This window comes from Dipodomys spectabilis, unplaced genomic scaffold (assembly GCF_019054845.1).
Source record: "Dipodomys spectabilis isolate Male_0828 unplaced genomic scaffold, ASM1905484v1 ptg000297l, whole genome shotgun sequence".
Lineage (NCBI taxonomy): Eukaryota > Metazoa > Chordata > Mammalia > Rodentia > Heteromyidae > Dipodomys > Dipodomys spectabilis.
In genome coordinates, this window is record NW_024870974.1 from 19,005,109 (window position 1) to 19,293,466 (window position 288,358).

The 288,358-nt window shown below is 44.3% G+C and overlaps 2 protein-coding genes and 2 long non-coding RNA genes across 9 annotated transcripts; 1 reads left to right on the top strand and 3 right to left on the bottom strand.

The window, feature by feature from the left end:
- Positions 1–651: 651 nt before the first annotated feature.
- On the bottom strand, positions 652–33,174 carry LOC122127065. Its single transcript, XR_006151073.1, has 3 exons — positions 33,111–33,174; positions 1,312–1,402; positions 652–750 (listed from the first exon to the last, which is right to left on the bottom strand). It is a non-coding gene; the product is annotated as an uncharacterized LOC122127065 (long non-coding RNA).
- A 27,054-nt stretch (positions 33,175–60,228) lies between these two features.
- On the top strand, positions 60,229–209,168 carry Znf827 (zinc finger protein 827). Its single transcript, XM_042701742.1, has 15 exons — positions 60,229–60,362; positions 92,643–93,686; positions 102,899–103,071; positions 109,487–109,949; positions 122,706–122,939; positions 143,641–143,880; positions 145,921–145,978; positions 160,187–160,290; positions 190,290–190,427; positions 195,842–196,013; positions 197,138–197,304; positions 205,222–205,413; positions 205,729–205,906; positions 207,791–207,823; positions 209,086–209,168. Exons 1-14 carry the CDS (start codon positions 60,320–60,322, stop codon positions 207,804–207,806), a joined length of 3,222 nt encoding a protein of 1,073 aa, XP_042557676.1. The 5' UTR covers positions 60,229–60,319; the 3' UTR covers positions 207,807–207,823; positions 209,086–209,168.
- Positions 209,169–210,915: 1,747 nt separating this feature from the next.
- LOC122127139 lies at positions 210,916–238,277 on the bottom strand. The gene is made up of 3 exons (XR_006151079.1): positions 238,267–238,277; positions 228,617–228,624; positions 210,916–211,681 (listed from the first exon to the last, which is right to left on the bottom strand). It is a non-coding gene; the product is annotated as an uncharacterized LOC122127139 (long non-coding RNA).
- A 17,918-nt stretch (positions 238,278–256,195) lies between these two features.
- On the bottom strand, positions 256,196–276,505 carry Mmaa (metabolism of cobalamin associated A). Of its 6 annotated transcripts, XM_042701835.1 has the most exons (8): positions 273,259–275,225; positions 269,541–269,609; positions 268,697–269,202; positions 265,093–265,215; positions 261,486–261,656; positions 259,820–259,905; positions 257,487–257,636; positions 256,196–256,506 (listed from the first exon to the last, which is right to left on the bottom strand). In XM_042701835.1, exons 2-8 carry the CDS (start codon positions 269,555–269,557, stop codon positions 256,219–256,221), a joined length of 1,341 nt encoding a protein of 446 aa, XP_042557769.1. In that variant the 5' UTR covers positions 269,558–269,609; positions 273,259–275,225; the 3' UTR covers positions 256,196–256,218. The 6 variants fall into 6 exon arrangements, with proteins under 6 accessions (XP_042557769.1, XP_042557772.1, XP_042557771.1 ...); XM_042701838.1 differs by lacking the exons at positions 269,541–269,609; positions 273,259–275,225 and adding an exon at positions 276,133–276,505; XM_042701837.1 differs by lacking the exons at positions 269,541–269,609; positions 273,259–275,225 and adding an exon at positions 276,129–276,505.
- Positions 276,506–288,358: the final 11,853 nt, after the last annotated feature.

Here is a 288,358-nt window from a genome sequence, read left to right on the forward strand (position 1 = left end):
CTGAAATTAGTGAGTCGTAGTCCGAAATTGTTTATTGTCTTTTTAGATAAAAGATTTGAAAGGTGTGTGCGTGCGCGCGCGCGCGTGTGTGTGTGTGTGTGTGTGTGTGTGTGTGTGTGTGTGTGTGTGTGTGTGTCATGAATCTGTTACCTGGTGACAACACCAGTGGAAATGTGGTAGAAGTGGTGACTCTTGAGAGGTGGAGTTTGGAGAGGGCAGTGGGAAGAGAGATTAAGGAACATTAATACTTCCAAATTGGGAATTCATGCAAGAATGTGTTATTTGTAGGCTAACGGTCCATGTGCATTTTATTATCATCACATCCAAATAAGCTGCTTAAAACTCATTTTCAGAAGACTCCACTGAATTTGTTGAAATTATCAGTTTCTTAATGAGGGGAAGATTTACCATGTAATGTTTATAACTCATGGAAATATTTATACAAGAAATTTGTATTTATGTATAACTACATGGATAGTGTGTGTGTGCAAATACACATTTATTTATTCATCTTTCAAGGAACTTTTACACAAAAGATCCAGAAAAAGAAAAGCCAGCACTCATTGGAAGCTCCAAAGTTATTAATTTTTCAGCTTTCTTCTCTTCGTGTGTATTTGTATGTCTTTCTCTTTCTCTCCCTCTTTCCCTCTCTCTCTTTTTCTTCTCTCTTTCACCATCTGCATACATGACTTACATTCTCTAGGCTGCCTCATGATTGCAAGATGACCATCAGAGCACCAACCATGACATCTGTGTTCAGGGCAAAGAAGAAAGAATGGATTCAAAGGAGCACATTTCAGATGACTCATTCATCCTTCCTTTAAAGAGCATTTTAAATTCGCATTGGCAATAATCTAACCACATAACCACCTCTGTTCACAAGGGAGACTAGGAAATGTAAATTTTCATCCGGGCACATTGCCACCTCCAACAAAACTAGGGTTCTCTTAGTAAGGAATAAAGAGAGAAATTGATTTGGGGTAAACAACTAGCAGTCTGTACACAGGCTTTGGTGACAACAAATGGGAAGGCAGAGAACCTCACCGCCACGTCTTTAATGATAAACATGATGCCATAATGAACAGCTCTTAAACATCCCAGGTAATATAAATAGCCATGCTGTAAACATTGTCTAACGGTTCAAAACTGACCTCATAAAAGCACACGGGAGAGGGGAAAGCAGCAATAAAAATTAAAAAACTTTAAAAAAAAAACAACTAATTTCATTATGAAATAGCTTATAAGACATCAACTCAGTAAGCTTCCTTTTATAAACGCAGATCCTCACTTAACACGAGGTCTACAACCTACCTCTGTTTGGAAACTGGACGTGTGATTTATATCTTTGGGCATCTTTTTTTCTGGTTAGATACTGCAGAGGTTTTCCAACAGAGTTGATGCCCTACAAAAGATGAAGGACGATGGGTTTAGGTGTTGATGTTTATTTGGAAGATGTCAGGCAACAAGCATAACAGCTGAAGGATAACTCGGGGTCTGGGGGTCATACAGATGTTCTCAGGCCAATAGAGTGGAGAACTGTTGGCCCCAGCTGGAGTCTACGGCTGGTCAAGGCACACATTCACTAGCAAGACTGGGCCTTTGAGGGAGGGAAGAGGCCGAGTTAGCAGGCACACACTGAGCCAGGAAACATTCTGGAGAAAGCAAAGGTCTAGATGGGACAGTGTTTCATTTTGAGTCTGAGACGTAAGAAAAGGCCAAGATAGACCATCTGTCTGGACATATCTACTAACACAAATCCTTGGCAGATTGCACGTGAGCTGTGTATCAAGGTCCTAATGCTGATGCTAATGAAATGGGACCAGCTAATGTGTTACTCCACCAACGGGGGGGGGGGGGGGGGGGGGCAGCCGGCTCTCATCCATCAGCCCCATGGATCTACCAGCAGAGGTTTAAGAGGACTTAGGGAGACTTGAGGCATGAGGCAGGGGAAATCTGATTGTTTTGTCAAAAGGGTCCCAAAGAAATAGAAAATGTGCTGTAGTTGCTAATCGTTATCTGGCTTGGTAGATAGCTAGGGTATTACTTGCCCCCTGGAGGGGGGGGGGGTGTCATTTCAGGACTCCCTGGAGAGGTGCAGCCTGACTTCGGTCCCCTCTGCTTCCTGCAGACAGGGAGCCTTCTGTTTGGTCCCGAGCTCTTCACTGAACTCTGTACCATCAGTGGGGGTGCGCAAAGAAGATATCACAATATTTTTCATTTTATCTTAAGAATGAGTGGAATATACTCTGGGTGTTCACTATATGGATTGACAGTCTTGTCACTGTGTAGAGATTGGAGGCTGATGGTGATCTCCACTTACTATAGGGGACATTGTTCCAGGAGAAGCCGGGCTTGTCATCTGGGAAGGGGACACTCCTATCCTCTCCAGGAACATGAGAACACTTATTTGTGCCCTGTTAAGTGGGTTTATGTAGTGTATGGTGTTTAATCTGTGTGAAGTGATATGCACAAAATATACACGGCCTGGAAAGATTGTAGAAAATGGCCAGGTACAATGGCTAATGCCTGTCATCTCTTCTTAGGAATCAGAGATCACCAGGAAAATCAAAGTTCAAGGTCAATCTGGGTAAAAAAAAAAAAAAAAAGTTAAGCTTTCATCTCAATTAGTAAGTTTACTGTGGTAACACATGCCTGTTTTGGAAACTCCTCAGGGGTAAAAATAAGAGGATCATAGTCCAAGTTTGTAGTCCAAGCTCGCCCCAGCAAAAATACAAGACACTATCAGAAATAACAAGAGCACAAAAGGGCTGGAGCCTGGCTTAAGTGATAGACAATGGAAGGCCCTGAGTTCAAACTCCAATGCCGCAGAAAAAAATATGGAAAAGTAACAGCAACGCATGATGAAAGATCTGATTTGGGTAAGCAAAACGAAACAAAGCAGAAACGCTGGTAGGTGAGTACCTAGACATTACACCTAACAGAGCTAGAGGATCAACTTAGAAGTTGTTCTCACCAAAAACGGAGCCTTTCTAAGGACGCCAGCCACCATGCAGAAAGACCCCACCACAGGGCACCCACACACTCACTTTGTGTCCCTGAAGCATCTTTTCAACCGTAACAGCCACTAAAGCCAATGAGGAAACCAACTTGGAGAAACCTTGGAATTGCTGTTCTCACAAATGGGAGACGACCATTTTCAAAAGTAGGGAACCATGGTCAACTCTACTGCACGGGTTAAAATAGCATTTAAAAAAAATGAATGCCAGGAATAAGAATGAATGACTCATTAGTGTACTGCCACTTTAATTCATCTCACGTATTGGTTGTGTATGTTTGTGATCTGCCTGGATAAAGGGTGCTGGTCAGCTTTTGCCACTGGCAGAATATCTGCGATAAACCATGTGAAGAAGGAAAGGTCTGCTGTGGCTCCAGGTTCAGAGCTTCCTAGCTCCCTTGTTGTGTCAGGAAGTCCGTGGAAGAACAAAACTGCTCACTCACGGCAGGTGTAAAACAAAAGGAGAGAAGAGTAATCACCGTATGGTCTTCAAACGCAGACACCCAGAGACCTAACTTCCTTCTGCTACGAACAACACCTAAAGGTTTCACCACCTCCTTACTGCACCACCAATGGAAACCAAGCCTTCAACACCTGGGCTTTGGGACATTAAGATCCACACCTGTGTCAGACATGCTTCTAATGCAGCATGCTTCTAATCCTAGGATTTGGGAAGCAGAGGCAGGATGATCTTGAATTTGAGGCCAGCCTGGGTTATAAAACAAGCTCAAGGCCAACCCCAGATACACAAGGAGACCCTGTCTCAGAAACATACACACATGGCGGGGTATTTAGCTCAGGTAGAGCTCAGTGGTGGAACACCTACCATTCTATCACTGCTAATAGCACTCAGCACTTCCTCCTGCATGGTTGTTACGGGGCATACGGATGGCCCGCTCTGTTGATGGAGCTGGCTGGGAGCAGGAGCAGGTTGATCAACTGTCTGCTCAAAGACTTGTCGTGTACAGCACCTAGCCATCTAGGAGGTGCCCACCAACATTTCATTTAGAAGTTAAGAGGAAATGAGGATGCATCTAAAATTCCTTAGCACAGATGACCACAATCTCAGTGGGAAATCCCAGAGTTGAGCAGATCCTTGGGAAACCCCTGAGCAGTGTCTTACCCACAGGGTGTGAACTCTGAATAAGAGATGATTCTTCCCATCTGGTGACTTTGAAGGCCACTGTTTACTTACAAGGATGCTTGCTTGTACACAGAAACGCCATGCTGATCCAGCCAGCCGCCCAACTCATTCTCATGTTGAACAATTGTTTCAGGCTTTCAGCTTGATTCTTGCACATATGTTCATGGAATCCAAAGAGATTATGTATGCATACACAATTTATATTACAAATGTATCATAAAATCCATATGATTATTGCATATGTAATGAAGTATTATATAACATTCATATAATACGTATATCTATAAACTCAACATGGTGTGGGCAGGGGGCGGGATTCCCGTGATGCAACTCCTTTGAACAACTAACTTACGGTGTGCCAAAATGAATACCAGGAAGCTGGAACATGTCTTGGGGGCCAAGAGGGAGGCCAAGGGGAGAGAGGCAGATGAATGGAGAGAGGAAGGTCGGTGAATACAATCATAACATTGAATGTATGTATGTGAGAGTGAGCCCAGGTAATTGGAGCACATGGGAAAGGTGAGTTGGGAGCATTGGGATGAAAGGGCTAATATTGATCACCATGGACTGTACTCACACACTGACAGGTTGAACTGGAACCCTTCCGTACAACTGCTTAAAGAGCACGAAGATAAATAACCCACAGGCATTATATATAAATATGCAATTTATACTAAAAACATATTGTCTATATTATTATTTGGATATATAATAAATACTATGTAATATGGTATGGCAAATTTATACGATTATATGCATGCATAATATAAATTAGCTGAATGTGATACAGATATCTAGATTTTCAAGTAATCTTTAATAGCAACTAACCTCACTATTAAAAATAATCCCAGTAACTAAACCATCTATAAACTATGCAGTATGTTCTAATGGGCTTCTTGGGAGTTGGAACTAACTGGATTTACACTTCTGTGTTCACCTGAAGACATTTATTTGATATTTATTGATATAATCTTACTGCAATCATATACTATATATATATATATATATATATATATATATATATATATCCCTCCCCCTCTCTCATGAAAAGGTACATTATAACTGTACTTCTTCTAACGGGTACATAGTTTCCTTTGGTTTGTCAACAGTTTTCCATCTCAGAAACCTATAGCCACTAAAAATTAAATATTTGCCTTTGCCAGAAAGTAATCATTTGAGGTAATTTCTGCCTCGTAAATGGTAAAAAATAAGTGGGAGGTGGGTCTCAGTAAAGAGACATTTTCTTTTCTATTTCTTCACCAGTGTATTCATGCCTGGTAATGACATATACCTACTTATTTTTTTACTTTCTAAAATCCTAACATGGAAAGAAATTGAGCTGTCCTCCTAGGAATATAACCCCGTTGCCTTCCAGATACAGACTGCAAGCTTCACGCGGAAAGAAGACATGGCTGGCTTCATTTCTTCCTCAGCATCACACATGGAGAGCCCCCGGGACCGCTTGCACATTTACATAAAGGCACATGACTGACATGAGCTTTCTGTGGGAGTGAGATGGGAAGTCCTGCTGGATGTAGCATCCTTTGGCCGCATACCTGATTATCTATGGAAGTTTCCCCTAGATTCAGTATTACTAGATCAACAGCTTAGAACGTTCTTAAGGCTCTAGATAATATTATACTTGGCTGCTTTTTAGAAAAATGGTAACCATTTGAATTGTGCAGTGTTACAAATCAAGGTCCCATCGCTCAAAACAAATGAGTGTGCCCATTAACAATAAAAACCTCCGCCAATGAGATCTAAATGCTATTTCTCATAACTTACCATTCTGAAATGACCAGGTAAATCAACCTTTTTTAAAGGTAATTTTATCTTTCTTTGTAGAGTTATCTATGCATAATAATATTTTTTTCAACATTATAATCATGATACGTATCAGCCCAGAACAACAGGAAGGAGACAGGCTGGAGAGGGCATGGAGCTGAGAGCCACACTAGCTCCTTGTCCTGCCATTAACAAGGTCTGACCTGGGCAAGTTTTCCTCCTCTGTAAACAGAAGGGAGTGAGCCTGGGTCCTTCCCTGTCCTGTTGAAGGGATATCATAAACCCACCGTTTTAAAGACACCCTTCCTTGCCCTAACTCACACAGCTTTGAGTGAGGTACAATTAAGGACAAACATCAAGCAGTAAGCTAAGGCCCCGCCTCCCACCGCTGTGAGCAAATCACTTCTGACTTCCCTCCTCCGGGGGTGGAAACCTTGTCTTTCAGGTCTGCAGTTAGAACTGCACGAAGCTGTAAAATGGAAGGAAGTGTTTAGATTATAATACACCACGGGTATATACACGCATACAGATATAATACCCGCATGGACATATACGTGCCTACACACATTCACATGTAGTGTGATTCTGCATCTTGAAAGCTTAAAAGGAAAACTTCATTTTTTTACCCCCACTGTACTTCCCCACACACACTAGACTAGACTAGACTCTAGCCTCCAGTGCTTCAAAGAGAGCAAGCCACAGAGATGCAAACTAACTGCAACAGGACACGGTGAACCCACTGTTCAGGTTTCTAAGGATGGATCTCCAAGAAATAGATGAGATTTTTCTAAGGTAATTTGGGGTCTACTTGATTTTCTGTTATGTGTACAGACTTGAAAGCTTAATCCACACATTAAGTATACACATACCCACATGTGTAGCATATACATGTATATATATACAGATACATACCGTACATATGTACATACATACACATGTATAAACATATATCTGGTGTGAGATACTCTCTTTATATGTATTATATATAAACATTTGTTGTGAGATACTCTTCATATATATATATATATATATATATATAATGAAAATGAAGGCAAAAAAAGTGAAAAGAACTTTCATTTTTTTAATTCTTGGGGATTTGACTGGCTCTATATTTTTAACCAGTCTAATATATGGTGTATTTATATTGGTTAGCATAAATAAGCTCAGTTTGTCAGCAAATTGTACTTTATACCCACAGGTGGGTAGAGCCAGTGTTCTGAGCTCTGATAGAACATGATAGGGACCAGACACTAGCTTGTGTTTGAGGGGAGACAAGACATATAAACATGTAATTACCTAAATGGGGACGTAACTACAGTAAGTACAGTTCTGTGATTGAGGACTGGATGTGGGAAGAGGAGAATTTTTCCCTCTCCTAATGCTAAGCTGGCATTTTTCTCTCCCACCTTGGGGCTAGAATTATACAATACAAGAGCAGTTAGCATATACCTCACATGGGTATAAGTAAATGGTTATTGATTTAAACACCTTTTAAAACTAGCCACAGAGCTGGCACCCATGGCTCATGCTTATAATTCTAGCTACTGGGTAGACCAGAGATTAGGAGGATCTCTGTACAATGCCAGTGGGGGAAGTGTCTCAATAAAATGTCTCAACAGAAAAGAAAATCAGGCTATGGTGCCTTGTGCCTGTCGGACCAGCTATAGCAAGAAGTATAAATGGGAGGATCATAGTTCAGGTAGGCCTGGTCAAAATAAAATAAGGCTGTATCTCAAAAATGACCATTTAAAAAAGATCTGGAGGGCTGGGAAGTTGGCTCAGTGGTAGAGCACTTGCCTTGCATGCCTGAGGCCCTGGGTTTGATTCCTCAGCACCACATAAGCAAAAAGAAAAAAGCCGGAAGTGGCGCTGTGGCTCAAGTGGTAGAGCGCTAGCCTTGAGCTGAAGAGCTGAGGGACAGCGCGCAGGCCCAGAGTTCAGGCCCCACGACCGGACCCCCCAAAAAAAGATCTGGAGGTCTGGAGGCATACTTCAAGCAACACACATCTGCTTATCAAGCATGAGACCAACACACAAGGAGCACTAGCTCACCACACCCCTGCACAAAATACACCAGGTATTTTTTTTTTTTTTTTGCTCTGCAGAAAGAAAATGGTAGCTGAGAAAATGTTTCTGAACTGAGTAAACCCAGTAAACAATAAATCCAGAATTCTCCTGGATCACATGGCTCTTCCAGGGACCAGAGCTCAATGTACCAAGTACCCCGTCTGAATCCAAAGGAGCGCATGGCTCTCTCTATGTTCTCAGGCTTCCTCTCTCTTTCTGGCTCATTTTCACCGCCTGGGACACACCCTCTCCCGGGCCTCCCAGATCATCCTCTGGAGTACATACTACTCATGTCACTTCATTTTACAGATATGGAGACTGAGTCCTTCACGAGACGAAGGAAATCTCCTGAGCAGTCTGGCCTCCCTGGCCTCCTTTCTTGATAATAAGAACAAGTAAGAATGAACGCTTCCGCTGGAGGGTGAATTTGTATACATTTGATCAGCCAAGGGTTGGTGAGTGGAAAGGAAAGCTTTTGAAAGTTCTCTTGACATTTGGCCAAGCCTATAAAAAGAGAAAAAGAAGTTGTGAAAGGCAATAGAAGTAGAAGAACAGGAAATAGAAGGGGGGAAAAGGCAAAGAGAAATGGCCTTTGGCCTGCTAGGGACCTTGGTGACTGTGTGTAATAGCCCAGGGCTGGGACTGAGGAATTGGATGTTTTTGAAAGTACCTTCGCTGGATTTCCAGAGGTTATCTCTGTAGCAACCCAGAGGGACAGGAGGTATTGCTCACTTACTTCAGTTTACAAACACCCAAATGAAAAGCACAAGCCTAGGGAAGGACAAGATGAAATCCTAGCCACAAAGGGAAATTTGTAGAAGGTCTGCTGGACCCTGTGTCCACTGAAAGCAAGATAACCACTGCAGGAGATGGCAGCAAATGCCACGTTGTGGAGAGTTCTCAGATGAGTTCCGTGACATAGCAGTGTGTCTGATAGGTTGTTCACACAGAGCTCCAGAAGCATCTTCTCCCTGTGACCTTGGAACATAACATTGACTCTGCTCTTAGATGCCCCTAGAATAAGAATGAGGTGGAAACCCTTGACAGCTGCTGGGAAATGTTCCATGGAAGAACTGGGTATCAGGAAGGAAAATAAGATTGTTCTCTGTGAGCTAGACAACAGAATCAATACATATTGCATAGGGCGGAGATATGCAAAGTCATCATGTTGAGTACAATAACACAGCCGAAGGAAGAACAGTCCACTTAAGCTAGGGCGGGATATGGTGTGAGAAGAGAAAGGAAGAGAAAACACAAATGCTGTACACCGGTCATATTTGGGACAGATTCTACCCCTCTGCCTTCCTGGATTCCAGGACAGACTGAAGGGCCCATCAAGAGAGAGAAAGGTCACTTGGTCAAGGACATTTGGTATTCTAGGTCATAGGCAGCACTCTCCATAATGAGCATTAATCTTCCACCATCTTCCCATCTCAACTCTCTTATTGATTTTCATAGTAGTTTAGAAATCACCTGGGACTCTCTCTCTCTCTCTCTCTCTCTCTCTCTCTCTCTCTCTCTCTCTCTCTCTCTCTCTCTCTGTCCTTCTGTCCATTTCTTCCCCAAGATAGAGAAGGTAACCTGACTCAGGACAGCTCAACGGTGAGATTCCATGGACCAGCAGTTGGGTCAGAGAGTCCAGGGCACTGTGCAAGCATGTCATGCTCATTTACTTGCTTTCTTCTCATTGGGGCACTTGAACTTCAAGTTCTCAGGAAGCTGCCTTTTGCCTTGTCTCTGTTCTAGCTTCTCCAAGTGCATCTGGGCTTGAAAGTCATATTAAACACTGTCACTTGGACTGGATGCACACACACACACACACACACACACACACACACACACACAGCTAAAATCCCGGTACTGTGGAGGCAGATATGGGGAGGATCATCGTCGTTGGAGGCCATCCTGATTGTGAAAGCTCACTTGTGTCATCCCAGCCATGCAGAAGGCAGTCTGAGACCAGCATGGGCAAAAACTCAACACCTTATCTACGAAATAACAAAAGCAAAGAGGGCGGAGGACATGGCCAGTGGTGCAGCTCCTGCCTGGCGAGTGAAGGCCCTGAGTTCAAGCCCTAATGCTCTTATCACTTTGGTAGCAAGTCCAGCTTAGGATCTATATCTCTGAGCGCTGGGGCCTTGTAGCCACAATGACTGTTTTGCCCTCCAGTCAGTGGGTCTGTTCACTGAGGGTGAGGATTGGCAACTTCTGCCTCTGATAGGGGCTGTAGGCCATTCTGACCTGAGAGCCACCTCGTCCCTTTCCTAATCTCACTCTCAGCAAGCTCACTTCTATTGGGTTTTGAGTTTCATGGGCTGGTGAGGCAGACTCCAACTGTCTAGCCCAGCTCACGGTTACTCTGACCGTACATCAGACGGCCTATCTGTGGCCATTCAGCTCTTAACTGAAGAAGTAGGCATCTGAGCCTGCAGAGCTGGGGACTCTGCCAGCCACCAGGAGTCACATGTGCCTTTTCTATGAGCAAGACACTGGATTTCCCTTCCCTGTCTCATGGCCAATAGCTGCTGCCCTTTTTCATGTAAAACTTCCAAAAGAAACAACCTCATAAGTGTCTGAGTGGATAGAAGACCATGACAAATCATTGCTGTCTCTTAAGAAGTAGGAGGAATTCTTCCCCAGTCTAGATAGCTGAGATTTCCTTCCCAGTGGATCAGAAGACAGGAGGTGGCAGTTAGATCACACTGTTGCTAAGGGCTGGTCCTGTTCTACCCTCCTATAATACAAACAATTGCTTGGTCCAAATGGCTCTTTCCAATCTAACTCTCTAACACATCATTCATCTTCTAACTTATACCATGGGGCCATCTACGTTAAGGTGGCTTGCATTCATGATTTGCTCAATATCTGGGTCTGGTCCTGGGAATCAACCCAAGGATTTATTGCTGTGTGTGAGAGAGGCATGGTCCCTGGGGATGTCTGAGATGATGGGTCATTCTCTTCAGCATTGATTGATGCTCCCAGCACCGGGGCCCTCAGTTCTCCCAATAAGTAGTACATCATCAAGGTCACACACCTGTGTATATTCACATCTATGCAGACACATGCATACACACCTGTATGACCAAGACCAAGGCCTTATCAAACTGTACTGCTGTGGGTTTTTTTTGTGGTGTGTGTGGTACCAAGCTCTGAACTTGAGGGCATCTGGTACAGCCTTGAGCCCCAGCCCTAGACCTTCTGCTTTTTAGCACCTTTTTCAGATATGATCTCTTTACTACTTTTGCCCAGGTTGACATCCAACCAAAAATCTCCCTGTCTCTACTTCCTGAGTGGAGTGGCTGGGATGACAGGCAACACTACTGTGTCTGGAAGATGATTTGTCCCCCACCTGGAAACTCAAGTTGGAATCTGATCCCCATGACAGGACATTTAAAGGGTAGAAGCTTGAATGTGACTGGGGTATTTAGAGGCGAAGCCTGGAGATGGGGGTGGGGGGAGGGGTCATCAGGATTAAATCAGGTCATCGGCGTGAGATACTCATGAATGAATACTGGTGGTTTTGTAAGAATTGGGACAGCAATCAGAAGATGCTCATGGGCTCCTTTGTCCCCAGCTGTCTGCGTCTTTTGGGACTGTGCCAGCAAGAGGGCCACCCTCAAATGCAGTCCCTGGACCTTTCACCAGAGCAGAGAGCCAAATGAGTCTTTTCTTGGTGACTTAGCCAGTCTGCGCTATTAAGGGCAATAGATGAAGATCTAAGACAAGTACCCTTACTATATAGATTCATTTTATTTTCTAGTCTATTCTTTTATATTTTTAATACGTTCTGAAACCCACTAAATCAAATTCAAAACCCACCAGGGCTCAAGACTGGCTCTTTTAAAGGGCATTGTCATGAGGCCTGCATCCAGGGGCTCTGTTCTTCTCCACCTGAACAATTATTTTTTGGGGGGGGGCGTGGGGGTCTGGTTGTGGGGCCTGAACTCTGGGCCTGGGCGCTATCCCTCAGCTCTTTAGCTCAAGGCTAGCGCTCTTCCACTTGAGCCACAGCACCACTTCCTGCTTTTTTCTTTTTGCTTATGTGGTGCTGAGAAATCGAACCCAGGGCCTCATGTATGCAAAGCAAGCGCTCTACCACTGAGCCACCTTCTCAGCCCCTCCACTGAACAATTATGTTCTGAGGATTGACCTGAAGTACTGCTCAATGTTTAAGAGGAGCAAGTCATGATCTTACCCTTCCAAGCTCAAAAGTCGAGCAGAGAAACAGGAAGACACCCAACCCAGATCTAGGAGCTAAGAGTGCTAGGGTTAGTGGGGAAGGATGAAAAAGAATCCTAGGAGAGGGAACCCTTCAGTCAAGTCTCAAGTTCATAGACTTTAGCTGTGATAGAAACAATGGGCAGCCAGGTCCAGGCATGTGGTTTGAGTAAATAGAGGCTCATTTCTTGATACATAGCAAGAAACTCTAAGGTAGGTGGTTATTGAGTTTGCCTTACAAGCCCCTTACGACCCATCATGATCCAAATCTCTCACCATCTTTTCTCCACCTTGTTCTATGCCTGCATGCTCATGGTACACGATGTCTTAAAGGGCTGGATCCATCTACATTCCAGACAGGAAGAAAGGAACAGAGAGAGCACTCTTTGCGTAGCACCACTCTGTGTCTGTCCCTTTGATTAAACAGGCAAATTCTCAAGGGCCCTGGGTAGGACGTACCCGCAGCTTTACTGGCTAGAAAGGAATAGGGCACCAGAGACCCTCTATCTCTATACCAGTCGTGAGAAACAGGCCCATCTTCTATACTCCATCCTCTTTGCCCATCATCTGCCACCACCATCCTCAAACACGCCCCTCCCCCCCCCCCTGCATCTCTGCACATGATGGTAGCATTTTATGCAAAGAATGCACGCATGCCTGGAGAATTCAGCATATAATTCAACACTTCCATAACTCAAGCCCCCTTCTCCCACAGGACTGAATACAAATGTATGCAGGAAGCACCATGCAATCTTGCAGTGCATAAATCTGCAAACGTGGGAACATATATTTACTTTAAGGCTGCTTTTTATTTTCGCTGTATTTCCTCTAATATTTTGAAGTGCTCTCTCTTAAATTAAAAGCACGGAGCCATAATGGTGGTGATTTGGCCTTCTCACAGGAGATTTAGCACATCTAAGTTGTGTTCCAAATCTTCCAGTTTCTTGAGTGTTAAGAGCTCTACACTTAATGAACTCTTGGGTGACGTTGTTACAGCATTATAGGTAGAAGACTTCGAATGATAATGGTAACACATGTTGAAATAACAGAAAGGAAGCCATCAACTCATTCCCAGGGGTTCCGTGTATGCAAACAGCCGTGGCTCACTGGCTAGATACAAAGTATGGTGGCAGACAAGGCGGACCTTGCCTTGGAATCACAAGCTAAGCCACAGCCCACCGGCTCTGACAGGAAGTGATAACTGATGGAGCTTTCTCTATTGGGGAGATTCAACTTGTCTAATGCAAGTCTCTCATTTTTTTTTATCAGTATTTTAGGTAACAGTGATTCATTTTTACATAACTCCAATAAAAGTATCACATGTGGAGAAAATATTCTGCTTTGTACCCAGCACTCAAGGCCCTCCTGGTGATTACCTCCATGTTTAACTTTATTTTCTTTATTCTCTTCTCCACGATCATCCTGACACTTAGTGTTCACTCACTCTGGTGCATTTTCTTTCCTAATCAGCTTTAAATAGTTCAATTTAGAAAATGAGGCAACTATAAAGAAGCAAACAATAAAAATACTCAGTCTTACATCATTCAGGGGTAATTATTGTGAAGATTTCCTTTTTCTTCTTGCATAGTTACACTATCTACATATGCAAAGAAATCACAGTATGTAAGGGAATTTAGGGGCATCCTTTTTTATTCGGCAATGTTGTGCTGTAGCATAGTTCTTTCATATCAGATTATTAACTGTTTTCCCTGATTGTTTTCAGAAAGCTGCATCAGCTTCCACTGGGTGTCTGTTCCACAATAGATTGAAATCATCACTTGTTTTTTTGGACATTTAGATTGTTGAAGATTTTGACTATTAGGAGTAATTATCAAATGAATATTCTTGTCGCTGAATGATTGCAATCTCCGTGACTGGTTATTAAAGACAAATTCCTTTAATAAGTAGGATTTCTGAGACAAAGGAAATGAACACTATCAAAGCTTTAAATGTGCACTGCCAAATTGCCCTAGGAAAGTTGGGAGCATTCGCCTCTGTAATAACTGCGCTCAATATATACTCATAACCTGAGACCTTGCTATTGTATCTGTCTTCCAAATTCAGGGGGTGCATCAGAAAATCCCCCAAAGATACCTATATTAATTTGCTTTATTTTAACTAACTTCTTTCACGGTGGAGCCTGCTAGGAAGCCCTCAGTGGGCTTTTCTCATTTGTCCTTCTTCGACCATAAGTTGAGAGGAAGTACTAGTGTATGTGTGGGAGAAAGGGTATGTGTGAGTAAAATCCCTCTTGGTATAGGACCACATAGAAACAGGCTTTTAAATGTCAAAACGCATTGTAGGAAATCTTTAAAATCCTTCCATTAAGTACAATGGATACATGGTACTTCAGACACCAGATATATCAGTACCCTTGTAAGGATGGAGTCCATTTCGGTTAAATGTTAGAAAGGACACTCCGATTTTTTTCCCCTCATAGCATCCAGTACTAAGTGGTAAGGTTAAGGTCACTGATATATACACACACAATAGGACTCAAGTTCATTTGCACGCTAATTATCTCTTCCCACAAGTATTGTGGGTGTTGTGGTATTGTATCTTCTGTGTGAGGTTGTTACCATTTTGCAACCAGTTTTGCTCAGGAGGTCTTCCCTCTTCTAAAATATAATTCCTGTGCATTTTGCTTTGTAACCAACATTCAATCAAGGAACTTTAACTGATAGAAAAACAGCAGTTCGTTACCTGTCTTTCTCTTAGAACTATCTAGAAATCTGAAGAGCGAAGGGATATTCAAACCAGTAAGAACAGACAGATCCATCCATCCATCCATCCATCCATCCATCCATCCATCCATCCATCCATCCATCCAAGTCATCCACTTACAAAGTTAAGACACATGTCATACTGAGAGCTAGGGGGAAAACATGTGACAAATAGTCACAATTACTGTAAAATCACATTAGTAAGTATTGTGTTCTTCTCTTTGGACACACCCAAATCCTCCTTCAACTGCAGAGGAAAACCCCTGTGGGATGCCATCTTTTAAATTAGAGCTACTTTCTCAAGGCGTTGGCTGCTGCTACAGTCTCTTCTTAGAAGCTCATTGCCTGTTCTGGGAGAGAGAGAGGGAGGAAGGGAGGGAGGGAGGGAGGGAGGGAGGGACAGTACAGCTACACAGCTGGGAGAAGACTCTGAAAGAGCAAGAATGTAATTAAATAACCCTTTCTCTCAGACTCACTCAAGTTTAGGGGTCACTTCCTAGAAAGTATTGCCCCCCTTCTCTCCCACATCCTGAATAACAGAATCCTTTCTGCCCATTGACACTTCTGGCCTGTTTACCTTTGTTCTATTATTTTACATACCTATAGCAGAAAAGGATGTCAATGAACACGAAATCTGATTTAAAAAAAATAGGAATAGCTACAATGGTGATAGCGTTTTGCCACAAAAATCTCAACAGTAACATGGTGCTAGTATAGCACTATCTGTGTATGAATATATCATCATTCCCACAGATGGCCCAAAGGACTTGGAAGTCCAACCATCCTTCCATCCTGAATTCCTAAACCTATGATTGAAAGGATGAAGATGACTGTAGACAAACCATGGAAGAAATCCATCTTCTGGTTTGCCAGCAGCTCTATGAGACTTATGTTTGCTCTCCTAGGCTAATTTGTCCTCCCAGAAATAACATAGTGTTGGACAATTCATTGCCTACCATCAATCTCCTCTCAGAGAAGACTTTCTTACTCTTCTATTTTTTTTCCAAACAGAGACTTATCATTTTCAAGGATTTTGATGAAGACCCAATAGAAACCATCATGTACATTACACCTGGTTCACCTCCTACAGCTGGAGCCAAATGGCAGGTGCTCAAGATGATGTGACATGGGCTGACCTTCTGCCTTGTTCAGCTGATTCTGCTTCCCAGGTAGCCCATCTTTTTGTGAAATACTTCACCACCAGAGAGCTGCGTTCTAGTAATGTATGACTCTCATATATCTCCTGCCTTGATGATATATTAATGTAACACATTATCAGGGCAAGGGCAACTGATGATATGTACTGGGAAGGATGGTGCCAGTCAGGAAATGAAGGAGAATGATAGGATAATCACCAACATATGGGATTCTGGAAACTCTCATTTCAGTCTGTTTTCTGCAGCTAAATAAATGTTCCCCTGGCTCTACCTCCAGACACATCCGCATTGTGGCACCAAATTCCATAAAACATTAGTTGCTACATATTTTATAAACTCTTTATACATACTAACAATGTCTGCCATGAACCTTGGGTCACTGCAGGCTCATTGTATCCAGTTACATTGTTGTTACTAGAAAGCCCTCCTTATTTACCCTGAACCATCGGAAACCAAGTAGCATTGACCTTCGGACAGTCAGAACAGCATATCATCTCTCATTACAATAATCTGAACTCCAGTCATTGCTCAACATTAATTATTGCCAAGGCTAAAGCATTTTCTTGCTACTTGACAGTTGGTCTTTATCCTATCATTAACCTTAGGTCAATTTAATCCCAACCTCCATTTTCAGCACTATACAAACAATTTATTTTTGCATTTTTTTCCAACCACACAAAGGCACACAATGTCAGGCTGTTCCACATTGTTTTATGCATTACAATGATTAAACATTTTTAAAGACATTCAGTCATCAAAGTTTAGAAAGGACTCCACAGCGAGAGGCCCAGAAATGAACTACCTTAGTAGGTTATTTTCCTAGTAGAGGACAATTATAGAAGGAAGGATTCAGAGAGGGCATAAGGGAATGGATCAAAATACAGTTCCTTTTAGGATTATTTTTTTCTCTATAGATAGAAGATTGATAGGTATCATCCACTAGACAAACTGTCCACTGTGGAATAGACTGCTATCCGTTGAATGCTCTGAAAGCTATTAGCAGGTTGAGGGAAGATACTAGAAGGAGTGACATTGATCAAGATGCATTATACTCATAAACTGACACATTGAATTGGAACTTCTCTGTACAACTACTTAAAAATAATACTAAAAAAGATAAGAAAAATAAAATAACAAATGAAAGCCATGAGCAGAAATTGAGCAACATCCCGACAATTTTATCTGCTTATAAGATTCTCTTTTCTTTCTAGAAATCAAAAGTCTGAACATATAGGAGAAGGGAAGCTGGAATTCCTGCTGAGAAATCTGTTTGGTGTTTTCTATTCTTCTTGACCCCGTGCTTCCATGAAATGCCAGAAATAACAGTTTGCCGCAGCGAGAGCCGTCCCAACAATAGGGCTTAATGTGTTGCACTGAAGAGTAAGTAAGCACTGTAAATATAATCACATCCAATTGCAAGTTACAGACACGCTCGGCAGAACTTTGTCAAGCTCTTCTCTACTAAATATAAAATTCAGGAAAGCATTAATTAAAAATTTCCCGAAAATGAGCATTTTCATATACGAAAGAAGTGTTTTTGTGTGTCCACATATAAAAATCATGTTGAATAATGGCTAAAATGAAATGAGATAAGCAAAATAAACATAAAAGGAAAACGCCTACAGATTGATGCCTCCAAGACACCTTTGTTTGAATTGTGATTGTTAATGTGATTCATCAAAGGATTAAGATAAAAACACAATGTTCTGTCTTAACAACTTTGTGCAGTGACAAAGCCAGGGCACTTAGTATCAATGAGTGAGGATTTTCCAGGCTACTCCAGCTACCGCCTTTGTCTGTCCTGCATGCATCTAGCACAAAGGAGAAACTGGAGTGTCTCACCCTTGGCAGGAAACAGGCAGACATTTACTCTTTTCCAAATGTCCAGCAAAGAAGATGGAATCTGTGTGGCATATTGCTGTAGAGACCTTCACTTATTTTCCGTATAACTTTCAGTTTTGTCCAGCTGTTTCCAGATCACTCTCCACACAGACTGCAGGGCGGTGAGGTCCCTCACATGGGCAGGTGGTAAGAAGGCCAGATTTTTCTTTATCTCCCAGCTTTACACTAAATAGGTGTCTATCAGAGAGTAATTTCAGCTTTGCCTCTGTGACTCACCCCGACTCCCAGGAAAGGCTCTGAAGTCACCTCCTGTACCTTCACTTAGGAGAAGACTCGAGGAAACCAGGTTTCTCTTGGCCTGAATGTGTTTGCTAGTGCCAGAGCTTTCTCCCTTCCAGGAAAGAATGAGGTTCAGGGTCAAGGAGCAAGCCCACCCCCCATCTTGTCATGTTGCTGGCCCGAGGGCTTGATAAGGAAGGCAGATGGGCAGTACAAAAAGTCTCCCTGCCACCAGGCTAGACTAGTGGTATGCATCAGGCCCTGCAGCCAGATCTGTCCACCATTCTGTGCTAGCTCTGAGACTAAAGGAGCAAGGCCAGGACTCTTGGAACCCTGAGCAGTCTGGAACAGGGAGATAAGCCCACAATTACCCCTTAGCCCTGGGAGGAAAGGACTTTACGTACTAAGGCCGCAGACTGGCTAGAGGCCAGAGAAGCTACCGGGGCACTCAATCACTGATTTCTAGAAAATGCAAATTTTAGCAGGAAACCCCGAAGTGTGAGTTAAAACTATAATATCAGTCCTGAGTATAAATTGATTTACAGAAATTCACATTTATGCGGATTTTTTTTTTTTTTGGTCAGAGACCTACTGAGAACCTTTGCTTCAAAACGCAAACAGCCCAAATTTTACTGTCTCTTTTAAAATCTTTTTTCCAAATGTTCCCACTCCCCCCCAAAACTAATTTGCTCTGTGTGTGTGTGTGTGTGTGTGTGTGTGTGTGTGTGTGTGTGCACACGCGCGCGCAGTGTACAGGTTTAGAATTGTGATAAGAAAAAAAAGTTCCCATGGAGAGCTGAGTGGCCTTCAGCAAAATACCTTTAAAGGCACAGCGCCTGCACACGTGTCAAATACAGCTGGCATTTCTCACGACAGACGATGTCGGAGATGCACAGAGGTCTCAGAAATCCAACAAAAACCCTCATTTCAGCTCATCTTGAATCCACTAATAGTGAAATTTTAAGTTATTTTAAGTAATCTCAACAGTCAAATGTTGAGCTCTACTCTGTGAAGAATTTCTACTTTGTGTTAAAAATGTCTAAATTCAACTTGTCATTTTTTTTAAGTGATTTCTCTGCACAGGCACGCCCTCAAAGGAAAGCCATTAGGAGTGCCTCACCCACCAAAGGCAAAGATGGCTGCCTTCCTGAGCTCACCTACAAGGAGGCATCTCGCCATTCACCAGGCCTACCATTGCCTTGGGAACCAAGGAGGACTGGGATACAGCATGGCGCATTCTGTAGGACCCTGTGATGATTAGTCCTCTCCAAGACTGGGGACTACCTTTACATGGGTCACTCAACACAAACCCACCTCTGAAGGACCCATGTGTGACCTTATTCTTGGGAGATTTTCTCAGTTCACGTTCTATAGGAGTGGCTCACTTCAACATGGCTATGGCATTGGCTAAGATGAAATGTACTGGTAAATTGAGATGTGGAATTGAAACCCCTTTGTACAGCTATTTAAGAGAGAATTTTAAAAACCAATAAACTACTAAAGAAAAGAGGGACTGAGTGGGAATGGGAGACTGACTGGAGGATGGGGAGGAGTTCTTAAGCCTGTGGCATTGCACATATATCCCACCACACAGCCTTCTCTTCCGCTGTGGCAAAGAGCCAGCGTTAAGAGCAAAGAGACAGGCCTCTTGTGCACTGGGGCTGGGGATGGATTCTAGCTATGGGTGTCACTGAGCCAGACCAAGAAAACACTGGAGCAGTAAAGCTACTCCAGAGTGGACAGAATAAAACCTGCCCCTCTCATCAGGAACCTTTCCTCCAAGTTTGCCTTCAGTCATCACATCCCAAGACTCATACTAGACACCCGGACTCGCCAGCCAACTTGAACACCATGTTCCCTTCTCACAAAGCCTGTGTTGAGTCTCACAAATCACACACACACACACACACACACACACACACACACACACACACACATTTGGCCTTGCTTTCACTGGTGTGGTAATCTTCATTCAAACAGAAGCTAAGTCGGCCATACACAGTAGGGCAGGTTCAACAGAAACGCATGACGAGGATGCAGATAAAGTATAAACTAATCCCTCAACAAGCTCTCATTGAACACCAGCTGTATCGCAGCCCAAATAAGCCTCGCACCAACTTCACAATGAAGTGACGGAGTCATTAAAGTTCTGTCTACTCTTTTCTAAAGAGCTTTCTGACAGTCGGCTCTCCCACAGCCAAGTGACAAGATCTCGTTCATTGTATGCATGGAGCTCGAATTAAAATCCTACGCAAAAGGAATGTGTCACACAAATCATAGATTACATGACCTCAAGGTAGCTTAAGAGTGACATTTTAGATGGCAGAGTTTCTACACTGTAGGCCTCTTGAAGGTAGAGACTCATGACGTTAAACAACAGGTGCAGGTAGGAAGAAAAAAGCAGAGCTGAGGGCTTGGGTCATTTTCACATGTGAGCACTGTTCACTTGACTCCAGAATCTCTGGCTGTGTAAAACTTCCCGCCACACACATGATTCTTTGGCAGTGACAGTCATCCTCTTCCCTCTCACGGCAAGCAGCAGTAGCTTCACCTGTGCCTTGTGAAATGGTCAGATATGCCCTTTTTTAAAATTAGGTGACCCAGATTCCATAGCCAGGCCTGATAGAACACAGAGGGTTAGCCGGTTAACACGTGACTAATCGATCCTGAGCGGATGGATGCTCAATGATAACAAGTCTCTTACCATGGGCAATGGCCATGTTGCATCCAAAGTTGGTGTCGTGAAAAGGCAAAAATGAGATGTTTGGGGAGAGTGCAGAAATCGGGAGTGGTGCCCAGGCAGATTTGCAGAAAGATGACGTAGAAGGATGGGCAGAGGCGAATCATGGCAGAATAAAGCAGCAGTCACTAGCAACCTGCTGCCTGCCTGGGTCTTGTGAATTCCTCTTGTACTTCCACCAGATTCTAGATCTTTCTATGCCTTTAAAACAAGTGCTATTTTTTTTTAAAGGGGGAACCAATTTGATGAGGACAAATTCTTAGTATTCATCTTTCTCCCCCTACTTAGAACTATGTTTCTCTCTCCTCTATCCCCAGCACTTTACAGCATTTCTAAAAATCAAGGTTTGTCATTGAGTCAGTATGCATGTTAAATGCAGTTGGGTTTTGTGTTTATCGACGGGTGGAGGCTCTGGCATTGATGGCATCTCAGAACCAGGAGTGAGGTAATAAAGGAGGAAAACCTCATGATTCCCTACTCCCGTAACATACACTCCGATAGGTGCGACTAGCCAGCATCGCTAAGGCTCTTCCGGGGAGCGGGGTGGAGGCAGGACTGATTTTAACACAGCCTTGGACTGGCGAGGCAGGAACTCTACTGGTGAGCTCTTTTTGTGCTGATTGGTTTTGAGATAGGATCTTACTTCCAGCACAGGTCTAGCCTGGCTCACGATCCTCCTTTCTCTCACCTCTCTGCTATAGCTGAGATGACAGGTCATCACAGTTAGCTTCTGGAGTCTTGAGGAATTTTCTGGCTGGGCTGCCCCTGAACCTTGATTCTCCCCCCCAAATCACCTCCCAGGTAGCTGGGATTATAGGGATGACTCCCCTGTGCCTACCTAGACTTTTTGTACACCACAAATTGACAGGTTTGTTTTAAAGAGCACATGGAGAAGCAAGGCTTATAATGTTTATTTGAGCTCGAATTTGTCACCAGAGTGTCTGTACAGATTATCCCATCTTAAACACAGTTAAGTATTATCACCATCTTCCCTAATAATCAAACTGATTTATAAAGATTATTTTCAAGAGTTTTGAGAAATTGAAGGGTCATTTTCTTCCTATCTACCACATGCATTCAGTAGAAAATAGCAGAATGAAGAAATAAAGTTTTCTAACTTGAATGTCGCCAGAATTTGATTCAGAAGCTTGTGGCTTTGTCCATTAAAGTACAGGAAACCCAACTTGGGAATTTAGTGCCACCCCTTTATTATTCTAGAAGCCACGCCCACTCTCCCAGACCCCCCCCCCCCCCCTCTCCTTTCATGATTTACCCTACCACCTCCTCATACTGAATTCCAGGAGCATGTTTGAGTTTAAGGGATCTAAAAGTTGGACCCACACAAAGTGCTGTCAGGAGCCTCGGGAACACCCCCACAGAAGATCATCTTAAAGAGAGCCACATGTGTCTGGCATCTGTTTGTCCCCTCTGTGGTAACAGACTTTTATGAGTTCTAATTTCTGATGGGAGCAAACAGCTCTCCGAATGGCCCAGGGATTCACCTGGTGAGCATCTTGTTGTCTCTTCACCTCTGCTCATCTGCTTCTCACACTTATTAATTCTTAAAGATTCCCTGAAAGTGTGTAGTGATCGAACTTAATTAAAATCCCTCAAAATAACAAAGAACTCATCAAAATAAACATGAATGCAACACCAGTGAGTTCATATAGATTCTTTTGCTCATTTCTATTTGGGCAGAAGTCTGATCTTTAGTTACACAGGAAGAAAAAAAACCTCTTGATTATTGTAACAAATCTATTTGTTGCCCTTATGGATTAAGAGAATGTGTGTGTGTGTGTGTGTGTGTGTGTGTGTGTGTGTGTGTGTGTAGACAGTTATGTTTAACTGACAGAGGTATACACACACACACACACATACACACACAGAATAATAATTCATTTGCCAGCTGTCTGTGCACAGGCCTGCAGACCTAGAAGAGAAATGGAGTCAGCCACATCAAAGTTAAAGAGAAGCTTACACTGTACTTCACAACCAACCAAAAAACATAGCAGACAAAATACACAGCTCAGGCCAATCATTTAGAATCACCACCTACCCAAAGCATATGAAACTGCTTCCAAAGCTTTCTCCACAGACCTTCCCAAACCTTCCTCTGCCCTGACATCCTATGCAAATAAGTCTTTCGAAACTTTACCTTTGGAGATCCAAAGCATCCCAAGTCTGGACTGAACCATTTCTGGATCCCTACCTTGGGCTTTCTAGTGTGTGTCTCTACTTCCCTGAATAGAATTCAGGTTCTGGATGAGCAACCCACAAGCAGAAATCTCACGAGTGTGTAACAGGTAGATTTTTGTCTTATCAGTGGGGACTTGCTGAGGAAGAAGCCCTGAGAGGCCTCAGGGGTGATGCGGTTCCCTGAGAAACCCATCCAGGAGAGAGGAGCACAGGAAGCTCCCTCAGAGCTCCCTCCTCTTGCTTCCTCTCAGTGGTACAGGATTATGATTCTCTGCCTGAACACTTCCATGTGTTCAATGCCCTGTGCTGAATGGACAGGTAGAAGCTTTCCAACCCAGGTCCCCTCCTGGAAGGGCATTTTAGGCAATGGGAACAATGAGTATAAAACGTGAGTTAAGGGAGGACAGGGAGGTCCGAGGAGTTTGGGCAGGCTGGTCACAAGGTTTCAAGACAGAAGGCTGAAGATGCCATGACCGTGGACTTTTTAGGGTTAAGGAAAGCTTTAAAACCCACTGTACTAATACTAGGCTTTATCTCAGGCACTCAGTGGCAGGAAAAGACCTGATTTTACTGAGAGAGTTGCTATCATGACTGGATGGAGGAAGCTGGCTGCATAAAGGCTGGTTAGTGGTATCAGGGTCTAAGGGGCAGGCCAACGTGTTGGCTGGGGAAGTGGAGAAGATGGAATAAAACTAGGAGATCTTAAGGAGGCCAAATGGAGCTTAGGGAGGGAAGTAACAGATAAAGCATGAAGAAAGATTCCCCAGGTTTCTTACTTTGTAAGTCATCAGATACAGGAAACCAAAACTCAGTCAGAAAAGGAGCAAATTCAAACCGTATGTATTTCCCTGAGATAGAAGAAAGTTTATCTACCTAGGATTTAACTAGATGCCAATCATTGTTTTTTGAAATATCTTGAAACTTTCAGGAAAATTCCAACAGTATGAAGCCAGTAGTTCCCTTTCTATCTCCAACTCCCACCACCGTGGCCAGTGTTGGACCAGATGTCTGCCTCCCTAATACTTGAGTAGCTCTTTCTTGCAAATTGTTAACATCCTCCCACTTCATCAGAAGGTGATGGCCAGGGAGAAAACCAACTAGATACTTTGTTCCTGTGGGAGTCCCAAAGCTCAGTCATGATGGGCTAGGGCACCATCAGCCTTCCTTAGCAAGAGAATCCATTCAAAATGGTGGGCTGCTCAAGGCCCCAGTTCCTCACCCCGCTTCCGGAAGCAGCAGTGCCTCCATCTTTCTTTCCTTGACTTTCATGTCCTTGGGTTCAGAAATGACACAGCAGATATTTGGTTGTGTGTCCCTCTTTCTGAGTTTTGTCAGATGTGTTTTCATGATTAGATTCAGGTTATGAATTCTTGCCAGGGAAATCAAAGAGGTGACAGGCTACCGGTTTCTTTTCTTGCATCTTATCTGGTGGCACAAGATTTCAATGTATCCTATTACTGATGATGTTTACTTTGATCACTTGATTAAAGGGGTGTCTGCCAGTTTCCTTCACTTTAAAGTGAGTTTTTCCCCCTATGTAATTAATAAGTAAATTTGCTTCTCTTTATCCATCTTTCAGTTTACTCAGTATTACTTTATGTCAGAATGTATTCATGACTTCTTTATTCAATTGGTTATAATCCATTACCAGCATCATTTATTTATGGGCTTAAACTGTCCCAGATTTGGCCAGTGGGAACCCTTTGTTCTAGTGTGTGAGTGCTGTAGACATACTCTCATCATCGTTGAGTAATTCCTTGATTTCTGGTGCAAGTAAGACTCATCCTGGACTTTCTCTGAAATCAATCATTTCTCTAAGGAGTCCTGGTTGCTTTCAGGGGAGAAAGAGATTTAGAAGCCACAGTTTGAGAGCTTGATGTACTAATATAATTGCAGTGTTAGTGATATAGGCCCGCTCACTGGTCAGATCTGGGAGATATAGTTACATATATACATGCATACATACATACATGCATGCATACATATATGCATGCATGCATACATCAATACATATTTATTTTTCCTAAATGTAGTATATATGTCAATATGTGTAAATACTCATGTGTAAATATATATGTAAATGCATATATATAATTATGTATTTAAATTACCCTAAACCAGTATTATAGTCTTTGTGATCTCCTTTTCCATATCTGGACCTTGGTTCTGCAACAGTGAAAAAACAACTTTTCTGGGCAATTCCTTGATCAGCCCATCATATGTAACTCAAACCTCCATTTGCTCTTATTTGCTCCTCACTCCACTCACTTCCATCCTTACTGATTGAGAAGGTGTCCCAAGTGGATACTTTCTCACCCTGCTCAAACTCTGAGCCTCTTCTGGCGTACAACAGGACCTCCCCTTCCTTTCATTCCACCTCCGGTCAAATGCTTTCCTCCTTCTCTCTTACCTAACAGCTCTTTTTGGGCTCTACTAAAAAGGGAGAGACTGAAATGAAAAGAACTCAGGAAAGGAGAAGAGGTTAAAAAAAAAAAAAAAAGAAGCCAAGGAATTCCCAATAGGCATATTGAGGAGTTCTGTGGCTTTGGGACAGAGGCAAATTCGCTTGTTTTCTTATGTGAACTTGAGCGAGCTACTATGTTAATATTTTAGTTATTGATAGATCCACTTGTCTCTTAAGAACTCATTGGGAAAATTCCAAGTATTCTTTATCCAATTTCTTGCTACACTACAGACTAATATCACAACCAGGGTGTTGGTAGTGACACAGTTAAGATTCATATCATCCATCACCACATAGCCCTTTCAGGGCCACTTTCATTCCTTCTTGTCCCCACCTTTTCCTAAATCTCCAGCCAACACTAATCTATTCTTCATTTCTATAAACTTCTCCAATTCCAAAATATTATGTAAATTGACTCATGCAGCATGTAACTTTGGGAATGGCCTTTTTCACTCTGCATAATTCATCTACAGCCATTCAAGGTAGTTGTGTGGGCCAATTGGTTGTTTGTCTTATGTTCTATGATAATTCTGTATATTCTGTATATAAATTCCGTATATCACAGAATTTCTATATCCCTAGTTATTCATCAGTTGGTGGACATCTAAGTTGGTTCCAGTTTATGTCTATCGTAATTAAAATTGCTATCAATATTTACATAATGGTTTTTGTGTGAATATGTATGCTCATTTTTCTGGGATTAATGCCCAGGAATGCAATGGGATACTATTTTAGTTCATACGGAGTTTTAAAAGAAACTACCAAAGTGTCTTTCAGAGTGGATAAATCATTGAAATTCCCACTGGCAACATATATGAGATTCACTTTCACTGTGTCCTCAGCAACATTGAACATTGTCTTTTGTTTTGTTTTTGTTTCTCTTTTATTCTTTGCCCAGTATTGGAGCTTGAACACAGGGCTTTACCCTCTTGGTTGGTTTTCTTGATATTTGTTTGATTATTATCTTTATATCAACATATTTAAAGTAAGTTTCTTGTAGACAGCATATAGTGGGGTCATGGTTTTTAATCCATCCTGCCAACTTCTGTCTTTTAATGATTACATTTAGACTAGATGCAGTTAATACAAATATTGACATGCTAATGCTTAAATCTTCCATTTTATTTTGTTGTTTACTGTATGTTCTTCCTGTTTTTGCTTTCTCTCTTTTCTTCTTATTAGCCTTCCTGGAAGTGAATAGAATTTATTTTTAATTTTAGAAGCTTTTGTCTGAAGTGTCTTAGATGGTCTGTCTTCATATGTCTACAGATGTTTCAGTAGTTACCCTAGAAGCCATATACATATGCATTCGCTATGTGTTGATATCAGCATTTACCAATATAAATGATGTATAAAACCATTTTCTCTATTTAGATTCCTTTGTACTCTCCCTTGTCTAATATAATTGTCTTGAATATTTCCTCTCCATATATTTAAATTCAATCAGACAATGTTATAATTCTTGCTCCAGCCATCAAGCATAATTCAGAAAACCTTACTTGAGAAGGAAAGCTCATTATATTTATGATCTCTTTGCTTACCATGCTCTTCCTCATCTTCCAGGATTCCATCTTTTATTGCTGTCTTTGCAGTAAGAGAAATTCTATTAGCCATACTTGCAGGGTAGGTTCACTGTGTTTGTTTGATAATGTCCAGAGTTTTTAGTTGTACTTAAAAGGAAGAATAGGGGAAATGTGTATATTCCATGTTGTTAAAAATGAAAGTTTTAAGACAGATGTTTTAAGCTCTGTTAAATTGTCTTTCAATTGCTATTGATCAGACTGCAGCCACAACATAATTATTGATGACTCCATATGTACGCATTTGATCATAGATTTTATAGTGTAGCATTTTAATGCAGTCAGGCACATTACTTGAGAAAAACCTTATCCTTTAGGACAGAGAAAGGCCATAGATATAGGAGGTCCCTCACAGGAACTCAAAGGAAGGAAGATTTCCCCTAGTCAAAAAGGAGATTCTCCCAGAGTTCAGGGAAGGGTAGAAAGAAGTAGAAATTATTAAGTGTTATCTGGAATAGTCCCAAATGAACCCCCTCCCCCACCAAATTCACCCAGTGAATTTGTTCCTTATACATTTCCTGGACAGCTACATTAGCAGTGACAGATAAGCTTGTTTGAAAGTATGGTGATATGATTATTACCTCTGGTGTCCTGTCTGGACAATGACATCCTTTAAAGACCATTTGAGAAAGGAGTATGAGCCCCTGTCCTTATCACAAACCTTCCATTGATACTTTCTAGAAAAATCAATCGTGTCAGCAGCAAAACTTGCAGAATGGGTGTCAGTATCTGGAAGAACCCACAGAGATAATATTGGAACTCTGTCTTAAAAACTACCCTCCCCAGTGTTAGGAAAAGCACAGAAGACAGCACTGTGTGGAATTCCATGGGCATCAGTGACTCCACTTTGCAAAGTGATTCACCAGAATCAGGCACGTGATGAAGGCCTTCATTTAGATATGCACAAATGATATAAAAATGGGGCATGGATAAGTCAAAAAGAACTCTTTCAATAAGTATAAAATAAAACTAAGTAATAAGAAATCATTGTATCATTATTTAATTGGCATCATTATCCCTAACAGGACATAATAGAATGATGTATTTTTACGATAAATACCATATTTTTCTTTCACCATTTAACCACTTTTTTTGTTGGACATCTGTATTCTTGGTATGTGTATCATTTTTAATTCTGGTAAAGTATATGTATCTAATTGGATGCCTGTGGCTCATGCCTGTAATCCTAACTACTCAGATAGCTAATATGTGAAAAACACAGTTCAATGTCCATGTGACTTTCATCTCCAATTAATCATCAAAAAGCCAGAAGTGGAGCTGTTGCTCAAGTGGTGGAGTGTCAGCCTTGAGCAAGGCCTTATGTTCAACTCCCACACACGCATTTGCATGGTCGCTCGCATACGCGCGCGCGCGCACACACACCACACACACACACACACACAGAATTTACCATTTGTAAGAGCACAGTTCAATAGCTTTAAGCTCATTTTCATTATAACGCAGTTATCGCCACTTCCTACCTCCAGGGCTTTCTCATCTTCCCACGTGGAAGGTCTGCAGCCATTCCACAATTGCAGTCCTTTCTCTCCATTCTGCAGCCCCTACAAAGCAGCGTAGTCGCCAGGAGGAAAATCTTCCTCCTTTTGAGTTTCTGTCTTTGTGAACTTAATTGTTGTAGGCACCTCACATGTGCATGGAATTGTACAGTATTTGCCATTTTATGTCTGACATTTTACTTAATATGATGTCTTGAAGATTCATTAGTGTCATAGCACATGTCAGAAGTTCTATTCCTTTTTAAGACTAAATAGTACTCCATTATGTTCAGACCACATCTTATGGTAGATATTAGGCTATCTTCTATTTCTAGATATTCTGAATAGTGCTTCTATCAACATAAGTGTACAAATATCTGTTTGACTCCCTACTTTTAATTATCTGTGTGTGTGTGTGTGTGTGTGTGTGTGTGTGTGTGTGTGATACTGGGATTTAAACTGAGGGCCTTGCACTTGCTAAGCACATGCTCTATTTTTTTTGGGGGGGGGTCTGGTCGTGGGGCCTGAACTCTGGACCTGGGCGCTGTCCCTCAGCTCTTCAGCTCAAGGCTAGCACTCTACCACTTGAGCCACAGCGCCACTTTCGGCTTTTTTCTTTTTTGCTTATGTGGTGCTGAGGAATCGAACCCAGGGCCTCAGGCATGCAAGGCAAGTGCTCTACCACTGAGCCGCCTTCCCAGCCCCATGCTCTATTTTTTTTTTTTTTTTTTTTACTGAGTGGCAATATATTCACTTATTGGTATACAATTGGATACTTTTAAAAATAATTTCCAATACTATAACACTTCTACTTAAAAATTACCATCAAAATTACTGACACTGGTAGTTTTGCTTCAATACAAACTACTGAAACATAAAAAGTTGAGAAAGATTGGTGGAAAATTTTCACATATTAGAGTGACTCATGAAGACTTCATTTACTCAATGCATTAAATAAAATTGCATTATAATGCATACTCTAGTTATTGGTACTTCTTCCCATAATTGTTTTTCATAAGAGACTTCAGAATAAAAGGTAAAAGCAGTTTCTCCCTTGTGACAATTTCACAACGTGCCATGCTCTATTTTTTTAATCCATGCCTCCAGTCCTTTTTGCTTTGGTTACTTTCAAGATAAGGTCTCGCTTTTTGCCTCGTCTGGCTGGAACACTATCTTCCTATTTGTGTCTCACACAGCTGGGATGACAGACATATGCCACCACAAGAAGCTTTTATTAACTCAGGTAGAGTCTTACTAACTCTTGCCTAGACTGTCTATGAACCATGATTCTCCTGATCTCTGCCTCCCAAGTAGTTAGGATACAGGTATGAGCCACTACATGCAGTCCTACTCTTTGATTTTCTTGGGCATGTACTCAAAAGTAGAATTACTAGATGATATGATCTTAGATTAAATAAGAACAGATACCTAGAAATGACTTACCTTAGAGTTGTAAATACAGAACCACACTAAAAGCATTTAAAATACGGAACACTTCATAATTCCCTTGTTTTGTTATTAAATAGCCAGATTTATTTCTCTGGGCCTTGGGAGAGAGCTGGGAGATACAGAAGAACCAAATGCAGTAGTGGAAGCCGGTGGCATAGGTGAGATTCCCAAGGACAGAAAATGGAGTGGAAAGAGGAGGAGTGAGAACAGGACTCACAGACGGCAACCTTCTAAGAAACACGGAGGTGACATTAGTGAAGGACAGCAACGCTAGGGCTGGGAGCCTTTGTACTGCCAAGGACTATTTGGACATTATAACATGCATGGGCCTTACAGGACTTATCAGTCCAGCCAGGTGGACTGTGAGCAGCCAATAAGAAGCATGTGTGTGTCTATCCTGTTATACACCAAACGGTTTCACAGGCTTCATGCAGTCAACGGGCTGCTTATTCCTCACCCCTGTCAGGAACTAAAAGGATGGGAGGTTAAGCCCAAGAAAAGACCACTAGAATTACAGAGGTAGGATGACAATTCTACAAGCTAACAAATTCCAGAAGGCTATAGTCATGAATCCTGGTCTGATAAGAAATTAGATAACTAAGTTTAATGAGCTAATGAGATAAGAACGTTTGAAAAGCTCTTAAATCCATCTTTTTAAAGACTGCAAGAAAGATAAATGCAGGGGTGAGAGAGAGGGGGGGGAACAGGAAAGAGTGGCAGAGGTGTATGGAAAGAGCAATTCTGAAATCCCTTCATGGTATATAATTAATATGCACTAATATTGAATAAGCTGAATATTTAATGAGTCCCAACAAAAGCAAAGCAACCCAAGCTGATGGCAGGAAGGGAGATAGAGAGCAAGATACCAAGCAGTACTTTCCCCTCAGATTCACTTGGAGTTTGGGAGATTGCAGTCAATAATGATAAGGACAGTGGGCATCTAAGGTTGTTGTAAATGTATGAATCCTCAAACTCTCAGGAGACAGTTCTAAAAATGTAGTCAATTAAATGTGATGCAAGAATAAAAACAACACTGCGATACCATCTTACACTAGTCTGAATGGCTCACATCCTAAAGTCAGCAAACGACAAATGCTAGAGGAGATGCGGAGAAAGAGGAACCTACTGCATTGCTGGTGGGAATGTATGCTAATACAACCACTGTAGAAAGCAGTCTGGAGATACCTCAGAAAGCTAAATATACACCTCCCCTATGACCCAGTTATACCACTCTTAGGCATGCACCTCCATGTTCATTGCAGCACTGTTCAAAATAGCCAAGATTTGGAAACAACCCAGATGCCCCACTACTGATGAGTGGATCCAAAAATTGTGGTACCTATATACAATGGAATATTATGCAGCCATTAGAAAGAACACAATAATGGCATTTGCAGGGAAATGGATGGATCTAGAGCAGATTATTTTGAGCAAAGTAAGCCAAGAACAAAGGGACAAACGGCACATGGTCTCCCTGATATGTGGATGCTAAAGCCAAAATACAAGGAGCTATGACAAAGTAACAGGACTCAAGAAACAAAGGACAGTCACCCATTTTGTCATGTCATTGCTAAACGACTCCATGTTCTGAATCATATATTTGGTAGGTATATGCATGCAACAGAGGGAAGCCAGGAGGAGGGACAGAATAATGGGGAACAACCTACACTAAGCAAAAGAAAAGAAATGTAAACATCACCTGATGTGGAAAAAATAACTTGTAATGTCAAAGGTCATAGAATTCACAAACTGTCTAGACCATGATAATGACAATTTGCCTTGTGAAAGTTAAAATGTGTGTATGACTCTAAATATCACTATTCCACAATACTGTGAAATATGTGAAATTTATGTAATCACCTAATCTCAATTAAAGAAAAAAGTGAGAGAAGGGATGGGTTAGGAGAGATGGGTGACAATGCTGTCAGACACTTTGTACTCTATGCTGTTTTGTAGAACGGGAACTTCTTTGTACAACTACTTAAAGATAATAATAAAACAGACAAAAAAATCTACTACACCTACAACCAAATGGACATAATAATAATAATAGTAGTAGTAGTAATAATAATAATAAAATAAATGTGGTGCAAGTTGCAGAGATTAGACTAGCTTCCTGATAGCCATTCATTCTGATGCAAGTGAGTTTTTTGCAGAGTAAAATCTTGATAGAAAATCAAGGATTAAACTGAATAAATGTAACCACATATCTGGGTTTGGGTATTTCATAACCCCATAATTAATGTCTTGAACAATTTCTTGCATAAATGTGGAATTTGATAACTATCCCAGTACTTCAAGGAAACCTATGGCCATTAGAAATGCCTAGAAGGAAGAATATATATTTGCATATTGAAAAGTAATGCCTCAGGAGGCATCTTGGCTTGATGGCTGATAATGATAGCACTTGAAAGTCTAGAATTTTCCATACTTACATAATATTCCCTTACTTCTATGAAAAACTGAACAATTCTTGGCTGGTAAAGAGGTAACAAGTTAGTTGGGCATGTCATAAATTAACTCCAAACAGCAAAGGCAAATAAGCAATCTCAACTTCAGAAATGATCTTTTGGCTCAGACTTCAATAAACACAGAAATGGCACTGGGTTAATCCTTTACTTGTTGTAGGCCAAAGATACAATCCTGATTATTCCCAGGAACTCAGAAAGGAATGGCCGGATGAAGGTATTCAAAGTAAAGAAATAGCGAAAGCAGGGTCCTACGATGGGAACAAATAAAATTATGGCATGAAGACCGCAGCAATAATTCAAGGAAATCCATTATTGATGAGAATGGTCACAGCCACTCGAAGCATTCTAAGTGTTGGGGAAGGAGGACTAAGTAGCTTCTGAGTCTAAATCCTTCACAGGATAGCACACAGGCAAGTCAGTCACATGACACTGGAAGACTCTAGCCTTAGCATTGAAGGAAGGATGGTCACAGAAAGATCTTACCTTTTCACAAAGAAAGTTGCACAGGGAATAAAACAGCCATGAGAACAATAAATTTTGAAGCGCCATTGATATCGTGCATTTTTACGCATGACGTGGATTGTCAGAGAGTAGGAGGATTTCTTTCTCCTACAATACTCTTAAAGGAGCCACCATTAAAAAATAATCATTGGCCGGGTGCCACTGGCTCACACCTGCAATCCTAGCTACCCAGGAGGCTGGGATCTGAGAATCACAGTTCAAAGCCAGCCCAGGCAGGAAAGTCTGTGAGACTCTTATCTCCAATAAACCACTAAAAAACTGGAAGTGGCACTGTGGCCCAAGCGGTAGAGCACTTGCCTTGAGCTGAAGAGCTGAGGGACAGCACCCAGGCCCAGAGTTCAAGCCCCATGACTGACAAAAAAAAAAAAAAAAAAGTAATCATTGGACACATGTAAATGAAAATACATTCACTGACTACTGCTTTTGAAAAAGAACAGAAGGGAAAGCATTCCATTCCAAAACTTTGAAAGTAATATTGAATTCAATAACTATAAGTAGTAAGAATTAACACTTTGAAATTGGTTATACTATGGTTGGTGGGGAGGAAAGTACAGAGAAAAAGAGGGTGAAGAGAACGAAGAAACAAATGAGGTGATCAGGACTTTTTCTTCTGAACTCTGCAACCCTGCTCAGCACTGGATCCACCTGTTCTGGATTCGAAGATCAGAGAGAACCCCACCCTCCTCTTGGCCACTCCTTCACACACTTGCTTTCATACCCAGAAGATCCTCTAAGACTTCTGTGTCCTTCAGCTCCCAGAATGATCTTCACTGCCTCACTTTCAGCAAACTACACTACTTCATGGCTGTCTGTGTGTTTTGTTTGTCTGAGACAGTTTCACTTGGTTATCAAATTTGACATCCTCCTGTCTCAGCTTCCAAAGTGCTAGGATTACAGGCATGCATCACCTCACCTAACCCACAAGACGGCTTGTTATTTTTTTAAGAACAGACACCATTTAACACTGGTCACCTCCAAGTGACCATTCTTTCTTTTCTATTACATCTTTTGTCTTGGGAAGTTCCTCTATGGTTCTACCCCTTCAGTAGGTTCTCTTCTCTCTAAACATTCAAAGCAATATTCTGTGGTCCCCCCCCCCCACCAAATTCCTCTTGGAATTACCTTGATACTATGGCTCAAGTGGTAGAGTGCTAGCCTTGAGCAAAAGCAGCCCAGAGACAACACCTAGGTCCAGAGTTCAAGTCCCAAAATAGGCAAAAAAGAAGAAAGAAGAAGAAGAAGAGGAGGAGGAGGAGGAGGAGGAGGAGGAGGAGGAGGAGGAGGAGGAGGAGGAGGAGGAGGAGGAGGAGGAGGAGGAGGAGGAGGAGGAGGAAGAAGAAGAAGAAGAAGAAGAAGAAGAAGAAGAAGAAGAAGAAGAAGAAGAAGAAGAAGAAGAAGAAGAAGAAGAAGAAGAAGAGTTTCATAAAAACTCAAGTATGAAAGCATCCAAAGGAGTTTCAGAAGAAGAGGGCAGCCAACGAAATCAAAAGCTGGTGAAGCATCCTTTCTCTAGGAGGCTGGGGACCAAGATGAGTCCACTGGCTTTGGAGCCCAATGAGATGAGAAAGAATTCAAGCAGAGCAGCAAGACAGAGATGAGGAGAGAGAAAACAGGAGCCAGCATTGCCTTTTAATGTTAAGCTGGGACTCTCCACTTCCATCATGAGTGAGTAGCTGATGTTATGGCCCTCCCATCATATACAACTAGAAAATAAGACACAAAATGTAAGTCAGCATGAGACATTGGATGACAGAACTGAAGGAGAAATAAGAAACCCAGCTTTCTGCTCAGAAGCATTTTCTAGACCCTAGCAGAAGAGGCATCCCAAGCTCAATTTGGTGTCCAACTGCAGAGACAAAGACCCCAGTGCAGAAAGCCAGCCCCCTCACCTCTCTACCCATACTTCGCTTTCTTCCTTGAGGCACAAATCACCACTTGAAATTATAAATTTGATTTTGGTTGTTGTTGTTACCATTATTATTGGTCTCTCTGGAACTTCTAAGCCTCTTACAAGTCAAGGCCCTTGTGAAAAATGGCTGTATTTGTCAGGCATCCTAGAGTCAATGGGTAATATAGCCTTTGGCAGGAGGTGATCCAATATCTCTGGTACTATCTATTTTTATTTATTGTTTTCACTGTTATACCCCTAAACCTTGGGGTATTTGTGTGTGTGTGTGTGTGTGTGTGTGTGTGTGTGTGTGTGTGTGTGTGTGTGTGTGTGTGTGTGTGTAGCAGTACTTGGCACTTGTAGGCAAATGCTCTACCAGTGGACAAAAACCCCATCCCCTTTTTTTGCTTTGGTTATTTTTTAGGTAAGGTCTCATATGTTTTTGCCCAGGGCTGGCTTAGACAGCAATCTTCCTATCTGGAGCTTCCTGAGTAACTAGGACAACACCACCATACCTACCTAGCCTTTGTTGAGATGGGTTGCCTGACCTCAATACATACTTGGGAATGATTAAAACTTCATTTTTTGTGAAGTGGATAATGAGGACATCATAACAGACTACAAAGACAGTATTTTCAAACTACATATACATGACTGGGAAGAAGAGACTGCTTGTAATCACAACAATATTTTTGCAGAGAAAGGGGGTGCACAAGACATGTATATGTCTGAAGGGTTTAAGTTTTACTGGGTAGCAAGATGGTGGTGTGTAATCTCCAAGGGTGCTTCTGGAAACTGGAGGTTGGAATGGTCTGCAAGAATGACATTTGCAAGGGAAGGAATGACACTGTCCAGAGAGAAATGTACTCTTTACCTGACTTATGTAACTGTCACCCCTCTGTACATCATCTTCATAATAACAATTTTTTTTACAATTTAAGAAAAAAGGAAAAAGAGAATGATGTTTGGGGAGAGCATGGAATGTAATGGGAGGGAGGAATTCCTCTATTTCCAGTTGATTTTTTTGTTTCTCTCTGCATAACGAATCATCCTACACTTAGTGGCTTCAAATAATTTTTTAAATAATATGTTGTTTCTCTCACTTGTGCAGTTTAATGTTGTCACTTTCATGTCTGCAGCTGCAATGACCAGAGCAGTGGGGACCGGCAGGCCTCGCTCTGCGCATGAGCTCTTTGGGTAGACAGCTTGGGCTTCCTCCAGCATGGCCGCCTTGGAGACATGGCATTTGATTTCCTGAGGAAGGAAACATGAGCTGCCAACTTGCTGAAGTCTTGAACTCATGAAGCCCTGGACATCCCTTTCACCAGATTCAGTCACAAGGCCAGCCTAGATTCCAGGACAAGGAAAAATACGTATTATTCTGAATGTCTAAGGCAGCATGAATGGAGAGGGAGAGAAGAATAGCTTCTATGAGGCTTAGAAAGGAGCAGTGCCACATGGCAGCAAAGGCCGAGGTGAAGATGAGTTCACAACAGTGATCTGCTACAGTACTGTGGAGGTCATTGTGGAATCTAGGAGGTCTGGAGGCTGAAGGGTTGAGGTGTCATAAATAAGACCATCTGAACCAGTCAGTGGTTGCTGGCGGATACAGTGAGGGGCTGAAATCACCAGGGAACTGCTAAGTAATGGGTGATGGTAAGAAGGGTGTAGGGGGACTGGCATAGGTAGAAGCTGGCCTTCAGAAAAGAGGAGAGTTGAACTGCTGCCTGTAGTAAGAGGAGTTCAAGAAGGTGACCCCCTCCTCAAACCAGGAGCAAGAATAGCGACCTCTGTTGGAGAATGTTGGTTGGTAGGGGAATTACACCATGACAGAAAGCCAGGTTTTAGTTAAACGGGAGATACAGGAGGCCAAATTAAAAGGGGAAAGAATATTGGCGTATGTATTTCCCCCTGGGAAAGGACAGATGGTAGAAAGTTGTTGGCAAAAGGCAGTACTGAAATCCTGCTACTGGAGATGAGAATAGAGATTTGCTGGACAGCTGTGTTTAGGGCCCTATTTGAGGGATACGGGAATGGTAAGAGTCAAATATGAATACGTTGGGTGATAGAATGGCTCTCGTTCTTGCCTTCATGCACTCATGAGAGAAAGGAAAGGTAGATGTGAGCTGAATCACCCAGATTCACATCAAGAGTTTACATGCCATTGCTTCTGAGTTTCAAGCTATTCCTTCTCAAGGATGGCATGAAAAGTGTCAGCAAGGGACTGAGCACAAGAGGAAAGAGAAAAGAGAAGGACTGGCTATCTCAGAGAAGCCTGGCAGAGCTGAACAACACACAGAAGCCCAAGACACGACGTCAGATTACAAGACCACGTCTCCCATGCTGAACACCTTTTTCTTCCTCTGTGGAAAGGGAATTCAGTACATAGTCAGTATATAATTATAGTCATCTGACTAAAGGATGCATTCTCTCTCTCTCTCTCTCTCTCTCTCTCTCTCTCTCTCAGCGAGAAGGTATAAGAAGTAAAACATTCTGTGACACTTCAGTGTTTAGGCTACAAGAAAACCGAAGTGAGGGGACGTCACCTCAAAGGTATTTTTTGTTGTTGTTACACACCTTGAGTCAAAGGATTGTGAAGTATTTTACACCACACTGCTCCCTCCTGCTGCAAGATGGGGCAGCAGCCTTTCCCAGGCCCTCTAGAAGGCACTTACTGACTCCATTTGGTTTTTGTTATCTTGCTACCCCTATGCTCAGTTAGGACAGGCAAAAGCACGGTGTTGTTCATTAGGGGGAATGAGGAGCATGGTGATGAAATTGGGTGGGCACCATCTGAATTGAATTAAATGTCTTCTTGTTTATTTTGTTTTGTCTTTCACGATTCCCTCTAAAGAGGCAAAAGACTCCCGTGGAATGTGTTAGTTACTCCATGACAACAATTCATTCACCAGCTTTGGCTGCTTGAGCCAATGTGTGAGGTTTGTGCAGGGGTTGTGGATCTGAGCACAGGGCATGGGCAGGGGCCTTCTCCCCCCTCTGATTCACCTCCCTCCCCAGCCGAGGCCCCGCAAGCTGAGTCTCATGTGTGGTTAATATGGAGCCTTAAGAGAAAATCTGTCTCTTCTCTGTACTAAATAAAATAAGACAAAACCAAATATAAAACCACTGCCAAGTTCTCTAGCTTCATCAGAAAATCTCTGGCAAGTATCCATCTTCTCCAAAACATAGAAATGACTCACTTAAGATAATCCAGCCAAAAGTAGCTATAGAAAAATCACTCTCTCCGGTACGTCAGATTCCCTGGGCCTACTTTTTATATTATTTTGAATAAAATGGCTCATGCTCTAGCCAAACACATACATATATCATATATATCATAGACCATATATATGATATATGTAGGTAGGTGTGTTTCATTTTTTTTCTTTCTTGTTTCAGCACAATCAAATGCTTCCTTTCATTCCCCCCCCCCCCCCCCCCCCCCGTGCTGGGCATTGTTAAATAGCAGGACACAAGAGCTGAGAGAAAAGCAGAACACTAATGGCTCACATCTGTAATCCTAGCTGCTACTAAGGAGGCTGAGATCTGAGGACCATGGTTCAAAGCCAGCTGGGGCAGGAAAGTTTGTAAGACTCTTATCTCCAGTGAACCACTAGAAAACCGGAAGTGGTTCTGTGGCTCAAAGTGGTAGAGCACTATTAGTCTTGAACAAAAGAACTCAGGGACAGCGCCCAGGCTCTGAGTTCAAGACCCATGACTAACCAAAAGAAAAAAAAAAAACTGAGAGAAAAGGAGTCCTTAACTTTTCTCTACGTTTGCTAGGATCTTTCTATACTATCTCTAGGGCATCCCATTCTTAGCATATTTTCTTCCCTGAACCCTCTTAGCTCAAGTCCAGGCCTCTTATCCCCAATCAATTCATTACAACTTCTTTGTGGAGCCAAGAGTGGCGCACATCAGTTTTTTGGCCACTCACCATCCACTTGTTCGTGGACCTTGTGGCTCAACTTGGCCAAGGTTAAGTAAATCGCCAAGTCAAAGCTGGGATTCGGTGAGTCCTTGCCAAAACTTCTGGGAAAGAGCCTCTTCCTTCCCTAGCTAAATTTGAGAGGGCCAAGAGGTTAGAGCTATGTCATTTTACAACCATGGCGAGCGGATGGCGAAAGAGAGGAAAAGCATCACCAAGCCTTGAAGATCCTGTGAGAGCTCTGAATCCAGGAAGGCTGAAACAAGCCAATCCCTGGGCTTCTGAAGGACTCATGGATTCCTTCTGTCTTAAGAGAAAGTTGTGCTGGGCTATTGCTTGAATCTGGAATATGACCCAAAGCTTTAGTCTCCAAGTGTTTAAGGCTGGACCCTCAGGTTGGAGCTATTGGGAGGGAGTAGAACCTTTAAGAGGCGGGGCCTAGAGAGAGGAAGTTAGGTCATTGATGGCTGCCTTTGAAGAGTGTTGTGGAATGCTGCTGTCTCTTCCTCTTCCCCTTTGCTTCTTCCTGACAAAATGAGCAGTTTTGCTCTCCACTTCATCCCTCCCTCCTGCTCTGCCACCAAGGTCCAAAGCAGTGGGCTGAAACCTCCAAAGCTGTGAGCCCAAACAAACCTCCTTTCTTTATTAAGTTCAAACCTCCTCTTTTTATTAAGCAGATTGTCTCAAGTATTTGGTACAGTAACAGAAATCCAACTAACCCACAGCCCAAAGAGTCATATCTGTTACTCTGCTGCAGAAATGTGTTTATAGTGTGCCTGCTTGCTACATGTATAAATTCTCTCCTTTGTAAAATGATCCTCTTCTTGAGCTTGCCAGCAAATGAGCTCTGGTAAAGGCTTTCCAGTTCATTAAGCCATCCTCATTAATCTAGTGCAAGCCAGTGTTGAAATCAAAGCTCTTCACACCCTTACTGCACCTTCTGTACTTTCTCCCCCATCTCATTCCATTACTTATATTTCAGCAATCATTTCTCGAGTGCTTAGCACGTGGCTTTTCGAAGACGTAAGGGATGCAAAACCCTGGCCTCAGCAAACATACAGAATTTCTAAGCAAGTGGTGCCCTGGGAGAGGAAAATGCAAAAAGTATGGCAAAGCAGCAAGGTGGGCGGGGCAAGGGTCCGGGAGCTCCCAGCAGACTCTGGCCTTTTGAAGATTTTCCATTGAGATTCAGTATGGAAACAGGAAAATGTTTTCCCCCTTCCTTCATGCTCACTTTGAATCTTCTTGATATATCAGAAATAGCAGATAAATATGCCAGGGGAACATTCTTTTAACATTTACAAGCGCCTGGCACTTTATGGACCCAACTTTTCAGGGGAAGGGACAGGCCACACATAAGCCAAGTATTGATAGCTTTTTAATCGGATGCCAAATGCTTACAGGAAAGTAGCCATGATTGGCTGGAGGTGATGTGTGGGGCTGCCTTAGGGGATGAGGGCACACCTTTCTGCAGAAGCATGAGACTGCTGGTTTTGTGACCATCGGGGGGAAGAGAATTTCAAGCAAAAGGAGCAGCATCTAACTGCACAGGTGCTGACAGGGCCAACCCCTCCATCAGGTACTAGAGACACAGATACAAACTCAAACTGCTTACATTTCTTTTTAAACCAGGAGAAAAATAAACTGGAACCAAAGGAAATGTTCCTTTTCTTTTTTATTTCTGTTTTCCCTCCTTCCTTTCTCCCTCCTTCCTTCTTACCCTTCCTTCCTTCCTTCCTTCCTTCCTTCCTTCCTTCCTTCCTTCCTTCCTTCTTTCCTTCCTTCCTTCCTTTGTGGTGTTCGGTTTGAACTCAGTACTTCACACTTGCTAGGTAGGAGCTTTATCACTTGAGCCATGCCACCAACCCTCTTTCTCTATAGCCCTATTTCTTTAAGTAGGTTCTCTCCATTTTACCTGTTGCTGGACTGGACTGCTATCTCATACCTATAGTCTCTTGTATAGCTGAGATTACAGGTGCACACAACTATAACTGGATTATTGATTGGAAGTTTTTTCTCCCTTGGATGGCCTCAAATCACAACCTTCCTAATCCCTACCTCCACATAGTCAGGGTTATAGATACAAAAAAAATGTTTTCATAAAGAATATTTGTGAAGCCAGGCGCTGGTGACTCAAGCCTGTAATTGTAGCTATTCAGGAGACTGAGATCTAAGGATTGCAGTCCAAAGCCAGCCAAGCCAAGAAAATTCATGAGACTCTTATCTCCAATTAACCACCAGATAGCCAGAAGTGGTGCTATGGCTCCAGTGGTAGAGTACTCACCTTGAGCTGAAGAGCTCAGGGACAGTGCTCAGGCCCCATAATTGACAAAAAGAGAGAGAGGAAGAGAGGGGGAGAGAGAGAGAGAGAGAGAGAGTATTTGTATATTCACTTTATACAAATACAGTCCTAAAATATAATTTTGAATTTTTTTGTCAGTAAGTGGATATACTTTCATTTTAACATAAATGTCCAGCATCATGGCATGTCATTGGATAAGCAACAAAATGGTTGTTCCCACATTGTAGCAAGTAATAACTCAGTATGCATTACTGGTCACTGTCTTTGATGAAGGAAACAACCAGATAAGCTCTTGGCATGTGTGGTCAAATGTCCTCACAAAGCTTTGCACCAGCTCACTGCAGGTGTAGCCATGCTACATGTAGGTAGTTGTGTTCTTTCTCTTCCACACATCAATTTCCAACATCAGTCCATCAGTCCTCTTCCAAATTCACTGCCAGCCATTCTCATGGTTGAATGACCATATTTTGTCTCACATGTTGAGAGTTCTCAGAAGCAGAGTAAAAAGGCTGAGGTTTTCCAGCTCCTACAGCGGGCCTGTCTGTTTTCTTTTATAGCTATCCTGAAATGGTGTCTGGATTCTTCTTCATTTTGATGACTGTGCTGTGGTTTACCCGGGAACCTGGCTTCGTCCCTGGCTGGAACTCCTTCTTTGAAAAGCAAGTGATACTGCTTCCTCCTTAAGCACCATCCCCCTCACAGACTCCTCAGGCCTTAGCCACAGGTGCCCTGCCACGGCTCAGGACTTACAGGCAGACACAAAGCCAGGGAGCATTTTGCTGCCCGGAGAAATTGGTTCTTCCTAGTGAAGCAGCCACGTGGAGTTGGGAAGCGATCATGGTGTTTGCAGTCCCAGTCTGGGGTTAGGCTGTTACTTACAGTTAGGTGAACTTAGTTTTCTTACATAAGCTCTTGCAACCTCAGCTGCCTCCGAGGGTGCTGCATTCTGAGGATGAAAGGAGAAAGCATCTAGAATAAAGTACAAACTGGAGGAGACTAGAGCCCTGGAGGGGTGAGGGATTCAGGAGAGGTATACCGAGGCTCCCATGTCACTCCTGCCTGTCCCCCAGTGGACCGGGGCCACCAGTACAAGCCACAAGCCTTCCCACCACCAGCGTCTCATTTGAGGAGGGATGCATGGTGTGGATGTCACAGGGATAGAGGACTCATCCTTTTCTTCTCTCCTTTATCTAAACAGCTCCTAATCACTCCTTCGAGGACTCGCCCTCAACCACTGGGGTGCCTGGCATCACACTTACACATCTACCTTAGCCAGGCTCTGCCTCCGTCTGTTACCCATTGCCTATGAAGTCATGGTAGGATAGCATGGCAGAAAGTAGCAAGAGGATGGGTGGCTGTCACCTCTGAGCAGGTCCTCAAAGAGGCATTGTGTTCAGACAACTTCTCTGAGGACTCCTGCCCCTCCTCTGTGTTTGTCTCCTTCCTAGGAAGGGCTACCGCATGGATGCTACAGTCTCCATCTTCCTTGGCTTCCTCCTCTTCCTCATTCCAGCCAAGAAGCCCAGGAACTGCAGCATGGTGTCTGCAGGGAAGGCCAGGCGGGCGAGGAGGTGATGCAGCTTCTCCGCGGGTCGCCGCTGGCCTTCCCCGACGCCTAATTTTGAATTTTTTTTCATGTAGGAATAGGCCCATGAAAATTACAATGCAGTCCTGGGTGCTGGGGCAGGAAAAAGGAGGAGAACACTCGAGTTAGGCTGAGCAGAGGAAGAGTGACAGACAGCAAGTTCAGAGATGCAGATAGGGCTACAGGAGCTAGAGCCTCAACCTGGCACAGTTTGAAGTTGGGGGAAAGGGAGCTACGGGAAAGAGGGAAGCAAAGATAACGCCCCAGGGCAGAAATTTGGACACTGTTGCAACCCACAACTGGAGCATTGAATATTTCTGGGTACTTTAAGAAAAGGGCTTCTGATGACTTTTTCATTTTCAACTATTTGAATGACATCTTGTGGCTCTCAGCTCCCACCTGAATCTTGAGATCAGCTTTCTTCTTTTTTTTTCTATTTTGAAGGTTTGGGGTTTTGTGGGTACTTGTTTTTGCCAGTACTGGGGCTTGAACTCAGGGCTATGTACTATCGCTTAGCCTTTTCACTAAGGCTTGTGTTCTACCACTTGAGCCACAGCTTCACCTCTGGGTTTGAGTGGTTAAGAATCTCAGGGACGTTTCTGCCCAGGCTAGCTTAAAACCATAATCCTCAGATCTCAGCCTCCTGGGTAGGTAGGATTATGGGTGTGAGGTCCTAAAACCTGGCGAGATTAGCTTCTGGTTGATGTTTTCTTTTGACCATCCACTCTGTCCACCGTGAGGGAGAGTCACAACTCAGAGACATTGAAGCACTTTGCAGTATTGGGGCGCTGTGAAAACACAGATTGCTGTTGTTATGGCTAATAATGAGAAGTAATGATGTTTCTGCTTATGAATGGACTTTGGCGTGGAGACAAATGACCATTTTTGCTGGCTTGCCTACCTTGTGTGTGAGCACAATCAGGAATCTCTCAACCACAACCAATATTTCAGGATTTGTCACACTGCCTTGTGAACTCATAAAGTGTGTGACATTACCTGTCTTCTCATAGTAATGGCCCAGGCCACTTGTTTCATGGCCCCTTTGCCATCCTACATCTTGTGGAGACACTAGAGCCTCTCTCGTTCTCTACTGGGTATGCACAGCTTTAACATGACCTGGTGGAATTGGTGCCTGAGCCAGCAAGCTGGGAACTCCTGGTCTCTCAGGTCCTCTGTAAGGCTGGCTGTTTTAGCAAGGAAGTCTGTTTGTTTTTTATTTTCCCCTGCCTCTCTAAGGAAATATGTTAGAATGCCTTAAAAAAAAAATATCCGTGTGGCTGGGCACTGGCGGGTCATGCCTGCAAGCCTAGCTACTCAGGAGGCTGAGATCTGAGGATCATGGTTCAAAGCCAGCCTGGGCAGGAAAGTCCATGAGACTCATCTCCAATTAACCAACAGAAAACTAGAAGTGGTGCTGTGTCTCAAGTGATAGAGCTCTAGCCTTGAGCTGAAGAGCTGAGGGACAGCATCCAGGCCCAGAGTTCAAGCCCTACAACCAACAAAATAATAATAATAATTATTAATAATAATAATAACAACACAAAAGGGCTCCTACATTTTAAGATTAGAAAGTGCTTTACAGGAATGATAACTGGTTTTAATGAGACCCAGGGAAAAGAGAAATCATATTGGAATGACTAGGCTCTCAAAACTGGTAAGATCATAAGAACTTTCCAGAAGTAAATACATAGAAACAGCAGTGTGAATGTGTACAGAGAAAAGCTTTTGGTTGTTTGTTTTTTTGCATTAGAATCTTTCAATGTCTCCTTTGGGGGCTTCATCTGGTTTCGAAGGGACACGGCTTCAGCACGGAAAAGTCCATGATGAATCAGAGAGCACAATTTGGAGACTTTTTTAACTACAGCTAATTTTCAGTGGAAAACTAAAAAGAGGTTACTGAATTGATGAGAGATCTACCTAGAAATGAATGTATTGCTAATAAAGTCACACAAAAGACTCATCAGAGTATCAGTATTTTGTCTCTCCTTTGCTCTGCATCTTCTAGGTTATTTATCATTTGTAAATAAAGTTTGGATCTTAAATGTCTCCCGGAAGTGCCCTGTGCTGAAGGCTTGATTGCAGGGTAAGGTATTGAGAACTGGTGGGCCCTTTAAGAGCGTCTCCTGAGAGGAAGTTATGTCAATTGCAGTGTGTGCTCCTGGACGATTATGGGTCTCTTGTCTCTTCTTCTTCCTTTCTTTTATGTCCTGACCATGAGGTGAGGAGTTTTGTTTTTCTACACATCTCTTCCTTTGGCCTAGAGTAAGAAGGCCGAGTGGTTGGTGCACTGACGTCTTTGAAACTGTGAACCAGTATCAACCTCTTTGTAAGTTATCTCCAGTACTAGTGATAGGACCAAAAGCTGCAGGACACAGCCCTCCTCATGAACCATCATTACTGACGGCCCAAAAGAAATGAGATGCAGCCTGAAACACTTGCATTGTGCGGTTGGAGGCAGCCTCCCAGAGATCCAGTGTTTAGAACAGGGGAAGTTCGCTCCTCGCCTCTGCACACATGCAACTGGGTCTAGCCTGGGGGCAGCACAGTAAGACTGGAGGCCCTCCAGGGGAGAGCAGCCAGGATGTCTGCCGGAGAGGAGGCTGAGAAGTCCCGGGACTGCTTCCTGCCAGGATCTGCAGAATAATCACATAGAGCTGTCCCAGGCTAGAGCTTCAGAGGACGGAAGAAAGCAGCATGGGGATGTTAGATTTCTTTCTTTCTTCTTTTTTTTTGGTTGGTGGTGGGGCTTGAACTCTGGGCCTGGATGCTGTCCCTCAGCTCTTCAGCTCAAGGCTCTTGAGCCACAGCGCCACTTCTGGTTTTCTGGTGGTTTATTGGAGATAAGAATCTCACAGACTTTCTTGCCGGGTCTGGCTTTGAGCCTGGACCCTCAGATCTCAGCCTCCTGAGTAGCTAGGATTACAGGCCTGAGCCACCGGCGCCCAGCTAGATTTCTTTTTTTTTTTTCGTTATGGTATAAAATTCATAGTAACATGAACTTTACCATTTTAACCACATCCAAGGGTACAGCTCCACGGTGAGAGTGTTCAGGTCAGCATTCAGCATCTCTCTCCAGAATCTTTTTACCATCCTGAATGGAGACTCCAAGTGACTTCCCTGTCTCCAAGCCCCTCACAGCCTTCATTCCAGTTTCTACCTGTATAAATCTGACTCTCCACGCCACCTTATAGAAGTGGGACCGTACAGTATCTGCCATTTGTGTCTGGCTTATTTCATTTAGCACAATGTCTTCAAGATCTGGTGGAAGCATGCCACAAGATTTCCTTCTTTTTTAAGGCTGAGTGATATTGCCTTGATTATTGTCTCTAGGATTATCTCGAGTACTTGTTTTAAGATAACACCTATATTCACTTCTATGCCAATTCCATTTGTCTGTCAGTGAACACTTGGTTTTTCTCCGCCTTTTGATGTCTGTGACTGGTGTGGCTGTGAACGTGGGTGTACAAATACGTGTTGAAGTTCTGGCTTCCAATTCTTTTGGTGGAATTGCTGGGCCACATGATAAGTCTACACTTAGCTTTTCAAGGAATCATCCCACTGTTTGTCATCGTGGCTATCCATTTCACATGCACACCAGCAACTGTGGCTTTTCCATATCTTTGCCACCCATTTTAGAAATAATAGCCATCCTGATGAGCATGAAGAGAAATGCCAGGTTTTCACTGACTCTAAGAAAGCATGGTCTCATGATGAGATCTGTCCAATCAGGATCTGCCTCATCCCTGTGCATAGTAAAGTGAAAGGTGACCAGATAGGCACAGCTTGCTTCCAAAATGGAGAGAAGATGGGATCAGAGGCATAATGGCATTTGGGGACCTTATTAATCTGTTTGATTTTTTAAATCTGATATATGGAAGATGAGGACAATGTGTGAATTACAATAAAATGTTGGGATTTATGTAGGTGTATAGGCAGAAATCACAAGATGATCCACAGATTGATCTACTGTCATTTTATATATATATATATATATATATATATATATATATATACACACAAATACAGTAGATCTATCTACCTGTCTCAGAACTTAGCAACTTGTCACACACACACACACACACACACACACACACACACACACACACATGCACCACCAAGAACTTGGCAACTTCTCCATAAAATGTAGATACCTTGCTTGTCTTTGCTCATTATAACAGTGGGCTGATGTTCCCTGGAGTGGATAAATAGAAAGTGGCCTCACTGTCCTGTTCAATAGTGTGTGACCCAGTCTACCCAACCCTGCGGTCCATTTAAACAAACTGCTCAGTGATTACCCAATGGTGCATTGAATGATTTACTTTCTTAAAGAGTTGTCAATAAGATACAAGCTCTTTGACCAAAGTATCTAAAATGGAAAGATGTTACCCCATTTACAACTGTTTCCAATATTCATATGTTGAGCTGTTTTGTGAGCTTTGTTGGATATCATGAACTTCTTCCAAAAATGACCATGACTGTCATTATATTTGCTCTGTGAAAGTAGAATCTTTTTTTCATATTTTATAATCCAAACCACAAGTGGTATGGGCTAATTCTAAACATTTCTATGCATGTAATTGTTATTATTGCTGTTGTTGTTAAGTGGTGAGTTCAATGCAGTCATCCAGCACAGTAAGAAACAGGTGACACTGGTACTTAAAATAGTGTGATCAAAACCATTCATTCAAAGCATACAGAGACAATGGAACTTGTCCTGTGACTTTAGTCCCTTCAAGGGTAAGCCTACAACCCAGAATTTGGTTAAACATTATCAAAACTTGTATATATGGGCTTTGTTTTGGTATAGAAATAATTTCCTGAATTCAGAGAACATCTTTTGTAAAATATATTTTTTATCTTGATTCCTCTCCATTCATCTCTGACTCTCTGTCAGAGACTCTCTGGCTCTGTATATCTCCTCCCTCTTTCCCCTCCATTCCCTCTCTCCCTACCTCTCTCCTCCTCCTCTTCCTACTTTTTCCTTCCTTCCTTCCTTCCTTCCTCCTCCACCTCTTTCTCCTTCTTCTCCCTCCCTCCCAATTTCCTTGCCTGTTTGCTCCAGACACTGGTAGAGAAATGTTAGAACTGTACTTTTCTAAAGGACTGTAACACAGTATTACTTTCAAGAAATCCACTATGGTTATGATTTATGACAGATGAATGCCAAATAACTCTAGATCATTAATTTTGTTTCAGGCACAACAACAGGGGATGGGAAGGGAGAACAGGTTGGTTGAAAACAAATCAAAACCTCAGTAAACGTTTCATAACAAATGTATAACCAAATAATGCCATAGTACCTAAAATTCCTGTTGTGCAAGTCACTGCCATGAATTAAGCACCAGACTCCAGAGAGCAGGGGTAATATATTCAAACTTTCCCCCTAGCAGCCAAAGAAAATGAAAACTTATTCCTTGGGAATCTAGAGTTAGACCTGGAAGACGTTTCTGAGTAAACTTTCTTTGAACCTCGTAGCTTGGACCTTGTGGCCCATTCTCACCATCAGCAGCAGGAGCAACATGCTGATTGCTATACTTTGGGGTTCAACTAAATCCCACCAGCGATTTGTTGTTCCAATATCCATATGTTAAAGGCTTGGTCTGTATCATGATGCTATTGGGAGTTAATGGCAACTTTGAGAAGTAGGGCCTTCTGGGAGGACTTTAGGTCATTGGGAGTGTGTACCCATAGGGAATTAAGAGTCCCTTTATATTCTATCTTGACTCCTTTGCTCATAATGCAAGTGGTTCTGATCTGCCATCTACTCCCACCACGATATGCTGCTTTGTCATAGCACCGGACCAATCATTCAAGGCCTGGAACTCCAAACTGGGAAGTAAGATATATGTTTCCTCTTTATAAGTTAATTTTCTCTGGTATTTTGTTATAGTGATGGAAAGCTGATCAACACACCATACAACTTCATACAGGATAAGTACAATCCTGTCATTCTCAGCTTTAATGAGAAGACTCAAGGTGTGTGCTAAGTCCACACATCTATCAATGAAAGCTTGTTTTTAAATCATTTGAAAGCTAAATTGCATAACTTTCTCTCAATAAACGTATGAGTAAATGGGGCATTCCAGAAAGATAGTCGTATTTTCTACAATGTCAAGTATCCTCTGGGCATCATATGTATCCTGACTGGTAAAACATGGTAATTATGCTGTTTGCACTGTTGGAGATGCTGGCATTGAGTAACTAATTTACTTATTATGGTTTTATAAATATAAATTATAGTAATAGTAATGCATACTTTTTAATTATTTTGTGTGTGCTGGTACTGGGACTTGAACACAGGGCCTGGACATTGTCCCACAGCTAATCTTTTTCCCTCAAGTCTAGTGTTCTACCACTTGAGTCACAGCTCTAGGTTTTGCTTTTTGGTGGGTAATTGGAGATATGAGTCGCATGAACTTTCCTGCCCAGACTGGCTTCAAAGTGTGATCCTCAGATCTCAGCCTTCTGAGTAGCTATGATTACAAGTGCCCAGCTTACATACTTTATTGTTGAAAACTTTTCCCAAGTTTTCTTTTTCCATGAACGAAAGAGAAATATCCAAGTGGCTATTGTTATGGGACTATAAAAGCATGAGGAGTTCTTGGGAAGTGGAGAAATGGAAAAGCTCCTGGGCCCACCCATTAGGACTGTGTAAGGTTGGGAAGGTACTGCAGAGGATATTTCTGGGTTTTAATGGGATCTGGATTGTAGAGAGAACAAGGAAGTACTTCATAATCTACAAGGATAAGAGTGAAGACAGAGGAAACATCTAGAAAGTGGGCCCAGAAATCAGTTCCACCCACACAGCCTTGTAGTTAAGGTCACTTTAAATTTGCACAGAAAAGAGATGGTCCCAGATACTGTTGGGAGGGGATGGAGGGGGGGAACCAAGGTTTTCCTTTGAACAATTGATTCTCCTTGATCATTCCTCCCCCTGCTTCTTTAATCATCTATCTATTAATGATGTATTTAATATTTAACTAGGGCCTGTTATTACTTCTCACCTTGCTTCATTCCCTCTTAGAGTTGCTGGCTTGCTTAGAATATTTCTGTACATTAATACTTAAATCATCTCAGTTTTATGGAAATAACAAAGAAAGGGTAATTAGAATAAGCCACGGTGTTAGGTACACATTACAGGGGCAGGAATTACAATCCCCATTTGTTTGCCATAGTGTTAGTGGTGGTTTGTGTAATGCCTCGCATCTAGTAAGCCTTCATTAAATGCCTGTCCAGTGAATGAAGAGAGCTTCTACTGGTGTGGGTGAGGTAGAGAGCAGGCACCCTGCATGCTCCAGATGACTCACGTGAGAAGGCTGTAAGGAAGGATGACGTTCAGAGGCACCCAGGCATCAGCAACAGGGACGGGTCATGAGCACCCCAGGACTGAAGCAACGAGGGGAAGGAAGGCGCAATCCCAAGTCTACCAAACTCTCAGCTGCACTAGCTAAGAAGCTGTATTTATGCAGAAACAATTACACCCAGAGGCCAGGCGTTGAAGTGGGAGAGCGGAAGGAAGTAATACTTCTACCTTCTCCCCACCTACTTGTTTCTCTCTTACAAGTACCTCCTGTGGCTGAACCCAACTGTAAGCCATAGCCAGCCAGGGAGTGTGGGAGATACAGTTCCAGGAGGTCAGCTGTTGGAGCAGGCAGTGGGATGAAGGAGGGAGGAGTATTAGGAAAGGCAGTGAGGGAGAACCAGCCCTCAGCCTGGTTACCTTACAGTACACAGTGAACTCAACAACCAGTTTTGTGTGTTTATGTCGTGTTTCTTCTTAGCAATAGATGCCTTCGCTGTCTTTAGTCGCGTAACAGTTGGATCGAGGAGGGAGCTCATATTTGTTTTTCAGGGAACTGGAAACTTGATTTCCTGGGAAGGTGACCTGACATCTGGGCTTCCTTCTTTGGCCTTTAGGCCATCATCTTGACCCATGTGCCCCTCCGTCTTTGGCCTCATTGATTTAAGGAGCCCTCAGGACTGACGTGTATCCTCATCACCTGATTAAGATGGCTACAGTCCCAAAAGGAAGAATGTGGTAGGATTGTATGGCTTTTGAGCAGCTACTCATCTGAGATGTGCCTCTGTTTCCCCACCCATGAAGTGAAGAAAGAATAGTCTATCCAGTTGGCATAAAAGTGGATTAGTAAAATAAATGGATTAGTCTTTATTGATATCTTTTTAGGGGTCTATTTTGTTTGCTATAGCTAATTTTATTGACACTCAGACACGAATACTGCTGAATCAACCACTTGATATTATGCAAAGGTTTCCTATCTCGCTAAGAAACACACTCTCCAAGGATCTAGAGGTTTTTTTTGTTTTTTGTTTTGTTTTGTTTTTTTTTTAACTATCAGCAACTTATCCCTTTGCTAAGACACTAAACAGCTTGGCACCAATGGGGAGCCTAAATCTCCTGAGATACACATTTCTAGAGGCATGACCTTTGAAAATCAAGTCTTTCCTGTGACCCCTGTTGTGTTTTTCAGGCCATACTTGGTAAGGACTACATGGCCACCAGTGCTCTGTGGGAAGAAATGCGCGGAAGGAGCAGAGTTCTGCAGCTGCCACACAGAAATCTTTCCTTGCAGCATCCCCTGTGTCAAGGTGCTAGTGCACGGTAAATGGCTAATCCATCCCCCAGGCTGTTGACCAAAGACACACTTGCTAAACCAGTTGTGCTTTAGATCCAGGACAAGGATGTATAGTGGAGTTTATCTGTCTTGTTGCTTCCTGTTGCTGCCAGGGGAGGAGGCTGCAGAGGCTTCCATCATTCCAAAGTGGACGTGGCCTGCTGTCTTGCTGGCCGTCAAGCAGCTGAGCTGACCTCGGTGACTCATGGCTTGTGCTTTCAGAGTCATAGGTTTGCACCCGACGATCATGAACTCCTCTTTGAAAGACTTTCCAAGACCATTGGCCAAGACGGAGTGTACCACTGCCTAACAATGAAATGACAATGAACTTGGCCTTCGTAAGCTCTTTGTCCACAAACGTAGAACTATTATGAACATTGTATTTCGAAATAAAGATTTGATCAGAGGATGTAATACTCCTTCTCCCCCACTTTTGTCCCTAAAGATTTGTGGTTTTAATCATTGATGACTAAAGCTGTATGGTGCTTGGAATAAGATGGTAGGACTTTATGGGTTTTTTTGTTTTTGTTTTTTTTTTTTGAGAGGCCTGGGGCTTGAACTCTAGGCCTGGGCACTGCCCTGAGCTCTTTTTACTCAAGGCTAGCACTCTATTACTTGTGCCCCAGTGCCACTTCTGGCTTTTTCTGTCATTAACTAGTAAGAATCTCATGGACTTTCCTGCCCAGTCTGGCTTTGAACCGTGATCCTCCAATTTCAGTCTCCTGAGTAGCTAGGATTTCAGGCATGAGCCACTGGTGCACCTGGCTTTGTTTTTGTAATTTTAAAAAGTTTTTTTCAAGCCCTGGGAAGCTACCATTTACTCACATGTTTAAAAAGAAAGAAAGAAAAAAAAAGCACTTGGGAGCCAGTGGAACAGCACCAAGCCAAATGGCTAAACTGTTTCATGTGCAATATTTAAAAGCACTCAATTTCTTGATGTTGCATATTGCTGTCTCAGATGCTTCTGAATTCTGCTTTGCAAAACTGACATTCTTAAACCTACCAGGATGAGCTGATATACCTTCGTGTTATCCTACATTTGAGCTCAACTTTTCTGAACTTATCGGTCAGAACTGACCCTTAGTCCTTCAGGTTTATCATTGTCAAAAAGACAGGTGTAAAGCAAGTCATCTGCAAGGTACCCTCTGCCTGAGGTTCTGTGATTCTGATATGAAGCTCCCATTTTCTCTCATTACAAAATTACAGTATGATACTGAAGCATGACAGTGAGGAAGCACTTAATAGTTAGGTCTCTTGGTATTATCATTTACTGGTTCACATGAAAAGGCTTTTACACCCCCCCCCCAAAAAAAAAGAAGGGCCTACCAGAACTCAGCATCCCTAAAGGATACAGGTGGGTTCAAGGTGACACGCCACGAGGTTCTCAACCTGCATGCACTTCAAAGCATTCCAAAGGATGAGGCAGGAAGACTGTGAGTTCAAGGCCAGTTTGAGAGGCACATATCAGACTCTATCTCAAAAAGGGGGGAAAAAGATCTGGCATAAGAAATGGACAGAGGTAGAAGGTAAATTTAGAAATAGAGGTAGATTCGGGTGACTATGGATGGCAGAGGTAAGTATCATGAAAGCAAGATTAGGTGAAGGCCAAAGGAGAATGTTCTTTTATTATTATTTTGTTGTTTTGTTGTTATAGTAGTTGGTTTTACTAGGGCTGGGACTTGAACTCTTAAGCATTGCCCACGAACTCAACTTCTTTATTCAAGACTAGTGCTCTACCACATGAACGATGCCTACCTTTCCAACTTTCTCAAAGTTATGTGGAGATGAGAGTCTTGCGGATTTGTCTGCCCTAGCTAGCTCTGATCCTGATTCTCAGATCTCAGCCTCTGAGAAGGTAGGTTCATAGGCAGAAGCCATCCATCCATTCCTGGCTACGGGAACTGTTTGGTTGGCTTTCACTTCCATTTTATTTGTAGGTCACCAACATATGAAATAATCAAAATGTAATTGTAGATAAGAAGTGTATCATAACCGGTGGCTTATGCCTGTAATCTAACTACACAGAAGGCTGAGATCCTGGGAATGGCAATTTGAAACCAGCCAAGGTAGGAAAGTCTCTAAGACTGTTATCTCCAATTAACCACCCAAAAGCCAGAAGTAGGGCTGTGGCTCAAGTGATTGAGTACCAACATTCAGCACAAAAGCTTGGGGACAGCACCCAGGCCCTGAGTTCAAGCCCTAGCACTGGCACCAAAAACAAAGCAAAACATATGATAAATAATTTCCTGGATATTTGCTTACTTTTTAAAAATTATTCTTTATGAGTCACAATGATCTGTTTTCCCCTTCACATTTTTGGCAATATTGAGGTTTGAACTCAGGGCCGTGTACTTCAAGAAACCTACCACTGATTTGTACCCCCCAGCCTTCCCTTTGCTTTGTGCTAAGAAGGGGCTGCTTAGCAGGTGATTGTAGTAATCATATCACTATGTGCGGGGTAGGTGAACTGTGGTGAGTATGGAGGATGAGGGCCTACTCATAGATGTTGTAGAGAGATGAATCAGAGCAGATTGCAGCTGTGATGGGAATGGGGCTGCAAGAAAAGCCCCATGGAAGAAGGGCCTCACGAGGAGATAGCAGTGTGGTCTGAGTCAGGGCACACAGGGGTCAGGCAACCAAGAAATACATTAAAAGTTGTGACAAGCTGGGAGCCGGTGGCTCACACCTATAATCCTAGCTACTCAGGAGGCTGAGATCTAAGGCTCACAGTTCAAAGCCAGCCTGCGAAGGAAAGTCCATGAGATTTTTACCACCAGAAAACCAGAAGTGGTGCTTTGGCTCAAGTGGTGGAGCACTTGCCTTGAGCTGAAGATCTCAGGGACAGTGCCCAGGCCCAGAGTTCAAGCCCCACAACCAGAAAAAAAAGCAACAAATCAGCCCCCAAATGCCTGAAAGTGGAGGCAGCTACTTGGGGAAGTTCCCATCCATGCTGGTCAAAAAGGCCCAGGAAGGCTGAACTGCTTAGAGATGCTATCACCCTAGCAAATAAGGATTAGGAGACAAGAGTTTTATTTCAAACTGGGGTTCAAATTAGCAACAAACATGGAAAGACTGAAGCTGACAAAATGGACCAAGTGAGGGAGGCAGACCACCAAGTTCTGGCTGGTGCTCTGTCACTTGAGCCATGCCTCCAGTCTGGCATTTTGCTGCTATTTGAAGATAGAGTCTCCTGGAATTTTGTGTGTGTGTGTGGTTTTTTTTGCCTGAGCTTTATTCAAACCTCAGTCCTCAAATTGTAGCCTCTTGAGTAGCTAGGATTATGGATGTGAGCTACCAGTGCCTGGCGTGGTGTGACTTTTTCAAATGTCTAAGGCCAGTGAAGAGTTCTGTGCAGGCCTTCTGTTCAGACTTGGTTGGAGAGCCTGTTTCCATGTAGTTGTCCCTAAGGGAGACATCAGAGGAGACCATCTCTGTCTCGGGGTCTCTGGGGATCATTTTATGAAGAGGGTCAGTCATTGGGTTTATGGCTGGATTCTAAGACCTCTAGTAAACACTCTATACAAGTTCCTTTTTCTTTTTAATGGCATCTTAATATCTAGGGTAGTGGTTCTCAAACATTTTGGAATTAGGACTTCTTATACCTTTAAAAATGATTGAGTTTGTTTATAGGGATTATACCTATTGATATTTAATATGTTACTCATTTAAATTGTACTTTAAAATATTAACTAGTCAATGTATAAGGAACAGTAATAGAATCAATAGGTTATATATTTTGTGAGAAATAACTTAGATTTCAAAACAAAACATTCTGTAATAAGAAGACTGTTGCTCTGTATGCTGGCAGATGTTTGTAATGTCTGGCTTGATAGAACACAGTTGGATTCCATATCTGCTTCTGCATTCTGCCTGTTGTATTATCTTGCTTTTGTTAAAGATTCATAGAGAGCAGAGATGGGGCTATAGCCCATTTGGCAGAGTGCTTGCCTAGCTTGCGTGAAGCTCTGACACCGTATGAAAAGAACTGTAGTTGGTGACTTATACTTATAAGCCTAGCAATTCAGTATGCTGAGGTCTGTGGATCCTGGTTCAAAGCTAGCCTGGACCAAAAAGTCCATGTGATGCTCTTATCTTTAACTAACCACCAAAAAGCTGGAAGAGGAAGTGTGGTTAAGGTGACAAAAGTGCCAAGTAAGAGGCAACAAGCCCCAGAGTTCAAGCCCCAGTACTGGCGCACACGTGCGCGCGCACACACACACACACACACACACACACACACACACACACACACACATTGTAAGAAGGGAAATCCACCCTTACATAGGTATATAGTTAGAAGAGGGAGGGATATATTAATAGCCTTTTCAAATATCTATATTTTTCTCCGATACAACACTAAAAGTTGATGAATAGTGATTTCTTAACAGTTACTGGGTGGAATCTGAAACCATATCAATGAACATTTTCTATTATTTAGCATTAAAATCCATTGATTTATTTTGTACTTTGAGTGGCTCTTCTACAACATGATTTAGTAACATCATGCCTTGATCATTGGAAAATGTGGGTTAAACTGAGTTATGCAGATCTTCCAAAATCTTGACACATCTACTAATGTCACCATGGATCTCTTTAAAAAAGACCCTCCTGGATGTTAGAAAGTCGCTAAATGCATGGTAATGAATCCAAGTTATCTAAATTTTAAATTTTCATTTGCCAGTGCAAATATCGTCATTGCCAAAAAATTGTTATGCAGTGTTTTCCTTGAAATTATAGGCTCACTTCACTCAACTTTTTTTTGTTTTGTTTTTTGAGAAATACCTCAGTCTGAGTTTGGCTGCCAGTCATTCTTTGGAGTAAAAATAATGCCCCATGAACTTCACACAACTTCAGACTGCAGTAGGAGGAGTGTTTTTCATTTATACCTACCACTTTGTCACAAAGAATATTTAAAAGTCTTGTCCTCAAGGGCTCAGATTTAATAAACTGATCTTTTTCATCAAGGATAGATCTTAAATGAATCTGCTTTTTTAAACAAACAAACAAACAAAAAACTTCCTCTGTGGTGAAGAACAGAATGAATGGTGACACATTGGTGCCCTGCCTTGATTGGTGTCAGGTTTGCCAGCATTCTACCACCATCAGTGAACAAGTCAACATGAAGAAAGGGGAAATAACATGGCACTCTTACTAGGAAAACAGTCCTGACCCACAGACCCCTGCCAGAGACCTCACTCTGCTTTAGAGGAAGTGCTCTCCTCACCCACGCCTCGCAACAGGGGCCTTCCATGGAGCATACCTCACGCACAGCCGGCCCATTGGAAACCTTTAAGAATATACAATTTTCAGAAAATCTACCTTAATCTCCCAATGAAGAAGGTGATAGGAGATGAGGGTGGACGTAGTACCATGATTACAAAGGCAAAATATGGCCTTGAAAATCTGCTCCTGGGGATAGGGGTGGGAATCAAATAGAATGTTTCAATCCAATGACTTTAATAAGCCATGTTCATGATATACCCCAAATTAGCTATTCAGTTTTGGATCTTGAAATCAACTGTAGTAAACGCCAGTATTTGTCGTCCTAATATTTTAGGTGAGCCTAACATTAAAATGAGTTGGTGTTCCCAGAGCATGCAGTAATGAAGGAGTGAAATGCAAATGACCTTGAAGTGTGTTGTTGAAGCGCTGATCCCGGCCTGTGATTTAAGCAGAAAATGTCCTGTCCTTACTTCCATTCTCCATTGTTGTATGTACTAGTTCAAATAATTTTTGGAGAGGCGGTAGTATGAATAGATTCAATTTAAAAAATGCTTTTGGCTGTTGATAAAACACCTATATAATTAAAAGTTGACAGCATTTGCCCGCATGCCTTTAAAAGGTCGCAGGAAATGGACTCTGCTTTGAGGAAAGGCCTAACGTGTGTTTTCAATTATAGTGCACTAAACAATGTGAAGAGACGAGCAATTCTGAAAAAGGTGGTGGTGTGTTTACACTGAGTAGTAACCCTCAATATCATAGCCAAAGGTTTGCCCAGGATGCTCTGATGGCATGCTATGACTACCTGGGGGTTAAGTGCAGAATCTTCTGGAATCTGCAGGCTCCAGGCAATGGGTTTCCCTGGCAGGAAGAAGCCCATCTGTTAATTTCTAGTCGAATGGGGCATCTAATTAATGTCCAGGTGCATTTGATCTGAGTTGATAGTTCAATTTCAGATGACACTGCAGGGAAATTTAACTACATTTGGGGGGTGGTGGAGTGGGTGCCAGTTCTGAGGCTTGAACTCAGGGCCTGGGCAGTGTCCTGAGTCTGTTTTTGGTTTTTTTCCACTTAAGGCTGGCATTCTACTATGTGAGCCACACCTCTATTTCTTGATTTTTGGTACTCAACTGTAGATAAGTCTCATAGAATTTCCTGTTCAAGGATGGCTTCCAGCTGCGATCCTCAGATCTATCTCAGCCTCCTGAGTTGCTAGGATTATAGGAGTGAGCCACTGATGTCTGGTTAACTACTTTTTTTTTTTGAAGCTAACATTTTAGGAAGAACTGATGCAAAGAAGATGGTCCCTCTTGGATGTGACCACTCGGATTGGGGTTTGGAGAAAACACAAGTATGTGTTAAAACCTTTCTTCAGATCGTCAAATGAGACTGGGACGCTAGGTATTTTGAGAGAAGCTGACAGGAAGGGGCTCTTCCTGAGATTCCCTTTTGTATCGTTTTTGGGGGGAGTGTTATATTATTCAGTATTCTCTAAGCTTTTCTAGGAGAGGTGTACACTATAGAGCCTTATGGTTATTTTAAAAGGGGCTTCGTCAGAATGTAAGCCCCATAACTGTCTTTTACCCTCATTAGAGATTTCTTAGTCTGAAGCTCAAGGAAGAATGATTCATGTCAACTTACAGAGAGTGTCATTTTAATGTTCTATACCTTCAAGCTACCTCCATTTCTTTGATGAAAAAAGTCTATTTAAAAATTGGTGGGAAAATATTTAACATACTAAGATGAGTCAGAGTTTTTTTTTAATCTCCAAAAGGGAAGATGTAGTTCAATAATGCACCTTTTACATTTTATTTTTTGCTGTATCTGACTCATGACATATAATGTATTCCGCTAAGTTCAAAGTTTCCCCTTAAAAAAGAAAGAGTTTTATGAAACAAGTCTTCAGACTTTTTTTTTTTTTACTTCAATTGTAGCAGCAGGTTTGGAGTTTAAATCATTAACAACTTTAGAGTGCAGTTCTATCCAAATGACTTCGAGTCACAACCACCACACTTCTCTCTCCCACCAACTATACCCTTTGTGCTGAGTGAGACAGGGACCTTTTCTGGATTTCCCTTTTTATGTGTGTCTTTGAAGCAAGATGGGTGATTTTAGAAGGAAAGCAAGTCTATCGGTTAATGAAAACTGCTAGATTGAGCTCCTAATGCACACGACAATGGCTTGGGGGTAAACTTCATATACCTGCATGGTGATAGAGGAAAAAGTACATTTCAGAGGTCCAGATTGCAGGGTGCGAGGCAGGAGCCGCTCGTGGCAGTAAGTCAACCATCGGGGGTGACCTGGTTTTCTGAGCCTCCATTGTGAGAACCTGAACCTGCAAATTTCATTTAGGCAGCAGTTTTCCAGTGTGAACTCTGCCAGGCTCTCCAAAGCCTGGACCTGTATTCCTTCCTTCCACCCAGGGCTCTCGCTCTGAGCTACCTTGGAATATTTTCTTTTTCTTCTTAAATAACAGTAATCTTTTCACTGGGCTTGTGGGAGGCTCTAACCCCGTGTCCCCCCCTCCACCCCCCCAGGCAGCCCCCCCCCCCCAGACTTCAAGACGATGGATGACTTGAGAGGAAGGGGAAAAAATTATAAAAGAACCTGAAAGGTTTTATACTAGAACAAAACATAGTTTCCTAAAACAAAAAGTGAAGAGACCCAGGGTAGAAGGAGAAGAATCAGTAAGAATAATGAAGGAAAAGAGTGGAGGGGGGGGAAACTTTTCTCCCGGGCCCTCTCCCCACCCCCACCCGCCCCCACCCCGGCCCCCCGGGAGAGGGGCGACGAGCGGGGAGCCGTGGGGAAGCACTCCCTCCGCCCGCGCCCGCCCGCGCGCGCGCGCGCCCCCCGGGGGCTTCTCCGCAGCCCGGGAGGCTGGAGTCGGCCCCGGGGAGCCTTAGGGCACCTTCCAGGGCTGTGTGTGCCGTGTGCACGCGCGCGTGTGTGTGTGTGTGTGTGCGCGCGCGCGTGTCTCGCTCTCTCCTTCAGTCTGTGCCTCTGTGTGTGTGTGTGTGTGACAGAGCGAGAGAGCAAGAGGGAGAGAGAGAGAGAGGGGAGAGAGAGCAAGAGAGCGAGGGGAGAGCAAGAGAGAGAGCGAGCGAGGGCGAGAGCGAGCGAGCGAGCCGGGAGCCGAGCCGCCGCCGCCGCCGCCGCTGCCCTTTGATCCCGACTTAGTGTTAGGGGCTCGGAGACACCGCGCGCGGCCATCCCCGCCGCGCACCGGCGCGCACTGACCGATCCCTCCCACCCCACGCGAGCCCCGGACACGCACACACTCACTCACACCTATGAGATCCGATTCCATTGAGGAATATTACGCTCGGGGGACAAGCCAGGTGCACGACCAAACAGAAAAAAATTAGAGAGAAAGAGAGAGAGGGGGAGCGAGAGAGAAGAAACCCGCTCCGGGCTTCAGGAAACAAGCTTCCATCCTCTTATTTTTTCACCTTTTTTTTTTCTATTTTTCGCACACATCGGAGCGAAGGGGGGACCCCCCCGCCCGCCCGCCCCCCTGCCTCCCCGGCCCTGCCCGTGGCGGCCTCCGTGCCCCCACGGGGGTTTATTTGATCTCCCATTAACCGAGGAGGAGAATGTGAGGAAGGGGGAAAATGCCCCGGAGGAAGCAGGAGCAGCCCCAGCGCCTTCCCTCACGTAAGTCACCCCTTCCCCGCCGCGCCCGGCCCTGCCCGGCCCTGCCGCCCGGCCCCGCCGCAGCCCCGCCGTTGTTTGCGGCCTCAGTTTAGGGTTACAGAGGTGAAGCCGACAAAGACACAGCCCGGGTTACTCCTCGCCGAGGCAGCCATGTTGGTGATGATCAGCCCCGTGCCCTTTCCATTCGCTCGCTCTTTTTTCTTTCTTTCTCTCGCCCCCCCTCCCGCCCTCCCTTCCTCCTCCTCCTCCTCTTCTTCTTCTTTTTTTTCCTCCCCCTTCCTTGAGATCGGGCCTGCCCCCCCTCCTCCCCCTCCCCACTCCGGGTGGCGGGGGAGGGGGCCGCGCGGACGCCGGCTTTATCGGGGTGTCTGTGTGTGGGGGGGTGGGAGAGGTGGCGAGCTGCCCACGAGAATTCCCGGCGACTCCCCGCGCCCTGCGGGTGCGGGGCCGGGGCGCGCGGGGGGTCGGGGGCCGTGACATGGCGTGGAGCGGGGGGGGGGGGGGTGTCGGGCGCGCGGCCGCCTGCCGGGCCGGGGACCCGGGAGAGGTCCGTGTCCGGGTAAAGGTTGCGGCCGGGGAGGGTCGGGCCGCGGGGCCGCGGGCGGAGGCGGGGGAGCCGGGGAGGGCGTGGGGGCGCCGCACGCGGACGCGCGGGGACACGCGGGAGGGCGTGGGGGCGCCGCACGCGGACGCGCGGGGACACACGCGCCGCCGGGCGGCTGCTCCCGCGGCGCCGGGCCGAGGGGGGCGCGCCAGGCAGCGGGCTGGGGGGCGAGGCCGGGCCAGCGGGCGGGCGGATGTGGGGTGCGGGAGCCGCGCCGAGGCGGCGGAGGGAGGGAGGGCGGGCGCGGGAGGCCGGGCGGGCTCGCGAGGTCCCTGCAGAGCCCCGGGGGAAGAGGACCGGGGAGGGAGGGCGGGAGGGGCGGGGGCTCCGGGTCGCCATCAAATGCGGGGTCAGTGGGAGCAGACGGAGCCGGGCCGAGACTCGGGCTCCCGGAGCTCCCCCCCCCGCCCGCCTTCCCTTCCCCGGCAAACCCGAGCAGAGTCCGGGACTAAAGTGCATCGCAGCCCTCCCCGGCGGCGGCGGCGGCGGCCACGCACGCCGACCGGGGGGGACGCTCGCCCGCCGGCGCGGCCTGCCGCCCCGGCCCCTCCTCCACCCGCGCCCCCGGCCCCCGCGCCCGCCCTCGGCTTTTCTTCGCCAGACTCCTCTAACTTTTCCCCCGCCCCCCCCTCGGCCCATTCCCCCCCATCTCTCCGGGCTGCGAGCGTTCCGAGATGCTGCTGAAGCTAAAAGTGAAGGAGAAAGAAGCAACTAAAAATATCCCCGGGGCCGCCGGGCTCCTTGAATGCCGGGGGAAGAGGGGGCAGGGGAGCCGGCGTGGGGCGGGGTGGCGGGGGAGGGGACGCGGTGCCGGCGCGGGGGGAGGGGTCGGGGGGGTGGAGGGGGGACGCAGGGTCAGCCTCCCTCCCCCCGTCCTCCCCTCCCCGCGGTGGGGGCGCTGCGCGGAGAAGCCCCGGGGCTGCACAGCCGGGGCCGGCGGGTGGGGGGGCGCGGGGCGGGCGCGCCGGGGCGGCCGACGTGGTCGGTCACCTGAAGTTCACGGCGGGTGGGGGAAGGGTTAAGGCGCTGGTGTCTGGGCCGGGGCCGGGCGCGAGCCGTGCGCTTCCGCCGCAGACAGGCAGCGATCGATGTCCGCCCCCCCCCCCCCCCGCCCCGGGGCGGCGCGAGGGGTCCGCGGCGGGGCGGCCCGGGGGTGGGAGGGGGTCCCCCCCGGGGCGGCGCAGGCCGCGCGCTCCGCACACATTCCTCTTTCTTCCCCTTCCCGGTGCGCAGGGCTGGGGTGGTGCTTTCTGGGTTTTTTTTTCCTTCCCCTTCCTTTAGAGCAAAGAACACCCCTGCCCCTGGGCAGGCCTTTCCCCGCCTGCCCGCTAGAGGTTCCGAGGGTAATGTCACCCGTGTAATCTGTCGAGCTGGACGGACGTACCGAGTGTGTGTGCACATAAATCGCCCGCCGGCGGCCGCGGGGCGGGGCGGGGCGGAGCCGCCGGGGCCCCGCGCGGCGACCCACGCCGAAGTCGCCGCAGTTGGTGGAGGAGCGTGCGGAGGGGGCAGGGCGGACGGGTCCCCGGTGTGACCGGCTGGCCCGAGTGTGTGTGTGTGTGTAAGGGGGGGGATCGGGGCGCGGGCCGCCGCGGGGCTTCGGGGTTGCCTGCGAACTTGCCCTTAGATGGCAACTTTGGGGGAGCTGGTGTGCGGGGTGATTGGGTCACTTTCCTTTCTTCTCTCCCCCCCCTTCCTCTCCCATCCCCCTCCCCCCCACACCCCGGCCCGGCTTCTTTTTTAAATAAAAGGTTGGCTCGGGTAGGAGGAGGGGTGGGAGAGCAGCGGGGATCTCTCTGTCCGCCTTCCCTCCCGGCCCCGGCGCGCCGCGCGGGCGGGCAGCTGCAGCCTGCCCTGCCCGTGACCTTGACCCTGACCTCCGGAGGCTGCCCTCGCCGGCGCGGAGGAAATTCAGGCTCCATTTTAGCTCCCGGGGCCTGGTGGGCCTCGCCCGCGGGCTGCCGGCCTGGCGGGGAAGTCACCCGGAGGAGGGGGCCCTCCCACCCCCCGGGCCCGCGCGGGGGCCGCTGCCCTCCACCTAACAGGAAAACACGCACAGATATAGACCCAGGCACCCGAGCACACCTCCGTGTGTCTGATCGCCGCCCTCTCCGACACAGACAGCCACTTTTACTTTAAAGTCAGAAGCCATTTACCTTTGGAAGCACGGTTTTGTCCTTCCTGGTTTTTGTTTTGTTTTTGAAAAGGGAAGTCTTAATTTGTGAAGCTTTTCCATTTACCTTCTCAGTGAAAGCTTTTTGGTTTGGTTTGGGTTTTTTTTTTTTTTTTGGTGGATGTGCGATGTCTGTCTGAAACCCCGGTGTACACATGTTTTATAAGCAATTTGCATTTGGCCCGACAGCAGTTTTTCTGGCAAAGAGTGTTATTTTGCAAGTCAGCCCCAGTGAGCTGGGATGGGTTAAATGCTGAGTGAGGCTTTGGTGAAACTTGCAAAGTGGTGTGGAGATGTCATAAATATTGACGCGGGTCTAAATTAGGGTTCGTTTTCTGTTTAATGGAGAATACAACTTAGAATATAACTGCAGACCTAAGTCTTCGTTTTCACACTGAACTGTTCAGGTGAAGAGGGGGCTTCTTTCCCCCTGAAGAAACAGTGTATTAAAGTTCAACTATAGTTAAGGTTGGGGATTAAAGTTGCCAGATAGAAGTCAACCCAGGGGCTTAAGTTTCTGTAGGGGCTGATTTAAAAATCAATCCTGGAAAAAAATAAAAGGATGATGGGTGTGATGTTGGGTAGAGAAAGAGGACCCTAAGAAGATGGGTACAAAAGGGGGTAAAAGGGCAATGAGCTAGGATAAATAAAGGCCCCAAAGCCCTTTCTAGTAAATACCAAAGTGATGCCACTACTGATGTGTTAAAGAATCTGTAGAACCGGTAAACATGAAACCCTGCAATGTTTAAGAAAGTTGTGTAATCTCAATTTATAGAAGACTTGATGATCACCGCCCCCCCCTTTGCACACATTCCCCCCAATAATGTGATGGAAAGTTGCTAAAGCCTAAGGTATCTGTTATTCTTTGTATTCATTGAGTCCATTTCTCCTTTATTAAATATATCACTAGTCAGGGACAGTCTTACTGCACAAAGCCCACCACCCTCTCACTGGAGAGCACAGACTCCAAGGACCCTGGAAGTTCCACCTTGAGTGGCTCAGTCCTGGAAATCCAGACAGGGCTTGGAATGATCTGATACCAAGCCTGGGGTGAGCCTCCACCCCTGGCACAGAGTCCTAGCAATTCCCCCGGCTGGGCTCTGGGCTGCTAAGGTTTCCTTGCTCCTTCTGTTCAGCTAGACACCCCGGGGACTGTTCAGAACTGAATTAGCTTTGGAGAATGGGCGAGCCTTTAACCTGACACTACTAACTTAAGCTTTGGGTTTCTGATTTAAAATTCTACACAGTCATTTCCTCCTGGGCCTCTGAAGAGAGAGAGAAAGGAGAGGGAGAGAAAGAGGGAGAGAGACAGAACGGATCTGTTTTGTGATATGGGCCTCATCCATATGCAGAAAAATATGGCCTCTCCCATAGAGCCGAGTGATGATCTTACTGTCTACAAATCACAAAGATGTTCTGTGATCCTTCTGGAGGCGCTCCTGCAAAGGATGTGAAGACCACCCTGTATGGATGGCATGGCTTTAAAAATCATTATTCAAAAGAAAGCACCTATTTCTTGCCTTAGAGCAGTAATGACCGTTTTAGGGTTTATATAGGACTCGATTGCTGTTGATGTTTTTGTTCTGCTTTGTGTTACAAAAGTTCTTTCTGTTGGAACCTGGTTCAGTGTTGTGTCCAGACAACATCCTAGAGGTCCAGTGAGCCATGCTAGGAGCTTATCTTGAGCAGAATCCTGAACTGTGTAACTTAAGAATGTCTGTTAGCCTAAGAAGAGAGAGGGAAACTAATGCTAAGACTGCTTGCCAGGCTTGGGGCTTGGCTCTCGGAGAACATTACAAGCTAAGAAGAGGCAAGGGGGCTTTCTTCTGTATTTATTGCATCAGTAAGTGGTTGGCCATTGGTGATCAGCACTTTTAAGATTTCCTCATTAGCATCCATTTACTTATAAACACATAAGACTTTAGATCCTGTTATGTTTATTTACTATTGGAAATTTGTTTGATGGCTTTTCCCAAAGGGGAGCACAAAGGAAAAGTTAATAAAACAACTATTCTTGTAATATTTTCACTGTTTACTCAGTTGTGGGTCAAGAGCAGAACAGGTTCTTGGGTTCTCCATCAACAAAACTTAAAGAAAAGGAAACAACAACTAAAACCTTCTCTTGCTTTCTAGTAAAACTAGGAGATCAACATGATTGGCAAATTCCAGGGTCCCTTATTTCTTATACTTTTACCCATCTTTTTATGTCAGATGAAAGAGAAAGAACTTCACTCTCTCCATTTATTCTCAATAGTTTTTGCAGTGACCAGGCAATACCTCCTGACTAACCATGGCAAAGTGTTAATAAATCATGCCGGAAAAGTATACATTGGACAGCTTCCGGCCAGCATTAGAGCTTGCTGTGATAGGTATTTTAGAGCCTGTGAGTGGCCTTTGTTAGGTCAGGTCCAAGGGAGGTTCAGGAAAATCTCAGGCTTGGGAGGCTTGTAAAACTAGGTAGATGGAGCTAGGGACACACCCAAGGGAGAGTGGTGTGTGTGTGTGTGTGTGTGTGTGTGTGTGTGTGTGTGTGTGTGTGTGTGTGTGTGTGTGTGTTGGTGGAATCACCAGACTGACTTCCCTGGGGTGAAAAGTTGGTTCACAGTTTAGAGGTCTTGTTAATATCAACAACATGTTTTTGTAGAAAAAGTCGGGTTAGAAATAGTGTTGGGCTGGGTTGGTTAAACTAGTTGACTTAGGAATTCTGCGAGTATGGCTTCAGATCTTATCTAGGAAAGAACTCTCACCGGGTGTCACAGACCCTGGACACTTAATAGATGCAAACTGGTGTGTCTTTGAATTCTAACATGACCATTTGTGCTGCTGTCATTAAACACCTTAGGTCTGTAATTTATAAACAACAGAGGTTTACTGCTCAGCCACTTTGGAAGTTGGGAAGTTCACAATCAGGGCGGCTGCAGATTCAGTGTCAGGTGAGGACTTGGGTGTCAACAGTGTTGCCTTCTGGCTGTGTCCTCATTTGGCTGAAGAAGTGACTAAGTCCAGTCCCCCCAGGGTCCTCTTAGTTTTTTTTTAAAGTTAGAGCACTAACCCTGTTCATTTTTGTTATGACCTATGACCTAATCACTTTCTAAAGGCCACACCTCTTGATCCTGTGTGTTGGGAGGGGGGTTAACTTTCAAGTCACTCGCTTTGGTGAGGGGTTTAAACATTCAAGGCACAGCACTAAGAAGGAAGGATGGAGGAGCCCGCATTTCCGCTCTGTTGTGCCACTCTCTGGGTGTTCGAGTAGTCACTCTGTGCCATCAGTGAAAATGATTAGCTTAATAGATCCTTTAGCCCTCATTTGAAATTGCCCTGTCCTGCATTCTTCTTCTTCTTCTTTTTTTTTTTTTTTAAAAAAGAAATATCTACTGGAGTATTAGAAGAAAGGAAAACAAATAGAACCCTGCTGGCACTGATCTTTTCTGACTGATATATTAGTAATTTTCTACAATTTAATCAGACTGGTCACCGAACAAGATAATGAGAGGGTGACTTACTGAATAGGACTTTTGGGTGCATTCAAGGATTTCTAGCATGAGGTTTAATAAGACTGAGGTGAAATAATAGACTTGAGAAGATACCCAGACTCAGCCTCCTTATGGTAAAACAAACGGGTGAGTTTTTGCTCATCTGATTTCCTTACTATTTTGGCTTAGCACTTGTACTCTTATTTGAGGGGTACAGATTGTGAATAATGATGCTGTCTCCTCTCTCATGCCCTCTTCTGTCTCCTACTTTGGTAGGTGTAGCTCAGTAACTCACTCATACCATCTAGGGCTAAGTGTACAAAACACTTTATGGTTCTTGGTAGCCGTGATGTCTTCGGTCATGTTTTATAAGAAAATAATGTACAAAGCACAGAGCTTAGAAATAGCTAAGGGCACTTGACAGGCTGTTCTAGACACCATCTCCCAAACTTTTTTTTTTTTTTTTGGTATTTCTACTTCTGTCTCTAAATTGTATTTGTTGTGATACTGGAGAAAAGACTATGACGAGGTGTGTGGGAGTGAGGGCCTGTCAGATTGCTCCTGTCTCCTGTCACCACCACCACCCCCCCCCCCCCCCCCCCCCGCGGTACCCTCCTACCCCCACCCCCACCCCGGTCAGGGGCCTTCCCTGGCTAGCATTGCTGCAGATCTTAGGTAGGTTCCTAAATTAAAGTCAGACTTTGGCTTGATACAAATCCTAATCCGTATGGGTACATATTTCTGTCTATTTTCTAAAAGTCAGCTTTGCTGTACACACACACACACACACACACACACACACACACACACACACACACACACACACACACACACACGAGAGGCCCTCTGGTTAGTTGTATAAAATGCACAGTGATACACCCTCACTGTCGTCAAGTTAGAATGAGGTGTTTTGGAACTCTGCTTTTCTCAGGCTGACCTAAGGTTGTATTAAATGTAGTAGATTGTGTGCCTAAAAAGGATATTTGTCTTTTAATTGGCCAATCCTTTCTCATTGTTGTATCTCTGTGGCTCTTAAATGGCCTGGGACCCTTTACTTCTCTCTCTCTCTCTCTCTTTTTTTTTTTTTTAAACAAACAAAGCTGGGGACTTGGGGAAGTAGTGCAGTGTCAGAGTGGTTGTCTAGCACGCATGAGGTCCTGGGTGCGATTTCGCAGCATTGGGGGGAAAAAGGACCCAAATGAACAAAGAATAAATGCTGGACCTTCTCAGTGCCTGGAAAAGTAAACTCCAAAATAACTTCTCTGTTTCTGTGATAATGTCTGCATAGGTCAGAAAAGTAGCTAGACTCTCTTCGAAGCGCCATGTGAAGAACCAAGGGGGAAAGGGGATCTCAGGGTGGATTGTTTTGAGTGTTCTGAAGAAGCTGGCTTTCAAAGGGGACTGAGGAAGGCCAGACGAAAATGATCTCGTACATGATTGATCAGCCGCAATGGACTTAGCTGGGCTTTTGAAACAAGCTACTGTGCTTGTGGAGGGTGATAGATTTTTCTCAAGTCAGAGAGTGCTAGTACCTTGGGGTGTCCGAAGGTCTGTTTTCAAAAAGCTTTTGTTGTGGTTGTGCGTCAAGAGGTTGAAAATATCCTCAGTGACTTTGGTCTCTTTCCCCTTTGCTGTATATTGCGTGCGAGAGGCAAAACAGAACTCATGTGCTTTTGAAGTTCAAAAAGTAATGTCAGGTGCACAGATATGCTGGTAGGTACTGAGCTACTGCCACATGCTCCTTTGTGACCATGTGCACATTATTTAGCTTCCCTGTTTTCCGATTTCTTCATTTTTTGAATAATACTAATAATAGTTCCTATGTCACAGAGGGTATGTGTACAAAATCATGCCTAATTAATGTCCCCTGCGTCGTAGAGCTCAATAAATATTACCTATTATTAAGTAGGTGAAGTGTTAATTTTACCTACGTTGTGATTCCTGCTGCCATTTCTGACTTAGATGTTTATGGTTGTGATTTTTTTAAGTTTGTTTTCCGTAGAGCTCATTAGCATACTGAGTAATAACAATATGATATAATAAAATTCTTTTACCAGGCTATGATTGGAAGGCTTGACTAATGCTTGCCTCGTAGGCCAACAATATTATATCAGGCTTTTGCTACTGGAATGACTTCCACTGTGTATATGATCTGCTCTGAATTATATCTTGTTGTGTAATAATCAGGAAAACAAATTATGGCTGGATTTTACTATCGGGTGAGGAGAGTAAATCCTCCTCCAGTGACTTGGACCGAGACTCAGATGAGACGCTAGGTGTTTAATAAAGATCTGTTTATTCATTTACGCAACGAGCAGTCAGTCTTCTGATTAAAATAACTGAGGGGAAATTGACATTGAGTTTTCCATATGTTATATAGGTTATAATAGTTCAGCTTTTGCACAGAAAGCAGGAAAGCCAGACTCTGTAGTATCTAATCACAGGGAACCAAAACAAGAAAGCATATTCAGTGGCTCTTAACTAAAAGACTGAGGGGTAGTGATGAGAGAGAGAATGGAGAAAGAGAGAGGAAAAGGAGAAATAGGGAGGGGGACAGAAAGGGGAAGGGGAAGGGGGAGAAGGGAAAGAGAGGAAAGGAGAAAGAGAGAGAGAGGGAATTGGGGAGAGAGGGGACATCAGAGGTCCCAGCAGGTGATGTGCTTCTCACCCCGCCACCCTGCACACAGTATGTTTAGAAACTTGAGACAACACTTTGGAAATGGGAGGTTTCACATTAAAAAAAAAACAAACCTAGATTTCTAGCTTCTTTTGAAAACTTGGAAGAGACAGCAGTCCTGGGCCCACCTCCCCACATGGCCACAATCTGCTGCCTCCCGTCCTCAGGCATGCGCTCCTCGATTGCCACGGTGCCTGCTACGCAGCCCCCAGGTCCCCATATGCATTTCCACCTGCCCACCTTCCTCAGGTCTCTTCCTCCTGGTCCCTGCAGGCATTTGGATTGGAAACTGTTCTGCATGCTCCAACATTTTCTGATCTTTTCATTCATCACCACGTGGAAGTATTATGAGCCACATTCTAGGATGGCAGCACCAGAGAAGCAGTTGCATAAGGTGGGGGTTTAGAGCCTAGCTGGACTGTATTCCAGCTGTGACAAGGGACAGCCGTTGTTCACCTGTCCATGTGCTAAATGTGGGAATGCCACAGGTTCAGTGGGACAAAGTGTTCCTCCATGGAGATGTTTGGAAGCATGTCTAGGCTATAGTATGTGTGCAGTAAGTGCTGGCTGTATTTGTACACCTGAAGTGTAGAGGTGCAGATTCATTTCAAATGAGGATTTCCTCCGGTGGCTTTCACTGTGTTGTGTCATTAATCAAGAACAGTTTGCTGCCCTTTGGTGTTTGAACTCCCAGCTTCTCAGCCCTGGCTGGAGATTGAAAAATACAATAGGTGTTTAATAAAGATTTGTTTCCTCAGTTAGTTCAGAGTGGAGCCTGGGACCAGTCATTTTTATAAAGTCCCCTAGATGACTTGAATGAATAGTTTAGATGAAATAGTCCTGAGCTATAGAACTAACAGTGCCGTGATGTCACTTCGGCCGAAAATAAAGATGGGATGCTGTGCCTACAACTAATTGATGATACTTTGCTAGATATTAGAATCCTAAGAGTTAGCTGGGAGCTACTCCGGAGGCTGAGATCTTAGGATCACGGTTTGAAACCAGCCCAAGTAGAAAAATCTGTAAGATTCTTATCTCCAATTAACCAGCAAAAAGCTAGAACTGGAGGTATGGTTCCAGTGGTACAGCACCAGCTTGAGTGAAAAAGCCAAGCAAGTGCTTGAGGCCTTGTGTTCAAGCCCCAGTACCAGTAAGCAAAACAAAAGCAACAACCCTAAACATTAGCTGGAGCCTGAAATTGGCTTCAGCTCCTCGAAGCTGGAAACCAGAGACTCAAGGACCTCCCAGCCGGGAGAGAAGGGCTCCAGTTTTCTCCCTCATATTCCTTCCTCCCTCATATTCCTTCTCTCCCTGCTCCCTCTTCACGTCACTGAGAGTTCTCACGGGTATTGACCTCGGTCGAGTCACTGAGCCTCTCTGTGCACAAGTGGCCCTATCTTGTCTAATGGCGAAGATGATGTTGCCCAAACATCCTCTGTATGTGGAGCTGGCTGGGTCTTGGGGGCACTTTCACAGTGAGCCGGTGTTTGTGAGGCAACCAAGGGGAAACTGAGGCAGAGAGAAGGGTGAGGAAGCTCCCTGTCTGAGGCAATGACCGCCCCGTCCCCAAGCCCCAGCCCCACCCTGCTCAGAGACCCCGTGGTCAGGTGCTGATGGAACACGCGGATCTCAATCACCTACGCCTGTGCTGACCATAAAGGCTCTGCTTCCTCAGGAGGTGACCTCGTGGGCTGGTAACGTTGGAGTCCTGGAGCCGGCAGTCACCTGGGTGATCCTTTCCACGGCCTAAAGGCGCTGCTTCTGGAGCAGGCTCCAGTTCAGTGCCTCTTCTGCTCGGTGTGGCCCTCTTCTTGTGAATGCAGCCAGTATCTTCAGAGTGGGAGGCACGGCTGGGTTGGGGAGGAAGCAGAATGTGCAGACCCCAGGCTCCAGGAAATGTTCCTTTAATGGAAGCCAATCTCAAATAAGAACTTGCTGGGTTTTAATCTGACCTTAAGGAAGAGAGAAATCAATCCACAGTGAGTTGCTTTCTGACATTTGTGGAGGAGAGAAATTTTCCTTCTCTAGATGTGGAGGGTGGGCTGCCCGGACTCACCCTGGGACAGAGAGGTGCGCTTCCAGTCCACAGGTGGGAAAGCAGAGCGGGATGCAGAGAACTAAAAAGGTAGCTTAAGTAGGAATGACTCCATAAAGCCGAAGCATAGCTATCTTTGATAAGACGAGGACATGTTGAATTAAAAGCAGAAACAAAAACAGCTGTCCAGCAGTGAAATAATAGATGTGATATTATCTATTATCATGTGAAATTAGCTATTAATGGATCTAGTTTCAAGGATCTGGCTCAGCTACCTATGGGATGGTTTCCTAAAGACGTCTTCCTATAACTTGGGGTTCCATGAGGAGAAGTGTTGATTTATTGTTTGATTATATAGCTGTGTGTGTGTGTGTGTGTGTGTGTGTGTGTGTGTGTGTGTGTGTGTGTGGTGCTGGGGATCAAACCCAGGGTCTTGTATGCCTTCTTAGCAAGTGCTTTATCACTGAGCTCTAACCATAGCCCTTATGTTGACTCTTAATGACAAACGTAGTACATGCGTCGTATAAATAATTAAAGCTCTGTATAAATGTTTAAAATGTGAAAGTTGCCTTCTCCCAGCCTCCACCCCCAGAGATAATCGCTGTAATCAACAAGTAATATTTAAAATTCAGCCTCCACTTGAAGCCGCGTCTTTCAGCTCTGGAATCAGAAGAGAGGGTGGCGGCGTGGCTCCGTGAACGGCCGTGGCCGCACCTCCATCTACAGTGTTGACTGCAGACTGGGGGCGCCAGTGAAACCGAGGAACTGACAAACTCCTTACCTGAGAGGAGGCCCTGAGAACCCAGCAGACTCTTGAAGTCGTCATCCAAGGAGTTAATTATTGAGCAGCTGGGGCTGCTGGATCCGAGGAGGGGAGTGGGGGCGGATAAAGACAGTGTATGCGCACGCTCCATCTCAGTGTCTGAAGCTCTTGTCAGGTGAGGGGAACAGTGTCATTCATCCCAAATTGTCAGCTTGGGTGGTAACGGAGCCTTGGTTCATTCACTCCCATGACTGAGCCTGCGTGTGGATGCCAAGGTTAGGGATGTGCACTGCTGAGCAGAGCATGGTCCCGTCTGTCAAGAGCCAAATGGGCGGAGAAAGAGAGGCAAACAAATTCAAATTCAGCTTGAACAGTATTTTTCACAAACGTGTAAGATGCTGAGCAGAAAACCGAGGCTGGGACCAGGACGGTTGATATTATAAGGGAAGATACTCTTTGTTTGATAAGATGAGGACCTGTTGAATAAAGAGAAACAGAAACAGTACAAATGACTCGCCTGCTGGGTGTAGTGCATCCCTGTAATTCCGGCAGGAAGATCACAAGTTTGAAGACAGCTTGTGCTCCACCGTGAGTTCCTCAATAAAACAAAATGACAATGAGCGATGTATGTATAAAGGACGCAGCTCAAATACTTGTCAGGGCATTTCTAAGAACTTCCAGTAACTTGGGGTGTGATTGGAGCGTTGGACTCTGAAATCACGTGGTATAAGGAGAAAGAGTTCTTTAAAGCAAATTCTGCTTTGCTTAGTTTCTAATATAAAATTGGAAATCAGTTCCTACCTTAGGGGAGCACTTCTTTCAGTTTGTTGGCGAGTTAGCCTCTGTGGAGTTGGGGTGTGTGGCTAGAGCCATGGTGCCGCGAGGCCACCGCGAGGAGCTGCTCTGTAGCTCTCGCTGTCTGCTCATTCCTCGGGTTTGAATCTGTTTCTGCCCACAGGAGTTCTGTGGAATGAGTCTCTTTCAAATGTTGACCCATTACAATCCAAGAATCCGACAAATCAATAGGCTAACAAGTGTGAGGTAATATACTAGGAATTTAGTGTGAAATGTCTACCGAAATGCAGACTATTGGGCAAATAGTCTGTGGAGGAGCCGCATCCCAGACAGCCCGGAAGAAGGGTTGACCAGTCACACAGTGCAAAGAGAGAGCATCCCCTCATCCGTAAGAGGTTGAAATCCACTGGAAAGCAGCAGAAGGAACCTCACTGAACTGCAGGGCCATCTGCTGACATAAGGATAGGAGCAGAGAAAGATCGCAGGGGCTGGCAGTAAAGATCATGCTTGCTAGATTTAGAGGCGTGAAGTGTGGTCATTTCTCCCCCGGGGGGGGGGGGGGGGAGGAGAAGGAGGAGGAGGAGGAGGAGGAGGAGGAGGAGGAGGAGGAGGAGGAGGAGGATAGGAGGAGGAGGAGGATAGAGGGGATGATGGCTTTTTGTTTTGTTTTGTTTTGCCAGTCCTAGGGGTTGAACTCAGGGCCTGGGCACTGTCCCTGAGCTTCTTTGGCTCAAGGCTAGAGCTTGAGCCACAGCACCACTTCTGGCTTCTTCTGTTTATGTGGTACTAAGGAATCGAACTCAGGGCTTCATGCATGCTAGGCAAGCTCTCTACCACTAAGCCACCTTCCAGCCCTGGTGATGGGTCTTTTTAAAAAGAGAAGCCTCTCTTGCAAAACCAGCTCGGACACATGGCAGTGGATGTCCCTGTGGAGGGAGCTGGGAGGAGGGGCAGGGGGAGGTCTACAGAGTGGGCTTCTTGAATCCCATACTTCTGTGGCACTGCTAGGGAAGGTCACAGTATGACCTTCTTCATGTGTGTCAGCAGAATACTTGTGCCTTCCACGTAATAACCAGGCATAGTGGTGAAGCTGCCAACCCAGCCTAGCACGTCCCAGTACCATGGAGCCTGCCTGTGACGTCGTCTTCTGCTGCCTGTTCCCCTGCAGGTCCCACCACGTGTTCTCCGTAGCTTTATTGTGTCATTTAGTTGTGCATCTTTGAGACTCCTCAAAGCAGTGGTGCCTTCTACACCTTGGTGTTTTTATTCGCCAGGATGCTTTGCAAAGCTTGTAGCTAGCCGTGCTAAGTTTGTGTTCGCACTTCGTAGTACTGCACCATGAAAACATACAATGAGGGTGGCCAGCTATGCATCCGTATCTCCTGTTAGGAGCGTGTTTCTATAACACGCCTGTCCAGCTCACTTTGGACCAAGTGGGAAAGTTCCCAAGACACTGGTTCTCAAGATCACGTTTCTAGAACTTGGGAATTATTGAGGATGCCAACAGCTTCTGTGTTCTTGCTTTATATTAGAGATTAAGACTGAACAACGTAATTATTTTTAACCATTAAAATAATGATTCTAACGCAGTGCATGTTAACTGCAAACAGCATTTTTTTAGTGAAAAAAAAAGTATAATTTCAAAGACATTGAAGAGATAAAGGGCATTGTCTTTTATTTTGGCAAATCTCAAATGCCTGGTTTTTACTAGTAGACAGCAAGAATCACAGGTCTGCTGTTGGATTCAATCTCTTGCACCAGATAAATAAAGAAAATCTGGTTTTGGGTAGATATGTAATCGCCTTTTCAGATAATTGTGGATTAAAAAAAAACCATTCCAAGTGTCCTAAGCATTAGTCATTGCAATGCTCAAACATTACATTTGTGTGTGTGTGTGTGTGTGTGTGTGTGTGGTCTTGTTACATTAAACCTACTGGGCTTGTGCTTTGAATAAACCATCATGCTTGTAACATTAGCACTGAACATTTGTCAAATATTGAATCCTTGAGTTAGGTTGAGGAACCAAATGTATATAAATTGTGCAGTGTAATACATAAAGTTACTAATAGCAGTGGGAATCTTATCTCACAAGTTTTTAAACTGTTATACTGGGAATCTGTCAGGTGCACATGTAGCATGCCAGTTTTCTAAACTTTTAATGGTCACTTGAAAACATGAATTTCATCATTAGCTAAAAATACTGTCCGTTTTTCCTTGAGTATTAGTTTTATTTACTTCGTTCCTTTCCAAGAAATAGTCTGCCAGAGACCCACATTTGCCTAATTTGTCAGCTATTCTTTCAATGAGAAGGAATGCACCGTGGAAAAGTGGCTTGTTGAGCTCCTAACCGACAGTCACGCATGTTGTTTTGCTTGTCATTGCCAAACATGCCAGTGATGGCTGAATGGCTTTATGCATATATATATATATATATATATATATATATATATATATATATATATATATTTGTGACACCAAAAGATGTTTGCTCAAAGGTTAATTTTTCAATAAAGTTAATTGTTATTACGTTATCAAAGACATTTATTCTTTTTTTTTTTTTTTGGGTCTGGTCGTGGGGCCTGAACTCTGGGCCTGGGCGCTGTCCCTCAGCTCTTCAGCTCAAGGCTAGTGCTCTATCACTTGAGCCACAGCACCACTTCCGGCTTTTTTTTTTCTGCTTATGTGGTGCTGAGGAATCGAACCCAGGGCCTCATGCACGCAAGGCAAGCACTCTACCACTGAGCCACCTTCCTAGCCCCTAAAGACATTTATTCTTAAGTGCAACCAGCAGGGTATTTTTCTTTTCCTGTGTAGTTTCTCGTGTCAATTTTATTTACTGTAACACTGTAGAATGTCATGATTGCTAGTATGGTTTGGTGCTATTGCCTTGACTTGAGCCCAGGTGCCAACAGCTTTATCTGCCATTGCTTTTCTGTCATTGGCATAAATGTCAACAGAATGGAAAGGGCAGATGGTATCTTAGAATTATTAGGAAAGCAGATTTGATCTTGAAGCTCACTGAAAGGGCCTTGGGGACCCTGGGGGTTCACAGACCTCCCTTTGAGGGCCACCCTTCTAAGGTACTTATGTAGGAATGGCAATCTGTGTGTTTCTTCAGTTTTATGGGGTAGCACTGCGTCCTGTTGCATTTTGTGAATATTTTCCCTGAAGACCCCAAAGGTGGAGGAAGGACATGAAGTTTGTGAGATTTTTTTTTTTCCCAATCCCTTTGGATTCTTTCGTTCTGTCAATAAATTTGAGTGGCAATATGTGCTTTACGCCATATCTGTTAGTTTTAAGTTAAAGTAAGCTCAGCAGGCAAGTGACCTTTCTTCCCTATAAACACATATGGGAGGGACCTTATTGGTCTATGAAGATTCGTCATGTTTACCTGGTGACTTGCTGTTCCTCTGCTGGAGGGGATCTCCATTGATTGCCGTGAGTCTAGCATGATTTGTCAAGGGGTGGCTGAGACGTTCTCACCCAGAATTGAGAGTGTTTCTGGTTTTACTGTGTTCTCTTCCTGGTTGCTGTGTCTGTTAGCTCACTCATTTGGGTCAGGAGCCTGGGTTAAAATCCACATGCCACCCTCCCTTACCATACCGAACGGATCAAGTCTTGTGGGTTCTTCTTCCAAAATATGTCTAGGACTGACCATGTCCATCCTGTCCCTGCTGTAGTCTATACTCAGTGAATTGAAATAGCTGTGAGCTTAGGTCCTCTTTTCTGCCTTTTTTCTTTCTTTTTTTTAACCTCAATCTCTCCTTCTCTTTCTTTATCCCAGTCCACTTGTCATGTGGTCACCATGGTGGACTTTCTCAAAAATATTTTTTCTATAATCCTGGTGGTCCTTATTAAAGATCTTTTAGGCATTCACTAAAAGGCGGAAGTTTTGACATCTGAGTCCCTTTCCTCAGCCTTGTCCCTGCCCCTATGCCGCTGGCTTCGTTCGTATTGACTGACCTGTCTTGCCAATCACATTTGTGTTTTCTTACCTTGGCGTGTTCTTTTTACTGTATTTCTGGAATGTCTTCAATCCAGATGTCTGATTTGCTTGACAAAGGGCTTCAATACTGAGATCTCTGTGATACCCTTCCTGTCTCTCTTCTTATCCTACCATTGTCTCAGCTTCTGAGCAGAATTAAACAGCCTCATCCTGGTTCCCCTGGATATATCATCATGATCTCCTGTATGGATGGCTGATGCTTACTTGTCATTGTCCTAACTGACTTGAATTTTTTAAGGACATGGATAATAGTACATGGCTTATTCCTTTTCTGAATATTCTTACAGATAATAGCACCTGGCCTATAGTTGGTGGCCAATAAATAAATATTGATGAATAAATGAATCAGTAAGGGGTCAAGAATTGGTCACCAAATCAAAGCAATAGCTACTATCAATACTATTGAATGAATGAAAGAACTTAGTGGATCACAGACTCAAAGACAGAAAGTATATCATATGGTTGTTCAAAGAGTGAAGAAATGAAGCAGGTAACAGTGAGTGTGAATCACAAGGTTTTAGAGGTGGAAAGGGCTTTAGAGACTATCTCCTATCACGTCCATCTTTCAGAAATGAATTGCTTAATTCCTGTATCTAGCCTATAGGAGGTGAAGAACCATGTTGGTGTATTAAAAAAAATGTAGCCTGGAGATTCCTGGAGAAAGTCACGTGATTCAGGAGGAGACTTGGCTCGCAGGGCAGAAGCCATGGTCCACACCACAAAGCCTACCACAGTCTAAGTGCAAGAGGGAATGTTTGTGGTTGGAAGTCTCTGGAACATTCCAGACCATAGAGTTTCCCTCCACTATTGGCTTTTGCTCCCTTGCTGTCTTTAAACTGTGCCAGGACTGTAAGATTTTCCTGATGACTGGGCACATTCTACATCTGGATTCCCTGGTTGTAACAACCATGCAGTTTCCTGTCTCCTTTGGTTGAGGTGACTGTGATGTAGAGCTGGGAGCAGTGTCAATAGCCCTGAGGTATTAGCCCTACTCTTTACTTGTGAACTCTCATCTGAGATCTCTAGGGACCTCGGCCAAAGGGAAAGGGGAAAATTGACTAAGTACCGAGTCAATGCCAGGTGCTCTCCATACATAATACCTTCGCAATACCCCATAAAACCTCCGATAATTGCATCCTATTCTATAATGCAGAGGAAGGGCTCCTACGAAGTCAAGGAAGCCTAGTGGACTGCAAGGCGGGATTCAGTCCACAGCTTGTGCCCTTTCTGGTTTGCTATGCTTTCTTTTGCTCTCTAAATGTTTATCTGTTTGTTGCTATAACATAAAACTTCTGTGGCCTTATTTGATCAACTTGGCCAGTTCTTGAAGCTGCAGATGTTTCATGCCTTTGAGGCAGGAAAGCCTGTAGGTATCCAGTTTAGTGTTGTCTATCCTTGCAGTTGACTTGGCTGCCCCACGGGATCCCCGTGGATGGGAGGAGAAGCAGGTGTTTGCACTGTATTTTATGGACAGTACGTCTAAGTCACGGGGACAGAATGTTTCCCATTTGTCCGGTTCATCACTGCTCCTGACACAGTCTGTGGGTTAGCAAACTGTAGGGTCTTCAGTTTTTATTAACTGAACATCAGGAGTCACATAGCTGGTAGGAATCAGCCCAGTGCTCCATCCACTGCTAAATGTTCCATCCTGCTCTCGAGATGTTCAGTTCGCCTGTGTGAGACCTGAGGGGAGATGCAGAAGAGAGGAGGGAAAGGGAGATGGAGGGGAGGGGAATGGAGGGGGAATCTTTTTAGCTGGTTATCCATGGAATTCCACAAACCTAAACAAGTACAAGCCACCCCTTTGAATAAGCCCTTTTTTCCTTCGTTCCTTCCTTCATTCCTTCCTTCGTTCCTTCCTTCCTTTCTCTTTCTTTCTTTCTCTCTTTATTTGTTTCTTTTTCTTGTTGCTTCTATTCCTTTTGATATTTTATATAGGATTTCAAATCATGTCCTATTTACCCAAGACACCCCAAAACAATGATTGGAAAAGGAGTGGTCATTCCATAAAAGATCCACACTGGAGAATCTCTGGAGTCATCTAAGTTCATGTTTATCAGAATTAAGACAAACAACCAAAGGGTTAAAGTGAGGCTGTGCTGGTCAGATGTGTGTCCATGAGAGCTGGGGATAGGTTCTTAATGCCCTACTTTGCCCTAGTGCCCTGGGGCTTCTCAAGGTATGGATTATAACCCACTGATCAGTTCCAGTCTCTCCCTTTATATGTGACAAAAATGAGATACAAAAGTCTTTCATGCCTCACACAGTGGCTGATTGTGAAAAGATGCTTCTGGAGCAGCATTTGTCGTAAGCTAGATTTTAGTACCGTTTTAGAGCTCTATTCTGTTTTTACCATAAAGAAAAAGTGCCTGATTTTTGGAGACAGGATTTCAGTATATAGGCTACGCTGGCATCAAATATACTGTGTACCCCAGATTGGTCTGGAACTCAGCCTTTCAAATACAGAATTAGTTATGTGCCATCTTGTCCACCTTGTACCTTTAGAGTAAGAGTTTTTTTGGGGGGGGAGTGGGGAGGGACATAACCCTTTGAGTTAAGAATGGTATTTACATTTTTAAGATTATTTAAAAAATTAGTAACAACAATTAAACAATGTGAGACAGAGACTGTATGTGACCCTCAAAGTTGGACTTTTAACTACTGCTGATAACATGGATTTACCAACCAAAATAAAACCAACCAGTCAGACAACCAAACAGTACCCCCAAAAGCCTCCCCCCAAATCTAGGCCTCCTCTAAGTAACTCCAAACCACATAGATTTAATACAATGCCTGAGTAGTAGAATGTGTGTATATCAAAAAGCTTTTCCAACTTACATCCCTCAAATGATCTTTAAATAGACCAATCCATTTCTACTTTTCTTTCTCAAATTCATGAAAGATAAGCTGGTTAACTCAATACTTGTAAATCTGTAGCTAGAGGACTGCAGAGACTTGTAAATTCTATAGGGAAAAAGAAGGGTGTGTCTTCTTCGCAGAGTTGGGGCATTTCATAGACACTCCCCAGAAAGGAAGGACTGAAGGACCTATTGTGCCCCTATGGTGTTGGCCCCTGTGGGTCTTTGTCTTTGCACACCAAAAGGCTTCTTCTGCTTTGTCTTGTTGTGGGGCACCTACTTTGGAGTTGACACTTGTCTAAAACAGCAGCTTTGCTAGTCCCTGACCTCAGCCTGACCGCTTACTGCATTTCCAAAGCACTGTAACCATTTGGGAAAATGGAATGAATGTCTTGTCTGAGCATCAGTGCTAGTGACAGTAGCTTTGAAAACAGAGCCAGGTTTCTGTCCAGGTAGAAGGATCTAGCAAATCTGTCAGTGCAAAGTCAGGGGTGGGGGGAAGCCTGAAATGAAGTTACCCCCAGGAATCTTCCAAGGACCAGGTAAACGAAGCCATTGGATTCTGAGTTGTGAAGGGAATTCTCCTGTACCTGTAGGTTATCCTGGCTTTGGAATTGCCTTAGTTTGTTGGCTGGTTGTAGTTTTTGTCAGTTATCCTGGTCTTTTGGTCTCTTGTCCTTGACTTCTTATTTGTGTACCTGAAAGTGAGCAGGGAAAAGAATAGGAGAGAATGAACAAGAATACATTTGATCACTTGATAGCAGCCTTGGCTCTAAGCCTGGTCAGAGTAAAGGTTAAAATTGTTGGCCTCAATCAGTGCATGAAGTTCAGTTTGCATTAGGGGTGCCCTTGTGATCCACTATCCTTTGATGTCTGAGACTCTTGGGCATGACTACTGAAAATATTCTTCCAAAATCAATGACACCAATGTGTGGGGTAGATGGGGAACTCCTTCTCTGTATCTGTGGTGTGTGTGTGTGTGTGTGTGTGTGTGTGTGTGTGTGTGTGTGTGCCTGTTTGCATTTAAGCACTAAGCACAAAGCACTTGTCTTGTCACTAAAGCACTTCTCTTTTGTGGCCCTTTATGGATATACACAGTTTTAGTGATGGGAGGATTTGCTATGGTGCTTTGTTGTGCAGGTGGAAGGCTCTGACCATGTGTTTTGTTGGCAAGGTGAGTCCCGCCAGCGCTCTCAGTAGGTGTCTGTCCCACAAGGAACTTTTGTCCTTTTGTGTGGAACCTGAGGTTTTGCAAAGAAGCCATTTATTTACCTATAGAGTCCTGTTTCTTAGACTCTAGAGTGCCCTATTATGTTATTAGGACTCTTCTTTTCTGGTTAAGTTCTTTTTTGATCTATTAAGGATTTCCTGGTGATTTCAGTAGTTTGGTAATTTATCGCTCATCTTATGACAGGTATTGGTAATGTTCAGATGAAAACATTTATACAAGAGGAAATAAAAGGCAAGGAAGCAGATAATCGACCAATTTATCAGCCTTAGCAGACAATTTTTCTGATAACGACGTGGTAGGCCATGGTAGATTTACTTCTGATTGCTTGAGGGGCCGCTTCTATATGTTTCTTGCAGCATGGAGGCACAGAAAAGGGCAAAGGAGCAAGTAATCAATCGGTGGGCTAACCAGCGCAGTTTGGGTCTCTACATTTTCCTTCTGGGAAGTGGACTCAAGTTATATATTGAACTGTTCCTTTGTTACTAATTTGCTACTACATATTTAAGGCTGAGTGTATATACTTTTATATATATATGTATATACACACACACATATATATATATGTAGCTCTAGTTAGTAGAGGTTTTCTTGTTAGTGTCATTAAAAAAAAAAATCTGTCATGTGAAAGCTATTTGGCTGAAGTTTAGAGGCAGGCAAAAATAACCTGTTAGGCCATTCTCGGTCCTTGCAGGTGCAGGACTTAACACTAACAAGCATTAGGTTAGTTCAGTGCTGTAACACCCAGTTTATGCAAAGATGACATTACTGACTGAGCCTACAAGTTAGAATACAGAGATGAACAAATCTAGAGAAATGTCCAGGGTTCTCCATCCAAATTGAAGTACATTCATTTTCCAGGGCTGCTGTAATAAGATATAATAAAAGTAACAATATAACTTTATTTCTTTAAAAAATTTAATACTTGGGCTGGGAAGGTGGCTCAGTGGTAGAGCGCTTGCCTTGCTTGCCTGAGGCCCTGGGTTCAATTCCTCAGCACCACATAAGCAAAAAGAAAAAAAAGACGGAAGTGGCGCTGTGGCTCAAGTGGTAGAGCGCTAGCCTTGAGCTGAAGAGCTGAGGGACAGCGCCCAGGCCCAAAGTTCAGGCCCCACGACTGGACCCCCCCCCCAAAAAGAATAAAAATAAATAAAAAAGTTAATACTATCTTTAAGCAATACAAAGGTGTGTTTTGTTTTGTTTTGTTTTGTGGGTCATGGGGCTTGAACTCTGGGCCTGGGTGCTGTCCCTCAGCTCTTCAGCTCAAGGCTAGCGCTCTACTGCTTGAGCCACAGCCCCACTTCTGGTTTTCTGGTGGTTTATTGGAGATACGAGTTTCATGGACTTTTGTGCCCGGGTTAGCTTTGAACTGCGATCCTCAGATCTCAGCCTGCTGAGCATGAGCCACCGGTGCCTGGCTGTATAAAGTGTTTTGATTTAGTGTATCAGTTTATGAGTACGGTGCATCTTGGTTAGTGTCACAGCTCACAGCAGGAATTTATGTTCTGTAGGTGGCAACTCTGAGATCATGAAGTGAGCAGGAAGGGCCATGCCCACAGTGAGGATTCCAGGGTGCTCCAGAACTCTCTCTTTGTTTCTGCAAGTTCCTTGGCCTGTGGCAGCATAACACCAGCCATTCTGTGGCATTCTGCCTGGGTACACGTCCATCTCAGTGTCTAGATTCCCACCCTAATGACTTCATCTTAACTGGGTCATCTGCAAAGCCCCATTTCCAAATAAGGTCACTCACAAATCCTGGGGTTGCGGCTTGAACATCTTCTGGGTGGGACAGAATTCACTCTCAGTTTCATGCCGATGAGCCTGATAGTTGTTAACTCTGGTTATCAAAGAGAAAGAAAATAAGAAAGAGAGAAGAACATGTCTTCGCTGATGATGTAATACAGAACAAAAGTATGCAAGGACTATTAAGATAGGAATAGTCGCCTGAAGTCCACAGGTGTGTGGAGCTATTCAGTGTGGGGACAGATTGACAGTATGGCCAGAAGCCTTTGAGATATTTCGTGCATACACACATGGTCCGTGTCAGGCTGTATGTTCTGAGGTACATGCATTCTAAAGTCTCCCCAGTTAAAATATAAAGAATACTGAGTGCTTGATAATCCCTAGCTAGTTTTTGGTGATCTGAATTTGTGTGTGTGTGTGTGTGTGTGTGTGTGTGTGTGTGTGTGTGTGAAGCTGCTCAGTCTGTTAGATGTCCTTAGATTTGTATTTAACCCGGCTTCATCACTCAGCATCTATGTACAATGTGTAAGCCATTAATTTTTTTGGAAACTTCGTTGCCTGTGCAATTTGCTGACACACATACACATGTTGAATATAGCCGCAGACATATTTTCAGAGTTCTGTTCATGGGGGTTCATTCGTTCAGTGGATGTTTATTGGGAGCCTGCTGGGTACCAGGGCTTGTCATTCATGTAAACACCGCATCTAGCAATGCAGGCACCGGCATCAGGAGGAGACATCTGAGCTCCAGTCTGCATTGGTTGACAGTCAGCTATGGGGTCATACTGGAGTCTTTCAGTGGAGTCTTTCAGACTAGTGATTTTGGATTGTATCTCCCAAATAATTCTAATTACAAAATTTGAATTCAACACATTGGTTTTCAAACTCTACAGATCTATTGAACAGTACAGGCAAAATTCTTTGCCTCTGTGCTTTTAGCTTTTATCTCTGAAAATGGTGTGGGGGGAGAGAGGGGTTGGTGGTCAGAGGACTAGTGTTTGTCTGCTTCCTGATTTATAGCAACATCAGCAGTGAACTATGTACACTGAACTCTGGCCCCCATGCTAGGTAGCTCCATATGACATTTTAATTTTAATGGTACTGGGGAACAATTCAGACTCTCATGCATGTAAATGCTCTTATCACTTGAGCTACACTCCCAACCCTTTTGTTTATATTTCATTTTTTTGAGATAACTCATTAACTTTGTCCAGATTGGCTTTGAGCTAGATCTAGATCTTCCTACCTCTGCTTCCTGAGTATCTGGGATTATAGGAGTATACCACTCTATCTAGTTCATACATTTTGGCAAAGCAGATGAGTCTCCAGAGACATGTGTAGAATCGTTCTGAGGAATCCATTTCCCTTGATGGTTTGTGGGAAACAGAACAATATTAAGTCAAGCCAGGCCTCACTATGGACAGAGTAGAACACAGAATTCACTTGAAATGTAAAGCCACACCTCAAAAGAACTTTGGGGTTTTCTGAATGGAGCTTCAGCTTCCATTCTGCTTCGCTGTCTCTGTTGAGGTTCTGCTTTCTATGTTTCTTGGCCATTGGGGAAACTGTGGTCTAAGGGTTTGAAGAATGGTTTCTTATTCTGTTGTCTATTTGACTCACAGGAGAAAGATGGCGTTATGGTTGATAGTTTTGGAAACAGTTCTCCTTACTATTACCAACAGGTAGATGCTGCCTTTCTGATGGTTAAGCTCATCCTTCCTTTTCACTCATGTATTTGACAAATAATAATTGAGTGCCTACTTTGTATTCATTACTATCCTCAGTGATGAAGATAAGCAACAAATGGAGCTCTTTCTTAAAATGACATTTGAGAGGAGACGGGAGGAAGTAAGGGAATCAGCCATCTGACTGTGGGAAGAAGCAATTGCAAAGGCCCTGGGGAAGAGTAGTGGGAGATGAGGGTCACAGGTATGCAGATTATGCAAGGCCTTCAAAGTAAAGTCAAGGACAAGATTTTGAAGTTTATTGTGAGGAACATGAAGCCATTGTGCAGGCTCTGGGCATGGGAGTAATGGAATCCAACGTAGTATTTCTTGAGAGCTTACTCCGGCTGCAGATTGAGAGTGGCAGTGGGTGGCCACTGCTGTGTTCGGGGCCAGGCATGATCGTGATGGATTCCAAGGTGGAAGCAGCAGAAATGGACATGCGTGGCCAGCATTGGGATGTTTGTTGCAGACAGGGCCAGCAGAATCCAAAATAGAGTAGAACGAGAAGAAGGCCTGTAGTGGGATTTGGGGGTCTACGTACAGGCCAGATGGAGGGCATTGAGGTAGGCAGCTGGCAAAGGACCCATAAAGGATCTTCCTGGGCACTTTATGTGTGTACAACAAACCTAGTAACGTACAGTTTGGAGTGCAGTTTGAAGACAGGAGTTAAACCAATACTTGGTAAATATCGTCATGTGTAAATACTCACGAGGCCCTCGTCTGCTGGGCCCCCCTGCTTTTTCCAAAGCTCTGTATCGCCTCCCCTCTCCCCTCAAACCCCCAGCATCTGGGTGTATTCTCCATCCTGGTAGTTTTAAATTACTAGTAGTTAAAAGAAAATGTTCCTCTTGGCCTCGCTGCCAGCCATTGGGTATCTTGGGTATTGATCTTTCCAGAACGGCCCTCTTGGAGCCTTTGTCCTGGTGAGCTGCTTCCTGGCCCTGGATTTACCTCAGACGGTGGACTGGGAGCCCTGAAGACCTTTAGTTTCAGGTTGGCATGCTGTGGGGGATAGGCAAAGGCTCGTGGGTTACAAAGGAATATTTACAAAATTGGCAGGTAAAAGCCGCTGCCGTGTGGGTGTGCTTCAGGCTTCGCGTTGTAAAATCCGTTCAGAACAGCTCGATAGGCAGCAGCAGAAACCTGTGTTAAACGTGATGGAGGGGTTTGCCTTGCTCTTCCTGGATACCTCTTTCCTCTCCTTTCTTCTGTGACCCACATTGAGCCCAGGGTAGAACCCACCCTCTGGCGTCAGTGATAGGCCCTAGGAGGGGAACATGACCTCCAGCAGGCCAATCAGAATGGGGAAAGACCTTTTGCTAGTCACTGAGAGTGAAATTCCAGATCCTTACTGCAGCCCGGTTCTCAGTCTCCTGGGAAAAGTGGTGTAAGAGGAAGACGCTGGAAGGCAATGAGAGGAAAGCCCCGATGGGGTTTTGGCAGCCTATCTGATCTTAGCCCCTCTGTACCCCTTCATTGTTGGGAATAGGGATTCGAATATTCCTTTCTTGCTCCCTGCAGTCCTGCTGGTTGGCTGGGACCCACCAGGGAAGTCCCAGTATCTGTCTGAGCAGGCATCAAGCAGGAGTCCCCAGTGGCTAACTCAGGGCTACTGGCTACTTATCACCTCCTGGCTTGGTTTCAAAACTATTAAGAGTGGTAAGGCAATCAGTAAGCTCTACTTTTAAGAAACAGATAGATTGGTGTGCTTTTAAAATGAGGAGAATGAAGATTCCTCCCCCTCCATCATGTTAATGCTAACATTCCCCATACCCAGGCTCGTTCCTTTGTGAAGGTTTGCCGGGGAGAAAGCCTCCTTAAGACTGTGATTTTCTAACGTCTCCTGGTCAAATCTTAGGCATTCTCCCATTTTCAAATCCACCAGCCCCTCTGGAATTAAGCACTCTCTCATCTCCATCCACACAAACATGGCTGTGTTCCTTTGTGGTGGCATCTCTGGTGCTGAGAACATTTCCCTGAGCGTAACAGGTACTCAGGAAGTGGTTGTTGAAGTAGTGCAATTACTAGCATTGGTTTTGCCTGGTGACTTTTTTTTTTTTGGGTCCGGTTGTAGGGCCTGAACTCTGGGCCTGGGTGCTGTCCCTCAGCTGTTCAGCTCAAGGCTAACGCTCTACCACTTGAGCCACAGCGCCACTTCTGGCTTTTTTCTTTTTGCTTATGTGGTGCTGAGGAATCAAACCCAGGGCCTCAGGCATGCAAGGCAAGTGCTCTACCACTGAGCCACCTTCCCAGCTTCTGCCTGGTGACTTTTGTACAGATTCTTCAACTTCTATTGAAGGGTGTAAGTAAAAGCTGTTTGTGTGGTTTATAGCAGATATTACAGGGATAATTAATGCTAATACAAATGTGTAGCCTTGAAAGACAGCTCTAAATATTTAGCTGTAGAGGCTAGGATGGAAGGAAAGACTTGGAAGATTCTTAGATTAAAATGAACCAGGTTAGGCAGTAGGTACCACACCTGTAGAGGTGTTGGAACTATTTATTGACTGTTGGCCAAGAGTCAGCCCACTCCAGAGTTGGGAAAGATTGAATCCTGCTCTCTGAAACCCGTTGGCTAGATTTCCATGGACCACAGGTGGGAATAGTATGGGTGTAGATGGCGACATGAACTTCTAGATTTCCATCTATACTTGCTTCCCACCTAAGTCTTCCTACATACATCGCTTCTCTGTCTGCCCTGTCTTTCTGAATGAGAATGTTTCAAGTTGCATATTGGACCAATTAAATGCACCTGATTAAAGCTATCCAACTGAGAGAAGGCTGCGAGTTGGAGAGCCATTCTGCTGGAGAACACAGCAAGCGTGGGTATCCAGTGGGGGACCTGAATTGTAAATAAATGTATTAGGTAGTGGAGTTTTGTTTTCTTTCCCCCAAAGGAGAAGTATTCTCCTTTATTTATTCAGTGAATTTTCGTTCTGTAGTTGCACTATTTTTATTCTTAATTCTATGAGTTTCTAATTTTTTTATAAAAAGAAACACACACACACACACAAACACACACAGAGTTTGTAAAATTGACAAGAAACTGTGCAGACCTGACAGTTGGAGACAGAGGTTGCTGTAAGCTTAGCAATGGAAATAGCTTTTTTTTTTTTTTTTTTGGAGGTTAAAAATAACCTATTTACTAGGAGTTATTTACATTGGCCATTTAGAAGTGTCCCCAGGATGTCTTGGATAAGAAAGCTGTGAAATCCCGGGGAAGCTTTTCCAGGACCTCTCTCTGCTTCCCAGAGCTCCTCCTATGGCTTCTGTGTTGGTTGATAGACAAGAAAATAGAGGTGTCTTGCTTCTGGGATTTCTCAGGTTCTGAAAGAGAGGCAGAAGACAAGGCCTGCCTGACCTCTAGCTCCTGGGGCTGCAGGAGAGCCTGGCGGTGTTCTCCCGCACCCCCTGTCCCCCCTCCCCCCTCCCCATATCGGGCACTGGCTGCCCTGTGGCTGCTGTGGGGTGGGAATGTGGGGAAAGCTGGACCAGTGCAGCCCCCCAGGAGCCCCCCCCCCATGACACTGACTGGGAAAATCCAGAGTCGTGGAGCAGCAGACACAGTTAATTCGTGAATGAAGATGATTTTTGGCAGCCGAGACCCCTGTAGTTTGGTGAGCTGAATACATATTTGTCTGAGCCTTGTCTGGTTTTCTCTTACCTCTTCATCTCCTCCCTTCCCTTACATTCATCTCTCTGAAAGTCTCCTGAACCTTGGATTTGACCTCAGGTGATGTCCAAATCATTTAAGAGATGTCACCCCTTGAATTCCTGTGCTTGCTCTTTTGAGGTCTCCTGTTAAGATTCTTCAGTGGCTTATAATTTGAAAAGCTTCCATTTCAGAAGCAGCAGCTTGGAAAAATGACTGATAAAGTATTATGAGTTTAGAAAACATTCTTATTCTATCCACACTTTCTGACTGTCCAGTGGTATGGCTGTTTCAGTGACTCTGTATGTGTGTGTGTGTGTGTGTGTGTGTGTGTGGTGTAAAGAATGGAGGAATGAATGGTTAAGAAACACAAAGGTATTTTAGAGAATATAAACTTCTCTAAGAATTCTTTGCTTGTTTGTTTGGGGTTTGTGTTTGAACAGCGTTGGAAAAGTTGTACTTAGTGTAACTATTAAGCCAGGCCTGGTGTTACACATCTACAATCCCAGTACTCAGGAGGCAGAGGTAGGAGTTCCAAGTGAACCTGAAGTATATAGTAAGACCCCACCTCGAAAAGCCCAGGGTTGGGGATGTTGCCCAGTGGTAGAGCACTTTGCCTAGCACAGGTAAAGCCCTGGGTTTGATCCCCTGAACTGAAGATAAATGTAGAGATTAGGTCATTCAGGAATGTTTGCAGTGTTCATCACTGCTTGATAGAAATAGTGTGTGATCTGACAACTTACTTAGCTTTAGGGTGCGGGCTTGGACTTTGCCAATAGATGGCTAACTTCTTTAGGCAGTTGAATCAACCTCTAATTCCTTCACAGAAAAAGAAAGGGAGTTGTGAGGTTAGAATGTAAGAATCCGGGTTCCCCAAACTCTTAATGGTTCCTCTCCGTGTGGATCTGGACGGAACACTGCCCTGCCTAGGATCTCTGTTGCTGGTTTCTGATTTGAGCTGGTGGAAGGATAACAGGATGGGGGCAGAGGGCAGGCCAGAGTTCCCCAGAAGTGGTCATCCCAGGACCTCAGTACATTGTGCCGGCTTGTTCGAGAAGCCCTGGGCTGGGTGTTTGGGGATTTGGGCTTCTTGTTTCTGGTCCCAGCACAAAGTGGCTGTGTGGTGTTGATTGAACCAATAACCTTTAGCATGTCTAATAGTCTCGGTAAAATGATGAGATTGGACATTTCCTTAGAACTCTAGTTCTCAGACTCTTGGTTTTATGTTCCTTGCTAGTTAACCCAATTTCATTAGTGAAGGACAGCCTTTTTTCTTTTCTTCTCCAGTTTATTTATTTATTTTTCAGGGTCTCACGTTTTTGTCCAGACCACCACAGTTCTCTCCCTCTGCCTCTTGGGTATCTGCAGTGACAGGTACATGCCACCATGCCTGGCTTATTGACTATAATGGGACCCCACTAACCTTGACCCTGGGCTAGCCTCAAACTTAAATCTTCCTGATTTCCATCTTCCTCATAGCTTGGGTTACAGGCATGAGCCACTGTATGTGGTCCTTAGGACCAAACTTACCTAGATACTCTAGTATGACAAAAATGTAATCTAAAAGTATTTAAGTTTGAAGTATATATTTTCCCATTTGTTCATTTAATGAATGCCAATAAAGACCAAAGAAAAGAGAATTAATTCTTACTGTAGTGATTTTTAAATCTTTAACTTCTTAAAAACTATTTATAGTAGATGCATCACGTGATTCTCTTGAAGGATAAGGTATTTAATCTGAAATCAGGAAAGGTGGTTTGCTAAAGAAACACAAAATTAGCCCTATTGTTGAAATTGATGTTGACTGCTTGGTGTTTGGTAAAAAGCATTCCTTCGAGAAGCCATCAGGGAGATGAAGAGTTCAGGTCACCACGGACTTCAGGAGAGATGAAAAATGTTCAAATCAACATGGCTAGAAGGAAATGTGGCAAATCACAAGGAACCAGACTGTTTTTAACAGAGAAAATTCAATTTTATCTGCCTTTTTTTTTCCCCCAGCAAATTCCATTTGATATTTTACATTTTCTTGATAACTTAATAAAGAATCTCAGGAAGGAGTTGCAGAACTTTAGCTTCATGAAAGAGAATTTGTCATTTGTGACATTTTGTCTCTAAATAGCATGGGGAGATCAATGTATTAGCTTAGAGTTCATGCATTGCTAGTTGTTAGCTAGTTTGGGTCTGAAAAGGGAACTGCCTGTGATGGGGACTGAACTTAGTACTGGTGAGAATTTTGCTTCATCCCTAAACATTCATTGAGCTCTGTGAGTGACCACACAGTGTGCCAGGCCCAGTGTGTGGGGTGTATGGTAATAATAAAACCCAATCCGGGCACTAGTGGCTCACGCCTGTCACCCTTGCTACTCAGGAGGCTGAGATCTGAGGATTGTGGTTCAAAGCCAGCCCTGTTAGGAAAGCCTGGGAGATTGTTACCTCCAATTAACCACCAGAAAACCGGAAATGGTGCTGTGGCTCAAAGTGATAGAGTGCTAGCCTTGAGCTAAAAGGCTCAGGGACAGTGCCCGGGCCCAATCCTGACCTTCAAAGACAGACCGCCATTTTGGAAGAGAAGGCAATAATAGATCCCTTAGAGTGCTACAAAACCAAGCCAAAGAAAATATGCATAGACCCTGGCTACTTCTCCCCACCTGCAGTTACCTGAGCAAGGGGCTCACCGTTCCTCACCTGGATTCTAGCCTCCCGCGTGTCCCGGTGCCGGCCTACACCTGCACCGTGGGTCCTACACAGTCACCAGAACAAGCCTTTGACCAGAGAAATCCTGTCATGTTATTCCTGCTGTGCTAGATGTCAGTAGTGTACTGAGTCCTGCTGATCCGATGGACACACCTTTCATACATGGCCCCCCCCCACACACCTGAGCCCTCTCTGGCCTCCTCTCCCACTGCTCTTTACCACAGGCTTCCTTGCTGGGCCACAGGCACATGAGCGAGGCTTCTGCTGACATTGTGGACACGATGATTCTTCCTTGTGGACCTCTGCAGAGTGGACTGGTCTCACCTTCCAAGTCTTTGCTCAAGTGTTACCACCACCTTGTTGAAGTCCACCCTGACTGTCCTACTCACATTAAAAAAAAAAAAAAAGTTGTACCTGGGCAGGCATGTGCTTTCCCACTTGGGCCATGTCTCCAGCCCTTTTTTTGCTTTAGTGATTTTCAGATAGGGTTTCATATTTCTACTTGGGTGGGAATCCTCCTATTTATGTGCAGCTGGGATGTCAGGCATATACCACCATCCAGCTTCTTATTGGTGGTAGGAAGGAGGCTGACCCTGAACTACCGTCATCCTGATCTTTGCCTTCTGAACAGCTAGGATTGCAGACAAGAGCCACTAGTACTCAGCTTATAATTATTTCTTAAATGAGTGAATGAATGAGTAGGAAGAGGAGAGTCATTCAGACTGAGAACTCTGAGGAGAATTGTAAGGAAGAAACCATGGAGCTGGGTTCAGAAGGACGAGTGTGGACAGCCAGCTTCTCTGAGAAAAGACATTTAGAGAGAGTGTCATGAGCTAAGGTAGAAAAATGGCAGAGCTCAAGAGTGAGCCTGGAACTGCAAATAGACCCACCTGACTGGTGCTTGGGACAGTGAGATGGGGAGGGGCTGATTGAGAAATTAATGGGCTTTTAGCAGGGGGGAGGGGAAGGAACGATTCCTAATTACTGTAGCAAGCATGTCGGAATCAGACTCACAAGTAGCATGCATGACATGGGAGAGATGACCATGGCAAGAAGTCAGTAATACAGGGTACTGGCAGGTGCGATTGGACTGTCTGCAGTACTCGACTATAGTTGCACCCGGTCACGTGACTATTAGGATCTGTGCTTCAGAACAACTTGTGAAATGAGTTAGGCAGGGGTTTTTCACATATCTGAATTTGCTTTTCATTTTATTATTGTTCTCTTTTTTATTGTTATCATAAAGATGATGTACAGAGAGGTTGCTGTTTTATAAGTCAGGTAATGAGTACATTTCTTTTGGACAATGTTACCCCTTCCTTTGCTCTCTCCCAATTTCCCCCTCCCATCCCTTTACTATTAGCTTTAAAAAAATTAATAGCATCTTAAGCCAAGTGCTAGTGGCTCTTGCCTGTAATCCTACCTACCCAGGAGGCTGAGATCTACTGAGGACTGAGGCTTGAAGCCAGCCAAGGCAGAAAAGTCCATGAGACTCTCATCTCCAATTAACCACCACAAAAAATGCCAGAAGTGGAGCTGCGGCTTAAGCAGTAGATTGCCAGTCTTGAGCAAAAAAAGCTAAGGGACAGTGTGCCCAGGCCCTGAGTTCAAGCCCCAGTAAGTGGCTCACAGGCACAAAATAATTGATGTTGTGTTGGAGGAAAGGGGTTGGGAGCAGCTGAGTGACTGTGGGCCTCCGTTCCCTCAGGGGGCTTACCTTTGATGGTCACATCCCCTCTGCAGGGCCAGCCGGCTGCTGTAGGGTGGTTGGCCAAGGGGGAGCCTCATTTGAATGTCCCCGCCGTGCTCACCGCCCATGCCGGCACTAAACCTGCTCTCCTTACTTCCCCAGATGTTAGTAGGCAGGACGAGGCCGAGGCGGAGCTCAGCGAAGGTGAAGCCTGGTATGGAAACTCGTCAGAGACGCCGTCAGAAGCCTCCTATGGCGAAGTCCAGGAGAACTATAAGCTGTGCCTGGAGGACCCGATCCAAGAGCAGTCCACGTCCCCAGACACCTCCCTGGGGAGCGCCACCCCCAGGAGCCACACGCTGGAGCTGGTGGCCCTGGACGGGGAGGTCCTGCGAGACTCGCTGCCCTGCCAAGACCACCTGTCCCCCGGAGTGTCTTCTTTGTGTGACGATGAGCCCCCGGGCTCCAACAAACCCCTGAGCAGCAACTTGAGGCGGCTGCTCGAGGCTGGTTCTCTCAAACTGGATGCCACAGTCCCGGCCAATGGCAGAGTGGAGTCGCCCGTGAACGCGGGCTCCAACCTGTCCTTCTCCTCGCCCTCTCATCATGCCCAGCAGCTCAGTGTCCTGGCCAGGAAGCTGGCCGAGAAGCAGGACCAGAACGACCAATACACTCCAAGTAGCCGTTTTCTCTGGAATCAAGGTAAGTGGTTGTCCACGTCAACCACCGCCTGCGGCCTGTCCCCAGACTCGGCCATCCTCAAGCTGAAAGCCGCAGCCAACGCCGTTCTGCAGGACAAGTCGCTCTCCAGGACGGAGGACACCGTGCGATTCGAGTCCTTTTCCTCCCCCTTTAGCTCCCAATCTGCCAGTTCCACCTTGGCAGCGTTATCCAAGAAGGTCAGCGAGAGAAGTTTGACTCCTGGTCAGGAGCATCCTCCTCCGGCCAGCTCTTTCCTTTCGCTGGCTTCGATGACCTCCTCGGCCGCCCTCCTGAAAGAGGTGGCCGCCAGGGCCGCTGGCACCCTCCTGGCCGAGAAGTCCTCCTTGTTGCCTGACGATTCTCTGCCACCACCGCCTTCTGAGAAGAAGCCAGAGAAAGTCAGCCCCCCGCCGCCGCCCCCACCCCCGCCCCCCGCGACGCAGTCCCTGGAATTGCTGTTACTTCCAGTTCCTAAAGGAAGAGTCTCCAAGCCTTCCAATTCAGGTATGCCATCCCTCTGTCCAGTCGTCTTCTTGACTGTCGGCTGCTCTGTCTTAGGTGCCTCCCTTGTCCAGTCGGGTTTCCCTTTGGAGCAGAAAGGAGAATAGGAAAAAGAGAGAGAGAGAGAGAGAAAAGCCAGCACCCACAAACAGAAGCCGGCAGAGTCACGGTCTTTCATGTGTATGTTACACAAAGGCTTCACAAACAGCCTCGTGTTTGAAAAGTAATGAATAATCTTAGCAATCGACAGGACTCCCTCCCTTTCATGCCAATGTTGGTGGGGTTTTTTCTTTTTTTTTTTTCTTTTTCCTTACCAAGTTCAGGCAAGGTCCACACTAGATATATTTAATGGGAGAAGATCAAAGCATCTTTGCTCTGAAGGGCAAGGCGTCACTGAACATAGAGAGAAAAACACACACTGCTTTTTGAAAGGGTGGCCTGGGGGGAAGGGGGGACTGCCTTTGCCACATAGACTTTTGTATAATCAGTAACTACCCTGCCCTAATTTATCACCGCGTATACTTTCATGTTAGCAGTTTTATTACTCTTTCTTTCTTTTTTTTTTAGATTTTAAGCCTTTTCCCCCCCACTGATCTTATTTGACTGTAATTTCTTGTCATAGAAGAACTCTGGGAAAAAAAAAAATGTTGCCAGCCAAACATAATCCGAGCATTTCTTGCAGGTGCTTTATTTTATTTGACTCTAGGTGGGTTGTAAAGGAATGAGTGTGTGGGCAATTTGAACGGTGAGCTTGTTAATATTTTTTAGGGGCGTTGGTCTTTCTGAAGGAGAAAGCCCCGTGTCACACTTTTGATACTCAGAGTTGATCATCTCGGGGCATACTTTAGTGTCTTGAGTTCTCATGTTGGAAGTCTCACTTTGGGTGCAGGTTGTATTTGAAACCATGCACATGAAAAATACATGTTCCTGGGGATGGAGGCAGGAGGAAGATAACCTGTCAGACGGGAACAGGAAGTGGGCTGTGAATCCTCTTAGTGATATAAAACACTGCCGTTGGAAACGCCCTGCCAGCTTTCGATGATCTGTACCAGAGTGCTTGGAATGGCAAATACTTGACCGAATGGTCACAGCCAACCTCACTTTGGTGTATTTATGACAAATTGCCATTCCAGTTGCTGAGTGAGCTGCATTGCCTTATTATCATTACCTTAAAACTTGTATAAATAGCAGAATGGAACTAGGAAAATGGGTACCTGGCACTCTGGTGACTTTCATGTCATGCAAACCATTTGCTGCTGAGTTGGTGAAGTGTCCGTTTCTAAAATCCTGACGTGCTTATCAATTCTGAGTTCCATTTCTCCAACAATTCTCACCTGCCATCCAGTGAAATAGTGAAATGGCTAAAATTAGGAAGTAGAAAGAACAAGGGGATCTGGGTAATTTTGCAATGGAATAAATTAATCCTAACTTACAGACATTTTGTTTAGATTTAAGAGCAAAGAGAGGGATGACTATTCTGTATGTAACGTGTAATTCCATGCATATTGTCTGCTCCTGCTTATTGGATGAATGTATGAATGGTTTGATGCAGTGGGAATTCATCTGGACACCAGTTACTTGAGGAAAAGCTTAAACCAACTTAATAAACTGACTAGGGTCTGGACAGAAGTGACAGATACAACTGTCTCTTGAAGACACATGGCAGTGGTTATGCCATCTTAAAGAGGTCTTGGGTATAACCTGCAAAACGTAATGATTAGATGCAGTAGAATGAGAAAGAGGTCCTGAGCTTCCAGTGCTGCTCAATCTTTTGCTTGTTTTGTTGAAAGATGAGTACTATGGAGAAAGGGAGGAAGAGATGTATTCCTTCCCTCCTTCCATCCTTCCTCCTTTCCTTCCTTCCTTCTTTCCCTCTCTCGCTTTCTCTATCTCTCTCTTTGCTTGAATACACTCCGCCCATGCCAACATCTCCATGGCTTCTCAGCAGAATTTAATGTGAAGAGATCTGTAAGAAATTGTGGGGTTCCCCCCCCCACACACACTTTTTTTCTGAATTTATCTCTTGCTGAAACACTCGATATATTTATTCATCAGTGAAATGCTGGAAGAAGTTCCAGTTGAAATCAGGAACTTGTTAGATTTGGTCTTTCGGACCCCTTGCAGATGGACTTTTCTGGAATGCCACCTCCCCATATTTCACACGCCTCTGCTATCATCCGGGCTTGGTGAAACAGTTCTGTCTTATGTCAGAATTGTGTTCAGTATCATAGAGCCATAGCACTGATTTTTTGCTCTGAGGATTTAAAGGAAATGAGTGTTCTGCAGTCTTCTCTCTCACCTGACTCCCTTGTATATCCTGCTACGTTTCAGGGCTCTCTGGATGGGATTCAGGTGTGACTTGGCTTCCCCCAAAAAACATGCTCGGAATGTGGCTGCCACCCATGTTCTTGTTCAACCTTCCTCATCATTTTATTTTTCTTATTCTTATTGCCTTAGAAAGAAATCTTAATTTGATTCAAAATAGGTAGACTGGATTTTCACAACAGAAGCAAAAAAAGTTCTATTGCCTAATGATTTCAGTAAGTAAATTGTATCCCCTCCCCTCCAGAAGCAGAGATACAAAAATAAATCACTCACCATGTTGTAAAGCAGTGTTTGCATTGAAAGATAGAGAGAGAGAGAGAGAGAGAGAGAGAGAGAGAGCTGTATCTCAGAGTGTTGCCCCAATAAAAGGGCATGTAAAGTTGGTTTTGAAGTTCCGAAGAACTCTGGGCTGGTGAAGTTGGTCTTCTCTTGGGTAATTCAGACACCAGCATTGCTTTGACCTTCTTTAGGTCAAGGGAAATCTATCCTATGAAAAAAAATAGTGTCTTTTAGGTCTGGCCTTCTTCTTCTTTTCTAAGCAGGATTCTGCGGTGGCCAGGTCATGGTGTATTTAATTCCTTAAGAGTCCAGCACTCGATAGCCTTTCCGCCCCGCCAGGGAGACGTGACACCAGAGGAGGAGGCTGCTTTCATGTGACCTGCGCCCCAGCACATGCCACACTGCTCCTCTGAAAGGGGACCCGACAGAGGGAGGATGATGTCTGTTTGCTATAAAGATAAATGTCACACATTGACTCAATTCTCTTTGAAGCTACTGTTCTATGGCAGCTAAGAATAAAATAAATGGTTTTTATTTTCAAGACAAAGTTTCTTGTTAGAAGGCCAGCAAGAGTCTGAGGATGCCAGGCTCCTGGTGAAAAGAAATAACGGAGAGGATTTCAGAGAGAGGGTCTCTCCAAAGCATCTTAAGCTTATGGAATGAAATTTAAATACACTTAGAAACAACCCTGTCTCACACAGCTGAGAGCTAAGACAGTGCCAGGTCAATATATCAAGGTTTTCTGGCTGCTGTTTCCTTTTGTATTGATGGGATGTTATTAAAATTCTTGCAAAAGGCATACCAAGTCCAGAGATGGAGATGACCTCCTGTACTCCCATTAGACCCACGGTTATTATGGCCTTCATCTGAGAAGGGTTGCACGCATTGCATTTGTTTAGCAAAGTCACTTTTCAACCAAGATGTAGAACCATCTGTTGCTGTTCTCACTTGCATTTTTCTGAGTGCTTTCAACTTACCCTGGCTGTCGATACAGCAAGCTTCTCTCTTGGGTTAAAAATATACATGGGGAACATCCAAATCAGTAACGAAAAGATCAGCCCATTGAGACCTAATGGTCTGAAATGGCCTTGAGGGGCAGGTCCAGGAAATTCCATTCGAAACTCCATGGGAAGACTTGGAAAGGCAATGTGTTGTCGTCCTGTAGAGACACAGACAAACAAGTGGAGGTGGAGGTGTGAAGTGGAGATGGTGGTGACGGACAATGCTCAGCCTGTGTCGCCTGGTGTTTTGAATGACATCTATGTGTGTGCGGTAGGATGTGCTGCACATCTACCCACTCGCAAAGCCTCTTGGCTTTCTGCAGATTGCCATGAAGGATCAAGTGAGAGAATTTCATATTTCAAAGCCTATGGGAAAATTCTATTTGTTTCTATTTGTTTGAGCTATTGAAACCTTCCATCGTGTGTGTGTGTGTGTGTGTGTGTGTGTGTGTGTGTTTTAATTAACCCAGTGAAGCTTGGCTTTTGTTGCTTTGCGAATTCATGTGTAGACAAAAATGGTAGGACACTAAAGTGGAAATTAAGAGATGGGCTATAATCCTAGCCCTTGCCACCAATTAACAGGACACCATTAATTGGAGCACGCCCTCACCATTCGTTTTCCTCATCTATTAACTGAGCTGGTTTGGGATTATTGCATGGATTTCCTCCTGTGCTAACAATTCCTTGCATTTACTCACTGCTTATGATTGGACTCTTATTTGTAGAAACATATGGCAAACATCATTTTCCTCCCAGTTCTTCGGTGGCTATAAAGCCTCACAGAACATGGTTTGTGTTGGGCAGGGCTTGTCCATTCCAATAGTTTGACACATATTATCGCGCTTTATTTCAGATGTATTTTTAATATAAGCTGTCCGGGTTCATTTTTGGAGATAGCTGAGGTGTAAGTGCATGCTCATCTAGCTGATTCTCCATCCTTTCATTCAGGGCATGTACTGGAGTGCTGGGTGGGAGGCTTACACAGGGCAGGGGTGGCGGTTGGGGGGGATAGTGTGAGAGGCGTATTCTGGGGGCTGATGCGGGTCCACTGGCAGCCTGCTACATCTTTTCCTTTCATTTCCAGCACTCATTTCACTTTTCTCTTTCCTTGGCCCAGCCCTTTTTTCATTTAATCTCATTCCAGCCCAGCACATACTACTTCCAGATCAGATGCTGAACTTGGTACAGTCTAGGATGCTCCCATCATTTCCATCTCTCTTTTTTCTACACCTAGCTGAGTTTGGGCCACAGGAAGTTCATGGAGGCCAAGCAGGAACCTCTCTGAGAAGCCCCATAGACTCCTGTGCCTTTATTTCCAGTGACCAGCTCCCACGCTGGCTGCCCCTGGAGCACATGGTATGGTAACCCTCATGGCAGTTAATGGAGTTTGCGTCTGCGCTGATGGTGGGCTGTCTGCTGTGGACAGTGTGCCTAGAGTTTATTGTTACTCCTCTTATTACAACTATCACTACCAAGAGCTTCCATTTACTATGTGACAGCCGTTTTATATGCATTCATTACCTCTTATTCCAATAATATTATTGCCTATAAAAAGAACGTGTTTTCTCCAGTGGAGCAAATTAGCAGCTCTCTATCCCACTGAGTCTATTAGCATTTGGTGGAATTAGTTTTGTTTGCTCTGATATCAACCAGCTGGTGATATATTGGGGGAAGGTTGTTTACCAGGCAGTTGTAAACTAGGTAAAATTATGAGCATTTCAGAACCTGTTGCTTCAAGAACGCATGGTTCATTCAGAGGAGGCAGTCATATTTCTCTGGGCTCTAAATTTGAGTGAAATTTACAGCTGTCAGTACCCTGAAAATAGTTCAGCATACAAAATAGAATGCATTCCCCTCCCAGTACAGAACTAACTTTGTACACACATGGGGTGGGTCTTACTAAAATATGTAGTTTCTTTTTCAAATAAATGAGAATGCAGATGGTACCAGGGGAGAGATTACTGGTCCAATTTGAAAATCAGTCATTGCATTCTGGTGACCTTCATCATTTTGTTTCTTTCCTGCTATCAACAATTAAAAAAAATCTAACTAGTTATACAAATATAGCTCTTTGACCACATTTCTTGCAAATAGTTTCTACTCACTGTGAGTATTCTAATATTTCCCAGTCAATCCAGTCTAATTTATATATGACTCGGGTATGTCAATTAAAACTGAGAAAGCATTGCTCTAGAAGGAAATGGATTTGTAGGAAATACTAATAACACTGAGTTTACTGCAGAAACCCCTGAAGTGGTGGTTTAAGGGGGTACTGGGAGGTTTCAAAGAATAGGGTAAGGACACACTGGTCACATTAAGCAAGGCAGGTGTTCATGAAATCTACAATCTGGCAATGCTCATTTTTTCCAGTTAATGCCTTCTTATTGCCTTCCTCTGGTGTGCCATGAACTCACTGGCCAGTAGAAGACTCCTCAGTTTTCCTTTCCTCTCCCAGATAGTTCTGTACAACTGGGCAGCTTGAGGTCTCAATAGTGAGATCTCAATAGTGACAAACGGTTCCCAAAACGAGGGCTCAGTGGCAGCCCATCTGTGTCTCTTTCTTATTACTTTGATGTTCTTACCCTTCAAAGCAGGACTTCATTACCTCTTTTCCCCTCCCTAGTGTATGACAGTAATCTTACCTAGAGGCCTGATTCAGTCCTTACTCTCAGTCTGTTGCTCAACACGAAGGGCTTTGTGACCAAGATGGCAGGGTGGAGGAAACAGCAGTGAAAGACAGAAACTGGGGTGGGAATACGGACAGATCAGTAAAGGCAGTCAACAAAATCAGACAGCATGGAAGCTGTGTGTCTGGGGTTAATAAAAATGATTGAAAGCTGGGAGCAGGTGGTTCATGCCTGTAATCCTGGTGACTCGGGAGGCTGAGATCAGAGGATCATGGCTTGAAGCCAGACAAGGAAGAGACCTGTGGGACTCATATCTCTAATTTACTAGCAAAAAGCCAGAGTTGGAGGTGTGGCTTCGGTTTGGTGTTGGCAGCTTCCAGCAGTGGAAAAATTCAAGTGAGAATTAGAGGCCCCAAGTTCAAGTACACCTGCTACTTCATGCTCTCCCTGTAGCTCACAGTGTCCTTGCAGAAACTCTTCATGCAAATGGAATTTGTTTGCCTTTTTCTAAAGTATTTCAAATACTTCCAATATTCTTCTATCTCTAACAGAGAATGACTTTGACTAAAATAACTGCAATTGTACTACTAATTGGACCGACAATAGTTATCTGAGATTAAGGTATACTAGCCTGGGACTAGGATTTCCTCAAAGATTTCAAAAGTTTCTTTTTTTCTTTTTTTTTTGTCAGTTGTGGGGCTTGAACTCTGGGCCTGGGCACTGTCCTTGAGCTTTTCAGCTCAAAGCTCTACCACTTGAGCCACAGTGCCACTTCCAGTTTTCTAGTGGATTATTGGAGATAAGAGTCATCAGGCTGGTTTTGTACTGTGATCCTCAGATCTCAGCCTCCTAAGTAGCTAGCTCAGCCTTGTGAGCTGCTGGTGCCTGGCCAGAAGTTTCTTTGACCAGGATTTTGTTTTAAAAGGATCCAAATAACCATACCTTACTTTTGTTTTATATTTCTCTTATGTCTTAAGAAGATTCATAATCCCCCCCCCCCCCCCTTTTCTTCTTTGCCAGTCCTGGGCTTGAACTCAGGGCCTGAACACTGTTTCTGAGCTTCTTTTGCTCAAGGCTAACACCCTACTACTTGAGCCACAGCACCATTTCCAGCTTTTTCTGTCTCTGTGATACTGAAGAATCAAACCCAGGGTTTCATGCATGCTAGGCAAGCACTCTACCACTAAGCCACATTCCCAGCCCCTCCTTTCTCTTTTTAAAATGCCATTTGTGTATTGAAGAAATGGAATTTTTGTCCTGAGGAATTTCCATGCTCTAGATTTGGCTGAATTCATGAATCCATTCCCTTGGTGTGTTTAACTTTTTGTTGTTACTTGTGCTTCAGATGAACTGCTAGTTAGTATGAGGATTAAATTTTTCATAAAGATATGACATGGGTGGTATTATCAGAATACACATAATGCCTTTCCGTGTGTGTGTGTGTGTGTGTGTGTGTGTGTGTGTGTGTGTATGTGTGTGTGTGTGTGTGCGTGAGCGTGCGTGTGCATATGCCAATATTGGGGCTTGAAATCAGAGCCTGAGCACTGTCCCTTAGCTTTTTCACTCAAAGCTGGTGCTCTACCCCTTAAGCCATACTTCCACTTCTGACTTTTTGCTGGCTAATTGGAAGTAAGAGTGTCATGGACTTTTCTGCCGATGCTGGCTTCAAACCAGTATGCTCAGATTTCAGCCTCATTAGTAGCTAAGATTGCAGGAGTGAGCTGCTAGCGCCTAGCACGCCTTGCATCTTCGCAGCCATTCATCCATTGTCTTAGGTGCCATCAGCTTGACCCGTCCTTTGTAAACTTCCACATCCACCTTTCACTTAAGAGTTTAGCATCAGCTGATGTCCTTTCTTTTTGTTTGTTTTTATAAAACAGACGTAGCATCACCCTGGACATATGGTTTTATATCTTGTTTATCCTGTAACTCTAATATCTTGGACAGATTCCCGTATCAACATTTGTAGATCTAGCTCATGTTAAATGAGCTGCATTTATTTCATTTTGTCGAATGGGTTTGGAACTATTTCTGATTCTTCGTGATGAAGAAAGGAATGTCTGAGCCTTGGCCAGCTCTTCTCCTCCCCCTGTATCTCCAAGCTGCAGAGGTTCTTGTGTCGCTGACTCATACAGGTTGACAGACCTGAAATGTAGCAATGTAGTGTGATTACAGAAACAGCGCCCTTTGGGATGGTGTGTGAGACCATGATCTTAGCTTTACCTGGAGAAAGCAATCCATGTGTTTGCCTCCCTGAATAATGAAGGCTGCAATGGTGGTCTAGTATGTCTCTTCCCAAAGTAGATGGTGGACACACAGCCCCAGAGCAGAGCTGACAGCACACCTTGTTAATGACAACTCCAGGGACAAACAGAAATGATTAAAACCCTGGTGGTTAAATAGGCAGCAGCACCTGTCTGCACAAGCTTCAGCTAAACAGTAGGAATCCTGAAATGCGTCTCCATCAGAGTTCTGCATATGAGGGAATCCTGAAATGCGTCTCCATCAGAGTTCTGCATATGAGGTGTGTGATGGCTGTTGAGTTTTCTGTGTGGAGCAGTATGTTTTTCCTGTCTTTATTTCTCGCTCCTTTCCAAAAACAGGAATTCAGAGCGACTCAGGCCTGTTGGTTTCTCTCAAGGAAATCATGCCTCTGACTTTAGGCCCCACTGCCTGCAGGCATTGGCTTTGGTGCTATGGGCCAGGCCAAGCCAGGAACACTTCCTCTGAGAGTTGCTCTCCTAAGTGCAAATAAGACTGGCACAGGCAGGCTGATCAGAGTTGGGCACATGGAACCCCAATGAAGTGACTAGAGAACTGTGGGTTTCTACTTGCAGAAAAGCAGTCATAAGACCTCTCCATGATGCAGTCTTGGAATTGCCAAGGAAAGAATCCCAGATCATTTTTACTTAGCTGCATGTGTGTATGAGTGCCTTTGTGTTTGTCTTAATGTTCTTTTTTTTTTCCTCCTCCTTCTTCCAAGCCTCAGAAGAAGAAAGCGGGAAGCCTTTCCAGTGTCCAATATGTGGTTTGGTTATTAAAAGGAAGAGTTACTGGAAGCGGCACATGGTGATTCACACAGGTTTAAAAAGTCATCAGTGCCCGCTCTGCCCATTCCGGTGTGCTCGCAAGGACAATCTCAAATCCCACATGAAGGTAAGCCAGCTGCCATGGGACCCGGGGAAGAGCAGGCGCCCTTGGGGTCCCATGCAGTCACATGCAGGCGGCTTCTCAGCCGAGAGGGGGCGCTGTAGCAGAGTGTGCACTGACTGCTCAGTGTGAAGTTAGAATTTGGCACAAATGAAAGATGTCGAGAAGGATTTCTTTACAAATACTTGTGTCCACTTTTTAACCTAGAACTTAAAGGCAGAGAGGATTGTCAGTATTCAATGGCAAAGATAATGTAGTGTACAGACACCCTTTCTTAAAGAGGAGCAACTGCCTTGGCTGGCCTTGAATGACGATGCATTTCTGGGAGTTTGAAAGAGCAAGAGGAAGGGAAAACCCAATGAATGCAGCAATAGCAGCTGGGCCTCAGTGCCAGAGGCAAGTCTCCTGGTGCTGATCCCTTTCCTGGGCACCTGCCCCCTACTTCAGCTGCTCTCCTCTCCAGAGGAACACCCAGAGTTGCCTGATAGGATACGTGAAAACATTTCTTTGAAAGACACCTGAAATTTCACTTTATTGAAACATATGGAAGGCTCAGAGACTGGTCCTGACTGGACCCAGGATCCTCCTTGAGACTGAGCAATCGTTTTTTCCACAGTACATACTTTTTAATGTCCTATCAAAAACAGTCAGGAGCTGAGCCCTGCAGGGTAGCTGTGGAGATTGAGCTGCAAGGTGACATCTTGGTGGGGCTGCAGTAATATGAAATTGTAGAGCACCTCACTGATGTTCACTTTGTCTCAACTTCAAGGAGGGAATTGATGAGATCAGAAGAACAGGAGCTTTTCAGTTGGACAGACCTGAATTTAAATGTTATTATCCGACTTGAGAGCCAAGTGACCTTCAACAAGTTAACCTTTAGACTCTCAATTGTCTCATCTGCTCAATAGGACCAATATTGTCTGTGTGGAAGGCTATACCCGGTATTACAGAAGCTAGATAACAGTACCAGAATGATGGACACAGGAAGGTTCCATGGCCATTATTTAATTCTAATTAACTCTCATGGAATGTTTTAATAATAATGATAATGCTGTTTCACTAATAACCTTCCAATATTGTTTAGCTGTTGACATTATGTATCAAGGGTCTCCTTCCTTGATATAAGTAGGGTGTATGCACATAATTAAGGTATTTGCTTAGTTTGAAATCTTGCTGTCTAATCTTTTTAGAGAGATCAGTAATCACTGTTCCCAGTTGTAGCTCTAAAAAGTGTGATCAGACAGAGCCTCTACTGAGTTTAGGAAATGGCTTAGAAGATTAAAAATAAAATTAAATCCACGATGTAAGTTGTTTTCTATCACTTGCCTTTTTCTCCTGGGAGCAGAATGCCCTTATTGTTAGAATTCATCTAGTTAGGTTTTGGTTGGTTGAATTTTCCTGAGCCTACGTGGTGATAGCTTACAAAACTCTTATTTGAAATCTGCAAATTAGTAGGATGAGACTTAAAAAGACATGCCTTTAAACTTAAAACTTATTTTAGTGACTGTGTTTAGAAATCAGGTCCGGTGAATTTAAAGCTTCAGCGAGCAGAAAACTTCCATCCAGCCTGACACCTTGTAAGCTTGGTTTCGGCTCAGGGTCACTTAAAACAACCTATTTATAAACCCAAGGGGGGAAAAAAGGCTGGGTTTTCAATAGCAGGAACTGCTGACCCTGAAACTACAGGGAGATGAGTTGCTTCCTTGATGACACCGGCGAATTGCCAGGACACTGTTACAGATGAGAGCTACCAGGGCGCGCTGGGTCCTGGGGTCTTCAAATGCTTTCAGAACAAATCAATAACCAGTACAATAAAGCAGCTGTGTGAAATCAGTACTGTATTCAAACTCACCGTGTCCTAACCTGTTGAGCTGTGACTCGAGCTTTTGATAAGGAAGTGTAAGAAGGGCTCATGCAAGTGTAATTTTAGCCAAGGTGTGCTTTCTTTCCATTCCCTGCTCTTTACTTCCTTTTGTGACCTATAAAAAAATTAAAGAATTCATAATTTTATTAAGAATAATTGAACTTGGCCAAGTTTTATAAATACAGTGTACACAGAAATGTAGTGGCTGTTGTCTTAAACATAAATGACCTCTGCTTCATTCATTCCAAACTATGGATAGTTTCTTGCTCAAGGCTGGCGCTCTATTACTTGAGCCACAGCACCATTTCTGGCTTTTCTGCTGGTTTGTCGGCGATAAGGTCTTTCCAATTTATCTGTCCAATTTATCTGAACTGTGGTTCTCAGATCTCAGCCTTCCAAAGAGCTAGGATTTCAGGTGTAAACCACCCATGTCTAGCTCGAGTTCCCCTCTTTATGATACATCTTCTAGTACTGAGAATTTAGACAAACTGATTTTTAAAAACGTAAAATTAACCACTCGCTCAATCACCTAAGAATCACCATTATTCTTCGGACACACAATCTATATTGATTGTGCAGATTTGTGTAAGAAAACGGAGTCCACTTTATTTGCTCAACAAACATGGGTCTTACTACCTCTCTTGCAGATACTAGGCACTGTAGGTATTTTTTGGTAAGCCTGCCTTTCTTTTATAATGTATTGTGCAAATGTTTTTATGACCAGCCACAGAGGGTTCTAAGTGCGTCCAGCTTCCTCAGGGTTATCTTAGATTTCCATTAAGCTTTTCACAACTTTCCTGGATGAGTGAGCATACAGGAATTACATGAAACTCACAAGCTAGAACTGAACAGAAATGGTGAGTAGGATGGCTAAGATAAAGACCATGGATGATGTCAAGAAACTGGAAGAACACTGGGTGCTGAGTTCTTCTCCTTATATCCACCATTTCTTGAATCAGGGCTCCTCAGCAGGCCCTCACCGACTTGCCTGTCCAGTCCCCCAAAGAGTATAGGGTAGATGCTTCCCAAATTTTCTCCAGGCTCTGAAATACCATGAGCCACGCATCTCAGTGCTGTGAAGAGATGGCCTTGATTAGGTCACGTTGTCTGATGGCGGCTGTTGGTGTTGGTAGTGAGGGACCGGGCATAAGTGAGGCCAGAGAAGAGCATGCTTCAGGCAAGCATTTCTTCTCTTTAGCAGATGAAGAGGAACTTTAAAGCAACCCCTAGGCTAAAGGGACTAAAAATGATCATAGGAAAGTACTCTTCTGTCTGGAGAGAAGGGGAGAAACTGCCACCAGAGGATACCCGGAGGACACAGCCAAATGTGTGGCTCAAAGGCCACATGCGATCTATAGTCCCGCTGGGAAGATGTAGCTCAAATAAAATCCTAAGTACAAGAGAAAACCAAACACTGTTGTTCCTTTCAATTTGCACCCATGTTATAATTAGAAACAACAAGGCCAGGATCTGGTGGAAAAGAAACTACATAAAATTCTCGTACATAAGACTTTTTGGTTCAGGGCTCCTTTTGATTTTGGATCTGGGCTCTTGCTCTGGCCTTTTCCTTCTTCCAGAAGCTTCTGGAGCTTTTTGTCCAGGGATGAGCTTGTCTCTGGGTGTCTGTAGATGTAAAGACACCTCTGAAATGGAATCTGCACTCAGCCCCTTACTCAGGGACATAGATGCTGTCTGACCTGTGCCCTTTTACCACCTAGCTCTGGGGCAAACCTTTGGCAACCCCTCCTCCGCCTCTGTCATGCGCTCTCTGTGACTTGGGACACCCAAGGGGTCAGAAGCTGGTGGCAAGTGAAAGAACCAGTCCCAGTGAAATCTTGGTCAGGAAAGCACAGGAAGGGGGTACTAGAATGGCCAGGGACAGGAGTGTGTACCCATCCCTACCCCCTGCCTGGGGGGAAGGCTTTTCATGGGCAGAACTTCATTAACAACAAAATTGAAATGCTTCTGGCGACTTCTGTACAGGAACTTGGGTTTTGGGGGATCTAGAATTCCTTCTGTTGTTTTTTATAAAAAGCCACAGTGGGGTGCTGTAGCAACAGGATCTCACCATTAACTTTTAATTTCTTTGCTTTTGTTGGTCACTTAACATTATTTAAAAGTATGTTTTGGCTGGTGAAGAATGCTTTTGGATTGCATTCAGGAGACATAAACAGCTGTAGTAAAACTTGCTGTCTTGGGAAAGAAACCCACGCAGAGGGCCAGGTGGTATTATGGATGGACAAAATGAGCCTTTTCTAACATCCCGAGGACCTGGGTTCAAATCCCATTTGGGTCACCTCTGAACAATGCAGGGTCAGTTTGGTTTGGAATTCCATCGCTTAGGTTCTGCTCTGTCCAGATCACACAACTCTCCAAATCATTTGGCCCAAATCTACCCAACTGGCAGTTTCTCTTCTGGGGAGGGCCAGCCCTGAAATAGCAGGGAGTAGCAGGGTCAGCTCCGAAGCACATTGGCAGAGATGAATTGGGGAAGCTATACGCTTAGGAGCACCTGCCAGTTTGAAGCTTGGCTCAGGCTTAGTGCAATGATTTCCTCACTTTCTCAAGCACTAAATTTGGTAGTGACAGGAAGGGGGAGGAAAAAAAGAAGTTTCTTGCCATTTTTACAGGTATCGTGGGCAGGCGGGACTAGAGCTGGATTTCAAAGTCTGCAGTCCTCAGTGCAGACATCAGAATCTGCAGCCTGAGGTAGACGCATTTGGAAAACTTGCTTTACCTTGACCGTGGGTTTTTCTCCTGTTCTGTTCTCTTCCTGTGGAACTGCAAGCCATTTTTTTAAGGGGGAAGGTTGGTGTGAGGGGGGAGGGGGTGGGAGGTGTCAGGAGAGGAGAGAAAGGATCTCCATTTCCCTATCTAGGAAATGGGAATTCCCTGGAGACCTTAACTTCTACATTCTTAATTAATCTAAGAGCAGCACTTGGAAAATTGAAATTATGGTGTGCACAACATAACGAATTCTCTAGGTGGCTATAATTGGGTCTATGCAAAGCATTATTGTGAGAAGAATAACTTGACAGGTCTCCTCTTTGACCTCTAAGGAGTGATTATGCCAGCTCACCCGGCGAAGGGGTGGACCGAGAGTGGAGCACTGCAGTACGGGGTCCTCAGTGCAAGCCTGAGTCTTTAAGACTCTTAGCTTGCAGGGTTGACCTCATTAGCTATGTGCTCTTGGGGATCCTTTGTCCCGTGGAGAAATGATGATGATGATGATGATGATGATGATGATGTTTTTGTTTTGTGCTGGGACTGGGCTTGAACTGAGGGCCATGGTGCGGTGCCTTAGCTCGTTCTGCCCCAGATTGGCACTCATCACTTGGAGCCATACTTGTACTTGGATCCCTTTGGGTGGTTCGTTGGAGATAAGGGTCTCATGGATTTCTCCTGCCCAACTGGCTTCGAACCGTGTTCGTCCAGCCCTTGGCCTACTGCGTAACCGTGGAGGGTGGCAGAAAGACGGCCTGCGGGTGGGGAAGCCCCAGCCTGGCCCGGCCTACCTCTGCCCCAGCCCTGCCCCGGCCCGGCCTGCCCTTGCCCCTGCCCGGCCTGCCCCAGCCCGGCCTACCTCTGCCCCGGCCCGGCCTACTCTGCCCCTGCCCCAGGCTACCTCTGTCCCTGCCCGGCCTGCCCCTGCCCCAGCCTGGCCTGCCCCGGTCTGGCCTGCCCCGGTCCGGCCTGCCCCGGCCCGGCCTACCTCTGTCCCTGCCCAGCCTGCCCCTGCCCCTGCCCGGCCTGCCCCTGCCCCTGCCCGGCCTGCCCCTGCCCCAGCCCTGGCCCCTGCCCGGCCTGCTCCTGCCCCTGCCCGGCCTGCCCCTGCCCCTGCACCGCCTGCCCCTGCCCGACCTGACCCTGCCCCTGCCCGGCCTGCCCCTGCCCCTGCCCGGCCTGCCCCTGCCCCTGCCTGGCCTGCCCCTGCCCGGCCTGCCCCTTCCCGGCCTGCCCCTGCCCCTGCCCGGCCTGCCCCTGCCCCTGCCCGGCCTGCCCCGGCCCGGCCTGCCCCTGCCCCTGCCCCTGCCCGGCCTGCCCCTGCCCCTGCCCGGCCTGCCCCTGCCCGGCCTGCCCCTGCCCCTGCCCCTACCCCGGCCTGCCCCTGCCCCTGCCCCGGCCTGCCCCTGCCCCTGCCCGGCCTGCCCCTGCCCCTGCCCGGCCTGCCCCTGCCCGGCCTGCCCCTGCCCCGGCCCGGCCTGCCCCTGCCCGGCCTGCCCCTGCCCGGCCTGCCCCTGCCCGGCCTGCCCCTGCCCGGCCTGCCCCTGCCCCTGCCCGGCCTGCCCCTGCCCCTGCCCGGCCTGCCCCTGCCCGGCCTGCCCGGCCTGCCCCTGCCCGGCCTGCCCCTGCCCGGCCTGCCCCTGCCCGGCCTGCCCCTGCCCCTGCCCGGCCTGCCCCTGCCCGGCCTGCCCGGCCTGCCCCTGCCCGGCCTGCCCCTGCCCGGCCTGCCCCTGCCCGGCCTGCCCCTGCCCGGCCTGCCCCTGCCCCTGCCCGGCCTGCCCCTGCCCGGCCCGACTCCCCCCGCGGGCAGCTCACCCTCCGTGTCCCCGGCAGGTTCACCAGCACCAGGACCGCGGCGAGACCTTCCAGTGCCAGCTGTGCCCGTTCACCTCCTCCCGCCACTTCAGCCTGAAGCTGCACATGCGCTGCCACCAGCACTTCCTGCGCACGGAAGCCAAGGTGAAGGAGGAGGCCCCAGACCCCGAAGTCAGTGACAGAGGCTGCGCGGGGCGGCCCGGGGAAGGCGCGGGGCCCGAGCTAGTGGGGGCCGCCGCCGCGCCCAGCCCCGCAGAGAGGACTCCCCCCGGCGGGGCCGGCCCCCCGCCCTCGCTGGTGAAGGAGGAGCCCAAGGAAGAGAACGGCCTGCCCGCCTCCTTCCCCGCGAGCGCCGACGACAGGCCCGCCAGCCTCTTAAAGCCGACAGACCCCTCCGAGTTCGCGGCCGGCCCCGCCGCCGCCCTGTTCAGCCAGGACATCTCTGTTAAGATGGCGTCCGATTTTCTCATGAAGCTGTCAGGTACTTGACCAGGGTGGGATGCCCCGCCCCGCCCTCCCGCCCGCCCTCCCGCCCGCCCAGCCTCCGGTGTCAGGCCTCCCGCACGGCTGCGCGTCCGCGAAGCTCCGCCTTCCTTCCTCCTTCCTCCCTCCTTCCTCCCTCCTTCTTCCCTCCTTCCTCCCTCCTTCCTCCCTCCTTCCTCCTCCCTTCCTCCTTCCTTCCTCCTTCCTTCCTTCCTCCTTCCTCCTTCCTTCCTCCCTCCTTCCTCCTCCCTTCCTCCTTCCTTCCTCCTTCCTTCCTCCCTCCTTCCTCCTCCCTTCCTCCTTCCTTCCTTCCTCCCTCCTTCCTCCTCCCTTCCTCCTTTTTCCTTACTCCTCCCTTCCTCCTTCCTCCTCCCTCCCTTCCTCCTTCCTTCCTCGTTCCTCCTTCCTTCCTCCTCCCTTCCTCCATCCTTCCTTCCTTCCTAACTCCCTCCCTCTCCTTCCTTCCTTCCTTCCTTCCTTCCTTCCTTCCTTCCTTCCTTCCTTCCTTCCTTCCTTCCTTCCTTATTTCCTGCTTCCCTCCCCCTCTCTTTCCTCACCTTCTCCTTTTCTCCCTCCCGCCCTCCCTCTCCTTCCTGCCTTCCTGCCTATTTCCTTCCATTTTTTCTTTGCCCAGCCTCTGGAGTTAGACACTGCTTCCACGTGGATCTTGGAATCACAGGGAATGTTGACTTCCTGCCGTTGTCACGCCTCTCAGGGGTTCTTGTTGTTGGGCAGGGTGAAGATCACTAGGTGAGCCAGGTTCACACCCGTGGCTTTGTGTGTGACCTTGGGCTCTGTTTAGCTTGATTTCTTTCATCCTGGTTTCTATAAAAGCCATCCATGTACATATATGTATGTGGATATATATACATATATATGGAATTCCTCATTTTTTTCATCGTTTCATGTTCTTTTACTGTTTCAATTTGAGAGATTTCCAAAAACACAGTTGACAAACAGGAATTATAGACATGTATAATTAGAACAAATGGTAAAGGTTGCTGTCATTGATTCTTTCTTCAGGGTTTTTTTTTTTATAATGGTAAAGTGTATGTAACATAAACTTTACTGTTTGAATCATTTTTAGGTGTGTGATTCAGCAGCATTAATACAAATTGTATTGCTCTGTAACTGCCCTCCTCCATCCATCTCTAGAACTTTCCATCATCCAAAAGGGCACTCATTAGATAATTATGCCCCATTCTCTCCCTTCAGTGTAACCACCATTAATTTCCACCTCTTGAAGTTGACCACTCTAGATAATTCATATAAAATGGAATTAAAACATTCTTTTCCAAACTGCCCTAATGCCCTTAGAAAAGAAGATGATGTATAAATGGCAAAAAGTATATTCTTTTTAATTGACATTGCTTTCTATTGCTATCAAATTATACATGATGTTTCTTTTGGGGTGTTTTTTTTTTTTGGTCAATTTTTTCCAGTGTCTTTGATTTAAGTAATAATGTTAAAAAGGAGTAGAGAAATGTTAGATGTTTTTTTGTCTGACTCTCTTGGGGTAATAAGACACATTGTGGGACTGTGCTGTTACTCATTATGTTTTGAAAAGTACGATTTTAAATTTTAAAGGGGTTGTAGAGGGTGGGGAAAGGTCGGTTGAGAATTGGTTCTGTCTGCCAGTGTAGGTGGCAGTTCCCAGGATAATTTCCAAATGCCATTTCAGCTCTCTGGAGATTGACAATACCCTTTAAATGGAGAATAATTGGTCACCGCCTTCCTTTAAATGGACTGTGAGTTGCATTTCACTAAATGTCATTGCCAGGTGAATGAGAGGCCCAGCTTCCCTCTGAAGTCCCTTTGCTAGATGACACCTCATCGGGCCTTCTGGAATGTCCCCCTCACCCTAGATCTTTGCTCTTCTGCAGTGGATGAGTTGGGACAGAATGAAGAGAAATAGGTGGGAGACGAGGCATTCCCCCAGTGAACTGAGGAGGAAGAGAGCAAGGGCGGCCATGGGCACTCATGCCAGCCTGTGGCGGGAGTGAGGGCGCCCCTACAGATGACCAGTTATGGAAATTCATCACATCTGACCTCAGCTCAGCATGAAGAGATGGCGCGTCCCTGAGGCCTCTTCCCTCTTCCATCCCAGTGGCAGGGAAAATGGTATTTTACACACTGGGAATTTTATATTTAAAAAAAAAAAACCTATGGGGAAAATGCATGTTTCCAGTTTTCCATTGGCTGCCCTGATCCTTCCGGATATCATCTTCAGAGACACTCTAGTTCCTCCTCAGTGGCCTCTCCTATGACAGCAGCTATGACAGCAGAAGCTTAGGCCATGTGGTCCAGTCAAAGAATCATATGTGACATTCTTTGAGCATAATTTAGAATGGTGGATGTTTTCTGCTTCAGATGAGCATGGCCAGTGCAGACATTCTAACTCCAAGGTGATCATTTAAAATCTGGGTGCCACAAAGAAGGAGGTGGGTAGATTTAATCTTCGGATGAAATGCTGGTGTGTGATACACAGCTCTTGCTGGGCTGGGGTCTGAGCACCCCATCATCAGACTGTAATTAATTCCAGCCCATCTCAGGGAGCAGAAGATCAGGCTTTGAATGAGCACTACAAATAGCAGAAACAAGAGGGAGAAGAATGATGAGGAAGGAAGGAGCTTATAGGTTGGGGTAAGGCTCCGTGCGCCAAAGCTTTATATTGTGACCTGTTTCCTCAGTTAGCTATTGATGAGGAGTTGTTTATGGTTTAGCAGACCAACTATTTACTGACTGATCAGTTGGCATAAGGAAACAGATAACAAATGCACACTCTTTATGCAAAAGGCCCATGCAGCTATTTTATGGTGGCTTACCAGAGGTCTTGAAACCTGACTTGTATGCACTGTTACCTAGCAACCTGTTATAAAGTCACGGGGGAGTGCGATGCATTGGTAATTTTTTTTGTGTGTGCATATTTGGATGTAAATGTAAACTTGGTGACTGTGGTGATGCAACCCACAGGAGGAGAAGATAAGTTAAAAGGAGAATACATTTTCTGCAAGGATTTTTCTTTCTTTTTTTAATTCTGTGAACTGTGTGGTTGGTCCAGCCCTAGAATTGACAGCTTGCATTTTGCTGTGTGCTCTACCTGACTCTCTCTGTGGACATAATGCAAGAATAGAAAGGCCAAAACCCAGGGAGCTGTGGCTGAGTTTCTGGCTCTTCCTGTCCTCGGATGGAGTGAACGAGTAGTTAGCCTCAGGCTCTATCCCTTGGTGTCATAACAGCGCCATTGTTCTTGCAGGGAGTTTTTCCCAGGGCTCTGTCCATGCACCTGCTGGAACAGTAGGGAGCAGCTGTTTGAGGGCACCGAGTCTGGGAGTCTCTGTGCCAGCCGGATCACTGTCTGCAAAGCTGCAGCACAGTGACAAATTCAAGCGTGCAGACACCTACTTGTTTCTAAGAGAGAGGGCGAAAACACTTGATGCTTTCTTGCCCAGTTATTAAGGGAAGTCATTCTTGCTCCTTCCATTAACCCTGAGAAAGATGCTTGAATGGAACCCAACGAGATTTGGAATCACTGTGTAAAGGGTTGTTTTAAATGCCCTTTATGTTCTCCTCTTATCATCCCCATTGGGGGATTTCTCACTATGAGTCTAAATTAAAAAGCAAAACAAAACACCTTTCCAAAGCATCAGCTACTTTTCCAAGTCCATACTTCACATTCCTGAGTCCTGTGAGAGGAACATTACTCCCCAGAACGCGCACAGCCAGGCTCAGCGTCATGGAGGATTTGGGGCAGGATATAGATCAGCGCTTACTGCTGTCTCTCGGGCTTGCTAGGAAAGAGAATATTCTAGACTTTGCTCAGGCTTTTGATCTGGAAGGCAGGCCTTTCCAAGAGCTGGAGCCCTATTGTGTTCTTAGTTCTTTTCTGGAAGCCAGAAGATCTTCGCAAACCATTGTGTGGCAGGGAAGCCCAGGGTCACGTGACTCGGAGTTTGCTGAGGAAGGGTGCTTCCCCAATGATGGGAACACCAGATTTGGCCGCTCCTGGCCTGTCTCCCCTGCTAACAGCAATTCTTAATGTCCTCTGCTGCACGCCGGGCTCGTCTGGGGAGCGTTTGCAAAATGTCAGGGCCTAGAAATAATGATTTAATTAATTGGTCTGGGATAAGCCCCAGACAATGATATTTTCTTTACAATCTTCAGATGGTTCTAACATACAGTCAGGACTAAGGACCTCTGATGTGGAGTAGAAACTTGGTACTGGGAACTGTCTTTTTCCAATGGAATTGAAGGTTTTCTGAGTATGATTCTCCCTGTGTTCCATGCCACACCACCAAAAACAGGGGTGAGAATGGCTGTGAAGCATTACATTGTAGATCAGAGTTGGCATGGGGAGCAAAACACCATGGTATTTTGCTCATGATACCTCATGACAAGAGATATTTGTCCAGTTCAGCGTGTGTGTGTGTGTGTGTGTGTGTGTGTGTGTGTGTGTGTGTGCTGAATTTAAGTGCTGTCCCTGAGCTTTTTTGGTCAAGGCCAGCTCTTTACCACTTGAGCTACAGCTCCATTTCTGGCCTTTTTAAAGTAGCTTGTAGGAGATAAGAGTCTTATGGACTTTCCTACCTGGGCTGTCTTTGAATCAGGCTCCTCAGATCTCAGTGTCCGGAATACCTAGGATCACAGGCATGGACCACTGGTGCCTGACCAGTTCAAAATCTTTAGACCCAATGGATGAGCATCAAGGAACTGGGAGCATCAGCATTCAAAGCTTGATTATGAGTTGCCCGCGATGGCCTTGCATCATTCCTCTTTCTGCAGACTCTGCCTTTTAAGACATAACATTTAATTCTAGCTCTCCAAATTATAACCAAACAGTTGACAGAAACTTGGCACTTCACTTGTTGGCAGGGAATATCTTTTTTGTCCCTGGTTTTTCAAAATAAAAGATATAAGTTACTTCAACTCTTTTAAATTTGGAAACTGGAAAAAAAAAACAACCTTGTACTGTCTCCCACATCATATTAATTTCATAAAATGGAGACAGAAATAATTTTAACTAGGAGAGATGGACCTTTTAAAGCTACCACTTACTTTCAGCCTCAGAGCAATGTGTAATTTGCTCCTAGTTTATTAGTGGCTCGGCCGTGAAGGGGCAAAGGTTTCTGTGTGTAAATGAAGGGGCGCTGGCAAAAGTACTTGTATCATATCTGGTAGTTGCCCAGAGGCCTTTCGTGTGCTCCTTCCATCCATTGCACAGGATTTTATGCCTCTGGGGTGTGGTGGGACTTATGCGTCGATGGCAGGTCCCCTGGTAGAGAAGGAGGCTTGGGAGATGCTCCTTGGACTGAAGCATCGCTTTTGCACAGTGGCTGTGATTGGCCTTCTAGACTCTTCCTTACAAATGGGCCTTCCTCCATAGAAAAGCCACATTGTGCTCTTTATACCCAGACACATCTTCAGTGTGGTTGTTCTCTTGTGTCCTTGGTTTCCTTGTGATGGGAACTCGGGGACCACGTGACTAACAGTTCTCTTCTGAGCACCTGTTTGGGGAGAGGGGGTGCTTCTAAATCTGAATGCCCTTTTGAAACCCTGGGGTTTATTGAACTTGGTGAATCATATGCTAGAGAGAGACAGAGAGAGAGAGAGATACAGAGACAGAGAGGCAGAGAGGGAGTAAGTAGAGCTCTTTCCTGTTTTTCGTGACTTGTTCCTTCTTGAGACTTCTCTGAGTCACAGAGGGCAGATGGAATCATAAGCAGAGCCTGGAACTGCACACACCGTTGTTGAAATGTGAACGGATAGAGACTTGATGCTCTTGACTCATTAGGTATCATCTCTGCTTTGTGTGGAGTGCTTACTCAGCGCTGTTTAACTGTGAGCCGAACGTAATATTACCGTTCCCATCATACGCATGAGGAATCTAAGAAACAGAGAGGTTAAGGGCCTTGCTCAAGTTCATACAGCTAATAAGTGGCTGGACTAGAGCTCCTTTCCAGCAGCCAATCAGGAAGTTGGCTCCATTCTTTGCCCTTCTTCTTTGTGATCAACTTACGCAACATGGAGCCCTTCTCCGAATGTATGGCAGACTTCTTTAGAAGTTGCATTATTATAGTAATTGTTGTTCTTATTGTTATTGGTATTATTTGTGGTGCTAGGGATCCAAATCAAATCAGAAGCCCTGGAACGTTAGACAAGTGCCTTCTCACTGAGCCACACAGAGAGCCCGAGAAGTCCTGTCACAATGCCCTGTAGATGAGGAATCCACATCCTGGACTAAATAACTGGTGGTGGGTGTCGACTGGAATCCAGTTCTTTCTTACCACACCGTGTTGCATGTAGACTAGTTCTAAAATTGGTGTCAGAATATTTTTTTTTATCTTGATAGACCCAGGGGGAATGTTTTGAGGTGAGGTCTCCTGTTTATGTAAAAGCTCAGGCATTCTCTTCCTTCTCACCCGAGTGTTTTCTTCTGTCTACTACCACTATGATTGCTACCAGTTGTGTCTCCTACATAGTATAAGAGTACTCGGTAACCCCGTACCTGCAGAGAGCCAGGCTCTTGGCCAGCCACTTCGTGCAGCTCCCTGTTTACCCCTCACTGTGGTATGACACACGGTCAGTGATAGTACACCTATTTTATAGACGTGGAAGCTGAGCCACCAAGGCTTCAGCTGTAAAACACAGAGCAAAGATTCAGCTTGGTCTACTTGCAAAGGCTTGGCTCATAACCACTTAATTAGCTATTACCTAATTTTTATTTCTCAGTTGCATGAACTGTCTTTTGACCTCCGTCTGCTTCACTGTTTATTTTCCTTGGCTTCAAAACCATGGCATCATTTCTACTGCATGTGCTTTTAGTCTGGAATCTGGTTACATTGTGTGTGTGTGTGTGTGTGTGTGTGTGTGTGTGTGTGTGTGTGTGTGTGTGTGTCTGTGTGTGTGTGTGTGTCTTCAAAATACATTTATCATCTCTCCTTGCCCTTGGAGTCTTCACCTCACACCTAGACAACCTTCCAGCCAACTGCCTCAGCCCAGCACCCCCTCCCCAGCCCCCAACATCTAAACCATGGCTGACCATTCTTCCAAGGCCCCCTGCAACAGGCTCTCTCAGGAAAATTGTGGACAGTGGTCACCAACCCAGACACCCTTCTTCACCTCCACCTTCTTTCCTCTTGTCCTGGGTTCTAGACACGTGGAGTCTAGAGCTCCATATCTTCTGTAGAGTCTTCTCGCAGGGGGTCACAGTATGCAAAGGGAACGAACCACTGTGGCCATTGCTTGCACCCCCCCCCCCCCCAGCTCTTCAGAGTCCCTGGATGATCCACAGCGACAGAAATCATGTGCAACTGATCCAGAATACCAGCATATTAATTTCAGTGACAAGGGTGACAGGCACAAGGAGCTGTCAGTTGGAGTAGGTCCTCACCAGCTTCCCTGAATAGTATTGGAGAGAATACTGTCCAACCTTTAGGTTCTCTTTCTTTCTTCTCGTCACCATGCAAACAACTCTGTGGCTAACTGTGATTTCATTCTTTCAATGTGTTAATAGCATGAATTTAAAATACAGCTTTTCTTTCGCATGGACTCGGGTTTGATAGGTTTTCAGGACTTGTCTTCCCTGCTGTTGACAAGGGAACTGTCCTGTCTGTTAAGTGGATAGCCGCAGATGGCTGCTGGTGGTCATTATGTGCGGGTTTTAGTAGTGCCTTGCGGAGAAGGAGTTTATTTATTCATGTGCAGTGCTCGAGGCCTCACGCGCTGGGGTTCACACTCGCCTCTTCTCTCACAGGGCTCTTCTCACCTTAGCTCAGGGCCCACAATCAGAGCTGTTATCCAGGAAGTTGGTAGACTTGCTTCGGGTCTGGACATCCCCAAGGCTAGCCAGGGGTTAACACAGGTGGAGGTGACTGGGAAAGAAGACAGAGTTAAAATTTCACATGATTTAAGGCAAATTAAACAGTAAGATGTAAAACTATTTGGAACGTGTTTTTAACATTCCATTTGCATATGGGATGCTTAACATTTAAAAGGAATATTCAGCTGCAGTTAACTATTATTTTATCAAAATGGCCTTTCTTAGAGTTTCAAAAGGCTTTTCTTAAAGCACATGTGTATGTGTACCTACGTGACATTCTCAAGAGAATTTGAATAGCTGTAACAGCCCTGGCCTGTGGTCTGCAGAGTTAAGCTCTAATTCTGTTTTGTTGTTGTTTTGATGTTGTGCCAGTCCTGGGCTTGAACTCAGGGCCTGGGCACTGCCCCTGAGCTTCTTTTTGCTCAAGGCTAGTGCTCTACCACTTGAGCCATGGCTCCACTTTTAGCTATTTTTTTTTGTTAGGGGAAGGAGTAGTTTATTGGAGTCTCATGGACTTTCCTACCCAAACTGGCTTCAAAGCTCAATCCTCAGATCTCAGCGTCCTGAATAGCTAGGATTACAGGTATGAGTCTGTGTCAGCCTGTGGGAGCTTCTGATTCTGTTTGGATCATTAACAAATGTGTGATTTTTGTAAAGGATGCGTCATTTTTGGCTCCTGTGTTTTCTTACTGTAAAATAAGGAGACTATAAAACACTAATGGTTTGTTCATTTCTTGGCTTTTGAAAACATTAGGTCCATTTTTGTTCAAGCAAATTCTTATGTGAGGTCTCAAGATACAAGCCATATAAAAGAGATTTTTGTTTTAAAATGTACATTTATAATGTTTAGTTAAAAATCTAAACTATTAGGAAACCAGTTACTCTGACGTTATAGGTTTTGGACACTTTTTTAGCAATGCTGTTGTCCAATGTATTTTTAAATTTATTTTGCTGATTTCAGTTTCGAAAAATACTGCTTTGTATCAGGCTTCAGCTGGTGGTGGCGCACAACTGTAATCCTAGCACTCAGGAGGTTGAGGATTAGAGATTTCAGAGTTCAAGGGTAGCCTGGGCTATGTAGCAAGACTCTGTCTTTAAAAAAAAAAGGCAAAAGAAGACAGAACAATAAAGAGAATACTGCTGAATGCAGTGAAGTTACGGAAAATGGGAACTGATTTTTCACAATTTGTCTTGTAATCTCAAGGTTCCTTTAATTAGATTTATTCAGATGCTTGAAAGAAGAGTATAATTCTATAAAACTTCTGCTTCAGAATCAACAACACTCAGCAGTAGCCTTCATTCCTTACAACAAATGACAGACAAGACACATTCAGAACCATCCCCCATTCTCTATGAACAGCGTGGTTAGTTCTCAGTGAACTGTTAGATGGAAAATGTACTTCATGACTTTAGATGGTTGATCTTCACCTGCCATATGGAAATAACATTAGGATCTACCTGAAAGAGTCGTGGTAAAGGTCAGACAAGCTAATCTGGGTGAGCCATCACAAGACAGTATGTGCTATGTGTTCTATAAGTGATTGGTGACTCTAGCTACACATCTTCATCTGTCTATCAGTCTGTCTGTCTGTTTTGGTCTACTAGCCCCAATCAGAAATTTCTCCAGAGCACACACTCTAGAACCTGCTCTGGAATTTCACTTAAGACAGGCATTGCCACGGGACCATTGGTAATGTCTGGAGGGAGGTTTATGTGTTCGAAAATGGTCGGGCACTGCTGGCAGGTAGAAGCTAGGGATGTGGGGAACGTCTTCCAGCGGGGGCAGGACAGCCCCTCCGCAGGATGTGAGCCAGTCTGGCCAGCCGTGGTGCTGGGGTTGAGAAGCTGAGGGGAGGCATGCTACAGGCTCTCCCACTGCTGTCGCGCTGCATCTTCACATGGAGCAGAGCTACGTGAACCATTTCCCTATTAATAACAGACAACTAGAAGTCTAGCATTCCTTTGAAAGCAGGAGCAAATGCATTATAAGCACTGCACAAAACTGAATTAACATGTTGACATAAGTTAGCACATTAGTGCTCTCTAGTGAGTTGATACTTTATGGAGAATACAACTGAGGATACACAACTTAAAACTCAATGTTAAATTAATTTAACCATCTTACAGATTTAAATTGGAGACAAATGTGTTGGAATCCTTGCAGCGTACCCTAGGGTACCTTGGAGCATGGGACATCACAGGTCTGTGGTCTCTTTCAGGTGTTAAGAGTTTGGCTTTGTTTAGCCTGAGATAGGAAATGTAATTCCTAATAGCCTTCCTTTTCCACAGAGCAGCTCAGCGTTCTCCACAATGCCGGACTCTAAAGAGCAAGAGATGTCCTTGTCCTTCTGCAGAGGGGTCCAGAGCATCTACATTGCCATCTTTTCCCTGTCTTTCACCTTCCTTCTGCCACAAAATGTCCCTTCCCCGCAGGTGACACCTACCCTTCCCTTTCTCGGCAATGCTTAGCTTACTCCTGTCACTCATTTTCCATTTGCCTGATTTTTCCATTTCCCATGATGCAGTTGCTTAAGTTAGTTCCCTTCTGATGGGAAGCTGAGCTAGACCATATTTGCAGCGCTGGAGTCTCGTGTCTCTGTGTCTGAGTTCTGTGTGTAGGTTTTGTTGTTGTTGGAGGGGGAAGTGGTTAGTCTGTTCATTTCTGGGGATTTTGTGTTGGTTTTTTTTTTCACCTGTAAAATTAAAACAGTAATCATATTCATCATGGTTGATGGAAGCGGCATCCCCGGGTAACTATTCAGATGTTAGTTGTATACATTATACCTGAAACAAAGAATGGTCTTGAAGGGAGTTAGGTAGAACAGGCCTTGGAGGAGAGGAGGCTTGGCCGGAATCCCCACGGGAGCTGATGCCAACTGACTGTACAAAAGGCCCTTTACAGTTCATGAATCCCCACGTTTTATAACTGGACAGTCAGAATGACACTGTCCCACTGCACCCCTTTCTCTCTCCCGCAGTGGTCTTTATCTTGAGTCCTGTAGACATCCTTACAGAAATGGGTCCAATTTCTTTCAATGACAGCCCAGCTTCGCAAATAAGTGCATGAACTTGCAGAACTAACTTAGCATCAGGGTGGTTCCGCTCCCCAAATGTTTGGAACAAACAGTGAGAGACGAGGCCTGGTGATGAGTGGGGCTTCCTCATGGCGTTGGAAGTGGAGCTTCTGGCAAACCCGAGATACACAAACAGAAGTCAAGGCAGGTGCTGCAGATGCCCTTTCTGAGCTGAGCCCATCTGTGCACAGAGCTGTGTGAGTAGTGAAGACTTCACAGCCAGGCCCAAATCGTTACTTTCCTCTCCGCCCTCTCCCCCACCAAAGAAAGCCTCTTTACTTCCACCTTTCCCTGCACAGATGGGTTCTTTTAAAGTAGGATAATTAAAGAGATGGCAATTATTTGATCATCTTAATTATAAAATGTAGCTTTTCATATTTCTCAGCAAAAACAAGCAAGCTAGTCTTCGTCTTTCTAATTTTTGTAGCTTCTATTTAGATCCAGATGTTTGGGAAATTAAAACTTGAGCAAATGAGTGTTTCCCACGTGTTTATCTGTTCTTTCATTAGCTAGATTTTTCCACGTCCTCAGTACGTTACCGTTTTATGCCACTCTTGGTAGAGTCAGAATGAAAACCAGGTACATAGTGCCTTGCAAGTTTACATAATCCAGTAACATACGTACAGCCTGGCTATTTTTTTTCAACCTTTTTGAAGTTTTGTTAAATCTAGGTTGTGCTAAAAATGCTAACCATCTTTCTCTCCTCACTCTCATATAGCATGCACTCCTCGAAGCTGCTAGTGTCCTGAGTATCTGCGGATGGCTGCCCTCACTGGAAATTGGGATCTGTTTCTAGGGACTCATTATTTTTATCATTTTCCTAGTCTCAGAATGTTTATAAACAAAATACACACCAAAGAAGCAATTTTAACACATGTTCACTTTGAATTATTCTTCCTCAAAGAATCAGAGATACGCAGGCTTAATAAATACTCATTGATTGCTCTACAATGACTAGTAGAATGCTCTTGGGAAAGAAGGTTCTAGAAGAAAGATGGAGGCAGGAGCAAGCTTTAGGATCTGGAATTTAGATCACTGAAGTTCTCAGTTCTGACAAACACACAGTGATTATGTGGGTTGTTTACTTTGAGGCTGTGGATAGAGAGGGCGGGACTAAGGGAAGAAAGCTGTGCAGCCATCTTACAATTTCTCTGTAAATCTAAAATTATTCCAAAATAATATTTTTTCCTGAAAAATCCACCACCACCACCAATCCAAGGACCTATCTTAGAGGTGAGGATACCTTGGGATGCAGGCATAGATCTATGTGTAGTACTCTGAAGAAGCCCAGTGCCAGTCCCTGTGTGATGGTGTGCCGCTCAGGGTCCACTCATCATGAGGCATGGGTGACACATCTCTAGCCTGTGATTTCCCAGTCCACAGATTCCCCATCCTCATGTGAATATCTACCCCAGGTTTCGGCTTTGGATACTGCCTTTGACACGTGCTTTTATTCAATTGCCTGAACTATAATTCTATGATAGAAGAAGGTAAAGAGAATGCCCATGGCTTGGGGACACCCCACATGTACAGGAAAGCATAAAATTCAGGAAACCAAAGACAACTTGCCAGCTTTGTTGAGACACCATTCCTTAAAATATTCTAAGAAGTTGAAAATATTCCGAAGCCCACACCCTACCAAGGCTCAGGCACACGGAGTGCACTGTACAAAAATACAACGATGTGCTCGGGGCCCTGCCTATTTTGGTCACAGTGTGATCCCTCCAGCTGTTAGCACAAGGTGATCGTGCATTCCATGCTTCAGTACAGGGAGTGGCCTTTTACACACACACTCACACACTCACACATACACACACAGACACACACGTATGTCTGTATAATTCCTTTTTCCTTTTGACAGCTGCAAATCAGAAGGAGCCCATGAATCTTAATTTTAAAGTGAAAGAGGAACCCAAGGAAGAAGAGCCCCTCAACACCCCTTTGCCTCGATCCAGCTATGTGTTCAGCCCAGAATCTGAAGTGGCATCCCCAAGTATCTCAGAGGATACCCTAAAGACCCAGGAAGGGAAGGGGAGCGGACTCCGGAGGGACGTGTCGATCAAAGCTGCTTCAGAACTTCTCATGAAACTCTCAGGTACCTGATTTATTCTAAAATATGCACATTCTGATCATTTCACCCGTTAATGGACCGGACTGCTTCCTGCCTGGGTTATAATTAACCTGATGTGACGATGCCACATTATGGTGGTGAACTCAGGGAATGATCAGGTTGCTTGGCTGACATCCCTGGGTTGTGCATTAGGAGTTTGTTCCTTTCGATCTGTGGACGGATCTTATTAAATACAGCCATGTTTTCCTGACTATTACTGCAAGTGGTTAGAAACCACTGCTGGTTTCAAGACAATCCAAATTGAAAGTGAATTCTATGGACATTCACAGCACTTCTGGTAGCTGAGCAAAATACCTATTTACTAAGAGAGGACCTTACATTTGTGTGTGTGTGTGCGTGCGTGTGTGCGTGTGCACGTGCGTGTGTGTATGTGTGTGTGTGTGTCTAAATTGTATTCTTTGCTTTGTTTTGTTTTTTTGGAGGTACTAAGATCTCATAATTGCTAGATGGTACCTGTTTCATTGACTGTGTGTGTGTGTGTGTATGTGAATGTGTGTATGAGTGAATGTGTGTGTTGGTTGGTGTGGGGCTTGGACTCTGGGCCTGGGAGCTGTCCCCCAGCTCTTCAGCTCAAGGCGAGCGCTCACTACTTGAGCCATAGTGCTGCTTCCAGTTTTCTGGTGGTTAATTGGAGATAAGAGTTTCATGGACTTTCCTGCCTGGGCTGGCTTTGAACCGTGTTCCTCAGATCTCAACCTCCTGAGTAGCTAGGATTACAGGCGTGGGCCCCTGGCACTGGGCCTGGTTTTGAGATAGGGTGTCACTTCCTGCCTGGGCACATGCCTAAGCTACAGTCTGCCCCCTTTGAGGCTTCCCATTGTAGCTGGCATGACAGATGCCCACCGCCATGTCCAACTTCCCTCTGTTGAGACAGTATGCTTTTCTGTCCAGACTGGCCTAGAACTGCTATCCTGTTTTCAGCCTCTCAACTAGCTAAAACTGTAGGCATGATCCATCAGCACCCAGTTATACTGTATTTTTTAAGGATCATTAAAAATATTTGTCTTCACTTGATAAGCAGTTGAGATGACTCTTTAAGTAATTATTAATAGAGTAGCAATAAGAGATTTCCTAATAGTTAACCTGTTGTTACGATGAATATCTAAATGTAATCGCAGCCTATTAAATGTAGGAAACAAGGGGGTATAGCTTGAAACTGATGCATTTTAGATTTCCTTCCACCCAGTCTGTCCTGTCTGTCCCACTGCTTTTATCACAGGTAGAAAATGCAGGGTCTTTTCAATGCCAGGGAATGACATTCAGAACATGGAGAGGAAATCTGTATTAATAATAATACTTGTCAAGTCATATTCCATCCTTAGTTCTCTGCCTCCTAAAGGTAATTTTTAGAACCTGTATTTAAAATGCTAATAGGAATCAAGAGCTGTTTTTAAGTTTGGAACTTGCTGTGCTTAGAGGATGAAAGCAAGAAATGTATTAGCGGGACTCCTCCGTGATCTGTAATTTCATCGGCAGTTCTGGCTGTGTTTCTGGTTGACTAGTAGGTTGGAAAGTAAGAAATTAATAGTGATTTACTTGGCATCATCATATCAGAGCAGTTGAAATTCCTGTATTTGCCAGTTGGTGGGGTTAAGAATTCTTGTCTTTGATGTTAACTCGAAGCATGCTGGAACTTGAGGAAAACATGATTTGTTAGAGATAAAGCATAATAGAATCCTTGCATCCTTAGGATAACCACATTTTCCCCAACTTTGCAGTGAGGGCTCAGCTCCCTTCACTCAGATGGAGGTCTGGTCAGGTGCTACTGATTGCTGAAAGCCAGGAGCTTTAGAAACAGTGGTGTTCAAGCCAGCAGAGTTTAGTATACTTGAACCCTCCCTCCTGTGTCAGGATACCTCAGTGATGTAGAGGAATCTCTCTGCTGTTATGCTGACCAGTTCAGGGAGGCTCCAGAGCTCTGCTTCTCCATAGCATAACCTTTCCCTTCACAGTGACTTGGCACCTTACCCCACAGTGATTCCTGTCCCCCTCCCAATGGTAAGCTTCTAAGGTGTGATATTTCTATTTCAAAATTTACCCATGACTGTGAGCAGAAGAGGCTAGGAGAATACCTCTGTATGTGTGTGTGTGTGTGTGTGTGTGTGTGTGTGTGTGTACTACACATTATATATGTATTATATGTATTATAATATATATGTATATATATAATATATATGTATGTATATATGTATTATATATATATATATGTATACCTATATATATGCAAAAATGAGATTTCATGAAAGGCTTTATCTTAATCCTTTTGGGTGATGTGATTTGAGATACTGAAATAAGCCATCCTTTCTCGGGTGACAGTGAGATCCTTCGACTGGAAATGCCACCGTGGCTGTCTATGATGTTAGTGGGTATCAGTGAGTCTTCTTAAATGTGTGATAACTTTTACTGAGTGTCTGTTCTCTGGGCTTCCACAAGAGCTGAATGGATGCAATGGTTTGTATTTCCAAAGGGCAGCCACCCTGCTTTATGATGTGGAAACAAAACACTTGTTTGAAGACTGGCAACTATATTTTTGCCCTGAAAAATAACCCCCAGCATTCTATGTGCAGGAGACATAGGTCAAGAAAACCCGAATCACACTCCCTACCCTGAAGATGCTGTGGTCCCAGCAGTAATCCGTTTATGTCATATTCTTCAAGGACTATTTAAATGGACTTTCTGAACTTTATAAGCAGTTGAGAGAAATTTTTTTTTGGGGTCCGGTTGTGGGGCCTGAACTCTGGGCCTGGGCACTGTCCCTTAGCTCTTCAGCTCAAGGCTAGTGCTCTACCACTTGAGCCACAGTGCCACTTCCGTCTTTTTTTTCTTTTTTCTTATGTGGTGCTGAGGAATCAAACCCAGGGTAAACGCTCTACCACTGAGCCACCTTCCCAGCCCCGAGAGAATTTTTGAAGTAATTACCAGCGGAGTAGCAATAAGAGTTTAAGGATTCCAAATTTCCTAGTGGAATATTACAATAATTAACCAGTTGTTTAGAGAAATGACTAATTCATCTCTAGTATCTAAATGTAATCCCAGCCTTATTAACTGCAGGAATGGGGAGTAGAATCCATTAGGGGCGATTTGCACCTATACAACTTGGTTCTGTTAAGAAGACGATGCCAAGTCAGTCCTAGAAACAGGCCTGTTTATCATCAAATGTCCTTCATCCCCAGGCATCAGGTAAAAATCATTCACCCTTCATGAAGGGTCCGGGACTTCTCCTCATCTTTTAGCTCCCCCTTCCACCTGACCATTCCCATCCCTTGAGGCAAGATTGATCATTGATTGATCCCTCCCCAGTGCCTCTATGCAGTTGGCGGAGCTGCTCCGCATTCACGCTGGCCTGCGGCAGAGACTTCTTACACCTGTCTTGCTTCTTTACATGAATAATGTCCTGTCATTCTGGGGTAATCCTTTGGTCAGGCAAGTGTTGGAGGCAAAAACTAGTGACATTTTCTCTTTCCTTCCTTCCTTCTTTCCCTTCCTTTTCTCCTTCCCTCATTCTCTCTCTTTCCTTCCCTCCCTCCTCCCTCTCTCCTTCCTTCCTTCCTTCCTTCCTTCCTTCCTTCCTTCCTTCCTCCCTCCCTCCCTCCCTCCCTCCCTCCTTCCCTCCCTCCCTCCCTTCCTTCCTTTCTTCCTTCCTTCCTTCCTTTTCTTTCCTTTTTCTTGTGCTGGTACTGGGGCTTCAACTCAGGGCCTTGTGCTGTTTCTTGGCTTTTTCCACTCAAGGCTGGTGCTCTGCCACTTGAGCCACACCTCTTCTTTCCATGATCCTTCTTATTCTTGGGAGATGTTCAGTCCAAGATGTCTGGCAGACGCTGAGCCTGCACATAGCTCTGAATTCTGGGTACACTGTACTTTTTCCTAATAAGACATGATGAGCCTGAATTCTCAAACTAGGTACTGAAAGAGATTAGCAATATCTAATAGGATGGAAGAATTATAACAATATTATAATAGAAGTTGTTTGGAACTTAGGAATCATTTATGTCTAGACTTACTTCTTTAGTGTTTTCAGAACACAGTTGACAGATGGTAAGTGGAAATTGATGTGACCGAGATGGGAGACTATGGAATCTGAATCATCCTGTGTCTCTTGTGATACAAAGAATTGCTAAGGTATAGAAGTTTTCTTCTCATTTTTATTTCCTTCAGATAAGAAGCTTTGACCTCTACTTGAAATCTTTTTATTCCTTATTAAATTAAGAGGAAACTAGTCAACAATTTTGGTGGTGGTGGTGGTTAGGGGGCTTGAATTCAGGGCCTGGGCACTGCCCCTGAGTTCTTCTGTTCAAGGCTAGCACTCTAAAACTCGAGTCACAACCCCACTTCTGGTTTTCTGGTGGTTAATTGAAGATAAGAGTCTAATAGGAACTTTGCTGCCCTGGCTGGCTTTGAACTGTAATCCTCGGATCTCAGCCTCCTCAGTAGTTAGGATTATAGGCATGAACTACCAGCAGCCAGCTAGCCAACAGTTTTGTTCACTTAATTTCCAGTTTTAAATGAAGTTAGGTTAATTTGATGAGGAGGGATATTTGGGATATTTGGTTTGGTCAAATGTCCCATAAAACCTTCCTATGTAAATAAACCTGTGTAAGTACATTGTTTTCTAAATTGACCTTTATGTTCTATAGGAACAAAACACAATTAATTGGCTAACTTTTTCATTAGCTCTGTGTTTGGGAAAATCTGAGTTGTCTTCCTTCCTGTGGTTTAAATTCCATTTCCAGTTGTTAATTGGGAGGTTGAATCCCTGACAGCAGGGCCTAGTGAGTTGATTACTATAAAGAAAGCAACTCACTCTGAGGAAACCACTGGATGTCTGAGACTCTCTGTTGTTGTGTGACACAAGGCAGCCAAAGTCATCAGAGTGCTCTACAGAGCGTGTGGTTGCCAAAGACAATTCCCAGATGTCTTCATTTAAGGAGGCCTAGACCTCAGGGTCTAAAGGTTTTATAACATAGTAGTGTGATTACTCAGGGTACCTTTAACTTTTTGCAGTGTCTGGTCGCCTTGTACACTTAGGGGCTAGATGTGTTATTATAGGTGTGGTGTCATGCTGAAAGTAACACAACATTTTATCCATGTGGTCTCCATTGTGTTTTAAGAGAAGAAAGATAAAAAAATGTCCTTCTCTCTTTTGGGGGACTTCACATATTTGCACAGGAATGCATATGTAAAATGTAGCATATGTAGTTGGGCAAAACTGGAAAGAGGGGATAAAAATTTCAGTCTGATAGAAATTGAGACACAACATGGTGGCTACCAGAGGCTTCCTGCGAAATTTGAGGACTAAGTTAGCGATAGAGGACCAAGAAGTTCCCACTGCTGCCATACAGTGGAGTTACTGTAGCTAACACTAATGTGCTACACATTTCAAAGAAGGATTTTGAAAGTTTTCACCATAAACAAATGATATACATTGGAAGCCATGAATATGTTCAACTGATTTAAACATCCTGCAATGTGCACATTTTCCACACATCACATTACTCCACTGATATCTACAATTTTCATGTGTTAGTACACTTTTCTTAATTCACTTTAATTAAGTTTTTTAAAAAAAGATTTAAGTATATATGTGTATCTGAAATACCATGGTGATATGCCTTGGTATAATTAATACATGCTAAAAAATTATGACAGGTAAGTAAAATAAGCTCTTGGCAAGATTGTGCCTGCAGGACTTGGGAGGTAGAATAAAAATGAATATAGTCTTCAGTGGTTTATATGCACGTATGAAAACAAAACAGTGAAACCTGTTGAAATTGAAAGTGATTGGGGGGGTAACTTTGCTTGGCATGCAGTATATGTATATATGGAAATGTCATAATGAAACTCCCCCTTGTGTAATTGATGGATGCAAACAAAAAATAAAATCATTAAAACGATTAGGAATTATCCAGCCATAAATAGCCGGAAAGCTAGAATGGTTCAGAAACATGAATGAAAACTTAAACATTTCAATTTCCCAACATGTGAAATAAAACTTCAAAGGAGACTCAAATTAGCAGTAAGCTTATGGCCCCATTATTTCTGTGTGCACCACCTGCATTTATATTCGCTTGTGGTTTATATTTATTTATCCTTGTCTGGTTCTGGAGAGAAAAGTAAATTAGAATTGGTGGCTTTCATCTAGGAATCTGAGCACACCCAGGATTTGAACTATTAGGGATTTGGAGTTCAGAGTATCACCTAAATAAGATGAAGTTTGCTGTGAGATGCTTAGGAACAGGTTGCTGTTTTTAAGAGGGTCCCCCGAAGCTTCATCAGTTTGGAGCTTGGTCCTCAATGTGGCACCAAAGCACTCATGTGGGTTACAAAGGATCTTGAAGAGGTAGAGACTAGTGGGAACGATTTCTGTCAAGGGGGGATGTCCTGGAAGGGGTTAATGCAGTGCTTCTCAGCCTGGTTCCTAGGCTAGTGGAATCCTCACAGGGCAGGGAGGGAGGGAGCATTAGACATGCACATTCTTGACCTTTATCAGGAGACTAGCTGCAACTTTGGGGTGGGGACTTCATAGTCTGCTCTGACAGGTTCTCCCAATGATCCTAATGCTCAGAAGTGTATAAACACTGTGCTGAGGAGATGGCGGGGATAAGTGTTTCGTCCACCTGAAAAGAATGCTTTAGGTTGATGCTGATAGAACACAAAGCTCTATTAAATGTTCTTTTTCCTTTAGAGAAAGAGCCATCTCTCTTCACTGCAGTGCCTTTTAAACTTACTATGAAATGATGGCTGGTATCTGGGAACCTCTTTTTTTTTTTTTTTTTTTTTTAAGAAGAGCACATGCACTTAATAAATCAACAGCCATATTGGTTTTGAGCCTCAGGTTATGCTAATTTTGTATGTGTTCATTAAATTTCAGAATTACTCCTCAGCAGTGTTGGCATTTTTCTAGGACAAAAATATGTTCCATCCCTGCCTTTTACCCCATCATACTCATGTACCATGCTGGAACTCTTCTAAAGTTCTGGAGACATATTAGAAATTGCAGCTAAATCATTTCTCAGAGCAAAATGCATTCACTGTTGTAGTTGGTGTTTTGCTCCTAGAAGGCCTAATCTGGCAGGTGTCCTCAGTGTTAGTCAGCGTTCTGTCACTGTAACAAGGGCCCAGCATAATGAACTTGCAGGGATCAAAAAGTTGTTTTGGCTCACAGTTTTGAACGTTCCAGTCCATGATTGATGGACCTCCCCACCCCGCTTGCTTTTGGGCCTGTGGTGAGAAAGTAAATCCTGGAGGGAGCTCATTACAGAGTAGAACTATCCCCTTCATGCCAGGAAAGGAATAGAGGAAGAGCCACAGTCCCAGAATCCCTTTCTGGGTCATATCCTGGTACCCTGACCTCCCACCACTCCCAGGGTCTTACGCAGAATGCTCTTAGCTAAAGGGACCAGATGTGTTAGCCAATCGACGTATAAAGACTTAAGGGATAATTTAGAAGCATCAGTAGAAAGGTGTTTTTGTTCCTTCATTAATAATTTCTATTTTTCCTACTGTCAAATACACAGTACTGAGAATTTGACAGCATACCATGAAAAAATGTCACAATCTTGTCGGAAAGTTAAAATGCTTTTTTGGGGAGGTCTTTTGAGGTAGTTGTAGAAATATATTGAATTAATATTCTTCTAAGTATTTATATATTGCAGATTATGTTTTAGAGAGGATTTCTATACTGACTTTTTTACAAGTGCTATCCTATTTTTTATACCAATTCAGCTGGTGTAGTGATGCATAGTTATAATATTTGGCTAGCAGTAACAGAAGAATCTTTGGTTACACAATGACTGTCTCAACAAACAAAACACCTTTATTGACAGGTAACTTACATACCATAAAATGGACTCATAGAAAACATGTAGTTCAATGACTTTTAGTATATTCATAGGTGTACAACAGTCACCTTTAATTCCAGTATATCTGATTTGCCTCCTAAAGAAATTCCTTACCCCATAGTCATTCTCTACCCCCGACCTCAGTCATAGCCAACCATGGGTCTTCTTTACTGTTTCCACACATTTGTCTACTCTGGACATCTCATATGAATAAATCATATGCTGCGTGGCCTTTTATGTCTGGTTTCTCACTTACCATGTTTCTCACGTTCATCTCTGTTATCTCATGAATTGATTTTTTTAAAATCATTGAATAACATCCCATTGTATTAATAGAAGTTATTTCCTTTATCCTTTTATCCATTGATGAAGACATTTGGCTTATCTCTTAACTTTTGCTCCTATGAGTCTTAGTGTTCAAGTTTGTGCATGCACTTACATTTTTAATTCTTGGTTATATATACTTAGGAATGGAATCACTAGGTCAAATGGTAGTAACTGTGTGATAAGTATTTTGAGAGATTACAAATAATTCTTCATACTAGCTATGTTGGTTTCAACCTTCCCACCTCCTTATTAAAACATTACTGTCAATCATTTTTCATTTTAACTATCTTTATGTATAACTAGTAATTTCATTGTGGTTTTGATTTGCATTTCCCCAGTGACTCATGATGTATGCCACATTCTCATGTGCTTATTGGCCATTTGTATATCTTTATTGAAGAAGCATCTGTTTGAATTCTTTGCCCACTTGTTAATTGTGTTACTTGTCTTTTTGTTCTAGAGTTGTAAAAGTTCTTCATATATTTTGAACATAAGCCCCTTATCAGATGTGTGATTTGCAAGTTTTCTCTCACTTTGCCGGTTGTCTTTCTACTTTCTTGATGGCATCATTTGCAGTACAAAAAGTCTTTATAGTCCAATTTATTTTTCTTTTATGCATTTGAGTGCCACCAGATTTTCATAGTTCTCAAAATTAAATAAAAATGCAGGCTTGTTCAATATTAAAAGGAAAGCCTGTCTTTCTTTGTGTTAGCACAGTGCATTAAATTTTCAGAGAGAGTGAGGCCATGAAACCTAATTTCCTGAATAATATTTCTATAGCAGAGTCGACCCCTCTGATTTCTGTATTTGTTGTAGTATTCTGTATTTCAGCTGACACAAAGAATATTTGCATGTCAACTTTCTAAGTGATTTATATTGAATGTGACCAGCAACAGACTTATCACTAATACCCTGATCACGTCATCTCTTTCTATAATGTGTCTATATACATCCCCTGAATACATCCCACAACTGGAGAAGTTAAATAAAGAATTAGGCTTCTTTAAGCATTTGAAAACTCAGTGAAAACTGGAGATATTCATAGTAGCAAATTTATATTGTATACAGATAAAGAATAGCCAACTTTTTTTGTGTGTGTTTGCTGGTCCTGGAGCTTGAACTCAGGGCCTGGGCACTGTCCCTAAGCTTTTTCACTGATGCTCTGCCATGAGTCACAGCTCTACTTCTTGGTGGATAATTGGAGATAGAACTCTTACAGATTTTCCTATTGGGCTGGCTTTGAACTGTGATCCTTAGATCTCAGCCTGCTGAGCAGCTAGGATTATGAGCATGAGCCACCCGTTTCTGGACTTGATCGCTTTAATAAGATAAAAAAAAATTGGCATGTTTCTGCATGCTAAGATGTCTGTACCTGAAGGCCTAGATCGTTTCAAGTTCACCGGATGTGAAACAGTGGAATTATCCTGTCAGTTTAAGCAAGATAGAGGGAGAAGTCATCTTGGCCCTTTTGCAGCCTCCTCAAGCTAGGAGCAGGGGTCACTTGCTTCCAGCTGGCCTGCTTACTCTTCCCCCTGGACCTCGGGCCAGTACGCCCCCTTCTGTTACTTCTATAAGCCCTTGCAGCACACCCCTCCATGGCTGTTGCTTTGCCCTCGCCTTCCCCACACAGGAGTGCATAGGCGCCCAGGCCTCCTCAAGGCTAGCGCCTCTGGGCCTCCTTCCCATTTTAGCCCTCACTCTTGCGGCCACCCTTTATGCTTTTTTAACCAGCTTCCTTCCTCTGCCTCCCACACTGAGGCCAGGGATTCAGAAAGACCAGACTCAAAAGGGCTCTTGTTTTATTATCATTTCCCTGTCGCATAGCTGCATATGTTAATAGAGCCGAGAAAATTTGTATTGGCTGCGGTTCCCAGAAACCAGGCAAGAACTCTGCAAAGAATGTCACAGGCTGCTCCTTCATTCTAGATGCTTTTTCTGTTTGATTGCCATAGGACTTGGGGCCAGGCAGGGGTAGAGGGGTGGAGGAAGGGGAGGGGGGTGGTGCTATAGGGCTGGGGCCGGGCTGCAGGGCTGGGCTGGGGACTGGGAGTCCAGATCTTTCTGTAGAATGTTGAGCAAGGGAGTTAAGATTGGCACCTAGGAACTGTGCTTGCAGGTTGGGTCAGCGTGCTCTTCTCCGGTGCTGCATTCTGTCTGACTACAGCCGTCCATCAGCTTAGCACCAAAAAGGTGTGGCGTAGACCATTTGTGAACAAGCCACTGGCAATACTTGATAGTAGCAAATTATTTTCCCAGGGCCCAGCCCGCAGGGAGGGTGCCCACGCACCAGTAACCAGTCACTGTGGTGAGGTTTTCACTCAGAGAATGCGTTTCCCCGCCGGGGTTGGGGTGAGGGGGGGGAGCCTCACCTTGCTCAGGTGCTCAGGCCCATGGCTTCTCCTCCCAGCCTTTTGGGTTAGACATTGCCACAGTGATGGCTTGTGAGGGAAAGCAGGACCTATATTTTCTTCAATGAGATAATGAGAGCACTCTCATTCTAGAGCAGTTTTTCTTCTCATCACCGCATTAACCTTTCACCTTTAACTTATTCGTGTCAAGGAAGGGGAAGATTAGCATGCATAATTAAATCCTGTGCCCATCTGGGTCCTTGCTGGTATCAGAGACCTCCGGAAAGGAGAGTCCTTATTGCTAATGGCCCATCCTCTGCCAAGTGGCCAAGTGACCCCTCTGAGCCAGCGCGCTCCTAGGTGAGGCACCTGGTATCAGCCAGCTCTGCCCAGAGAAGCTCTGGAAGATCATCACGGAGGCAGAGCCTGAGGCCTGTTTCCATTGGCGCATCTATGATAGCCTAAGACTGGAAAGCCTTCCCAAAGTGTTTCTGCCATATGGCTTCTCTTGTTCTCCTGTGAGCACAGATCATTACATTTCATGGTGGTTTCTCTGTATCTTCGTGAGGATCTATGGTGCTCCTTCGGAAGGGATCTTTGTCTTCCTTCCTAATGATCCTATCGACTCCAGCCAGGTGCGCATTATCCCTGCATTGAATCCATCCCGAGTTTGTGCTCTGGGTTGATTTACTTCCTTGTTTCTAAATACGGACAGCAGCTGGATTCAAGCACATTTCCTGATTTCCTGTGCTTGCTTGCCATATGCTTATGGCTTATCTCCACAGCTGGAGAGGTGGAGGAGGGGAAAGAATAGGTTCACGATCTTTGCATTTTATCTCAGGTACAAAATCTTGTGGCAAAGGTCACTGTGTAGAGCATGAATTATGAGTTGATTCCTTTACTTCCAACCACATGCTCCAAAGCCCACCCTTCCCCTAAAGGGACACAGGCTTCTCCTGGCTTGATTACCAGAAACTTCCTGCTATTTGGGGGCAGAGGGCATGTGTGGGCCTGCCTTCTAGAGGCTTCCTTTGGTCTTTGTGTAAGAGGCCAAAGGTAACTAACAGCCCCTCTATAATCACCAAGGAGAAAGGCCTGCAGGCCCCAAGGACTAGTGAAGACTAAAGGTGAAATGGCATTGATTTGTGGGACAACCCTGACTGCAAAATCTCCTTAGTTCACCGTATTCAGACACAACAGCGAGCCTTCCCTTGGCCTTCCCTGCCAGTTGAGCTAGTGAATGGGCCAGTGGCAATATCTCAATAATACTTTTTTTTTGTCTGTATTTTATTCTGTTTGAAAGACTTGTGGGCCATCAAGAAGAAAACTGGGGACTAGGAAGGTGATTCTGTTAGGAGAAATGCTTATCTCCTTCCAGTTCCTTTGGCACCCTGTTTGTTTTCTTCCTGCTTCTCTTGGGGAGGTGCGTCTTGGTTTTGCCTCTTGCTGAGGATAGACCCTACACGTGCAAGCCAAAGGGCTCCCCCACAGCGACACCTCCCACCTCTGTCCCCTGTCTAGCCCATCCTCATTGTGTTTAAAATGGTTTCTCCTAAAAGCATTGTTTCTACTAGAAAGCTCTTCCTGACTCTCCACTTCCCATGGAGACACCTCGAGCTAAAGGGTCAGTGCTGTGAGTAAGAGCGAGTGTGGATTATCGTCCTGGCTCTGTGATGGAAGGGTCGCTCCCCCATCCGGTTGTTGATCTCTGCTCTTGAGCACCTGCACCCTGTGAGGACACAGGGACCGCAGAGAGGAAGGGACATGAAAGTGAGTCACTTACATTACTCGTAAGTAGCTTTGATTTAAAAAGCATTTGGAAAAGAAGGTTGAAACAAAGCCAGAAATGCATTGTAAGATATCCATGCGCTCCAGTCCTCCGAAAACCATGGAGAATTGAGGGCAGAGGGACCAGTCCCTTATTGTGCAGCCCCGCCCTGCAGTCCAGGGTCTCTGGTTCCTGCCATGTACAGTGGGCAGCTCCCTGTCAAAAGCAAGAAAGACTTACTGTTGGCTAGTACGGCGTTGACTTGGGGCCAAAATATGAAAAGACTTCTTGGAGATTCCATAAGTCCCGTGCTTCAGCCTTCCTTTACCTCTCATCCTATCTTTCCATTTCTTTTTGAGGGGTCTTTTTTTTGTTTCACAGAGGATGTGTCCCTGGACCCCCAGTAGATGCTGAACACCCCCAACCTAGATTTATAAAGTACACTGAGAGTTTAACAGTAGCAACTACTATCAAAGTAGAATATTATCTATTCTATTATAGTATATAGTAATATACTACAATAGAAACTATATATAAATATTCTATTATAGTATAGTGTACTATCCTATAATAAAAGTTCTTCACACGTGGTTCCCCTTTCTCTCTGAAGTAGCTGTGAATTGTCCTTACATTTCTTCTTGGCCCTTTGGTAATTGGAACTTTGTAAAACTGGCTAAGAAGGGATCATCATGTTTTATGTATTCATTCATTCACTTGTTTGTTCATTCAAGTGTTTGTTGAATTCCTACTCTTCCCTGAGTCTGGTTTTGCGCACGGAGGGTGAACAGGTAAAGCCAGATGACATCCTGCCCTGCCTTCTCCCCCAGCCCGTGTCTTGTTCCCCACATTCTTCTGTTACTTACTAGGGTTCTGGCTTCATTGCGGTACCATGGCCACAGCCCTCCCTTGTGAGAAAAAACCCTGACCAAGGAGGCAGAGCACGTGGCTTCTCAGCACTGTGCGTCACTGATGTTTGTACCCACAGTATTAGTATATTTGCCTACTAGTATATTCTCATATGTATTAGTACTATTTAGCAGCACCGCCTAAGACAAGTATTTAAAACTAATTTATGCATACTAAGGTGTCTGCACAGTCTAGAAATGGAAAGTTTGGTGAAAGCTTTCAGTAGACAATAAGGGTTTGGTGAAACTCTCAGTTGGTGAAATAATCTTCAGTTACCTTTTCCTCTCTTTGAGCTTTAACGCTTTCTCTGAATCATTTGTACATGAAGCAGTGGCCAGCCTGTCTCAGAGATGGTCCTTGACTTTTAGTAATTCTTTATGGCATCAGGAATCATACTGAATCTTCAGGAATTCTGCCTAAAAGCCACACACACACACACACACACACACACACACACACACACACACACACACACACACACACACACACACACACACTGAATCTTCAGGAATTCTGCCTAAAAGCCACACACACACACACACTGAATCTTCAGGAATTCACACACACACACACACACACACACACACACACACACACACTGAATCTTCAGGAATTCTGCCTAAAAGCCACACACACACACACACACACACACTGAATCTTCAGGAATTCTCCCTAAAAGCCACACACACACACACACACACACACACACACACACACACACGATTATAAAGGCCTCTTAATTGCCACTAAGGTAGACAGGACTTAAATTTATTAAGCGGCAAAGGGTAATAATGTTAAATAGCTCTAAGGTTGGATCAGATACTTTAATTGACCCCTTTTTTCCCTCCTTTTTTTCCTTTTTAATGTGAGACAAGAAAAAATCCATTCTAGTCATTAGATGAAAAAATAGGCTAATTTTTTAAAAATAAGATCATTTGGAATGTTCCCATATGGATGCCTTTGGTGTAAATGCACCTCTTTAGCTAATTTCCAGTGAAATCATTAAATAAGAAGAAAACAGGACAATCGGGAGAGGCTTTGACTGCATGCCAGGAAGCTTGGGTTCTGCAGGAAGCGGGACCACCCCGTGTCGTCTGCCAGGCTGGCAAAGCGCAGCTCTCTGGCCTCGGGGACTGAAGGACTTTGAGTTCTGGATTTTATGGACACCTAAGTGAAATTAAATGCAACATCTGTTAGGTGTGACAGACGTATTTGGACTTGTGGCCCACCATAAACAAGGCGAAAACTCCCTGGACAGCTGTGGACCCCAGCTCTGCAGCCGCTCTGAAAGCATTTGCAGATGCCCACCCAGTGATGTCATGTCAGGCAGGGACCTGAGGCATTAATGGATGTTGGTGTGGCTGTGGGATATGAAGCCCACTTCAAAAATCTACATAGCAATAAAAACCACAAATGTTTGGGTCTGACAGAAAAGAATGTTCTTTGTGTCCCCGAAAGAGGACTCCCAGCTTCCACTAACTTACTATTACCTTGAAAGTTTGAACTCGTTCCTTGCAAACTCAGAACGATTAGTAAATACAACAGGTGCACTCATTTTGTGTTTAAAACAAATTGATTTCACGCTGCTCCTCCCCCACCCAACCCAACTCTTATTTGGTTGGGAATTTTTTTATTTTGGGTCTGGTCGTGGGGCCTGAACTCTGAGCCTGGGCGCTGCCCCTCAGCTCTTCAGCTCAAGGCTAGCGCTCTACCACTTGAGCCACAGCGCCACTTCCGGCTTTTTTGTTTATGGGTGCTGAGGAATCGAACCCAGGGCCTCAAGCATGCAAGGCAAGTGCTCTACCTCTGAGCCACCTTCCCAGCCCAGGGAACTTTTTTTGTGTGTAGTACTGTGTCTGAACCCAGGACCTCGCACTTGCTCCGCTTGTTTTCTTGGCTGGTGCTCTATTTCTTGAGCCAGGCCTCCTGCCCTGCTTTTTAGCTGGTTACTTTGGAGGTGAAGTCTCGTGACTTTCTCTGCCCCAGCTGGTTTTGAAGTGAGATCTTCCAGATCTCAGCCTCCTAAGTTAGGACTTGGTGTGTGTGTGTGTGTGTGTGTGTGTGTGTGTGTGTGTGTGTGTGTGAGAGAGAGAGAGAGAGAGAGAGAGAGAGTACTTTGCTTTAGTTGTGAACTCTCATGGGCACGGGCATGGATACCTCTTGCAGTACTTGTTAAATCTGCAGGTAGAATACCCATACAAGGGGAACCACTAGTTAATTTATGATACAGTTCTAATAAGTTATCTGAGATGGTTTTTATAATCAAGACTGTTTCGTGAACTGCAGGGGCCATATGTCTTATCTAAGAATTCAGAGCTTATGGGTCTTGATTCAGTTTTTACTCAGGGACAGTGGAAGAGCCTGTTGCTCTGGACAGATTTCGTTTTTTACTTTTTTGTGCCAGTTCTGGGGCTTGAACTCAGGGCCTGGACACTGTCCCTCAACTTCTTTTTGCTCAAGGCTAGTGCTCTACCACTTTAGGCTTTTTCTGAGTAGTTTATTGGAGATAAGAGTCTTACAGAGTTTCCTGCCTGGGCTGGCTTTGAACCGAAGTCCTCAGATCTCAGCCTCTTCTTGAGTAGCTAGAATCACAGATGTGAGCCACCAGTGCCCTGCTTTCTGGACAGGTTTAAAGAGATAATGGAGGACAACCGTGGTCATTCTGAGGAGCTGCTCACTCAAGATCCCAGCTCTGCATCTGCATATTGGGTGGGCCTCCTGCAACCAGATCACGTGACACTCCTCACCACCTGGAGGAGAAGACGGTACTACTTTCCAGCTTTGCTCCTCCTCCTCTTTATTCACTGGTTTTCAGTTGCATTTCTTATACTAGAAGGATGCTTGTGCTTGCCTTATCATTCATCTGGATTTGAAGTGCTTGAGGCCAAGAACTATGGCTTATCTCTGCATCTCACATCTCACCTGTCCCAGAACTTAGTGCAAAGTTAGGATTTAAAAAAAGATTGTAAACTAATTGTCAGTAGCTCATACTTGTAATCCTGAGTATTCAGGAGCCTGAGATCTGAGGATCATGGTTCAAAGTCAGCCTGGGAAGGAAAGTCCATGAGACTCTTGTCTCCAATCAACCATCAGTAAACATCAGAAGTGAAGATTTTGCTCAAGTGGTAGACTGCCAGTCTTTATTGGCAAAGCCAAGTGAGAGTATGAGGCCCTAAATTCAAGCCCTGATACCAGCACATGCGCACGTGCACGCGCGTGTGCGCGCACACACACACACACACACACACACAGAATTGTAGACTGATAATGTGGCTGACAGATGTAGTAACGCTGTTTGGTAGCTATGAGACATTGTGTCTAGAGCCGGAAGGACAGTAGTTGAGTTTCCCACTTCTCTAGTCAAGCAGAGCTCAAATTGGATGTCTCCAGATTCTAAAGCCCCCATGCCCGGTGCTTTTGGACAGCAGCAGAAATGTCCTTCCCTGCTCCTCTGGCAGTCTTTTTATGGGTGCACATACTTGGTTTTCATTTTTTAAAAGTAGGTAAATGACACATTATCCATATTGTCCCTAGGAAAATTGTCAAGAACAAGTAAGCCTTGTGGTGGACAGTCCTAACGCAGTCACCCATCAAGACTCATGGGAACCTGTGACCCTCCATCTTGACTTTTTTTTTTCTTGGAATAGCAGTATAGCTTTCTTGGGATAAAAATGATTAGTTGTCCTGTTATTGAAAGAAGTGATCCTCAAGCCAATGTCATTGTGTGCCTAGGGGAAAAGAATAAGGTCCTAGGCTTGTCGGCGGGTGGGAGGGAGAGCAAAAAGCCAGCAAGATGACTGACGCGGGCATTGTGAGGTGAGACCTCCCCCGGCCGGTGGACAGAACTGGGCTGGAGCGCTAGTGGTCTAGAAAGCAAACACCTGTGTCCCAGGTCGGCCTGACCCGCGGTCCTGGGCCAGCCTGTCCGGGCACCTGGCTGAGCCGGTGATTAGTGTGAGGTGAGCCCATGCTGCAGCAGAAGAAAGTGCTTTTCCTTCTCTGTCTTGGAGGCGGTCTTAACCTTTTTTTTTTTTATCTGAGTGAAAACTAGAATGTGGCCCAAACTTCAGAGCAGTGGTGTTCCACCAGGATGATGCACTTTCTCCTCTTCCACTCCCCCAAAATCAGTAATGTCTGGAATCACATGGAGTTGTTGAAATCAGAGGGACATGCTGTTGGTATCTAGTGGGTGGAGACCAGGCGTGTTGCTAAACGTCCTGTAATGCACAGTGCGGGAGCCCTGCTAGGAATGGGTAGTGCCAAGGTTGAGAAATACCACACAAAAAAAGAAAGGCAGCCCAGCCCACATGAAAGCCCAGAAGACTACATTTCCAACTTACTGGCAAAATGTCAGACTGGAGGCATGGCTCAAGTGCAGAACGCCAACCCAGCAAGCAATCTGAGAATGTGAGGCTCTGAGTCAAATCCCTGTCACTGGTACACAAAAAAGGATGGGCAGCAAGAAAGTTCTCAGCGCTGTCTCACGGAGAAGAAGGGACCATAAAAGTACCGATTGTTTTGTGTCTTATTTCCCCATTGAGATGTCAGTTTAGAAACCCTTGTCTCTGAATCCAGCATCCATCAGAATATTAAGGATGCTAAAGTGTTTTGGGGTGTGTGTGTGTGTTTTTTAAATACTGAGCAGTGTTTTGTGCATTTTGGAAAAGTCAAGAGTTGTCATAAGAAAGGACAGAATCACAGTTGAAATGATCCCAAGTAGATATTGAAAACTAATTTCATTAAAGTCAGTGGTGCAAACAGCCAGGTGGTTTTTAATCCAGAGTCAAAGCTGAGGACGAGGAGGGGGAGTGGAGGGAGAAAATAAATAGCAGAACTTCTTTCTAGCTTTGCTGGGTATGTTGTGCAGTTGTGTTTTCTCGTTTTGTTGTGTTTCTTGTTTTGTTTGTATTTGTCCTCAGGGTATAGAGGGACTTAGCGGTCCAGCGGTGGGTGGCATCCTTACCCACCTAGGACACTGGCTGCACTCTTGAGTTTCTCCATGTTAAGTGCTTTGAGTGAATGTGAAGAGGGAAATGTGTGTTGTGATTGCTCAGGCAGGTGGTGATCTAGCCAGAGGGTGGGTGGCTGTGGGGTCACCCAGTCCTAAGGAGGGAGGTGCTGATACCCTAGAAGGAAGCAGAGGGTCAGCAAAGGCAGAGGAGCTAAACATGGAAAGTTTTCTAGCCTTTCTCCTTTGTTACTTGTTTCTTTTTCTCTCTGCTTTCTCCTTTTCCTGCTTAACTCCTCCACTTCTTCATTCTCCTCCCGCTCCTTCTCAATGACTGAACCAAAGAACTTGATTTTCACGAGCTACTTCACAGACATACATCAGAGAAGAAAACAGCTTGTCAGAAACAGAGGAGCATGGAGGCATTTAAATTAAATATCACAGTTGCCTGCAGGTTACTTACTAACAAGAAAATGGTTTTGCCTAAGCAGCATGTGTGCTTTGTCAGGAGTAGAAAAAAAAAAAAACTTAGCACTCTAGTTACATAAGACCGTATTGATAGCACCACATTAATTTTAATCATTTAATTAAAAATGCTCAACTAGCCAGGCAGCTGTAATCCTAGCTACTCAGGAGACTAAAATCTAAGGATCAGGGTTCCAAGCCAACATGAGCAGTGAAGTCTGTGAGACTTTATCTCCAGTGAATCACCAAAAAGCCAGAAGTGGCACTGTGGCTCAAGTGATCAAGTGCTAGCCTTGAGCAAAAATGCTCAGGGACAGCACCCAGGCCCTGAGTTCAGGCCTCAGGAACTGCACTAAAAAAAAAAATTTTTTTTAATGATTATCTATCTTTTTTTAAATTTTTTTTTCTTTTTACTGTTACTCCATAAATGACACCTGCATTTGGTTTCTGTCTGTGTCATGCTTTGCGAGTTCAGCACGGCTTTGGTGACAAGTCTATTTAGAGCAGTTAAGATTTCTCCCTTCCAACTGCTAGCTGTCCTATAGATCAACATTTGCTTGACAGAGTTTCTTGTCTATCTGTCTCCAGTCTCAGTCTGTCTGTCTGTCTCTGTCTGTTTTTATCTCTGCTCATCTATTATCTATTTGGAATAGCTTCCTAGGTCTGCTGTACAAAATGCTCACTAACTTGGTAGCTTCTGGTTTTAGAGGTCAGAAGTCTAGCCCAGGCATTGGTCAGGCTGAGTCCAACCATGGTTGTGGTGGTGACTTTCTTTGCTTCTTCCTACTGCTTCTTCTTACCAGTCATTCTTGGTTTGTTGCTGTGAAAATCTGGTGTCTGTCTTCGCCTGACCTTTTTATGGTACTTAGGCCTTGTCTCTTTAGAATAGGCCTTGTCTCTTTAGAAGGATGCTCATCATTGAATTTAGGGTCCACCTGGATTATCCAGGATAATTTTGTCAGGATGTCCCTAACTTCATCACATCTGCCAAACCCTGCTTTTTCCAAAGAAAGTCTCACTCCTGGGTTCCTTGGGTGAGGCTGTAGGCCTCCCATTAGGGCCGCTGGCTGCCTCTCACCTATCCATGATAAACTGTGGGTTGTCTTTGGTTTTTGCTTTCTAGGATGCTATGTACACAGGTGTTAGGTTGTGTTTATGGACCTTAAAGTAGCCCACATTGATGTCTGGGTAAATGGTCATACCTTGCTTCCTGAGTGCGAGGGGCACATGGGAATAGGTGTTTGAGACTTCAAAGCAAATGCATGTTTCAGATGGAAGCTGAAACACCTTGGAGCCACCCTAAAGGGAGAGCAGTCTAAGTAGCACTGTGATTACAACTCTCAAGACTGCAGCTTTTCTAGGTGTTTATCCTTGGGCTGTAATTACCTTCCCAGGTGGTCTCCAGGATTGCTAGTTTCCAGCAAGGTATAAATGTCTCCATTCACTTGACCCTGTTTAACCTTTATTAATTTAGGTGCCTCCAAAGAGAGAGAGACACACAATTGATCTGAGCTTCAAAAAACAAAAAAGGAAATCATAATATGCTTGTCCTTCCTTGAGTCGCTAAAATTGAGCAAATAAGGATCGATGTTGACCATGTATGTTCTCTGGTAGTGCCAGAGGCGGCAGGCAGAGGGAAAGGCTGCCTGGGGTGATCTCAAGACCCTGGGAAAAAATTCTAAGGTCTAAACGGAGACCAAAGCCTGTCCCAGCTGTCCCGTGTAACCTTAGACAAGTTACTCAATTGCTTGGGTTGAAGAAGTGGAAACTTCTTCAAGTAAAAAACTCCAGATGGGTTGAATGGTTGGAGCGATGGAGTCCAGCAGGTTGGAGGGTGTCATGGTACCCGCTCATCACACTGCTGCCAAATGCAGCCCTGCGCTAAGCTTTCTTGGTGACTGACAGCTCGTCTTGCTGGAAATGTTTCTCAGTGATAAGGTTCTGGGTTCCATGCCTGGCACCACCAAAAGAAAGAAAGAAATACAGGAGCAGGGCTTGGTTCTGAATTAAGACAAAGCAGTGTTCGTTTGTTTGTTTTCTCTCTCTCCCCTTTTCCCACTTGCAGCGGAGAGCTACAAGGACACGCAGACGGTGACAGTTAAGGAAGAGCCCATGGAGGTGGACCTGCAGGACTCGCAGGTCTCCATCTCACCCAGCCGGAACGTTGGCTACAGCTCCTTAATCGGGCGAGAGAAAACTGAGCCCTTGCAGAAGATGCCAGAAGGCAGGGTAGCCCCAGAGAGAAACCTCTTCAGCCAGGACATCTCTGTGAAGATGGCCTCTGAGCTTCTCTTTCAACTGTCAGGTAGGTTCAGGTGCAGAAAATTCTCTGGATCACTGAGAGGAGAGTTGTTCTAACAACTAGGAAGGCCAACCAACTACATGGTAGACCGTGTGAGAAGGAAAGCAGTTTTGTCACTTTAACCTGCCTACTGCCACCCAGATTTAATGATTAATAAAGTGTCGCATGAAGAATTTCTGCCAAACTTTCTTCAATATAGAGCTGAATTACTTGGAATTACAGCTCCAGAGTTCTGTACAAATGATCCCTGGCTCATATATTGTGCCCAGTTTGTATAGCACTTTGGAGTTCTAGTTCCAAAAGGTGTTTAGGTATGCTAAACACTTGCCTTGGATTTGTTTCTGAAGTGACCTTCTGATCATCTTTCTAATGTGCCGAATGAAGGTAAGCTTCTGTCTACTCAGTCATGACCAAATGACTGTGAATTCCCAATCAATGTGGTTGGAATTAGTGGGATTTTATGGTCTCCTGCCAAAACAAAAAAATGAAATAGGAGGAATGTTTTCAGCTATAGCTTATGAGAATATTTTCTACTTTGGACAAAGTGCAGTGCTTACCAGTCCAGTGAAATGTCTTATGTGTACAGTTTATCTCTTTGTCAGCTCTTTTGAGATCCATATCCCTTGGCCCTAATGAGTTTGATATGGTGTTATATTTTTTGATATGACAAAGTAAGGAGTTGGGATGAGGGAGAGATTTCCCATTCTTTATGCAGGAAATGAGAGTTGTAAGAGTTGAAGACTCCGATGGTGTTATTCGTTGTTTGGAACTGAAATTGATTAACAAGATTCAGATCTTGATAGAAACATAGGCAACAGCGGCCTACAGGTTGAAATTCACCAGCAACAAACTCAATAGAGTCTGTTACTCTAACTCAACTCTCTTGAGTTTGTTCCTGATGTTTGATAAACTGTCTTGTTGTGGGTAACACAGGATGTAGCAAGTACTTTGCCCTATATTAGGGTTCAATTATTTGTCCCTATCCTCCCTCCCAAACATAATACCAGGAAGAAAGAAAGAAGCTCATCAGTCAGGAAGGTTCGGGCACAGTCCACTGCATCACTGGCCTGGCAATACCTTGTCCCCTCCCCATCACTGAAATGGATGGCTTCAAGGTTCCCAAAGACTGTATTCAAGCAGATCGATACATGATTTTTCCCCCCTAAAGACCAAGAGCTTTCAAAACAGTATACTTTGATAATGAGTGCAGAGTTAGTTAGTCATGGTGAGGCTCACCTGGTTCTCTGCAGCAAGTCTGTCCCCAGCTGTGCATTATCCCAGCCTTCTGTGCACAAAGTACCAGGTGTGAGCATGCTCCTCCCGGCCCTGCACTGCCGGCTGACCTCACACCAGCCACTCAGCTCCAGTCCCCTGCTCTCTGCACAACGAGCACCTGGTGGTCCACATCACAAGTGGATGATGACACATAAGCACTAACGCTGCAGTCCAGACTGGAATTTTGGAGCCAGCGAGGACAGATGTTAGAAACCTTCATTTACATACCCCCACCCCACGCCCATGGCATCAGCTTTTCACGTGTCCTGCCATTGAAATCTGCAGCCATGGAAGAGCAGCCAGACTTTCTCTCCATGCTCAAACCTTGGGGTCTTTGGGGGAATCCTCCCAGTTGAACCAGATTGGGAAGGCCACAGTGCAACTTCATTAGCTAGTTCCTTTTGATTGGCTGTCAGTGAACCATTTTTTTTATTGTCAAGGTGATGTACAGAGAGGTGTTACAGTTATGTAAGTAAGGTAATAAGTACATTTCTTGTCAAACTTGTTACCCCTTCCCTCGTTGGTGAATAGTCCATGTGCACTTTCTGTGCATCTCATCCAATAAGAGCTGGGGGATTTAGATGTTTAAAAAAGAAACCCAAAAAACCGGGCGCTGGTGGCTCACGCTTGTAATCCTAGCTACTCAGGAGGCTGAGCTCTGAAGGCTACAGTTCAAAGCCAGCCCACAAAGTTAAAGTTAAAGAAGAGATAAAGTTGGGGGGTTTCTGCTTCAGCTAAACATGGATGTTCCATTCTTTTTCCTTACAGAAAAAGTGAGCAAAGAGCACAATCACACGAAGGAGAACACTATCCGGACGAGCAGCAGGTAGGCACCTGTGGGAGGGGCAGGGGACCCCCTCTGGGTCACCAGCCTGGAATGACATTGTTCTCCAAACTGCTTCTCCACGCTGTGTTCAAAGGAGCCATTCATGACTTTCCTCTATTTTCCTCGCTCAGCTTTTGGCAGTAGTGGAGCGGTGTGGTCTCAACTCGGACCGTGTGTTTGCCAAGCAGGTGCCGGTCACTAAGCCACTCCCCTGTCCCCACCTCTTTCTGCTTTATCTTTCAGATCAGGTCTCTCTATTCCTTCTGAGACTCGCCTTAGACTGTTTCTCCCATCTCTTCCTCCTGCATAGCTGAGATTACAGACCTGTGCCACCATGCCCAGCCCTTTCCCTCCTATTTTCTACCAGAACCTCTCAGTTGATGGCAATAATGCAGAAACCAAGGACAAAAGTGGAAAAGACTGTTAATATTTATTAAGCATGGACTGGTATTACTTTGCTGGGGAATTTTTTTTAAAGTTTAGAACATTTATTCATATTGGTTTTTTAATTTCAAAATGCTAAAAACTGTTACACAAGTCAGGCAACGGGTACGTCTCCTTTTGGGCAATGTCACCCGTTCCTCGGCTGTCCCCCGTTTTTCCCTCCTTCCCACTCATCTTCACCCTAGTGTCCAGAGAGTACCATTGCTGCATGTGTTCACCTTCGTCTCTCCATGTCTGCAGCTCCCCTTACCCTCCTCAGCACGCAGGACAAAAAGAAAAGGGGGATTTAAAAAAAACCTTTATTTCTTCAAGTAATTTTGTGAAATAGATGTTATTATCATCTTTGCAAACATTTCTCTTTCTGTTTTTGGTGCTGGGAACTGAACCCACAGCCTTGTGCGTGCTGAACATACATTCTACACTGAGCTATAACCTCAGCCAGCAGAAGCTTCTTGAGTTGAGAGTTCGAATTGAGATTGGGGACTGGGTTTGTAGCTGTGGAATCCTCCACTGTTGTCCCAAGAATCTCAAAAGCAGAAGAATGACATTGCTTTCTTTTAAATTGCAAGGTCTGGGCACAGTGGCACATCCTTGTAGTCCCAGATATTCAGCAGATGGAAGAGGTGGGGTTGACACTAAGATAGGATTGTATAAATAAGCCCAGGAGTTCAGGGCCAAGCTGCACAATACAGCACAATCTTCTCTCAAGAAGATGGGAAAGGAGCCGGATGCAGAGGCGTACACCTGTAATCCAAGCTACTTGGGAGGGTGGAGATCAAAAGGATGACAATTTAAGGCCAGCCCAGGCAAAAAGCTAGTGAGATGCCATCTCAACAAAGAAAGCGCAATGTGGTGGCACGAGCCTCTTATCCCAGCTCCGTGCTTAAACAGGAGGATTGCAGCCCAGGCTGGCCTGGCAAAAAAGAAAAATTAAAATTAAAAAAGGAAGAGAGGGGAGACGGAGAGAAAGAAGAAATAAAAGAGGGAAGGAGAGAAAGTAGGGGAAGCAGGAGGGAAGCACATCACTCCCTGTGTGCGAGGTCAGAGGGTAGACTCCTCATCCGCCTGCCTTTAGGAAGAGAAGGAGCCTTAAAGGCCACACACAAGTGAACTGCCCTAGGAAAGAGCTTCCAAGGAGGAAAGCGAGCATGAAGACACCTCCCCCTCACCGGTGCAGGACTGCCCGCCTCATTCCACCTCGGGGACTCACACGCAGGAGCAGGGGAATGTGAGCTCAGGGATGGACGAAGGTCTAGGAGCAGGGAGAACAGGGCCTGAGCTTCTAAAGCGTCTTTAAGATGAAGAACTTTGCTTTCCTAAGCAGAGAGATTCTTTCTGATGGAGCAGTGATTGGCTCTGGTTTTGTCATTTTTACTCTGTCTGTGTGTGTGTGTGTGTGTGTGTGTGTGTGTGGTGTGTGTGTGTGTGTGTGAGTGTGTGCGTGCGTGCGTGTGTGTGTGTGCGTGTGTGCGTGCGTGTGTGTGTGTGTGCGTGCGTGTGTGTGTGTGTGTGTGGTGTGTGTGTGTGTCTGTGTGTGTGTGTGTGGTGTGTGTGTGTGTGTGTGTCTGTGTCTGTGTGTGTGTGTGTGTGTGGTGTGTGGTGTGTGTGTGTGTGTGTATGTGTGTGTGTGTGGTGTGTGTGTGTGTGTGTGTCTGTGTGTGTGTGTGTGGTGTGTGGTGTGTGTGTGTGTGTGTGTGGTGTGTGTGTGTGTGTGTGTGTGTGGTGTGTGTGTGTGTGTGTGTGTGTGGTGTGTGTGTGTGTGTGTGTGTGTGTGTGTGTGTGTGTGTGTGTGTGCGTGCGACTGGGAACAAAACTCAGGTCCTTATGCTTTGTACTTCTCATTCTTGAAGCAAAAAAGTCAGACGATGCTTTTATTTTTGGTGTGCTACGAATTGACCTCAGAACATCATCACACTGTAAACAGAACACAAAGTTTAAACCTGAGGTTTTCTTTCAGTTCAGTTCATTTGAATTCACAAACATGGAGTGTCCAACATAAACTAATTCAAAACCAGCTTGTCACTTGTCACAGTGTCAGGGGACCGAGTCTGGAAGCCATGGAGGGAGGTTAGGAAGGCCATCATCTATGGATGGCCTTGGGCGAAGGGCCAGCTCCCTTTAACCACCCCCCCACCATGCTGCCCAGTAGCGTCAGGCCACGCTGTAGGGCAGGTGCCCTCTCGTGGGGCTCTCTAGGGGATGGTTCTCACCCACAGCTGCCAACACTGACAGCCATGAGTGAGTGAGTGAGCAGAGTGCACACAAAGTAAGGCCTGTCGTTCCTCAGGCCCTTTAAGCTTTCCAGCCCACACTTGCACCACACAAAGGTCTACTGGAGACAGTCACGGTATGCTTTCAGGGTAGTAGGAAGAGGTAAGACAAAGAATGAACCTCAGTCAATGAAATGTGCCTGTCAGTGAAATTGTCTTGGCTGGAGCTGAAGGGTAATTATAGGATATGAGAGAGGGTACGTTTTTTGTTGTTGTTGTTTTTTGTTTTTACCCATTTGGCAAAAACGAAGCAATCCATAAATTCTCCTCTCTCAGGGAGATGATGAGTCAGAAGAAACCTGAATCAGATCCTTTGCCCAAACTAAGGAAGAGTTGTGCCTCAAGAGCCCCAGCATGGTTAAGAAATCCAGTTGTAGAATTCATGGTTTATAGAACCAAGGAACGGTCATGGACAGTTTTAATCCCAACTACTCAGGAGGCAGAGATTGGAAGGATTGAAGTCTGAGGCCAGCGAGGCACAAACATGAGATCCTCCACAAGACCAGATCTGAAAAATAAAGCAGAAAGGGCTGGAGATGTGGCTCAAGTGGCAGAGCACCTGCTTAGCAAGCATAAGACCTTTAGTATCAAACTCTAGCTCTGCCCCACCCCCCAAAAAAATTCTTGGTTTATAATTCTGCAAAGTGCTGAGTATATTTTTATTTGTTCTTCAAGCAGGGCCCTACTCAGATCTTCTAGTAGATTTCATGTTTACATCTCACCTCATTATTACAAAGAGAATATAAACAAGTTGCTCAGTGCCAAGAAAATCATCTTTAACTCATACATTTGATGCCATTTGCTCTCTTCCTCTTCCTCTTGTGATTCTTGTTTTGCAAGGAACTTATTTTGTATATACAGGGTCAGTATGTTTTAGGGTATGATTTGTGATACACTTTACAAAGATTTCTTTCTTTTTTTCTATTTTTTTTAATTTAATTTTTTTTTGTGAAAATACCGTACAGAGGGGTTACAATTACATGGGCAAGATAGTGAGTACATTTCTTACCAAGCATTGTAGCCTCCTCCTTTGTTTACCCTTCCCATCCTTTCCCAGCCCCCCCCCACCCCCCACCCAATCCCCCCCCCCACCCCACCAAACTTGTAAAGTTCGTTTTCGACATGACAACTTGTACTTCTCATTGTTGCAATGGGTTCGTTCACCTGTATCCTTATTTAAACGACTTTTTACAAAGATTTCTAACAAAGATTTCTCGGAATCTTCTTGTCTCTGGGTATTTGTTTAGTTATCATATTTCTTTCCCCCCCCTTTTTCTGCTCCTCCCCTCCCCTCCCCGGTGGTACTGGAGTGTGGACTCTGGACTCGCCTTGCTGGGCAGGTAGTCTACCTTGAGCCACATCCCGTCCTTTGTTGCTTTCGTTATTTTATGCATGTTTCTGTCAGAGCTGGTCTTAGACTGCAGTCCTCCTGGGCATTAATCCTCTTGCCTAGCTGAGATGACGGGCACGGGCTACCAGGCCTGTCTGACTTTTTTGAGATAGGGTCTTCCTAACTTCTTGCCTTGGCTAGCCGTAAGCTGTGATCTTTCTTATCTCTGTCTCCCCTGTAGCTGGGATGGCAGATGTGAACCACCATGCTCAGCCCTCCTTACTGTATTTCTGTTTGACTTCCAAGAAGAAACTGACTGCTTAGAACAAGGCTCCTGATTGGAATCAAGTTCAGAATGAGCCCTGGGTGGGAGCTGTGTGGGTTTCTTCGAGACAGCAGAACATAGGAGCCCTGAGATTCTGGCTCTGGGCTTGTCTAATGTTGATGGAGGCCTTTGCCCCCCCCTATTTTGGGTACCCCCTACTCCTGGAGTCTCAATGACTAAGGGAGGTGGAGACAAAGACAACATTGCTGATGGTCTCTGCCCCCAGGTTCCTCAGAGTTGTTACCAGTATTGATCCGGACGCTCATTCAATCCAACCACAAGAATCAAGGAGAAGTGTAGTGAGTCCAGACTACATGCACACCTGGGGCTGGCATCCAGTAGAGCCCAGGTGTGACCCAGGGAGGCCCTGAGGCCCCTGCCACCCCGTCCCCACCCCCCTCCCCCCGCCCCCACCCCCCTCCCCCCGCCCCCACCCCCCTCCTCCCGTCACACCACCTCGGCTCTTCCTGTGATGTCGTTTTAATTCTGCATCCTAAGATGGGCAAGTACAGAACATGAGTTCTTCTTTAAAAAGAAAAGTTGATCCTAATAACTGGCAACTTTCTGGATCGTTGGTTCTCTGCCTCATTTAAAATAAAAGCGGGGGGACTTTTATGAGGGGAAATTTTTAACATATACGGAAGTAGACAGCCTGTCCCGATCAATTATCCACTCATAGCCAATGGATTTCATCCTGCGGCCTTCCTCCCTCCTGCCTTCCTCCTTCCCCCGCTCCCCCCCCCCCCCATCATTCTTAGACATCATTCTAAGAACTGGTTGGAGAATGGCTTTTGTGATTCTTCCCCCATCCTTAGAGTTTAGATCGGCCGCTTCAATTAGGATCATTTTTCCAAAAGTAAAGGAGAAAAGCAACCCACCAACGCGCATCCTGGAGCCAGGCAGAAAAATCAATTTGCTTAGCAGCTGGAATGATTGGACGGCGTGGTCCCCCTCGCCCAGGCCCTGACCTTGCCCCCAGGCCCTGCCGGGGGCCCTCATAAGGGCGCCTCCGCTGACTCCCTCCTTTAGAAGGACTGCGCTGTAATGCCAAAACAGCAATCCTTTTGCCTCTTTAACCTTTGAGTCGCCAAAAAAAAAATCAAGCCTACTACAGGAAGGCTGTGAGTCTCCTTGGAGAGCATGTGGAGCGACCGCTCCTGATGCTGTTCTCTCCCACAGACAGAGGAGGAGAGAGGCCCGGCCAGACCAGGAGAACGGGAGGACAGGACATTTATGAGACTAATAAAATCCCGAGTTTCCTATTTTCTTTTCCCAGCAAAAGCCAAGATTCTGCAGGGACCAGATAACCAGCTATTATGGTCATTTGGTAGCTGAAAATCCATGAGATGTGATAGCATACATAACCAGATCCTGAAGTTGCATGAAATAAAAAAGAAGACCTACATCTTTTGACATAGACCGTCACCCAGCCAGGGCCCGGATAAGCCAGAAGTAGGAAAATGCCATCCTGCACTAAGAATCAGATAGCTCCTGGCAGGTGAACTGGACATGCTCCATATTGTGTAACACCATGAACTTCAAACAATGGCAGCCAAGAATCCTCTCTTGGTTATTTGTTCTCGCTCATCCGCATTAATAATGCAGTGTCTGTAGGGGTATAAGATGGCAGGTGTATGAGAAAGACTTCTCACACCTGCTTTCCTCTAGTCTGAAGCAGCCAAGTGTTTGTCTTCAATGGTCCTTTCCTCTATCACTGGACAAAACAAGCAGAGACAAAAACCAATCAGAAAAAGATAGACTCCTTGCATGCTGTGCAGACCCAATATTTAATTTACCCAGTTTTCAGAAACTGAAATGCAGGTTCTTTTTCTATGACTTGGATAATGGCACAAACTGTGTTTACTAAAGGGTCTATTCACTTGGAGGTGTTCAATGTAGGATTTTTCCTGCCTAATGGTTTGGATGCAAGCCCTTAAATATTTATGATTCAGTAATAAAAATTGCACAAATATGTTAAAAGCATGATGTGCTGCCTCAATTCACGCAATTTTCCCTTTTCATTCCTTTGGAGAACCTAAGAGAATAATGCTCTATTATCTTAAAAGTGATAGATTACTTTCAAAGGACACTGAGTTAGATAGAAGCAATTAAGAAACAGGAAACAGAGCAAATGAAATCAGTAATTTTTGTTTGTTTGTTTTGAGTTACCTCTCCTTATGTTCTCTTTACTCTTCATATTCTGTGACTTAAAAATCAAACACATGAGTGCGTTTAGTAGTGTAACTGTAATCCCAACTACTTGGGAGGTAAGTGTTGGATGATTCAGGTCCAAGGCTGGCGTGGGCAAAAGCAGGAGATCCTGTCTGAAAAACAAAGCCAAAGGAGTGAAGGAGGCATGGCTCAAGTAGTAGAGCGCCTACCTACCTAGCAAGCACAAAACTCGGAATTCAGGTCCCAGGACACCTAAACAAAATAAATAAAACAGATCAGGTGCACTGAGAATTGTAGTTCTACAGACTGGAAATTACTCCTTTTGCTGTGGAGCCTCTTCTGTTGGGACATTCAGTTATTTTTCTTTTCTGGTGAGGTCAGAATTGTTTTGGGGGTCACGCAGTGCCACTGCAAAACCTTAAAAGCCGCCCTTCCTCCCTGCACGGGCATTTTCTGGAAGAATGTTCCGGTCAATATTGAAATGTGACGCGTGCGCTGTGAATCATCAACCCTTGAGCCGAGCGCGTCTGCCGTGCGGTGCAGGTGCTGTGGCGGGAATCAGGAGAATTTGCGTTAGAAATACACCCTTTTCAACTTGAAGTTTTCATTTTTCAAAATGAGAGCACAACTTAGAACTCATTCTGGAAATTACAGATTCCCATACACCCCACCACACACACACACACACACACACACACACACACACACACACACACACACACACACACACACACACACACACACACACACACACACACACACACACACACACACACACCTGCCTTGTGTGTTGTTGCTGTCCTTTTCCCTTTCCTTTGTTTCCCTCATTTTGCTGAGTCTGCCTCCGTACTTCCATCAGCCCATCATCCGTAGCCTCTGCCCTAGGAACAGAGCCTAAAGGTTGACGTGGCTTAGGTGCTGGGCCCAGCCCTGCTGTCCTCTGGGACTTCCCCCCAGCAGTGTCTGTCTCCAGAGCTGTTTTGAAAGTGGGGCCTTTGTGCCACGATGGGACAAACTGCCTAGACGATGCCCAGGGCGGGCGGGGGGGGGGGGGGGGGAGGGAGGGGAGGGCGGGCACCTGTGTCATCTCCACCATGCACGTGGCCATCTACGCTCACTGGCAGGATTGAACTCATCTGCCCCAGCTCACTCGGTGCCAAGCTCCTTGCCCTTGTTTCTGTCTGGAGTGAGATTTCTGCCGGAGATCCCGGGTCCTCCACACACCCAGTGGCATTCTGCAGATCCGGACCTGCGGGGTTCACTTCCTTGGTCTGTGGTTGGCTCAGGCTGCCCTGGTGTGACCTCTCCGCGGTGGTGGCACTGACAAGGCCTGGCATTGTGCTTCTTGTCCTGAGAGGTTTCCTGCCTCTCAGTGGATGAATACTAGAGTTGAGCAGCCGGAACCTGTTCCCTGCACCGCGGTGTTGGGTTGTACCCATTGGCCCACCTTTAAGACAGCCATAAAGAGAAGGCATTGTGCTTTCCAAAGAAGAAAATACACAGCATTGCTGATAAGTACTTTTTCTGACACTTTTCCTTTGACTGTATTTTATTAGACCTCTTCTTTCCATAGTGCCCGGACTTTGTGAACCTGAGACAGGATAATACTGAGGTCACAATTTAGAGACACTTGTTCTTGCCTGAGGTTTATTTTTATTTGTACCTCTCTCCTAGCTCCTTCCTTAAGGGACTTTCTTTAGAAGTAAAGGATGCAGCCTGGTACTAGTGGCTCACGCCTGAAATCCTAGCTACTCAGAAGGCTGAGATCTGAGGACCACCTTTTGAAGCCAGCCTAGGCAGGGAAGTTTGTGCAATTCTCTCTCCAGTTAGTCACCAAAAAGTTGGAAGTGGAGCTGTGGCCCAAGTGGCAGAACGCCATCCTTGATTGAAAAGCCACAAGACAGCTCCCAGACCCTGAGTTCAAGCCCCGGTACCAGCGTGAAGAAAGAAAATAGTAAAGGATCCTAAACAGCAAAACATCATAGCTTTTTTTTTCCAGTTTTTTTTTCAGTAAACTAGTTTTTACTTCAGAGGATATATAGAGAAAAAAACAATCACTTTTTATTACCCAGAGAAAGCTACTGCCAAGTTGAATGATGAGTATTTTTGCTGAATTTCTATTTAAATATTTGTATTTTCTTATAAAGATTGGATCCTACCAAAGCTACAGCTTTATCATCCTCTTTTCATCTAGGTATATATTAAGAACATCTTTCAGCTGATTATATTCTTTTAGTGTTTATTCAGTATTCATCATTAGCATGTCATAATTAAATCAGTGTCCTGTTACTGAATATCAAGGACCCACACACACAATTTGTAACTAGGATAAACGATATTGGGATAAAAGAGCTCAAAAAGAATCTACATTGTTCAGAATTGTATTATGAATTGTCAGATTTGACTTCCAAAAGAAAAAGAACCAATCTACAATTCTGCCAGGAGCTAATGAGAGAGACAGAGAGACAATTCAGTTGTCCAGCTAACTCCAAATGACATAATTAAAATCTTTAAATTTATTTGTTCCCAGAAATGCTTCTTGTTGTTAATGGAGAGACATTTGTATTTGTTCTTCTGTGTAGTTTACCGTGGTTTATTATTCAGTTTAATGGTTTATCTGGGCTTGAATTTGGTTGGTTCTGTTGATATTTTGTGATGATGATGATAAATTTAAAAACAAAGTAAGTAGAACAAATGAAGTAAACATCTAATCGCCATGCCAGTCAGCACCATGTCACGCTGGCTGCGTCTGCCTCCACTCTCTACAGAGTTTTCGGCTGTCTTTGTTTACAGTCCTGAGTGTCAGACTTGAACTTTCACTCATGCCAGGCAAGTGTTCCACCACCCTGCTGCACCCTAGGACCTTCCTTTAAGTCATATCCCAGGAATGTATGTATTCAGCCCCAAATTCCCAGTGGGATGTCTCTTTGAAATTCAGAGAAAAATTAATTTAATAAAAAATATTATATATAGATACACATATATGTCACAAAAATATATATGCATATATAGTCCAGTACTCATATATTCCATATATAATGGTATATACACATATATGTGTATATATATGTATATTCTATTATACAGATATTCCATATATGTACATTCTATATTTTCCACACTATATACGTATGTATATACATTCAACTGTATATTTCCATACATATGTATATACACAACTATACACACATATATATTCCTCAATGTGTGTATATATTTCATACACACGCATAGATTCCACAATGGCCTTTTCACAGTTTTCAGAGTTAACCTTTAGCCTTTCATTGTGGACAAGTTTCTATTTGCCGGCTCCTGCCGGTGGAACAGGAGAAGGGCACACACCTTAGCTTCTTAGTCACCTCCAGAAACGAAAACGGAAGCTGCGGTGCCTGGCGGCCGGAGTGGAATGACCTTGGCTCCCCTCGGCCCCACGCCTCCTTTACAGCACCAGAGCGACGTGCCAGCCTCAGTGTGGAGGTCAGAATCCCAGCTGACATTTGCCAATGGACAGAGGTTCATTTGCGTTTGACTCGCTACAGTCTTCCATTCTGCAAAGCGACGCGAGGCCAACCTGATAGATGACAGAGCCCCCGGCCAGGCCCAGGCCCGGCCCAGGCCCGGCGCACAGGAGGCCTCTGGTCTGGCCCTTTTACGTCTGAATATGGAATTTGCTGCCTGGGATGATCAGGACAGGGTTCCCAGTCCTTCTTAATCTTGGGTTCTCTTCTAACCCCACACCCCGAGCTGCTGCTGCCCAAGGTTCTTTTTTATGATAGTAACTATCTGTATTTACATACATATGTGTTGGTATAAATATATTTTATATTTATGTATTTATATATGTTATATATATGTTTGTTCACTATATATGGGTACTGGTATTGCCATGGTATAGACAGGAAAGGGCTGGGTTCATATGGACCTTTAAAATTGTTTTTGTCTTTTTTTTTTAACTTTAGAGGAAAGGGGAAATGAAGGGGGAAGAAGGGGAGAATGCAGTCAAGAATTTATTGTATATATTTTTTGTATATATCTCAAAACTAAGAAAAGGGAAAGGGGTGTGCTGAAGGGGGTGAGAATGTTGGGGGGCACGGACCATTGTGTTTAGAAACTGCTTTGTTATATCACGTTTGCTTTGTACGATGACTTAAAGAGAATTCAAAAAATAGATTTTTAAAAACCCTTTTACAAAAATGCCAGATAGTCTCATATATACACAAATATACATATAGTTACATAAATACATTAAAAGGAAATATTGAACATTTCTTGTTGTAAATTGTTCGCAAATAAAATATTGAAGAAAAACAAGCCAAACACCACCACAGAATGCAGAAAATTGCATTATCATGAAAATTCAGTTGAAAATGAAGTCTAAGTTGAATATGCCTAAACCAAAAATACTGAAATCTCATGTGCCCCCAAATCTAAAGATTGCTGACACTGACGTACTATCACATGTGGAAAGTTCCACAACTGGCCTCATGTGATAGTGTACAGAGGACAAAGGGACACAGATATTGCGTCCGTTTACCTTCAGTGCACTCTGTGAGAAACAGGAACTTACTTTGGGGTATGGGTTCTAACCCCGAGATATTTCATTCTATTTATGCAAATATTCCAAAATACTCCCCTGATCCTAAGCACTTCAGAAAAGGGTTACTCAACTGATCATGTGATTTGATCATTAAGTTTTTTGTTATTATCCTTAAGTAGTTATATAAAAGAGTTGCCAATTAACAAAGCATTTCATGAATACAGTATATCTTGGTTAATGTTGATCTTTTTTATGGGAAACTAAGAATAAATTATGACAGTGATTGCTGAACTGAGTGAGCACATTTTTTAAGCAAGATGGTCTAGCTTCTCAGAAAGTTCCTACCCACTGTAAAGCTCTTGAAGAAAACTGAAGAGAGTCCTAAGTAACCCATAGACTTCTCCCATTCCTTATCTTTGAATAGTCTCATCTTTCTAATTTGGCACTTTACTGTATAGAAAGGAGACTTCCTGTGGAAGTTACCGGTGTCTACTTCTTGCCAACTCTTTGATCTACAGCTTGCTTCTTCTTGGGGCTTTTGGAAACATGGAAGATCGTTTTCTCAACTCTAGCTTCCTATTTGCTCTGAAATACCAGTGTGAGGTGCCAGTCTTGGGGAGTGTATTAGATCTAAAGGATTCCAAGCTCAGAGTTTTTACAATGCCAGTTCCATGGCTTAAGAAAATAGGTGGCATTTCAGTGGTTCAAAACTAACACCTTTTATCGATATCTGTATTGCATGTGTTCAGTTATGACTGGGGCTTAGGAGAAAGAACTAGGGCTCTGCTCGTGGGACCAAAAGCCCTGTGGGGAGTTGGCCTGGGCTGAGGGGCTGCTGGGGAGCTTGCTCGCCCAGGCTGGACTGCCAGCTCTCCTTTGCAGTTTGATAGCTTCTTGGGTAAATGCAAATAAATCAGATCATCCATTCTTGAGATTTCCTTAAAATAACAAAACAAAAGAAAAATTAACCAAAATTCTTTTTGAGCGCATCTTTACCCACTCTTGGAAAAATGCCCAAAGTCTCATTACATCGTATGACACAGAGCTGAATAGGTAATCAAGGATTTTTTGCTTGAAAATACACATTTCTTTTTTCCTTCCTAGAGCAATCTGTCTATATACAGAGGTCAGAATATCACTTGAAGATGATTTGCCTTTTATATTTAATAAGGTTTCTTTCCACTCTGATCTACCTAAGTCTTTATGGGTTCTGAGTAAGAATTCATTACACAGCCAAGTCTTCTTTTTTTTCTTTGATTAATCTTTCTTTTCTCCTTGCCAGTCCCAAGTTCAACACAGAGAGTGATGATTATTGTCATTTAAAAGGGGGGGAAATGGTTTTTTTTTATGTTGTGCTTTTAAAACCCATTGGTGTCATTACACAAGGTAAAGTTTCATCTAGAACTTTCTCTTACTCTCTCTCTCTCTCTCTGCCATCAGACTGGGAATTCCCATAAGGTCTGGATTTGGGAGAAGAATGGTTAGGAGTTATGCGTCTTCTCTGTGTGAAGCGGAGGGCCCTGTTGGCCCGCAGATGTTAAGGTTAGAAATATTTGTGCCGCTATCGGCACTTAGCAAAATGTATCACTATTTAGAGCTATAATCTTCAGTGGACTGTTCTGTTATTTAGTGTAAATCTTATATTCTCAGCCTTGTGTGTTAGCCTTGTAGCCTGTGCCAGCCAGGTCAGTCTCAATGACAGGATGTCTCTCTTCATATCCTATCTTGTGAATTTGCTACAGAAAAGATACACATGTGTTTGTACATGTATGTGTGTGTGTTACCTTACTTTCTTAATGCCTGCCTCTTTTTCTGCAAAAAACAAAAACAAAAAACCTCAATTAGATCAAAGTTGTATAAGACGTCTTGCTAAGTAAGGAAACACAGAGAAAGTCCTATAGGATTCAGGCTGTTCTCTTACCTAAGTAGCCAGTCAGAGACTCAGCCTCATCCGCATTGATTCACCCCTGGCATGAGCACAGGACATCATTTTGTCTGAGACTGATGCTGCCTCAACCCTCCCTGGACAGAAGAGACTGCATGCTTGACTTCTGGAAGATTCTCCATTGATTCTCTGCCCCCTTAAAACATTGATTCTCCTTTTGTGTATTTTTTAAAATCTTTCCTTAGAAAAACCTTTCTCTTCCTTCTCTCCCTCTTCCTTTTCTTTCTCCTTCTTTCTTCTTTTTGTGCCAATACTAGGACTTGAACTCCAGGCCTGGGCGTTGTCCCTTAGCTTTTTTGCTCAAGGCTGGCACTCTACCACGTGAACCACGCTTCCACTTCTAGTTTTTTGGTGGTTAATTGGACCTGAGAGTCTTGTGGGCTTTCCTGCTTGGGCTGCCTTTGAACTGTGCTCCTTGGATCTCAGTCTCCTGAGTCGCTAGGATTACAAGCGTGAACTATGGGCACTTGCTCCCCTTTCTTCTTTATGCAGGATAAAGCTGGCATCCAAGGTAGGAAGTTACTCTGCTTAGTGATTGTCTCCCCGTCACCCTAGTTTCTTCTGAGGGGGTCCCCCCTCCCTTGGGTGGAAATCCGTACTGTTGAGAACGCTTGCGACAGTGCGGAGCCTGGCGGAGTCGTCCATGCTTAGCTCTTTACAGCAGAGAGCTCAGGTGCTGTGTGGGCCCTGTGCTGCGGCGCCTGTGGGAGCCGGGAGCCGGGCCTGCGTGCAGTGTGCTCCGGGATGTGCGGGGAAGCCGGGAGCCGGGCCTGCGTGCAGTGTGCTCCGGGATGTGCGGGGGTCCCTGCAGGGGCAGGTGACAGGGGACCGGCCAGCAGGGAGGCTCACGGGAAAAAGCGTGGAGAGAGCCTTCTGGTTCTGAGCCCCCGGGTGGCGTTCAGAGAGTTTCAAAGGTGGCATTGCACCAGTGCGCCCCCCCCCCATTATAAAGCCCGCAGGCAGGATGTCCAGATCTCAGTTGGGTGATGTAACTCCCTTTTTCTTCCCTCCTATTTAAAGCACAAGCTTCTATTTCTTAAACACTATTTAAAAATATCTTGCCCAGTATATTGTGTGTGCGTGTGTGTGTGCGTGTGTGCGTGTGTGTGTGTACTGGAGGCGGGATGCTCTGGGTGTCTTAAGTAGTTCTGATTAACTAACGCTCACTCCTCTTTCCCCTCCCAGCCCTTTCTTTACAGAAGACACATTTAGACAATCACCGTTCACCTCCAATCCGAAAGATCTGCTACCCAGCGAACCTGCGCTTCACGGAAGAATACCAGCGCCAGGTATGGATGCGTTGTTGACTTTGCTTCGGCGGTTGGTGGCTTCACAATTACTTTTCTGAAACGTGCGGAATTTTCAGACTGTGGCTTCTGCATTGTCGCTATTGCGTTGAAGCGAGGGTTTGGAGAAAGGCAGAAGTGTGGGTGGGAGGAGAATGCCGCTTCAGCAGCCTCCAGAGCTGATCAGCATACAGTGCAGATGGTGATCACCCTTCGTCTTTGCTTAGGAGCTGAGCGTCTTAAGAGCTGGTTGTCCTTTCCTGGCTGATGCCCTGCCCAGGCCGTGCGTTTCTTTGCCTTTAAAAGGCGAGGTATCACCCGCGAATCCTTTGCTTTCTTTCCACATTGTTTCAGGCAGACCGCCAGCTAGGTGGGGAGAACACCACGCGAGGTGGTGGGCCATGACCTGGTGGGGTGCTGGTCACCACAGAGACCACTCCGGTTTCCATAGAAGCAGCCCAGTGCTCCAGAAATTCCATCTCTCCTTCCGCCAGCCCACCTCCACCTGGCCGCCCAATGCTCTTCCCTACCCTGCTCCACAGCGCAGCTGTGAACACAGCATTTCCTACTCATGCTTCCTTTCCCACTTCTCCTTGCCAGACTAAAAGAAAAGAGGTCCTTGCTGGGTTTTGTTGGTTTGTTTGTTTTTACCGACAGCATGGCCACCCCTTGGGCTTGGTGCCCAAGTTCTGCACATTCTTATGGAGTGCACACAGAGGACTATGTCATCCATACTGCCCTCCCGCCCTGCCCCCACTGCACCCCCAGTTCCTCAGCCAGGAGCTTCCTCCCAGCTGTTGACATGATCTCAGCGGTCCCCACCTTCATGTGTCCAGGGAAGCAGAGTGGGAGGCTGGCGTGGGCAGGAGTAGCCCAGCTGGTGGCGATTGCCTCTGCCTCCTTGGAGAATAGAGTCCCAGTGTCCTCCACGTCGAACCAGGAGCCGGGTCACCAGGCACTGGAGGGCAGATTAATTTGTAATGCAGAGTCAAGTGGTGTCTGAAATGCTGGCGTGGTGTGGCAGGCATTAGCAGTGGTTTGTGACACACAGCAGGGAAAAGCCATTCTTTAGTGTCACCTTGTCACCCTTCCAGCCCTACTCATCCAGCCAGAGTCCAGATACCTGCTCGTTCCTTAGTTTTACAGCCAGGGCTCTGTGGCGAACCCTCAGACACGGCACGCTTACCCAAGAACACATTACACAGTATCTGGTTCTAGGAGTGGAAGAAAATTCTGCTTAGTTTGTGTCTTCATTCTCAAACAGGGCCTCGTGGAACTACTGTTTCCTTCCCACAAAGTCATTTTAAATAGCATCTCCCTGGTCCCCAAACTATTGCCCTGCCGTGAAGTTATGGATTGTGACTTTCTAATGTCAAAATAACCGCCTGGAATTGCCTGTCAGAGTGCCGTGACCCGCAGAGCCAGCACCTCGTGTGTGGACCGCAGCCTGGTGTAGATGTATACACACGGCCCGAGCTTCCTGTGGCATGCTTGGCTCTGCTGGGTTTATCACCTGGGTTTAGAAGAGCAACACTCACTTATGTTTAACCGCACGTAGGGGGCTTTCTATGACATTGGTAGACTTAGGTTGCATACTAGATAAAGTCATACTTGAAATTTAACTTTTTAGCAGAGGAAAGGAGGTCAGCTTAACTGGGATTTAAAAAGAACGTGAAGTCCACCTGCTAAAGAATAATCGTCCTTCAATGGAGGCTTTCTTAGAGGAAAACCAATATGATTACTGTATTGTTACATCTCGCTAAAATAAAGCACTAAAAAGGAACTTTTCTCTCTTGACATGCAAGGGGAAAGTGCTTTGGAAATAGAATTGATATATAAGGAAGAACCTTTGTGATTATGGAGTTTTCTGGTGGTCTGAAGACAGTCTTTAAGGAAAGCCTCAGTAATTTGGACCAACTGGAAAGAAATCAAGCTGAATGGACCAAAGTCCACAGTGTGGAGATTTTTAAAGACAATTTATTCACATCTAGCCAATATGAATGACCACAGCTCCCTCCCCAATCACAACTCCAACATATAAAAACAAAAATAAAGCAGAAAGCTCAGCATACCCAACGAAAATATTGAACTACTTTTAAATAGGCTCCCATTAGGTTTAATGGAGGGCATTCATACATTCTGTTGCACGAAGTTGTATTTTAATGAGATGTTCCTCCGGGGCTGGGATGAGATGTTGTATAAAATGTGTTGTGTGTCACAATGTCATCTGAAATCAGGAAAAATGGCTGAATATCAAAATACATCTCCCCACCGGTGTCACATAGCTATTGTGAACCTGTACTTAGTATTCTAAATAGTCTTTGTTCCAGTGGCCCTTTGCTAAGGACCTGTTCCAGTGCCAGGAACAAAGAAACTGAAATGACAGCTGAAGAGCCATGGATTCTTCTAGAAAACTGGAAGATCTTTTAGGCAGCAGAATCATGGGGTGGGTGGGTTCAGGAACAAAACTCAGGAGCCCATCCCAGGTCTTCTGGTCCTAGGGCAGCATTATCAAGGGAGCTTGGGCTAGCAACAAAGGAGGAGGCTTAGGAAATGGCAGGGGGTAGGCTGATGGTTTGACAGACAGGTCAGCTTTGCCATAAGCAGGTTGAACTAGCAAATGAGAGTGTCTGTGCAGAAATGAGAAGCCCAGGAGGAAGACAGCTGCTGTTAGTGAGTAGACTCAAAATAACTTGTTATTAGTATGTAAGGAGGTCTTTGCAAGCCTTCTCTCAGATAGTTCAAAAGTTACCTTTAAAATATCCTTTCTACCCTTCATTTACATTGCTTTTTTTTTTGCAAACATATATGTCAGCCAAGGGTTGGAAATGTGGCTTAGTGGCAGAGTGTTCCCCTAGCATGCATCAATCCCTGAGTTCAGTTCCTCAGTACCACAGACACAGAAAAAGCTGGAAGTAGTGGCACTGTGGCTCAAGTGGGAGAGTGCTAGCCTTGAGCAAAAAGAAGCTCAGGGACAGTGCCCTGCCCTAAGTTCAAGCCAAAAAAAAAAAAAAAGCCAACCAAGAGATTTAACTTAGATTTCCCATTGGTGAAGATTATCACCAATGAGGTTTCATGTGCCTAGTGCCAGTATTGAGAAGGATGGAGGGGGTGCACTGGTCACGATGCAGTCGTGCTCACAAACTGATACGCTGAATTGAAACCCCTTTGTACTTAAAGATGATAAATAAACAAACAAATAAGAAATCCCTGTTAAAGGGTAAAAACACACGGTATCATTTCAGCATTAGATCTTGGCATACCCTTGTGGAATGCTATAGTTTGAATTGGGGGTGTTCTCAAGGGCTATGTTTTGAAGTCTTGGTCCCCATCTTGGTGCTGTTTGAGGTGGTCGAGCCTCAGTAGAGCGTAGTAGGAGGAAGCATGTTACTGAAGGGGATCTGGGCCCTCTGGGCCCTCTCTCTCTCTCCCTCCGTCTCTGTCTGTGTCTCTGTTTCTGTCTTTCTGTCTCTCTCTGCTTCCTAGCCTCCATGAGGTGCAGCTTCGCTCCACCACATGATCCAGACATGATGCACTGGGCCACCGAAGGCCCAAAGCAACAGGACCAGCCCACCATGGCTGAAACCTTTGAAGCTGTGTGCTGGAGGAGGGCACCATTTCAGGCTGAAGCCTGTGGGCCACGGGGGTCCATGTAGATTTGCTGTGTTGTGAGGGTGCTTCAGGGCTGATGGAGTGAGTGGGAGGGAGGGAGGGAAGTAGGGTGAGGTTGGTAGATCTGAGGACTGTGAAGAAATTGAGAATAGCACAGTTAACTAGGCATTTGCCTTCAGCAGATGGTATCTGCAACTCACAGCTGCCACCATTACAGAGAAACAGAATAAACACAGAGCCTCACAGTGTCCCGGGCTTGCTTCTTGCCAGGATTTCTAGACTGGCTTTCCTGAGAGTCAGAAAAATACTCAGGAGCCAAGAAACCAACCTTCTTCCCTGTCTCTTTGAATGTCTTAGACAGAGGCAACATCAGGAACCCTTAATACAATGATGGAGTAAAACCCGCCGTCACTGTCTGTGGATGTGGATTATTGAGTGCACCCCCCAGCAGTGGTGTTGTGGGAATGAATTTTACAAAAGAAATGAAAGAGCTTTCCTGTTATGGGGGAGATAGAAGTTACAGACCGTGTATAATTTAATCTACTTTGTTTAATTTATAGTGCTCTCACTTGTGCAAGATTAACAGTCATAGAAGGAAGATTCTGAAGCTGGTGGTTTTCAGGGTATGCAGCAACTCTGCACTGAGAGTAGACCATTGCCATCATACCTGCGGCTATTGATGCTTTCCCTTCGTCCTTCAGTGCGCAAGGGCTATTAAGGGGACTGGGTGAAAGTCTGCCTCAGTCCTGCAGCAAAACAATGTGGAGCTTCAATTTTGTTATTATGATTTTGAAGTCACAGTATGTTTGCTCTGTATTAAGCCAAAAAAACAAAAACACAACCAGAGTGGGTGTGAAGGAAAATGTGGGTCTGCCTGGGATTCTTTCATAGTGTTTGGAGTTACCAGTGCTTCTGTTTGTTATTTCAGATGGAGCCTGGAGTTGGAGGATGTAAAACATATCAGCTATTATATTTATCAAGCCCTACCCCCTCATTCTTTTCTCACTTGCTTTAAATAAGACTTTCTTGTTATTTAGAATAGATCAATAAGAGGAGAAAATAAAGAACATTAGCATCCCTTGAAACACAGGGTTCTTTGTGTAGGCAGGGCAGAGTTTTAGTTCCTTCCCAGACTTGGGATGCCAGTCAGGATTTGATGGTAAACCAAGACAGGTTTAGAAATGGTCTACCTTGTCCTCCTGTCCGGTTCCTAAGCCATTCTCCCCCATCGATGGGCTCCAGACAGAACTGTGCCACGTACTCCTACGGTTTGCATCTTCTTTGTCTCCGAGGCTCTCATGTTGAAGACTTAGTCTTTAGCTGATGGCACTCTTGGGAAGTTTTAGGAGGTGGGGCCTAGAAGGGGGACCTTTGAAGGTGCCCCTCCCCACCCTATTTGTCTGTCTCTCTGTTTCTGTTGTCTATCTATCTGGCTCTCTGGCTCTGTCTGGCTCTGTCTGTCTGGCTGGCTCTCTGTCTCCCTCCCACCCCCCAGCTGACATGAGAGAATTGCTGCATCCCTGCCATGATGTTCTACTTCATCACAGGCCCAAAGTGAGGGAACCAGCAACCGCTAGCTGAAACCTCTGATCTGTGAACCCAAATACACCTCTCCTTCTTAGGAAGCCTTTCTGTGAGATGCTGTGCCACAGCGACAGAAGGCTTGCAAGCACATGCTCTTTTCTAACATGGAAACCAATGAGACGGGCTGCTGAGGGAACTGTGTCAGAGTAATGGCTGGCGGTGCTCTCGCCGCCTCCAAGTCGCCTTCCTCCTGCCGTGCCATTAACCGCATCTCAAGGCTGTGTTTAAGACAGTTAGCCTAAAAGAGAGGTCTTAATATATGCACGCCACTTTCCTTTATGTTCCGGCTCTCTACCCTATACTGAGAGAGGGAGAGAGAGAGAGAGAGAGGGGGAGAGACGAAGAGAGAGAGGGGGAGAGGGAGAGATACAGACAGACAAGCAGATGGACAGAGATACAAAGCCGTCCTGGGTTACAGTAAAGTGTTTTCTTTACTGTAAAATCTTTCTCAAACATGACAGATTCTTTTTAAATTCAGACTGAGCCATAGAAAAACATTGGATGTTGGTGTTTGCCTTTTTTTTTTCCAAATAAAACAGAAACTCCTTTTTTGATGAAACATTCATTCTGTAGAGACAGAGAAGGCAGGAGCCAGCTAGCAGGGATGTGTCAGTTGTTGAGCACGATCACAAATGTCATCTCAGCCAGAGCCTCAACCCCTCGAGTCGTGGGGTTTGTGTAGGATTTACTGAGTTGCTAGAAGTCGTAGAGCTGGTGAATGGCAGCATGGAAATGCAAAGCCACAGGGCACAGCGTGTTTCTGTTCTTTCCACTCCATGGTGCCGCCCACCAAATCGGGTGATGTCACCCACCAGTGCGTGGCACCGCCCAGCTTCCTGGAGTGGCCCGCACATATCCTAAGTGCTTGGCACTAGACTTCCTTCTTCCCATTAAGAATAAAAAGTAGCTGGGCGCTGGGGCTCACGCCTGTAATCCTAGCTACCCAGGAGGCTGAGATCTGGGGATCGCGGTTCAAAGCCAGCCTGGACAGGAACATCTGTGAGACTCTTATCTCCAGTGAACCACCAGAAAACTGGAAGTGGCGCTGTGGCTCAAGTGGTGGAATGCTCGCCTTGAGCTGAAGAGCACAGGGACAGCACCCAGGCCCAGAGTTCAAGACCCATGGCTGACAATAAATAAATAAACAGTAGTCCTTTAATTGAGATACTTGGAACAATATATGATAAATAATATCATGCCAGTTCGGTACTCTGAGGCTTCTGTCTTATCTCTCTTTCTCTAATAGCTGGCATTGTGATTGTACTCAGAATGTTTCTTAGGACGTCAGCAAATTTGAATGCTTTTCCTGGTTCACTGGAGGCCTTGTGAGGCTATGTTAAAACGAGTTAAATAGAACCTGTTATGCCCAGCTGAGTGGTATTCTGGTCGTCGTTGGAGGGAAACATTCTAGAATGGAGAGCCTGGGTATAACCCTAGTCCAGTGCCCCATAGAAGATGAGGACTCCAGGCGTCTTCCACAGCCTACCCTGCCAAAAGTTCGAGGAGTCCAGAACTACCATGACTCCAATCCTGGTTCCCTAATATTCTTCTGAGGTCCAAATCCTGAGAGCTGATTCTGAGGGAAATCAGCTTAATGCGGGGACTTTTCCCCTACCACGAAGACCTGGAGAGAGGACCAATCTATCCCCATAGGCAGTTCTTGAACAACAGTGTCAGGGAGTGGTCGCGGCTAGGAGAGCCACAGGAAGGGAGCTAGAGAGATGGATGTTGGCTTTCTTCATCCGGCTCACGATTGCATGCACTCTTCATGTTGTGGAAATCCATCAAGTTGTGTACGTAAGATGTGCCTTCTGCAGGGATCCAGTGCCCAGGACACCACTCAGGGCCTCGGTAGGAGAGCCTATCCGCTTCAGAGTGTGGCGTCCATGACGGTGCCCATGGGCTTCAGTTCTGCAGCTGAAAATTTGTGGGAACATTTCTTCAGGTCACATAACCTGCTGGCCTGGGACTGGGGGCATACTGGTTAGTGCGTCCTCTCTCTGTTAGGTTCCAACTCTGAAAATTCGTCTCCCCTGCCCGTGGCATTTCCTTCCTGCACATGGTAGTTACGTTACGGGCTGGGTAGCTGTTTACTAAGTTGTATACTTTCTGATTTTCCTAATCCAGATAACGTTATTTAAGGCTAAGATTGTGTGTGCTCATTACTACACCCAGCTAGCCCACACCAGCTGGTTTGGCCTCAGTGTAGGTATTTATTTAATTCTAAAGGAGAGTTTATTTTATTCTAAAAGAGTTGTCCTATTAAGTACAATTTGTAGAGAAAGGTCTTTCATTAATTAGGTATTGTCAGCTTTGTGTCCAAATTAGCTTTAATCCAAAATTTAGCTAATGAAGCTTAGTTTAACCCTTAACTTAGGTGTCACACAGGAATTCTAACAGGGTGGCAACATGGATGGATAGATAGATAGATTGGTAGATAGATGGATGGATAGATAGATTGGTAGGTAGACAGATAGATTGGTAGGTAGGTAGATAGATAGATAGATAGATAGATAGATAGATAGATAGATAGATAGATAGATAGATAGATAGATAGATAGATAGATAGATAGATAGATAGATAGATAGATATTTAGTTTAGATGCCTTCTTTGAGACACAAAAATAGAAGGAAGGAGGTAACTGGTTGTTTGGTCACTTTGAGCCGCAGGTCCACTAACAGTTTTCCTGTGGTTAATTGAAGATGAGAGTCTCACAGACTTTGACCTGGGCTGACTTTGAGCCACCATCTTGATTTCAGCCTCCTGAGTGGCTAGGATTATAGGCATGGGCCACCACTGTCCAGCTTTCCTATCTTACTAGGTAGCATCATCCTCATCGCTCACAATACCTCACTCCTGTGTTTGCTCCACGTTTGGATTCCCCCAGAAACACACTGTGAGACAGAGCTGAGTGCATTTAAGGTTTGGTTTTATATGTCTGGAAATGACACCAGGACAGACTGTGTACTGGCAATGGGGTGGAGGTAAGAGCCAAAGCATGAGAGATAAAACCACTATGCAATAAATTAGCAATGGGGACAACCCCGGTGCTCTGGTTTTCTAGAAGGCAGGTTCCCATCCCCAGCCCTGGTGCTTTCCCACCGGCGCCACGGTGAAGTCGGCGCTTGGACGGCACGCGAGTGCGCCCCGTCCCCATAGGCTACTTTGGTTGTTAGTAGCCACTGCTCCCTTTGGGAATTGTTCCCTAGAATTCCAAAACCAGATGTCCTTAGATATATACAGTCTCCTATTTACTTCCCCACTTCCTGGTGTGGCTCTAAGCTCCCGTTGAGTAGAAACTGTCTTTTTTTTTTTTTTTTTACCATTATCTCCCCCAGAAGGCAGCATCCATTATAACTCAGCAGATCTTGGATGAAAGCTTGTTGTTAGAAAACGGTGTTGTTTGTAGAACAGTCATCATTGTGAATGTTCTCTTGAAGAGGGCTCTCCATAAGGCTGTAGTACAGATTTTTTTTAACCCACATTATACCTGTAAGGCATGTGATAAAACGTTTACAAGCACTGGTTTCTCTCTGTAGCGTGTGTGGCTGAGGCAGCTCTAGAACAGAATGCTTACCTTGGTGGGAGAAACATCATGGGCCTCCACAGCTCATTTTCTCACGTTAGGTGCACAGCTACTTGCTGGCCACCATGCAAGGCATTGGGCATTTCTGGAGGGTGTAGTAGATGGAGGTGAAAGGAGGTGCAGAACTTGACATGTCTATGGGTTCTCTCAAGTCCACAGACGGGGGGATGCTCTAGAGCACAAAGGTGGGAAAACAAACGGAGTGCCCCGAGGCTGGGAATGGGTGAGGGACAGCCTGCGGTCCCGTGCAAAACCTCACAGCCATTATCAGAGAAAGAAGAGCTGTCAGAATTTATTTGAAAAGATGTCCAGGATATTCGTTAGATTAAAACACACACACACACACACACACACACAACCCGAGCTCCAGACATGTGTCACCATGATCCCATTTATGTTTTTTAAAGAAGGAAGAACCTTTTATGTTCACACAGTATGCTTGTGTATGCTCAGATGATCCCTCCACTGACAGAGTAAGTGAATGGTGGCTGAAGAGTAGAATGAAGATGACAGTAAGTGAGATGTAGTTGTAATTGCTCGTGTGCGTCATTTGCACATGTGAGCACGTGCCTGCCCTCCCTCTGTCTCTGTCTCTGTCTCTCTGTCTTTGTCTTTCTGTCTCTGGCTGTCTGTCTGTCCTTACATCTTCTATCTGTCCCCCTCCCACCCCCGCCCCATCCACACATACAACTTGGAGCCATAGTGAAGCATCTGTAGAGTAAGCGACCTCTTAAAATGAATAGATTAAAGCAGTCATTCTTAGCCATTTTTCTTCAGTGAGATTCCCCAGCTGGAAACCACAGGTGAATGAGATTTTAAACACTTCGTGAAAATTTAAAACAGGTCACCCATCCAAGGCATGAGTTGATGCCTCCATTTGTCAAAATGTGTGTATACAGGGGAAAAAGATCAGAAAAGGGTAAAATGTAGAAATACTAAATTTACCTCAGTTTAGTTGGGATTGTAAATGATTTTCACTTACATTTTTTGTACTATTGTTCTTACAATAAATATATTATTTGTATATTCAAAAGACACTTTCCATTTTGAGCAACAGAGTAATTGTCTTATATATTCTCAAACTGAGTGCTTGACACCAGATCTTTCTGGAAGTTTCTTATCACAAAGATATGCTTGGAGCTTTAGACAAGTTTGATTTTGGCAGAGCCACATTTCAATGCCTGCAGATGCTTGAGGTGGAAGAGATGGAAATCTTCAAGGAAAAAAAGTTGCAGCAGGTTGGGGCGTAGAACCTATATTCAGTTATCAAAATCCTTTAGACTAACAAGCACAAATGGCCTGTGTGTGTTGCTGCATGGGACTTTCATGAGTTCCCAGCCTCCGTCCCATGCCTGTTGGGGTGCCTCCTTCCCATGGGGGCTTTCCAGTCAGAATGATTCATCCAGCTGTGGTGTCTAGTTTCCCGCCGAAAGTCCTCAGGAATGAGTCACACAGAGCAGCTGCTTCTTTATGAACTTCAATGGGATTAGGCTCGGGATGTGCAATTGAAAGATTTGTGAATGGGTAGCTCCCAGGAAGGAGGCTGAGGAGGTTATTGGGCAAATCAGCTATGTTACAGGAATGGGAAAGAGGCCAGGAAACAGGATAATTAGGGAGTAAGAGAGCCCAAAAGTAGAATGATTTACCAAAGAGATTAAGTCTAACCCCTGGCTGCCCAGTTTTCATTGGAGAGTGTGGAGGCAGGAATTAACCACTGATATGAATTTGGGGCATAGGTGTATATATATATATAATATATATATACACATGTGTGTTATTCATATAATATATAAAGTGTATATTTATACGTGTATACACACACACACACACACACTTAAGAGACAAGATGACACATACCGATTTTGCTTACTAATTTTGTCTGTAACTCTATGGGCAGTTGCCAAAAATAAAAGCAGAGGGAAAGTTTACTCCAGAAAAGAAAGGAGGTAAAAAAAAAAAAAAAAGGAAGAGGAGGAAGAAGAAGAAGAAATGTGAGCTCTTTCAAATGCTTTTAACATGTAGGCATGCTTTCGGTATGTGAAAGCTATTTTTAACACTATTTTTGGTCAAATTGTTTTTCATTTTTCTGAAAAATGTTAATTTTTAAGGCACTTCTGTCTGTCTCCCAACTGTTACTTTTATCACTCGAAAATGTGGTATTTTAAAAATACCATCACTGGTGTCATGCGGAGATTTGGCTTGGATTCCATGTCTTTCATAGTAATTAATGGCGTGCTTGAAGAAAAGGCATTTGGACATGGAGAAGGAAAATGAGAGCTGAACAGGAATGCTCAGAGCAGTTGTCCTTGGCAATCAGGAGAACCCTGGGTGTGACTTTTTGTTGTTGTTTTTTATTTTCCCTTTTGTCCTTTTCTCTCTAGTTTTCTTAAACAATCATCGGACAGTTTCTAAAGAAAAATTAAATTCAGAGAGGGAATAAGAGGTCAAGGAACAAAGACAAGACTGGTGAAGCTCTGCGCTGTGGTCTCTAAGGATATTCCTGACTGTGGTCAGACACAGGACCGGTCTTTGCCAAGAGACTCCCAGACATCTTGTGTAACCATGAGCAGATTTTGGTGCAGTCATGTCAGAAATGTTCAGGCTATATGTCTTGTAAATAATTAACAAAGGGTGGTGAAATCCTTGTATCAAATGCAAAGATGTGAAGGAAGTCACTTGCTTCCATTCAGGGAATTACCAAGGATTGACTGAAGTTTGAGAATGGTTACTTATTTTTAACCATTAGGAAGGAGATAAATGAGTTAACTTTTCCTGGGGTACCAGCTATTGTGAAAGAACTGCATGCCATCTTCTCTGACTTGGTTGTTGAAAATAAGAAGCTTCAACGCCCTGCCTGTGGTGCTCGGCATCAGTCCGTTGATGTCCTTTGTGTCTGACTTAGGTGCCATAATAAACCCACAGCTGCCAGTGGAGATAGTTTCAGTGTTTTTTTTCAATGTATAATGAGCATTCAGATTTCTGTTGCATCTACTTAATCCCTTAACCAAACCATCTCGGTGGCTGAAGACAGCTTCATTGACTGCCTCCATAGATTATTTGGGCTCTCTATCAGTAGTGGAGGATTCAAGACGATATAAAAGAAGAATTAAGTAGAAAAGTATCTGGATGTCATGCAATACTTGCTGAGCGTTGTAAGAAGTTTGTGGTGTTTGTGCACAACTGGGGAGAAAAGATATTCATCCCACAGCTAAATGTTTTGATGTGCTTCAACCATCAAAGTAGAGTAGGTGATTATCTAGTTAGTCTTGCCTCTGACCCCTTCTTCAACCTAGTGGTTGGAGCAGTTTGCTGAGATAGAAGGAGATGGTAGCATAGGCAGACTATGAGGGAGGGTGACTGAGCCCAAGGGGGAACCAAAATTGTGCTTCGCTTCTAGCGTGATGCAAGCCTCAAGACTCAAGGTGCCCGAGTGAGGGGTAGATGGTGGAGAGAGGAAAGATTGTAGCAAGTGGTCCACAAGATATGTATATGTGTGTGTAAATATTCACACACAGGTGGATATGTGTGCACCCATTTCCTTTTAGCACATTGGTTAAAATCCCTAAGAGAGTTTTGCTATTTTAAATAGAAGTTTCTATTGAAGAGATTTCAGAGTTTAAAAAAAAATCCTGGTTGACTGAAACAAACAGATTGCTGCCCAGAAATTGTGGCTTCTCTTGAAGGTTGTACAAACATGCAGTAGAACAACTGAATAACCAAAGGAAAAAGGAAAGGGAGAGGGGAGAGAGTGAAGGAAGGAAGAGGAAGGAAGGAAAGGAGGAAGGGGGGTGAGAGAGAAGAAGGGGAAGAAAGGGAGCAAGGAAGGGAGGAAGGAAGTTAGGAAGGAAGGAAATCAAAGAAGGGAGGAAGGAAGGGAGGAAGGAAGGAAGGAAGTAAATCAAGGAAATTGTTCTCTACTTTGACCAACTCTACTTTTTGTGTGCATCCATAACCCAGCCAGAATGGTCATGTGTGCTTCCACACACTGTGAATGAATTTAAGTCATGTTTATTTGATTGGAGAACAAGATAACCTTGGGGAAGCCATTACTGGCTCAATCTAAATACTATTATTGTCTGGGTTGCATGTGCACTGATTTGTAAGGGATTTGGGGAGCAGCTGGAAAAACTCCTCCCTAGTTAGAGGGAAGGCAGAGAAGGTGTGCGTCTGCCGGGCTGCTGCTCCTGAGGTGGTGGTACCAGGTCTGTGACTTTCAGGTTATCTCTGTGGCATATTCTAAAGCCTCCTGCAAGCAGCTGGGTTCCTACATGGTGGCCTCTGCTTGGGCAGCTGAATGAAGACATTCAGATCCACTGTTGGCTAGCAAAGAAGTGATTTTTCTTTTTGTCTTGATGGGAGTAAGCAGCCTAGACTCATTCAAATTCCTCGATTCGTTCAAATTGCTGAGTTTAATGGGATTGGAAAGGTTTCTAAAAGAAGAAACTTTAAAGCTCCACTACGAAAAGTAATTTGGCACTTTTTTTTAGTTTAAGAGACTTGGACTCTTAAGATACTTTGTCAGAGCAAAGTAAGTGGAAGAACTCAGTCAGTGGCTTTCAATTTTTTTTAAGTAAGTAAATTTTGCCTTTTGTTCACGTGTTTGTGTGTGGGTATGTGGTGTGTGTATGAAATAGTAATGTTAGATACAAATTGTTAAACTTCCAATACATTCTGTTTTATCTAAAAATAATACTGCTTGAGAGAGAGATATGAAACATTGTGGTTTGAAGTCAGCGTGGGCAAAGAAGTTCATGAAACCTCATTTCCAAAACAACCAGCAAAAAAGCTGAGCTGGAGGCATGGCTCAGGTGATAAAGCACCAGTCTAGTGAGGAAATCAAGCATTGGAGAACAATTGTATCTCAGAGTCTTACAGTAATGAACAAGTTGAACTTAGGAGGGAGGCAAAGATAGAGGACATTTTGAACATTCTGCTCCTAACCATTCACTGGCTTGAGTCCTCTGTACCTGGAGCTCATCTCTGGATGTGCCCTTCCTTAGTGACAGGTGACTTTGTCAGTGCAGACAAGGGCCAGTGGTCCAATATATTGCCTTGGACTTCCCTTTCTTGTTCCCCCAAAATGATCTCTTTGTGTGAATAGCAGATTCTTCTCCCTATCCCCCCATCCCCCTTTCTAGCATGACAGGTTACAGTGCTCAGATTGAAATCTTGGATTCTTGGGCGTCTGCAGATGATAGATTGCCACCATCAGCTAAGCTTTTAAAAGCATATTATGAGAAGCACAGAGAAGATGTGTCTTGGGTTCCACCCACTCCAGAAACCAGCAAAGAGAATTCTCTCAATTAACACATAATGTAATTTCCATCCCGCCCATGGGACATTACTTCTGCTATGTTGACGAAAATGAGCAGCAAATTGATTGGCTTCCCACGCCCTGACAATCATTCATTATGCCAGAGTGCAGGGAGCTGAAAGAAACGGCAGGTTGTCGGCATTTTCCTCACCTGGCTCTCGGGACAGGTGACAGACCTGATGCATCTTTTCTCAGGAAACTTCTTTCCCACTGTCTCTTAATAGGACAAATGTCTCTTGGATATTATTTGGGTTGAATTGGCTGATACTTTGGAACACAGCAAGCCTTTCCTTCATTAAAATAGTATCAAAGTGGCATAACTTGAGGAGAGACTGATGTTTATGAATTTTCAAGTATCTGCAAAGGATCTTCAGTAACTGAACATCCTTCAGTGTGGCACTAGCAGTGTATAAATGCAGAAGGACATTGAAGGGGGAAGTAGTCTCAATTGGGAAATGGTCAAATTCTCTTCTAAAGAATCCTATTCAGGGGCTGGAAAGGTGGCTCAGTGGTAGAGCACATGCCTTGCATGCATGAGGCCTTGGGTTTGATTCCTCAGCACCACATAAGCAAAAAGGAAAAAGCCAGAAGTGGCGCTGTGGCTCAAGTTGTAGAGAGCTAGCCTTGAGCTGAAGAGCTAAGGGACAGCGCCCAGGCCCAGAGTTCAGGCCCCATGACCGGACCCAAAAAACAAAAAAGAATCCTATTCACACACTGAAGTAGAGTGTTATGTTGTTATTGTTGTTTTGATTTTACATACCTTTTACATACCCAATCATTTCTATCTTACTTTTGAATAAAGAAAGTTGGATTAATAGTAGTTAAATGTGCTTAGAATGATGTCTATGCCTCTTTATATAAGGAGCTTTGTGAACGTCTTAATTAAAAAAAAAAAAATCAGCTCCTGCTTCTTGCCTCTGGCCACAGGGTACCACTATGCCAGAAAGTATATTAAGAAGGTTACCTGGCTGCGCCCTACTAGAACTTCAATAGTCACAGTCTCTGCTTTGTCATAACCTGTTAACTTATGTTACTTTCAATGGATGGTTCCCAGCTAAGAGTGGGAATTATCTGGTCTGAAATGTCTTGAAAGAGCCAGCATTAAGTATTGGTTGGCAGATATGTGTGTGTGTGTGTGTGTGTGTGTGTGTATCTGTGTACACATTAAAACAAACAAATCTCAATGACCTGATATACACATTAAATGTTATTGCTCTAACTGTTCTTGGGGGAAAAATTTAGGTTTCTAACCGGTGGTTAATTATTTGATTGCCTTAGTAACATTTATGCTTGTTTTATTTAAAAACAGCTGGGCAGTTATGATACTGTTTATTGTGACACTGACCTAAAATCAGGCGTCAACTGCAGTGGACTCTTGCTCATGAATTGTCATTAAAATCCCAGGGAAACCAGGGGTAAGCATTATAGGGCAGGGACCCTGCTCCCTCTAAACTCCCTGACTGAGCGCACTTCACATGATAAAATTATGATGAGTATTAGTTAATGATGAAGAGCCAGTAGCTATTTTCTTTTTTTTATTGTGAAAATACTGTACAGAGGGGTTACAATTACATGGGCAAGATAATGAATACATTTCTTATCAAGCATTGTAGCCTCCTCCTTTGTTTCCCCTTCCCATACCTTCCCATCCTCCCCCTGCCCCCCCCACCCAATCAGTAGCTATTTTCTTAAAGGCCGTAATTACAGTGGCTTAAATATTTCTCTTTTATTTGGCAACCATAGTGCAAAAAGTCCAGGGCCCCTTGGGCCATCTCCCAGTTTAATATGGCTGCTCCAGCTCCCAGCATCACATCAGCATTCTGAAGAAGAAGATGAGGGCATGCCCCTCGTTTGAGGAACATAAGTAGAGGCTGCACATCCCGCTTCTGCTTCTCCTGTGATGTAGGCCGTGTTCTCTTGGCCATGCTTCCCGCGTAGGGAGGCTGGTGCAGTGTACACCCATGCTCAACCCAGAGTTTCCTTTATTAGAGAAAGAAGAAAAGCATGGATGTTGGAGGAGCACTGGGTGTCTCCGTCTTAGGTATCTCATTCATGTTCAGTCCAGGCAGGGACCTGAAGACCCCTCCAGCACTCGGGTTGGTCTTGGTCTGGGAAGGAGTTCATCCGCCGTGTCTCTGCTGCCCTGTTCTTGCATCCTGTTTAGGTTCATCCTCAACAGTGACCCTGTGCTGGTGACAAGACGCGTGGGGTTGGGGTGAGGATGAATGAGCAGCGCTGACGCAGTGAGCACTAGCGCCCTCATTCCGTGATTGCAGGGGACTCCTGGCCCCCGCTGCATTTCTCAACAGCAGATTGGAGCCTGTTCATTTCATCTATTCAGTTTTGTTTTTTGGCAGTCGTGGGGCCTGAACTCTGGGCCTGGGCACTGTCCCTCAGCGCTTCAGCTCAAGGCTAGCGCTCTACCACATGAGCCACAGTGCTACTTCTGGCTTTTTTTGCTTATGGGGTGCTGAGGAATCAAACCTAGGGCCTCATGCATGCAAGGCAAGCGCTCTACCACTGAGCCACCTTCCCAGACCTCTGTTTCGTTTTTAAATCTCCAAAAACACTTGTAGGGGCTGGAGGCATGGCTCAGTTGGCAGAGGGCAGCCAGAGAGTGAAAGCATCAGGTACTGATGCTTTTTACACTTTGATCTAATTTTATATTGCTGTCACCACCACCCACGCCCCTTACAAGAAGTACTAACGCCAGATTTGATTGGACTTGAGCCTGAAGATGGCACGGCATCGGGGTGGATGTGGGCCTGTGGGTGCTAGCCTCTCACTGGAAGCCACATGGGCGCCAGCTGGAACGTGGCACGGCCAAGACAGATGCCACAGCTGCCCTGTCAACGCCCCTCCCTCCCCTCAAGGCCAGGGCTTTCTGTTCAGTCCAATCCAGTCTCCTTAGATCCATGCTAGTTCTTTCTTTTACTCCCCACTAAAGATATTTAAAAACTCATTGTGGAACTTTCGCTCCTGTGAAGGTCTGCAAATGGCAGTAGCCGCCTTACCTCTTCCAGCATTTCAGATCTCAACATCCTGTCCAGATCTTTAATCTGGACAGAAACTTGATCTCCTCCACTCCATGCACCACCAAAAGGGTGAACATGTTTAAAGCCAAAAACACACGTATGCTTACATGTAGACAAAACCCTGTGTTGAGAGAAGATTTTGGTCTCTAAGACATATTTATTGTTAAGTCATTGCTTATGTTTTACTGACATCAACTTTGAAAGCAGGTCTGTTTCTTACCTGCACGTTGCTATGTTGTATTAACAATTCCTTTGTGAATTCATAAAGCGAGTTGGGGCTGCCTTTCTCCAGTACAGTATACACCTTTGTCTTAATTTTTTTTTCTTAGAGTCTTTCAAGGCAAGTTAAAAATTAATGTCTTGTTCTCTAACTTACCAAAATAGTAAACAAGCAAACGAACGTTACCAGGCTGGGTTTAATAATCCCAGCTACTCAGGGAAGATCGTACCAACTAAGGCTATCTGCAGGAAAAATGAATGAGACTGTGCTTGAAAAATAAACTGAAGTTGAAAGGACTAGGGGTATGGTGCAAGTGACGAGGACGTGACTCCAAACCCCAGGAAAACGCCAGCAAAAGCGCAGTGAGGAAGCGTTAAAGTCCTGTCAGTCCTCCCAATATAAAATGTAGAACAATGGTTCTGTGTCCACTTCAGCTCAAATTCAATGAGCCAGAGCAATGGCACCTATTCCAACACTCCCTGTTATTTCTATAAGCAGAAAATGACAATAAAAACGATTCCAGAAAGCAATTGGAAATGATCATTGGTAAGATTGACTTGGGTCAAAATCTTGACTAAACTAGCTGAAATTGTGAGTACGCAGCGGGAGTGGGATCACAATACTCCAGCCACAACTTCAAGAATAAGTCATTTCCACTTAGACCACAGAAGCTCAGTGTTCTGCAACTCAACAGACTGTAATGTAACGCTTAAGAACTATTCAAGTTTAAGAGTTTTAGTTCTTCAAGCTCCTCCCTCCCCCAAAGGGCTCTACTCATGAATACAGGAAATAAAGTAAAGAAGGAACAGGTGGGAATGAGAGAGGGATGGTAGCCTTATAGCAACCAGCACACCAAAGAAAAAGAAAAGATGGAGAAGTCCTTTCCCCAAAAGGCAGAGTTCTCCAGTGGGCTGGGGGGGGGGGGGGGATGCTTCCAAGTCATCTCTTAAAGTTTAGATGCTCATGAGACACCTTCAAGAGTGCCCAGGTGAGCGGCTGTAAGGTAGCATGGTGGGAAGGTCACCTGCCACCTGCTCTGCCTACTGTGGAGCAGTAGAAAATCTGTCTGCAAAAGTCAGCGGGGAGCTTTCTTAGTAATTTTACCTAATGGCAGAGTTGACCTTAAAGTGTGAGATCTGCTCTTACGCTTGGTTCTACAGGGTCTGTTTTAGCCAACACAAAAGTTGGTCTCCAGGTTAAGCTTATTAATAGAATTTGTTTGTGGGGAACACTACACGAGCTCTCACTCTGGTTTGGGGATAGTGGATGATACTGGAATCCTGCTGATGGCTCCGTTGTGCCCCTGGGGAGGACATTCCAGTGTCTGAACCTCTGGTCAGCGTGTGGGGGATGGAGAGAGAGGAGCAGCAACGTCAGAAGGCGCCGTGACGTCCTTGCTGCCCGGGATGCTGTGGGGCTGGGTGCACAAATGGCTGCCGTCAGTCTTACTCTGTTCCTTTGCTGCACTTTCTGCACAGGCGTTAGGAGAGGATGTAGAGACAACAAATTGCCGCAGTTGGTTAGAAGCTCAATTTGCCAGTGACCTGGTAAGGTCTCCTCTGCTCCCTTCCTCACACCAGTTCCCTGTTCCTAGTGGTCCGCCCATGTTCCTCCCGTCCCGCCCCCCCCATGTCCCAGCTTCTGATGTGTGCCCTTGCAGAGGCATCCTGTGCACAAACAAGAGAAAACAGATCCCCTGTACACATGCCTGCACTGGATAGAGTAAAGAACTTCAAGCTGATAGTGGAAATGCAGAAATGAGGTATGGCTCTCACTCCTTCCTGGCTCCCAATGGCAAGTAGTTGAGCCTGTGGAATGGGATTGCTGTGCCCTTCCCGGTGAGCAGAGGACATGCACTTGCTTTCAACGGGGTAGACACTGGGTGTGGGGGGGGGGCACGTGGTTCCATCGAGACAGGACAGAACTGATGACTGACTCCAGTAGAGACAGTCATTCAACTCATGGACTATGTATGCAGGTGCCCAGAACCGACAATCAATTCCCTTTTTCTCAATGATTTTGTCCATGACTGACTGGCTCCAAATTATATCCAAAGGGAAGTAGAAGCCTTATTTGAGGAACTACTGATAAGATACCGACTCTGACTGAGCAGATTCAGCAGAGGAGTTCAGAAAAATGACAGTCATTCCCACTTTCCTTCATTCATACTTTACATCCTCCTCCCTGTGGACCTAATCCAATCATAGTGTAGCTCTCCCACAGCCTGTCACGTAGGGCCAGAAAGACTGGCTCAGAAGAGCACACCTCTCATTGTGGAGACCAGCCCCTGCGGTACTGGGCTTGTAAAGCCGTGCAGCGAGGTGGGAGCAGCCCGGGCCCATGCTCCAGTGTGGTGTTTGTCTTGCTCTGATCTTTCACCGTTTATGAACCCACACTTTGACATAGTGAAGACACAGCAACACGAAGACCTCTAAATGTACTGGTTATTTAAAAGCCATCTTTGAAAAGTCGCCATGTAGCTTGTGCTTGCCAGTTCCTTGCCTGACCAGAGTCTGGGATTTGGTGTCATCCTGGGTCCTGTTGTGGACATTGCTGATCTCGTTAGCAGTGGAGGCGGCCCTGTGAATGGGGTCTCAACCAATCACCAGCTTTTTCATCGCCTTTATGCGTATGGGCTGTGTGTGTGTGCTTTTTAAGTGAGAAACGTAGACATACTTAAAGCTGGACCTGACATCATTTCCTGCACGCTTAGAATGTGACCACATTTGCAGCTCAGGGACACCATCAGGGCCTCCGGGCAAATTCTTGTGAGGGGGAAAAAAAGCAGCTACATGCTGTTGAGACAAGAATGCGGCAGTGCTCCAAATCCAAGAGTATTTGTAGGTTCTCATATTAATATTAAATGCAAAAAAACCCAAAACAACTTTGCTCATGCAGCATTAAGTTTACAAATGTGCATGTGCCAGAAGTGAGAAATAGCAGAAACCAAGATTCTCCTGGCGACATCTGTTCTGCACTAGAGCACGTGTTCCATCACGCAGGGATCCGCTCAGAAGACTGGCTAGTTATGCAAAGCTTTTGGTATGTAGTGTGGTTGAGAATGTGAACAGGAAACGGCAGCTGAGTTAGAACTGACCCGTCCCTGCCCAGAGCTCCTTCTACAACCTCAAGCAAGCAGTCTGCTTAGCCACACCTCAAATCTCCATAAAGCCGCCACACGCCAGGAGAGGAGCTCACCTTTTTCCTAGTGCCCCCTCGATCACAGAAAGTGAGGCAAGATCCTGCTGAAGTGAAGTCTCCAAAAAACACCAAACCATCACCATCCTTGATAGCAATGGCGAATTTAGGTTCTGGAAAGTGGAAATGGGGCACAACCTCAGACTCCTCAGGCTTCGGTGGTGCCGTTGTTTACATTAATTTATGTTTACCTTACAGTCCTTAGTTCCTGCATCGGTGTATGTTTGCTCACTTTTGCCAATAATTGGTTAGATTTTAATCAAGTCAACAAATATATAGTTTTAAGCTAAGAGCTCTATATAGTTTCATAGGTAAGAGCTCTATAAAGAAAGGACAGGAACAGATGCTTTCAAAGGTAACTATGATAGTGTGTAAGAAACACGCATATGCACACACATGCACACCTGGAGTGATACATGGCATATAACTAGAACATGTTACATTTTCACCCTGGAGAAGGGAAATCAAGCAATATTTCCACATTTATTATTTGCTTTTTCTGTAGTTTGATTTGTGATACAAAGAAACCATTGCATTGAATTTTTTATATTTAATTAATTTGATTTCCCTTTCCATTCGAAAATGGAAGTGTAAAGGAAATGCCTTTCTAAAATATGGCATTGTCCAAAAATGCATTGTATTCATTACCTAACCCCTCTGTACAATACCTTAATAAAGTTGTGTTCTTTTAAGTGTGTATTTCTCCTCCTTTGGAGTTATACCATAGAATATTATCTGTTACTTTAACATAAGTCAGGCTGTTGGATATTTCTATTTCTGGTGTGTGAGCCAAAATAAACCATTTCTTACACTTTCCTGATCCTGAAATGGTAAAATAGAAGTGGCTTAAACTTTATTTGTGTTGTGCTGATGATAGCAATGGCCAAACTTTCCTACACAGGTCCAGTGCTGTCGAACCTTTTAAGGGGATTGTGTCCTGGGGACGATGGCGTTTACATCACATCTCCCTCACGAAGCTTGGTTTCATTCTGCAGCTGGGGCATTTGTGTTTCAGGCGCCTGATGGGGCTGAGGCCGTGAGCAGCGTTGGGGGGGAAGTAGGAGCCACCCATTTGTCCAGCTTCTCCCCTTTCACTTCATACTACTTGGCAGGTTTTAAGGAATTACCTTAAGAAGATTGGCTTTTTTCTGAAGTCTCTATAGACTTTTCTATTGAAGTCGGAGGCCGTGAGATGCACTGGAACTTGCCACCCAGGGAAGACAAAAACACATGACATTGGCTTTTTAGCACGAGGTCCAACTGTGATCTCTAGCCTCGATGAATCTCAAGGACAGGAGGTAATGGCCTTCTTTCCCCACCGCTGTCACAGAGATTAAAGGTCCTTCCTGGGAGGGGGGCACACTCACATGCTTATCCAGCAATACCTGCAGTGTGAGAGATGCTGCAGAATGCATGTTCTTCCCACTTCCCAGTCTGGGTTCAAATCCCAGCTCAACATCATTGTGCGAGAGCAGACTGACTCCTTAATCAGTTGTTTTCCTTGTCTATATATGAGAATAATCTTGATACCAACCTTAATGCGCTGCACGAGAGTTAAATGCAGTCATATAGGAAAAGCCCTTAGCATAGTACCCAGATGAGTACTACATTATTTAAGTCAGTCTTAACCATCCATCTGTAGAATTCCTGTTTCAACTATGTCTAAATCCATAGCTTTCCCCCCTCACTAAGAAAAGCATATGGATATTCAGAATGCAGAGAATGAAGCAGATGGCTTATGTTATTTATGTAAAAAGCCAAGTGTTTGACAACAGTGTAATTATTAGTATTGGTAATAAATTACCAGTGGTGTCAGGAATTCACATAGTTTCTTAGAAAAATATTAACAATCTCTTCACTCCTGTCTCAGCTAGCAAGGTGCTCTGGTCCAAATGGCTCTGTCCTCCCAGACGCCATAGATTAGAATCTCCATCCCTAAAATGATGGGGTTGGAATATGGGGATTTTGGAGAGTGAGCCCTCATATGGGACTGGAGCCTTTATAAAACAAGCCCAAGAGAGACACCTTGATTCTTGTGCCAAGTGAGAAGATGCCTGCCTACCTGAAAAGAACTCTTGCAAGACACCAAATTTGTTGGTATCTTGATTAGTAGCTTCTAGCATCTATAGAACTATGAGCAATGAATCTCTTGTTTATTCAGTGCCATTCTAGTCTCAAAGGGCTTGAAGGCCCAGAGTATTTACCAATCCTGTGTCTATTCTTCCCATCTGGTGGGGGGGGGGGGGGGAGGGGTGTGTGTGAATAATTAAAGAAACCCATTCACAAGCTCAATTCTAGGAAAACATGTAATTCTGCTTAATCAAATAAGTACTATATCTGAGAAAAAAAACATTTGCAATCAGTGTTTCTTTCAAATGTTAACTCTCCCATCAAACATAAGTTTTATAGTGTACTGAACCCCCAAGGTCAGAACAAAGGCAGGAGTTACCCACAATTTCAGTAGGTTAGAGACAGAGCAAAGAGTAGGACTGAAAACTTGAAATAATACAGTTGCTCAAGAATACTGCAGCATGTAAAAGCCAATAGGCTCGAAGGAAATTTAGAGATCTTAAAGGAATGCTTGCTATGCTCAATCCATAAGAAAAGAAGACTAGAATAACTGGAAATGCCAGAGCATCCTCGTCTCCAGGAGAACTACAAGATCTCTGTAGGCTTACTTGATAGAATTTGGGAATGACTGGGGCATAAATTCTAAAAAGAAAGCATAAATATTTTAAAAGGCATATTTTGTAGGTGTGATGCATTGCATTTTAGCAACGAAAGAACATTGAAGTTTGGTGTTGCACAAGGAATTTTAGAAAAATGAACTTTCAATCTTTAGATTTATCTATTTGTTTTTTCGCAGCTGAGATCAAACTCAGAGGCCTGGTCTTGGCGAGGGGCCTTCCCCCGAGCTCCCTGCCCCTGCTCGCTCCATCTCAAATAGGTTATTTTTTTTTTAAACCATAGACGTCTATTCTGTTCTTACAGTTTTTTCTTTTCCTCATGTAATCAGCACATATACTTTTAGCATAACAATAAGAAAGGAAAAAAGAAGAAGAAATTGTTTTATCTACCTAAACCATGGCAGTGTGCTCAAGGTGTTTTATATGTCTCTCTGTAGTAAACTGTAGAGGAGAAGTTTGGGATTTGACACCTCGTGTGGTCTTGAATGCTGGCTATTTTTCTTTTCTGAAAAGAACTGAAAGAACAGGCCACTATTGTGTTAGTGTGAGACAAGTATGAACTGGCTCGAAAAGAATTATATAATTAAAATCTGCATAATTGGAGCTCAGATTTCTTATACGTGCATGCTAGGTCAGCTTTCTGTTACTGTAACAAATATCTGGAAAACTCAGTTTATGGAGAGAAAAGGGTTATTTGAATCACAATTTTGGAAATTCCCGTTCATGACTGTGTGGTCCTGTTACTTTTAGGCCAGGGCGTGGGGGGGTGGGGGAGGGGGCTCACAGCACGTCATGATGGGAGCATGTGGTGGCGCAAAGCTGTGCACCTCAACACCAGGAAACCACAGAGAGCGAAAGAAAGCTGGGATATGCCCCCAGCGACCAGACAGCCTCTCACCTTTAAGAAGCCCCACCTCTTAAAGGCACTGCCACTTTCCAGTAGCACCTGAGAGGACATTTAAGATAAAAATCATAGCATGCACAAACCCGCCAGACATAAAGACCAAGGAAATGGCCCAAGAAGAGGTGGGTAACAGAAGTGAGACAGAGGCCGAGCGTTCCGCACTCTCTCCAAGCCCTTTCTGAGGGAAAAGGTTGGGTTGCTTCCCAACTTCCATGAAGCTCTTGGTAAAATTCTGTGATTATAGAAGCAGCTCCTTTATGATGAATGGATATAGGAATATTTGAAGTGAGATTAAATCCAAATTGGAAAAGATTTAAGATTTTTTTTTCTGGTGAAATAAATTCACCCTGTTAAGTTTTCCTCTTTAGTTGTATAATGTTATGAATGGTTAAACATAGAGACTTTTGAGTCAAAAGCCTTGAGTTTGAGATAGGCTGTCGAGCTGGGTGACCTTGAATCCGACTACTCTAAGCCTGATACCCATTTTCCCCCTTTGATAAAGTAGGCTGCTGATCGTAGCACCTAAGGCAGAGAGCTGTTATTATGGCAAATGCATTGTGAAAAATGCATACTCTGTGCCTAGCACAATGGCACGTTCTCCTGTATTTTATTTATTATAAATTTATTTATTTTAATTGTACATTGTCTCCTTGTTAAACTTTTAACAAACTCAGTATTCTTTTACATAAAGGAAATAAATGGCAAGATAGGGTCTTTCTCCATTAGAATTATGTCCAGCTTATCCACAGGAGCTTAGCCCAATGAAGATACGTTTTCTCCACATGAGAAAGAATGAGCCTTGGAAGTCAGTATGAGGCTGGTGGAGGCATCAAGGACCCAGCCTCCTGACCTTCCCCTCCCCCACCATTATCCACGGCTTCCAGCTCATAGTTGAAAGGCAGCTGTTCACCTCCAGACAGCCACGGCAGGGAAAGCCCAGGGGCAAAGGCAACGCCTTTTTACAAGACTATATTTTGGGGATTTGAGTGGTTGGGGGAGCCAGAACATCTCTGGGAAGGAACTTCTGCACACGTCTCATCGTCCAGAATTGGGTTTCATGACCAGTCCCTGTCAGTGACCGAATTGGAAAGATAGATCTGCGTGTGTGACTGGGCATGGTGCCACCCTAAAAAAAAGCAATTCTGGTGTGTATTAAGTGGCCATCAGTGTCTGCCAGAAACGACACAATTTCCATGCCTGACTTGTATTTTTTAAATTACTTTGTGAGATGGTGATACAGGATTTTGCTACCATGAAGAGACAAAAAAAGTAAGGAAGCTCAAGAGGCCAAACCAGGAATGTTGAAAGTTTGAGGCCAGCCTCGGTTTCATCCAAGCCCTTTTCGAGGAGGGGGAAGCGGGGGAGAAGGAAGAGGAGGAGGCGGAGGGCAAGGAGAGGAGGGAGGAAGAGGAAAAAATAATAAAGGAAGAAAGGAAGGAAGGAAGGAGGGAAGGGAGGGAAGTTTACCCAGCAAAACAGCAACGTGGTTTCATGGTTCTTCTCCAGCTTAACAGATAAGAATCAGCCATGAGCACTTGCTCATTGGGGTCCATCGCCCAGCACTGAGCAAAAGCTACCAGCCAGCTTTCCTGAGATGCTGCTGCAAGGCAGTCTCATTGCTGAGAACCAACTGCACAGAGTCCTGTTTGTTGTTGACTTTGGCACTGGCTTATAGCTTGAAGGAGCTTGACTGAGTCCATGGGTCAGCCTGCACTCCGCCAGCCTCTAGCCAGGTTACCCCGGACAGTCACCCACGCTCTCTCCGCATCCTGCTCCTTGTGTGTGAGAGAACATGGAACTCGATGGCAGCTCAGGTTCTTTGTACCTAGCTGGAAGCAGGATGGAGACTTAGTTACTATGGAAACTGCTCTCAGCCCTGTGTGTTGTGGGGTGCGTGGGGTGGGAGAGGTCTGCACTTTATGCTTTTTTTTTGCCTCGCAAAAATGAATGATTTGGTTGCAGATACCCGAGTGCTCTGCTTGTTCTGACCAAGAGAGTTTGATAGAGCTCCCTTCTGGACTTGACCAAAGGGTGTCATTTCCTGAACCATTTTGGAGACATGCTTGACAATTTGTCTCCCCAGAACCTGGGCGTGCAGTGTCCAGAAGTAGTGACACAGGAGTCTACTTTGCTAAATTTGCTAAGCATTAAAGTTTGAAATGAGACCAAAGATGATCAAAGCTGTGAACTCTTTTATGTCTGACAATCTCCATCCAGTGTTTTTAGTCGCTCACATATTAATCTCCCCCCAAAATAATAAACAATTGCTAAATTCTATCTTAGCAGTTCATCTCCACAAGCAAAACTATCCCAATCTGAGAGAACATCTGAACTGATCCTTCAGGAGGAAAGTGGTTGCACTGAGAGCTGTAAGCAATGGCCCCAGGGGACCTTGGAGCAGCCGTGAACTCCACCCCCACCATCTTGTGCAGGGTCACTAGTGCTAAGTGGGAAGGCCACCCCGCCTGCCATCTGCATTTGGCTGGTCCCCATGCTGCAAGATAGACCTGAGCTAAACAGCTAAAGATTGAAAAGTTACCCTAAATTGAAATGGCCCTTAAAAATATTTTTAAAACTATTTTAAAAGAACTGCAAGTACTGGAATGGCAATAAGCACCAAAGAGGCCCAAGACACAGCTGACTCTTCAGTAGTGCCTCTCGGCAGGTGAGGTTTCTAGAAAGTTCCATGAGCTACATGGAAGATGACCTGATAGGTAAGGTTTCCGAATCTCACGTGAGTCACATCTCAAAAGCTTTGCAAGCCTTGATGATGAAAGAAAATGGATCCAGATACACGATGTCACCATGGAGACCCAGTGGCAGGGAGCATCTTCCTCCGTGGTTGGCCGATGTCGTGTCTGTGGATCAGTTATTTATGGGTTGAGGTCATATTTTGGCTAATATATTGCTCACAGCTTTAACCAAATGAAGCTTCCTTTCTCAGCGGTTTTCTTGCCAAAGCTAGGTTGGGAGGTAGTGCTTGGAGAGGCGTATAAGAGAATGTGGGGTCCCTTCCCACAATACAGTGCACCAGATGAGCAGAAGCCAACCAAGTGCCTTCCTTGGCCTCTTGTTTTGAGCTGTGTTTGGGAAAGTTTTGTTTGCTTGTTTATTACCAGACACACCCCAGATGGTAAGGAAGAGCCAGGGGAGCATTCTTGGATAGCAACTAGTTTATTCCAGAGAGAGTTCCTTTTTAGGGTGTTCTCATTTGATCTTCCTCTTGATCGTCCTTTGTCCTAACTTGTGACCTGTGATGGGTTCCCATTTCTTCAAGCCTGGAACTATCACAGGTTCCCCTCTCTTTTTCAAAAAAAAGAGAGGGAGAAAAATCCTAATATCTGTGAATTGTCGCGAAATCTGCATCTGTCCACTTGGAATCTAAGAATATATATCTAAGCATCTAAGAGCCAGCACTCTCTTAGAAAAGAAATAGCTGCTCTGTTTACCATAGCCTTTACTTTTCATTTTGTGTGGCTCATTTGTGTAATAAGACCATGCTCCATCATCTCCGCCTCAGTTTCCTTATATATAAGAAGAGATGTGGTTCAGGCACCCTTTTGAACCAAGGTTTGGGGCAGGTTAGAAACTTAGGCAGTGTGGAAACTATTCTCAACCTTACACAACTGTAGGGGACTCTGGTGAGAGAAGACTTGGAATGAACCCGTCATTTTGTCCTTTGCAAATGGAAGCATTGATGTTCTAACAAGCAGAGTTTGGTCATGCTTCCTCCAAATTCTACCAGATGGGTGTATTTTGTGGAAAGTTTTGGAGGTATGCTTGATTTGATGGCTTTTATCTTCCCAAGTTTCATGCATGAAATGAGACTTGCCCCCTTTGATCACTAGGTATTGAGAAGCATAGTTTCTCATGCTGTGTCTTTGCCAGTTAGACTTCTGCATTATAAGAAAGGAGCCTGGGTTCACTATCAATGGAAAGAGCTGGGAGATTTGCATTGATAGTGTCTGATTCTTCCAGCACTGATCCTCCTCTTCCAGCAGTACCATCGAGGTGAAAGTGCTCCATCTTGTACAACCTGTCTGCTTCACAGAAAACAATGCCTTAGTTAGAGGTATATAGCTCAGTGGTGGAACTTTACCTAGCATGAACAAGGTCCTGCATTTAATGCCTGGTGCAAAGAGGGAGAGAGGGAGGGAGGGGAAGAGAAAAAGAAGGGAGGAAGCACTGTCTAGTAGTTTTCATCACTTTCTAAGGCTGTGGAACGAATTGTACTCTTTATGATGCTTCAGCTTCTCAAGTACATGACTAACACTTGAAAGAATTATTAAGAGACTTCTTCATTTTTAATTGTATCTACTTGTTGGGTCTGTGACCCAATTAACTCATTCTTGTGAATGTATTAGAAGACCCTGTACCCTCTTAACCTCTCTTTTATAATTATTACTCTCACCCTCCTTGGAAGTGCTGTGTTGATTACACACTTAAAAGGAACTACTTTATAATACCCTCTTGATGCTACGTGGTTGCACTGTCCACCACTGGACCAGACAGTGAAGTCATAGAAGAGTAGTTCTTAAATTCAGAAGGTCTACCTGCATCCCCCTCCCTTTCTCCCTCCTCTCCTCCCCATTGCTCCACCACCTTGCCTTGCAGATTTTAGTCACACATTCCTGCTTTAATACAACTGGCTCTTCTCCCTTAAGGCCCAAAGAGCTGCCTTTTAACAAACACAGACCAATCGATAAATGTGTTTTATCAGTGTTGGAATTGTTGGCAGGTGCCTCACAACAAACATTACTGAAATTTCACCATCATTCCCTTTCTGCCCTTTCCAAATGAACAGTTGTATTTGTTCCTCCTTTCCTCAGATTAGGCTATCTGGCAAGTCTTATTCAAGTGAGATTGATCCAGTTGGCTCATCCAAATACAGGGGGAGTGTGTGTCTGGGAAGTAGCGTTAGCCAAATGGTGTGAAGTTGGGTTCTTTCTGCTGATGTCATCTCTGACCAGTGTGCCTGCTTGGATCTTCAGGAAAGTTCTAACACCATTTACTTGCTGCCATGTGGAGCTTGGTTCTACAGTAGACCTGGGATTTACAAAGATAGAATTTACTGCTGTAAAGGACAAGATGAGAAGTCAGTGCATTGCCTGTCTTGTTCTTAACTGACACTCAAACAAGTGTCTCCATGGAACTGCCCCCTTCCCTCTTTGTGGCACTCCATCTGTCACCTATTTCCTAACATTATTGATAGGGACAGTTGCATGACCCACTGCAGTTCATTGAAAAAGAGGTATGGGTCAGATCATCCTAGAGATGACTGTAAGAAAATAAAAATGTTCTAAGATGGTAACGTGTATCCCTGTCTACTTAGTTCAATCAAGGCTATGAATTATGTGCAGATAACTCGTGGCACTTACTTTTTTTTTTACAGTGTGAGGCTTTGGGGGAAATTCTAGCTGTACTTTCTTGCATTAGAAAGTTTGATGTGGAGCAGCAGGCATTTTTGTACAATATGGAATGAAAGGAGGGAGTCATCAAAAAGACCAGAGAAAGTGCTTTCTTTAGCATACTTTATTTTCTATCTGTACCAAGAATCTGCACTTAGAAAAAATTTAACATGCAACTCAACCACTTTCTCGCTCATCAAGTATGGGTAAGTATGTGGTGTTAGATGGGTCAGGCTGCGCTGTGACCTGTAGCCATGGAAGAGGATGCTCAGCTGGAGTTGGAATCCCTTTGCCTCCTCAGCTTTCACGAACGATCTTAAGAGAAAGGACATAAATGAAGATGGGCACCAGCCACATTCGGCTTGGGAGCCTCTGCTGTATACCTAGATGGGCCCAAGTGACACGGATTCACGACTCAATCGTTTCTCACAGTGCTCTCTTCTTTTTGCCCAGAAACAGAAAAGATCGTCCTGGAGGCTGGAAATGGATTGCCATCCTGGAAGTTCAATGACCAGCTCTTTCCCTGTGACGTGTGTGGGAAAGTGTTTGGCCGACAGCAGACGCTGTCCCGACACCTCTCGCTGCACACAGGTGAGTTAGGACCGCAGCCACTTCACCTTGGCCCTCTGTCACGAACCTCTGCCCTGGCCAGAAGTGGAGTTTCTCTGAGGGACTTGCCACAGGAAGTGATGGAACTTGTCCCTCCTGACCTTGGCAAGGCCTGCTGCTTGGCCTGTGTACACAAGGCCCAGGAAAAGGCTGTTCTTGTGTATTGAAAGGGCTTGTTGAGTTTGAGTGGGAAAGAATAACACATTTGGACAGATCAGAGTGAAAATCCTGACCTCTATGATTTCCGTCTTAAAGCCTCAGAGAATGGCCTGCATCCCATGGTTCTGTGCTTTTATGCTATTGTAGTGGGAAGGGATGGGGGACCACCTTTACATAGCAGTTTTTTGCCTTTAGTTCTATGAATGTATAAAGGTTGATTCTAAGGGTTAGAGGAATAACAAGGCAACCAAGTTAACAAACAGTAAGAAGGAATGAGTAGTGAGATAACTACTAAAAATAAGTGAAGATGAAAAGAGGTGAGGTGAGGTAAAACCAACGCTGAGTGTAAAGCAAGAAAAAGTATGTCTAGGGGATATGTGCTATAGCTCAGTGCTAAAGTGTCTCCTTAGTGTGTGGAATTCCTGGGGTTCAATCCCCAACAGCAAACAAATGAAGTGATAAAATCAAGTATTTCAGTTATCATGGGGAAACCCAGACTTTTAAAATACCCAGCTATATCTTATTTATAGGAAGCACACTCACCTAGATAGATAGATAGATAGATAGATAGACAGACAGACAGACAAAATAACCAAGGTTGCTTGGTATGGTAGTGTGTATCTACAATCCAGCATTCAGGAGACTGAAGCCAAAGAATCACAAGTTTAAGGCCAGTCTGAGCGCTACAGCAAACCCCCCTCCTCCACCCACAAGCACAAGGTGAACAAAAATTCAAAATAAAATTTTTTACATTGTACAAAATAAAGAAAGCATTAATATGACAAGATTCATTAGGATCTTCTTTATATTTTTAATCTTAAATTCCACTAAAGATAAAATTTAGTCATATACTGAGCCACAAGGAAACCTGTTAATGTATTTTTTTAAGTGGAAGTTTTACAGGCCACATTCTCTGAGTATAAGTAAGTGAAATTTAAACTGAGGATCAATAAAATACCTGCTTAATTGGACCAATTAAAAGAGGAAAATCAAAATTCAAGCACCAGACATCTAGAAGGAATAAAGAGCGATTCAAGCCTCCAGCCAAAACAGCTATCACTCTAGTCAGAGGGAAAAAAAAAATGAGACAAATTAGAAGAGAGAGAGGCAAAAACTAAAGGAACTTGGCACTCATCTTAAGAAACTGGTAAAACAACCAAAAAACTCTACAAGCTGGGCACTGGTGGCTCACGCTTGTAATCCTAGCTACTCAGGAGGCTGAGATCTGAGGATTACGGTTCAAAGCCAGCCAGGGCAGGAAAGTCCGTGAGATTCTTATCTCCAATAAACCACTAGAAAACCAGAAGTGGTGCTGTGGCTCAAGCAGTAGAGCACCTGAAGAGTGCAGGGACAGCACCTAAGCCCAGAGTTCAAGCCCCATAACCAACCAAAAAAACAAAAAATCTACATCAGCAATAAGTAGAAGTAAAGCAAAATCCCTTAAAGCCTGAATAAGAAAAGAATAGATGCTGTGGTTCATGCCTGTCCTCCTGAGCTACTCAGGCTCAGGGTTCAAAGTCAGCCTGGACAGAAAAGTCCTGGAGAATCCATCTTCAATTAACCAGCAGCATGCCAAATTGGAAATGGGACATCGACGATGAGTAAGAAAGTTGAGCAAGAGCTTTAGGCTCTGAGTTCAGGCCCCAGTACTGGCCCAAGGGTAGGGGAGAAAGAACAGACAGAAAGAAAATAAAGCAAATACATTCAAAAGTAGGAAAGAAAAAGGCAAAGGAAGGCTAACCATCAATCCAGATGATACCTTAAATTATCAAAAAATAAGGACAACTCATGGTGTTTAAAAAAAAAAAAAGCAGACAAGTTAGATGACAAGCCTTTTCAGCAAAATTGACCCGAGAGACAGGCACAATGAATAAATCAGTTACCAGGGGAAATTTGGAAAGAATCTTTTTAAATGATAGCACAAAACAGGAAGCTCCCAGTTCACTTAAAGAAGTATAACGTTAATATTAAAACTCAAGATCCTCACTTAGGCCAGGCACCAATGGCTACCTAGCTACTCAGGAGACTAAGACTTGGAGCATTGTGTTCAAAGCCAGCCCCGGCAGAAAAGTCCTCCTCCCATCTCCAATGAATCAGCAGAACTGCCAGACTAGAGGTGTGGCTCAAGTGATAAAGCACCAACTAGGAGCAAGAGAGCTGAGCAAACATGAGGTCCTGAGTCAGCCTCGGTAACAGCAGATTACTAATATGAATGCAAGAATTCTAAAGAAATGATTCTACTCTGCCTGCACCTAAGTGTCCTCCCTTTCCTTCCACTCAGCAGGTGCTGGGGACTACCTGTAACAACAGCAATGCTCTATGTTTCATTGTAGAAACACTTGGTTTTTTAAACCATGTTCTTTTCTGTGAAGTAAATCTGGCAGGTATTTTTATAACCCAAGCCCAGAATACCAGGTAGAATTAGAGAAAGAAAATGAAGTTGCTGTTTGCTGCTTCTGCTACCTTAATCTGTTCATTAAAAGCAAAGTCTGCTCCTCCTCCTGCAATTTTCTTGATTACTCAAATGAATTCAAAATGCAACTCTGGAAGCCATCCGGAAAACGTTAGTCAGTTTTATGAGTGAATTTCCATTAAGAAATTAATTGAAATTTTTTTATTTTATTTATGCAAGATGAAAATTGCCAATTAAATTATTTTATATGAGTCATTTTCCCCCTTTAATTTCATTAGTTTTTATTTCTTCACTGACCCAGACCTGGAGCATAGGGAAAGTGATTGGACCTCACTCTCCAGTTGCTTCTTCTAGTCCTGGCTCAGGACTCACCCGCGATGGACATGTAGGGAGACAAAAACACATGCGGACACAAAAACATACACACACATAGATGCACACATATCCAGGCCCATAAACATATACACATCCACGTACATGTGGGTATACATACATATATACATCCACATACACCCATGCACATGTGTGCACACATGAAAACACAGACATGAATATGATGCATTGCCTATATGTATGCACACATGTGTGAGCCCTGAGACCTATGTACGTGCACATGAGTGCATACACGCATGCACAGTACACTGATACACCTGCACATGTGTAAACAGACATGTGTTACACACACGCATGCACACATACACATACGTTCACACACAGTATTCTTTGGCCGCCTGTGAGGCCCCGTTGTGATAAAGAGTGGCTGTGCATGTCCAGGAGAAAACAGTGGAACAAGCAAGGACAGGGAAAAGGGAGTGGGAGACCTCTGAGGAGACAGTGAGGAAGCCGGGGCCCGTCCCTGCGCGTGGTGCTTTCATCCCTGCACGTGGTGCTCTTTCGTCCCTGCCAGGTTGTTGTGTTTGTGCTGTATTCAACCATGTATCAGTATTTGGTCTGATCACTATTTTAAAAAACGAAACAAAAATAAGTTTCCAGCTCACTGCCAAACCTTGCCTTCCAAACCTTGCTCTGGAAATCCGTCCTCCTCTTATGTTTGGAAGCACTAACAGGGGTGCAGACCACTAGGTAGACTTAGAGCTGTCGGCCCCAGGAAGTGACTTTGCCCTCACCTGCAGGGAGATGAGCCACGCTTCCCTCGCTGCGCTGCTGTTAGACCATCTCCCACCAGGACTGTCATTTCTATTTTCTTAAGCTTAGTTGTCATATATATATATATATATATATACACATATATATATATATATATATATGTAAAAGTACTGTACAGAGGGGTTACAGTTTCATGAGTAAGGTAATGAGTCCAATTTCTAACAAGAATGGTTACCTCCTCCTTTGTTTTTCCCCCACCATCCCTTTCCTCCCCACCTCCCCAACCCCCGCCCCCTAGCTCAAACTTCTAAAGTTCATTTTCAAGTAGTGTCGTGTACATCTCATTGTTACAATGGGTCAACCTGTATCCTTATTTCAGCATTTTGTTATTTCCCTTCTCCTCCCCAAATTAGAAAAATGTATATACAAGATGCAGGGCACCAGAATCAAATACGTGAAAACAGGGGTTACACCATGGGGAAGGACATACAAAAGAAACAAAAAAAAATCACATGGTACATTATAAATACATTAAAAACATAGCAAGAAAGAAAAGAAACCGCTTGTGTCCCTATCTTGAGGGTTCATTTTGCTTTATATCATCTTAAATGGACATATATACATAGCTTTTGACCTTTCCTGCTTGTCCTAGACATATACTAGTTAATACAAATAAGGGAAACCATGGGACTTAGGTTTCTTTGGGCCTGGCTTAATTCACTTAATATAATTTTTTTCCAAGTCTTTCCATTTCCTAACAAATGGGGCAATGTCATTCTTTCTGATGGAGGCATAGAATTCCATTGTGTATATATACCACATTTTCTTGATCCACTCATCTACTGAGGGTCATCTGGTTGGTTCCATATTGTAGCTATGGTGAGTAATGCTGTGATAAACATAGTTGTGCTGGTAGCTTTAGTATGGCCTTGTTTGTGATCGTTTGGGTAAATGTCCAAAAGTGGGATTTCTGTGTCATAGGAGACCTCTATGTAGAGTCTTTTGAGGAACTTCCATACTGCTTACCAAAGTGGTTGAATAAGTTTACACTCCCACCAACAATGCAGTAGCGTTCCCTTCTGGCCACATTCCCTCCAGCATCTGTTGTTACTAGATTTCTTGATTATAGCCATTCTAACTGGGTGAGGTGGAATCGTGATGTTGTCTTGATTTGCATTTCTTTTATGGCTAAAGAAGTTGAGCATTTCTTCGTGTCTATTGGCCATCCTTCTTTCCTCTTCAGAGAAGTTTCTCTTTAAGTCTCTTTAAGTCTTATTAATCAGGCAGTTGTTTCTTTGAGGATTTGTTATTGGGTGATTTAATTTTTTGAGTTCTAAGTATATTTTAGATACAAGACCCATTAAACTTAGTTTTTAAATAGTTATCTTTAAGTAGCTATACAAAGGAGTTGCCATTGGACAACACAGTTTACGAATTCGATGCGTCTTGATTGTTGCCACCCTTTCCACACCCTCGCCCCCCTCCAGTCCACCTCTTTCCTCACTTTTCTTAATTGTGTACAATATGCATTGAATTCTTGCCTGCATCTCCCTCCCCTCCCCCATCTCCATTTGTCTACCCCTCTCCCCTTACCCCCATGGCACTCCTTTCAAAAATCAAAAAAGAAAAAAACAGTCAACCTTGCCAGGAAACAAGTAGTACTTTTATTTTTGAGAGCAATGTGGGTGTTTTTTTTTTTCCTGTTCCTCTCCCCTAGAGGAAAGAAAATACAAATGTCACCTGTGCCCCTATGCTGCTAAGTGCCGTGCGAACCTGAACCAGCACCTGACCGTCCACTCGGTGAAGCTGGTCAGCACCGATGCCGAGGACATTGTCAGTGCCGTCACCTCAGAAGGCGGGGATGGGAAGAGACACCCGTATTATTACAGGTAAGTAGAGCTGGGACCAGTGTCCCTGTGCGAACCCCCCTTCCCCTCTGCTACTGCCGTATGGCACAGAGCCCCTTTCCTCAATCATTGCTGGCCCTCGTTTCGGGCTTAGATTGAACTCTGCACCTACACCAGCTCTGCCTTGGCTCCAGTGCCTGGGGTAGAAAAATTGAAGGAGAAATTGTTATGGAGGCCACGCTGTGCAGTCAACCACCAGAGAGTAACTAGACTCTGGGTTTGGTTAGCTGGTCAGTTGGTTTGGCTCACACTTGTCATCCTAGCTACTCAGGAGGCTGAGATCTGAGGACCACGGTTAGAAGTCAGCCTGGGACAGCAACAGTCCATGAAACTTATCTCTAATTAATTTTTAAAAATCTAAAAGTAGAGTTGTAGCTCAAGAGTTAAGAGCCTCAGCCTTGAGCACAAACACTAAGGGACAGCGTTCGGGCCCTGAGTTCAAGCCCCAGTACTGGCACACACACACACAGTGTAAGAAAAATGAGGAAAACAAAATCCGAAAACTCCATGAAGGAGCTCAGAAGGTGTTACCTACTGTTCCTTGATTGCTCTGAACCTTAAGTCAGTATTCCCATTTCATCCTTCATAATCAACCTTTAATCAACCTTTATTTTGATCACTTTGAGGCCCCAAGTTCCAGGTTCAGCCAAATCTTAGCCATAGAGATACTGGTAGATAGGAGCTTCTCAGGGCTGTGTCTGGCATGGCGTGGCACTGGACAACCTCTGTGCTTTCCTGAGGCAGAGGGAGACACTCCAGCGGGGACCACTGGACCAGCACTAAGTACTTGGCAAGGCCCGATCCCTTTGCCCAGAGGAATCAGGCTATGTGCAGCATCTGGAATCTGTACTTTTTAATTAACTTTATGATGATTAGCATTCTTGCGGCATGTATGGAATTGCTGCATTATGCTGGCACCTCATCTATTTGGCATGGTGACCACTCGAGCGGCATTCCACAGGATGGGAGAATTTTCTAATGCAATGCCCTTGGGTGGCGAGGAAATGAAATGCATGTGAACGCCCCGGTTTCCTTGGTTGTAGCACAGTCTTACCTGTAAGAGTCTCACTCTTCCCTTCCCCGCCCCCTTGCTGCTTTTTGCATAGCTGTCACGTATGTGGATTTGAGACTGAGCTCAATGTCCAGTTTGTCAGCCACATGTCGCTCCACGTGGACAAGGAACAGTGGATGTTCTCCATCTGCTGCACGGCCTGCGACTTCGTCACCATGGAGGAGGCAGACATCAAGGCCCACATTGGCTCCAAGCACACAGGTGACCCCCGTTCTGTACCTGTTGGACTTTTCTTTTTCCCCTTTCAGTTCTGAGGCTCTGACTCGGGGCCTTGTGTTTGCAAGGTGGGTGCTCTCCTCTGAAAGCCGTGTCTCTAGACCCTTTTGGCACTGGCTAGTGTGCATTGCATGAGGTAAGGTCTCATTGGCTGCCTGGTCTGGTCCAGGCCTGTGATCCTCCTCCTTGTGCTTTCCCTGGGCCTGGGCCACCACATCCAGCCATTGGTGGAGATGACATCTCTGAAAACTTGATGCCCAGACTGGTCTCAAATCACCCTCTGCTTCTGAAGTAGCTGGGATTACAGGCTTGGACCACTGGACCAAACCTTCTCCATCTCCTGCACCATTGGAAGTCAACCACTTGGCAAAAGTTTTGTCACTACCATAAGAAAGACCTTGACATGTCCTTCCATAGAAGGGAGGGCTTTCCTTGAGCCCATGACCGAGCCTCCTGTTCTGGAGTCACAGTACCGTGACCTGGCTTAGTGTGGGCCCCGCTGACCTGAATCCAAGTGTGCTGTTGAGAGCGCAGCCGAGCTGCAGGCCTGGTCCTTGTCTGCTTCCTTTTCTCACCAGCATGCATAACCGCTGCTAACTTCTTTCTCTGCTTGGGGCTTGTGTCTTCACAGGCTCAGCAGCCCTCTGAGATGAATGCTGTAGTGATCACACATGGAGAAACAGAAGCTAGACTGAAAGTGGTCAGAACAAACAGGGTGTAATAGATTTGGTGCCATAGCCTGCTCACTGCTCAGATAGCCAGCCCCACAAAATGCATGGCCAGAGCCTTGAACCTTTCTGCTGTGCTGTGCTGTGCTGGGGTACTGCACACCTAATTCCACAGGCTCTGTTTCCTTCTCTGGAACCTGTGGTCCCGATGCTCTCCGTGATGATGCACGGCAGCTCTGTCCAGAGGCAGAAGAAAAGAATCTAGACTTGGCCAGCACTTGCCTTCTGCTCGAGCCTCGTGCCATCCTGGTTAACTTCTTCTATTTAATGATGTTCACATTTTGACTTCACTGTGCAAGCTGGGGTACAAATGACACAGGCCTGGAGTTGTTAAGTGAGAGTGAGGATGACCCCCACTTCACGCCACATTTGTGGTGCTTACACATTAAGAGCTGATGTTGCTCACTGCCAGCCCTGGGTGTTGGGTCAGCCCCTTCCATTGCCAGCTCTAGAAGAATCTGGGAGGGGAAATTTCCATGACAGTAGTGCTGACGAGGTGCACGGCCAAGAAGGATTTCTGTGCATCTCCGACCACCTGAGCTCATTGGTGCCAACGTCAATAAAGGCTGTTTCTGTCCGTAAATTGAGCAGCTATGACTTGGGGGTCTGCAGAGAGTCGTTATGCTGAGTGAGAAGGTGCCATTTTTACAGTAGGTTGTCTGACTGTAACCACATTAGCGTCATGCGCAGTAGGTGAGCTGGGAAACCCAGATTGAAGGCAATTAAATTCAGCATTTCTGAAGTGGCTAACGGAGGGAAAGGCCGGCCTTCCTCGCCTGCCTTGTTTTCACTCTCTCTCCCTCCCTGTCCCCCCTCCCTCCCTCTCTCTCACTGTCTCTCTCTCCTTCCCCCTCTGTTCTGTTAAAATCCTCAGTTTTCTAGCCCTGTTCACCCCAAATATTCCTGACTTTTTGTCCCATCCCATTGCACAGCCTTCTCCCTAACATCCTATCTTAAGAAGCCATAGAAATGTCTAGAAAGAAGCTGGAGTTAGCACCATTTTCACCAATGGAAACTACATGTTTACAACTAACTTCTGTGACCTCTCTTCCTAATTAGCTAGGGCACACTGCCAGTGTCTCACTCCCCTCTGAGTGAGACTTCATGGACAGCGACAAATATTTGTTAGTTCTGAAAGCCAAGAGTGACACGCATTAAAGAGTTTCTTTTGTGATTCAGTAGAAACTCTTAATGCTATGACCATTCGAATAAGATGGAAAACATTTTTACAAGCCTACAGACTTTTTATATTTTTTAAAATTTAAGGTGATACAAGGTGTAAGGTGATGTACAGAGGGATTACAGTTACATAAGCCAGGTAAAGAGCGCATTTCTTTTTGGACAATGTCACCCCTTCCCTTGCTTTCTCCCAGTTTTTCCCTCCCATCGCAAGTTGTATAGTTTATTATATAGTTCATGAGTATCATTGCTGCATTTGTTCACCCTTTGTCCCTCCATTTTTTGTGCCCTTCAATGGACAAATAAGACAAGAAGAAAAAACACAAACAACAAAGGAAAAAAACCCTCTTGTTTCCATTTCCCAGAGTTCATTTCAATAAATATTATTTTGCGTGATCAGATGCACATAGGCTGTGGGCCTTTGCGTTCTTCTGAGAGCGTCCTCCTCTGGTCTCACTGTGTGTGAATGCCTAGCATCCTGTATAGATAGGGCCAGAAGTCAATGCTTTGGGCTTTGGTATCATACAGCTTCTGTCATTATGACTCAGCTTTGCCATTGGTACTTGGAAACAAGTGTGGCCTAAAACTTCATTTATAAAAACGAAGCTTGTCTGGGCATGGGGCTACAGTTTGCTGACCACTGTATCCAAATTAATAGTTTCACAGTGGAAGTTTCCTATGTTTAGTACTGTTTTGAGGTGTTTGAATAACACAGAATCTACCACTTAAACCTGTACATGAATGAGCTGTATTGAGGTAAAAATATTATATAAAGCAATATATTACAATACATAGACCTAGAATGGGGAGCCTGTCTTATGTCATTGCTTATCCAGTGCCTCGTCTGTACAGTGTGAGGAACAAATGTTCGCTCACTGAGTAGGTGTAATGTATGTGGCCAAGCTCCCCTACATACCTGTGCTTGATGAATAGGAAGATAACTCACACTCCTCAGGCCTTGCTTAGTCCAGTTGACTTCTTTATGTAATCTGTGTGGACAAAGTTACTTGGTATGGAGAAACACACACTTGGGTTCTAGCTCTGGGTTGTACGTCAGGTTCCATGAAAATAGCATTGTAGTGTAGGAACACGACACAGGGATTATGATTAATTCATAAATATTTTCATGAATTTTTGAGCACTGTCTGCATGTAAAACAACATAGGAAACAGTATGTCATTATATTTTATGAATGGCATATATATTTATATATATATATATATGTATTAAGCTTTATATTAGGATGATAGGGCTTAATCTCTTCTGTAATGTCATAATGCAACTAGACATTGCTTTTCCTGCTTTGTGTATAAAAACTCAGCTCCAACTCTCAGAAGAACAAGATGAGACAAATGCTACTATCATCCCCACTTTACAGACGTGATTACTGACACAGTCAAGTGCCTCGTTTGGAGTTATGAAGGGGACATCCTATCCAAAAGGCAAAAAGGACATGGCTCAAGTGATAGAGCATTTGCCCAGCAAGCATGAGACCCTCAGTTCAACCCAGGTCCTGGGTGGTAGGAAGACTTCAGCTGGCTACCTAAGTGCACTGGTGTCCTTCTCCAAGGATCCTGTGATACCTTGGATTTAGGTAGCCCTGGCACCCTGCAATCACTGCAGAAGCGGATGAGAACTGAAAGCGAGGGAGGCTGTTTGAACTGGGAGTTGGCAAATCAAGCAAGTTGGGTCATACTCCTAAGCTATATCAGAGTGATTGATGTGGCATCGTGAATCTTCATAAATTTATCAATTTAGGCAACTCTTCTCAATGTCTTCTCTTAAGCCTCAGGACATTTAAATCTTTGTTTAATAGTAGTAAGATGAACTTAATCCCAAAAATGTGAAGAATCTCCTATAACAAGCTGTTCAAAAGCTCAGGCTTAGAAGATGGATTTGGAAGAGTAATACCAGCAAACAAGGGACCCCTTCTATTTGTGTACAAAATGTGGCTTGGCTGGTTAAATGTTTAGACAAGGGACTGGCAATGGTGGTAGTAGCTTTCACAAAGCTTCACTGTGCCAAGGGAAGGCTGTGTATTCTGAAGGCATACCATCTTTTCTCGTGGTCAGTGACTCAAGTCACACACTGCCTGTCTAGGAGTCATGTCTAGTTCTGATAGGAATGAGATTTTTTAAAACATTGTGAACTGAAATATGAGTTGTCTGCAGTCAACCCTAAGTATAATTCTCACAGGAATAGGATTCTCTCCCTCTCTACTCTCCCCTTCCCTCTCTCCCTTTCCCCTTTCCTCTCTTTCTCTCTTCCTCCTTCCCCTCCTCTCCCCCAAGGCCTTTCTAAGCACATGCTTATCACTGAGCTATATCCCTGGCCCCACTTTCTTTTTAAATACTTTCTTTAATTGCATAAGTAATATATGGCTAGCCCAGAAAATTTTAAAGACCAAATAAAATGATCATCACACTAATAACTTTAGATTCTAGTCATAATCCACCATTGCAGTTTTTTTTCTTACATTTATGCCTAGACATAAACTTATATTTTATTTTTAATCTAATAGAACAGGGTCCCAGAATTTATAGTCACTTCGTTGTTTAATGGACTGGTAAGGAGGGAACCAGAAAGCAGTCTTCCATGTTTTCTGCCGTACTCTAAACTGTGGACTTGTACTGAATCTATAAAACTGTGAGGAGAATTGAAATCTTAACAATTCCAATTTCCCTAGGCCAGTTTAACTCTCCAGTTATTTTGGCATTTATATTATACAGGTTTTTGCTTGTTTGGGTGGTACTAGTGATTGAACCCAGGGCCTCATACCTGCTAAGCACTCTACTATTTGAGCCATGCCTCCAGCTCCTTTTGCACTGGATATTTTCAAAATAGGGTCTCCTTCTGTGCTAGAGCCAGGCTGAGCCTGTTCCTGTGCCCACCACACCCAGCCTATCTGGGATAATAGCCTAGCCTTTGGTTTAGATGGAATTGCTTGAACTTTTTTCCCTGCTTGGCCTCAAACCATAATCTCCCAATTTCTCCTGCCCAAGTTGCTGATATTATAGGCTTCATACTCAGCTCCCTATAATGTCCATTTATAATTTTTCCCATGTAGCCTCAAGGGGTTCTACCACTTCACACACCAATCAGAACTCAACCATAGTAAGCTTCCATTTCTCACATTAGCCTTCATGTTATTGTGGTCAAGTTTCAGCTTATTGCATTTACTATGAAGCTTACAATGCATTGGTGTTATTTTTGCTTTAAAAATTACTTTTATTACCCTCTAGAGACATTTCAGTAAGAAAAAACACGAACTTACTATTTCATTCTGTTGTGTAGACTCGTTTAGTTGTTGTCATTTTGCTTCTGCCTCAAGGACTTATTTTCAACGTTTCTTTGAATGCAAGTCTTCTGGTGACTAGTTCTTTCTTATTTTTTAATGCCACCTCTTTGAAGAGTGCCTTCATCTTGGGAATATGTTTGGAACTTCAAGTTGACAAGCTTTTCGTTCTTTACAAATGGTGTCCCACCGTCTTCTCCCTTGCATTGTTCCTAATGAGGAATCTGCTGTCTTCCTTACTTTTTGTTCTTCCACATATAACATAGCTTTGTATCTTTGCTTGCTTTTAGGACTTTTTTTCCCCTTTTAGTTTTTTATTTTGTGTTTGTCTTTCTGAGTTTATTTTCATTTATTTTTAGTTATTATAAAGGCAGCATACAGAAGGGTTGCCGTTACATAAGTCAGGTGAAAAGTACATTGCTTTCTGGACGTCACCCTTCCCTTGCTCTCGGTCAGTGTTTCCCTCCCACCCTTACCTACAACTTACATAGTTTTAGTGAGTTCCACTGCTGCATTTGTTCACTCTTCGTCTTCTGGGGTATTGTTGTTTGTTGTTTTCTGATGAACCTTACTATGTAGTGAAGGCTGACCTCAAACTCTCCCTTCTCCTGCCTCAGCTTCAGAGTACTGGGATTGCAGGTGTACACTACCACACCCAGCTCAAGGACTTTTTTTTTTTAACTATTTTTGAGCAATTTAATGATAATTATCATTTGGTACAGAGTTCTTTGTTTTTTTATGATTGGGGTTTATTGAGCTCCTTAGATCTTGGAGCTATTGTTTTTTTTCCCTCAAATTTAGAATGTCTTTGTCATTTCAAGTGTTTTATTATACCCTGTTTACCACATGAGAGGTTCCATTTAAACTTGTATTAAGCTTCCTGAATCACTGACCCATTCAAAGGTACTCTGTTCATTTGGAGGAATTGTTTTGTTTTCTTTCAGATCTTTCCTGTAACTTATCTTTGGGTTCACTAGTCTTTTCTTCAACTGTGTCTAATCTGCTCAGCCCATCAGTGTGATTTTTCAATCCTAACATTGTGATTTTCTTCTGAAGAAAATGATGTCCTCCATATCTCTTCTTAATTCTTTGAATTTATAATGCCCTTTCACAGGTTTTAGTAATTGTGCCAATGATAGGTCAGTTTTGATTGGTTGATTTTTTTTTTCTTCTTCCTAATTTGAGTTGTGTTGTTTCTTTGCATGCCTGATAATCTTCGTTCCAATACAAGGAATCATTTCCATGTTGGGTGTTTTGTACCTGATATTCCTATAAGTATTATTGACCTTTTTCTAGGATACAGTTAATTACATAGAAATTTTGATCCTTTTGGGGTCTTTCTTTTATGCCTTGCTAAGCAGATCTGGATCATCAGGCATTGATCTATCTAGGGCTAATTATTAGCCATTACTGAAAGCTATTCCTCAGTTTTCTACCTAATGCCCTGTGAGCTATGTATTTTCTGACCTGCTTAACAGAAACAGGTCCTCTGTCCAACCCTATGTGAGCAACAGGCACTGTCCTCACTGTTTTTTATTTTTATTTGTTTTAATCGTATGCACACATTGCTCTGATGCATGCTCTTCTGAGGACTCCAGGAGGACCTTCTGTTTTCAGGCCTTCTTTGTGCTGCTAGCTGCTCTTACTCCTTTATCTTCAATGTCAGCTTGTTGGTCTCCCCCGATTCTCAGCTCTTTCTCCTCTAGTCAGGAAGTCCCCTCTCCTCTTTGTTCCCTGCAACCTGGAATGTAAGTTTCTCAGGACAGGAAGCTTCATAGCCAAGGGCTTGCCTCTGGTATCTAGTCTCTCAGGGGCCACTCTTCAGCATTGTATCCAATGTAGTACACACTATTGTTTGATATACTTTTAACTATTCGTTTTGTTTCGATCGCAAAGTGAGATCTGGATTTTAATGGCCTGTTGTATATGGTTGGCTTTGAGGGAAAATCTCAGGTGCTTGATGAACATGGATACTGAGTCATACTTACTCCATCCTCTTCTGCACATTGAATAGCCATGTGACCTAGGCTAGGTTTACCCCTCTGTGCCTCTATTCCCTCAATCTGCAAAGTTAAGAACCCTCCTGTGGTACCTATGTGTACATAGGAGATATTCTGGTACTGAAGATTGCTTTCTAGGCCACAGCCATACTAAGCATGAGCCCTAAGCCACCCCCACTCCTAGGATTTTTGAGAAGATGAAATGAGACAGAAAATTTGAAGCATAGCATAGTTCCTGGACATGTTCTGTACAGCTGACCTATTGTTGCCATTGCATTTTAAATACTTTAAGACCTCAGTAAACCCTTGTTAAATGGGCGAATACCTGACCTTGGCCCTAAGTATCACCCATGCCCTCTATGCAGGTTCACTAGAACCTGAGGCCCATCCCCAGTGGGCACTCAGAGAGCTGTCAGCATTGGACAGTGCCTCTGGAATAGTGATGCACTCAAGACCCAGTCCCCATCCTCAACTGCTGTCATTTTGGTCTTTGTTTTATTTTTTTTTTATTTTTTTATTGTGAAAATACTGTACAGAGGGGTTACAATTACATGGGCAAGATAGTGAGTATATTTCTTATCAAGCATTGTAGCCTCCTCCTTTGTTTCCCCTTCCCATCCCTTCCCAGCCTCCCCTCACCCCCCCCCCACTACTGTCATTCTGATAGCAACTAACAGGCATGGTGGTTGTCGTTTCTCAGGGGAAGACAGGAAGACCCCCAGCGAATCAAACAGCCCTTCCTCGTCTTCCCTCTCAGCGCTGAGTGATTCCGCCAACAGCAAAGACGACTCCGATGGCTCCCAGAAAAACAAGGGTGGGAACAACTTGCTGGTCATCTCTGTTGTGCCTGGGAGCCAACCCCCACTGAATAGTGAGGAAAAGCCAGAGAAAGGTAAGGGAGGAGCCAGACATGGCCTGCTTAGTCCTGCCCACTCTTGGATGACCCGGTCTTGAGAGGAAGCCCTGGAGTGGAGCCATGCCAGAAAGTAGATGTTAGGATCAGGTTATAGGGTAATGTGCACTAGTAGAAATTTGCATTTTATTTCAGCTTGATTTACATCCAAATACAGGGTGGAAGGATGGGCGGGTGACAATGTATGTTTTAATTCCTAGTGTCCAGAGGGGCCAGGGACTTGAGGGAACTTAGGCTCACCTTTCCTGTCCCCCTACCCCCACGCACCTCTACACCCCGCTTCGGTCCTTTCAGGGTTCGAATGCGTTTTTTGCAACTTTGTCTGCAAGACGAAGAATATGTTTGAGCGCCATCTTCAGATACACCTCATCACCCGGATGTTTGAGTGTGACGTGTGCCACAAGTTCATGAAGACCCCTGAGCAGCTGTTGGAACATAAGAAATGCCACACTGTCCCCACTGGTGGGCTCAAGTAAGGAAAGCAAGTACAGAACCTTTTACTGCGTTGTTATTAAAACCCCCTGCCCCTGCCCCTGCCCCTGCCCCACCTCTCCCTTGAAGTATTTGGGGATCCTGGAGAAGGGGGAGGTTGGTCTGAGGGGAGTGAGTCAGGAACTTCCACTACCATTATCTGGATTGAGGCAAGCCTGTCTTCCAGGGGAGGTCAGCAGATATGAGCAGGAGAAGCCATGTGACACTGTACCTTAGGGTTCAAGCCAAGGAGGAGACATAGATCAGAATAGCATACAAGACTACGCTCATCCCTCCTCCACTGTTCAAGTTTAGTTCAGGCTTGATGGGAGTAGACTTGGGTTAGGCATCCATCTTTACCCCCTCACTGCAGCTTCACATGTGTTTTTTTTTTCCCCAATGACAACCTGCCATATAATTAACAGTTATGTGAGCATCACAACCACCTCACCACACTCCCCAAATTGGAACCTACCAGGCTGACCAGGCAAGAGGCCACGGTGTACATGCAAACATCACGGGCTTCGTAGCTTCCTGCCTTTGCGGAAAGATCTAGCTAGACCAAGAATGTCATCCTTAACCAATATTTGCAAGCAGCCCTCTGGCCTCACATGAGACCAGTCAGTTATTATCAAACATACTATGTGTCTAGCTTGATAATAGGTGCTAAAGGGCACACGAGGAATAAAATATAATTTCCACCCTCAGGAAATTTATGTCTCCGCACTACTCGGATTGAATCTTCCCAGCAGTTCTGCAGTCAAAAACCCTCTGTTCACAAGGCACTTAGGGTTCAGGGAAGAGAAAGGACACACAGGTGGACACGGAAAGACACAATACCAAGGCATAATTATTAACTTTTAGCTGAAATGTTACAGAGGTAAAAGAATAAAAAAAATGTGTTTTGCTTCATACAAGGGGGAAGAACTTGGTTTTGTTGTTTTTTTATATTTTCATCATTGAAATTCATAACCTTCCAGAAGTAGGGTAACCCCCCCCCCACACCCACCCCCAACCCCACCCTAGCCCGTGGGTAAGGAAGGAAGACCCTGAAGTCAAGCATGGGGGGGAGTGCAGGGTTGGCTGCAGGCAGTCTTCTCACAAACAGAAGAATAGGCCCAGCACCCACTGTGGATCCCATTTCAGCTCCCTCTTGGGAGTGGGAAGGGGGACAGGGCATGGTGGGGGGAAGGAGGGAGGGTGGCTATACTCCAATCAATCAGTGGAGAGTAAGTGCCTAGCAAGAACTTATGAGAATTTGATTTGCTTTGTTCCCAATGTCCCTTTATAAATATCTGTGTCCTCATATTATTTTTTTAAGAAGAACCCTGTTTTTTTGTTTTTTTGCTTTTTCTGGATGGACTAGTGTCATTGCCTTCCCGGGAGCCTTCCCGGCCACGCCCATTACTTTCCGGGCCATGCCATTTGTGGCTTTGCCAGTCGCCTTTCCCCCCTGGGGACCACGAGCCGCTGGGGAGAATGCACCATCAGTGATGCTTTGTCAGAATGAGACCACTTCCCGTGCAGTGCTGGCCGTGCCCCGTGTATGCTCTAGGATGACCAAGTACAAAGTACTTTGAAAAACAAATTGCTAGTGCCCTCTGGCTATGCAGCGAGTCTTGGTTCTGTTTCCTTTGCCATAAGACAGAATTAATTTGCCTGAGACAATGTCTTTAAGATAAATTCATGGGAGCACGGAGAACACAGCACTTGGCTTGAGCAGCGAGAGGAAAGATTTGAGCTCTGGGTCACAGAAATATCCTTAACGTGAAACAGACCGCCGATGTCTCGATTGCTTTTCTGTGATGGAACTGCTTGTAAACTCTATATCCTGTTCATAATGCAGATCAAATAAGATTATACTATTATTTTTCTTTTGCCGTAGCTCAGGACAGTGGTGAGTTTCAGACTCCTCTAGGTAAGGCCCAGCTTGGCGTAGGGGTTGTGTGTGCACCTGACCTGGGAATGGGCTTTATATTTCTCTTGTGTGCACTCTTCTGTGAGCTGAGGTTCAGGGGCTAACGGCGAGCTTGGCGCTGAGGAGGCAGTGCACGGTGCACCGGGTTGTGTTGGGCTCTGCTGATCACCTCTCCAAACCCTCTGAGGACAGTCCCCTCCCCGTCAGGAGCCAGCCGAGGGCAGGGCCGAGGCAGCCGCTCTGGCGTCTGCAGACGCTCCATAGTGATCCTTCCTCCGGCTGCCCGCTCTGGGCAGCTTGGGCGGGCTGGGGACCTGCGTTTCCCGAGCCACAGGGGAGGAGTCCGGGCTCTGTCCGAGGGGAGCCGCCGAGCCCGGTGCGGTGGTGATGGAGCTGGAAATGCAAACTCACCCTTCCCGAATCTCCCACCACCACCACCCCACGCCTGGAGCGGACCGCTCGGCTGGCGAGTCCGCGCGCCCCCGAGGGCTTCCCCGGGCTGGCAGGCCGTCCCCGGCGCCCGCCCCGCGCGCGCGCCGTCCAGCCCCACCACGCACTACGCACGCGCTGACTGCGTCTCCTCTCGGGTAGAGAAGCAGGGGGGCTGCCTCGAGGCTCCCCTCCTCCCTGGGCCTGGCCCTCCTTTCCCGACGGAGAGCCACGCGCACACCCGTGCACACACAGCACACACGTATGCACGCACAGGGACACACACACACAGGCCTTCTCCTCCTAACCGCCCCTTAATAAGCACGACTCTGACCCTGGGACTGTCTGCTGGAGGCAGCGCTCCCCCCAGCTGTTCTTTACCACCTCTCAGTCTTTCTGCGTGTGCTTGGTGTGGTGCATGAAAAGTCGATTCTTTGTGTTGCTCCGGTGGAGAGGGGAGGGGCGGAGGTTCAGACCTCGGCCCAGGCGCAGGGGGGAGTGGGGAGGGCCGGAGGGGGAGTCCAGCTGGCTCCTCCTCCCAAGTCTCTGCTCCCCTCGCGAGCACTGGCGGGGAGTGGGGGGGGGACGGGGGAGGGGAGCTCCCGTGAGCCCTGTCCGCAGGGAGAGCCGGACAGGGCCGTGTGCACCGCCCAAAGGGTGGCCGGGCCGGGGCTGGGCTTAGGGTAGGCCAGGCCTCGGGCGCGGAGAGGGGAGGGTGGGCCAGGGCAGAGGAGGGGGAGCTGCAGGGGCACCGCCCAGCCCCCGGCCGCCGCTGAGCCCCCCCTCGCCTTGCTTTCCTCCCCGCCCTCCCCCACCCCTCCCCTCCCCCACAGGTGCCCATTCTGCATTTATTCCACCAACCGCCCCGCTGCCATGGAGTGCCACCTCAAGACCCACTACAAGATGGAGTACAAGTGCCGCATCTGCCAGACGGTGAAGGCCAACCAGCTGGAGCTGGAGACGCACACGCGCGAGCACCGCCTGGGCAACCACTACAAGTGCGACCAGTGCGGCTACCTGTCCAAGACGGCCAACAAGCTGATCGAGCACGTGCGCGTGCACACGGGCGAGCGGCCCTTCCACTGCGACCAGTGCGCCTACAGCTGCAAGCGCAAGGACAATCTCAACCTGCACAAGAAGCTCAAGCACGCGCCCCGCCAGACCTTCAGCTGCGCCCAGTGCCTGTTCAAGACCACCCACCCCTTCGTCTTCAGCCGCCACGTGAAGAAGCACCAGGGCGGGGACGACGCCGCCGCCAGCGCCGCCGCGGACCAGGCCCGCCAGGGGCCGGGCGCCGCCCCGCGGGAGCCAGCGGCCGCGGCCGCGGCGCGCGCCCCCGGGGCCCCGCTGCTGGTGGTGGGCAGCGCCCGCGGCCTGCTGTCCCCGCTGTCCGTCATGTCCGCCTCGCAGGCGCTGCAGACCGTGGCGCTCACCGCCGCGCATGCGCACGGCGGCGGCTCCCAGCCCAACCTGGCGCTCGAGGCCCTGGCCTTCGACGGCGCCCCCGTGCGCCTGGACAAGTACCGGAACTCGGACTTCGCCCATCTCATTCCCTTGACCATGCTGTACCCCAAGAGCCACTTGGACGTCACATTCCACCCTCCCCGGCCTCAGACTGCGCCCCCCCGCCTCCCCTCCCCGAAACACTCCTTCCTCGCCTACCTGGGGCTCCGAGAGCGAGCGGAGACGGTGTGAGGGCAGCGCCGCAGAGACGGGGAGGCAGACCCGCGCCCCGCCCGGCCCGCCGTGTCTCGGCCGCGGGCCCGGGGTGTCAGGGGGACCCCGTGTACTGTGATGCCCCGAAAGCTGCTTCGTCCGGTCTTGGAGGGGACCCGCAGAGGCATGCCCGCCCCGCACTCTGGGAAGAGTCTTGCATGGTGAAGCCCCAAAGACAGCGGCGTCCTCACTAGTGACCGGCACAGGACCACTCGTGCGCAGGCGCGTGCGGCACCGGTCCGCGCGTGCGCAGGCGCGTGCGGCACCGGTCCAGGCGTGCGGCATGGCGTGGGGTGAAGCAGGGCGTCCGTGTGTGGCCCGCGCCACGGCGTGCTGTTGCGCTCTCTCTCCTGGCTCCGCCACAGGCTCCCCCACGCTCCTCCGTCACCGTCCCCCCCCCCCCACTCTTATTTTTCTGGTTACAGAGTTGGTAGAGCCTGGTGTCTGAGTGAAAGAATGATGGACATGCGCAGAGCTGCTTGGGATGTCCCACCCGGGAGGGGCCCCCAGACAGATCGCTGGTGATTAAGGTGCGAGGGATCACGTGACGGCTCTGCATGCCACGACGCCGCCCTGCAGCTCACGTCACAACACGGAAGTGTTTTGTAGGTGTGCCTACGCTGAGATGAACACACGGTGCACACACACACACAACACATCATTTTTAAGGGCAAATTCATATATATATATAATATGCCTATTATATATATATGTGATGCATTGTCAGTGGTTACCATTTGTTTGCAGGAAAGAAAAATTGTATGAGTGGAAATTTTTTATGGTTGAGAAATCCAGCCAAGGAGATTAAAAAATAAAGGGTTTGGATCAATTCTGGGTATAAATGCTCAGACTAAATAAAAAAAAAAAAAAAGAAATGGCAGTTTTGCACAGTGCTTTGGTCTTGCACTAGTTTTTGTTTCTCATCAGAAGAAAAAAATTGTTTTGGGTTTTTTGTTTTTTTTTGGTTTTGTTATTTTTTTTTTTAACAGGATGAGTAGACTGTATGTTTGAAATTTTAGCCACAACCTCTTTGACACATAAGGACCCAACTAAAAGGTGCTGTTTAGTCCTATGGTTCAGTTTTATGCCCCCGAGAAGTGTCCATTTTGTTCGCAGAGCCTCTGGTGATGGAGATACCCTTCATGTATTAGTAATTCTGTATTCCATTTTGTTAACGCCTGCTAGGTAGATGTAGCCTGCTAGGAGGCTAACTTTATACTTATTTAAAGCATTTTGTGGTCATTAAAATGGCAAATTTCTGTCCAGCACTTTATTGCAGCAGGAAGCAGGTGCAGGTCGGTCGCATAGCCCTTTGCTCATCTTAAAAATGGATGATTTAAAACACAAAACAGGAAAAAACATCTTGGCAAAATATTCATTGCTTGCATTTTTAAGACAACAGAATTTCCAGAATGAAACAAGCTGAAGAGCAGGAAGAAATGTGCTTTGTATAATAATGGGAAATTTGGAATATAAACATTATTTATCTGTTGAAGAGCTGGTGTGCAGGAGGAATGTGGGTTTTATTGTTTCTGTTTTTGTTTTGTTTTTTTACTGTGTTGTTTTCCCACTATGTTTTACCTTTGAGTTGGGATTTTCTTTTCCCATATTTCGCCAGGAGAAATAAAAGCACCCTTCATTTTCTTCCTCTAGTCAGCTTGCTTCACTGAAAGACCTCTGGAAATTAGTATGGATCTACAGAGAGCTGGAAGACTGTATATCTGACCACACGTGGTCTCCCGACTCCCTGCGTGTCCAACTTCACCCCCAGAACTAGCAGATGTGCTACACTTCCCATCGGCAGCCATCCAGTCACGGATGGGGAATCTGCTTCATGCCCTGGCAAGCCAGTTTACACTACAGAGATGCCCATGAGGGCAGGGAGACCAACCAGCTAGGGCAGGAAGCTCCCAAACCCTTCAGTCATTCTCCAGCAGAGACCTTTGCTCTTGGCCTTGTTTGAAACACTTCAACTCACCATGCCAGTGTCTCAGTAGAAGACACTATTGACACTTACAGACAACACACTCCAAGAATATTGGGCTTATGGGTGGGCTGTCTTTTTTTTTTTTCTTTTTTTTTAATTCATGTCTGTCCCCATATAATGGAGAATGTGCCACTTGGCTAATGATGTTTTCAAAACAGCAAGTTCAGTGATGACAGGAAAGGGGACCATGCTGATCCCACCGAGGTTGGCAGGAAGAGGTGATTCGCATTTAAGCACCAACAGGTTAAAAACCTGAAAGGGTAGCCCTGCCATGGAGGACTTGGGGTTTTATAGCATGCCACTTGTGCAATAAGAGGGCCCCAGTAGGAAACTGGGGAGGAGGTGGTGAAGGAAAAACACGTTTACTGCTCAAATGCCATGCATTTCTCTGCTCACCCCTGAACTTGTATTTGAATGACTTAGTAATGCTTAATATAATTGGGCAACTTTTATAGCACTTTGGAGTCATCAATCTTTCTGGTAAATTATAAAAAGTTTTCTGAGTGAGAAAAAGGTGTGTTTGGAGTTTGTTTGACTTTTTTATATTATTGTTATTAATAAAGGAAAAAAAACCTCAACAGCATTTTTCAGACTCCACTTGGATATGTACCCCCTGAATTTGGTTTGCTGTTTGCTACTCAGGGAAGGATGTGGTCGGTAGCTATCCTTTCCGTGTAAAACACTAACATCTTAGAGAAATTCACCTACCAAACTAACTTGGATTGTTTTCACTATGCCTTTTTCCCATGGAAGCTAGCTTATTTTTCCATATAGTAATGCAGTTAGGGCTCTCGGCACTTTCTTTCTTCTATATTTTTTTTAACTTCTCATATTATGTTCAGATGATCGTACTGTCAAGGTTGTGTACATTACTGAAAATTTGTATTGTATAAAGCTTTTTGCATTACAAGGCTGTACAGGGTCATTTTGACAGTAACTGGTATATTCCTTTGCATCTTATGTTGCATTGCCAATTTCTAGTGTATCCAGTTTGAAAGTATAATATACTCTAATTAAAAAAAGAAAAGGTTGGCTATACATCTTTGTTTCTTTTCCTTTCTTGGTTGCCATCCTTGACTAATTCTGAGTTTTGTCTTTCTTGGTAAATTTTGTATTTTGTTTTTGTTTTAGGGTTGTTGTTTTTTTTTTTTTCTTTTCAATGTATTTTAGAGTTAGGTTTTGGAAATATCCACTCCAGGTTTTGAACATCAGTGGTCATAATGCAGTTACTGTGTAGATTATTTGTGTCCAATAATGTTAAGCACTTATCCATCACACAGGGCTCTGGAAGCTAGCTCCTCTGAGATTATCTAACAGCACGTCAGAGAGTTCAGCAGCTTTTCCCTCTCCAGCCGAATATTGTGCTGTGGACCCCACAGCCAAAGGGAGGGGGAAAAAACAGATGAATAGTTCTATTTCTTTAATAAAAGTTTGGCAGCTAGGACATTTTAATAAGACAGAAATGATACATTTGCAAGTGAAATAAGAGCCTTCTCCCAAGCAAAGAGGAAGAGTGTGCTAGTCAAGGGAAGGCACCAGAGAAAGAAAGTGAGAAGCAGGAAAGAGATGAAAAACACACTGATAAGTTAAATTATATTTTTAATCCATTTTAAGTTCTATCATCTCCTGGGGATCTGTGATTGATAAAAATATATAAAGCAGCAGATGAGAGTATTTGGCCAGCCTCACAACTCTCATGCTTATAAATATAATGTCCTTTGCTTATTTCAGGAAATTGTGAGCTGCTTCCGTCCAACATTTAAAGTGATCAAGTTTACTTTAAAAAAGAGAGAACGTAGAAACCACTTTACAAGTGACCAGTCCCTTATCAAATCCTATTTCCTCCCTCATTTTTTATTCAATAATTATTATAGGTGGTTAAAACATTTCTGATTCAAGTATTTTGTTTTGCAATGATCACTTCTCATTGAAAATACTAAACCAGATTTCTTTGCTTTTTGCTAGGAACTACAGTATGCACAGGTGGCTTCTCAATGTGTAGATTTTTTTTTCCTTTAGATTTCATAGCTACCTTACCTGTTGTCTATTACTGAGAAAACCAGCAATATACAGAAAATAATCATCTCTGTGGAAATGGTGTCTCCCATACTGGGCTTCCAGGGACTTTGAGGAATGATCTGAGGACAGCGCCATTCATGACCAAAGAGAACAAGTATGTCTTTACTGATGGGCCTGGCCATCCTCAAGCCTGGCATTTGGCCCTGAAATGAATTCAAGTCCAAGATCATGGATCTTTCTTCCAACTTTATGCTAAGACTCAAGGCTGCTGTGTTTTCAGTAATGTGGCTGTAGCTGATGGTTTGTCTTGTGGTCAATAACCACTAATGCCTGACCACTTAACTGAGCTGTAGCCCTGGGAATGAGGGAGAAGACACATGCTCAGTGAACCAAACAGGAATGGGACCCCCTGTGCCTTTAGCCCTTGGGGAGGAAGGGGGAGGAAATGGTTACTGAGGAGTGTCATACTTGCCTCTGAGAAACAGAACGCAAAACCAGACAGGGAACAAAATCAAAAGAACCAAAGGAGCTGTCAGTCACAAAACTTCAAGTCACTCCTGCTAATATTCTTACTCATTGCATTCCCTCACAATAGAAGAGAATCACACCAAATGAAGTTTGAGAATAATTGTGATTGACCAAGCAGTCAAGTACCCTGGAGTGAGTCCCTGGGCTTAGTGAAGTACACTGATGCCCAGGGACCAAGGACCTCCATCCTTCCGCTGTCCAAGTTGGGTGGTGTGGAGTTATTGATCAAGACTTCTTTATGGGGTAGTAGATCTCCAGCTCATAATTCTTTCTCCTGAGTTGGATCTGCAAAATAATAAAGTCCCAATCTTGCTCACATTGGTGGGGACTGAAGAAAAGCTAACTGCTTCCCCCCACTCCCCACCCCTGCCTTGGAACTCCTTTTTGAGTTAGAGGAAGTACTTAATTAGTTCTTATTTTCTAATAGACTTGGAGCTGATAATCCACTTCAATTCCCACTTCAAAATTAATTCCACTGGTGCCAATCCCTACAGGTGGGATTTTCCGCACTGGTTAGTGAGAAGATATGATTTCCAACCAGGCCGTGGCCGTGGGCCTGGGGCTGAGCAGGCATGATTATGACTTACCATTAAGCATCCCATTTAAAGGGAATAAACTAGGTGATCCCTAAGATCCCTCCCACCCAAGCCCTCAATATATACTAAAACATGATCTTGTGTCTCTGTGTACATAAGAAACAGTGAATCATTGAATCAGAAGTCATGTAAGATAGAACCTGAAAAACTTACAACAAACATGGCACCATGATGTTTTCAAGCCACAACAGATGCAAGGAAAGAGGCAAAAGAAAAGGTTTTTCTGCCCACTTCCAAGCATGAGGAGTCTAAAATTTTTCTCTTGATTAGAGCTAAGTCACCATGACTTTAAAACCCTGAGTCATCTCGAGAGTAGCTTAAACAGCTTTTTCAGCCTGTGGGCACTCAATCTGGCGAGATGAGTTAAGAGCGACCCAGGCAGGGATGGTGTGGTCCTGTCCTTCCCCTCACCTGTCCCTCCGTGTCCCACTACCCAGCTGCCTCTACTCCCCCAGGCAACCACTGAGCTCTAAGACCACCAGTTAAGGGTGTACTGTAGAAGAGTAGTTCAGCAGCTGTCATGGGAATCATTTTAATTTTAGCATCATGAAAGAATATCCTAAATATTTGCACTCAACTACTGTCTAGCCCAAGGACTCTAAGTACTTTAGAAAGGCTCCTATGTGTTTAAAGACACTGGAAGGAACCAACAGATAAGCAGAGAGGGCCTGTGCTCACACACACAGCTGGGACCATGCCTGAATGCAAGCCAACACCTAACATGGCAGAAAGGTGAACAGCTTCCAGATGTTAAGGCCATCAGCTGGCTTCAGGGTTCTATTTTCATTTGAATGAGGATCTTGAGTTGGAGGTCTTTAGACTTTTTTGGTGTTCATTGTAGAGGAGCATGAAACTTTTTAATCGCTTATAGATCATTTCAAAGCAGGATGTTAGGATTTTCGCCATGCGGAGCATTTGACCAGTATTTGTAGACAGCAGATTTCTCTCCTGTCAATCTATCTCAGTTTTCAATCTGTCTGTCTTCTCTTTAGATCTATCTCTCATCCATCTGTTTTCTAGCTTCCCATAAAAAGGCTTTTTCTCAGAGCTCTGAGTTTCTGTGCAATCACTTATTTTGGAAAGCAGTTCCTCAAAGAAAAGGAAACTAGCCAAAAAGGAGGAGGAGGATGAAGAAAGAAGACAGTGAAGACAAAGACGAAGAAATAGGAATAATAATAATAATAATAGATAGGAAATGAAAGCCAATTCCAGGCTGCATTATGACCTAGCCATGCTGTGGACACGCAAGCTGACAGGCCGTGGGGGCTCTGGTAGGCTCTTGTGTAGATGGGCCTCACGACTGACAACCCAAGGATAGAAGGGCAGAGCAGCTCAGGCATTGCTCTTACGTGTTTAGATGTGCCTATACTGTGGGATGGCCAAGTGGGTTTCTCAGGTAGTTACAGAGATGGCAGAGCAGCCCTGAGCAGAATACAAAAGCCACTCAGTAACACCATGGAGAGGCATTGACAGTTACATCGGCCAGCAAAGGCTGCGGGGAGTTTGTGGTAGGAGGAAGTCCAATGGATTTGTCGTGTGTGTTGCCACCATGTTAGCCTGTAGACCAGTGTAGGCTCTTCACTTGACCAAAACCATTAGCTCAAAGCTCCTCCCCGCTCCTCCCATTCCCGAGGAAGGCAGAGTCAGGAACAGTAGAAGCTTATGATGCTAAGGAATGAAGAGGCCGCACAGCTCTCTTCCACGGGAGCAGGAGTGCCTTTGAATCTGCTCTCATTTAGGATCTGCCAGGGAAAGAGGGTGTTTCTTTGTTTTGTGGACCTGAGAATGGAACCCATAGTCTCCCACATAGTAAGTAGGAGTTCTACAGCCGAGCTATAACCCCAGTCCTGGAGTCTTCCAAACCTCCTCTGGAGAAGCCACCTGGAAGGTGGCTAGGACAGCCCCTTTGACATGGAAGAACCACCAGAGCCCAAAGGCCCACGGGGGAGAGCTCTGGGCCAATGTCAAACCCAAGCAACAGCCACCCAGGTAGCTGTCACGCACAGAGGTCCAACAGTGAGTTGGGGCTCAACTGAGGATATTTCCCATTAAGATTACACTTGCCTGGCAGCTTCTTCTATGCTTAAATTTCCTTCAAAAAATTAGGCTCGATTAGTAGAAATGACTGCCTGAAAATTTAAATATTGTGGATATGCATTCTCTGCTGCTTTCCTTGCTACCGCAGCTAACAGTCCAGTTCCTAATGGAAGGTGACAGGAAGCACGGGATCATGGGTGACTGCAGGGGTACATAGAATACATGTAAAAGGCATGCACAGGGCCAGGCGCTAGTGGCTCACATCTGTAATCCCAGCTACTCAGGGAATTGCACTTCAAAGCCAGCCCAGACAGGAAAGTCTGTGTCTCTTCTCAACAATTAACCACCAAAAAGCCAGTAGCAAAGCTGTGGCTCAAGTGGCAGAGCACCAGCCTTGAGCAAAAGCAGCTCAGGGACAGAGCTCAGGCCCTGAATTCAAGCCCCAAAACTGGCACAAAAAAAGGAGGGGATGCCTACAGCCACCACCCCATATAGATATAAGCATGCTAGAATGTATGGGTGTGAGCAGCCAGAATGAAGACCATAATCTCATCATTCCAGGACTCATCTTAAAAGACAATGTTTTTTTCACACTTCCCTTGTGTTGCCAAAAATAAAAATAAGTTGATGAAAGAGACTAACGTATGAAAAGAATAATTAAGGGTCAAAGAAACCTCATTAATCAAAAGACCCCTTATCTGTCTTCTCTACAATTAAACAAATGGGCAGAGCAGACGGGCTCCAGCGTGCCATCAGTCTAGTCCGTCGACTCAGAGCATCGGACAGTAGACACGGCGGCAACAGCTGAGCACGCAGGAGCCTCACACACAGGGAGGGGCTGCGCATCTCTTTAAGCGGGCAGACTACAACTTCCTGAGAATGAAGGACTTTACAGTTTGGCTTGTCTGTGTATAATAGGCAAAACAGAAACCTGTGTCATTTTGTTGCAGGGTTGTGTATAGCAATGGACCCCTAATGCAGGCCGTAATTCACTTCCTCCTCCATTGTGATTCCCCTTGTCTGTTCATCGCCCAGAGTTTCCACCCAAGTTCAACACATTAATCATGCAAGTCCAAGACGTCTGACCCAACCACTTCTTTCCCCCTCTCACTCCCTGTCTGCTCCAACCTTGACCAATGTCTCTTTTTTATTATTATTATAAACAACAAACATGTGGAAAGTCATGTGCTAGTAAGCTGGTGATATTTTTCCCAGCTTTAAGGAATTACCAACCAAAAGATACTGTTCGAGAAGATGCATTATAATACCAGGGAAATAAACACACACTGAGGTGGAAATAATGGATAAATAGTTTCTAAATCTTGCAGGGGTGAGAGGAGGCCACGTGCAATCTAAAGGATGAATAGGAAGCTTTATAAGCAGAAGAATGGGAGGGCTGCCAGATTGAAAGAACAGCATGAGCAGAGGCAAGGTGAGGAACTGCTTGGCAGATTCTGTCATCTGGAAAGATGATGATGGAAACAAAACCAGCTTGGTAGGGCTTCAAATCCCTTGTCAAGACCAAACTCTACTCTGTTTCCACTGAAACTCGCCTAGTTCATATGAGCGACCAAAAACTTGAAGAGAAGGGTGTGCATGGACTTGTGTTTTAGGAAGATAATTCTAGCATCATAAAGAAAAAAAAAAGATAGGATTGGAAAGGCCAAAAAAAAAAAAAAAAAAAGCTTAGGTGAGTAATGTTCACCATGTCCCAAGCAGATACCATCTCCCCTCAAATTTACTCCTGATCACAAATTCCCTACCCCCAAGAAAGGATTGCTGCAACCCCCAAAGGTCACCATGGGACAAAACTTGGGATCAGCTTTACCCACTTCCATTCCTCCTCTTTCCTTCTCCTCTTTCCTCTATTTGGACAGCAGCTCCACCACGCAGTCCTGTTTATTTTATCCTCTGAATGTTTTGTGGCTTTACAAAGACTTCTCCATGCTCCACATCCTCTCACGAGCTTTGCCACGGTTTCCTCTCAGATTAGCACATCTGAAACCTGCACCCCAGGAGTTTAGAAGAAAGTTCACCATAGCCCTGTGGATGCAATGGTGACGGTGATGCCAGCAGACAGGGTGATGGCAGGCTCGGAGTGAGGACAACAAAGGAAGGACACACAAAACCAGAGGTGTCAACTTTAGTGGGGCAGGAGGCAACAGCAAAGACTGTTGTGAAAGAAGCCAAGAAAAGAGGCACTTTCTGTGGACTTGGGATAAGGATGAACAGAGGGTGAATTTTGGCCTTTACCCATGTGATGGGCGTTGGTGACTTTGAAGACTTCGTTTCAGTGACCTTTAAAGACATTGTTTCAGCTCAGGATTAGAAATTAAATTCCTATAGGTTAAAGAATGCTGGCAGTGAGAAGTTGGTGAGCTATAACTGTTGCTGCATACTTAGCTCTAACCCAAAGATACCATATCCCCCTTTCCCCTTTTTCCCAGTCTCTTCTTGACGCTCCTTCAAAGAGGAGAAAAGGAAACTTACAGACACGGACCATACCAGTTGTCCACATCTCTTTGGTATAAACTCTTCTTTGGCAAGCAGTCTGTCCTCATCCCATGCCTGCTCCTGCTGTCGGCCAGAACCAGCTTCCATCAGTCAGATGTCTCAGCAAACAGAGCTGCAGGGGTGAAGTTCAGTCCTCCCCCAGCGAATCACAGGAGTCCAAAGAACCACAAAAAGTCAAGGGATGGAAAGTCTCTCTACCTCACCTTTCTACTACGACCAGACTCTGTCTGGAAAATAAAACATGAGACATGACTACGGCAGCCCTCTACAATCATGATGGACCTGGCTAAAGGGCCGTCATAATCAGAGTTGAGGAAGCAGCTGAAGTTTCAGAGAGCCTGCTCATGTTGGAGCCCTGGTGTCATGTCAACCCTAACTGACCTCTTCAGAGGCATTGCGAACACCACCTTTGTGGAAAGGGGCGATGGGCTTCCAGCTTCAGAGGACGAGCTCCATCACCCTGCCCACACAGGCTGCCACATTCACCAGCAAGGGGGGAAAAATAGCCCCCACCGCAGATAGCATGGGAAGAGAGGCACTAGGTTTTATAGATAGAAATGGAATAACCTGGTTTTTGTTCAACACAATGGCGAAATTATTCATTCATACCAGAAATACAAATAGTAATTGTCATATTTAAAGCTGGTACTCTGAGAAATGGAATCATCTGGCAGGCCATACTTTGAGAAGCATCTGTGTCTCCATGGTTGGTTCTTCCATTAAACCAGAAAGTCTGGAGATAGTGGAACTTTTAAGGGTTTGGAGGAGAGTGATTTGCAGTAATGATACCCTCTAGATCTTTGTCACATGCTCCTACAGGTAGGCCCGCTTTGATGAATACTGTTTTATGAAAAGTTATTTTTGAAACAAAGGGTGGTTATTATTTCAGAATCTCACTTTAAAAGATGGATTTCCCCCCCATAGGCACTTACTTCTAGAAGAGCATTCACATACAGATGTATAAAACATGAATTGTTTAACATAAAGGATAAAAATAGAGCAAGAATGCAGGGAAATCTGATGAGTGGGCAGCTACAATTAATTATATATTAAGCAAGAATGGAAAATACAGCATCCTGCAATTATCAAGGAGCTGCATGGATCTTGTTTTGTGATACTCAGTCTATTGCTTTTTTGCAGAAACATGTCATTTTAACTTAGAAAACACTTCCCCCTCTCTCTGGTGATGGTCACTGCACTTGCTAGTACAAAGCTGAAGAAAACTTGCACTCCAGAAAAAACACACTGATGGACATTTGAAGGGGTGGACTCACTGTTGGAGGACCCACGTCTGCGTGGGCCAGGGGCTGCACGCAACTCCCTAAACTGGCAGCTCTGCCTTCATTCACTTAGGGATGCTATGCTGGCTGAACAACAGTTCCACATTGAGCCTTTCCAAAATCTCCCTGCCCTGAGACACTTGTCACTTGCAATGGTGGATGTAAAAAAAAAAATCTTCAGAACATACTCTTACTTTAGAATAGGTATTGAAAGAGTAGATATTCAGTAAAGTTTGAGCTTTTCAGTCCTTTAGATTTCCTTCCTTCATGTATCTCACCCAGACCATCATCAGACATCACCGAGCGACGTTCCATTCTTATGGATGGAGTCATCCAAAACATTAAACATCATATTAATAAGCTGTACTACCATGCAGGCAAAAAGTCTCAAATTCTAGTGATAAAAGCAACACTACTGATCTGAGCTCATTACTGGTCCAGTGCTGGGGCTACAGCAACGCAACCTCTAACTACCTACACGGCAGGAGAGTGAGGAATTGTAGATTAAACAGGTTGTTTATGTTCAGTGTCCCATCAGACTCCTCAGTGTGTGTATTATAAGCTGAAGAGCAAGGCTTTGTGTTCTCCATAGCCCCTAAAAGAATGGGAATCCTCAGTGATTAGTCCTATAATCCTTATCCTTTCAAAAGTTAGACAACTATTCTCAGGATTTTTTTTCTAAAGATAACATATGTGCATGCATGTAATAAAAACACCAATTCAATGGTCCTATTTCAGGAACAGTGAAAAGAAGCAAAACTCGATGTTGCTTACTCCTTCATCCTTCATCTGCTCAAAGATGAGACCACTGGTCAGTATCAGTTTGTGCTTGAGCCTTTTCCAGGTTTTGCCTCTGTATGCTGCACACCAGCTCCAATGGGCAGATCTAGAGGCTGCACAGAGAATGGCTCAGGCTAAAGCAGAAAAGGTCTGGGGAGGGGAGAGGAGCCTCACATTCCAGATGTTCCGCTGAGCCCTGGCCTGCCCTGAGCCTGGCCACTGGGCAAGTCCATTATCCACTTACAATAACTCATTGGTGACAAGTCAGATCACTGAATGAGTGGAAAAACTATTTGGGGCTCATACAAACTGTTAGCAATAGGAAAAAAATGCTTGGGTAGGTGGATGATCAATGAGTAAAATAGAATAAAAGTAACAGAGAAACAATAGGGCTTCAGTGTCTAATTCCATTTTTTATTATAGTTAAAAGAAAAAATGAAAGGGAGGGAGAGAAGAAAGAAGGGAGGGAGGCAGTATTGCTCAGACCTATAATCCTAGCTACTCAGGAGGCTGAGATCTGAGAACCAGGGTTCAAACCCAGCCTGAGTTTTAAAGTCCATGAGACTCTTATCTCCGAATAACCACCTTTAAAAAGCCAGAAGTAGAACCATGGCTCAATAGTATAGTATTAGCCTTGAATAAAACAGCTAGGGGAAGGGCCTAGGCCCTGAGTTCAAGCTCCAATACCAGCATACACACACACACACACACACACACACACACACACACACACACACACACACACACACACACACACACGCTGATTGGCGCACAGCCCTGTCCCTCTAGCCCCGCCCCTCCTCCACACCTGATCATATAGACCAACGTAACCTTTCTGCCCCCTTCCTCCCCACCCCATAACCAGACTAAAGAAAGACCTGAGCCACCAGACTGAAAAGAACCTGTTAGTCTCAAGGGAAGTAAACTTTCAAAATAATGTCACCCACAACAATCTCAAAACTCTAGAACATCAAAGCAAAAAAGACAATCCTACCAGGTAGAACAGAGACTCTCTACAAAGGAGTGAGATTCAGAACAGCAGGAGATCCCTCACCTACCACAGCCATTTCAAGAAAACAATGCAACCACTGCTAGAAATACTCAGGAAAAACAAATTCAAACTTAAGGCCAAAACAAGCCAAACGAAGAAAGTGATCAATATAAATTCTCATAAAAACCCTTGGGAAAATGCATTACCTACTCTTTGATGGAGAAGGGAGGAAGAAAAAAAAAAGGAAACCTACCAGAGAATACACTCCATCAAAAAGAAAAAGGGACTGCAAAGGTGATCATGCTATAAGCATGACATATACATGTTTGTTTTTTTGTCCAAAAAGTGGGTGAGGAGGAAGGGAGGAAAACAATTTAAGTTTCTCCTTTGATCTCATTCCTTTTCACCTTTCTGTACAATGTCACTACAGTTTACAGACTGTTTTCATTTCAGAAAGACAATGGCCAGAATGACAGGACCTACCAAAAATGTGTTTTAAGAGAGAACCATATTAGGAAAACATGTTAAATCCAATAAAACTTGGGAATGCAACTCTCAACTACGATTGTACATTTCTTGCTGTGGAAGCTGGCTGACTTCTCGCATCAGTGGATCCGAGGAAGACAAAGAACGTGAGGTTGGGTAGATTTCCTTTCTCTCCTTCACACTGGCTAGATTCTGGCTTAGTAGGCAAGGAGATGAATGGAGGTCAGAACAACAATACTCTAAGATCAACTGATATCCTCAAAAGAGACAGCCAGGTTAGGAAGCTTGTGGATAAGACGTTTGCCACCAGAGTGTCCCAACAAGGCCACCACCTGCCCTGCCCAGGCGGCCTTCACGTGAACGCTCTTAGCGCCATGAAGAAACTCATACATCATATGTACTTAAGGCTTGGAAGTCTCTTGAACTTTTTTACACCATCCCTGGAAAAAAAAAAAAAAGCAGCTGCTGAAAAGCAGATATTTTCCTGTCTCTAAAAATAAAATGCTGGCAACACTTCACGTCCCCTGTGCCAAGACCTGGCGCTTCCCAGGACAAACAATGTGGCCAAGCTGATAGAGGCAAACACGGAGTACTGAAGTGAGTCTGTGTCCAGCTGGAAATGTAGAGGTCAGGGCCCTCACAGCTATAAAAGCCAGCCACTGCCCCACCTGGGGCCAGGTGTGCCGAGAGGAAAGGCCTCAGCTTACCCTAGAGATCTTGACCTACCAAGGTCATGGAGCCCTCCAACAAAGGCCTGCCCACCCCTAGAGGGATGGGATGCACAGCAGCAGACATGAGCACCTTAGAGAAAACACCATGTGCTCCACCTGCTAGACTTGGGCCTCCCCAAAACCACCTGACCAGAAGAGCCGTAGAAGAGTAGCCAGCATTCTCAAATGCTCCCAATTCTTCAATGCTCCACAGCACACGTTCAAGCCCTGTGCCTTCTCCTTAGTGTCTAAATCTTTCCCTTCATACCATAATCTTGACTTTCTGCTGGTTTAGAGTCTCACCAGGGTAAGAGAGATCTAGGGGAGGAGAAGACCTAAATATAGCAAATACTCACCAGCATAATCACCCCAAAAGTATGTTTCAATGGAAGAGTGCTGGGCTGACACCTAAGATGTCACTCACCTAAGTGTCACTTCACCAATAAGTCTGTATGAGTCCACTCTCCTGCAGCAGCAGAGTGACGTCTGCTCACGCTATTAATATTTATGAAGTCATCGTCCTTGGAAGACTGCATTTTTCGGGGTAAGAAGACTTCAGTGAAAAAGTTAAGCAGAACTTCCCCTGAAATCGTGGCATACTCACCATAACTCTTCAGAGCGCACTCCATGGAAAGGAAAAGAAAAATGATAGGGAGAGAGAGAGAGAAAAAAAGAGAGGGTGGAGGGGGAGAAGCAAAGCCCCTATTCTAAAAGGCTGCTACACATAGCAGTGCTAGCAATATCATTCGTGCCTGGCAAGGCTCCTGCTCCAAAACCTGACAGCCTTCTCTGGGGTGGGTGTGGGGCAGCCCACCGCCAGGACCTCCGTTCACCCAGACCGGTGTGATGCAGGACCCCATGCACACCCAGTCATCATCCAAGCTCAGATTCCCCCCACACTCTCCGAGCATTCTCAGCTGGTCTCTTAGTAATAGGGAAAAATGTACACCTCACCCCAACACTAGGCTCATTTGAAAAGAATTCCCAGAATGTGACGATGTGTGCCTGGGCGTCTCTCTGGGCATGTATGCAAAGCCTATGGTTATTTTTTTTCTTAGTTATTCCTCCTAACTGCATCAGGAAGGGCACCCCAGGAACTGCACTTCAGAAACCCTGCCCGCACCCATAAGCTCTTCTAGTGCTCTGTGTGCTGTAACAAGCACCCTTTAAAATACCTTGTGGTTCCAGGGAGTCCCAGTCCCTCCCCTCCTTCTAGACACCCCAGATCAGTGACTCTCAAGCACTGGCTCCACTATACTAGATGCTAGTTTTCACGTCACTTTGCAGTTCATGTGTTTTTCCTCTCCCAAAGCACTGAAGCCCTGGCTCAGGCTCACAGTGCCTGCTTCTTTCGTCCAGATGGCCTTGTGCCTGGGCCAGCTTCTCCTGCAGACCTCGCGCAGCCCCTGCTACATCAAGACAGGTCTGGCTCTGCGGAGAAGCATTGATGATCGCTTGGCTCCCACCTCCAGGAAGTCTTGCTCCACGGAGGAGTGAGTCATGGCTGTCTTGACCATCCTATCTGGGAGGGCCAAGGCTGCCCTGTGGGCTCTGCTCTGTGCCACCCACCTCCCTGCGCCCGTCCCGGGCCTCTGCCAGGACAGCCTGAGTCATAAAACTCAGCGCATTCCTGAGGCGTTGGATAGTCTTTCCTTGTTATTGCTTTGCCTTTGTTTTATGCAGCACCTGGTTTCGTTTTAAAACCCCAAGTAAAATTACAAGGTTGAGGCAAGGAAAGAAAGCAAAGGAAAAGAACAGAGACAGACACAGAGATAGAGACAGACAGAAAGAGACAGACAGAGAGGGGAAAGAAAAGGAAGAAAGGGAGAAAGAAAGAAAGAGAAAGGGAGGGAGGGAGGAAGAGAAATTAAGAAAGAAAAGAAGGAAAAGAGAAAGAGGAAGAAACTAAGGTGAGTGAAAGTTATGCAAGGCAGGAATGAATGAATGCAGTTTGACCAGAATCCTCTTTGTTACCTAGAAGCAGGGGGAAAGGCAAGTTCCCGCCCCTCTCCTCCCTACACTACATTAGCTGGTTCTCAGAACTGTATTCACCAGCCCGGTGACCTTGCCTAAGTCCTCTCACTGTCCTCAATAAATTGATCAATTCTAAGGAACTTTCCAGGTATAGCTCTCCATGATTCCTCAAACTTGCTTGCTCCCTTCTTCTAGGACAACAAATCCTAGCTCTTCTTTTGTTTTCTTTTATTCTGACTGCCCCTCCACCCCACCCCGGGGGTTAGAGGCTTGGGGAGCAGACACGGGAGAAGACAGAGACCCAACCCCACTAATGCTGCTGATCACCGCGCTGAATCTGTGTGGTTATTTCTATAACTTCATCTGTAAAGTGGTAAACATGGGTCTTTTTTTGGAATTGAAACAGAACTCCAACAAACTATGCCTCGCATCCAGCGCCAGTCAAATACAGAACAGATGCCATGAGGAACGCTGGGGTCACCGGGCACAGTAATTATAGCCCCGACCCCGAGCCTCAGGTACTGGACTCCGAACCTAAGCAGGGGCCCTGGCCGCCCTCGGCTGAAGACGCCCAGCCAGGCCGGCGGGCAGAAGCGCTGGAGGTTCCCGAGCGGCTCCAAGGATGCATTTTCCATGCATGGTTTTGGCGAGCCTAATGGAAACCATATGAAGAGTTCCCGGGAAACAGACCAGATGGCTCTCAGGGAACGGGTTTGGTCCAACCTGGAGCTAAAGAACCGAAGTAATCACTAGGACCAGGGGCCAGCTGCGGGTGGCACAACTTCAGTCTTTTCTATTGAGCACCAATCGCACAGTGAGGGTGGTCGCTGAGGCTCACCCTGTAACCCCGGCCACAGGAGCGGCGGAGCTCCAGTCGATCCCGGGTCAAGCAAGCCTAGGGGAGACCTCAGTGAGAACAAGCGGGGCCTGGCCCACGGCCGCGGGCGCCTGCGCGCGGGAGGCTCCCGGTGAGCACGCGGCGGGGCAAAGACGCCGGGCTCCTCCTGAAAAGTGACTGAAGCAAGAGGCTGCAGCGGGGACGGGGACGGGCCCAGGGACACCTACAGAGGCCGGACCCCAGCCAGGAGGGAGGGAAGGACCACAGAGAACAGTCTCTGGTAGAGGAGAGTAGAGGAAACAGGCTGGGGGTGGTCCGGGATTTCGTCGGGATGGTGAAGGAGGGTGTGGCCACCTTTGAAGACCATAAGCGATGGCTACAGGTCTAAACAGCCGCTGTGAAGGCCAAGCTGCCTGGGTAGAGGCGGCTCCGCCCCCACCCCGCCCGCCGGGCACTAGCCCCGCCCATCCCAAGCCCCGCCCACAGAGAGCTGTCCGGGCAGGGGTGGCTCCGCCCCCCGCAGGGCACTAGCCCCGCCCATCCAAAGCCCCGCCCCTCAGAGAGCTGTCCGGGCAGGGGTGGCTCTGCACCCGGCAGGGTACTAGCCCCACCCACCCAAGCCCCGACCCACGGAGGGCTGTCTGGGCAGGGGTGGCCCCGCCCCCGCAGGGCACTAGCCCCGCCCACGCCAAGCCCCGCCCTCCCCCTTGGGCAGCTGCCTGGGCAGGGGTGGCTCCGCCCCTTCAGAGGATCGGCCCCATCCCGGGGAGCCCCGCCCCACTCACCCGTGCTCCCCGCGGGCCCGGCTGGCGGGCGGCAGTGTGCACGTGCACGCGCGTGCACACACACACACACACACACACACACACACCCCGGGCAGGTGATCAGTGCGCGCGCGCACACGCACATACCCCAGGCGGGCAGTGGAGGAAGACGTGGAAGGGAAGGAGAAGGCGAGGAGCGCGGTGGGGCGGGAGCCAGGCGCGGGGACACCACCCTCCCACGTGGGGGGGCGTCCCGCCCCCGCCCCCCCTGCCCCCCCGCCGCGTGGCCGGAGGAAAACCCGGCTGGGACGCTCCGCTCTGGCAGAACAAAACCCTGTCTCCAGGCTCCCCACCTCCCGCTCCCCAGGGACTGGCGGCTCTCTCCAAGGACGACTGAGTCACGTGGTAAGGATGACTTCAGTCACTGATTAAAATGCGCCGCGCACACCCGCCAACACCACCACCATCATCACCATCATCATCATCGTCATCTCCACCACCGGGGCGGCGGGGCCGGGGCCGGGGGGCGGGGCCAGGCCGGCCGGACCTCCCAGCCGCTCACCCGTCAGAGTCCTCCCCGACTGTAATCCGAGTCCACTTCAGAGTCTTCTGAGAAGCCAAATTTGCTCTCTGAATCCCATCGTTGCTGGATCTGGAGGGGAAAACCGGCAGTCGGCAGGACGCACTCACCGGGAAGGCTCCGCTGGCCAACGGCGATCGATCTCCCCCTGCTCTCGGTGCCCCGTAGCCTTCCTCCTCCCTGCCTCCTCCGCTGCCACACGGCGGAGGGCAGCAAGGCCACCCAGCCCTTGAGCCCCTTGCTCGCCGTCCCCCCTTCCTAGGGAGGCCGTTTCTACAGCCAGGACAGTCCGGGGGTGAAGAAATGCCAACATTGAGATGGTGGTTGGCACCAAGCATGTTGTAAAAGCAAATGTTCACTCACTCTCCACTCGTTGATTCAGGAATGTGTAACTGCTTTCTGTCTGGTGATGTTTGTTGTTCTTTTGCAGGTAGGGGTAGTGTATAGTTAGTTGTGTGTGTGTGTGGGGGGGGGTGTTCTTTTAGCCTGTTACTGCATCCACACACACACACAAAAGCAGGAAGTAATGTCAGTTACAAATGGCTGACTTTTTTTTTAAGTCACTAGCCAGGCTCATACTTGTAATCCTAGCTACTCAGGAGGCTGAGATCTGAGGATAATGAATCCAGCCTGGGCAGGAAAGTCCAGGAGACTGTTATCACCAATAAACACACACACCACACACACACACACACACAGAGTTTATGGACAGCACCAACATTGAGTTCAAAGCCCCAGTAACTTTCCCAGGACACCAGTGCCATGGAATAACCTAGCATTGGTGCAACTCTATGTGGCCAGATGGGCTTAGTTACTTAATAGTAGTTAAGGATTCTCCCAAGTAGCTCCCAGGAGCTCTCTGCAAACACTTTCAAGAAATGGCACAGGCTCCCCTCCAAGAAGTGGGCACCAACCTAAGGGAAAGATGGTCCCTGGCACGGCTGTCCATGCAGTAGAACTTTCAGTGGGTGTGGCAGCTTCAGATGCCCCTAGACCACAATGCCCCCTTGCCTTTGCATGCTACAGATGCTCCCCCAAAAGTTTTCAGGTCCTGAAGCAGAAAGTTCCTTTTTGAAGGCTACCATTGAAGCAAACTAACTGCCTGGAAACCAGGTTGCCCCATCTAACCCCGTCCCATTAGCTAACTATCTCATTCCCTCCTTGCTATCCATGGATTAGCACTTTCACAGGGATGTGTGATATGAGCGATGATTCTTCTGATAATGCTAGATGGTACTTGAAGAACAACTTCTTTTAATGGTCAGGTTATTTTTTTCTCTAATAAACATAACTAGGCGACCCATGGCATCACAAATATAATTTGAGGTGAGTTTGTTATTGTTAAAGTCAGTTTAAAGTCAGTTGAGAGAGAGGGCTTACTAAATGAAAGTCAGAAGATGGTAAAAGTACTTGTAACTTTTATAATAAATGAGGTCAGGGAGATAGAAGCAGAAATCAATTCTGATATTGTCTTCCAACTTAGTCTCTAAGAATCTTTACCAGAAATCTGTAACATGGGGGAATGGGCTTTTAAGATGGTCTAATCAGGATGGTCAGAGGCCTGGTTTAGCCAGGCCTATCAGAGCTAGCAAGGATTCTAAGTGGCTGGCCTGATACAGGAGGAAGGACACTGGTACCCTAGGAAGGTTCCCAGCAGGAAAGAACAACCTGAGCACTTCCTGTCTTTATTCCTAGAAGTAGAATTCAGTAATGGCCTGATGTTGCTATGACATTAGGGGGCAGGGACACAGAAATTCCCACTACTGGTCCCTCTGATGCACCTTTTAGGATGGAAGCGAGAAGCTGTTCATGGGGCCTATCTTATCAGAACTACTCTAGTTTTTATGTGGTTATAAATGAAGAACTCTTTCATATCCACTCTGAATGTACACACACTACTGGTACCAAGGCCCTGAGACAGTCCACTTTCTGACCACCACCCGCCGCCCCACCCCCCATCCACCCTTAGGGATTCACAGCTGGATGACAGGAGGAAAGATGCTCACATGCTTTAGGAAACTTTTCATTCCACATTTGTATTCCGTATAGATCTCCAGCTTTGGAGGTCTTCCAGCTAGGACGAAGAGACATCAAATGCATTAGGGCTTGTGGGGTACAGACAGGAAGACAGGAGGTTTACTGGCATTCCTAGACACTGTTAAATCCACAGTCACACACACACACACACACACACACACACACACACACATGTTCACATGCACATACCACCCCTGCCACACTGCCTCTTCACACATACATTATTTTTCATAGCTGCAGCCAATGGCAAAGGTCTCCATTGGATTTCTCTTTCCCTTGCTTAGATATACTTCTTTTTTTTGGGGGGGGGGGTCCAGTCGTGGGGCCTGAACTCTGGGTCTGGGCACTGTCCCTCAGCTCTTCAGCTCAAGGCTAGCGCTCTACCACTTGAGCCACAGCGCCACTTCCGGCTTTTTTCTTTTTGCTTATGTGGTGCTGAGGAATCGAACCCAGGGCCTCGAGCATGCAAGGCAAGCGCTCTACCACTGAGCCACCTTCCCAGCCCCCTTTTTTTTTTTGTCGGTCGTGGGGCCTGAAAGCTGGGCCTGGGTGCTGTTCCTCAGCTCTTCAGCTGAAAGCTAACACTCTACCACTTGAGCGTCACCCCCACTTCCGGCTTTTTCTGCTTATGTGGTGCTGAGGAATCGAACCCAGGACCTCATGCATATAAGACAAGCATTCCACCACTGAGCCACCTTCCCAGCCCCTGCTTAGATATACTTAGGACACACAGCAAAGCAACAAGGTGGGTGACAGGAAGGAGGAAGAAGAAATGCAAAAGGCCTCACTTAAATGGCCTCAAACTCTGGAAGGCATAAGATCACATGAATATCATGGTAAAGAAAGACTGAACATGAATATAAAATAGTAGTTTATCATGGGACTCACATGAATTGGTATGGTTTGAACCATACCCCCAAATCTGGTGTACCTGTAAAATAGAAAGCTAGCAGTAAATTCCATCCATCCAGAGAGGGGGGTCCAGAGCCTGTAATTTTCACACTTGGGAAGATGACACAAGACTAGTGTAAAGCCAATGTGGGCTACATAGCAAGATCTTGTCTCAAAACAAAACAAAAAGGAAAACAATAACCCCCCTAAAAATCCCAAAGCCAACAATCCAGTCCAGGCCAAAAATAAAAATTAAAAAAATTCATGAGGCACCATTTTGACTAATACAAAAGCTAGACATGGTGGTACATGCCTGTCATCTGAGTTACCTGGGAAGAATAACTAGTAGGATGACAGTTCAGGGCAGCCTGGACAAAAATTAAGACTCTATTTGAAAAATGATGAAAGCAAAAATGACTAGAAGCATGGCTCAAGTGGTTGAGGGCATTTCTGGCAAGCATAAATCCCTGAGTTCAAATCCCAGTACTGGGAGGAGAAACAAAAATCAAACAAACAAAAATGCCAACCACTATTACAATAAGAGAAATCTAACCAAGTTCCTTTATTGGTGCTGTGCCACCCTGAATCCAGAAAAGGCCCTCTGACCCTGATGTCAAAAGCCACTGTAGTATCAGGAAACAATAGTAAAATGGACAGACAAAATTGGGGGAAATATTTACAAAAGATAGACAAAATAATACTAGTATTGGAATAATAATGCAAATATGCAAACAGCTTATACAAATCAATAAGAAAAAAAATCCTAATAGAAGAATGGTCAAAGAAATAAGACTGTGTTATTTATGGATTCCATATTTCTGAAATCAAAATGCTAATATTTCTGTGTCATCCTGAAAATACACATAGCACTTCTGAAGTCATTTGTGGACACACACAGGGCAAAAATATTTGGTTCACATGACACCCTTTCCCAGGTAGGGCGAAGCTTGGCGAACAGGGAGTTGGTTGAACTCCCACCTTCTCATCCACATCCTTTCCAGTCGTTTTAGAGCCTCACTTTCTGTACTTCGGGGGCTTTTTTTTTTTAAGTATTAGGGTTTGACTCAGGGCCTCAGACTCTCAGCTTTCTTGCTTGCTTGACTATGTTGGAAACATAGTCTCATAAACTCTCCTGCCCAGGCTGGCTTCAAACCTCGATCCTCTGGAACTTAGCCTCCTGAGTGTAATATTCGAGGCTTGAGCCGCCAATGCCCAACGTTTATGTAGTTTTGTTGTTGCCTGGTGATCTCCAAGCAACAGACTCACCACACTGTGCTTCATATCCACTGGGTTCTTCAAGGCTCCGCTTACCCCAGGAGGAAGTTCTATAGGTAAAGGGAGAAAAGGAATCAGGATTGCACCCAGAGCTAGAAGAACATCTCTTACATCTCCAGTTTGGTGATTCCCCTGATTGTACACAACACATTGGATTAAACACTCCATGTCATGTGTCATTTGTCACACCATCATTTAGCACCTATCCACAGAAAAGAAGGAACCAGGCAGACAAGACCAAACCAAGAAAATTTATAATGAACCTTCTATGCTTTGAGGAAGGGCAAACATTTTATGTCTAAAACATTCTTCTCTGACAGTTTAGAATCCAGAGGAAACCAAGTCTGTGCAAAAATTCCAGGGCTACTCATTTATCTTCAGGTCTTGAGCAAACCAGATACCATTGTCAAAGCCACCTGGCAGAGATAAAACTTGTATGATCTTAACACTGACCCCCTTGAACTGGGCAGACATGAATGACTTGCAGGAAGTTTGTCAAGTTAAGCAACCATCATCATAACCCAGTTGGAAAGCCTTTCCTACCATAGCCCCAGAAAACCACACTCCATTTCATTATCCATTTGCCTGTACTGGACATTAGCTAAGGAATTATATGTATATATATTATATATATAATATATATTATAATATAATGGTAGTGGTTGATAAATCAAAGGAGTAAAAGTAGTACCTACTATAATAATCTTTCCACATTTAAATGGATTTGAAATTTTATTTTATGACTAAAAGAATAAGCCACTTATTTATTTGCCTTAGCTTCATAATTATGAGAAGGCTATTACCATATTTTAGAGATGGTTAAAAAAAAACAGTTTAGGGAAGCAGACACAGGCATCACAATTGCATTTGAGCTATTACCTTTGAAGTTAAGAACCTAATTTCGGTCTGAGATTCAAGATGTAGAACAATGCCTCCCCTTTTTCCTCTCCCCTCCTACGTAACTCCAGCCCCTCTTATGGGCAGACACCCACCCAAATCGCCCCAGCGCCCTATAGTCACCCCGCAGAGTGCTCCGGTGAGGTTCACAGGCAAAAATCAATTGCAGCCACCCCTAGTGGCTATTGTGCCTGCAATAACAGATGGCATCTGTGACCTTCTTAATAACAGGCCTGGCTGCCAGCGTCCCCGGTGTCCAGACTCTGTGGGGAATCTGGAAACTGTTGCCTTACACTTGAATATTTTCCGGTACACACATTTAACCATTTATTAGTCATTTTCCTAATTCTAATTTAAAACAGAGCAAAACAAAATTCCCAGCACCTGGAAGGGACGTGGGATTTCCTGCGCGGCGAGGCCGGAGCAGGGCTGCTCTTGGCGTATGTCCTCCGGGTGTGAGCAGGGCTTCCGGGTCAGCCACAGTGCTTATCTCGTCGCCTAGACTGATTGGTGGGCAGCACAATCGACCTTTCGTTATTTTTTTTTTTTTTGAAATTTAATAGACAAGTGAGCCACTTACCCAGCAGTGTCTCTCCACAGACACTCCATGTGGGAGCCTGTGAGAAGCCGAGTAGAGTGCTGGCCTGGCATGCATGAAGCCCTGGGTTCAATCCCTCAGCACCACATACACAGAAAAAGCCAGAAGTGGCACTATGGCTCAAGTGGTAGAGCTCTAGAGCCTTGAACAAAAGAAGCTAAGGGACAGTACTCAACCAAGTTAAAAAAAAAAAAAAAGAAAGAAAGAAAAAAGAGAAAGAAAAGAAAAAGATCCCATTCTCCATCAATAAGTAAGTACTGGCCCTTCCAGCTATGTATGAGCGGCATTCTAACACTGTGTTCTAATATAACCCAGGGAACCCAGGAGATTCATTGAAAAGTAACTGCTAAAAACAGGGGTAGCTGTCTAACGCCTGTCTAACAAGTGCAGGGAAATGCGTTTAATCTATATACACACACTTGCGCATGCACACACACATACAGCAAGAAAGAGATTCTGATAATCTCTCTCTTTTAAAAATTACTCTTTTTATTAATTTTATGTTATTGTAAAGGTGCTGTACAGAAGGGTTACAGTTAGGTGAGTAAGGAAATGAGAACATTTCTTGCCGAGCATTGTTACTCCCTCCTTTGTTGTTCTCCTACTAACCTTTTACTTCCCCAAGTCCTAGGATTGGCAATAAACAATTAATTAATAAGCCACCCTGCTCTGAGCACCCTGGGAAGTGTTGGGCGGCCAGGGAGCATGGGGAGGGAGCAGCCCATCCCACACAGCAGCTTTGCTTTCATGGAAGGCAAACAGGGGTGACCCCCACGGAGAACACAGCAGCATCCAAGCTCATGCGGAGTCTGCAATGGGGCCTCTTGAAGCATCAGGGCCGGTACCAGGCCTTGGTGTAGAAAAATGGGGATAACACCCCAGGCCGTGCAGGGTGAGTAGGGAAAATTCAGGAAGGTTGTGTGGAGTCTCACAGAAACGAAGTCTCTTTTATGGGGGAGAGGGAGGTTGGTGGGCTTCCTGCCTGGGTCCTTGCTCTGTGGACCTTAGGTTGAGATTCTGGCCTGCAGCTAGAAGAGGGGGTGCTCCCTGGGGAAGCCCAAAGGGGGAGCTCCATTGTTGGGGTGGGGGAGGGGCAAGCCCAGGGCAGGATTCTTGTCTGTGAGTACTCTGGCTTGCCCCAACCCATCTGGCTCCAACCTCCAGGATCACAAAGCTGTGGACACAGTCCAAAACCAGCACAAGAGGAGCCGAGGCAGGACCGAGACGAAATCGATGAAGCTTCACAGCCACTCACCCCACCCCACCAAGAAAGAGAAGACAGGACCAGCCTGCTCTCTCTTCCTACCCCGTCCTGAGATGCTACCACCTGCTCACAGTCCCATGCCTACAGTTCCAGTCTGGGCTTGGTGAGCACATTATAGAATCTTGGGAGAGATAGGAGATGTGTGTATCACTAAACCAATTAAAACCATGCACTCGTGCTACTCTGCCATGCCTTATTTCATTTTTAAAGTATTACAATATTATGGGCTGCTACATAGGGTTCTAAAGGCTTCCTATATTCTCTTTTTTTTTAAGTACTGAAAATTGAACTGAGGCCCTTACACTTGCTAAGCAAATGCTCTACTGCTTAAACTACACAACCTAATTCTTTCACCTTTGGTTTGATTTTCAAATAGGGTCCTGTTTTTGCCTTGGCCAAACCTTGGACTCTGTCTCCCAAGTAGCGAGGATTACAGGCATGTAACACCATGCCTTGTCTAAGAGCTATCTATATTCTAATTTTAAAAGCAATTTATCACTTGCCTTTCAGAAGAAAAATTATCCACAAGGAATTAGCTATGTAAAGAAGTACGGTGTGGAAACAACCCAATAAATAATGCAATGATGGACAATGACAAGGCATCTAGTTTTCGCTGAGCCCTGGGCCAGGTACTAGAGATACATGGACAAATAAGACAGACAAGTTCCTGCTCTCATGAAGCTTATTTCTAGAATGAGATAGTAAACAAATGCAGGTAACTCAGAGAACGCAAAGCCACATTAAGAAATGAAGAGAGAGAGAACATGAATAATTTACTGTTAGACATGGTGTCCGTGTTTAGTAGCCTCTCTGAGACGCCATTTAAATTAAGACCTGAAGGATGCAGCATAGCAGAACTGGGAAAATAATGTTCCAGAAAAGAGAACAGTCTGTAGTAAAACCCCTGAAGCACCAAATGGCTTCAGCATTCTCAAGTTACTAACAGAAGCAGAAGAGAACAAGCAAATCTGAGCAGAGGGATGGCATGAGAGCGCGAGGCCAGGCCAGGCCACAGCCACACGACTTTGTGTGGGTTTGCGAAGGAATCAAGGTTTTACTTCAAGTCCAACAGCAAACAGAAAATTGGTGTCATTTGCTTTAGATTAAGATCTGGAGGGGCTGGGAAGATGGCTCAGTGGTAGAGCGCTTGCCTTGCATGCCTGAGGCCCTGGGTTCGATTCCTCAGCACCACATAAGCAAAAAGAAAAAAAAAAGCCGGAAGTAGCGTTGTGGCTCAAGTGGTAGAGCGCTAGCCTTGAGCTGAAGAGCTGAGGGACAGCGCCCAGGCCCAGAGTTCAGGCCCCACGACCGGACCCAAAAAAAAAAAAAAAAAAAAAAAGATCTGGAGAGCTGGGCACAGGTGGCTCACGCCTGTAATCCTAGCTACTCAGGAAGCTGAGATCTGAGGATCACAGTTCAAAGCCAGCCCAGGCAGGAAAGTCTGTGAGACTCTTATCTCCAATGAACCACTCAGAAAACCGGAAGTGGCACTGTGGCTCAAGTGGTAGAGCGCTAGCCTTGAGCTGAAGAGCTGAGGAATAGCATCCAGGCCCAGAGTTCAATCCCCACAACTGGAAAAAAAAAATCTGGAGAATGGATTGGGCCCACAAGAAATAACTTAATGGGGTAGTCTGGTCAGTTCTAACTGCTGGTTGAGGTCTTTCAAGGTTTGGAGGAAGTGGAGGAATACAAAGGGAATTGAAGGAGCAGGAGAAAAATAAGGATGCTAAAAAGAAAGAAACACAAATGCTATGAAATTATATTTCAAATAACATGCATCTTGACTGTGGCTTGGTTCTTATCAATATTCTCCTAGACACTGGATTCCTTGTAAAGGACTATAGACCACTGAAGACGTTCCAGGATGCTGCCTTAGAGACTTGAAATTTGTTGTCTGTGGTTAGAAAATATCTTGAGGATGTGTGTTGTAAGCGTTGACATTTTTATATTGTATAAAACCTCTTGCAGTACATACTGCATCCCTTGAAATGGCGAGACTAGGAGAGATCATCTACCCTACTTATAAGGCCATGCTCCAGCAGCTCAGGGGCGGGACATGGGGCAAGAAGACAACAGGCCAACACAGTGTTCATTCCTTCTCTTTATTCCTTGCTCTTTATACCAAAGAGTCCATAGAAAGTCAAATGTACTGTTTATTTTATTGCAATTTTATGATACTCAATTTTGATTAGTTTGAAAGTGAGAGGCAAGTATTCATCCAGGGAACCAAAGCAAACACTTGGAAAGAAAGTTAATATTAATACAAAAGGAAAACCACCTTAAAGAAGGCAGAATTCTCTGAAAGGCAGTAGTGAGAAAGCATGAGGACTTTGTCTTATGATGATTGTGAATCACATTTTAAATGGTACATCTGATCCGCCTACTTATGAATAGAGTACAGCAGTAAGTTACAAGGGGACAATTAACAGATCAATGTCTACTAGTGGTGATCACATTCATATGGCTGGCTTGTGTTGACAGCATTATCTTTTTGTTTCATGTTTTAACTCCCTTGCATGGGGGCCTTCTAGCACAATTAAAGTTGGTTTAAAAAAAATGAAAGAAAGAAATTGAGATAGAGAAAAGGAAAAGAGGCATAATGTGCCCAAATCAAACAATATTGCCTTAATGTACTGTTATCTCCCAATGAAAAAGGAGCCTTAATTATATTATTAAATATGTGAAGAAGGCAATATGGACATATTAATCATCATAATGAACATATTTACTTATGTTACTTTACCTTGTGTAGGTGTACTGAGGTTGCTCTTTGTGCTACTCAGCTCAGATGCCTTGCTATGAATGGTATGATAAAGCTGCTTGATTTCCCACCCACTAGTCCAGACTTGTAGTGTGTTTTTATGCTCCTCTTAGCAAGGAGAAGAAAAAGTCTGTCCTGATTTTCACAGCAGTATAGGTAGCTACCTTCCCTGTCCTCTGCATCAACATAGCATAGAGGAACACTTAAAACTCACCTCAAAAATACTATTCCTATTGTGTATTAGAAAAGCCAACAGAACAGAAGCTTGAAGGCAACTGTTAAAAACTCATCTCCATTAGTGAGAAATTACCCACAAGGGCTACCTGCAGGATGCTTTTCCATCATCCATTCCTTACCCCCCACCCCGGACTAAAACCTTAAATGCTTCATCAAATGGTCAAACATTACCAGAAGATTCTGTGATGTGCCTACAATTTTGAGATTACAATCATGAGTCATCATCCCAGAGAGCTGGAAGTTGTGGGAAACACCGACTGCATCTCCTCGTCAGAGCCACAGCATGTGTGGCAGCACCGGCAGCTGCTCCCTTCTGTAATGTACAGTTGCTGCTAGGAGGTGGCCCCTGGGCCAAGGAATTTCTGCCCGAGCTCTTAGGCACCGTGATGGAATGCACAGAAACGATGACTGCGATTTCCATGCGCCTTTCCTTCCCTTCACCCCCACCTGCCGAGTGGAGACAAAGGACACTAGGACGGAAGCCATGATGGAGGGAAAAGGAGTTCGTGTCCTTCCAGACCAGATGGGAGGTGGCATGGCTTGGAGCCAGGCAGATCCCCCGTCTTCAGGGCTCCATGAGGAAACACATGTGCGCACAGGGGAAGCACCTGGCTCCTCCAGCCCACTCCTGGAGCCCGCTCCTTTCTCATCCCACTCAGAGTATGGAGGAGTTGGGTGGGTGAAGGGAGCCAGGATCAAAGAGCAAAGGCAGGAACTCAGCTGTCAGAGCCCAGAACTCAAGGACCATGGATCCTACTTACTGCTTCAGTGGCTTCACCAAGAAGCCCACCCATGAGTGCTTGGGGTACCCCACCTCCAGACCCCAGGTACCCCCAGGGCTCCGCATGCCTCCCACCCTGCATACAGCAAGTGTGAGCCTCTGCAGATGGCCACAAGGACAGACAGTCTGTGGGACGGTGAGGAAAGCCTACGTGACCCCTGGCTGCAGCAAGACAGCAAACACAAACACTAAGTCCGTACCTGAAGGAGACGCGAGAGAGAAAGGAGCATGCTATTCTTTGATGAAATAATGACTGGAAACTTCCCGATTCTGGGGAAGAGTTACTTTCGTCCACGTGCAGGAAGGCTCAAAAGCTTTCATAACATATTCAACCCACTGAGAACCTAATAGAGACTCACTATCATCCAATTGGCAATAATCAGACACAGAATTTTGGAAGCAGAGAGACTCCTCTCGATTTCCAGTTTGGTTTCAAAGCTAATGTAAGTCACAACACTATGGTACCAGCATGAAAACTGTCCTGTAGATCAGTGGAAAACAATGGAGATCTCAGACATAAACCCACGCATATACTGTTAATGGACATTCAAGAAAAACACCAAGAATCCGTAACATGGGATGGATAGTCTCTTTAAAATGTGACACTGGGAAAGCTGGGAAGAAATTCAACTCTATCTCACAACATATACCGAAATCAATTCAAAATATAGTAAAGACCTGACACTCTTGACATGAGTCTTAACAAGGATTTTGTGGCTAGGAGACCAATAGCATGGAAATTAAGGCAGAAATAAATAAGACTACATCAAACTAAAGTTTCTACTCAGAAAACAGTCAACAAGTGAAAAGGCTTTCCTCCCATTTCCCGCCAGAGGGCAGGACGTGTTGCTCTCTTCTATCTATTTCTCTCTACTTCATTCTGATATATGCTAAAATAAATCCTTGATAAAGCTTAACAACAAAATGAAATGGCACTTACATAATCATAGGAAATTCTTACATGTCATATTTCAGAAAGGGGGCTACTATAAAAATATATAAAGAACCCGTGCAACTCAATTGTAATAATAATAATAATAAATAATATACTGATTGAAAAACAGATAAAGAACTTCAATAAGCATTTTCCCAGAGAGCACATAGAAATGGCCAGATGTCCACAAAAAGCTGCTCCATATAACTAATTTTTTTTTTTTGGGTCCGGTAGAGGGCCTGAACTCTGGGCCTGGGCGCTGTCCCTCAGCTCTTCAGCTCAAGGCTAATGCTCTACCACTCGAGCCACAGTGCCACTTCCAGCTTTTTTTTTTTTTCGGCTTATGTGTTGCTGAGGAATCGAACCCAGGGCCTCATGCATGCAAGGCAAGCGCTCTACCACTGAGCCACCTTCCCAGCCCTCCATATAACTAATTTTTAAATAACTTTTAATGTGATTAAGTGATTAAATAAATTTTACACATTTCACAGTACTGTGAGACAGTGATACTTAAAGTCACAAACACATTCTAAGTTTCATGAAGCAAATTGTCATTATTGTGGTCTATAAAATTTGTGAATTCTATGAGCTTTGACAATACAACTATTTCTTCCACATCAGGTGGTATGTACATGTCTTTTCTTTTAGTTCAACATCACTAATTTGACAGACTAAGCAAGCCACAGTAACACATCACTTGGGTCTTTTTGAATGACTATTATTGAAAACTCATGAGATAGTAAGTACTAGTGAAGACAAAATACAAAGAGAACCTTTATATACTATTATTGGAATTGTAAACTACTTGAACCATTGGAAAATAGCATGAAGGTTCCTCAAAAAATTAAAAATAGAATTACTATATGGTCTAGAAATCCCACACCTGGGTATATATCAACAGACACAAAATCACGATCTTGAAAGGCTATCTGAACTCTCATGTTCATAGCAGCATTATTCACAAGAGCCAACATATGGAAACCACCTGTGCCTGTTGATGAATGCATGAATGAAGAAAATGTGGCACATACGTGCAGCAGAATATATTATTTGGACTTTAAAAAGAAGGAAATCTTGCCATTTGTGACAAGATTGGATGAACTGGAAGGGCATGATTTTAAGTGACATTAGCTTGGCACAGAGAGACAAGGGCCACATAATTTCACTTACATATGAGAATTCAAAACAAGTCAAATGAAATAAGCCAAATCATAGTTACTGTGTGTGTGTGTGTGTGTGTGTGTGTGTGTGTGTGCGTGCGTGCGTGCGTGCCAGCCAGTCCTTCAGCTTGAACTCAAGACTTGGGTGCTGTCTCTGAGCTGCTTTGAGCTCTAACATTTGAACCACACCTCCATTTCTGGCTTTTTGGTTGTTAATTGGAGATAAGGGTCTCACAGACTTTCTGCCTAGACTGGCTTCCAACCATGGTCCTCAAATCTCAGCCTCCAGAGTGGCTAGGATTACAGGCATGAGCCACCAGCACCTGGCAGTCCATATTTATTGTAGAGAGGGCAAAAAAGACATGTTGGCCAAAAGATGACAACGTAGGGATATGAAATGAATTATTACTGGAGATCTAATTTATGGCATGATAATTAGGGTTAATGTATTGTATTGCATATCAAAACTTGTGAAAAAAGTAGATATCCAGTATTCTTATCACACACATAATAACTGTGTAGAATGACTGATGTATTAAGAAAATGTATTGCAGTAATCATTTCACAGTGTATGCATACAACAGCCTGTTGTACTTTATAAGTACATGCAGTTCACATCTGTCAATCATACTTCAGTTGAGCGAGGGTAAAAAGATAAGTTAGACACACAAGAGGCGGTGTGAGGAGGAAGCGATCCTGTTGTACCTACCATTTATAGCGTCTTGAGACCAAGGCTGGCTGGCTGGATGTTCAGAGATGTTCAGTAAAGACATCCTAAAGAAAAAGCAGCAAGACACAGGTCCTCAGTCTGTGTTTAGAAGTCACACAGAGCTTGGGACATACAGAGAATTTCTCACATCTTTCCCTTTGCTTTTTTGAACTTTTGCTTCTTCTCTTCCCCTCTTTCCACACTCCCAACCACAACCCCACAAGCCCATTAAAGCAACCCAGGTTGGACTTTCTCACTCTCTTTAGGGAGTGGTTTGTACTCTGGTTTATCATCCAGGGATAAAAATCTCAACTTCTGCACATGAGAAGCTTAAACATTAAATTCATAATTATTTCAACACGATTTATGAGTGTTTCTCCAGGGAGCTGCTTTCAAAATAAGATAAGTGCTATGCATGGAAGAGGAAAGATTACAGTAATTATACTGGTTTCCAAATAAAACTTAAGATTTAATGGCAGTGGGGTAACTTGGGGACTCACAGATGCTGTGTCTATCCTTTGCACACGGTATCTCAATTTCCCTGAAGCAGACAGGGTGTTCTTTTTAGCAAGCAGAGCCTTACTGGGAAGCACAAGTTGTTCTGTATGAAGTGGAAAAAGGCATTCGCTCGTAGATGGTCACAAATGGTGGAAAATGCTTTAGGACTCTGGCTGAGGGAGGAGGGGAAAGGAGGTGACAAGTGGATCTGACACTGGCCTCCAGGACCCTGCGATGTCTCTATTGTACATGTGCACACTCACACAGACACATGCCTCCTGCATACCATCCTACCTCTTTGCTTCTTTCTCTTAAGTTATAGTAGCAAAGTCATCAGAGGGTATAACATTTGTAAATGTGGTTTTTGAATCCAACGCCTAATAAATTACTTTTCAGTAGGTTTGGGACAGATGGTTTGGTACAGAATCACTTATTTGCTTCTCTTTATATATTTTTACACTTAAAAAATAATATTCCTTCTTATATGTATCAAAACTCATACTGATGGGGGCAGGGGGTGACAATGTCCAAATAGAAATGTATTTGTTACCTGACTTATGTAACTAACCCCTCTCTGAATAAATATCACCTTTAAACTAACAATAAACTCATACTGACCAATGAATTCTGAGGGTTATTTTGCACCTGTCTGTAAATCTTTGTTCACAAATTAAAAACACACAAATGCTACCCTTTTTATGTTTTGTATCACATTTTCTTTATATGTTTTCTAAGTCACCAAATATTTTGATGTAGGCTGATTTTAAGTATGTAATTGGAATTATACAGCATACTTTTTTTGTTGGTGGTGGTCATGGGGCTTGAACTCTAGGCCTGGATGCTGTCCCTCAGCTCTTTAACTCAAGGCAAGCACTCTACCACTTGAACACAGTACCACTTCTGGTTTTCTGGTGGTTAATTGGAGATAAGAGTCTCACTGAGGGGCTGGGAAGGTGGCTCAGTGGTAGAGTGCTTGCCTTGCATGCATGAGGCCCTGGGTTCGATTCCTCAGCCCCACATAAGCAGAAAAAGCTGGCAGTAGCACTGTGGCTCAAGTGGTAGAGCACTAGCCTTGAGCTGAAGAGCTGAGGGACAGCGCCCAGGATGAGTTCAGGCCCCATGACTGGCAAAAAAAAAAAAAAAAAAAAAGTCCCAAGAGTCTCACTGACTTTCCTGCCTGGGCAGGCTGAAGTGTGATCCTCAGATCTCAGCCTCCTAAGTAGCTAGGATTACAGGCGTGAGCCACCACACCTGACTCAGCATACCTTTTTAACGATTAAAAACATTAAACTGGGTGTTGGTGACTCCTGCCTGTAACCCTAGCTACTCAGGAGTCTGAGATCTGAGGATCGCAGTTTAGGGCCAGCCAGGGCAAGAAAGTCTATAAGACTCTCATATCCAATAAATTACTCAGAAAAGTTTGGAAGTGGTGCTGTGGCTCAAGTGGTAGAGCTCTAGCCTCGAGCAAAAGCAGCTTAGGGAACAGTGCCCAAGTCCTAAAAGTTTAAGGACTGGCAAAAAATAAAATAGCTCACCTTTATATCATTATTGGGTATAACTCTGACTTTATATTCATGCTTCAATTTACTTAAGCACACTATTCAATCCATCCTCTGTCCCTATCTCTATTGAAATTTCCACACACCTATGGAGTTTAATGATTTTACCAGTCTTGGAAAAACTGGTAAACTCCCCCCAAGTATAGTATTTATACTGTATCAGGCATTATAAGTAACTAGGAATGATTTAAAACATATAAGAGGCTATTTCTATATTATATGCAAATACTACCCTGTGTGACAGGTGGGACTCAGATTTTGTTATCTTCAGATTCTGGTATTCTGAAATCAATGTCTCTGGATACAAAAAGGAGGACTTACTCTACACGACCTGTTTTCAGGTTTTTGCCTATCATGAAAACTTACGCTGCTGTGAACATTCTTGTTCCTGTGTCTGGTACATAGGACATAGCATTTCTGACACTGCATTGAAGATAGAACTGTTGTCCATAGCATTAACCATGGATAAAAACACCCAACTGCCCTCCTGAACAGCTCTATCAATGCATGCCCCATGATCTGTGCAGGGAAGATGACATTCATGTCCATCTTCACCAACATTTAAGTGTTGATGGCCTTTTTCATGATAACCTTTCTGGAAGGTTTGTCTTGTGGCATTGATTTGCATTTTGTATATGAAATACATACAAGCCCTTTGTCAGTCTGAGTTAAAAATGTCTTCTTTTTGTGGCTTGCTCTTTTAAACTCTTAATGGTGAACCTGACAGAACAGAGTTACATAATTTTACGGCAGTCCAACTTATCTAGCCTAATGGAGGGTTAGTGCCCCTTGTGTTCTGTTTAAGAAATCTTTGCCAACATTATGGAATCAGAATACCCCTCCCTCCATCGCCTTCTAAAGTTTTGCCTTTAATATTTAAGTCGTTAGTGCAACTAGAATTAATCTCACTGGAGTTGAAAGTAGTGCTTGTCTGGAATGCTTTGTGGCTTAAAAAAAAAAAAACAAAAAAAAACCCAAGCTCCTAGTACGTGCATGAGTTTGTTTCCTACTCTTACTTCTATTCTGTTGTTCTACTGACACCTTTATGCCACAATACCATCCTGATTACTAAGACTTTGTAAGAAGTTTATTGTGTAGAACAAGCTCTCCTATCTTGTTCTTTGTGAGGTGTGTGTGTGTGTACTAAGGCTTGAACTCAGCCTTGTACTCTCACTTGGCTTGGCTTTTTCATTCATAGCTGGCACTGTACAACTTAGGCCATGCTACCAGTTCTGGCTTCTTGCCAGTGAACTGGAGATGAGTCTCAGGGATTTGTCTGCTGACTCCAGTCCTCAGATCTCAGCCTGTTGAGTGGCTAGAATTATAGGTGTGAGCCACTATAGTTGGCTGAAAGCCATTTTCATGTTGCAATAAAGTTTCCTGTGTGAAGATGCTGTCAGCCCAGGTAGACATCTCTTATCTCCAACTAACCAGCAAAAAGTATAAGTGGAAGTGTGGCCAGCCTTGAGTAGAAAAGCTAAGCGAGCGCACAAGCCCTTGAGTTCAAGCCCCAGTACCGTCACTTTCTGTAGCCTTAAAAATTTTTAATCAAAAAGCTTTTGCTTAAAACTTAAAAAGGCATTTTTCCTCAGGGCTAAAATTACTCAAGGAAAAAGATTAAAAGCAAAAGCAAATATAGCATATAATCAGTACTTTCAAAATGAGCTCAATCTGCCCTTCATCTTCATTTATAACATTTGTTTCTCCGTAGCCTTTAATAGTATAAGCAGTAGTTGTGCAGTGAATATGTTAATGTGTCTGAGGTTTCAAAAACCAGATAAGCACCACAAGCTTGCAGCTTTAGCTGTTTCTCAGCACGGAGTGCCTTCCTTAGAACGATTTATAGGGGTAGTCACACTCTAGGTAAGAAAAAAATTAAAATACTGCACTTTTTCACCAGATGTCAAGCATCTGCATTTTTGTGGGTTATTAAGCATCCTTTTTCTATTCCAATAAGTTGATCTGTTAGGACTCTGGCTTTCAAACACCAATCATGAAGATACTTTCTGCAGGTATGCTGACTGTCACAGAATTAGGAGAGGGACTTCCAGAGCTAACTGAAGTGTCAGCACACCGGACAGCCACTGAGAATAAACCAGACAAGTCACCTGACTGGACAGTACATTTTTAGCTTTGAGCACTTCGTGTTGATGCTGTGGAAAGACCTATAAGGAAATATGACAGATACTAGGTCAGTTACATCCCTTACATGTGAAGTTGAAGCCAATAATCAACTGACTTTCAAATAGGTTTCTGGACTGTTGGTAAGGTATTTGCCAGATAACATTCAGAAGGACAGATCTCTTAACAGGTCGTCAAATTTTCCTACATCCTCACCCTCCTCCTTTCTCTCACTTGCAGAGCTCCAGAGGCTCCCTGGCGGGGCGGGGGCCACTCTGCTATGGTATACTCTCTTCCTCTTTCCTGGGGCAGGTGCTCTTTACTCTGTACCCTGGAGAAATGTGCTTTGCTGAGATCTTTACAGAAAGATACTCTATTCCTTCCTTTATACTGAAGCTGATAAGAACTTCCCTTGGGTTGATCATTTCTGTAATTGCAGTTTCATATTAAATTGAAAGTAGGCTTTGACGGTGGGCCTATCCTAGGGCCTGGCTTCTACTAACCACTCAGAAAAGGCTTTGGTGCCATTAACACTCCCTAAAGACACCCATAATCACAGGCAGGAGAGGCGGAGGACTTCCTTACTGCCTAGAGCTTTAACTTCTGAAAGAAGAAAAGCTACACAAGAAACAAGGCAACGTTTTCATCAACATCTCTTCTTTGCTGAAAATAAAAAAAGAACACCTACAATTTAGTCAAATACTCACATTCCTATCCATTTGGGAGCAGTTCTGTGTCACATTGGTAGTAAATAGAGGACAGTATCTTACTTTCATCTGGTAAGTGACATTTAGCTCTTCTTCTAGTGACATTTAGACAGGAAATGTACAAGGTTAATATCTGGAAAGTCTCTTGAGCTCTACAATATCCTCTTCTTCCTGATAGCACCCTTGTCTATTTATACCAACATACCCAGGTGCAAATTACAAAGGACACTCACCATTTTTTCTCAGGCTTACACTGCCTTGCTCGAGGAGAAAGTTGGCTCCTGGAGGACTCATCCAGTTGTTTTCCCCGGTAACTACCTGAGTATGTGGTCACACAAGAATTGGACCAGCGTGATTCGTCCTGCCAGGTTGCTCGGGCCTTGCTTTTGATCAGCTCAAACTCTTGAGAGGAAAGGGGGCGAAAGGGTACAAGAATTTCTGGACTTAAGTAGAAAAAGTGGGACATGGCTATGAAAGATCCGCTCTAAGTAGTTTTTTAAGCTCTGTGAATAACAAAATATTCATTGCCTTCCAGGAAAGGGCATCCAGCACCTGAGTTCTCCAAGCTTCATAAATTAACAGCTCATGAAGGCAAAAGTTGAACTCTTTTAGGTATAATTGATAAGCAAAGGATCATAAAACTCTACAAGAAAAGAAATAGATGCACATACATTTTTAACAAAATTGTAAGTGAAAAAACTTCCAAGCACTGCTCTAAAAGAAAGCACTAGATAAAGTTATTTGCCCACCACACTTATCATAAAGGCAACAGTGACTGTGGTTGGCGATGGATCACATGGGAACAAGAGATAAAAGGGAAATGCCGAGCATCCATCTCTCTCTCTGATGCCCTAGCCTCTGTGTCTGGGAGATAGCAGGAGCTGCTTCTGATGTCAACAATAGCTGGTTCTCACGTCACAGAGCAGCAGTGTTCCCATTGGCTAACACTGGTGTCACCTGGGAATTGTTTCAGAGACTGGGGCCCAATGCCATACATTCTGGTCTGGATGGGAGCCCACAAACAGGTAGTTAAAAAAAACAAAACAACACCGAGTGCTGGAGGATTCTTAAGAGCAAGACCTTGATCAATCCTGCTTCTGGAAATGTTACAGTGATGCAACTGTTTGGAGGTTGAGAAGTCATAGCATTTACTCTTCTACCCAGATGATTCTCCCTCACTTCACTAATAGTCTACACCGGGTAAATGTTAAGGCATCCTCACATCTCCAGAGTAACAAACTACTCATTGGCCAATCAAAATGAAATTGATCCTCTGCATTTGTCCCTTCACCATTTCTTGGAGTAGCAGTTCTCAGTCCTCAGTGCTCCTCTAAGTAGCCTGAGCAATTACACAATGCTGCACCTAACCTAAGCTGTAAAGATCAGCAGCTCCACAAGTGGAAATATCATCAGTGTTGGAAAAGAGTCTCCACAGAGCTGGGTGATGTGGCTCATGCTTGTAATCCCAGCTATTCAGGAGGCAAGGATGAGAAGGACAGAGGCTCAAGGCTAGCCCCATCGTATGAGACTCTATCTCAACCAGTAATACAAAGCTAGTCACAGTGGTGATCCTAGATACTCGGGAAATATAAATAGAAGGATCATGAACCAGGCCAAACCTGAGCAAAATGTGAGATTCTATTTGAAAAGCAACAAAGCAGAAAGGTCTCAGGAGGTAGAGCACCTGCCAACCAACCATGAAGTCCTGAGCTCAACTCCAGTACTGCCAAGAAAGTGTCCGTGAGTGATCCACAGTGGTTCACTTAAACAATACTCCATAAGCAATATGCACTGTTTTGATATAGAAAAATAAATGAAGCAAATAATAAAAGACTATTCATAGAAAATATTTTTAAATTGTCTTTTCAAATTAAAAGGCAATTTCAAAACAAAAATGGAATAAAGTACCTCAAAGATGTGAGGTACTTTTGTATTACTACACTGTCCTCTATAATAGTTTTGTTCCCATATCTCTTAGGATCAATTATGGTACTATTTTACAATTTACGATTTCAAGAACCAAAAGTAGTGACATTTGGTCTTGGGGTGAGACTCAATGTTAAAGTCCTTGTGTAGTCCTGGATTGAATTCCCAGCACTACAAAACTTAATTACTAGCTAATTAATTAAGGTAGACTAGTGGAATTAAAGAGTCAGAAATAAAGCTATGCAACTATAGCCATCTTATTTTTAACAAAGATTAAAGCAATACACTGGGCTGGGCGCCGGTGGCTCACACCTGTAATCCTAACTACTCAGGAGGCTGAGATCTGAGGATCACAGTTCAAAGCCAGCCCGGGCAGAAATCTCCATGAGATTCTTATCTCCAATAAACCACTCAGAAAACTGGAATTGGCACTGTGGCTCAAATGGTAGAGCACTAGCTGAAGAGCTGAGGGATAGCACTCAGGCCCAGAGTTCAAGGCCCATGACTGACAAAAAAAAGACCCCCCCAAAAATACACTGGCAGAAAGAGTATCTTTAAGATGTGTTGCTGGAAAAACTAGATATGTAGAGGATAAACCTAGACCCTTAACTCTTATCCTGTACAAAATTCAACTCAAAGTGGATCAAAAATCTTAGTTCGAGACTTAAAACTTTGAAATAACTAGAATAAAATATAAGGGAAGTAAATATTTTAAGATACCTTCATAGTCAATGACTTTATGATGAGGGCTCCAAGAGGCTAGGAATAAGAGCAAAAACCGACAAGTCATAGGATCAGTCTATCAATCAGCACATCAACAAATAAATTTTTTTCAGACATTAAGAAAAACTAATTAAGTGCTGGGCATCAGTGGCTCACACCAGTAGCTACTCAGGAGGCTGAGATCTGAAGATCGCAGTTCAAAGCTAGCCAAGACAGGAAAGTCTGTGAAACTCTTATCTTCAATAAACCACCAGAAAACCAGAAGTGGTGCTGTAGCCCAAGTGGTAGCGGGCTAGCCTTGAGCTGAAGAGCTGAGGGACAGCGCTCAGGCCCAGAGTTCAAGCCCCATGACCAACAAAAATAAATAAATAAATAGGACTTTCTCAGTGGTAGAATGTCTTCCAACACATACAAAGGCCTTGGGTTTGATTCTCAGTCACATTAATAAATTTAAATACAGAAATAGAACAGACTACTTGAGTCCCAGAGGATGTCATATTCATTGTTTTCCCATTTTCTCAAGGTTTTACTTCTCATGGGCACTAGTGTTTGGTACTGATGTCCGTAGTCTCCGTTAAAGACTTCCTTTTGAGGCTGAACTGCAGTGAGGTGTGCTATTCAGTCACTAGTATGTTAAATGTGACCAAAAATCTGATCACTAGAGCACAGTGACAATGAACTGTATCAGTGTCAATGTGAGTTGGTGCAAACAAAAGCCTTCCAAGCGACCTAATAACGAGGGAAACCAGCAGGGGGCGTGCAAATCATCTGATGCTAGGAGGCAGGTGGGCAGGCCTAATATTATGCAGAATTTCCTAAGCTTATTTGACCACAAAACTCCTTTCAATGGGGACATCTTTGGGAACCACTATTCTCTGGGGAGGTCAGGAACTGGAGAGGTTAGAGGTACTACCTATAGCTGAGATTAGTGGTTGGTGTACACACTCTAAAATTTACTAAATCAACTAGATCTCTAACCGAAGGCACTGGCTGCCTGACAAGTAGGTGATCAAATAGTATTTAAAAATTGGAAGATAACACAAAGCAATACAGTACATGTACATACTTTTCGTGTACACAGCCGTGTACTATGATCCAGATGTAGTGGTCTAGAAGGGTCTCTTCTGTTCCTTTCCAACACACACACTCACACACACACACACACAGATGTAGTGGTCTAGAAGGGTCTCCTCTGCTCCTTTCCAACACACACACACACTTAAGGGTCTCCTCTGCTCCTTTCCAACACACACACACACACACACACACACACACACACACACACACACACACACACACACACACACACACACACACACACACACACACACACACACACACACACACACACACACACACACTTCCTGGTAACCATTATTTATTTTGATTTCGATCACAGTAGCCACAACAGGTCAGGCTCTATTCTGTGAGGGCAGAAACTCCAGATACCCACTGGAAGACAAAACCAGGAAGAGATGAGGTAAAGTGAACACAAAAGGAGACTAAACTCTCTGGGAGTGTGCGTGGGGGGAATAAAAGGCCTTGTATGCAGCTGAAGTGTCCTTTTGAGCTGGAACCTGCCTCCTTTCATAAAGTGCTAGATTTTGATATCCAAATGAATCAGGATGTCTAATGTGTGATAATGATTAAAGCTTGAGATGTTCAGTGTAAGATGATTTGGGAGTAACTTCTTCATCCTTGTCAACTGTGTGATGAGTGTTTTTAGACTTGTGTGGTAGCTGGAGACGTGGCCATTTGCAACAGGAATAGATGGAAATAAAGAAAGTGAGGGGGAAAGAAGGGGAACTTTGCAGCACGGGACAGGGAAACTCATCAAATTAGTGAGAGCCCTAAAGGAGAGGCTTTTTTTCTTTGCTTTCCTGAAGTTTATTTTTGTTTACTGTTTTTCTGTTTTTATTTTGTTTGCAATTTATGTTTACTATTTGAAAACTGAAATGCTTTTCAAGCAGTGTGTCTATATAATTTTACTTAATAAAAAATTGCATATATACATCTAGATTTAGGATAAAAAGCCAGATACAACATGTGACCACTCACCATAGCAGAGTAGGAAGATACACATGATTGTTATATTTTACGTTTTTTCTTCAAATACACATATTGGAATAGCCACACATTTCATAATAGCTTTTCTGCAGCTCATGGCCAATCGTGTTAGAATGCTTCTGTAAGTTGCTAAATCCCTTTTATAGGGACCCAATCTTTCAGACTTAGGAAGCCTAAGTCATTGAGGGTGTTTAGAATCCAATGCTGGATTCCATGCCAACATGTAGCATACACTATGGGGTAGCAGAGGACACAATGTATCTTGTCAGGAGGATCACCAGGAGATTCGTGTATTCTATTTTTTTGTGTGAAACAGGTGCAAAGGAAAGTCAGTATTGGGAAATGAAAGATTATATTTTTATCTGGGCAGTGTGGGAGCGGGGGACTTGGAGATAGTGTTAGACCTCCAGTCTTTGTAGAAATGTCCTCTTTTGAGTCTGGTTCAGGCAGAATGATGGCTGTACTTATTTCCTGACGCCACTCAATCAAAGAAGCACAAATTAGGTGGCTTACAACAAGATAAATCTATCACAGTTCTGGAAGATCTGTGTGTACATCTGGTGAAATATTAGTCTTATAAAAGAAGAAACCCTGTCATGTACTATGATAGGGATGAACTTAAGAACATTGTGCCAGCTGAGATAAACTAGCCACGAGAGAAAAATAGTGCGTGACTTCACTTATATGACGTAGGTAAAAATAATCAATACTGTAACAAGATAGAGGGGTGGTGGCCAGGCTAGGAGGGCAGGAAGTGAGGAGTTGTCCAGTGGGTGTTTTAGTCTGTTTTGTGCAGCTGAAACAGAAAATCACAAACTAAAAAAATGTCTAATGAGCAGAAACATTCATTGAGATGGTTCACTTGGCCTTACTGGGAGTAGAATAGTTTACTGACTAACACATGCCCTCACCTCATTCCACCAAGAAGCTGAGGTGGCAACCCTGCCGGAGGCTGCCCTTGTATCAGACACTGGCAGGTAAATACCAGTGCCCTATGACTCACATCAGCCATAGTTTTGTTACACTTAATCTCTCTCCTGAAAGTCAAAAGCATCGACTGCAATTGCTTTTGTGAAACTCTCATTTTTTTCTTATCAAATATACATACTACAGGTGAAAAAAAATAAGCTTATTCATTCTTCATGGATCAGGAATAACTACTAAGTCTACTTCAAGGAGGATATTAGAAGTCCACAAATTATTAACTAACAAACCAACATAATAAAGCAAGAAAGACTTTTTGGTTGTTCTTCTATACTCTCCCCCCCGCCACACACAAAATGTCAATTTGCTCGCTATTCTCTTCGTTTTACCAGAATGACATCATGAATGCTGAGTGAGCATTTATTATAGCCACAACTCTCATGACATGTGTTTACTTGTCCTATAAAAATTAAACTTTATTATAACATCTAGCTTTGGAATGTTTTTCACTTAGAAAGTTGTGTATTTCATGAGCTTCAGGAACCTCAGGACGCTACCATCTACCTGCATAAATGTCTCCTTGACAGGATTGATTCTTTTCTCAGAGTTGTCCATGAGTTTTAGCTATAGTGTCAGGTCTACGACAGTGGTCTAACAAGGTGAATGTACTATTTGAATGGTTTGCATTGATTCTTCTATTGGGATTTTTTTTTTTTTTTGTCAGCTGTGGGGCTCAAACTCTGGGCTTGGGCACTTTCCTTGAGATCTTCAGCTTAAGGTGAGTGCTCTATCGCTTGAGCCACAGCACCACTTCTGGTTTTCTAGTGGTTTATTGGAGATAAGAGCTCACAGAGTATCCTGCCCAGGCTGGCATTGAACCGTGATCCTCAGATCTCAGCCTCCTGAATAGTTAGGATTACCGGTGTGAGCCACCAGCACCCAGCTCCATGGGGATTTTTTTAACTTTAAAAGTTGTGCTCCATAAACATTATTATATGTTTATATGTATGTATGTATGTTGTATATATTTATAAATATAACATATTTACATAAGACTATAAATGTTATATGTTATAAATGTATGTTTTTATATATATGTTGCTCATTAACTGTTCTCATCTGGTGCACTGAGTAATAGCCATAAGAGCTTAGGAAAGGCAGGTAAGTAGCCAAATGATGAATGATTATGAAAACTCTTGGTAGATAGTATTGTCGTTAACAGATGAAGTCCCTACAGTCATATTAATGAGATTTGCTACTATCTTGGCAAAATGCCACAATGAAAGCTCAGTTTGTCACATAGCATAATTTCCCTACCAACAGAAATTAGTGGGGATTATGCTATCAACCAAAGGCAGTTAACTGCCTTTAGACATGTTCAGAACAGAACTATTTAATTCCTCCCTCTGCCCATATTACTATTTATTCTCCAGTATCTGGCTACTGTGTGCCAACTGACACAGTCCTTCCAGCAACTCTGGATGGAGGCACCTGTCATTCCCATTACTCATGAAAAAACTGAGTCAGAGAGAGATTAAGTAGTGTGATCTGATATCAAATCCTTGTCTGTTTTGCATAGCAAAATAACTGTCACAACTGTCATACTTGTATCACAACTATTAAATGCCAGCACCTCAGAACTTGTCCCATAGTCTCTTTACACCTTTAAAAAGCTTACACTGACCTAATTGTATAAATAAGGAAACCAGTAAATACAGAGAAATAGTTGGCTCAAATTGTTTGGCCAATTCATGACAGACTGGAGGTTTGTCCTCACATAGAGCAAGCTCTATGTGCTCACATAGTGCAGCTCTAACTTCTATGCTACATGGGGAGCAGGGACACAATTTGAACTTAATGAAAGGGACCATAGATTTGAAGAAAAAGTTACCGTTTTTTGTTGTACTATACCGTCTCTAGTATAGTATATCAGAGAAATCAAGATGCTAGAACATGGTCTGCGTAGCATAGCAGATGGCACTGTAACAACACTGGACAGGGCAAGGGTTTTTCTGATGACTCTTATGCCTACATATATAACAGGTAACCGTTCAAACTGAGAAGGAAGGTATGGTGAAATTTAGGGATAACAAAGCCCCCCTTGACTATCTGCTTTGTGATGTGGTGTGAGCATCACTGACACTTGCATTGTGCCCAGAGTGACAGCCCTGTAACATGTAAACTTCTAAACACCAGATTCATCTGATAGACTGGCATAATGGCCCTTTCTGAAATCAGCAACATCAGCCAGGTAGCCTCCTAGTTCTTTTTCTAACCTTCATACCTAATATAATCATGCCAATCTCATAAATCTTTTAAAACCATAAAGGAATGTTTATTAAAATATTACTCAGAAATCTGGTTCTAGAAAAGAAAAGAAAGAAACATTTAAAGCTGATGTACTATGTAAAATATTCTAAAAAGTTCCTATGTTTAAAACTTCTGGGAGGACATTTCATACAGTGGAGAAACTGTATAGACAGATAATTTTTATTCAAATGTACACAGATGGTATGAGGCATTGAAATAATGAAATAAAACACGTATGTGGCTCACACCTGTAATCCTAGCTACTCAGGGGGCAGAGATCTGAAATGTCCGTTTGAAGTCAGCCAGACAGGAAAGTCTGTGAGATTCTTTTTTTTTTTTCTTGGGGGGGGGGGGGGGGGGTCCGGTCATGGGGCCTGAACTCTGGGCCTGGGCGCTGTCCCTCAGCTCTTCAGCTCAAGGCTAGCACTCTACCACTTGAGCCACAGTGCCACTTCCAGCTTTTTTCTTTTTGCTTATGTGGTGCTGAAGAATTGAACCCAGTGCCTCATGCATATAAGGCAAGCACTCTACCACTGAGCCACCTTCCCAGCCCTGTGAGATTCTTATTCCAATTAACCACCCAAAAATGAAGTGGAACTGCGGCTCAAGTGTTAAAGCGCTATCCTTGAGCAAAAACACTAAGGGACAGTATCCAGGCCTTCAGTTTAAGTCTCAGTACCAGCACGAGAGAGAGAGGAGAGAGAGAGAGAGAATCATAAAATATCACAAGAGCATGATGGTAGTAAACATCATGGAACAAAATTTAAATTGTATAAGGTTTATGCAGCCTTGGGTATCCATAGTATTAATGTAATGAAAACAGCAAGCAGCCTTTGGATATCTCCTCTGTGCTACTATGATGGATAAACAATTTTCCCAAGTAATCTCATTTAATACTCACCCAACCGTTAACTATAAAGTCATGTACCAATTCCATTTTTCAAGTGGGAAACAAAATCTTGGAGGTTGGGAAATGTGTCTGAGCCTACAGTGGCTAATCTGGCTTAAATTTAAACCCACACAGTCCAATTCTATGATGCAAGTTCTTAGTTGCTGTGTCATCCTTGTTTCCTCCCTAAGACAAGAAAGGTGTGGATCTCTGCAACGTTAATACAAAGCAAAGAGGCCAAGGAAGAAGAGAAGCTAACACGATGACAACCCTGACACCAAATAGCCTGAACTGTCTTGATCTTACCTGGCGTCTCCTCTGGGTTGGCTTCAACTCTTGAGATTCAGAGCTCCACATTTGTAGCTGGTTCCCCATTTGGTTCTCTTGCCTGCAGGAGACAGACTTTAAAATTACATTCACATCATTCCACTACTGCAGCTGCTTGGTTACTAAATGCCAATCATGAGTCTCAACTCTCAGAAACCTGTTGTACATTATTCTGGTTCCAAATAATGGAAAAAAATCAATGTGATACTTTTTGCTTGTATATTATCTGGAAGTTAAGAGAACATAGAATCAAAATAAGCATTTTAAGTTGTCTGATCTTTCTTTCCTCCCCAGCTTTCTCTGCTCCTAATAAGGAGAAGAAATTACACTCTGGGCAGGGTGCTACGCCAGGGTAGAAGGGAGAGAAGTGAACATCAGGAACATACAACTGCTTCCTCCAAGCACTGCAGACTGGCTAAATCTCACCACCGTAACTTCCTTCACGTTTTCAGGCAGAGTCCACAAATACCTGAAGGCACTATAAAATGACTATAAACACACCGATGACTTTAAGGGATACTAAAAAAACTTTGCAGAATTATACGAACTGATTGAACAGTATAGATTTTTATTAGTTTCTTTTTTGAAACGTTTTCAACAACAAGTCTGCTGCTAGTCCTGGGGGCAAGGCCCCACTGAGAACTTTACTTTCCAGAAGCGGAATCTGTTCGCGGACAGTGGGGTGGGCCCTGAAGTGTTCTAGCACGTTGTCCTGAATGAGATTCCACATCCAAACTTTCTGTTGCCTCCTTCGTTTGGCAGTGAGCTCCCCGCTGGCAAGCATCACGTTGTGGAAGTCTCTCATTTTATCCCACATTTCAGCAATGCCCTCTCCAGTTTTGGCAGAAATGCGAACTACCTATTGAAAAGAAGAAGCAGAGGTGTTTTACCTACTATGACATAGACAGAATTTTCATGGGGACTCTGATATTTGCCAGTGAATTCTTACAGCTTATAGCAAAAGGCATGGGACAAAAACGAGCTTTTACAGCCTCCTCAAAGTAGACATGCTGACACGCATGCAGAGGGCATCGATTCTAGGCCAAATTCTTTAGCTCAGAGATTTACTTAATCTTGGGAATGCTTAGATGGCCAGGGACACCTTGGAGGACTTGGGAGAGTCAAAGGATGAGAAAAGGCAATGTTAGCCACACAGGTTTCCTAAGGCTCAAGTGCAAGGAAAAAAAAAAAAAGAAACTGAGCTGAGAGAACTCAGCTTCCCCTCCTTCTGCTAAATTTGCCTGGGTCAGCAGGTGCTGAGCGCCAAACACCTAGAACTTCCATGCCCAAGGGGGTTCACTCAATACAGACATGCCTGGAGATCTCGGAGGCTGGCAGGGGACATCCTCACTCCTGTTCTAGTGACTAGGGCTTATTCTCCAATAAACAGATAAAGCTGCCAGCATCAGTATTTCCTGTATATTTCTTACAGAATGATTCTTCATTCAGTTTTTCTTTTGCTTATTGGAAAGAGCTCAGGAAGCATGATGGGAATGGAAGGGTCAAAACACGAAGCTTTTCTCTGGTACTAAAACTCCAGTATAGATAACCAAATCATTAATTGCTCCATTATTTTGCGGGTGGATTTATTATCACTTGCAAATGGCTCACGTCAAGCACTGAGCAAGCTAATCCATCACCTCACGTGCTAGTTTTTGACATCCTGTGGCTGAAAGATTATATTTAAAATCATGACTACCTCCTCTGGTTTTGACATATTTTTGATGCTACAATCTTGAAGCCAAGATTGATTATGTGTCTGCTTGGGACTTACACCCTTCCTCTAAATGTATATAATGTACATAACTCAGGGTGAAAAATGTAGAAAGGAGTGCAAACCTGCGGGCTCCAGACTTCCGAGCGCTTGCGGAGTAATTTTAGTGCACTCACATACTCTGCTTGAATTCTTCGTGCTGGCACAACAAAGTCTCCATCAGATTTAGTTACAGCTACCAGATCTGCCATCTCAACTATACCCCTTTTGATTCCCTAGAGAGAAAGGGAGAAGCAGCGAATTTGTCAAAAGCACAAATGCAGGGCACCCATTTTGAAAGTGATGCACTTCATTAATTTCGTCTGCGTCTTTCCAAGCCCTGGCACCAGCAATCACAGTTACAGGACACGGACTCTTAGGATTTCGGAAGCTATCTGCAGCCTTGCTTCGGAATTTTGAGAGTAGAGTAGTAAAGCGCACTGGGAGCAGTCAATCATGGCACACTTGATGGAGTGGCAGGAGGCACTTTACATTGCCTCGCAATGGACTCTGCCTTTTATCTCTGAAGGATATATCATCCATCATTAGGATGGTTAAAAGAAAATGTATATGCCACTAATATCTACATTTCCAATAATAAAGCCTTTGAATTTTTCTTAATTACATATAGCATATTTTTCAATTTGCATTTAATGATAATAAGCTGATTGCTAAAATTGCCTCAACTTCTTGATTTAAATTAAGCTGCATAATAATGCTAAATATTGCTACCGTAGGTGGCTTGTTCCTATAATCCTAGCTACCTAGGAGGCTGGGATCGGAGAATTGTGGTTCAAAGCCAGCCTGGGCAAAAAAAATCCACAAGATTCTAATTCCAAGGAACCTGCAAAAGGCATAGCTCAACTGGTAAGGGTCAGCTGTGGGCAAGTAGGCTGAGTGAGAGCTCAAGGCCCTGAGTTCAAGCCTTAGCACCAGCACAACCATAAACAACGAATACATAATAAGCCAGAAATAAAAGACAAAATTCCAGGGACAAATCTTATTTCTAAAATGCATTTGTCCATCTCAGATTAATTTTTTTCAAATATTTTACATATTACTTTTAAATGTTACATTCTGATAGTCAGTGTCTTTCAGTTACAGCTTCCATTGTCTGTTACTACTCTGGGGGAATTTTTAAAAATTCATTTATGTTAAATTGTTAACTCATTAAGTTAAGAACTATTTCAACTGTAAAAAGTTGCATAGTTATTATTGTAGCTGGACAAAGCGATTTCGATTCGCCATGTCACTTTATGTGTACAAAGCATCTTGGCCAGTGTTGCCCTTCCACTTTTCTCCCACCACCTATCCCCTCTGGTTTCTTTTAGAATTTTTTATGTAATAAAAATTTTCAATGTCTGTATTGGACTTCTAAATTCTTGGAGTTTAATCCGTGGTTTTTCTAGGGCAATAGCACTGCCTTTGTAATTTATGGTGCAGGTCTAGAACGATAACCTCATTTATGAAGAATGGGCACTGACCATGCCAGCAAAATCTACTTTGATTAGGGGCTTGGGCGTCTGAATCCTGTGTGGACAATTTCTGTGGGGTAGGAGCTGGACACTGGGCTCAATTATAGGGCCAATGTTTCAGCCACATGCATCTACATAATGAGACCCCACTAAAAACTAAGGACACAGAAGGTCCAGGGAGCTTGTGATTGGGGAATGTGTCTGAGGACATAGAAGCTTTGCCTTTGGGACTCCCCCCCCCCCCCCCGGCCCCCGTCCCGTCCCCAGACATCACCCTGTGTTTCTTCATTTGGCAGATCCTGATTTATTGCTTACATCATAAAACTTCAATCGTAGTATTGTGCTTTCCTCAATTCTATTAGTTATTTGATCAATTATGGAACTTTTGGTAATGGGAACCCTCAGCTTTGTGGCCAGCTGGTCAGAGGCATAGATGACCTGGGAACCCTAGAGCTGACAGTTCCTGTCTGAAGTGAGGGAAGCTGTGGAAGGCAGTGCCAGCTCAAGGTGGAAAGCACCAGAGTTACATCCAGGACAAGCTGGAATTCCATTATGCAGTATGTAAGCTATGATGGTAAGAGCGCAGCTAAACATCAAGTGGAATCTGATGAACTTCTGAACCAACACTTCTACATACATTGGTGCAACAAGGTCTCTTTTAGTCAGAGCTATCCATTTATTTCACTCACTTCCTGTTGAATGTGGAAAAATCCAAGTCAAATGATTAGCTCAATAGTATATTACTAAAAGTAACTGCAGTGTATTGTTACCATAAGTTGGGAAAATACATACAAAGAATCTGCCGGACTCAAGTATTTTAGCCAATATGAAGGATGTTTCTTTCTCCATACTGTTTCTTTTAAGTTATTTTGCAGAAACTCAACACTGGAAATTTGCACCTTTGTACTAGCTACTTTATTTGGAGGAGTAATCAAAATCATTACCTGCAATTCATCCCCTCCTGCTGGTGGCAGTAGTAAAACAAACATGTCAACCATGTCAGCAACAGCAAACTCTGACTGACCCACACCTGGAATTTTAAATCACAACTATAGCTTAAAATATTCAGAGTCACTACGCTTTCTCAACTGCACTGACTGCTATTTCCATTCCATTCCATTCCCTCACACTCAAGGTCACATATCCCTTTAAGCCCCAGGTCTTAGTCCATTTTCTGTTGCCCTAATAACATACTTGAGTCTGGTCATTATTTTATAAAGAATAGAAGTTGATTTGGAGGCTGGGAAATACGAGAGCACAGCCAGCCCCGGCTGTGCATCTGTGAGAGCTTCCCACTCCTTTTGGGCCAACTCCAAACTCCTGAGTAGGGCACAGCCAGCGTTGGTAACCTGGCCCCGGTCACCACTCCACCCATTTTTTGCTCAGGGGCCTGAGCAAGCTGTGCTTCTTCTCTCAGTCCTCTGTGCTCATGGAAGTGTTCTTGCCCCCACACTGCTAACTCTTCCTCCAAAACTCAACTCAGCCACCCCACTGCTCTAGGAAGTCTTCTCCAACTCTCCCAAATCTGAGTTAGGTTGTATCACAAACGTCTCTTTCACAATAACGTAACATTCAGTCTCTCCACAAGAAAGTGACTGTCAGCATTTTCATTTTAGGGTCTTCATTGCATGTAATTATATGCTAATGGTGTAAGAATAAATAAAGCAAAGCCCCCTAACCAGAGTTATCTAATGCACGTCTTTTCTTAGTGAACAGTGCACACTACACATATGACATGGGCTTTTGTCTTTTGCTCATGGAAGTCATCCTCATGCTTGCTATTCTCTAGCACATGCGACATACCATATGTCTGGGTAACACAGACAGTGCCAAGTTATGTGAGGGTAGCAATTATATCCAATATGCTCATATTGCCTACTGATCTATGTTAATGTTGTGTATTTATTTAAACCACTGCAAGTATGTGCTTAAAGAACAAAATGGAATTAGTTGTCAAGGAGTGTGGGACCTTACACCTCTATCCCAGATACTCAGGAAGCATAGAAAGGAGGATTACAGTTTGAAGCTGAAAAGTGAAACCCCCACCTCAACAAACAAACTGGGTGTGGGAGTTCACACCTGTAATCCAAGCTCCTGAGGAGACATGGCCTGACCTAAAAAAATAACTATAGCCAAAAGGTACAAAACCTGACCTAAAAAGTAACTGCAGTGCCGGTGGTGTGGCTCTAACGGTAGAGCCTGGTCAGTGCAAGGCTTTGATATTATTAAAATATTTTTAAAGCTGGGTGCCAGTGGCTTTTGCCTATAAATCCTAACTACTCAGGAGGTTGAGGTATCTGAGGATCACAGTTCAAAGCCAACCTAGGAAAGTCTGTGAGACTCATATCTCCCATTAATCACCAGTTTTAAAAACAAGCTGGGAGTGGAGCTGTGGTCCAAGAAATAGAGCACTACCCTTGAGCAACAAAGTTCAGGGACAGCTTCCAGGCCCTGAGTTGAAGCCCCACCTCTGGATTGGCACCAAAACAAAACAACGTCTCCCCCCTCAAAAAAAAAACCCCAAATCTTAGCTGTCACTTGTCACTCATCTTTATACAGCATTCATTGTAACAGCATATTATTGTTTATACACTACAACAGCACACTCACCTACAGTTTCGATGAGAATGATGTCATACCCGCCCCCTTCACACAACAGGATAGCTTCATTTGTGGTCCTTGTCACGCCCCCTAAGGTCCCTCTGGTAGGAGATGGTCTGATGTACGCGTTCAAGTCTTTTGATAGCTCAACCATCCGTGTTTTATCACCTAACAGGGATCCTAAAACACAGAGTTACATTTTATAATTGTGACACTCTAAGGCCAATTAACAATTTAGTCCATTTCAAGGGGACATGCTTTATGACAAAATTCCAACCTGTATCTGAAAGGATGGAATTTCCCTCCAGCTCACTGTATATGAGCACGCTGGATTCATCTTACCTTCTAGGCACCTTAGCTGCCCAGTTCCAGCCTCCGGCAGTGAGCCCCAAAACAGTCTCAGGTCCAGAGCCAGCCGGGGTGTTTTCTTTACTTCATTGGGGTTTACTGCCTGCCCTCCCCCCACCCCCCGCGCGGCCCAAGACATCTCTTCTGTTCTTATGGTGCGTCGATTTAGATAGTCTGCATCCTGGCTTGAATGTTCCCCACCATTCAATTTAGAGAAGTAACTGTACCTACCTGAACCTTCCTGCTGGGCTACATAGCAAGACTTGGCGAGATTATATACAGGAACAGAATGTGATGTCAAAAGCGAAATTCACAATACTACAGGTATCTTAACAAAGGTAAGTTAATGTCCTTATTCTTCCATTGGATTTTCTGGAACTTTTTCACCCACGCCCAACTCTGAGTACACAGCAACTGTTTTGCCCTGCACTCTGATAGCATCCTGGAGGAAAGAGAATTTGGTGTCCCTCCCCTTTCTCTTATGACCATGAACACCCACCAATCCCATCCCTCTATTAGTACAAATGACATTTCTCAGCCTTGTGCAAATGTACCTGTAAGCTGCCCTTCTACCCAGTCTACTTTTAACTCTCTACTACTTAGAAATTTTGAGGCCCACAATGAATGCAAAGTAAGCTGAGTGAATGGACAGACAACTATTCAGGCAGCACATTTTAGGGGTTCATATCTCCATATCTTATCTCTTTCACACAGTGATTCTCAACCCAGGTAAACCTTGCCCCCTCCCCTACCCCCACAACTTCCAGAGAAATTTGGCAATGTCTAGAGATACTCACTTTGTCAAGAGATGGGGTGGGATGCTACTGGCATTCACTAAATAGCAACCAGGGCTGCTAAGCATCCTGAATTTATAGGACAGAACTACCTGACACAAAGAGTTACCTGGTCCCCAGTTTCATTAGTGCCAAATTCCTTGCCTATCCTATACACTGAATGGGAAACAGTAAGTTTAGTAAGTATTCAATGTAATACCTATGAAACAGAACTAGTTATATTTGAGTTACCTGTAGTATTGTGAATTTCAGAAAAATGAAAACCTTCAAACCACTATAACTTTTTCCTACTTTCCTTTTGCCATATAATTGTGAAAATGACATTATTTCAACCTATGTGTTTTTACTCTTAGGTTTACATTTTTCCTGGGAAGATATTCAGGATGCAGTCTTTTCCCTATGGCCACAGTTCAGTCTTCTCAAAGGTTTGTTTTCTAGAGCATGCACTTGACTCAACTACATCACATAAAACTTGTTCCTGAGCCAAGCACTGGTGACTCACGCCTGTAACCCTACCTACTCAGGAGGCTGAGATCTGAGAATCATGGTTCAAAGTCAGTTTGGGCAGGAAAGTCTATGTAATTCATCTCCAATTAATCACCAGAAAACCATAAGTGGCATTATAGCTCAAAGTGGTAGAGTGCTAGCTTTGAGCAAAAGAGCTCAGGGACAGCAACCAGGCCATAAATTCAAGCTCACGGCCAACAATAACAAATGACAAAAACAAAAACAAAAACTAGTTCCTGGTTAATTCACATGAATTCATTACTGTGGTAACCAACACTTGGTCAAATGAATGCTTTATAAATTATTATCCTATAGACACTATAACACTCCAGTACAAATTATGACAGACTTTCCCATCTGAATTGTTTTTGTTCAAATTGTTCGTTGTAGACTTGCAGAGTAGTCATGAAGCTATTGCGGGGTCTGGGAATCCTAAGCATATGGCTTGAATGACCAAAACTCTAGTGCTTCTCACACAATACTGATACATTCCAGAAATGTATATTTATTATAGTGGCCTGTGTATCATCATGTATTTGCCTCTCAAAATCTATCTATTGTATCTATCATCTGTATTTCTTTTACTTGGAAAAAAACCTCTTTATTTTTTGATTAAGGAAGAAAGACTAGGTACTGTAATGACAGGCAATGTGAATCAAAGAATACTTTATACCATCATTTCTATTATCAATTACAATAGCAACCTATCATTTTCTTTTTCCATAGAAAAATCCTAGACTTTGATCGTGGAAGAAAAAGGCCTTGTCATCTGTGGGAGCAGGAGGATCATGCAAAAGATCCCTCATTAAAGAACTGGCCTTCAACAATGCTCTTAGGTTGTAACTAACTTAAGACAACACAATGACATACATTTAATCTTGAAACTTGTGAGTTCAAATTGTATTTGCAGTTAACATTTCTATTACAGTGCACTGAAACTGTTGAGCCATATTTCTCAATAAACAAGCAGGAACAGGAATTGTCCACCTCTCTACTGACCCGAATGTGATCACATTCCCCTGAAGTACGATCATATTCCCTGGAATAACACAGTGCACAAAGCACCCTGTGCTTACCCCTCCACAACGCATTACGTTGTAATGGCCTGCGTGGGCTGGCCTGATTTCCCCTAGACATGAAGCTCCCCTTAGGCTGAGAGCACTGTGTCTCACCATGCACAGCACAGGGCTTCTGAGCAGAGCGCTCGCTGTCCAAGGCGCTCAAAGCCTTGCTAAGTGCATGTGAGAAGCTTATATCATAGAGGGCAAGGGAAGAAAACCTTTCCTGAGTATTTACACAGTGTGCTTTCTGTTTTCTTTAAATGGTCCTTCAGGGAACTAAGTTTATATTCATTTTATCTCTGATGAGCTGCAAATTAAACATGGAGTGATTGCATGACCTCAAATCAGTAATAGCTGCACACTGTGCAGTGGACAATGCGCTCTGTAAGTCCTATGGGGGAAGAGCAATGTGTTATGCAGTCCCTCTGGGAGCTTTCTAATCGGGCATAGCGCATAAACAGGTGACAATTTGCAAACAGTAGAAAAGCTTAAGAGAGGTTATAAAATAGCAAATGAGCAAGGATTATATTCTGAATCATGCAGCCACTGATGCAGCCAGAACAAAAGAGCACAGGAAAAGAAGGGCTTGGTCTTAGGCCTGAATGGCAAAGAGCTGGTCGTTGCTTTGAATCATTTCAACTTCAGGCCTATTATCTCAGTATTCCAAGTGCCTACTGAGCTACCCACAAGCTGGCTGCCTTGCCTGCAGAGTCCAGGGCTCCCAGCCACCTCCTGCTGTCTGTACCTCACCCAGAAAAACAGGAGTTGTTCCTTCAGTGAGCCCAAACTCAGCTAGCAGTTCATCCATGGAACTGCAGAGTTCCACTACTATACTAAGTACTAGATACTCCAGGTAAGAGAGCGCCCTACAAGATCTGCGATTCAAAAGGAACCCGCCATACTCACCACCACTAGTGAAAGAGGAAGGGTCCACAGCTAGCACAGACAACTTGTGCCCTCTCTCAGTGAGCATTTTTCCAAAATACTCAATAAATGTTGATTTTCCAGCACCAGGGGGTCCAGACAATCCTACAATGAAGAGAGATCTCTAATTTAATAGAATGAAATGAGTACTACAACCATGTTATTGAAGAAATAATTATTTACCGATTGCAGCTATTGTTTTAACATGTCCTACAGCAGAAAATGAAAATCTACCTTGTGGTCTCATTCCAGGGAAACTGTGATTTAGGAAACAAAAAATTCTTGAGTTTCATGTTTTCAGAATTCACTTTCAAAAATAGAATGTACTTTGCCTCTTCTCTATAGAATTTTAGGCACATTTCATCGAGGTTCAAGGACAGCTTGGGTACATACATTCCTGAGACTCCATCGCAATGAATGGCTGGGTACGGTGGTGCCCACCTGCTGTCTCAGCTACAGCGGGGGAAGTACAGTGGCTAGGCAGTGGTCTGTACCTGTCATTCCCAGCACACTGGGAAGCACCAGGAGGAGGAGGGCAGTCTAGGCTGACCTGGACATAAAGTAAGACCATACTTCAAAAATAACCCTTTAGGAAAGGGGTGGGGGCTGGAGGTGTGGCCATGTAGCAGAGTGCCTGCCTTGCAAGCACAGAGTTGAGTTCAATTGTGGGTAATGCATAAAAAAACAAAGAAAAAAGAAAAAAAAATCAGAGGAGCTGGTCATGGTGTCTCTCACCCACAACCCTCGCTACTCAGGATTACAGCTCAAAGCCAGTCCAGGTGAAGGAGTCACGAGTCCTCATCTCAACTGATAAAGCTGGGCATGGTGGTGTGTGCCTGTCATTTCAGCTACCCAGCATGCAAAAACTCAAGAGCCTATCGAAAATATAACTAAAGCAAAAAACAAAGTGTGTGGTTCAGGTGGTAGAGTGCCTGCCTAGCAAGCACAAGACCTCGAGTTAAACCCTAGTGCACAACAACAAAAGACACACAGGAGGTACACCTACCCCCATCAGACCTAAGACCAAGTATGTGAGTGAGCGGGCAAGCCCCATGTCTCATTCTAGTTCTGCTCTCGCAAGCTCTAGCACTTCGGTGTCTCAGCATCCTTTACAATAGAGCAAGGAGCATCACACTTTCTCTTTCAGATTATTGGAACAATGGCATGAAATTGTGTGTGCAGTGGGTTTAGGACAGTGTGTGGCACAGAGATGTCTATGTTCAATAAGGCATGTTACACAGGCATTTACATGCTAAGGTGTGCTTGGTCTACTTGGCTCCTTACGACATCTTTCTTAAACATGCTTAGAGTACTGAATAAACACGTGTTGCTCTTATCTATGATGGTGACAAAACAAGCACAATAGAGACCCAAGTTTATGTGAAAACCCAGCTAGAACAGCTAGAAGAGCAATGCAAAGTCACGTGTTTGCTTAATTGACTCTTCTGGGGTATTCTCTCTTCAAGATTATCTCATCATGACTTGGTGGCTTGCTATTTTGGGGCTACAACACAAAAAGGTTATTAATGTCGAAGATGGTACTCTCAAAACGAGAGCCTCTCAATGAGGGCAGAATAAGAAGTTTGAAACATGTGGATCAATACAAATACTGGCTGATGGCCTTTAAAAAAAAATCCTTAAAGTACTAATATAAAACCTAGGAGATCTGGGTCGCAGCACTGTCAATAAACTATGATATAAAAGCCTATTTGTGTGAGGTCCCAGTGCTTCATACCTGTAATTCTACTTCCTAGGAGGCTGAGATCTGATGATCACAGTTCAACTAGCCGTCAGACAAATCCTCAAGACTCTTACCTCAAGTAACCAGCAAAAATGTTGGACTGGAGGCATGGCTCAAGTGGAACACTCTCTGAAGCAAAAAAGCCTCAAGACAGTTTAGGGACTGGAATTTACCAATTAATTCTTCCATGTGCCTATTCACTACCCACAGAACCCCTGCGCTTCGCCCAACATATTGTTTTTTCTGGAAAGGTTGATTCCAATTACCTAACTCACCATCCTTGAATGCTCATTCCACTCAAACTCCTTGGATTAATTCCTACTGCCAAAACATATCTGAATGGTCTTAAAAATGCATAATTTCAAAAATGTAACAAGCTAAATTGCAATTTCAGAACCAAAACAAATTGTCAAAAATATCATTTAAATATAGATAGCAAATAAATGATTAAAATGTCATCTCTACAATACTTCAGTATCGAGATGGTCACTCCCAGAAGCTCATTTAAAAAAAGATCCATAGGCCGGGATGTAGCTCAGTGGCAAAGTGCAACATCCTAGGTTTGTACCCCAGTACCAAAAAAGAAAATACGAAAAAAAAATTGAAGACATTATAACTGACACACCATGAAACACAGAATTCACTTTGCACTAACAAACTGAAGAACTACTGAAAGGAAGGAAGAAACTGGTTAATAGCTCTTTCTGGACCTATTTCCATTCTTGAAACCTTCGCAAGATTCTTTCAGAACTACAGCTCTATTACACTTTGAAAATACAGAGCCTTGGTCAGGGCAAGTTTTTCAAGATTAGTATTTTCAAAAAAACAAGCATTTAAAATTCACCCAAACGGGCTGGGAAGGTGGCTCCGTGGTAGAGCGCTTGCCTTGCATGCATGAGGCCCTGGGTTCGATTCCTCAGCACCACATAAGCAAAAAGAAAAAGCCGGAAATGGCTCTGTGGCTCAAGTGGTAGAACGCTAGCCTTGAGCTGAAGAGCTGAGGGACAGCGCCCAGGCCCAGAGTTCAGGCCCCACGACCAGACCCAAAAATAAATAAATAAATAAATTCACCCAAACTTCAAGAAAAAATATTGCATTACACTGAAAACTATTTGGATGGTACCTGAGTTTGAACTCAGGGCTTCATGCTTGCTAGAGATTCTCTACCACCTGTGTCATGCCCTCAACATGCTTACTTTTTGGATAGGCTCACTTTTCTTCATGGAACTGGCTTTGGATAGTGTTCTTCCTACCTATACATCTTGCCTAGACAAGATTACAGGCATAAGCCACCACACAGCCTGCAAAGTGTTCAGACTTTGTTTGTATGTGCTGGTCCTAGGGTTTGAACTCAAAGACTGGGGATTGTCCTGAGATTTTTTGCTCAAGGCTAGTACTCTACCCCTTAAGACTCAGCTCTACTTTTGGCTTTTTGGTTGGTAGTTAATTGGAGATAAAAGCTTCCAACTGTTATCCTCAGATCTCAGCCTCTAGAGCTACTAGGATTACAGGTGTGAGCCACTAGTGTCCCAGCTGTTTAGATTTAGTTTAAAAAGGAGAAATGAGCCGGCGCCAGTGGCTCACGCCTGTAATCCTAGGCACTCAGGAGGTTGAGATCTGGGGATAGCAGTTCAGCTTGCCTGGGCAGGAAAGTCCATGAGACTCCGATCTCCAATTAACCACCAGAAAATGGTGCTGTGGCTCAAGTAGTAGAGGTAGAGTGCCTGCCTTGAGCTGAAGAGCTCAGGGACAGCGTCCAGGCCCAGAGTTCAAGCCCCACGACCGACATTAAAAAAAAAAAAAGGAGAACTGAAAAAAAAAAATACTCAACAACAACAAACTGACCTACTCGAAACGCTAGTGGCTTTCCTTGATTTAACTGTTCCTGTTCTCGATGGTAGACTAAAACCTTCTGCAAAAGCACCTGGGCTAAGTCCTTTTTCCTGTGGTGAGTCGATTCTATGAGAGTTATGGACTCGGCTAAGCAAGCCCTTTGCCCTTGTATTAGACCAGTATAAAGTCTATCCACAAGTCTTTGTTCTTTATCAGAAAGCTCCTCCGTGTAGTCTTTCAAGGTCGTTTGTGTACAGAATTCTCTCCTTAAACTATTAGACAGCAGCATCTGCTTTGTATACTGGAGTCCAAGAGACTTCAATGGCCGGGCACACGAGAGTCCCCGTCCGCGAGGAGTACTTGAGTGCGAGACGCAGCGGTGGCGATGGAAAGACCCTGTGAAAAGGCCTCTCAGCAGAGGCTGGGGAGGACGCAGCAGCAGCAGCGCTGGAATGCTCATTGTGCATGTGCCCCGAGGAAACCTGGATGCGTCTGGCTTAATGTGACTTGTGGCCGCCCTAGAAGAAAGAAAAACATATTTTTTGCCAGTTCAACAGACGACAGATACTGAGGCAATGAAACAGTGCTTTTCCTGCGCTCGGTAACACACAATTATGGTTCTGGGCAGGATAAATGGGTGAGTTCTCTTACTAAATCTGAGAGAGAATATCCTCTCCTTTGCTATGGGTAAAATATATTCAGAATATCCCAAGTCATAAAACCATTACTCTACTGTAGAGAGTGCATTAAAATTTCTTCATAAATAAAAACCAACATACAAATGCTCATTAGGGTAGACATTTGCTATCCTGTCTCTCCTTCCATTCATTTTAAAGATTACCTCAGGTCAACATACCCAGTGCTGAAGCGCATACAAAAGATTCTTTAGAAAGAATCCGTTGGAAGCTGGCCTTTGATCCACTTGCTACAAAAGAAATGTGATTAGAAGTGTGGCACTTGAGGCACAAGTTTAGATGCAGTCTGTGCTGTGCTATAAAGAGCCCCTACCCCCACCCCATAACCTGGCATAAGTACACAATCAACAACAATATGCCTTAATGTGCAGTGAACTGTGTGGGTGGTTTCTCAGAGCAAGGTCAGAACCACCATTACTTACTGCCAGCGCACTAGTGGTCTCGGTGGACAGGCACACCAGTGTGAGCCACTGTGACTCCATGCAGGTCCTTTCCCTAGATTTACCTTGATTCTAAGGCAGCTTCCAACTGTATTAGATAATGGAAGCTGTGCTGCAACTAAGTCAGGACAGGGCAGAGATTATGAGCCACAGCCACCATACTCTGTACACCTCCACTGTCCTGTCCTCACATAAGTTACGTTGTCACTCTGTGTCTCAACTGCTCTGGGGGAAAGACTAGATAAGCAAACAGGGTGGTTGTGGGAGCAAAATGACTTAATTTACACCCTGCGCAGAGTAAAAACTCAATTAACATTAGCTTTCATTGTTAATACAATTTATAAAACACTGGTAATGACAGACCTTTTTTCCTTGGCAAACTAAGATTTATAGACAGGTCCTTACAAGCTACCCAGTTTCTGTTTATGATTATAGGTAAATTTTCCTGTACCTCATGACACATTAAAATAAATTACTTGATTGCTCCCAGATACTTCTGTAAATGGTACTTTAAAACCCATGAATTATGAAATTAATTTTAGCTAATAAGCATCCTATTAGTGACAAAGAAGAAATAATCTTAAGATTTTTGTAAGTGGTAGAATTATAATTGCTCATCTGTTCGCTAAAGATTTTTTTTCTATTTTGAGGGAAGCATTATAATTTCTATTTATACCAAATTAGTATTAGTCTAAAAGGACAGTTAATTAAAAAATGTGTAAGTTATTCTTTAAAAAATGTAAATATCCACCACTGCTTTTTATATAAACACTAAAAATAATGACTAAAACAAAAGGTCTTGCCCTCAGAAAACTGGCATTCTAGTGAGAGAAGCCCAATCTAATTAACTTTATGATGGTTAGTCTGTCTATGTACCTGGAGGCTGGATCATAGGTAAAGTTTAAAAGAAATGGTCAAGGACTGGGTCAAACACAGGTCCTTACAGAGGACTGCAAAGACTTTAAGTGAGACGGGAAGCCAGAGGACACAGGTGAACCTTTAACAAATGTTTAAAGGGACTCTGGGTATTCTATACAGAGTTCAACGTGTGAGGGGATGGGGGCGTCAAGGCACAAGAAAAGAAATACAAAGACCATCCAGGAAAATGAGTGCAGTCCAGAGACGAGATGATAAAGGTGTGGTCCAGACAGGTGGTATGAAGTCAGGCTGCAGAGGAGTGCTGAGGGACCTGCTATGAAATGTGGGTGGAGGGGAGCAGTCAAGGATGAGCAAGGGCTTTGTCCCATGCCCTAGAAAACTAGAGTTTCTTTTCCTAAGCTGGGGAAGGATGTGGGAGTTGAGGTTTGACGTATGACCAGGAATCTGACTTTCTTTTTTTTTTTTTTTTGGGTCCCGTCGTGGGGCCTGAACTCTGGGCCTGGGCGCTGTCCCTCAGCTCTTCAGCTCAAGTCTAGCGCTCTACCACTTGAGCCACAGTGCCACTTCCAGCTTTTTTCTTTTTGCTTACGTCGTGTTGAGGAATCGAACCCAGGGCCTTATGCATGCATGACTTTCTTAATAGACACCTATTATTATAATACAGACACACAGGCATCAAACATTATATGGTACCCATTAATATGGGCATATTTAGCTTTTTGTGTATCACTCAGCAGCTTTAGACTGATCGACCAAAGCTGTGCAACTATGGAAATAACTTCAAATTTCATAAATCCAGATCTATATGGTATTACCTCTAGAGAAAATAATCTCTGTGAAATACCAATAATGTATTAAGTGACAGAACAAATTGCAAAACATTTTAAAATGTTTTTTCACTTCACAGAAAATTCGTATCTGATGACTAAATCCATAACATAGTTAACTTCATTATTCAAGTGATCTGATTTTAAAGCAGCCAATACATTTCTCAAAAGCCAGTGTAACCTGGTGTAACCTGGCCTTATGAGCAACTATCCACCCTGACACACGTGGCATGGGCAGAACAAAAGTTTGTTTGCAAACTTAGCAACATTCTAATGGACTCTTCCAACCATGCTGACAAAACCAAGTATGGCTTCCCACCTTCTAACGAAGCATTTCTGCCTGCTTTCTTGTGGGAAGAAGCAAAGAACTTGGCCAATAATCAAATCAAACCAAATGGCTTCAATTAATTTTCATGATCCCTCAGAGTACAGTTTCATCTAACAATTTGTTAAGCTATGCACTGCCCAAAATGAAAGATATTTCTCAGCATTTACAACGTTCAGTAAGAAACGGTAAAACACTGCCAAGTCTAATAAACCAGACAGTCAATTTATTAGTATACATGAAAAACATCAAGTAGGCAAAAATACTGAACTGGGCTGGCTAGTCTTCACAGCCTGCTGTGGTTAAATCATAACTGCCTCCCAGAAGCCTACTGGTCTCCTGCCCATAGTGCTATTGGGAGAGGTGGGGCCTAGGGGAGAAAGTTAGGTCAATGGGGGTGTACCTTTTAGCCATTTCTGTCAGATGGCTCTTCTGCCATATGCTGCCACCATTATACCATTTCTCCAGAGAGCCAAGCAACAAGGCCATTGCTCACAAGTTGACTCCTCCAAATCAATAAGTTATTTTTAAGTGTTTGGTTACTGCAATGAAAAACTGTCTCCCCTGCAAGAGGGTTTATATGGATAAGAGCATTTTAAGATTCAATGTGTCTTATATCCATTCCTTCTTCTCTGCCCACACTTTACATCACCCTAACATGGGTTTCAAGCTCTGGTTGCATTCCATCAGAAGAATGCATTTACATCAACGAGTAAACATACGTTTAAGTGAAACCTCAGTGGCATTTACTCTTCCATGTGATACACTCTAAAACTGTCTTCTTTTTTTTTGTTTGTCAATGCAGATTATAATGAATATAACCTTAATTCTAAAATCTCCAATCTACTATTAATTTCATCTTCCACGCTATCACTTATTCTTACATCACAATTACTTCACTGTTTGGAACACTTAAAAGATCTCTGCCTTATGTGAAAGAACAGAAGACAAAAAAATGCTGTTGTGTGATGCATTCATTCATGGAGAACCTATGCTAGGCTTTGTGCGGGAACTTGGGATTACTAGCATACAGCTCAAGCATGGCTCCTGTTACCATGCTTACAATCCAGCCAAACAGTCATCACATAAACACTCCACACTCTTTGTGAGTGCCTCTGTCCACACTTAGCCAACTTCCTTCATTCCCCTCCTCACTTTTTTTTTGGTCAGTTGTGGGGCTTGAACTTGGCCTGGGTGCTGTCCCTGAGCTCTTCAGCTCAAGGCTAGCATTCTACCACTTGAGTCACAGCACCACTTCTGGCTTTTTCTTTTTATGTGGTGCTGAGGAATCAAACCCAGGGCCTCATGCGTTTGAGGCAACTGAGCCACCTTCCCAGCCCCCTCCCACTTCACTTTTATATTGCTGTAACTGCTCTGATCTGCACGCAGGACTCAGAACAAGCCACACCTTTTTCTACACTGTGGTTGTCATCCACGGCATTCTCTCCGGCTGGGATGAACTTCTTCACCATCTCACAAATTCCTCCTTGGCCTTCAGGAACTCGGGTGTCTTGTCTGCAGTTCCCCAGCCTCATGCCTCCTCGCTTTAGTCCCTGCCCTCCTGTCATCATGGACTGGGCACAATTCTCTGACAGTGTACATCACATTGCACTGCCGTCTTCCGCTGGCCATGAGCTATCCTCTTATCTACAGCAGTTTACAGCTCACAGCAGAAATGAACGAACATGCATAATAATCTTGTGTGGGTCCATGAAACCATTACATTGATTACTCAACTGGATCGATGCTTTTACTGTATCTATTTTTCTAAATTTTATGGTAAATTTGCATTTAATGATTTTTTTAAAGTCTTATTTCAATTTATAGATTTTTTTTCATTAAAAATTAGCTCAATGCTGGGTATAGTGGTCCATTCCCCAAATCCCAGCAGACGGGGAGGCAAATGTAGAAGGCTCAAGAGTTCAAGGACAGATTGGCCTACTTAAGTAAGTTTGAGCACAGCCAGAGATACTCAGCAAGACCCTGTCACACAAAAAGAAAAAAAAAATGTTCAGCAGCAGCCACTCTGACAGAATATTTATCTTGAAATTGATCCAATGAACATTCTTAATTTCAGTAACAACACCGGCAAGAAAAAGCATACAGAATTTCCAAAATCAATAATTAGGTCAGTGTCTGCAATGCAGCACAGTTCATACAGGCAAGGCAGAGTTATCCCACCCATTTCCATTCTCAGTGCTCATCACTTGATTGGAAGAGAAGTTGTTGAATGTGGCTTATCCTCTATAGGAGGCAACACTCTCTCCTTTTCAAATAGTTCCAGGGCATTTTTGTAGTGTAAAATGACTTTTAAGGAGAGTGTTAAATAGGTATTAAATAAGCTATTATTGTGCAAGAGTAGTACAGAACACCTCATATATTTGGACAGGAACTTTCTTAAGTTCTCTACCTTTCAACCTATTGCTAGTAAAACATATTTCCAATGTCGACTTCTAGGTTAAAATCTGTGGGGAAAGGGATCTCGAATTTTTGTAAATTCTATCACCACTAAATGTTTTCCCTCACCCCCACCGCCACCACCCTAGCTGGAATCTGCCACCATCTCTGGTGCCTGGGCAACCGCTCATAGTCTTAATTTTTCCAAGTCCAAACCTACTGTACATGGAGCAATAGTGCATGTGAGTGAGTGGTTAGGAGCCAGCTTGCAGAGGACCTGGCATCAAACAGGTGCAAATGAACTCTAAGGAACATTACCCCTTTTCTACCTACTTCACAGTCCTCCTCTGGGATTTTTGGGCTTCATCTCAAAATATAAATGTGACCACTGTACTGTTCAACTCAGAGTTGCCCACACCCCAGGATGTGAAACTCCGTGTATTCTCAGGCCTCACTCCAGACCTGAATCAGACACTGATGTCTGACGATGTCTTCCAGCTGATTCTAATGTATACTCCAAATTTCCTAGCAGGGATCACAGAGGTCCCTCAAAACATTTTCCTTGCACCCCATTTCCAAACTTCTTCTATTTCTGAATTCTGATCTAAGGAATAATTTGCACAGATCACAACCAAATATACCTGACCCAGAGAAGGTGCATGCTAACTAACTGCTTGTCAATTATATTACAAAAATTTAATCACATAAAAACTAGATTTTTAGCCTGTGTTGTAAAAAAAGATCTTGTATTTCAGACTTGCATTGCATACAGCAACAAACAGCAAAGAGGTTAACTCTCCAGCCTTCACCAGCTCTTTCTATTCCAAATGTTTTGATATCTCCAAACTTCTTTACATTCCTTACCTCTATGTAGCTTTTCATACTTTTTTGTAATAGGCTGCATCTCTTAAAAAGAGCTGTCTTTAAATTTTCTACTTCCCTAAATGTGTTCACTAAGTAAAAGAATATTCTGGAAACAAGACCCCAAAATGTTTCAGTTCTATCAGAAACCTTGGGGTTTCTACCCACTCAGAAATTTAAACGGTCTGTATCTACTTTCTAGAATATATGTAATAACGCTCACTTAAGAAAGTCGGTAAGAGATTTTTACCGTGTTATTTTGGCTTACATAGCCTTTCATGTGTGTGTGTGTGTATATATATATATATATAAAATCTCAAAACATGTTCTCTGCTGAAAAAGATCTAGTCTACACAGGCAGAGATTTTACTGACCCTAAATACTACCTGTGACTTTTATATCCTAGATTTTATATCCACCACCACCACCCTCGAAAAGACAGACACACTGGGTGTTCGTTTCACCTGCATGACTGCCCCCGTGCCCCTCCGGGCCTGGGCTAACCCTTCTCCAGGTTTGGCAGGGACAATGGACCTGCTACCGAGACAAACTGCCTTCCCGCGGCTCCCGCCAGGCGAGCTCACAAACCGGCGTAGGAGGATGAAAATCTTAAGGCCCTTTACAGGCGTGTGCGTGTGCGCGCGTGCGCGTGCGGGCGTCACTCCGGGGGCTTGAGCCGGGGCCCGAGGGCTGCCCCGGACCTTCTCTGCTCCGGGCTGGGGACGGTCGCACGGGCTTTCCCGCGAGCCTCGGCCCCCGGCCCGCAGCAGCGGGGATCGCGGGCCTGCGCCCGGGCCCGGCCTCCGAGGCCTCCAGGAAAGCTCCAACTTCCCTCCGAATCCATCGGCGGACACACCCATGCCCCCCCGCCCCCGTCACCCAGTTCGGTAAGACTCTCCTTCTCTCCTCTCCCCCGGTCCTCCAGGGGGCGCCCCCAAAGTCGGGGTGACCCTAGGCCGGCGGCCCGAGGGCGCCGCTCCAGCCCCGACTCCCGGACGCCGCGCGCTCCCCGCCCCTCACTCACCACCCGCGGACACGAATGCCGTCCCGCCCTTTCCGGTCGCTCTGCCCGCCTCTTCCGCCCACACCGCGGCGCGCAGGCGCGATGCGGCCGGCCGCGGAGCGGGGGGGGGGGGGGGGGGTAGGCGGGCCGTCGTAGGGGAGCGGCCGTCGGGTCGCGGCAGGGCGGGGTCGAGGTCTCGCGTTACGTGTCCGTCGTGTCCAGGCCTGGGGCGGCGGGAAGCCCTGTCGCGTTGCTCCGGGAAGCCGGGCGTTCTGTAGGAGGGGTACGCGGTCTTTCCGGGGGCCTTTGGCCTGGGGTTGGCGGTGCGCGCAGGCCTCCCGGCCTGGTGCTCCGGGCCCGGCGCGGCTCCTCCGGCCTCGCGTAGCGGCGCGTGCCCGCCCGCCCCGCGGGAGCCCGGCCGGAGCCCGGCCCTTTGCCCCCGGAAGCTTCGCATGGAGGCCGGGGGGGGGGGCGGTGCAAACCACCAGTACCAGGCAGGGACTCCGCCCTTGCAGCTGGTCGGGGTAAATGCTCAGCGCCCCGCGGAAACACAGTTTGTAAACGATGGCGTCGTTTTGCCAGACGCACAGATTTTTCTCCTAAAGGACATCCGGTCGCATTGACCTGAACCGAACTTGCAGCCGAGACGCGCGCGCCTCGTACACCAGCCGGCGGCCGGGACGACGCCGGGCCTCTCGGTTCACACCAGCCCAGGACTTGTAGGGAATCCTAACTTTCCCAAGCGTTTGCTCCAGTGTGATAAAAGACAGCCTCCACCAGCAGTAGCCCAGGATCAGATTATGACGTGAAACAGGCTTTGGGGGACCAGCCCTCAGCCTGCACACTGGCAGACATTGGGGCTTCAATCTTAGCTCTCTGAGCAGCGTTGAGTCTTCATGAACATAGAGTAAAAGATGAATTATTGGTCTTTCCTAGCATCACCATTATTTTCATTGTTGTTATTTGACCTCCACAAGCAATTGCTGGCCCACGAATAGTTTCAGAAAATGAAATGTAAATGAAGAAAAGGAAGGTCTAGTGGGAACATCCTGGAAGTGCTCGTACCTGATTTCAGATGTCACCGACTGTCCCGAAGTGAACTTGGGACTGTTCACTTTGTTGCTTTAAACTTGGACTTTGTCATCTGTACTTTTTTTTTTTTCTGTTTTTGATAAAGGCTAAATACTTTGAAGATCATTGCATTATCCTAGAAAATGAAGTATTTTTCATTCAAAAGCTTTTTCTTCATCGTTACCTACAAACTCTGTAAATACTTAAGTAATTCTTTTTTTTTTTTAGGTTAGAGATCAAGACTCTCATTGGCTAATGTTCTCCCAACTGAGCCACACCTCCAAGCCCCCCTCCCCTTTTTTTGTTAATTCTGCCTAAGTTATTCAGGTGTTCCCAATCTATTCTAAGGAACGTTGCTTCTTTGGAAAACGTTACTAGATGCTCCCTGAGAAAAGGTTGTTAAAAGTGTTTACAAGGCCTTTGTTTTTGAGGATATTTTTGTAGGATTCTTCCCAAAATAGTATACCCAAATTTCATCATGAGGAACTATCCGGATAAATTCTAAGTATGATTTGTTCGGACTGTCACGAGAGACAACATTTTTTTTCATTTCTCGAGGATAATGATATTACTAGAGGAATTCTTTTTGTTCTTAGAGGATGTATGTTCTGATATTGGAGTAGGGCTCACAATGTCTGCAAATGTCAGATAATCCAGATCAATGGTAAAGAGTATAGAGAAAGAGAAAATAGGCACTGTGCTAATGATTGCTAGCTCAGGTGACTGTTCCATGACTGCATTTTAAATTCTTCTGCAAATTTGAAAGTTTTCAAAATAGGAACAATTTGTGTCCAGCTTAATAAAAAACTTAATAAAACATTGGTTGTCCTCATTCATAAGAAAAAACAAAATTCATAGTAGGTTTCTTACTTATCCTTTCTTAAGGATGTCTAAGAACCATACAAACTGTCTTGAGAAATGACCTCATTCTTAAAGGCATGATACCGAACCTGGTTACCAACCAAAGGAATGTTAATGTGTGTCATGTGATGGTCACACTTCTAGTGTTGCTGCACTAGAAGTTTAACAGTAGTGAAGTCTTGTAGTCTGTTGAGTTCGTTTTTTAATTTATTATAAGTATTTATTGAGTGGCCACTAAGTGTAGACACTATACAACAGGAACTCCCGAGGATACATGCTCAAATCCCTTATGTAAAGTAGCATAATGTTTGATCTAACTGGCTCACATCCTCCTTTATTCTTTAGTTTCAAAATTACTTATAATACCTAATAAGTATAAACGCAGTTGTAGATACTGTATTGAGGGAATCATGACAAGGAAAAAAATGTACGTACATATTCAGCACAGTTAAATATTTTGATGGAGAGGGCTAACTGTACTAGATTCTAGAGATGGCTATCACCGATACAAGTTTCAGCCCACACAGAGCTTACATTTTCAAAAGTAAACAAGCAAATATAGATCAAAGAAGTGCTATATAGAATAATAAGCAAGAATTTCGGTGTTAGTGAGCGCCGGGCAGAATGGGTGTATACTCTTCTCTACAGGGTGGCAAATTGGGCCTCTAAGGAGACATTAGAGCAGAGACCTAAAGAAAGTAGAGTCTGTTCTATGAAAGGAAAGAGCATACCATAAGAGAGCAGCAAGTATTGGGCTCTGGGGCCAGAGCAGCTTAGCAATGTAGTTTTCTATTACCACCACATAAAATTGCCCATGAATTAAAAAGCCAGGCTTGGTAGCATGTACTTGTAATCCCAGCACTAGGGAAACAGGCAGGAGGATCATTAGTTCAAAGCCAGCCTGTGTTATGTAGTAAGAAACCAAAAAAATTCTCCTCTACAAATTTGTTACTTTTATAGTTGTGTAGGACTGAGGTCCAACACTGGGCTCAAGTCAAGTCTGCTCACATCAGTCTTCATTCCTTTCTAGAGGCTTTCTAGCTTTTAGATGCCACATCTCTTGCTTTGTGACCCCTCCCCCCCCCCCCCCAATTCTCCTTTTAAATGCTAGTAGCATTAGACAAAGGTTTCTCTACCTTTAAGGCTTAGTGTGATTAAGGTAATCCAGGATAATCTTCCCATCTCAAGGTCTTTTACTTTAATCACATTTGCAGAGTCTGTGGCACCCACTTTGCCTTATGATATTCACAAGTTCTGGCACTTTGGAAATCTGTGTCAGGGAGAGATGGCATTCACAGTCCAACTTCCAATCTTCATGCTTGTTCTCAAGCAGAAGGACCCAGTATGTTTTCAACACATTGTAGCATCTCACCTAAAACTCAGAAGCCCCAAATTAAGGCTAAGCATGGAAACTAGACCTGTAATTCTAGTTATTTAGGAGGCAGAGAAGGAGAGGATAGATCTTTGAGGGCAGCCCACACAGAAAGTTCCAGAGTTCATCTCAACTAATAACAAAGCTAGCTGTGGTAGCGTGTACTTGTCATCCTAGCCATGTTGGAAGCCTGCATGGGAGGGTGGCAGCTCAGGCAACCCCAGGTATAAATGTAGTGCCCTTTTCAAAAAAAATAACTAGCAAACAGCCTCGAGTTCAAACTGCCACACACACAAAAGGCCCAACTAACTCATCTATTAAAGTAGGTACGGTTGAGGCTTTATTTGTATCCATCCTCGCACAAGATTCTTTTCCATTTGGAGCTGCAAAATTAAAAAAGTGAGTTCTCCATAAAATTTGACTTGTTGAAACTCCTTGGTAAAACTGAGATTAAAAAACAAAAAAAAAGATTTCCCTGCTGCAACATTACGAAATGTAGTGTAGAACAGACCTGTGGTGGCAGCTACAAGCATCTCCATTACAAAAGTGAGAAAATGGAAAAACATGAGTCACTAGTACCAAACCATTTCCCAACCCAATCATCAGTCCACACGAAATGTCAAGCCCAGGAACAATGCTCTGTGGTTCCTTATTCAGCTCTAAGGCCATGATGGCCCCACCGACTCAGCACTGGAAATTCAAGAATGGATATCTTTGCAGGATCGTTATGCTAACTACCACTATCATTACTGTGTCATTTACATCTACTATTTTTTCACACTAATCTTCACTTAGTAGTTCTTTAAGTTCCTAATTACTTGCCTTTAAGCAAATACTTGCTCAGTACTATATGAAGCTCATCATTTTAAGGAACTTCACTATAAATCACATCATGAGAAATGCAAATATGCTCTCCAATTCCTGTTAGAAAAGAATATATTCTCCTTTTCTATTCATATCACACACAGTTCATTCTAAAAATTCTGTCAGGTCCAAAGTTACCTATCAGATGTTTATTTTTAATGAGATAGTTTGACAACTCTTAAGGTCGTTTATGCCTTGGAGGCTTAACTAGGAACCTTTCTGCCTTCCAGAAGATGGCAGCAAATCAGTACCCAATAAAGTATAGTAAAATCATCCTAATTAACTTGGTTTGGGGAAGATTTTGGACATTGTAAACTAGATTTTTTTAGCCAAAAGAGCAAAAAGAATTTTGCTGCCAGTCTACAGATTTTTGTTGCTGTATCAGCTGGTTAGGATTTACATAAATGTATAGGTATGTTTGTATCATTTCTTCATTACTCATCTCATTTCTAGGCCATTTTGTTGGAATAACCTTTAGTAATGCTCACATTATCTCCATAGATAAACACACGCCTTTTATAACCATGAATTGGCGATTATCCATCAACAACATTTCAGAATTTATGAGATATAACTAAAGTATCTGTTAATTGTAACCCCTCTGTACAGTATTTTCGCAATAAAAAATAAAAATAAATAATAAAGTATTTGTAAAGAGAACCCTATGGTCTCTTTTTGCCTTTATTGGAAAAGAAGACATGATTGGAGCCGGATCTACAAGCTGTGGACTACAGTAGAGCTGCGGCTAAGGTGGCACAGAGCTAGCCTTGAGCAAAAAAGCTAAAGAACAGCACCCAGGTCCAGAGTTCAAGCCCCAGTACTTGAACCAAAAAAAGAAAAAGAAGCAGTATTACCAATTTCTTTGCCTCCATAGACAGAAATAGTAGTATCCTGAGCAACTTCTTTAAGGAGTGTCCCTGCTTAAACTGCCCCTTAGGCTCAGCAATGACAACATCAACAGCTAACATCACACTTCTCCTAATTTTCATTCTCAACAATGGCACACACTGAAAATAATGATGAAGGACCTAGGAACAAGATGGCGGATATGGTTGGAAAGACAGAAAGAAGATCTGCTCCTGGCCAGCTCTTGATGAATTTAATAAGCAGAAAGATAATGAATATAAGATGTGTTTCCATAATGGCATAGCAAGAATTTATGGAATGATGCTAACTTGTCAGAAACTACAGCTCGTGGCTCAGGCGCTGTGACTCATCCACTTACTGAAGATGCATGGCACAAGTAGGCACACCCAGGCCTTTATTCTAGGTGCTGTGACGTGTCTCCTACACTATCAATTCTACTAAAATCACTTTAACTTTTCTTTCATAGAAAACTTCCCAACATCCAGATTTATCCTAAGTATATCGCTTTTATAGTAAAGATTTCTCTTCAATAGATTTTGGAAAGGAATTGGCACTATACATTATTTTTTCATTTTAACTTTTAATATTAAAAATAGTGTTTGGATTTTGCTTTGTTTGCTTTTCTTTTGGTACTGAGGGCTGGACCCATGGGCTTGCACTTGTTTGAATTGTACCCCAACCCCATTTTTTTTGTTTGTTTTTGATACTGGGTCTCAACTTTACCCAAGCTAACCTGTGACTCTGGATGTTCCTGCCTCCAGCCTGAAAGTACCTTTGATTAAAGGTCTGGACTACCATGCTTGGCATGGATTATTTTAACTGTCAATTATACTTAGTTTAACAAGATTTTCAAATTTCACTTTGTAAGTAGAGTTCAGGAGACTTTCCCATAAGCTTCCCTTCCTTTTTTAAAATACATTTTTATTGGATTGTTTTCCCACTCCCTCTGGTTTTTAGTGTTATAACTTAATGCTAATTTCTTGATCATTCAGAAAATATACCATTTGGATATACTTTTCTAGGATCCTAGAAATGTCTTTTTTGAAACTCTTCTTATTCTTGATTTGGACTTATAAGGAAATCAAAAGTGATTTTTTAAAACTGGTTAATCATGGATGAGATCATGAAACTATTTGACATCTACTGCACTCATTGACAATCATAGTATTACTTGTTCTTTCAATGTCCCTGTGCAAGAGATGCTCCTGGGGTCCTCAGTTTACATTTGTGGAAACCCAAGATTAGGAAGACAGATCAATGTGCCCAAGGAGAATGTGACAATAAGCCGCCATGAGCACTGACTTCTGGTGCCCCCAGGGTCCATACACCCTAATCCTGGGTGTTTACTACTTCCCATGTTCCTGTGCATTTACTCAAAGAACAGAATTATTTTTTTTAGACAGGATCTCACAGCCCAGGCTGGCCTTGACTTCACTATGTAGCCTTCACTATGTAGTCTCAGAGTCTTGGTCCTCTTGCCTAGGCTTGAGTGCTGGGATTACAGGAGGATGCTACCTCGCACACCATCAGGCCCTCAAATGTGAATTTCTAAAAAAAATCTAATGGCATGGTTGCGGGAAATTTTTCCAACGTGATTCACAGTTCCACCACACGGTGGTGCCAGTGAAGTGAGAAGCCCTGTGCTGCTCCCATTTGACTTTAGGCTCAGACCTAAATAGACACGTGAAAAGAATGTCATTTTAAAGCAGGAATTTAAAAAAGGAGCAGTCATGAAGAATTATTGTCTACAGTATCCTTTAAAAATAAAATGAATGAAAATAATGACAACTACACAAAGGGAAAGAGTAATGGACTCATAAAAGTTAAAAATAAAAGGATAAGAGATGATTCTTTGTATTCACAAAAGTATGTGGGACAGATGTCAGAGACTTTCCACAGGAAGGAAAACAGCAAAGGAAATGAATTAAATGACAGCAGGTGACTTAAAAACAAAATGAGGCCAGCTGTACAATGCCATAGCTCTGAGGTCAAATGATGAGTGTTCCAGTAAGATTCCACTCTAAATGCAAGGGCCTAGCAAAGCCCGCCACGAGAAGATTTTAGAGAACCCTTGAACAGACACCATCTTCCCTTTCTCACCAGCACAATACAAAGACATGCCTACCGTGGAAGAAGCCTTTTCAGGAATCATTGAGGCAAATCTGTATACATTCTTTTATTACGGTGTATCTCCAAGTGAAGTCCCTGGACCAGCAGAATTAAAATCACCAGGAATCATGAATATGCAAGTTCTTTGGCCCCATGACAGGCTGACAGAATCAGAAACTCCAGGAATAGGACCTCCCAAATGCACTCGGAAGTTCAAGACCCACAGAGTTACTTCAGAAAACAGAACATTCACCAAAGGCATTAGTAATACAGAATTATATTATAACCTGATATTAAATAATGGACTGTTGTCCAGGCATTTGAATATGGTTCTGATGAATACTCTTCAATAATGAAAAGTGCCAATAATATAATAGTGGAAAAGTAAAACTATTACAGCAGAAAACAATTAGAAGAAAGCCAGTAAAACAAGTTAACAGTGACTATGCTGGAGTGCTAATATTATATGTATCATTTCTCTTTATATTATAGATACTATTCTCAAATTTTCTATAAAGACTAATTTATTTTTAAAAGTCTTAGCACTTTGATTAGGGAGAGAGAAAAAGAGAATAGAGTGGAATGGGAGGGATAAAAATTAAAGTAGCTGCAGATCAAGAGAGAAAGAAAAACTCCATGAATCTCAGAAATCACATTTAAACTTAAAGCTTCTTCACCATGATGGAAACAATCAAGTGAAACAGCAGCCAATAGATGGGGAAAAAAGTATTTGCTGACCAGATATAATTTAGAATGGTTAAATTTATCATTTCTCAGCTGTACAAAGGGTGTATTAAGTGAATTTATGACTTAATGATGCATTCTGACTTATGATGGGTTTATTGATGTAAGTCAAGGAGTGATGGTATCTGACAAAGGAAAGGTTAACTCTCAAAACTTAATTTTAAAAAAATGCATGCAAGTCAGTAGCAGAAGAGCTACCCATTAAAACATGGGCCAAAGACCTAAATATACATTTCTCCAATACTGATACTTAAAAAAAGAAAACAGCAAATGGGTAAATGAAAAAGTGTTTCACATCATAATTGCCAGAGAAATGAAAATCGCAACTATAAGATAATAGCTTCACATCTGCCAAGATAGTTATTACAAAAAATTCAGCCAGGCACCGGTGGCTCATACCTGTAATCCTAGCTACTCAGGAAGCTGATATCTGAGGATCGTGGTTCAAACCAGCCCAGGCAGGAAAGTCCATGAGACTCTTATCTCCAATAAACCACCAAAAAACTGGAAGTAGCACAGTGGCTCAAGTGGTAGAGCACTTGCCTTGAGCTGAAGAGCTGAGGGACAGTCCCAGGCCCAGAGGTTCAAGCCTCATGACCGACAAAAATAAATAAATAAATTCAAATGATCTTATACAGTGAGCTGGGAAATGCTAGTGTCTCCCTGAGCTCCGTAACTCCTCTAGCAAATTGCAGAAATCCCTAATGTAAAGCAGGTGAGGCAGGGTCTCAGGCAAAGCCATCTGGGACTTGTTGTTGGCATTTGAAGAGGGCAGGGCGATCTTGGATACTGAGCCCTCACCCAGTGGAGTTTCCATGACCTACATCCATCTAGGGAAGGTAGTGTCAGAATTAAATTGAATTATAGGACATCAGGCCTGAGTAGGCCAGGCCAGTGAAACAAGCCAGACACAGAAAGCAAAATATTGCATGATCTCACTTGTATGTGGAATCTAAAACAAACAAACCAGCACTCAAATATTGAGTTAAAAGAGGCAGCAGGATGGGTGGAGAGGAAGTGGGGAAAGGTAGGGCAGAAGATACATAGGATGAACACATTTAACAATCTAATGTATGACAAGAGAACTAAAGTTAATAAAATTGTACTGGGTCTAGGCTTTGTGCAGACCAAAGAGAACTTACCTGCTATTGCCACAAAAATGAAAAATAAGGATAACTGTGAAACAATAGATATGGTAATTTGCTTCACTATAGTGTTGTTTTAACTACATATGTATCCTATATCACTAGCTATGTAAGTTAAATATATACCACAACATTTATTTTAAATAAAATAAGACTAAAATAATTTTGTCTAGTAGAATTAAAAATAACATAGACTCAAAACCTATGAAGATAATAAAATGTAATTCGCAAATAAGAAGGAGATGAATAAAAGTGTTGCAAAGGCCTTTGTAAGAAATATATTGATCAACTTCAGTCTTCAGTAAGTCAAGTGTTCATGTGGTAATTTCAAACACTTAAAGAAAATTAGTAGGGGAACTACAGTGGTTAGAATGAGATAATAAGCTCAAAAGAAGACCCAAAATAAGAGAAAAAGAAAGGCAAATACCAGTCATAAGTTATATTTAAATACAAATGGCAGCTTAAAATGTTTTACATGGGCAAAAATTATATAAATATATCTATATAATCAGCAATTATTTTTAATAGAGGTGAATCTAATGAGCTAGTTAAAAGAGATCATAGACTAGATTTTTTAAATCAAACTTATGCTGTTCACAAGAGATGCATTAAGCCATAGGAGTGCAGAAATGTTGAAAATGACAAAGCTAATAAATTCAAGTAAGATATTTTCTTACTACAAATCAATTAAACAAAGCGGTCAGTACCGAAGTAGCATATTCTCATATATTTCCAAATGCTCACTGAATAAAAGAAGTGATAATAAAAATTAGTATATACTGTGAGCTTAATAATAATGATGAAAATACTACTTAAATAAAACGAGTTGTGGGTAGAAGGACATTTACTGCTTTCAATGACAGGAGGTTAACAAGATATGCAGCACCTCAAGAAGTCAAAAACAAACAAACACCACATGTTGAACACCTCTAATCTCCAAACCCAAAATCTGAACATTCTCACCTTCAAAACATTTTGAAAGCCAATGAGATGTCAGAAGTGGAAAATCCTACACCTGACCTCCAAGGAACAGGTTGAAGTCAAAACACACGTGCACTAAAACAGGACATAAAACTATGCTCAGGCTGTGTGTCCAAGGTGTATGCAAAATGCAATGAACTCTATGCTTAGACTTGGGTCACATACTCAAAATACCACAGTAGGTATAGGCCAGTGTTACAAAGCAAAACAAAAGAGTTTGGAATCAAAGTACTTCTTGTTCCAAACATTTGGAGGATAAGGGAGTCTATGCTCACAAAATAAGTCCACAGAAAATAAAAGGAAAGAAATAATAAACAGGCAAAAATAAATGAAATAGAAAAGAAACATACAAAAAGAAGAGGAACAACAAAGCTCAAGCTTGAAGTTAATAAAACCCATAAACTTCTGGTGAGAGGGATCAAAGGCAACAAAATAAAGCGTATGTTACCAATACAAAGAATTAAACCAAAAATATAAAAAGGATAGACTATTTCATACATAGAGGGTATCCTGAACATTTTCACATCAATGCATTTCAATGCAATGAAAAAGATGGGTGCCCAGGAAAGATATAACTAAGCTCAACGGATACAAAAAGAAATAGAAAACTTGAATAGTCCTAAAACCATGTAAGAAATGGAACCAGAAGTCATAAATATTCCCACAGGAAAAATTCTTGAGGGCCACATTGTTTCAAGAGTTTCACCAAACAACCTGGGGGGGAAGGGAAGGAGGGGGTGATAAAATCTTATACAAACATTTCCAGAAAATAGAAAGAAAAAAAGACTCTCTTGCTTATTTTATTAGTCTCTTACAACCTGGATATCAAATCCTCAAAGACTTTATGAAAGGAATTTCTGAGGTTTTCTGTAAAAAATCCTAATTAGAATACTAACATATCAAATGCAATTAAGTATTAAATAGTAAGCCCAGACCAAGTTGGGGTTCTCCAAAAATATAGACATGGTTTCAGTTAGAAAATCCATCAATATAACTCACTTCAATAAGGTATAGGCCAAGTCCAAAAGGTCAACATAAAACAAATAGCTTATTTCAGAAATAAAAATATTTTAATATTAACTATTACTTTAAGCACTATCATGATGATCCAATTATCATCTTATTTACCTGTGGGATACATTTTTTTTTTTTTTTGGTCAGTTGTGGGGCCTGAACTCGGTCTGGATGCTGTCCCTCAGCTCTTCAGCTTAAGGCTAGCACTCTACCGCTTGAGCCACAGCACCACTTCCAGCCTTTTCTGCTTATGTGGTGCTGAGGAATCAAACCCAGGGCCTCATGCATGCAGGCAAGCACTCTACCACTGAGCCACCTACCAAGTCCAATTTTTTTTTCTTTTCTTTCTTTCTTTTTTGGTCATTTGTCATGGGTCTTGAAGTCTGGCCTGGGCGCTGTCCTTCAGCTCTTCAGTAGAGCTAGCACTCTACCACTTGAGACACAGCATCACTTCTGGTTTTCTGGTGGTTTATTGGAGATAAGAGTCTCATGGACATTTCCTGCCTGGGCTGGCTTTGAACCGCGATCCTCAGATCTCAGCCTCCTGAGTAGCCAGGATTATAGGCAGGAGCCATGGGTGCCTGTTGAGTCCTTGCATATTCTAAACAAGTGTTCTACTTACTAAGCTACATCTCCAGTTGCTCAGATATCTTTCTTGGTATCAGATGAAGTGGTTTTTCTTCAGTGATCTGTTTGATTTAATGTATCACAATTATGATGGAAATATTGAAAAGAAAGACAAAGTCATTTTTATTTCTAGATGGCATTATTGTCTAATAAGAAAACTTAAGAAAATTTATTTTACAAGAAGCAATATGAGATGTATCAGGCAGCCTCACGGGGTTGGTTATTCTGTTTTTGCTTTCTCACAGGAGTGTATGTGGTTAATAAATGGTGATGTTATTCTTAATCAAATCATAATAATTCTTAATTCTTAATCGAATCATAATTGTTCTTCATCAAGTCATAATCAATTACCTTAAGGCAAGAGCTGTGTGTCTCTTCCAAGCAAATAAAATGTACATAATGAGAAGACCATTTCATGTTTGATCATTATTTTTATCAAAAAAATTACCTTTTTGCTGTTTAGCACTTAAAAGAAGTGGTAGAAAAAGATAATCTACTCAGGCTAAAAGTTGCTTTTGGAAATCACGGTTGAACCTGTCTGGGTGGTGTGAGCACTGTGGTGGTGTGAACTGTCCGCAGTTTCACAGCCAGA

What these genes read in the sequence shown, in the direction of transcription:
- Znf827 (XM_042701742.1), top strand. Translation starts at nt 60,320, where the DNA reads ATGCCCCGGAGGAAGCAGGAGCAGCCCCAGCGCCTTCCCTCAC. An exon ending in GCCCCAGCGCCTTCCCTCAC is followed by an intron (nt 60,363 to 92,642) that starts GTAAGTCACCCC and finishes TTACTTCCCCAG; the next exon opens with ATGTTAGTAGGCAGGACGAG. An exon ending in TTTTCTCATGAAGCTGTCAG is followed by an intron (nt 109,950 to 122,705) that starts GTACTTGACCAG and finishes TCCTTTTGACAG; the next exon opens with CTGCAAATCAGAAGGAGCCC.
- Mmaa (XM_042701835.1), bottom strand. An exon ending in TTCCTCTTTCACTAGTGGTG is followed by an intron (nt 261,657 to 265,092) that starts GTGAGTATGGCG and finishes TCTGTGTTTTAG; the next exon opens with GATCCCTGTTAGGTGATAAA. An exon ending in CAGGAGGGGATGAATTGCAG is followed by an intron (nt 257,637 to 259,819) that starts GTAATGATTTTG and finishes CTTTCTCTCTAG; the next exon opens with GGAATCAAAAGGGGTATAGT.